The 260,224-nt window shown below is 39.0% G+C and overlaps 10 protein-coding genes and 3 long non-coding RNA genes across 22 annotated transcripts; 6 read left to right on the top strand and 7 right to left on the bottom strand.

Annotated features, from left to right (window-relative positions):
• Positions 1-7,921: 7,921 nt before the first annotated feature.
• Positions 7,922-9,339, bottom strand: LOC124877411. The gene is made up of 3 exons (XR_007040507.1): positions 9,287-9,339; positions 8,793-8,940; positions 7,922-8,271 (listed from the first exon to the last, which is right to left on the bottom strand). It is a non-coding gene; the product is annotated as an uncharacterized LOC124877411 (long non-coding RNA).
• A 13,922-nt stretch (positions 9,340-23,261) lies between these two features.
• LOC124878290 (glial cell line-derived neurotrophic factor-like) lies at positions 23,262-28,278 on the top strand. Its single transcript, XM_047382162.1, has 2 exons — positions 23,262-24,186; positions 26,435-28,278. Exons 1-2 carry the CDS (start codon positions 23,964-23,966, stop codon positions 26,998-27,000), a joined length of 789 nt encoding a protein of 262 aa, XP_047238118.1. The 5' UTR covers positions 23,262-23,963; the 3' UTR covers positions 27,001-28,278.
• A 1,226-nt stretch (positions 28,279-29,504) lies between these two features.
• Positions 29,505-30,770, top strand: LOC124877329. Its single transcript, XR_007040493.1, has 3 exons — positions 29,505-29,685; positions 29,803-29,938; positions 30,502-30,770. It is a non-coding gene; the product is annotated as an uncharacterized LOC124877329 (long non-coding RNA).
• A 16,893-nt stretch (positions 30,771-47,663) lies between these two features.
• On the bottom strand, positions 47,664-58,472 carry ndc80 (NDC80 kinetochore complex component). Its single transcript, XM_047380345.1, has 17 exons — positions 58,334-58,472; positions 57,833-57,928; positions 57,258-57,341; positions 54,328-54,454; positions 53,810-53,982; positions 53,467-53,569; positions 53,275-53,364; positions 52,986-53,079; positions 52,698-52,798; positions 52,378-52,522; positions 51,557-51,762; positions 51,244-51,393; positions 50,994-51,083; positions 50,819-50,911; positions 50,615-50,745; positions 49,245-49,347; positions 47,664-48,183 (listed from the first exon to the last, which is right to left on the bottom strand). The coding sequence occupies exons 1-17, from the start codon at positions 58,339-58,341 to the stop codon at positions 48,055-48,057; spliced, it is 1,923 nt and encodes a 640-aa protein (XP_047236301.1). The 5' UTR covers positions 58,342-58,472; the 3' UTR covers positions 47,664-48,054.
• A 1,125-nt stretch (positions 58,473-59,597) lies between these two features.
• nipbla (NIPBL cohesin loading factor a) lies at positions 59,598-93,025 on the bottom strand. 4 transcript variants are annotated; one of them, XM_047380777.1, is made up of 49 exons: positions 92,666-93,025; positions 91,094-91,168; positions 87,672-87,821; positions 87,344-87,509; positions 85,642-85,742; positions 85,390-85,501; positions 85,049-85,206; positions 83,876-84,024; positions 83,642-83,732; positions 83,294-83,515; positions 82,935-83,192; positions 82,056-82,807; positions 79,675-79,885; positions 79,402-79,578; positions 78,994-79,167; positions 78,598-78,759; positions 78,384-78,490; positions 78,201-78,287; positions 77,807-78,038; positions 74,408-74,559; positions 74,237-74,317; positions 74,004-74,104; positions 73,718-73,844; positions 73,520-73,602; positions 73,099-73,231; positions 72,704-72,847; positions 71,778-71,864; positions 71,219-71,439; positions 70,937-71,039; positions 70,611-70,709; positions 70,277-70,423; positions 69,248-69,382; positions 68,964-69,062; positions 68,776-68,829; positions 68,595-68,703; positions 68,311-68,441; positions 66,624-66,764; positions 66,435-66,528; positions 66,118-66,272; positions 65,881-65,971; positions 64,746-64,919; positions 64,107-64,297; positions 63,876-63,983; positions 63,305-63,505; positions 62,949-63,095; positions 61,878-62,266; positions 61,419-61,593; positions 60,982-61,179; positions 59,598-60,890 (listed from the first exon to the last, which is right to left on the bottom strand). In XM_047380777.1, the coding sequence occupies exons 3-49, from the start codon at positions 87,733-87,735 to the stop codon at positions 60,528-60,530; spliced, it is 7,656 nt and encodes a 2,551-aa protein (XP_047236733.1). In that variant the 5' UTR covers positions 87,736-87,821; positions 91,094-91,168; positions 92,666-93,025; the 3' UTR covers positions 59,598-60,527. The 4 variants fall into 4 exon arrangements, with proteins under 4 accessions (XP_047236733.1, XP_047236735.1, XP_047236736.1 ...); XM_047380779.1 differs by having other exon boundaries at positions 78,384-78,487; XM_047380780.1 differs by having other exon boundaries at positions 82,632-82,807; positions 92,666-93,023.
• A 2,700-nt stretch (positions 93,026-95,725) lies between these two features.
• Positions 95,726-111,588, bottom strand: slc1a3a (solute carrier family 1 member 3a). Its single transcript, XM_047380781.1, has 10 exons — positions 111,447-111,588; positions 110,728-111,054; positions 110,160-110,297; positions 103,766-103,970; positions 103,006-103,048; positions 101,616-101,884; positions 101,274-101,507; positions 100,974-101,168; positions 97,993-98,127; positions 95,726-97,729 (listed from the first exon to the last, which is right to left on the bottom strand). The coding sequence occupies exons 2-10, from the start codon at positions 110,909-110,911 to the stop codon at positions 97,522-97,524; spliced, it is 1,611 nt and encodes a 536-aa protein (XP_047236737.1). The 5' UTR covers positions 110,912-111,054; positions 111,447-111,588; the 3' UTR covers positions 95,726-97,521.
• A 27,814-nt stretch (positions 111,589-139,402) lies between these two features.
• LOC124877144 (G-protein coupled receptor-associated protein LMBRD2B-like) lies at positions 139,403-148,005 on the top strand. Of its 2 annotated transcripts, none has more exons than XR_007040450.1 (18): positions 139,403-139,561; positions 139,923-140,145; positions 140,329-140,438; positions 141,387-141,485; positions 141,606-141,773; positions 141,897-142,107; positions 142,239-142,313; positions 142,436-142,540; positions 142,642-142,822; positions 143,589-143,770; positions 143,872-144,005; positions 144,249-144,354; positions 144,502-144,599; positions 145,008-145,111; positions 146,011-146,057; positions 146,201-146,309; positions 146,966-147,057; positions 147,174-147,237. XR_007040450.1 is itself a non-coding variant. In XM_047380171.1 (18 exons), the coding sequence occupies exons 2-18, from the start codon at positions 139,972-139,974 to the stop codon at positions 147,235-147,237; spliced, it is 2,052 nt and encodes a 683-aa protein (XP_047236127.1). In that variant the 5' UTR covers positions 139,403-139,561; positions 139,923-139,971; the 3' UTR covers positions 147,238-148,005. The 2 variants fall into 2 exon arrangements, 1 of the variants encoding a protein (XP_047236127.1); XM_047380171.1 differs by having other exon boundaries at positions 146,973-147,057; positions 147,174-148,005.
• A 1,182-nt stretch (positions 148,006-149,187) lies between these two features.
• Positions 149,188-160,374, top strand: golm1 (golgi membrane protein 1). Of its 3 annotated transcripts, none has more exons than XM_047382714.1 (11): positions 149,188-149,362; positions 151,246-151,380; positions 154,906-155,085; positions 155,167-155,221; positions 155,323-155,425; positions 155,668-155,791; positions 155,998-156,163; positions 156,371-156,583; positions 156,673-156,810; positions 156,912-157,010; positions 158,202-160,374. In XM_047382714.1, the coding sequence occupies exons 2-10, from the start codon at positions 151,252-151,254 to the stop codon at positions 157,007-157,009; spliced, it is 1,206 nt and encodes a 401-aa protein (XP_047238670.1). In that variant the 5' UTR covers positions 149,188-149,362; positions 151,246-151,251; the 3' UTR covers position 157,010; positions 158,202-160,374. The 3 variants fall into 3 exon arrangements, with proteins under 3 accessions (XP_047238670.1, XP_047238669.1, XP_047238668.1); XM_047382713.1 differs by having other exon boundaries at positions 149,189-149,362; positions 156,001-156,163; positions 156,667-156,810; XM_047382712.1 differs by having other exon boundaries at positions 149,190-149,362; positions 156,667-156,810.
• A 4,914-nt stretch (positions 160,375-165,288) lies between these two features.
• LOC124878598 (serine protease 1-like) lies at positions 165,289-166,805 on the top strand. The gene is made up of 5 exons (XM_047382639.1): positions 165,289-165,346; positions 165,513-165,675; positions 165,839-166,119; positions 166,201-166,337; positions 166,426-166,805. The coding sequence occupies exons 1-5, from the start codon at positions 165,310-165,312 to the stop codon at positions 166,573-166,575; spliced, it is 768 nt and encodes a 255-aa protein (XP_047238595.1). The 5' UTR covers positions 165,289-165,309; the 3' UTR covers positions 166,576-166,805.
• An 8,628-nt stretch (positions 166,806-175,433) lies between these two features.
• LOC124878374 (trypsin-like) lies at positions 175,434-177,273 on the bottom strand. Its single transcript, XM_047382289.1, has 5 exons — positions 177,179-177,273; positions 176,540-176,702; positions 175,948-176,213; positions 175,731-175,870; positions 175,434-175,628 (listed from the first exon to the last, which is right to left on the bottom strand). The coding sequence occupies exons 1-5, from the start codon at positions 177,213-177,215 to the stop codon at positions 175,479-175,481; spliced, it is 756 nt and encodes a 251-aa protein (XP_047238245.1). The 5' UTR covers positions 177,216-177,273; the 3' UTR covers positions 175,434-175,478.
• Positions 177,274-182,548: 5,275 nt separating this feature from the next.
• Positions 182,549-200,894, bottom strand: naa35 (N-alpha-acetyltransferase 35, NatC auxiliary subunit). Its single transcript, XM_047380612.1, has 24 exons — positions 200,753-200,894; positions 200,562-200,656; positions 198,993-199,132; positions 198,863-198,896; positions 198,523-198,637; positions 198,319-198,393; positions 197,399-197,566; positions 196,267-196,333; positions 196,135-196,178; positions 196,002-196,052; positions 195,622-195,705; positions 194,437-194,551; positions 194,023-194,201; positions 193,818-193,877; positions 192,272-192,378; positions 192,037-192,103; positions 191,813-191,911; positions 188,199-188,377; positions 187,937-188,073; positions 184,187-184,254; positions 183,964-184,104; positions 183,746-183,868; positions 183,381-183,461; positions 182,549-183,207 (listed from the first exon to the last, which is right to left on the bottom strand). Exons 3-24 carry the CDS (start codon positions 199,111-199,113, stop codon positions 183,148-183,150), a joined length of 2,175 nt encoding a protein of 724 aa, XP_047236568.1. The 5' UTR covers positions 199,114-199,132; positions 200,562-200,656; positions 200,753-200,894; the 3' UTR covers positions 182,549-183,147.
• agtpbp1 (ATP/GTP binding carboxypeptidase 1) lies at positions 200,796-253,581 on the top strand. 4 transcript variants are annotated; one of them, XM_047380609.1, is made up of 26 exons: positions 200,796-200,926; positions 206,826-206,885; positions 212,728-212,858; positions 222,223-222,290; positions 222,660-222,723; positions 222,994-223,140; positions 225,066-225,197; positions 225,332-225,425; positions 225,570-225,607; positions 225,901-226,109; positions 226,203-226,380; positions 226,789-226,883; positions 227,203-227,319; positions 229,540-230,297; positions 231,640-231,723; positions 231,931-232,017; positions 232,458-232,606; positions 232,692-232,779; positions 233,229-233,373; positions 234,213-234,363; positions 235,720-235,900; positions 236,083-236,212; positions 236,700-236,831; positions 239,887-240,063; positions 240,921-241,072; positions 251,898-253,581. In XM_047380609.1, exons 2-26 carry the CDS (start codon positions 206,854-206,856, stop codon positions 252,067-252,069), a joined length of 3,711 nt encoding a protein of 1,236 aa, XP_047236565.1. In that variant the 5' UTR covers positions 200,796-200,926; positions 206,826-206,853; the 3' UTR covers positions 252,070-253,581. The 4 variants fall into 4 exon arrangements, with proteins under 4 accessions (XP_047236565.1, XP_047236564.1, XP_047236566.1 ...); XM_047380608.1 differs by lacking the exons at positions 200,796-200,926; positions 206,826-206,885 and adding an exon at positions 212,115-212,212; XM_047380610.1 differs by lacking the exons at positions 200,796-200,926; positions 206,826-206,885; positions 212,728-212,858 and adding an exon at positions 220,109-220,468.
• On the bottom strand, positions 215,360-219,712 carry LOC124877445. The gene is made up of 3 exons (XR_007040525.1): positions 219,607-219,712; positions 217,642-217,844; positions 215,360-215,703 (listed from the first exon to the last, which is right to left on the bottom strand). It is a non-coding gene; the product is annotated as an uncharacterized LOC124877445 (long non-coding RNA).
• Positions 253,582-260,224: the final 6,643 nt, after the last annotated feature.

Genomic DNA, 260,224 nt, shown 5'->3' with positions numbered 1-260,224 from the left:
TATTCCATTGAGGGAGAAAGGGCATTATCTGCATAAGATCCTGGATGAATTACAATATTTTTTCTTAGAAACAGCTGGGCCACGAGCTCAAATTTAATTTACTGTTAATTAAGGCAGCATCTACTGTAACTCTGCGTTATAATTGGCCAGATGAACCTGTATTACTGTACCTACTGTCACTGACACAGTAGGCTACTGTTCTTAAACCCCAGACATCTACTGGCTAATACGTATATGCCCTTAAGAATGAAAATATTTACTTTTGACAAATATTTTATGTCCACAATAATGGTTGCATCTCAAAAATTTATAATTTAATGGATTCATTTCAGCACTTTAATTCCAAAGATAAGATAATTTAGATGCATTCAAAGTGAAAGTGTCTTTATTAGTCTCCCATGCAAGAAATATGTTGCACAGGGTGCAGTGCTGCACCACAGTACACAGACAAAAACAAGTAACATTAGTAGATGCAAGAATGTGAAAGGAAAAAACCCAAATTACACAAAAGAGTATTTCAGCCATTATATGTTGTTAACTGTGGCAATGATAACATCTATTGAAACTCCAAAATTCAGTTTCTTGGAAAGTGTGGATATCAAAACTGTTTATAAAGGTTTTTTAATACAAAAATGTTCTGGTCTACGGAATCATGGGGCAGATGGCTAACTTGATAATTGTCCAGCACATAGTGATTGATACCCTCCACAAAGAGGAAATACCAAAACAATTATTGCTAAAGAAGCTGGGTCTTCACAGAGGGCTCAAAACATTAATATAAATGGAAAATTGAGTGGAAGGAAAATGTGTGGTATAAAAAGAGGCACAATATGGATTCCTGTAGCCTTGAGAAGATTGTGAAGAAAAGACCATTTGAGAACTTTGGAAGACTCACAAGGCAATGACTCTGGCTGGACTCGTTGATACACAGATGTCTCCAGGAAATGAGCTGCAACTGTTGAACTTCTGGTAATAAGTCATGTCTGAACCAGAGGCAACAGCAGAAGTGTCTTGTTTGAGCTAAGAAGAAAAATGACTGGATTCTTGTTCAGTGGTATAAAAGGTCCTCTTTTCAAATGGAAGTACCTTTTATTTGGAACTCAAGTTTCCAGAGTCTAGAGAAAGAGTGGAGAGGTACAGAATCCAAACTGTTGAGGTCCAGTGTGAAATCTCCACAGTCAGTGATAATTTAGGGAGAGACGTCAGCTGCAGATGTTGGTCCACTGTGTCTTCTGAAGTTCCTGTCAGCGCAGCCATCTGAGGAAATTTTAGAGCACTTTCTGCTGACAAACTTCATTTAGAAAATTATTTCATTTTCCAACAGTACTTGGCACCTGTCCACACTGACAAAATCACTACTACCTTAATGAATGTGGTGTCACAACTGCACCTCATCTAAATCCCTTAGAAAAATTGTATTGTGGAGAGCAAGATGAGAAGCTCTAGACCAAACAATATACAGGTCCTTCTCAAAATATTAGCATATTGTGATAAAGTTCATTATTTTCCATAATGTCATGATGAAAATTTAACATTCATATATTTTAGATTCATTGCACACTAACTGAAATATTTCAGGTCTTTTATTGTCTTAATACGGATGATTTTGGCATACAGCTCATGAAAACCCAAAATTCCTATCTCACAAAATTAGCATATTTCATCCGACCAATAAAAGAAAAGTGTTTTTAATACAAAAAACGTCAACCTTCAAATAATCATGTACAGTTATGCACTCAATACTTGGTTGGGAATCCTTTGGCAGAAATGACTGCTTCAATGCGGCGTGGCATGGAGGCAATCAGCCTGTGGCACTGCTGAGGTCTTATGGAGGCCCAGGATGCTTCGATAGCGGCCTTTAGCTCATCCAGAGTGTTGGGTCTTGAGTCTCTCAACATTCTCTTCACAATATCCCACAGATTCTCTATGGGGTTCAGGTCAGGAGAGTTGGCAGGCCAATTGAGCACAGTGATACCATGGTCAGTAAACCATTTACCAGTGGTTTTGTCACTGTGAGCAGGTGCCAGGTCGTGCTGAAAAATGAAATCTTCATCTCCATAAAGCTTTTCAGCAGATGGAAGCATGAAGTGCTCCAAAATCTCCTGATAGCTAGCTGCATTGACCCTGCCCTTGATAAAACACAGTGGACCAACACCAGCAGCTGACACGGCACCCCAGACCATCACTGACTGTGGGTACTTGACACTGGACTTCTGGCATTTTGGCATTTCCTTCTCCCCAGTCTTCCTCCAGACTCTGGTACCTTGATTTCCGAATGACATGCAGAATTTGCTTTCATCCGGAAAAAGTACTTTGGACCACTGAGCAACAGTCCAGTGCTGCTTCTCTGTAGCCCAGGTCAGGCGCTTCTGCCGCTGTTTCTGGTTCAAAAGTGGCTTGACCTGGGGAATGCGGCACCTGTAGCCCATTTCCTGCACACGCCTGTACACGGTGGCTCTGGATGTTTCTACTCCAGACTCAGTCCACTGCTTCCGCAGGTCCCCCAAGGTCTGGAATCGGCTCTTCTCCACAATCTTCCTCAGGGTCCGGTCACCTCTTCTCGTTGTGCAGCGTTTTCTGCCACACTTTTTCCTTCCCACAGACTTCCCACTGAGGTGCCTTGATACAGCACTCTGGGAACAGCCTATTCGTTCAGAAATTTCTTTCTGTGTCTTACCCTCTTGCTTGAGGGTGTCAATAGTGGCCTTCTGGACACCAGTCAGGTTGGCAGTCTTACCCATGATTGGGGTTTTGAGTGATGAACCAGGCTGGGAGATTTAAAGGCCTCAGGAATCTTTTACAGGTGTTTAGAGTTAACTCGTTGATTCAGATGATTAGGTTCATAGCTCGTTTAGAGACCCTTTTAATGATATGCTAATTTTGTGAGATAGGAATTTTGGGTTTTCATGAGCTGTATGCCACAATCATCCGTATTAAGACAATAAAAGACCTGAAATATTTCAGTTAGTGTGTAATGAATCTAAAATATATGAATGTTAAATTTTCATCATGACATTATGGAAAATAATGAACTTTATCACAATATGCTAATATTTTGAGAAGGACCTGTATAAGGGCTGAAAGCTACAATTAAAGCAACCTGGACTTCCTGAACAACGCAGGAGAGCCACAGGCTGATTACCCCAATGCCACGCCACATTGACACATCTAAAATAAATTCGCATCAAGTATCAAGAGCATATGATGTACAATGTATCATTTTCAGCAGGCTAACATCTCTGAAATAACAATTTTTCTTTCTTTCTTTGTATTATGTAATTATTTCCTCAAATTTTAATTAACTGCTGAGTACAGTCTTAAAAAATTAACCGAGAAAAATCTTCACTCTGTATGCATAAAATCTATATAATATAGAAGTTAAATTTTTTCAGCTGAATGACTGCAACAAATTAGGATAATTAAGATTTCACTGATTGAGTTGACCTTGCTGACGTTAGTATAGTGATTTATTTATTCAAATGTAATGTTTGTTACAGATGCATTGTATATCTCAAATAGCCCAAATATAAACTGTGTATTAAAAGTGTGAGTAGCCAAAGTGATGAATATCAGCTTAAAATTTTATTTTAACCTTTACACATCCTTGACTGTCAAGTTATTATCTGTCTACAGACATCAAAAGAAACAAAATAAGCTCTAAGTAGTTATTAAAATGGTAAAAGGTCCACGATGTTTTAACATGCTTATCTCTGCTGAATAGTTTGAAGCGTTCAGAAAGGTAGGCTATAATACTATATGAAAGTTTAAGTCATGCCTAACTTCTTTAAATATGCTTGAAAGAAGACAAGCTTTTTTGTCCTGCTTCAAGAGAAAAAAATTTATTCATTTATTTTAATGAATAGTCAACAAAGCATATAAATGATACCAAACATTTTAAACAAAGATTCAAATGAATGGGCAGACTTATTCTTTACCTGTGTTGCAAAATTGATTATCAAAATACAGCTGAAGCAAATCAGGGCAGATTTTTAAATTGCCACATTTCTAAAATGATTTCTTCTTCTTATATCCATTTTAGTTTGCCATTATTTTTGACTTCTTTCAGTTGAAAAATATACACAGCAATGAGGCCTATTTTTTCATCTTTTCTTCATTTTTATTCTCCAGGTTACCCAGTTTACTTTATTTTGTGAGGATGGAATATTCGTTCTTTATTAAAAAGAACTATATCAAATTATATGATTACTTAACGCACTTAATTAAGGTGAATTTGAAAATCCTTTCATTTTAATCTTCATCCATCAAGTGTATTCTTTTGCACACTTTCACCAAATTTAGAGGAGTGAGTAACGTAGACAAATAAAGCACACCTTTACAACTAACAATATGGGTTTTTTTGTTCAAAAGTTTTTAACCTACTAATTTTTCCTCAACATCCCTTCTTTTCTTAATTTTTTCTTGTTTTTTGCTTGGATAATATCTTAATGTGCCGTTGGGTACATGAGTTATCTCAGACTTTTTCCAGGCAGAGGTGGGTAGAGTAGCCAAAAACTGTATACAAGTAAGAGTAGCATTACTTCAGTTTACTCAAACTGAATTAGAAATATAAAGTAAAACAATTACTCAAGCAAGAGCAAAAATGTATTTGGTAAAAAGGCTACTTAAGTACGGAGTACATGAGTAGTACTGTTTAGTTTGGTTTAATTTGTGAAAGGTATGTAATCATACAGACAAAATTTAACGTTAATAGCACATTCTGATATTTTAAAGAATAAATTAAAAATAAGTAACATCATTACAAAATACATTCTATAAGAAGAAACAAAGATTTCTAAATCTATTTCTTTTTCATAACATAAAGCTACTGAAACAGATAATGCACAAAGGACAATCACTGACAATATATGTGATTTGTTTTAGCTGATATATAACATTGTAATTGTTTATATAAACCATTTACTGTATATTGACTTTACCTTTAATGACGTTTTTGAAGAGTTCTCAGTTTAACACAAGGTGCCAGCATGTGTCTGTGTCTGATGCATTTTTGGTTAAAACATGCTTGTTTTTTTTCTTTTTTTGGTTTTTTTTTGTGAAGCAACTGGAAGTGGGCAGAGTTGCCAGAAATTGTACGCAAGTAAGAGTAGTTTTACTTCAAAATAATATTACTCAAGTAAAAGGTATGGTGCCATCAAACTATTCCTAGAAGTACAGGTTTTTTTTTTTCAAAATGGTACTCAAGTAAATGTAACTAAACGTCACAAGTTACTACCCCACCTCTAGTTCTAGGTGCCTTAAAGCTTGATGAGGTCCAATATTCTCTAAAAATGGAAAAGAACCTCTTGCATACTCTCAATTTTTAAACTGCTAAGTTATATTTTCTCTAAAACCCTGGAACAAAATTCTTATTATAACTGTAAAAGTTTCACAGTGACATTTCTAAAAAGTTTTAGTCTATTTTTAAATCATCTTTCAGTACAGAAAAAAATTGGAATTTCTTGTGTGACCTATTCATGAGCATTATGATTTAAATTCAAGACCTATATGAATTATGAACTGAGAAACTCAACAACTTACTTATGTGATCATTAAAAGTAGTTAAGTATATATTTTTCAACATTAAGTGTCTTATTCCATTTGACTCAAAAGGTATTACATTTAGGTTTCAGAATGCAATGCGTACAGTATACAGTAAGCTTCATAACAGTTACTGGCAGCAAATTATTAAAATTCAACTCTTTGAGCCAAATATCTAATGCAAAGGACCTGGTGGCAAAAAACATAAGAATGTTTTTGATTTCAATTACCTCAACATACTTAAGCTAGTTAGGAGCACAAGTCTTTTGCAGGTTGGAGGAAAGCTGAACACCCTGCGATATATTCCCTTTGACTTCCCTTTGATATTCCCTGTTCCCTTATTTTTTTCCTACATCTGACAACCAAACACCAAAAAAAGATAAACACAATGGAAGAGGGCGTCCCCCACCTCCCGCCCATAAGCACCAGCTTCCATGCGACCCACTATGGAAGAAGCGGTAGAAAATGACTGACTGACTGACTGACAGTGGAAGAAGTTATTACTGTAAAGCATTCAAATTTAAAACTTAACCTTGGCATATTTAAGATTACTAAATCTAAAACCTTTTATGACTTGTAAAGACCTCAATGTGCTAAACCAAATTCAATTTATTTATAAAGCATATTTAAAAAAAAGGAAGTTTGCCCAAGATGCTGTACAAAAAGTGTAAATAGAAGAGATAAAACCAAGTCATAAAAGAGATATTAAAACACTTGTAAAATAGAACAAAGAAAATAAAACAAGCATGTTAATTCACAAATCCTTTGAAAAAACACGTGTTTTTAAAAGAGACTTAAACACAGGAAGAGAAGATACTTGTCTAATATTTAAGGACAATGTATTCCAAAGTTTGAGAGTCACAACAGAAGAAGCTCAAGCTCTCTAAATTTTCACATAGTTTTTGGGACAACAAAAAGCAGCTGGTTGATTAATCTAGGGGCCCGAGAAGGAAGATAAGGCTGGAGTAAATCAGAGAGGAACCAAAGAGCAAAACCATTTATGCATTTATAGGCCAACTTTAGGATTTTAAAATTAATTCTGTGATGCACAGGGAGCCAAAGAAGGGAGGACAAGATAGATAGGCGAGATGTGCTCATGTCTGTATTTACGAGTTAAAAGAAGTGCAGCAGCATTTTGAACAAGCTGAAGACGTGAAACGGATTCTTGCAATAGTCGAGATAAGCTGAGATAAAGGCATGTTATATTCTCTCAAAGACATGTCCTGACAAAACTGGCTTAGGTTGGTATTTGCCTTAAATGAAAGAAACAAATTTTGCAAAACAGAGGTAATCTCTTAAATTTAAAATCTAAGTCCATAATTACTTCCAAATTTGTTACATCTCGTGGTTCCCATTAGTCATTATTTACCATCTGCAACCCTACCTACTTGTGGGGTTCCTCAAGGCTCCAACCTGGGTCTTGCTCTTTTTTTTATTTTTGTTACTATGGAGCTTCTAGATTTATTTAGTTTGCAGAATACCCATACATCTGCCTATAAAAAAAGAAAAAGTGTAAACTCATATGACATTAAACTTAAGAATTTCAATTCCCCATCACAATAAATTTTATCTTGTTTTATTATTTGGACAACCTTTTGCTCTTGAGCTTTGTGTTCCCTTTGTGAATCTTTGTGGAAAAATCCCTGGTGTTATTTTAGGCCATCTTTTTTCATTTTAACAAACAGGTCTCGTCAATTTTTCTAAAAGCTTAAATAGTTAAAACCTTTAACAAGATAAAGATCTATCTCTTTCCAGATATTTTCATAAAAGTTAAATGTGCTTTTATTTCCTTTCATATGGATTACTATAAGTCCTCATCTGCAGATGTAGACTAGAGGTCTTTGTATTTTTACAAATTTGTAACAAAATTACCCATCCGCTCATCTTTGAAAGGGAGCAAGCTAGCGTAACTCTATAATGCTGTGATATGGTTTCCTCTGTATGGGATAGATTTTATTATTAGAAAATAGGGCTCGAAATCGGGTTGGGCCCAATGTTTAAAGAGTAATTTAAGCATTAGCAAGAAGCTCATGCATGTTGATGAACCATATGCTCTTAGATAGCCACAATTTAGCCTACAAAATACAGACATAATCTTGCCTTGGCAGTGTCTGTTCATAGCTGTTGAAGATATTACGCTCATTAAAAAGTGACACCTTTATTTAACCATGTATTTTCTATTTGTGTTTTAGGTTACCTTTTTTTTTTACTTTTGATGTGTCTTTTGGTTTAATTTCTCACGGTTGTCTTCAGTGTTTTGCAAAGAAATGTTTTCCACAATAAATAGGATAATTTATAAAAAAGTTTTATTGAAATCCCTTGACTTTTAACATTGTAACAGTAACTGCTATATAACACAGAGATAAGTAAAGCACAGCTGAGAAAATGGTTTCAAAAGTTCAGTTTATAAAAAGATAAATGAACAAGACAAACAAAATGTCACCAACTAATAAGTGCAGAGCTCATGAAGCCAGCAGTCATGCACATCAAAACAGTTACAAAGAACAATAAAAATCAATGTAAAAAATGGCTAGGTTGAAGCAAATCAAGCTAAACAGTTTTCAGATTGCCCAAAATGCCTGTCTTCCTGATGTTTCCCCCAAGGATTGCGGCTGATTGAAGCGTTGATGTCATTCAATAAAATGTAGCCTTTCATTCTCTTTTCAGTAATAGCCTTCATCTTTGCGGAAAACTGACACATAATCCAAAGCACTGACCGCTCCATAAATAACCCTGGCACAAAAGTAGAATTACTTATAAAATCAGTATACTACTAAAGCCTTATAATACTACTCAAGATAAAAGTATCCTATTGCTTGAATCTCAAGTCTCCAAGTAATGTAGTCTAGGCATAGTATTCTGTTTTACACATCTACAGTTAAATTAATAATGTCATGTATTAAGTATTCAATAAAAACAACATGAGTTGTCAATCATCTATCTCAGGCTCCAAACCAGATCGTGATCACTAATTGAACAATTTGAGGTCAAATTACAACAATATTCTTTCTCAACACTGTACATTCATGTGTGGAAATATTTTATATTGTTCAAAGGACTTCTGTGGTGACACTGGAATATATAAATAAATAGATCCAAGTGTAGGTTCTCATTTTTCTACATTCACTTGGTCCTGATGTAAGATTAATTTTGTTAAAAGTATAAACCATAAATTTCACTGAAAATAGTTTCTTGTAAATTCCCTTAATTGAACTGTCAATAAGTGTAAAGCCAGGGGGAATTAGTTGGAATACCTGTAAGTTCATAAGTGGAAAAATGCAGTGTTGGATCTTGGGAAAATGAGTGGTTGAGGAAACGATCACTTGTCCCCACAAATGGAATTCAGTGGTTCCCTCTGGTGGAGAAATACAAATACACAGATGAAGAACAGAGATGGTCAGACTGAAAAACAAACACAGAGAAGCAGATCCACTGTGACACAGACATGGACAAAGTTACAATACTTGCATTAAAGTACCAAACAAGTCGATTTCACATTATAGAATAATAAAGGACTCTTCAAAATGGAGGGATTTTATGTAAGTACTTTTCACTGAAAATAGTTTTTTTTCCTGCAAGGATAATTATGTTGTATATCAGGACATTGTCTGCCTATCAGTGCTGTCAATGATAAAAGCAAAGATAAACAAAGGCCACCAATCATAACATCACAGCACTAACAATGTCACAGACGAAACAAAGTTAAGCATTCAATAATGGAAAGTTAGACTTACTTCATCTTCTATACCTGGGGGGCTGGTGCCTATCTCCAGTAGAGGCTGACATTTTTTCGGGATTCCCACGGGAAACCCGCCGGACGGGAGACAGCATCAGTAAAGATCACGTGATTGGGACGGTACAGGATAAAAAATGAACTGGAGCAGACGGGAGCGGGAGCTAACTAATAGGAGGGAAAATAAACTAGTATCAATTGTCTTTGGAAATGTAAAACTGAGACTTTGTTATAAACTTTAAGAAAATAAAACTTGAATCGACGCCGCCATTATGTAGTTTTTTTCCAAGAAGCCTATACTATAATGCGAGTCAAACGAACTACACGACCCACAAGCCAACAGTGCTTCTGAACGATGTTTTCCACCTGCGTTCAGGATGGAGAGAGCAAACGCAGGTGGAGAACTGGACGTGGTAAAATTGGATTTGTAACGTAAAGTCAGAAGTAAGGACTTATCTATTAAACTCATAGAGCTGACAGGAAAGTCGCAAATATTACCGAACTTCAGGAGAGTTGATGTTAACACGCAGTCTGCTGCTTGTAAAACGTGTTTAGTCGTAATCAAGTTCACCAGTGATTAAGGGACACTTGTAAGACAGATTCTGGATTAAATCAACCCTGCATCTCTTCATTCATCAAACGAAAAGTACCATCATGTGTCAAGTCTCATCTGACCAACAAAATTGCTGCATGTGCTCTAAAGATGTAAAGGGAAGGTACGGAAGCCCGTGAGGGGACATGGGGAAATTTATTTATTTTGCGTCCCCACGCAATACTTTTGCATTCGGCATTTTGGAACAGCAGCACAGATGACAAACTGCTCATAAAAACAAACAGCACTGATATGTCATTGATATGGTTTATTTGTCATATGCAGGTTAACACGCAGTAAACAATGCGATTAAATGCTTAGAATAAGAAGAACCGTTCAAACCACGATAAAAACAAAAACACAGCGTACAAAAAAAAGTACACATCATGCAGCAGTAATAAGGAAATAAAGTGTCACATATGTGGTTTCGTGTAGTATTATTGTTCAGAGTTCAGTAGTTTGTTTGACAGCTTGTGGATAAAAACTGTCTTTTAGTCTGATTTGAAGATAATTTTATGTAAGGCAGATTTCAAAATAAAACTCAATAAATCTCAAAACGGGTGTAGTGTTTGTTTCAATTTTGCAGTTATCTGGTTTGGAAACTATCCCACAAAGTATTGCGAAATAACGCAAAGACTATTGCGTGGGGACACAAAAGAGAAAAAATCCCCCTTGTCCCCTTGCGGGCTTCATCAAGGGAAGATATTAAATATGTTGTGAAATAGAAAAAAATTGAATGTACCATTAAATGTACAATTTATTTAATACATCATTAAATATTAAGTGTACCACTAATTACGTCATGTCGTCTTTAAAATTATACTTAATTATTCAGTGGCACATTTAATTGCATAATATTCCATTTCATGATATAATGGTACATTTATTGTTTCTAATGATGTATTAAATAAATAAATGGTACCTTTAACTTAATGGCACATTTAATGTTACATTTATTTCATGTTACATTTACTTTGCTTATGGGACATTCATAACATTCATTTATTTAATGATGATTTTCTTGTATTAATTTTGTCCAGTTTGACCCTCCATTCTTGTTGCCTGTATAGGAGGTCATGTCAGAATTTGAATCAGGTGTTCTGGATCAGACACACATCTAAAACTTGTAGGGAAGGGGTCCTTGAGGACCAGGGCTGTGAACCATTGAGGTACAGTTTCTAAATTATGAAGGTAATGCATTTTTGTCCTTTTGTTCACCAAGTACAGTTCTCTTGCTAGGTGCATTTTTCTTTCGTTTCAGCAACTTGAAACATAAAAGTGATGTCATTGTTCAAAGGAAACAATCACTTAATAAATGAGTAAAATACAACTATGTACATTTTGTTTATTCAGCTCAGATAGGCATGGTTTGTTTCCTTGTTTGATATTTTATTATTTCTTCATTATTATTCTTTTTACTTTAACTGGCCTTTACTACAGCTAAAAACAGGGACCTAACTGGACTTTCAAAGAAAGAAATTGCCAAAAGACTAAATGAAAAAAACAAAAATGGGAGAGTCACAGGAGTGTGAGTCGTTTTGAATGGGAGCGGGATGGGAGTGGGAGTCAATTTACCAGGAGTGGGACGGGACAGGATTTTTTTCGTTATGCTGGGCTGGGATTGGGATGGGACAAGACATTTTTCTGTGGGAGCGGGATGGGACAGGAGAGAAAATCCACTCCCATGTCACCCTCTAATCTCCAGCAGTCTACAGGCGAGAGGCAGGATGAGAACCCACACATGCACAGGGAGAACATGCAAACGCCATGCAGAAAGAATTTCTCTGATTTTCTAGGATATTTTCTAGGATATTTCCTCCTCCTCTGCCATGTTTCTTTTTGTCTTTTGTGGACCTAATACAAACAGGAATTCAGCCCTACTCTTACTGGAGAATAATCTAAAGCAAAGGGTTAATTTTCTTAAACATTATTAAACTTTTCCTGACCTTCCTTTAACACCAGTTAACTCCCTGTAGTTTAAAGAGGTAGACGGCACTCTCACAGCTCCTGTAGTCTGATCACTCTCACACTCTGGCCACAGCACCAGCAGCAGCACATGGTGTTGATTACTCTCTAAACACTGCAATGGGTCAAGAAAAATGTGCTTTTTGCAGCATTCAGTCATCTACCCATAACCTATACTGGTCATGAGAATATATAACTTTTTCCAAACATGGCTTAGGTTCCTAATCTCATCTGTCATTATTTTGATACATCCTAATTGTTAAAGACAGCAAACTTACTAAAGATAAAAATATGCATCTTGCATTTTAGGGCCAAGATGTCATTAAAGTTGTGAGAAGGTTCTCCTCAAATATCAACTGTATCTTGAACGTTCCATGATCCTAATAATTTTCAGATAACGTCTGTAACATATTTATATAATGCGTTAAAGAGCACAGTAAACTGATATTCCAGCAAATCAGTTTTAACTTAGCACTTTGATCTTGAAATGACTCAATGTTTGGTCCTGCTTAACAGTAAAGGTTTATTTTTGTTTTTTTTATTGGGGGCTTTAAGGGGCTTGGTTATTCCTGATTAATTTCTTGATAAAAGCCATAAGTAAAACAGGAGTCTACAGCAGTGTGAGAGGTTCAAGGAGTCTGAACTTGCTTTGACGTCTAGCAGGTACAGTCCAACCGGAAAGTATTCGCAGCACTGGACTTTTTCCACATTTGGGTATGTTACAGCCTTATTTCAAATGATATCAAATTAATCTCTTTCCTCAAAATTCAACACAAAATACCCCATTATGACTATGTGCCTGGCTTCCTCCAAACATGATGCCTGGCATTCACACCAGAGAGTTCAATATTTGTCTCATCAGACCAACGAATTTTGTTTCTCATGGCCTGAGTATTTCAGGTGAATTTTGGCAAACTCCAGACAGGCTACTATTTGTCTTTTATGAAGGAGTGGCTTTCATTCGGCCACTCTACCGATACAGACCTGATTGGTGGATAGCGGCAGAGATGGTTGTCCTTTATGAAGGTTGCCCTATTCCACAGAGGAACGCTGTAACTTTGACAGAGTGACCATGGGGTTCTTCATCACCTCCCTGACAGAGGCCCTCCTCCTACAATCGCTCAGTTTAGATGGTCGGCCAGCTCTAGGAAGAGTCCTGGTGGTTCCAAACTTCTTCCATTTGTGCTCATTGGGACCTTCAAAGCAGCACAAAATGTTCAGTATCCTTGCCCAAATTTGTTCCTCAAGACAATCCTGTCTTTGAGGTCTACAGAAAATTCATTTTTGACTTCACGGTTGGTGTTTGTGCTCTGACATATGCTGTCAACTGTGGGACCTTATACAGACAGGTGTGTGCCTCTTCTAATCATGTCCAATCAACTCAATTTACCAAAAGTGGACTCCATTTAAGCTGCAGAAATATCCCAAGGATGATCAGCAGAAGCAGTATGCACATCACCTCAATTCTGAGCTTTGTGGCATAGTCTGTGAATACTTACAAGAATGTGATTTCTTATTTGTAATAAATTTGTAACGACCTCAAACAAAGTTCTTCACATTGTCATAATGGTGCTGAATTTTGAGCCAAGAGATGAAATGGACACCATTGCTGTCATGGACTGGATGTTGGACCAAAATGCAGACAACGGTAAGGGACCCACAAGGTGAGTAATATGATGATACTGACTTTTTCCTGATCTCGGTGGAGGTGGACGCTTTTTCTCTGTCTCCCGCACCCCTCCCATATCTGCCCTGCTTCAGCTCTGTGTCTTGTCTTTTTTTTGGAGCCTCTTTTTGCACATCTTCCAAATTCTTCCAAAATATGGATTTGGTCAGCTGGTCTCTCAATGCAATTGATCAAATTTTCTCGACGAGAAGACAGGGGTCGGGAGAGCCCACTTGCCCGGACTGGACATTTTTCTCCGGATACACGATGGACTCTTGGCAGAAGTGGAGGATTGTGTGTCTGTCGATAATGTCAGTCGAGGATGTGGAAGACGTGTATATAATTGGATGTTTGATATCAGGATTTCTGCTTTTTGGAGTCAGCGGTTACCTGGCATATCGAGAAATTCGGAGAATGTCAGCAGCTGTTCTGGCCATTGTAAGGCTGCCTGGCATGTATGATGGGATCTTCAGAGCGATCAACACTCAGACTGAGATGTTACGTGAGCTGAATCGCAGACTGGATGTGATCCTTACACAGGATCGCAGGCAGGTTGCGGTTCCTGGACTCAGGGGTGAAATGGGATGAATCTTGGAGAAAGTTGTTCGCTCGGATCTGGCAGAAAGACCAGGAATTTGGCTGTTTGGATTTGCCTTTGAGAAGCACCAGCGAGACTCTCAAGGCTGACGGAAAATTAAGAGTCAGCCTAACCCAAATAATTATTGTTTTTCTGAATCTGGCTCCCCCGCGCGGCCTTGATGGCTGGCTATCTTCAACTTCTCCTGGAAGTTATGTAAACATGATGCTCTGCTCCCTCTGCCCCCTCCCTTCCCTGAGGACACCTGTGGACCTGCTCAGAACTTTGTGGCCGGTTGATGAACATTCCAACTAACCATCAAGGACAATGGCCTCTGTGATAGTGCTTCATGGACTTACTTGCACACACTCACTTGCACACACACACATGCTCAAGATAAACATTTGCACTCCTCACACCACCTTCACCGTTCACGCATGATGTTGTTTTGTAAATTTGTTGCTTCTTTGTGCTGAGGTTTTTTGCAATCTGAAATTGTATCCTGCTAAGGATAAAGTGTGAAATATGATTTTTTTTCCTTCTACTTACCTAATGTGGCCTCTTTTCTCATCTAGCAAGGGCAGCGCCTGTGAGTGGGCAGCAAAGCCTTGGTGACCCGTCCCCCCATTGTCTTGTGTCATGATGTATATTTGGATGGGTTGTACTGGAATTCCCCTCTGGGATCAATAAAGTATCTTTGAATTGAATTGAATTGAATTGAATATAGTCTTTAATAATAATAACAATAAAACTTACAAAACTGATACAAGACAGGTTCGTGGAGTCAATGGGCGTGGAGCAGGTAGCAAACAGGAGGAACCAGTAGCAAACAATGAAAACCAGAGAATATAAGTAGTGAGGTAGGGTGGAGAATGGACTAATGGACACTGGGGGCTAATCAGGAGGGAATCAGGAACAGCTGCTGGAAGAGGGATTGCTGGCAAATGAAGGAGGGTGGCTAATTAACACAGATGAGCAGGAATCCAGTAAAACAACAAAACCTCTAAGTGAACAGAATTAGGTAAACAATGAAACGAACCAAAGAACACAAACATGGAAGAAACTGATCCCCCCCCCCCAAAAAATAAAAACATCTGAGTTGAGAAGGAGGGCTGGGGTGTTGTCCAGAAGAAGCACAGAGTTCAGGAGAACAGACGTGTAGAGATCTTGGCAGCCATTAACGGCAGTGAAGACAAGAACCTGGAGATGAAGGAGCAGGTGCCTGTGTGGCCAGCGGCGACAGAGAAGGAGATCTGGAGACTGGCTGTGATGGGGGTGTTTGGGGAACCTACGGAGAAGGTGCCTTAAGGTCGACGGCAGCTGAGAAGGTGCCTTGAGGTCAGCCACGGCTGAGAAGGAGCCTTGAGGGTCGATGGAGGCTGAGAAGGTGCCCTGGAGGTTGACAGAGGCTGAGAAAATGCCTTGAAGGTCAACGGCAGACCATAGAGGACCCTCTGGAAACTCTGACTGGAGGTCGGCTGAGAGTTGGAGATGGAGATGAACCCACGGAGGAGCTCGGTCAACTTGAACCCACGGAGGAGCTTGCAAGACTTGAACCCACAGAGGAGCTCAGGAGAGAGATCCAGAAACCACTGGAACCCTCGCCGAAATTCTGGAGATCGGAGCTGGTACTCTTGGTAGAAGCATGGAAGCGTAGGAGGAACCCATGATGGAGCCCAGATGATCTGCAGTGGAGCCAGATGTACTGACCCTCAGTAGCAGTTCACAGTTTTCAATTAACTATTTTGGTTTTCTGACAAAAATGTGTTCTGCCATTAAACACAATGGTTTCAGGGTTAATTTTAGATCTGTGTGTTCAATTATCTACATATTTGTAGATGTGTTCACACATGGACATAGTGTATTTCATATTAAGTTTGTGCATAAAGTGTTGCAAGCTTGACAGTTTTAAACTAGCCTATGCATATTCTGAATCCTTTAAACAGATTTAATTTACTTTACTTTGAGCCCAGATAAACTTATTATATAAAAAAAATATATATTAAAATCTAAAATATTGCCCCTTGTCAAAATAAGGTGAGATCTTTCCATGTAATCCATTGTTCTCATATTCTGGCACTGAGAGACTGGAAAGGCCTGTGTGAAGCCACATACAGGTCCTTCCCAAAATATTAGCATATTGTGATAAAGTTCATTATTTTCCATAATGTAATGATGAAAATTTAACATTCATATATTTTAGATTCATTGCACACTAACTGAAATATTTCAGGTCTTTTATTGTCTTAATACGGATGATTTTGGCATACAGCTCATGAAAACCCAAAATTCCTATCTCACAAAATTAGCATATTTCATCCGACCAAAAAAAGAAAAGTGTTTTTAATACAAAAAACGTCAACCTTCAAATAATCATGTACAGTTATGCACTCAATACTTGGTCGTGAATCCTTTTGCAGAAATGACTGCTTCAATGCGGCGTGGCATGGAGGCAATCAGCCTGTGGCACTGCTGAGGTCTTATGGAGGCCCAGGATGCTTCGATAGCGGCCTTTAGCTCATCCAGAGTGTTGGGTCTTGAGTCTCTCAACGTTCTCTTCACAATATCCCACAGATTCTCTATGGGGTTCAGGTCAGGAGAGTTGGCAGGCCAATTGAGCACAGTGATACCATGGTCAGTAAACCATTTACCAGTGGTTTTGGCACTGTGAGCAGGTGCCAGGTCGTGCTGAAAAATGAAATCTTCATCTCCATAAAGCTTTTCAGCAGATGGAAGCATGAAGTGCTCCAAAATCTCCTGATAGCTAGCTGCATTGACCCTGCCCTTGATAAAACACAGTGGACCAACACCAGCAGCTGACACGGCACCCCAGACCATCACTGACTGTGGGTACTTGACACTGGACTTCTGGCATTTTGGCATTTCCTTCTCCCCAGTCTTCCTCCAGACTCTGGCACCTTGATTTCCGAATGACATGCAGAATTTGCTTTCAACCGAAAAAAGTACTTTGGACCACTGAGCAACAGTCCAGTGCTGCTTCTCTGTAGCCCAGGTCAGGCGCTTCTGCCGCTGTTTCTGGTTCAAAAGTGGCTTGACCTGGGGAATGCGGCACCTGTAGCCCATTTCCTGCACACACTTGTGCACGGTGGCTCTGGATGTTTCTACTCCAGACTCAATCCACTGCTTCCGCAGGTCCCCCAAGGTCTGGAATCGGCTCTTCTCCACAATCTTCCTCAGGGTCCGGTCAACTCTTCTCGTTGTGCAGCGTTTTCTGCCACACTTTTTCCTTCCCACAGACTTCCCACTGAGGTGCCTTGATACAGCACTCTGGGAACAGCCTATTCGTTCAGAAATTTCTTTCTGTGTCTTACCCTCTTGCTTGAGGGTGTCAATAGTGGCCTTCTGGACAGCAGTCAGGTTGGCAGTCTTACCCATGATTGGGGTTTTGAGTGATGAACCAGGCTGGGAGATTTAAAGGCCTCAGGAATCTTTTGCAGGTGTTTAGAGTTAACTCGTTGATTCAGATGATTAGGTTCATAGCTCGTTTAGAGACCCTTTTAATGATATGCTAATTTTGTGAGATAGGAATTTTGGGTTTTCATGAGCTGTATGCCACAATCATCCGTATTAAGACAATAAAAGACCTGAAATATTTCAGTTAGTGTGCAATGAATCTAAAATATATGAATGTTAAATTTTCATCATGACATTATGGAAAATAATGAACTTTATCACAATATGCTAATCTTTTGAGAAGGACCTGTATTATCTGTCTTATTTTTTTGCACAAATATAAACAAGTATATCTAAAGAAAATGATGTATGATGATTTTACATTCTTTCACATGTATTAAACAATCTTTGATTAACAAGTTAAAAGATGTATGATTGAAATGTGATTAAGAATTGAGGATTAGAGTAAAAAAATATTAAGGTTTGACTTTCTCAGCTATATATGAAAGAAATATAACGTTAATCATTTGTGAAGTATGAATAAAAAGAATTGTAACTGTGTTTTAAAGTAAATGCAGAAAGCTGAAGAATGAAATGTGTAATACTGTGTAAAATTTAAAACTGAACAGATTAGGGAAAGAACTGTAGAATGACTGGGAGTGAGGAGAGCCAGTTGTATGCTGACAGTGAACCCTTTAAAGAAGGAAGGGAGGAGGCAACTATAGCCAGCTGTGTGGTTATTATTGGCATCTCCATGGCCGAAACAACAGCATCCGTGGGTCACAGTGACTGTAACTAAAGTATTGCGCAATAACTAAGAAGCCTAATAAGGGCCTGACCGGTGAAGGCATCAAGCGCTATAAAAACAATGCTGAAAGCAGAAACGGGGTTGTTTCCTCGCAGAAGACCAGCGAACAAGATCGGACGGAGAAACAAAGCTTAGATGGAAAAGGAACAGAGACACAGCCCCACTGATCGACTGCATTAAAAAAGAGGATCAACCCGTGTGCCCAGAAAGGACTGTGCCTCAAGATCAAGAATCTGATTTCATCTAAAGCCTTTTTATCCAGACAACAGAAGTGAACTTGATCGGTGAACAGCTGATTGCACTAAGTATCAGGCTTCTGGAAGTCCTGAATCAACCTCATTTATGTCTCCGGGTTTATTTCAAATCTTCAGCCTCTGGAAACTACTGTCTTTGGAGACATATAACAACAAAGATCCTGTTTAACCATAAAAGTCTGGAGCATCAGTGCCTGCCACTTAAAGGAAGAAAACTGAAGATTAAGTCGTATTCCCTTCAAGAAACAATTCATTGTTACCAGAAGAATCTTCTCCATCAGGTGCATGGATGAGCCTCCATCTTCAAAGCCTCTTCAAACCCACTAGTTTCAGCATCAGGGAAAGACAGGTTGAGTTGATTGATTCATTTCTATTATTGAAATTATTTTGTGTTGCTGAATTTAAGCTGTTGTTAAAACCGCGCCCTTGGGGCTCGTGCCGAGCCACTAAAATTAACCCAGCCCATATACCAAGAGCCAGTTGTAAAATTAGGGAATGAGCAGCCGTGAACAAAAGTGACTGTCGAGGGTGTGGATGACTGCAATAGGCTACTCAGTCGTCCAGACCTCCAGTTGAAGAAGGGCGAAACTTTTGGATGAAGGCTGTCAGAGGCTAGGCGAGTCATTTCCTGACACCAGCTTAAACAGACCTTTCAGTAAACCTGCTTAGTAAGATCTTTCAAGTTTAGGGAAGTCCGGACCCGTTGGATGGAGAGCTGGATTGAGCAATCCCTTTAGACATAGGGAAGTAGGAGGGAGGGGTTAGCTCATCGGACAACGAAACCCCATACAGCTAACTGTTGTTTATGAATAGAAAAAAATCTAGACAATTGTTTATAACATGGATAACTAAAACATTTGGTGTATTTATTGTATTAGTTTCATTAAACTGTGTCACTGACTTCTGTTCTTTATTTTCTTCAAGCTGATGCAATCATAGAAAAAAAACTGATTTAGTTTTGTTTGTGTTTTACTGACTGGTGTTTCTCTTTCAGTTTCTCTCTATGGAATCCCATTCCCACCGCTATGTTGGAAAACAAATTGTATTTTCTTATTAGGATATACCAATTCAGAGACAGTATCGCATAATTAGGATCGCCTAATTATGAAATACAAATTCCTTTTTTTCCAGCTTAGTGGTCACACTGTGCATTGAATAGAATTTTTAGATACTGTCTTAAAATTTTTAAATAACATTTTTAAAATTTTAATTATTTACATAATTACTCGTCATTATGGATACGGTGCATCGGGAAAGTATTCACAGCTATGCATTTTTTCCACATTTAGTTATTTTACAGCCTTTTTCCAAATGGTATGAAATTAATCTATTTCATCAACATTCTACACATAATACCCTATTATGACAATGAAAGATGTTTGTTTGAGGTTGTTGCAAAAAGAAAGCTAATAAATCACATTTACTTAATATTAACACCCTTTGCATGAGGCTCAAAATTTTGTTGAGGTGCACACTGTTTCCACGGATCATCCTTGAGATGTTTCTACAGCTTAAATGGAGTGCACCTGTGGTAAATTCAGTTAATATTGGACATGATTCGGGGAGACACACACCTTTCTATATAAACTGTCAATTGTGCTCTGTCATGTACAATTGACAGTGCATGACAGAGTGAAAACATCAAGCATACGTTCAAAGGGTTTAACTGTAGACATCTGAGATTGAGATTGTCTTGAGGTACAAATTAGAGGGTGACACGGGAGTGGATTTTCTCTCCTGTCCCATTCCGCTCCCACAGAAAAATGTCTTGTCCCATCCCAATCCCAGGCCAGCATAACAAAAAAAATACTGTCCCGTCCCACTCCTGGTAAATTGACTCCCACTCCCGTCCCGCTCCCATTCAGAACGACTCCCACTCCTGTGACTCTCCCATTTTTGTTTTTTTCATTTAGTCTTTTGGCAATTTCTTTCTTTGAAGGACCAGTTAGGTCCCTGTTTTTAGCTGTAGTAAAGGCCAGTTAAAGTAAAAAGAATAATAATGAAGAAATAATAAAATATCAAACAAGGAAACAGACCATGCCTATCTGAGCTGAATAAACAAAATGTACATAGTTGTATTTTACTCATTTATTAAGTTATTGTTTCCTTTGAACAATGACATCACTTTTATGTTTCAAGTTGCTGAAACGAAAGAAAAATGTACCTAGCAAGAGAACTGTACTTGTTGAACAAAAGGACAAAAAGGCATTACCTTCATAATTTAGAAACTGTACCTCAATGGTTCACAGCCCTGGTCCTCAAGGACCCCTTCCCTACAAGTTTTAGATGTGTGTCTGCTCCAGAACACCTGATTCAAATTCTGACATGACCTCCTATGCAGGCATCAAGAATGGAGGGTCAAACTGGACAAAATTAATACAATAAAACCATCATTAAATAAATGAATGTTGTGAATGTCCCATAAGCAAAGTAAATGTAACATGAAGGAAATGTAACATTAAATGTGCCATTAAATTAAAGGTACCATTTATTTATTTAATACATCATTAGAAACAATAAATGTACCATTATATCATGAAATGGACTATTATGCAATTAAATGTGCCACTGAATAATTAAGTATAATTTTAAAGACGACATAATATTTAATGATGTATTAAATAAATTGTAAATTTAATGGTACATTAAATTTTTTTCTATTTCACAACATATTTATTTAATATCTTCCCTTGATGAAGCCTTTCTACGAGGTCCGCGAGGGGACATGGGGGATTTTTTCTCTTTTTACGTTCTCACGCAATAGTCTTTGCGTTATTTTGCAATACTTTGTGGGATAGTTTCCAAACCAGATAACTGCAAAATTGAAACAAACACTACACCCGTTTTGAGATTTATTGAGTTTTATTTTGAAATCTGCCTTAAATAAAATTATCTTCAAATCAGACTAAAATACAGTTTTTATCCACAAGCTGTCAAACAAACTACTGAACTCTGGACCATAAAACTGCACGAAACCACATCTGTGACGCTTTATTTCCTTATTACTGCTGCATGATGTGTACTTTTTTTTGTACGCCATTAGTGTTTTTGTTTTTATCGTGATTTGAACGGTTCTTCTTATCCTAAGCATTTTATCGCATTGTTTACTACGTGTTAACCTGCATATGACAAATAAACCATATCAATGACATATTAGTGTTTGTTTTATGAGCAGTTTGTCATCTGTGCTGCTGTTCCAAAATGCCGAACGCAAAAGTATTGCGTGGGGACGCAAAAGAAATAAATTTCCCCATGTCCCCTCACGGGCTTCCGTACCTTACCTCTTAAATCTTTAGAGCACATGCAGCAATTTTGTTGGTCAGATGAGACTTGACACATGTTGGTACTTTTGGTTTGATGAAGAGATGCAGGGCTGATTTAATCCAGAATCTGTCTTACAAGTGTCCCTTAATCACTGGTGAACTTGATTACAACTAAACACGTTTTACAAGCAGCAGACTGCGTGTTAACATCAACTCTCCTGAAGTTCGGTAATATTTGCGACTTTCCTGTCAGCTCTATGAGTTTAATAGATAAGTCCTTATTTCTCTTTACGATGCAAATCCAATTTTACCACGTCCAGTTCTCCACCTGCGTTTGCTCTCTCCATTCTGAACGCAGGTGGAAAACGTCGAGCAGAAGCACTGTTGGCTTGTGGGTCGTGTAGTTCGTTTGACTCGCATTATAGTATAGGCTTCTTGGAAAAAAACTACACAATGGCGGCGTCGATTCAAGTTTTATTTTCTTAAAGTTTATAACAAAGTCTCAGTTTTACATTTCCAAAGACAATTGATCCAAGTTTATTTTCCCTCCTATTGGTTAGCTCCCGCTCCCGTCTGCTCCCGTTCATTTTTTATCCTGTACCGTCCCAATAACGTGATCTTTACTGATGCTGTCTCCCGTCCCGCGGGATTCCCGTGGGAATCCCGTGATCCGTGGGACTCCCGAAAAAATGTCAGCCTCTAGTACAAATCTTGAGATGTACCACAAGACGAATGGGCTAAACTGCCTAAAGTTAGGTGTGCTAAGCTTGTGGCATCCTATTCAGAAAGACTTGAGGCTGTAATTGCTGCCAAATGTTGATCAACAAAGTATTACACAAAGGCATAAATGTGATTACTTAGATTTCTATGTGTATTAAATTTGCAACAATCTCAAACTTATTTGGGGTACTGTGTATAGAATGTTGAAGAAAGAGATTAATTTGATACTATTTGGCATAAGGCTGTAACATAATTAAATATGGCAAAAGTGCAGCGCTCTGAATACTTCCTGGATGAACTGTATTATCTCTTTTCATAGAAAAAAAAAAAAAAATTTGTTTTATTCAGTAACATTTCCCAAATACTCTCTTTCTTTTTTTTTTTCCTATTATGACACGAGTCTCCCGGAGCTTTCTAAACGTGGTTACAAAATGTAATGCTATATAAATAACAGTTTTGGGCAAAACGAAAAGTAAAAGTCTATAAATGACAAAGTATGTCATCAGGTGGCAGCTTTTTAATGTACACCTCTTAAAATATAAAAGCCTAATAAATACTGCAGTCCAGTCAGTCAGAGTACAAAACAATTGCACACATGGATATTGTTATGATGATTGTGATTTGATATATTGTGCATTTGATACATTTTCCCCCATCACAGTGGCTGCAATGGACCTCCTTACAGTGTACCTTGAGGAGATTCACTTAAAATAAAAAGAAAATGCATCAATTCTTAGTCAGCTATAACAGTTACAAAATGTTACACTGAAAGTTTTGAAAAAACTCTTATATGGCCTGTTGTGTGCGTGTAAGGTTGTTAGAAGTAATCAATGTGTGTCATCTGGACACAACGTACTAAAATGATCCCCTACTGGCTGCTTAAAAACACGTTTCAACACATGTGCCAACATCTGGAGAGTTAGGATGGGAAACCTCGTTCTCTCTTTCGGACATCTGAGTTCACAGACAGAAACTTTCCCAAAACATAACTCCACTACCAGGACCAGTTCTGGGTCCCTGGGTCAGCCTTGGATCTGCACGCCAGCCCTCTGAGTAGTCTGCACGGGGAGGAGACAGAAACGAAAAACGGATGAAGGACCACTAGACGTCAGCACCTCTCCACAACTTTCCAGCTTCTGTTGGCGTCCAGCTCGGTCTGGATCGATGTTCAATGGGATGGACTGAAATCAGCTGGGCTGCTCTCTGAAAAAGATTCGCCTGCTCAACGAAAACCTGTGTGGGAGACTGCAAACGAGCCTTGTGTGTTGTTTTTCTAACCCATGTTGCTAATAAAATCTGAAGCAGCTTGGTGTTCTGGATACACCAAGATCTTCTTCTTCACCTTCAAACCTTTTTTGTTGTTTTTCATCAAGTGATAGATTACTCTCGGATTTCACATCGCGCCATGTCCTTCTGTCGGACTGAAGTGGACCATGAAGTTATGGGATAGTCTGACCACCTGTTTGATTCTGCTCAGCGCAGTGGGGCCCAGCTCGCTGCTCCGGAGCAGACATCACCGATTGTCCGCAGAGAGAAGAGAGGGAGCGCCGGAGAGTCCCCTGGAGGTCCCGCCGGTTCAGATCCTTCTGTCCGTCATCTCACCGAATATAATCCGAGCACAGACAGCAGGCAAACTGGACACAGGAGGAGAAAAATGTAAGAATTAAAATTCTACAAAATTGTTGTTTTTTTAAATCCTGATAAATATTAAATACGATTAATGTTCATAATTCTAATTATCTCTTTAACCATATATATTATTTGTGTATAATGTATAAAAAAAATAAGTTACTTAAACATTCAACTGATTTATACCTGCCTTAACGTTTAAAACACAACCATTCACACTACTAAGTTTATTTTTATTTTTATGGATTTAGTCACTAAATTTAATTCCAATGAGTTATATCCCAGTCTCCCAACTTGGTTTCTTCATGCTTTATACATGTGTTTTTAACATTAATCTGTCCTGAAGCATTATCTTGTTCGACATATATGACAATAAGTTTCTAGTTATTTGTTCAGCGTTAAAAAGCATCAAGTATAATATGACAAAAAACCTACTTTCTCCTATTGTTGTAGAAGCCTGATGCACAGTGAATGCATTTCAAAATGCATAACAACATCTCTGTTAAATAAATAAATGCATATGTACAGTTAGCCTACATTAGTGACATTTTAACCTCTACAAAAGCAAAACATCCCCTTAAGTGGACTGTGGACCATATTTGTGTAGGTCAGTAGGTTAAAAGGCTTGCTGACAGGGAAGAGATCCTGGATCAAGTCCAAGCTTTTTCTGCCCTTCCCTCTCTCAGTTCGGTTTAAATGTAGCACAAGTTTGAATGCTTAGTTATTGTTTTTGAATCCTTGGATAAATAATTGAAAATCTGTTTCCTTTTGGAAAAAATTCAAATATCTTTTTGACCAAAACATGTTCAGTGAAGTTATCACTCTAACTTGTGTTCTTGGCATTTTTTCTTTAAATCATAGACTAACACTTAACATGAAGCACTGAAGGTGTGTCGTCTCACAGACATTTGTGAAACAAAAGAAAAAGAGTGTCACATCATAAAATATTTAGTGTTTGGAGACTCAAAAGCACAGCACATGTAACAGACATTCAGAAGAACCCTTTAAGCATTATTATGTTTTAGATTTGATGTGTCTGTTATTTTGTTGAATTTAAAACCTAAAATGCATAGTCACTCTATGCTTCTCAGAGTCTTTCCCAACTACCACTGGCAAGATGTACTGTAGACAGCTCCCAAATCCATCAAAGGGTCAACACAGAGACACAAAGGCATAAACACAAACACAAACACTCACTTCCAAACATCTATCTAGAACCACCAGTTTCCCTGACATGCATGTTTTGGATTGTATGAGGAAGCTTGAGTCCCCAGAGAAAACCCTGGCATGCACAAGAAAACATGTGAAGTGCATAAACAAAGGCCGATATAGATTGGAACCAGAAACGTTCTTGAGGTCATCACAGCTGTCCATAACATAATATTGAGTTTACCTGCTTCTTTAGCAAGGCTGTGACTCATGGGATACATCTGTCATGTTTAGGTGTAATGAAGGGCTTAAATGCAGGAGGGATGATGGGGGAAAAAGTAAAATATAATAAAAAAAGAACCCCACAAAACTCCAAAATCATCATTTGAAAGCAGCAAAACCAATAGGGATGGGATGATATCCGGAGGGAATCCCTGGAGGCTAGCCAGCAAGTAAGCACAGGCATATTTCTAGAATTGCTTTATTTGATAAGATGTGTTTATTTTACCATTGGAGAGAATGTCACATGTTCTTAGAGGTGTTTTTGGAGTGCTTTGCTTGGTCACCTGTTGCAGCTTTAGGAAAAGAATGGTTAAGAGTAATGCATATTAGTGCATTACATATATAGATTGAAATGAAATGTTATATTTATGTTATATTTATTTCATTAAAAGATCTTACTGGAATTGCTATTAAAAAGGTAATGCTTGTTTGTGTACATTTGTTCGTTTATGTTGTTCTAGTGTTAAAATAATTTCAAATAAAATAAATAGTGGGAATATAACCCGGCATGGAGCCTTGAGAAACTCCACAAGCAAACAGGACTGAAGATAAAAGTTGATGATCAGTAGCTCCAGACTCCTGAAGTAAAAGTGAATTTACATTCAGTCTTATGTTGGTCAGATGACTATATATGGCTGATGTATCTTTATTACAACACATTTCAGTTTAAAACTGTCTTGTTGATAATTATTAATGGATTTAATTTGTAATTTAAGTTGGATTCATTTGCTGTATAGATTAAACAACTGACACACACAACATGTAGTTCTAATAACCAACCAGGAACAAGATTCCTGGCACCAGGTATGTTTGTGATACTAACATTTTTATTAATGTGTTTCAGACAACTTGGAGGAAATCATCCAAAGTGATAAAAATGTCATGGACTTTATCAAAACAGTGATCAGTAGAGTCCGTCGCTCCTCCTCTGCTGAGCCTTCATCTACCTACTTCTCATTCTCTTCCCACCTTAGCGAAAACTGGAGCAGCAGGACTCAACTCAGAAGGGAAAGGAAGAAGGGAGCAAAGCTGAAGAGAGGAGAAGAGAAGAGGAAAGAAAATAAAGAAGAAGAAATGACCAGGAAGAGTGTAAGAGGAGGTGGCAGTGGACGAGGACCAGGCTGCGTGCTTAGACAGATTCATCTGAATGTAACAGACCTCGGCCTAGGTTACAGCTCCAGTGAGGAAATGATATTCAAATACTGCTCAGGACCCTGCAGAAAGTCAGAAACCAACTACGACAAAATCCTTTTCAACCTGGTCAACAAAAGGAAGCTCTCCACCAAAGACATGCCCCTGCAGGCTTGCTGTCGGCCAATCGCGTTTGACGATGATCTCTCGTTTCTGGATGACAACCTCATTTACCACATCATGAGGAAACACTCTGCCAGAAAATGTGGCTGTGTGTAGAAGGATCTGGAGTGGGCAAAACTTCCTTTCAGTCTTTTTAGGTGACTGTGTGGCTGTGACTGCATGGTACAGTAATCATAGCGCCACAAACATAAAAACTGCTTTTGAAAACTTTAAAAATTTTGAAATAGGCTTCTTCAGGACACCAGTTACATAAGGAAGTGTTATTTTCACCACTAAAATGCACACATTAAGTGCATTCATTTATATTTTTGAATTAATTGATATTTATTGATGCGCTCATAGAACAAACAATGGACAAAACAGTAAAAGTAACAATCCTAGCAATGCAGCCAGTTGTTAGAGATTTCAAACATCATTATTTGAAATTTAGCGTTTTTCGCGATAAACATTGAAAAATATGATACAAGTCCATCCTTAATCCAGCAACTGAATTTGTTTCATTTGGAAAAAGATGTTGAGTGTTTTTTTTTCTTTACATTTTATGTGAAAACTGTACTGCATAGTGTAATTGTGAATGAACCTAAACGGGACAATATTTACGTGTTCTTTTTTAATGATTCACTTCTGTTCAACCTCATCTTCAGCAAAGAAAATGCATCATTTTTTACTATACCTACAGATATCTATCCTGACTATAAGAAAGAACTGCTTTGCAATTATACCCTCTGGAATATGTTAGTCACATATGAAATTTAATTTATGAAATGCAAAATGTTTTAAATTATTAGTATTTATTACACTTTTATAAAGGAATAAATGTTATTTATTGCCATATGGGCATATTTCAGAATCTGCTAAATGTTACGTCAAGCAGATTATGAGTTTATGCATTGGGAAGAGATGTTTAAGGTTCTTTGTGAACCTCCTGAAAAGTCAAGTGAGGATGCAGTGTTTCTCTTTCCTGCATTTGCATCCATCAGTTATAGTTATATAGAACGCAGAATCATCCAGACAAAGGACACAAATATGTGATATTTGTTTATTTTTACATGTTCAATAATAAAGTAAAGACACATGTTTAAATGAAACAAAGACCGCCCAAGTCTGCTTTTGAATAAAAGTTGCTGGATGTTTGTGGTCCTCTTTACAATGAAGTTAAGATGAAAGTAAAAAAAAAAAAAATTGTTAAAACAGACAAATACTTTGTTTTGTACCTAAAGATTCCAAATTATTGTTAAGAAGATTTTAATGGGTCAATGAAAGTGTTGCCCTCATTTGTGTCCAAATTTGTATCATTCCAGGGATCACAAATGGCCTGTGGGCCACACTTTGGACCCCCCTGCCATAAAATAAATGCATCGTTAATATCTGAAATGTGTCACAAGTCTTTCAAATAAGGTCAAGTTTAAACTATGTGATACTTGTATTGGAACAGCCTGAATAAATTATGCATTTTTAACAAATGTGACAAAATCTACCAACATGGTAAAATTCCCTGGAGGCCAACCACATCCTAAGGAACTCACAAAAACCTTGTACATGTTAATAAGAATATTGAAACCAAACAGTATCCGACTGATTTGTTGGTTTAGAAACACGTTTGAAAGGAAAATACTTCAGTTTTATCAGATCGGATGACAGGTACTAGTTAACAAAGAGAAGATCACATGATCTATACCTTAGCACTTACGATAAATAAATATAAAGGAGGCAAGACTGTGGACAGTAAGTGCTGGAAGATCTTACAGCATAAGGAAAACATCAGTGAATTTAGGAGACGATTTTCAAGGACAAATAAGGGAACAGCATTATTAAAAAGTGGAAAACATCCAAAGAAGACAATTAAGACAAAGATGCTGGAACTGGAGAACTCAGGATGAGAAGCTGTATCTCACTTCAGTAACGTGTGTTGTCGATATTTGATCTGCTATTGCTCTCTCCCATTTCCCTCTGCAGTCTCTTTAGCTTTGAGTCACCACAACCTCATTGAACAACTCAGCCCAACAGGTGGTTTTCCATCACCTTATCTATTCTGACGTTTTTTTCTGGCATAATTTACAGAGAAATAAATCAGCATCATCAGAGCAGGGAAGCATTCGTCCTAATGTCAACAAACCTGTTCATGACATTTTGATCTATGAAATGTAAACATATTGTAATAATGCTACAGTATTATGGATTGTTTTGATAAAAGTCTTTTGCTTGAATACTTGATGAGAAACCATATCTGTAAAAACAGCAGGAGCTTAAATTGAGTTCGCCCCAAACTACATTTTAAAACAAATCCTTGAGTTCACATAAAAGGGCTGGCAATTAGTTTTTGTTTTTTTTTCCGTCCCTATTGTTCATACAGCACCTGTATGAACAAATTATTAGTTATTTACAATAACAGTTTAAAACATTTACAAAATATGGCAAAATCGAATATGAAAAAATGTATATAATTAATCTAAAATATATGTTAAAAAATCATATTTGTTAAGAAAACACAGAGCTGATCCTAATACATACCACAGTAACAGACAGCAACAGAAAAAGGGGAAGAGCTGACTGTTACTGGTTGCTACGGTAAACACCAACTGACAAGAGTAACATAAAAAATGTAAATAGCAATAAAAGTCAGGAAAAAAAAATTTTTGTTGATTAAATAAAATGAATTTGAAGAATAAATAAACCAATTTTGACAAACTTCACATCAATAGTGATGTTAAAATAAAACCCCGTTACAAATACAGCTTTAGACTTGAAGCTAAAAACAAAAGGGAGCCCTGAATCAGATAAGTAAGACACAAAAACACTTTGAAAAGAGGTTGATCTTCATGTCTGATTTAAAACACTCAGGAGGCTTGTACATCTAAACCTAAAACAAGCTAATTCACAATATTCTTGTGTTTTCAGTTAGGAGCAAGGAACGGCAAGGAAGATTTGAAGAAGACCTTAAGGGTTTCGAAGAAGTGGAAGGAGTTGTTCCAACTGCACTTTTCAGACAAGAAAAAAAGCAAGAGGGGTGATATAAGAGTGAAATGGGATTTCGGTAAGCAGTCTAGCAGCAGAGTGTTTCTGTTTCAGCCAAAAAATAGAGATTTTTGAAGCATAATTTACAATTTCTTACCTCTGAAAAGATAACAGAAGATGTATTTATTATGTTCTTTAGATGAAAATAACTCTACTCGGTTCACTATTTGTTTTTTTTCAGCTGCAAGTCAAAAATGTCACCTAGTGTCTCAGTTTCAGCAGAAACCTAAAGAGCGGTACTTGAAGATGCCCAAAACCAGAATTTGACTTTAATTGGGATTTAAAAGAAAAGGTTTAAGACATTCAGATGTTAATATAAGTAAAATAATTTAGTAAGACAGTTACATAAGAAAATATTACCATCTTCGGTATAACAAAGTGGAGGTGGTGGACGAGTACAAATACCTTGCCACCCTTTGGACAAAGAACTGGACTGGATACACAACAGTAATACTTCCAACAAGAAGGGGCAAAGCATACTGTGTCTTGATAAGGCCTATGTCTTTAAGTGTTTGTAGCAAGATGTTAACTCTTTTCTATTGGTCTGTTGTGTAGAGTTTAATCTCTTTATTCATCTCTTAGGGTAGCATCACCAGAGCCAGTGAATTGGAAAAGATTAACAAACCAGGAAGGAAGGCTTATTCAATCCCGGGGACTGTTCTGGGGCCTCTGGAGTTGTTTGTGCACAGAAAACTGTTTTATAAAATGAAAAACATAATGGACACCCTGAGCATCCTCTTCACAACACAGTAATTCAACAACAGAGTGGCTTCAGAGGCTTCTTCAGATCATTATGGTTATAATTTATAAATCCTATAATTTCCATTAGGGATTAATATTGTATTATTGATTTAAACTGGGGCTGCATGGTGGCGCAGTTGGTAGCACTTGCAGCAAAAAGGTCCTGGGTTTGATTCCCAGCCGGGGGTCTTTCTGCATGGAGTTTGCATGTTCTCCCCGTGCATGCATGGGTTCTCACAGTCCAAAGACATGCCTGTTAGGTTAATTGGTCATTCTAAATTGCCCTTAGGTGTATGAATGAGTGTGTGCATGGTTGTTTGTGTGTTGCCCTGTGATGGACTGGCGACCTGTCCAGGGTGTATCCCGCCTCTCGCCCATAGACTGCTGGAGATGGGCACCAGCTTCCCCGCGACCCACTATGGAATAAGCGGTAGAAAATGACTGACTGACTGAATTAAACTGAATATAAAGAACAGGTCTTATAAATAGGTGTAGTTATAAAGCCCTGAGGTACCCCATTGTCAGAGGCCAGAATGGAGAAGCACTAGTGTTACAACCTATAGCTTCTTACAAGCTGTTTTTCTAAAATCTTTGATAGAAAGGGTACTGAAAGACAAACTCAGAACTATGAGAACAGTAAAACCTAATCCCAAGTGTCAACTGTTACTTGGCCCAATGCAGAAAGGATAAATCACAATGCTGTCACCTTTTGCTCCAGACAACAGAGGAAACCATGAGAGCCGACCAACAATACAAACGCAGTGTCGGTTTCAGATGAGTCTTCTGTTTCTTTGTTCACGGCGAAAGAGGAGGTTGTAATGAAGGATAGTATTTCACTGTTTGACAGTTAAGGGATGATGTTCCAGACAGGTGTTAAATACTAAAAGAACTGTATTCGCTGACACCTTGTTGTTACATAAAGAACGTCAGATATAAGAACTAGCTCTCTTTTACAGTTTAAACTGCTTTGGATTTGTTTTGAGGGTTACAAGATTGTGGCAATCTATACATGAAAAATAAAGTACAAACTAATCAGTTGTTTTAAAACGTCTATTTGATAGTTGAATATTAATTGGTGGTCATATTAATTAGTTCCCTTTTTCATGCTCTTTCAGTGCATGCTAAGTTTTGTGTTTCTCCATCATCCACCCACAGTCAAAAAAAACAACCCAAAACACGCATGTTCAGCTGAATGGCCAATCAAAATTGCCTTTTGGTGAGTGTGTGTGTACATGTTTGTCTGTCCTGTATGCCACTGTGTTGGTCTTGATGGACTACCTTTCTCCTTATTTACTGGAGATAAGCAACACAAGCAAGGAATATGCAGGTATAGAAAATGCATGGGTGAAAATGCTGTTCTACTTTCCTATCTCACCTGATCATGATTACTAATCAGCACACCTGTATCACATGCACTCATTACCTTCTTTGTCACACATGTCTCTTGGCTTGTTTACTCTTTGACCATCTGTCATCTTCCTCAGTTGTCTTAGCTGGTCTTTTGAAGTTCATATTTGTCAAGTTTTTTTGCTTTTGTTAAGTTAAAATGTGCTTCACTGCTGTCTGCCTTCTGTATCCCCCTTGGTTAACAAGTATTTCAGTCAATACTACAATACTAACTGCCTCTGTTTTCCATTTGGGTCCTTCACCTCATAAAATGGATTTTTTGAGAAAGATCAGGAATATATATGAAATAAAATTACAAGTACAGTTGTTTTGATCATGAATTTGAATAAATGAAATATTTAAAATTGATACTTTAATATTTTATTAAATAATATTTCACTCTGTTAAGGGTTGTCCTGTGAATACCAGCCCAATAAGGCTTTGGACACAATTGAAAGGGATGAACCAAGCTCTGGCATTATTGAACAGCAAAACTCTGTACACACAGAATGAATTCACACAATTTCTGAAAATACAAGAATTTATTAACAAAAATAAGTCAACTCAAAGTCAAACATATTTCAATCAACAAACTCTTTACTATGCTGAAACAACCCAACTAAACTACCAAGCAAAATGAAAGAATAAGGAAGACTAATATAAACAAGTGAATCAATGATGGTTGAAAACCATGACCAAAAGAGCAATGCAACTTTACCACGCAATGTTATTTATGTTTGAGAACCAATGATTATTTTGAAGAATTTGAAAATGAAGTTAGTCATTGAAGTTAGTCTTGGAACTAACTTAGGCAATAATTGGTATACCTTCAAATAACCATTCACAATGCAAGAACGGATAAAACATTATTTTAATAATGATTTGCTGAATAAAACCAACCTTCTGGATAACTAATTCTCAATGGTGTTTAATTAGCTGCCTATATTTATTGAAATAATATTTAAAGAAATATTATTATTAAGGAAATATTCAAATAATATTTAAGGAAATATAATTTTGAATAAGCACCAAACCTTTTAGATAAATAGGTCTTAATGGTGTTCAATTAGTTATCATGTTAAGTAAAATAATATTTAGGGAAATATTATTTCCTAGATTGGAAACTAACAACCTTTATGGGTAAATGATGAACTGACTCATAAAGTGGGCGAGCACGCGTTATTAGCTGTTAACTTATAGCTCGTTACCAGAATCAAACACATACCTTTAAAATTTCACTAATAAAAGGGTTGGAGTGCAAAAGCGTGGCCGATTTTCTGTCTTTAAAAACCATCCTTTAAATAAAGTTTGTCTTAGCTTTAAAAACAGAACACATCCTTAGTGCTAGTTTGCTAGCACTTACTGTAGCTGAATTTCTCATCACAAACAAAAACAAACGACATTAAATGAACATTGTTTCGATTATTTAAACTAATCTTATCTGCCCAAACACTACCTCTTACGTGAACCATGCTAAAGATAAGTTGTCCTGGGTGTTGAAGAAAACATCCACATGTGGGTAAACAAAGGGTTAGCTTGCAGCTAACCTCTGTAGCTGTGGGGAAGGGCTTTTAGCTGGCACTGCCGAACCGTTCGACAAAGGCACATTCGGATCCTTGAGTGGCCGTGATGCTGCGGGGGGGAGCTCTCGCTACCTGGACCTCCACTCAGGAAGGCGTGTGATGCGGTCCCAGCCTCCTTTTCCAGGCCGTGGGGAAATCCGCTTCGATTAGGGCTGCTTCTGAAGGCCTCAGAAGAAGTCACGCTTGTCTCATTACACCCTTTATATTAATTGATGCCGGATCCGCGAACAGCAAATTACTTAACTTTGTTGCATATGATTGCGTGATGGTATGACACTCTTGGATACAGTTTGAAGAGTTTTGTCTGCTTGCTAGCAAGGAGACATACTTCTGGTGTACCTCTCCTGTCCGGTTCCCGTCTAGAATCCGCATGGAAAGAGATCTGTTTGTTGGAACGCGGGGTTTTTATTCCAACAGTGATGTCACGGGTAGTACGCCGTTACCTTTCATGTTCCTGTTGCTGGGTGAGTTGGAAGTAGGTTAATACGATTTATTTTTAAGTTCCAGAAAAATTCCTCCTGGCCTTTAATGTCGTAACCCATGGCTGGGGGTCCCAGCACTGTGCTGGAAGAGTTATTTAAGTTTAGGTATGAGTCCTGTGAGGTTTGGGTTGGCGAATAGCAGCAGATTGTCAAGGAGAATCCGCTTGTGTGAGACAAGCACACAGTGGTCACAGAAGAAGCGGAACAGGGCATTTTAGGAGAACTTAAAAACACTCATTTTATGCTGCAATTCTATAGGTGGATTAGTACACGTAGTCAGGGCCATAAATATGGGGACTTTGACTCAATTTTTATCTTTTTGGCTCTATAAACCACAACAATAGATTTGAAATGAAACAACCAAGATGTGCTTAAACAGCAGACTTTCAGCTTAAATTTGAGGGTTTTTACATCCAAATCGGGTGAATGGAGTAGGAATTACAATCATTTGAAAGTTTGCCTCCCACTTTTCAAGGGACCAAAAGTAGTGGAACAAAGTAACAATTTTAAATCAAAGTTTCCCTTTTCAATACTTGGTTGCAAATCCTTTTCAGTTAACTACAGCCTGAAGTCTAGAAGGCATAGACTTCACCAGATGCTGGGTTTTATCCCTGGTGATGCTCTGCAAATGTCTTCAGCTCCTGCTCGTTCTTGGGGCATTATGCCTTCAGTTTTGTTTTCAGCAAGTGAAATGCATGCTTAATCGGACTTGGCTATTGAATAATATTCCATTTCTTTGCCTTAAAAAGCTCTTTGGTGGGTTTCGCAGTATGCTTTAGGTCGTTTTCCATCTGCACTGTGAAGCGGCTTCCAATAGGTTCGGAGGCATTTGGCTGAATATGAGCAGATAATATTACCTGGAACACTTCAGAATTCATCCTGCTGCTTTTGTCAACAGTCAATAAATCATCAATAAATACAAGGGAACCAGTTCCATTGGTAGCCATACAAACCCATGCCATGATGTTTTTTCACCATGCTTGGTATGTTATTTTTTTCTTTGCCCATACTATTCTCACTTCACTTTGGTACAAGTTGTTCTTTCTCTCATCTGTCCTTAGGATGCTGTTCCAAAACTGTAAAGTTTTTTAGATGTTTTTTGGCAAACTGTAATCTGGTCTTCCTGTCTTGAGGGTCACCAGTGGTTTACATCTTGGTAAAAGGAACAGAATGAAAAATGCAATTAGCACTCTTGATCTGCTCCTTATGAATGGGATAATGTGGGAAGAGCACACACCTGGCCATGGAACAGCTGAGCAGCCAATTGTCCCATTACTTTTAGTCCTTTGAAAAGTGGAAGGCACACATTCCAACGATTGTAATTCCTACACTGTTCACCTGAATGTAAATACACTCAAATTAAAGCTGAAAGTCCGTAGTTTAAGAACATCTTGTTTGTTTAATTTCAAACCTATTGAGGTGGTTTATAGAGCCAAAAAGATTAGAATTGAGTCGATGTCCCAATATTTATGACCCTGAATGTATGTTGTAGCAGCTGTCATATTAGTCATTCTAAATATCTGACACTATCAAATATTTATAGCATAGTTTCGTTGGTCGCAAACAGCCCACATCGGCCATCCTTGAACCTGTCAAACAGTGGGACCACAGATTTACAGCCACAACCAAAGATTTCCCCACGATTTTCCTGCAATACTCATCTTTCGTCTGCAATGTCCCAAAATCACACAGTGTAATCTTTACATATTGTCTTTCTTTATCTATCGATTTGTCTGTCTGTCTGATTGATTGATTGATTGATTGATTGGTTGATTGATTGATTGATTGATTGATTGATTGATTGATTGATTGATTGATTGATTGATTGATTGATTGATTGATTGATTGATTGATTGATTTACCTCCAACAGCCAAGCCAGGTCAGAATCTTTATTCTGTGGTGAATGGACATTACTGCATCTCAGGGGCAGGAAATGAAACACTTGGCCTATTTTGTGTGCTTGTACCTTCGCCTTATGTACCAGGAGTAAGAGAGTTAGCCCTGCTGCTACTCGCAGGAGAGGAAATGAAATTTGGCGCTTTAAAAACCGCAGATATCCTCCCTGGTTTCCAGGATTTAGCAGCATGTTTTTCTGTCCGCCCTCCCTCCGCTGTTGGGAGCGTGTGTTCACCTGCTTGCGAGCGCACGTAACTCAGCGTGTCAGCGTCAACACAGAGTATGAGGAATGTGTTTTCGTCCAGCTTTTGTGAAGTTTGGACATGGAAAGTAGAGTAACGTGATGCAGGGACAGAAATCGCTCACGGCATGATCTAATAAAATGAATGACATCAACTATGAAAACGTAGTATTACTATGTTGTTGGCAGAGTGGGGCGCCCCACTTGGTACTCAATAAACAGACATTAAAAAAAAATAATCAGCAGCAGAACACTTAACAAAAATAATATTCAGGCTACCGATATCAGTTTATTTTCATCATTTAACTGAGCTTTAATATTACACCTGAGTTTGTTTGTCCTTGATAAACATTGATAGATCAGTGGAATGGAAATAGCTGTTGCTTTTCTCTCTCTCTCTCGATAGCGGAGAGACACCCCTGCTTTAGTCTTTCCTATCCGTTGTTGTTTTATTGTGTCTTTTTTGCTCTTGGTTGATAAAAGGTACGTTTCAACTTACCTCCTGCAATTTGCTTACGTACCACTAGGGGTAGGACTACTCCTGGTTGGGAATCTGACACACCAGCAAGTCCACCGCTGAAGGTGTCAAACGCAGCAAAAAACAAACGAAATAAAAACAAATTTAGGATTTCGGAATGGCCTGGTCAAAGTCCGGAATTAATTTGGATTTGGACCCGTGGCATGATCTTTATCAATCTGTTCATGCTTGAAAACCATAGTTTGGCAACATAACATAAAACAAACGAGCAGGCCAAAAATGCCTTCACGATGAAGGTAAAGACTTATTGCCATTTATCGCAAACACTTCAAGGCAGTCGCTATCATCCAGGGAGGTACAACCAGCTGGTATCTTTAAGGAACAATCAGTTTCTCACATGTGCCAGGTTGGTTTGAATACATTTTTCCCCTTGATAAATAAAATCATTCTTTGAAAACTGCTTTATGTATTTACTCAGGTCTTATGATGGTCTGAAACGCGTTATAAATGACAAAAGATATATATGGCAAAGATAGCAGAAACCTGAAAAGGGGAAAAATACTTTTTCACAGAACTGTATAGATAGAACAGAAATTGTGGCAGACTTTTTCTAGTAATGAGGCGTCATTTCATGTTGATGTTCATCATAAGCAGTACTCGTACTCAAATTCACTGAAGAGCAAAAAAGAGCCAAAAAAAATGATCTATGACTGAAATTGCCTGTATTCGTTGAGTTTGACACAGACGATAACCAACTGTCATATTAACATGTTTCTTTATAAGACATCTGCAAAGAGGCTCTGCTGAAGCACAAAGCCTGCCAGGGTGACTCAAGCTGCATGATTTCAGTGTAACCCACAAAGGGTGAAAGAAAAAATCATCAAAAAGGAACCCAGCAAAGACATATGATAATGTTACATTCTGTTTTTTGTCTGAACAAAAGAGCTCAAAGATCTGCAACTTACAATCAAAGCTAAAAAAAAAGTTGTTTTCTGATCAAGAATTCTTACATAAAAGGATTTTATGGCTGAAAACAGAGACTTGCCTCCTGAAAGAGTTCACTGCTGTAGAAAACACGCTGTAGTGCTGTTTCAGTGACAAAACAGAGCAGAGGGGATTAACATTGGGCTGTAGTACTGATGAGCAACTGGTACAATCACCAAACCTCTAGTCTGGACCATCAGCGGCAGATACCCCACTTGTCATTAAACCCTGCTGTAGGGAACTTCAGGTGGAATATACACGGATGGTGGCAGTGGTACGTGAAAGAAAGCAAGGAAGAGTCTGCACTATCTTTTAGCATCTGGTGCACTGAGCAAAAAAAACGTTCCTGAAAGCATGTTTTGAATTTTGCACGGATTTTAAATTTTGCCATACTGAAAGTAAAGTCATGGCAGTGAAATACAACCTAGAAAGATCAAAAGAAAAGGAGCATCTGGGATTTTTTTTAACAGTTAAAGCTTCATGTGATTGCTTGATTTTTTTCCCTGATTTGATTTAATTATTAATTCTAACGTTACTGAATATAGGTAATGGGGGAACGAAAAGTATTACCTGCATGTTGTTGAGTGAGAGGTGGCAGATGGTTAAAATATTCATGTGAAACTTGAGAAAATGCTTTCTAACACTGTGCCACTGCCTCACACCTGTGCTGCATCACGGTGTGTGTGTTTATTTAAACACGCGTGTGTGTTAATATAGATTTAAATATACATGTTAAATGGATAATAACTTGTCCTTTGTATAAAGTAAATGGGGATTTGTAATTATACTTAAACTGTAAAGCTTTTTCTCAAAAGATTCTTTATTTTATTCCTTTTGTTTGCTAAACCTGTTTCCTTATAAAACTGCTTTAAGGAACATTTTATCTTTGTGTTTGCAAACAAATTCCTCACAGTTTTTCATTGTGGCATTCCATGTTTCTTTAAGAACATTACCACAACGCTGAGGCAAAGTCAGAAGCTCTCTGTGGTCCACAAAGCTGAAAAATTATATTTGTTTTAATTCCCTTTCTAAGTATCATGTAACTTTGTTGAGTTTTAATGACAATTTGCTACTTTGGGGAGCAAAATATTGCTCCTTCAGCACCTTCGTATGCATTTGAAACTGTTGTATCCAAAATCTGATCACCAGTTAAGCCAGATATGTCAAACATTTCCTTGAAGATGCCATATACAATTATATTGAATAAATAACAACATTAGTGAACAGCTTATTCCTTTCAGTAGCTAATTTCAGTAAGTAAAACACGTTTAATAAATTATTAAATGCAGACTGATGCCTTTATTTCTGTTAATTATGATGATTTTCCACTTACAGCTACTGAAAACACAACATTTAAGATTAGAATATTACATCAGAGCAATAAAAATCATTTTTAAAACAGAAATGTGGCCTTAATTAAATGTATGTAAGGTAATCGATCACTCTTTTCAAAGCAATTCTGAGCATAAGTGAACTAACAAATTAAAAAGGTGGCTGAATGAACAGACGGGTTTTGTGAAGTGGGATCCTGTAGAGTACGTCTATGCAATCAATACCTTACTTCCAGCAGACAGTGGTCAGTACATGCTCAGTATGCATCATATACATCATAGAGAACATTGTGACCTTGCTACATAAAGCAAAGTTACAAAACTGGCATGCTTTTCTAAAAGGCTTTCCAAAATTCAAACATCAAGTTCTTTATATTGATTTAAACCACAAAACTTTTATATTAAATCTTTGCCTCGTCACTGTCTTTTTAGTTGAACAAAATCCATCTTACAGTGCATGATTATGTCAATGTTGGGCTCAGTCTTCTTTGTTTCCATATGTGCACCCTGCTGGAATGCTACGGACACGTCTTGGATTTGTACTATTTCCACCCATTGTATCAGTTGTCGCTGAATTCTTTTATCATGAAACCATACTAAACAACTTTGAACACTAACAGCCATGATATTTTAATCACTAAGACCTATCTTTTTATTTACCTCACCTGTAACAGACCATGTGATACACAGAGGATATTAATTTGACACTTGCATCTCACACACAGCAGCTGTCATTCTGGGGTTATCAAGGTTAAGAATGTGGGGAAAATACACGTAGCCTACTTTCTCAATACGTGAGTTTTCCTTACTCTCATTGTTTAAACTTTGTAAACATATGGCTCTGAGGTACCTCTGTTGAGGTACTGAGTGGAACTGCACTAATCTTCTTTGTAAACACATTACTGGGCATGGGTGGGCCAAAGACCCCAGGAGGCAAACCAGACCTACCGGTCATATGTCCCAGTCGACCTGCACTTTATCCGTCCAACATCTCCATATACCTTCCAACCTCATCCTCATTTACCCCTGCAGCTCTGAACATTTTAACATTCCTGTTGTAATATTTCTGAGGAAAAAACTGATTACTTCCCAGTCATCCAAACACCTCATTGGTATGCAAATATTTTTATTTTCTTACACACTATTAACTTATTTATTCAAACTTTTAAGCAATGTTTCATTTGTACTGAAAATTAGCATTAAAGGTGTAAAAACATGTTTTTGTGATGCATACAAATGACAAAGTTTATGTATTCATTTACTGATTCTCATCAGAAAGTCTTGGAAAAACAAGCTGATTTCTAACACAACAAAAGGTCTTGATTATCACTTCATGGCAGTTACATTTAAAGTTTATGATCAGTCTGTGTTATTAGCACAAAACACAAGTCAGTAGCTTATTGTTAAATGTAAGCGTAGTGTGTTGGATTCCATAAATACCTTTCAATCATATAAAACATGTTATTTCATGACAGACATCTGTTTCCCTTCTGAGGCGAATGAACTCTGAAATGGATCCCACTAAAGCAGAAAATGACTCACAGGGAGCCACTAGTTTAAACTTCTGACTGAGAGCCCCTTCACCACCTCACAATAACCTTCCATCCTCTAAAATAACCTTCTCAGGACCTCTTGTAGTGCCTCAATAACCCATGTACAGGTCTAACAGAGTGAGACAAACTGACAGAAATTTGATATCTCCACTCACTTGCTCTACCCGTCACTAACACACATCATCCGACTCTGATACAATAAGCAACACAGAATTACAATCTGTTTGTAAAAGTTAAGGAATTAACTTGGGCACACAGAGACAAACGTTACGTTTTGCATGTTTGAAGGCAGTGTTTCACTAAAGAACGTGGCTAAGCAGCACACAGCATGTTTATTTGCCCTTTGAGTCATTTAAGTTATGCCATATGGTAGAAATGTCTCTATATCACAGTAAAGTTGCCACGTCTTTAAACTAGCATCATCTGGACAGGAAATAAGACATTGCCCTCTATGATGCATCTGCTCTTTACTAACCTTTAAGGTGCAGAACAGCAGTGAGGTCTAGTCATTGCCTCAGACTTTGTGGGTGTGTGGAAAAAGACAAAGTCAGTACTCGTAGTGATTACTTTCAGAATAGTTTTGAATTTGTGTCATTAAAGGTGTTCCTAGTGACTGGGGATCCTTTAGATTAATAACTCTTTCAGTGTAGTTGGGAGCTGATCCCTTATCTTTCTAGTGACCATTCTCAACCGTGTAAAGCAAGACTTTGCATGGAGCTCCAGACTGAAGAAGATTGATGGTATTTTTGATAACTGGATCAACAGTGGTGACCCTTTTGCCTTAATAAATTAAATTATCATTTGAAAACTACTTTTTATATTTACTCTGGTTAGTTTTGTCTATTAAAAATGTTTTTGATTGTCTGAAACATTTAACTGTGACAAAAAACAATACAATGCAAATACTTTTTATTATACGCTTGATAAAAAAAAGTTTGATAATTTTATCAACTAATGTTTACTGTCTTCCATCATGAGTATGTAGAGATGCAAAATCCCTGATTATTGTTGGAAATTCTCTGTGTTTTAAAAGGACATTTACTCTGCTTTTCTCGGGATTAAAAACCTCTGGTCAGTGTTACAGTACTTTAATGTATGAAGGTGTCTGCATAGCATACAGATTTGATCACAGAACTCATTAAGATCAGTAGACAAGGATTTCACATCCAGATAGCCGTAATCACATTTTGGGCTTTGTTTTGATGGCAGTTTTCTTGTGAAGACAATGCGAAAGTGTAATTGAATGGTCTTTATGGCCAATTTTGCATTTGATAAATTAGGTAATAATAAAAGCATTACTTTAATTCATAGTTCCTTGCAGAAATATATGTTTGCAGACAATGTAAACACAGACCAAGAAATTGCATTGCAAGCATCTATTATGTTGTTTGTCATATTGTATAGAGTTTGGGTTTTAGATAAAACAAGGAATGCTCCAAAGGAAAATCATGTTGATGTTCTTTGTTGAGTTCAAACACAAAGGTGTGAAAAAATCATAACATATGGGCGTCAACATCAATAAAACTTTGACGTTGGAGAAACCTGAAGCAATTCTTTATGTTGAAAGGAGCCTGCTAATAAAGGTTAATCAACACAAAAACAGCTGTCTTGTTTCTGATTCTCTTTGGCCAGCGTTGCCTGAGAATCACATAAGCAAATTCCTTTTTTTCTATGATTTTTGGGGTGTTCTGAATACTTACAACAACATAAGCTCTTTTCCCCGAAACAGCTGAATTATGAATGAAATTAAATGGAAATGATCTCTAACTGGTCACTCAATCTCCAGTATCACTGAACAAAAGATGTCCTGATTATGGTCTTTCAGACTCAGATCCATAACTAAAACTATCAACAGGCTTTTAGATCACACTGGAAACTGCAATAAGGTAAACATTGCATGCAGCGATCAAAGGGACACATAGGTCTCACAAACACATGAAGCTGTCATGGAGCAGTGATTCCAAGAGCAGATGCTGTCCTTACAGTTTAATCAAGGCCTAAATGAAGGACTGCTAACCTTACACACTTCTTTTCAATGAGGTTTGAATCAAAATAATTTTCCAATGCATCAACTACTAGATGCAGATAATGTGTCCTTGTTGTTGAGCAACACATAGTTTTGTACAATTAGGCTACAGGAGGTAAAACATTATCCTCATAAAAAACAAGATCACTCAAAGCATGTTGATGGAAAGGAGGGTCTGTAGTTTAAGAATCCCAGCTTCTCATTGTTTTGGAAGATGACATGATTATGTTGGCATTTTGGCAGCTGTGGGTACATTGTAGCTCACCAATGTCAGTGTGTGAAAGCTTGTATGACTGGGTGAATGACTGATTGTGTTGTAAAGCGCTTTGGGATCTCTGGGGACTTGATAAAGAGCTATACAAGTAGACCATTTACCATTTTAACAGTGTCTGCTGTCAGATCTTTCTTTAAGTCTGCTGTAAAACAGCCGCTACAGGAGAGATCTTTCCTACTGAGAGCTGTTATTGCCTACAATAACCTTCATTGACATGAAAATGTATATACCCTCTTACCGATTTCTTTTGTTAATTTAATCATCAAACTAATTTTTATATCAAACAAAGATAACCTGAGTGAATCCAAAATGCAGTTCTTAAATGATGATCTCATGTATCAACAAAAATGTTCATTCGAACCAACCTGCCTCTATGTGAAATATTAATTCCCCTTTAAACCTGATAACTGCTCGTGTCACCATTGGTGGCCACAACAGCCATCAGGTGTTTGGGATACATGCCAGTGAGTCATTGGCCCACTCTTCTTTCCAGAATTATTTCTGGTCAGTGACATTGGAGGGCATTAAGTTTTGAGTCAGACTCTTATTACAGTGGCTGCACCACTTCTCTATTCTGTAAGTTTGGCACACAGCTAAAGCAAAGGTTGACTTGTCTTCTGAATCTGGAGACAATTAGTGGCTGGAACAGAATTCAAAATGCTAGAGCTATTCATAGAGCGGGTCTTCAGCTTCACAGTGGTGTTTTGACACAGAGCTTTGAGAGAGAAAGGAAGAAAGTGCACCCATTCCCTCTTTGTCATCTCCTTCCTTACTGGAGAACTAATTGTTTTAAAAGAGATTAATCCATAATACATGCTTCTGGTTTCTGAAAGGAGCCTGGGAGAATCTCTGAATTATGTGTGCGTATCCATGTGTTCCACCCAACCTCGTCTCTCCATCCAAAGAAAGCACTACATAGCACTTCCATCTGTGAGTATTAAAACTTGTGATAAAAGTATGTCCACGCAGGCAGAGGTCTTTTGAAATTGCTGTTACAGATGCCACCTGCCCATAAGTGATCTGATAAACACACTCTGCTCTGTTTGGCTGGATGAGGTTCCTGTAGCTGTGATACGAGACACCGGCCTTCCCTTACTGTTTTAATTCCCAGAGCTACAACGCTCCTCTCATGTCCACCACCCAAGCCAACACACACAGACACACACATGGTCCAGGGTGTTTTTTGCTAGTGGTGGAAGTTATCCATCACCTTTTCATTCCAACTCCCAACTCCGTAAGGCCCCTCACAGTCACTTCATCACTTCCCATCACATCTGTCAAAACATTTCTCCCACGCTTACAGGGCTGACACTTTTCAGAGGTTCCCTGTGTAAAAATAGCCTATATGTTACCCTACAGACATGATTGGAAGGATCGAGAGTCAGAAGTCACCTGAAATCCCAGGATGATCGTTTAGTGTTTGGCACCAACTATTTGTTTCTTCGATTGTTTACGTGATCAGTTGTTTTACTCTGTAAAAGCACCCAGAAGGCCAATCAGCTTATATTCCAACACTAAAGAAATTAATTCATTTAGTCATTATTACAATAAACCATTTATTTAAACAGAATAAGCTATATATAATCTACAATGAATAGAATTGACTTTTTTTTCTTGAAATGTGACATTTATCTGAAAAATAGACATTTATTTTGAAGAACATTTTAAAGAAATAAAAAACTATAATAATCAGGTTGCATAAGTGAAACACCCTTAAACTAAAGCTTTTCTGAAGTACCTTTTTATTCAGTTCAAGCATTTAGTTTCCAGAAGGAGTCTGTCAGCGTCCAACAATCATGACTTGACAATATTTGCCCATAACTTGCAAAGGTTCTTTGGTTCGATCACATTGTGAGAAAATCTACCGCCCAAGGCCCTATTCAAGTGACCTCCACATTTTCTACCAGATTTAGTTCTGGACTCTGGCTGGACCACTCCAATCCCTTTTCTTCTGGTAAGACCACTCTTCAGTTTCTTGGACTTTCTATGATTCTGAAAAATAAAATCCATCTTTATCTCAGTTTTTTGGCAGACATCTGAAAGTTTCCAGTATTTGGAACCATTTATGATTTCATTCACCTTGCCAAAAGCCCCAGTTGCATATGAAAAAATGTAACCCCAGACCGTGATGCTGCCACCACGTTTCACTTTGGGAGTGGTGGTCTTTTGATGATGTGCAGTGCTGTTTTTTTTTTTTTTTTGGCTAACTTACTTTTTGGAAATGTGGCCCAAACATTTAAGTTTGGTTTCATCAGACCATAACACATTCTCCTACATGCATTTAGAAGATTTTAGCAAAGCTGTGAGGTTTTCTTAAGGATTAAAAAGCTTTTGTTTTACAGCCCTACAACGTTAGTCAAGTTGGGAGAAACATTCAGTTTTTATTAATTCTCCCATGTTTTTTCTACTTATTGATGAATGTCTTCACTATGTCAGAGTATATATAATGCTGTGGAGGACTTTGTTCAGTTTTTGTCTGACTGCAGATGTGTTATGGTCTGATATGTTGGCTCCAGCTACAGAAGCAACAATCTCTGTTTATTCATGAAACTCCCTTTGGAACATTGACAAAGTTTGAGAAGATCCAATGAAATTAAGAGACGATTACATTTAAGAAGCTTGGCTATTATGAAAGGTTTTTCTCAAACTTTAACATTATATTAAGCCATTCCTTCTCCTGCTACCTTACTCCCATCACTTCTTCTTCATCAAGAAAATATACTTAATTTTATACAGAATTTGTAAACCAAACAACTATTAAAATAGATGAACAAAATAATAAAGTGCATTCTATAAACCTCTGTGACTATCATCTTAGGACAATAATACAATGTATAATACAATATAAAAGAAAATAATGATAGTATTAATAATGATAATTATTTAGGTCTGATATTCATCTTTAGTCATACTTTTATATTGTGTTTAAACTGGTTCATGTTTCACATTCAGACTGTTCCAAAGCTTCACCCACAGACAGAAATACAGAAACTTGTTCTTTTTGTTCTAATCATCTGTGTTAAGTATTGACATACCTCTTAACTCATAAACTCCTTCCCTTCCCTTGAATAATTTTTGAATATTTTCTGGCAGTTGGTTATTTTTTAGCTTTATATATTATTAGATCGGTTTGTAGTTTAACTGTCAGTATGTTTTAATCATCTTGATTGTATAAATAGTGGTTTAGTATGGTCCTGGTACCAAGCCTTGTTAGTTACTCCTAATGCTCTTTTTTGAAGTATGTTTAATGACTGTAGTTTTATTTTGTGGTTATTTCTCCAAACCTCTGCACAGTTACTTAAATTTATTAAAACTAAGAAACGGTACTAAATGCATTTTCATCTAACATGTTTAGCTTTGTGCAAAATAAAAATAATTTTGGATATTTTACAGTATCTGACGTAAGGTTTCCGGTTCCGTTGGTCATCAGTAATGACACCAAGAAATTTGACTTTGTGTACCAACAACGGTGGTAGGGGTTTGTCCTGGGTTGCCAGTTCCAAACCCGTTCTCTCTGGCATATTCCATATGCCTTGCCTGCTGATGGTGGTCAGAGGGCTCGGTGGGGCCGATTGTATGACAGCCTCACTTCTGTTAGTCTGCTCCAGGGCAGCTGTGGCTACAATGTAGCTCACCGCTGTCAGTGTGTAGGAATGGGTGGATGCCTCATTGTACTGTAAAGCGCTTTGGAGTCCTCGAACTTGATAAAGTGATTTATCTGTATTTTTAAATGTTTGGATCATCAGCAAATAAAACTAGTTTTATAACTTTAGCTATTTACATAAATTATAAAGAATTTAGGACCCAAAACTGACCCTTGCTGAACCCCAGAAGCAATGCCCAAACACTGAAAACTCACATCTCCCAGTTTCACATAATGCTGTGTATAATGAGATTACGATGGCTATTTTCATTTTATTATTATTATTAAGTCTTTATTTCAGCAGGCAAAACATTAAGAACAATGTCTTATTTACAATGTTAGCCTGAAAGGGCTAAAATATTTAAAAGGAGAAATGAGGAGTACAACAAACATTTTCAACATAAGAATAATGTGTTCAACAAAACAATTATGACTCCTTAAAAAGGTCCTTCAGTCTGTTTTTAAAAGCAGATAATAAAACCAAGATGCAATGTATTTTGATAAAAGTTTAATTTGCAGCAGCAAAGTGAAGACATGAGGCCATTTTATTAGGAAATGAACAGGTTAATTGTATTGTGACAGTTCTGAAATCCAATTACATGTTTTATCAAGAACATATCAATGTTGTGTAAGAGTGGATCTTTTAACAGTATCATTTATTTCTTTTTGTGAAAAAGGAACATTGAGTTTGGATTTCTTTCTACTAATTTATCAAATTCTTATGCATTTGGTGTTACAAGGATGTTTCTCAAAAAAAAAAAAAAAAAACATCTGACCAAGATTTACAAAGAATTTATTAAAACCAAGCCGTTTCACTCATGTTCTTTTCAGTTGCTTTATTATAGTGTTTTCTTTTTAGAGGGGTTTTGTAGTCTTTTAGCCATCCAAGGACCACTACTCAGCTTTTATATAGTTGTCATGTCATAAATATTTTTAGAAATGTTTCATAAGCTATAGTAATGTCACAGCTTTGATAGCTGGTGGCCCAATTCTGTTTCCTTAGATCATATTTTAACTTTTAATTGAAATCTCATATATTTTTGGATTTGTTAGTCTTGTAATTCTTGTTGTATTTTGCAAAACGTGGTAGATGATCACTAATGTCATTAATTAATAATCCACCAATTAAATATTTAATATCATAAGTTTATTTAGCAGATTTTTATTTATTTATAAAAATTAACAAAACAGACTGACTTTCAGCCAACACAAAACCAACAGAGAAGTCTGAGCGGTCAGTAAAACTGTGCTGCCATCTAGTGGTTTATTGCAGCATCACATATCTAGGAACTAAGGAAAGAAAAGGAATCCTGACTAAAGGACACAGAAAAAGCACTTTAAAATGTTGGTGTTGTTTGATAGATTTTAGCATTTTCAGTAGAAAATCCAAATACAGGAGCTGAAAACTTGAAATAACAACATAAAGTTATATATAACATATATTTACAAATTGAAACAGAGCTGGTGGGAGGGAATCTTTTGTACAAACACAGAAGCAGGTAGATATTATTTTTCTTTATAAACAGTTAGTCGCAGACTGGGAGCTCTTTAAAAGCTCCCACAGCTTCTGAACAGCTGCCTTGTCCTCTTCGACGGCCTTGCAGCAGATGCGTTGCACTTTGCTGTGCAGATCCTCCAGATGCTTCTGTTGAAGATCAAAGCACAGGACACACGTGCAGTGAGAGCAGGAAGCTAAATCCAGCTTAAGAAGAACCACATTTAAAAAAGTGAAAACAAAAAAAAGAGTTTACCAAGCAGCATGTAGAGAAGCGGGATACTACAAATACAGTAAAACCTCTGGATACAAATTTAATTTGTTCCAATAAGCAGTTTGTGTCTTAAAAATTTGTATTTGGAAACATAATTCCACATTAAAAACAACTGGAAGTAAAATAATTCATTCCAACCCCCTGCCAAGACCTGCCCAGCACTCAAAATCCCCCCTATTTTATATATGATTCAATAATCTTGTATTAAACATTGCTAGGATTGTGTGGTGACAATGAACAAGAAAGAAAATGACTAATTTCTCTGGGAGACAATTAAGATTTGATTTATTTTTATAATTTATTAAAATATATTTTAGTTTGTTCTTAAAAAAGACAAACGACGTCCATTATCACTTATGCAAAGACATAGTGTGTTCTCCATTCAAGAGGATCCTGCAGTGGGCCCAACACAAGGAAAAATGTTGGCATCCCTGGCTTTCCATATCCACCGCACTGAGACGTTGGCAGAAATTATATCGCTTTCTCCGAGCTTGCAATGAATAAATGACAGTTGCATCTGCTTCAAAATGTTAGGAAAAGTCTGTAAACATTGTAACTCTACAGATTTATGTCGCATGAGGCAGCTTTGCTTGGGTAATGGTGTGCACAAAAGCTTCACACTTTTTCAAATCTCTCTGATGATTCTGAAGCTGAGATTGCTACCGTCTGCTGGTTTAGGTGTCAGCCACAGAGACAGTGTGCACATCCAGCAGCACATGGAGCATCACAAAACCAGGATGGCGAGAGGTGTGCATGGTTGTAGCTCACGCTCTGGAGCGCTTGCGTACGACATCCTATATATTCGTATAGACAAATTCGCATTCAGATGCATTTGTATTTAGAGGTTCAACTAATACACATAAAGTATGTAAACAATACCACGGTTTTCTTGTGACATGCAGATTGAGTTCTGAGAAAACAGGTGTAGGAACGTTACCTCAGTAATGGACAGATAGTTTGCAGCTGTTGTAAATACAGAAGCTAGGTTATTGGCCACTGTTCTCCTCTCTTCGTTCGTCTCCTGTACGACGAGGTGGTACCTTAAGAAGAGAAAATAAGAAAACTGAGAAGAAGCTACAACAACATATCTCTACTGAAGGAAGGAAGGAAGGAAGGAAGCTTGTAGCACACATAGGCCCTATCCTAATACTCGCGCTTCCACCTTTGTGTCCCTGAATTGTGCGTTCCTGTTGATGGGTTCGAGTGCGGAGTGTATCCCAATTCTCCAGAGTGGTCCTTAGTACCACTCCCTTCGTGCCCTCGATCCACACTTCGGCCATCGGCTTCAGGGTGATTTTGGGCAGTCACTAGCCCATAACATTGAAATTACCTTTCGAACAAACTTTTTCCAATTTTGCATGCTTTCAACCTGTGCACTTGAACCCCTATGTGCACTGTTAGAAAGTACACACTTCATAGAGGGGCGTAGGGTGCAGTGTATGTACTGGGACAGGGACATAGAGGGATCTCTGAGCATTCCTCCGACCCCACGGCTTCTCTACAGTACTGAGGACTGAGATGACCAATGGAATAGGCTGATGATGTGTGTGGTGAAGCCTTTGTGTGTTGATTTAGCCAAAAGGTTTGGATCATTATTCAGCTGAAAGATACAGTGATGACCCATTTTCAGTTTGCCGGGACAATTCAAAAACATTTTGTTTTTTTTTTTATTTCCCGGTATTTCAAGAGTTCGTTTTGCAATACATCCTTTGGAAAGAGAAACAGGCTTACAGCACCACAGTTCCTCTACCACACTTAACAGTGGGCAAGAGCTGCTTTTCCACAAATTCATCCTAAAAAGCTCCATTTAGTCGATTAAAGCAAATGATTCCAGCTAAGGTCCCATATTCGTGATGGTGGGACAGTAATGATTTTGTTTCCTGGCATAAACATATTGTCTGATGGTTGTTATGGATACCTGGTGACCTCAAGATGCCACTCAAGGCTGCAGTTCTTTAACAGTGAGTTTTGGAGATATTAACTAATAGTAGTAGCACGATAAATATAGCTCCTTGTCCAACCTAGTGGACAGCAGCTAGAAGAAATGTGCCTTAGTTGACTTTAATCCTAATTAATAATGAAAAGCTCATAAACATAATGATAAACCTAAAAAAGTAAAGTATAATCATTTGATTTTACACTGAATAAATGCGCTGGATTTTGTTCTGCATTTTTCAGTGAGAGATCATGCTGCTGTAATAAAAGATGAATTTATTTTAAGGCTTTTTACATATATATTTACCAGGAGGGACAATGAAAATATTCAGCAATGTGCATGTTGCAGAGGCATTCATAGTTGCTGCTTACTGTTGTTGTTCTGCCTTCAGTTGTTGCACAGCCTCATCATAGCCATAATTAATCTTCTTCTCAAGAAGCTTGCGGTGGTTTTCCAAAGACTCCATCTCTGATGCCCACTCCTGCTCCTCTCGGGCCAGCTCCTATATAAACGCAAACATGCTTAATCAGGTCCTGAATACATAGAGCAACTGTTTGTTTTGGTGTGAGTCGTACCTGCATGTTACCATCCAGCCGTTCATCCAGCTTGCGGATCTGCTCTCTGATCTGCTTTAGATCGTTGAACATATCCACGATGTTGGAACTGACCTTTAAGAGAAAAACACTACTATGAGGAAAATCCTGCTAAGATGTATCTGCAAAATTCCAGCATTAAAAAAAGTATTGTTACTTGTTCAGACGACTCCTCCAGGCTTAGTTTTAGGTTTGTTAATCGGCTGTTTTCTTCCTCGACATTACTGATCAGCTTTCTCAGAAGGATCTACAACACAGCAAAATGTACAAAAAACATTTCAGGGCTCTAGTGTTCACATTTGATTATTCAAATAAAAAGATTTGACCAAAACTTAAAATAACTGCTGTGTTATACAGAGAGAGTAAACAAGCCCTCATCTAACTGTACTGTTATTAACTGGGAGCACCTGGATCTGTGTTTTATGCTGAACTCCGCTGCCGGATCCACATTCAAACGACCTGATTTCAAAATCGTGGCCGCAGGCGTTTTCTGCGGAGAGAGGAATCAGCTTCAGCTTTCGGGCCAGCTTGTTGTACTCGGTCAGCTTCAGCTCCACCTGGGATTAAAGGAAGGATAAAGAACTCAGAAGAAAAACCCGACTAGTAACAAATGAGAACGATTACTGTTCACATCCTTAAATGAGTACATTAATGTAAAACCAATAAAACCCATGAGATCTCGATTTGCCCGACCCTCCTGTTAATATCAGATGCACATACCGTCTCCATCACTTTCGCCAGAGCAATTTCTTCGTTCCACCTATGTTGTTCGGCGTCCTCAAGAGACTTGCTGAGACTGGTGATGGTCTGCTGAAGCTCGCTCTTCTCTCTGTTGATCCTCTCCACATCAGATGGAGTAAACTTTTGGTTCTGCAGGAGGTGCTGAAGCTCGTTCCTCTCCTGCTTTAGAGTCTCCAGATGACTGACTGAAAAGTTGCAGGATGAGAGAATGAGCACAACGACAGACCCAGTAGTCATGTGACTGGAAACTAGGATTTTTTCTCTTCATAGAAGTTAAATCTCGTCTGTGACTTCATGATCTTTCTATATAGGGAGGCTCTGCCTTTCTGTGTTCAACTCAGTCTCTTTCCTAAATAAAGCAACTAAAAGAGCAATTCCAGCTACTAACTACTGGCTCAGAGCTTACCTGTTTAGCCGTGTTCCTCCCCTAAACAAAGCCTAAAACAAAGGAGCTCCTGCTACCATTACCTCTTTACTTTTTCTTTAACATAGAAATACAAACAAATACTGTGACGTAATGGTTCCAAAAACGTAACTGAGATTAGAGAAAACTGAACGGATTGAAAAATACGACCCAAAACGAATATAAAGATATCCTTTCAGCGCCTGAAAGACTAAATTCAACGTTTCTGCACTCACACCAAAATGTATTCAAGGGCTAAAAAAAGTGGATTTTGCATGACATGTCCAATTTAATTCAGATGAAGCTCCCATAACACTGTAGTGCTGTGATGCTGAAATTTGAAGAAAAATCACAAAAAGAACAAAACAAAAAAGAACAGTGCATTGTTCATATCTACCAGTGGTCTCCAGCTCTTCAGTCAGTTCTAAGGCTTTCTTCTCCAGGTTGCCTTTAAATGACTCCATGTTGCTTCGATAACTCTGCAGCTTATTAAGGTCCGTCTGCAGTTTCACCTTCTCCATCCTCTTCGCCATCAGAGGATCCTGTGGAGGGGGGGAGGGGGGGGGGGGGGACAAAAATAACACCAACTGACAGAAGGCTGCAAAGTTCAGCCCCCAACAATGAAGGGCGTTTTTACAAAACCAGTCTTCGCACAGCTCTAGGTCACAAACATCTTTCTACGGGGAATATTTTTTCTAGTAATGACGGTTCTCTTACTGCCTGATTCTCTTTCTCCAGACGCCCCACTTCCACACTGAGGAACCTGTGTTTCTCCTCCATCGATTCCAGCAGAGCCTCATCAATGTTGTAAAGCCGCTCTGTGGAGGCAAACGGACTTCTCCTTAATTTTTCTACCTCAATTCATGTTGTTTTTTTTTTTTTTTTTTAGACTAAACTCTTGAATGCAAATGTGGATTTCAAATAACCTCAGGGTCAATTTGTGGTAATGCACTGATTATTCAACATTAACACCTAATTGTGCGTTTTGGGAATTGCTTTGTTTACTCAGTTTGGTGAAGAACGCCTCATCTTCATCCTCAAAAACATCTTCGCCGTGCATGAACTTGGAGTAGGTATCAGCCATGTAGTCAAGGAAAAGCTGCAATATCAAAACATGAATTGAGCATTAGAAGTCATTCATTTTGACAACGTAAAGATGACTGCACCAGTTCTGTCGAAGGCACTGATCACAGGGAAAACAGCTTTGTGCATCCTTTAAACAAATTTGTCCAAGTTTCTTTTCACTAAGGTTTGTTTTTTTTTTTTTTTTTTTAAGTCAAGGCAGCTGGACTACCTTGTTATACTCGGCCCCTTCCTCGATTATGTCTGCCTCCTCACAGAACTCACTCAACAGAAGCTCCTGCTTATTCAAACTCCAGCTGATCTGAAACACAAACAGTTGTTAGATGGAAAACCCTAAACAAATTATAGATTCTTTTTATGATTTTGTTTCACCCCTAGACAATAACAGTCCTGTGCTTCTCACCATGACGTTATCTATGAGCCACATGAGAGCACCCAGGGCCTGAGGCCAGGTGTGTGGAGCTCCAACCGAATACATTGAGCACTTGGAGAGAACAAAAGGATACCTTTGAAGAAACAGATGGAGAGAATCAGCAATTTACCATCAACTACGGACAAAACAGTCTTGACTTATTTTTTTCCCTCGTTTATTTTCTATATTGATGACCTGGCTTTAAACATGCTTTTAGTTGTTCTAAATTGGTTTTTAAATGCAAAGGCCCTCAAATATTTTCTCTAATCATGATGTGTACCGAGTGCTGTGTAGAGTCCAAATGACACAAAAGGTTTGAAGATTGTACTTTTACCTCAATGCTTTGAGCATAGCTGGAACCTCCTCTTCCACTTTGGAGTTTGGCATCTTGAACGTCGGATCGAGCTGGCAGTAAATGAACTCAAACATCTTTACAAACTCCTTGGTAGAGGGCGACTGAAGAGTTTTGGCTGACAACATACCCGGGTAACCTTGTTCTGTCAAGAACTGAAATAAATAATGGTGAGAAAAGTTAAATAAAAAATAAAAAAAAACTGATTAGATACAAACCCGGAGATAAGGATCAACTGACAAATTCATTTCACACATGCAGGAAGCAGTGCTAATGATTAATCGATAAGATATTTTGCATAAACACCATTTTTCAAGAGCAAACATTACAATTATATTCATACAAATGTGGAACTAAGCCTGCAAGTCATTTCACTCTTTATGTCAGTCCCAGTAGATTTCAGAGGTTCACTATGGAGAACTCAGCTAAAACAAACAGCCATACAAATTACCGCTTCACATCAGTATAGATGACAGTATGGATACAAATATACGTTTTACCTCATGCAGCTGCCTGATACATTGCTGAACAAAGGATTTATCATGGAGGGGTCTAGCATCTTTGAGCTTCTCAGTTCCTCCAAACCCTGGCATGATACTGTTGAGATGCATGCTGGCACCACTAGTCCTGCAGTTAATGATCAATATATAATAAACAAAAAACATTGTTTCTGCATTTCAAAGCCACTGCTGTGTCGAAAACAAAACAGGATTAGTGACTACAGAAAACACAGAGTCGGTATTTACAGAGATGATAAAAAGAAGAGACTAAAAAATCCTCTGCATATTACTGAATAATTGCTGCTTACTTCAATTAATATAATTATACATAATCTAACTTGCTGTGTAATTCCATGAAAAAGTAAAAATAGTAAAATACACTAGAGAAGTATTGTTGGAATGTGTGTGTGTGTGTGTACAGGTCCTTCTCAAAATATTAGCATATTGTGATAAAGTTCATTATTTTCCATAATGTCATGATGAAAATTTAACATTCACATATTTTAGATTCATTGCACACTAACTGAAATATTTCAAGTCTTTTATTGTCTTAATACAGATGATTGTGGCATACAGCTCATGAAAACCCAAAATTCCTATCTCACAAAATTAGCATATCATTAAAAGGGTCTCTAAACGAGCTATGAACCTAATCATCTGAATCAACGAGTTAACTCTAAACACCTGCAAAAGATTCCTGAGGCCTTTAAAACTCCCAGCCTGGTTCATCACTCAAAACCCCAATCATGGGTAAGACTGCCGACCTGACTGCTGTCTAGAAGGCCACTATTGACACCCTCAAGCAAGAGGGTAAGACACAGAAAGAAATTTCTGAACGAATAGGCTGCTCCCAGAGTGCTGTATCAAGGCACCTCAGTGGGAAGTCTGTGGGAAGGAAAAAGTGTGGCAGAAAACGCTGCACAACGAGAAGAGGTGACCGGACCCTGAGGAAGATTGTGGAGAAGGGCCGATTCCAGACCTTGAGGGACCTGCGGAAGCAGTGGACTGAGTCTGGAGTAGAAACATCCAGAGCCACCGTGCACAGGCGTGTGAAGGAAATGGGCTACAGGTGCCGCATTCCCCAGGTCAAGCCACTTTTGAACCAGAACCAGCGGCAGAAGCGCCTGACCTGGGCTACAGAGAAGCAGCACTGGACTGTTGCTCAGTGGTCCAAAGTACTTTTTTCAGATGAAAGCAAATTCTGCATGTCATTCGGAAATCAAGGTGCCAGAGTCTGGAGGAAGACTGGGGAGAAGGAAATGCCAAAATGCCAGAAGTCCAGTGTCAAGTACCCACAGTCAGTGATGGTCTGGGGTGCCGTGTCAGCTGCTGGTGTTGGTCCACTGTGTTTTATCAAGGGCAGGGTTAATGCAGCTAGCTATCAGGAGATTTTGGAGCACTTCATGCTTCCATCTGCTGAAAAGCTTTATGGAGATGAAGATTTCATTTTTCAGCACGACCTGGCACCTGCTCACAGTGTCAAAACCACTGGTAAATGGTTTACTGACCATGGTATCACTGTGCTCAATTGGCCTGCCAACTCTCCTGACCTGAACCCCATAGAGAATCTGTGGGATATTGTGAAGAGAACGTTGAGAGACTCAAGACCCAACACTCTGGATGAGCTAAAGGCCGCTATCGAAGCATCCTGGGCCTCCATTAGACCTCAGCAGTGCCACAGGCTGATTGCCTCCATGCCACGCCGCATTGAAGCAGTCATTTCTGCAAAAGGATTCCCGACCAAGTATTGAGTGCATAACTGTACATGATTATTTGAAGGTTGACGTTTTTTGTATTAAAAACACTTTTCTTTTATTGGTCGGATGAAATATGCTAATTTTGAGAGATAGGAATTTTGGGTTTTCATGAGCTGTATGCCAAAATCATCCGTATTAAGACAATAAAAGACCTGAAATATTTCAGTTAGTGTGCAATGAATCTAAAATATATGAATGTTAAATTTTCATCATTACATTATGGAAAATAATGAACTTTATCACAATATGCTAATATTTTGAGAAGGACCTGTATTAGGCATGGGCCCCAACAGGCCCATGCCTAATACACACAAAGTATAAAGCTTTACCAAAGTTTCAAACAGTTCAAGTTTTTAAACAGCAAACTGCTCTGTTTTACCATCCCTACAGTTTAAAGTCATTTTCATGAAATGCCAGAGAAAGTGCCAGGTAGGGCTGCACAATATATCGCAAATATCATTGTAATAACAATGTGTGCAATATTTATACCACAAAGGACTGTTTAGAACGCAATAATAGTTAGCTGATAAATTCTAAGTGTTATGAACTTGCATTTTACTTGCTAATGTAATATTTAGCCGGTTGGACAGTCTCATAGCAACAGATGCTCACCACGGACACAAATGAATTTATGCTAAGGGTCACAGAGTTTAGGAAGCATAGATGAGTAAAAAGGAAAGAAGAAAACGGGGATATATCGCAACTGATATCACCATAGCAAGATTTTCTAATATTGTGCAGCCCTAGTGCTAGTCCGACTATTTAACCTGCTAACATCAGCTTGTACTAGTTGTGTTACTCTGTAAAGAGTAAAACAAAAATACGTTGCAAAATTCTGTGAAATGAGCATTTTAAAAACCAGTAGTATATTTAGTATGGGGTAGTTTTGCATTTGCCTGTGTATTAATCAAAAACATTATATAAAAACACAGTAAATAACTTTATTATAACCCTTATTTTATGAGCAGTATGAATAATTGTTGCTTTTCTGTTATAAATAAGATCATGTCTAGATCATGTTCTAGACTTGGTTTAAAATATTTGTTAATACCGTTAAACCGTGATATATTTACTAAACTACAATAACATGAAAATCACCTAAAAGCACATGCCTAGTGTTATGATTGGAAATATTTTGCTGCTTTCTGGGTTTTTGAAATATTATTTACTTACCGGGGCCCAAAAAAGCTGGTCCTCCTTTCAGAGGTCACAGATGAGGGTTTGGATAGGCTGAGCTTTCCAAAGGAAGGCTGTTTACTGCAAGAAAATCCATATACACACACAGTAAATGGAGGCGTATTACTTCACAATTACAATTAAAAAGCTGGAGAAAGACTTACATGTGTACAAAAAAATTAAGACATAAAGTTTATCTCAATTCTTCAAAATGCTGAGAACAGAAATTATTTTATATATCTAGGATCATTTGTCTAAAACGTTAATACATAAAAAAACAAATATGTAGGTGTGTCACATGGTTTAAAAAAAAAAAGTTCTTTTTAAGACCAATATGATTTAAAATGATGACCTATAGAATTGATGCGAATTGACTTAATAACCGATAAACTCAAACACATTTTCCTGCGATAAATAACGTAAGAATGTTTTCACATTACTTACCTAAACATACAATTTTGAGGCACCGAGCCAGTTTCAGGTGAAAGACTAATTTTATTTCTGAATGCAGGAAAATATGCACCGGATAAAAAGCTCTAAATACAGTTGGTATAAAGATAATTTCAACAAACCTCTGAGGCGTTGTGTACACCATGCTCATCCTGTTGCTGTCTTGGACCCTCATCGGTATCTCCGACTGTCTGCTGCTTGCTCGGCTAAGCCGTCCACTTGATACAAACAAATAAATAAAGCATAGATCGTATTCTAATAAATGGCTACTACATAAAATACAACACATTTATCTACAAATTGTCTTGACAATCAGCCCATTGTCGCTAGCCTATCAGGCTAACTAGCAGTAAGGCTGTTAGCAAGAAAAAAAAAAAAAAAAAGTCTAACCCATATTTACTGAATATAACTCAATACAAATAATGCAACTCAGCACAACGAAATGTAAAAACGGTGAATATAGAGTCGTTCAGTGGCTCAGCAAACATTGCGGCAGCTGACTTTAAATTTAACGGCTGTCTGCTAACAATAACGACTCATCCAAGCAGGGAGGACATTAATATTTTCGCTGCATTTAGAATGCATCGTAGATTTAATCAAGCAGAAAGAGCATTTAAACGTACCGATCCATATCCCCGCAGCTTTATAACAACTTAATGTTTACAAAATGAACCGTTTATACGGCCTTTTTTTTTTTTTAGTCAACCCGCGAAAACAATCCAAAATACGAATAGCAATGACGTCACGTCTGTACGGCGTGCACCACAGTCCAAAAATGATTTGACGGGGGGGAATTCAATTTTAGCGAATGACGGAAAACGTAATCCTGTACGTGATCAATTGGTTTTTATCAAAAAAAGCTATGAATTTCTTTTGCTTGCAGCAACATTAGAACAAATTTCTCTCCATAAATGATTAGATGCGTCGATTATCACACAAAGGGGTGAATGGACAAGACCATCTTGTAAATTTGTAGTTGGATCACTTATGGCCCATGGCTTAATGTTCAGTAGTAAAAAAAAAAACAAAAAGAGAAAAATAGGACACATACGAAGTTTATCTTAATACTTCAAAATGCTAATATAAAAAACAGATATAAATGACAAAAAACTATGCGAAGTTGGAAAAATCAATGGGCAAAAGTGACAGAAGAGAATTTCTAAAAAGAAACAAAAATAATAAAAATAAAATTTTTCTAAGACCTGTTAAGCTCAAACGCCTTAAATGACTTTTAATGACCCTGCAGAAGCTCTTTGACAATAATTAACATTGATTTAATTTGCAATGTCAAAATAATTCATTTAAACTTTAATTCCTTTTGTGATAAAAGCATGTATAATTGTTTTGTATTTTCTTTGCTAGGCTATTATGAAATAATTTTAAGTGTCACTATAAGTGACCCCAACATCTGATTGGTTGACCTGCAAAACAACGCTACTGCAGACCAACCACCTTGTTCAATTTTGACAAATAAGGTCAACAGAGAAAATAAAGTCCCAACACAGAACAAGAGTAAATTTTTTTTTAAATACCTATGTGTATACATTTGAGATATGAATACAAATTTTATGACACAAATACAAATTATTACTCATTTTGTTTTAAATAAATTAATAATTATAGAATTTGTTTTTGATGCATCTCAAATCTTATTAAAATTATGAGGTATGGAAATATTTAACTTATTTATTGAACTGTGGCAGTCTTGTCCCTCTATAATGGAGAAACAAATACATAGTATATTATTTGTTTTGGGTCCATGGACTTAAAACCAATGCTCGGCATTACTAGTATAAGCTTTGTGTCATTTAAATGCACTTACAACACCTTCATTCATTATTTTTGCATTTGTAAAATGAACTCATATTAACAGTTTGAGCAGACAAGTGACAAAGAGAAGTAGAAAATTTATTGCAGTATTTGTTCCACCAAAAGGGTATGAATCCCTTTCCTCTTATTACTAGGGTGACCTAATACAACAAAATCTACATTTACAAAATATCTTCCTGCAATAGGCCACATATACTGCATGCGTAGTTCGAAATAGAATAAATTATATTCAGAGGACTCTGCCATTGTACAGCATGGACAAATAAATGTGAACAAAAATAAAAAATCTTATTTTATTCTTTACTTTTGTGTTTTTCCAAATATCTAAAAGCTAAAAGGAAAAAAAAAAAAAAAACCATCAGGGTGCTAGTCGTATAATAAACTCCAAAAAACACTTTAATAAGAACATCAAAAAGACTAATTTCCAACATTCACTTAAGCTTTTATTCTTTTTTTTTTTACAGCTTTTTTGTATTCAGAGATATAAACATTTTAGTTTTTTTGTCATGTTAAACTATGATACAGTGGGAGTAGAAATGAGCGACTAGAATCTGCTGCACAACAGCGAAGGAGCTCCCACAACAATGTTGACGAAACATTTCCCTCCAGGTCTCTCTTCTGATAGCCTTGTAAGGGATAATCTGGGTGAATTATTCCTTTAATGTCTTCAGGATTCTATCCTCTGAACATGTACACAAGCAAAACATGAGCAGTCCCCCTCTAATATAAGTCTCATGTTTTGTGTCATTTTTGCAAGAATAAGTCATGTAAAAATATGTAGTGTCAAATATCCTTGCCCTCTTGTGTTCTCTTACAAAAATGAGGAAGAGGAGCTAGGTAGGAATCCAGTGAAGTTTGGCTGTGTTGTTGGAGGTGACAGACACAGGAGGAGGAGCAGGAGCAGGGAAGAGGATTTTTATAAAGTAGAAATGGAGCAGGGGAACCAAAACAAAAAAAAAAAAAAAAAAAAAAAAAGAACAGGAGCCATTAGCTAGCCCCTCCTTCCCGTGCTGCATATAGTGAGCGTAAAGTCTGTACAACTTTGTTGCTCAGTTTGTGGTTGCTGGTCAAGGCAATCTTCTTGTAGATGATGTCCGACTCCTTAATAGTGTCCACCCAAGGCACCAATTTACGGCCGTCCCTTTTCTTGGCCTCCGCCCAGGGTCCCGAGTAAGAGCCTGCCATCCAGTGGATGGTGTATCCATTGGGAGTCTTTTGTGTGACTCGAGCTATTTGCGGTCGGTCCTTGTATTTGGGGCAACAGAGGGCGATCACATCCATAGCTTCGACCGTTTCACTCATACGGCCTGGATCAGAGGAGTCGCCGGCTCGCCTTGACCTTCGAGAGGACTGCCATGAGGAAGAAGTTTTAGCAAAAATATCAACATTAGTTTTAGCTCAGCAGGAGCTATTAAATATTGTGCGAATCTATTCATCTCACCCCTGGGGTCCTTTCATCAATATCACTATCGTCGTCATCCGTCTCCGGTCCCGCCTGATTGCGCGGACTGGGTCCTGACATGGGCCCAGAGCCTCCCAATAGGGCGTTTATGGCTTTGTTTCTGATGTTGGCGCTAGCAGATGCCTCTCCTTCCTCGTCCTCTTCATCTGGATCCAGATGTTCCATCAGAACCTTGAACTGTACACAATGATGACAATTATAAGAAAGATTGGAACATGGTGAATTTTGGAAACAAAATGTGAGTATACACAGTTGGAGAGACTTTCTAGAAGAAATGACAAAGGATAGTTATGTAAGAATGTATCTTCAAACAAATTAACGGTAAAAGAAGTAAAAACAACAAAAAATGTCAGATAAATTGCTGGAAAAAAAGGTGATGTGATGAGAAATGTATCAGCTGTTGTTTCCGGACTTACATCCAGGTACTGTTTGACTATCCGCCGTTTTACATCCTCCGTCAGCGTGGCGTTACCCATGTTGTTGAAGATGAAGTCCAAGGTTTGTCTCGGGTTGAAGTTCACGTTGTTTTTCCTGTTCACCGCTTTATCGTACACCTTGGCTGACTCGGTCGGAGAGTACTTCTGAATTTTACTGTTCAAGGAGAGAGAGAAATAACATTTCTTGATTTTCAGGTGCAGTTAATTCCCACTTTTGCTTAACTATGAACTTTTCAAATAAATCCAAATTTATGGCATTCATTCTATTCTGATGACATCTGATGAAAACGACACTACAGTAGGGTTTTTGTTCTTGTGACATTATGTGAAAACAGAGAAATACTTTATTATTCCATTTTTGTATTTAATGAGGTGAATAAACAGCAATCTTAATACGGCTGAAAATCCTTTAGTCTGGACATGCCTGATAGATCTTACCTGTCAGAAAATCCATAGAGGTTCTTTAAATGCTGTTTGAGCACGAGCAGAAGCAAGATGCCCTGAACTGCATTGGCAAAATCCAAGAGGCTGGTGGGACTTTCTGGCAGAAGCCTCATTACTTTGTCCACATCCTCAACGTCCAAATCCTCCAAATCAGATTCAGACTCTGAGCTGTCTGAGTTTTGAACAGGTTTTCTGGACTTCTTTGGCCGATGTACCACATTGTCGTCATTGTCTTCATTTTCATTGCCGTCACTATTGTAGTTTTCCTCTTCATCGCTTCTGGAAGAGTCGTAGTTCATCTTTTCCTCTTCATCCTCACCATCAGATGTGTTTTTCCACAGCTTTACTTTCTTTTCCTTACGTCTTGGCTCCTTTAGTAGAAGCTGATATGAGAAAAAAAACAAAGTAATGTCAGTAAAACCCAAAACTTCTGAAAGAAATGTCTGTTTTTTTAATCCAACTTCTGTGGGATGCATGCAACATAATCACTGATCAAAGAAAAATGTATACATGGGAAAGCATCCTGCAGGGTTCCTATACATCTTTCATGTAGAAATTCCATATTTTATCCAGACTCAACTATCCAGTTCTCAGTCCTTTTTGTGTCATTTTAAAATGCAAAGTCCACCATGAATGTATGACAGGTATTTCTACAGTAGGCAGACTAATTATGGAACCTGTAAAAAATTGAAACTGTAAAGTTGGAAGGAAGGACAAAGCAAGGAAGCAAGGGAAGTACATAGGAATTGAGGATAAAAGGAAGAAAGTATAGAAAGGACCCATGGTGGTAAAAACAGAAGGAAGGAAGAAAAGAAACAAACACAAAACCAAAGTAAAAAAGAAATGAAGAAAGACAAAAGGAAGGAAAGACAATGAAGAAAAGACTGAAGAAAGGGCATTTCAGACAATGGAATAGGGAATAAAGTCTAGAAGTACATAAAATTTTCAACACCTTCTCGTTCCTTTTATCATAATTATCCAGACTTGAAAAATATTGAAATTAAATTCCAAGCTCCTTTTCAGATTTCTTCAAACTGTAGAGGAACCCCGATCCTGTGAACCTACCTCTTTAAAGGTTTGCAACAAGTTGCTGCCTGAAACAGACAGTGTGATGTCTATGTGGTGCATGATGAACAGAGGCTCTTCTTGACTCTGGTATGGAAAACAAGCCAGGTCGTCTGCGATAAACAGCAGCATATTTACTTCTGTCTTCTGCAGAACCGGCCAAAAAACAAGAACAAAACGGAGTTAGTGCCTCACATAATCTAACTACACTGATAACCTTTTAGGATTTCAATTATTATAACAGATACCTTCTATAACAACTCTTCCTTAAAATAAATGCTTATAACTTCGTATTTGATATATTAGAAAAACTATTAGCAAACGGGGTCTATTGGAAAGTACGTGGGCTGACTCACAGCGCTGTCATCAAAGAGGTTCAGTAATGAGATGAGGAAAGCCCTCCGATGCTGCCGGTTCCCCCGGATCATCGAATAGAGGTGGGAGCAGAGAGCCGAGTGGGTCTCATCGTGTCTGAAGCCCCTTACAATGGTTTTACGAGATGAATTGATGGCCTGCTGCAAACTGTATGACATCTTCATCCCAGCAACTGCCTTCATCTGTAATGTTATGGTACAAAAAAAGGTGTGTAAGAGTTGACAGAAGTTTCAAATGGTTGTTTGCTGTTGTGTTGTAGTCTAGTACATGTGGCTGTATTTTTATTTGTTTTTACTTCTAAATACAACAAAGAAAGCATCTTTGTCTAAAAGCTCTTTTTTATATTAGAGCAACATTTTAAAGTATAAAAGTTATTTCAAAATGTAATAAATGTATTCATCAAAGTGCAGATTTTGTCTACGGAGGTCTGTGGTTGCAAAATAATAAAAATAAAAGGTCATCAGTACTGTCAATGGTTTTTTGTGTTTCAGGTTTATTCACTTCAAAATATTCTTAAACTTGGAAAGCTGAGAACAATTAACAGCAGCTTACATGGATGAATCCTGTGTATTTCTTGTCAATCTCCACCAGCTGCTGGTCAGCTTTGTTTCTCATGCTGGGCTCTGGATCTGTTCCCATGGCAATGAGGTAGGGTACACACTGCAAAGACCAATAAAAAAAGTCAGGTTGACACGATGCTTGTGTAGTGGTTCTGATTAAAACAAGAAACCCAAAAAAATGTCTAGAATAGATCTTGACCTTGTTTGGGCCATGATGTCTTACCTGTACAGGATGAATGAGACCCTGGTTGAGCGTAAGAGCGATGACGTTGAGAGCAAAGTGCCGCACACTAGACTCAGTGTGAAAGAACGCCTCTAACACCTGTTTTAGATACAGCTGCATAATGGAGCTGCTCATCCCTGATGAAATGTCTCCCATCTCTTTCAGATCCTCCTGTTTGGACAGTTTCTTCCCTAAAAAGATACAAAAACAATTGCAATTTTCTCCAAGTTAATTGCATAAAAATGAGCGAATTAAAAAGCCCAGGCCATGTTTTTCCCCACAATATTACACCCAAAAAAGTCTGTTAGAAGGTGTGCTGATAAAGTGCTAGAAAAGAAAAATGTTATTTCAGCCACAAGTCAAGTTTATTTATATAGCGCTTTTCATCAACAAGGCACTCAAAGCGCTGTACATTAGGAAAAACATTACAATGATACAGAAAATCAAACAGAAAAACAAATCAAATGACACTACTAATCCTTGGGAGTTTACTGGTAAGAGCTGGTTGTAATCCAATCTTTCTAATAGAGGTAATTAGCTCATTAAGTCCTCTTTGGTAAGGAATTCATCCTGTGCTAAAAGATAAATTATAATATTAATTCTTGAAGTCGCTGGTATGAGGCAACAAACTTTCCTTACATTCTCGGTCTGCTTCCTGCATTCGTGAGTCCTCCTCCTGCAGGTACGTCTGTAGGTTTTTGAGGACCTGAATTTTGAGGTTGATGGAGGAGGAGCCGTCGGCCAGGATACCATTGTACAAGGATTTCACCTCAGGCACAAACATCTGGCTTGGATGCATGATAACAAGAAAACCTGCCAGAAGAGAATGGCAATTTGTAGAAAATATAAACACCAACCTCATATATAGTGTACACAACCCTGTCACATTGCTAGGTTTTTCAGACTTAGAAAATGAGCCCACGATAAATTCTTGACTGACATCTGGCCTCCCTCTCTGTGTGGTGTTTATGTCGGCTATAACGCACGCGCCGAGTCTGTTCCCGCTTCCTTTCACCCTATGATCCTGTGCAACTGCTAACAGTAAAGCGTTCTAAAATCATGTCAGCTTCGAAGGGTGGGTATAAATGGCGTCCTATCATGACGGGCCTGCAGAAGAAAATCTTTTCTCGTCTCTCTGGAGTTACTTTCCTTCCTTCCGTTTGTTTTTTTTTTGTTTTTTTGTCAACGTCAATGAAATTATCAACAGTTCTAAAAACCAGTCAGTTCAGAGCCAAAACTTTCAGGTGTCTACTATAAAGTTGAACATGAAGAACGGTCTATTCAAAGCCCAGAAAGAAGTGTAACAGAAAATTTGGACTGATTTGGAGAATTAAACCAAGTCAACATGTAGCATGCTGGCAGGCTAATAGCAAAGAAATTGAGAAAGGTTTGATTTTTGGTTGAATTTCAAAGGATATAAGTCACCTGACATCTTAACATGTTTGTGTAAACATTTGAGAGCCACAGTTTTCATCTGCAGGAGCAAAACTACCTTTCAAAAAGATGTTTCTAGCAAACAACCTGTGATTGATGACTGATCCAGACACATAATAAACAAATCTAATTTAGACCACATTGAAATTTGTGCATGATTTTATGAAACTAACATGTATTCTAAAGAAACCCATGCAGATATTTCTGTCTGATCTATATTTAAGTTTGCACTAAATTTGAAGACTATTCCAGAAGTTCATCTTGGAAAAATGAGCCGTAAAAACACAGGACAGCTGGAAATAAATGTGCCTGCAAAGAGGTAGAGAAACAGTAACTTTACCTAAGCCAATGATGGCTTTGGTCTTGACCACCTCATCCTCATGTTTGGTAAAGTACAGCAGCAGCTCGAGAACCTTCTCCTTGATAATAACCTGCACAAAACACACACGCAATTCAAAAATAAATATACTTTATTAGACAAACTCATAGTTTCTTAGTTAAAGAAATACCAATCTGAATCAAAGCCCCAACACAGAGCTTTGTCCACCCTTAAATAATGCTACAGCTACTGTCCCACCTTGTTGGTGCCCTTAAACTCCTCCAGATCAAAATCAAAATGTCGACCAAGGGCACCCACAGTGAAGAGCGATCGCAGCAGAAAAGGCTTGTTTGCTACTAATGTAGTGCTGTTGGGATCCTCTTGATGCTGAATCTTGAATTTGTTAAGTGCACCTGAGAAGAAAAACAACACTGAGTTCATTTCTTTTGAAGAAAATATTTTTGGCAAGTTCTGATTGTTTCGTTTTATGTTACTGTTGCAAAAGGCAGACTGGAATGCACCTTTTAGATGGCATCAAATTTTATGTATGGAGTTGTTAAGTGAACGTATCTCACCATAGAATTTGTTAAAGCAAGACCACACAAACTTGTAGTTGTGTGTAACTTTGTTTACGACAGCTCCGAGACAGCTCACACAGTGCTGCACCACCTAAAAAAGGCAGAAATACCGTAGAAGTAAACTTTGATTGCAACATTTTAACATCGTAAAACAAAGCAAGTTTGTGAAAAGCCACAGTCACACACCGTCATGCCGTATTTGATGATGAGTTTCATAAGGTCTTCTTCAATGGTAGCAAGGAAAGTTTCACTTGGATGCTCCATTAGGGGCACGACTAGCTCCAAGATCTTCGCCACATTGCAGATAACCATGAAGTCGTTGGCAGTCTGCAGAGAAAACAAATGTGACACTTTACCAGGAGAGTCTGTTACAGTGGGTCCAAATGATGAATTACAGAAGTAGCAGTGCACCTCGACAAAGTGTTGCAGTTTGGGTAAAAAGTAAGTACAGGTGCATAAAACAATAAAATAAAAACAGCGTGGAAAAAGTTCCAATATTTTTTGTCACCCATTTCATAAAGTGTAACTCATATTACACTGCTAAAACAAATTAAAGAAAAACTTTGAAGGCATGTCAGGTCTTAATTGAAAAAAAAAAAAAAAAACATGTTGGAGATCCATACTAACAGGGAATGAGTAATAAACAAACGGATGCCACATCATTTGGTGAACATGAACATTTTCCCACAGGGGTTAATCCAAAGTTACAGAAACATTTAAACAGCTGATGCAGCATGCTAGTCCAGTTAACTGAAATCTCAAAATGGTACTCAGTAGTGTGTATGTTCCCCACATGCTTGTATGCATGCCTGACAACGTCATGGCATGCTCCTTATGAGATGACAGACGGTGTCCTGGGATATCTCCTCCCAGATCCGGACCAAGACATCACTGAGCTCCTGACAGTCTGAGGTACAATCTGGTGGTGTCGGATGGACCCAAACATAATGTCCCAGAGATGTTCTATTGGATTTCAGGGGCGTGTGGAGTCCAGGCAGTGGTACCGATTCCGTCATTCTCCAGGAGCATTATCATGCACCAGGAGGAACCCAGGACCTACTGCACCAATGAAGGGTCTAAAAAGGAGTGCAAGGATTTCATCCAGATACCTAATGGCAGTCAGGGGTCCATCGTTTATCCTGTACAGGTCTGTGCATCCCTTCAAGGATATGCCTCACCCGACCAACACTGACCCACCACCAAACCCATCATGCTAAATAATGTTGCAGGCAGCATAAGGTTCACCTCAGCTTCTCCAGACCCTTTTACGTCTGTCTCATAAGGTCAGAGTGAACATGAATCTGTGAAAGGAACAGGATGCCAGTGCTGAACCTGCCAATTCTGGTGTTCTCTGGCAAATGCCAGTCGAGCTCCATGGTGCTGGGCAGTGAGCTCAGGGCCTACTAGAGGACGTCGGACCCTCAGGCCACCCTAATGAAATCTGTTTGTAATGGTTTCGTCAGAGACATTCGAGCCAGTGGCCCACTGGAGGTCACTTTGTAGGCCTCTGGCAGTATTCATCCTGTTCCTCCTTGCACAAAGGAGTAGATACCGGTCCTGCTGATGGGTTAAGGACCTTCGACAGCCCTGTCCAGCTCTCTAACAGTATAACGTTGAAAACGTCTTAGTACCACCAGCTTGTAGCAATGCTTATAATCACCAGGCAGCTGACAAATGATGACCGTAATCAATTTTCAAAATAAAACAAGACAGACTGATGTCAGTGTAGACCAGCTGGGTCCCTCTACTGTCAGTAGAAGCAACACCGCAGTTAACAGCTTTTTAATGCAGTAAATTAGAGAAATCACATTCAGCACAATTACTTGATGGTGCTGAAACCAATGGAAAAAAAAAATCAAATGGAAGAACTTACGTTACACTTTGTCGTCAGATAAGGCTGCATGGTCATGGCATGTTTGACCATGAGCTGCGCTCTAATCTTGCTGAACAAGTATAAGGTGGTGATGCATGCCACAAGCCGTGTTGAGTTTACTCCTTTGTTTTCTACGGAAGGAGGAAATAAAAATACACAAAGCCATTACCTCTGTATGACCTTTAAAGATATACAGTGTCTTCAAAACCAAAACAAATATCTATATAAAAGACAACGCTAACATAACAATATAGATGCATGTATAAAATGAAAAACTTGCATACCTGCGAGAGATTCTTCATATTTAAGGATGTGCTCAACCAAATTGTCCACTAGTTGAACACAGGCCTTTTTAGCTGGCTTATATGAAGCGTCCTCTTCAGATTTAAGAAGCTGGAAGAAAGTTTTACAAGATTTTGAATATCAATCCCAACATAATTACCAATCATAAACATTAAAGCTTACATTTTGCAGAAGCTGTTCAAACCAGTCATAACCAGTGTCTCGACATGCAGCCACCTAAAAGGAGACAGGTAGATAAAATATTATACAAGGTTCTCTCTGAAACTAAATATGAGTAGCTAATCAGACATAAAGCCCTAAACAACGTTCTAAGATTACATACGAATAGAAAAAAAGGCAGCAAAACTTACAACATCAGTGATGTTGAGAATCTTTCTGGTCATGGTCTCCTTGTCGTGTGCTGGAGTTGGAGTAAACCACAGCTTCTGGAATGTCTCATTCACCAGTTTCTGTACAGAACAATTAATAGATAGATTACATCTTTTGAACAAAACACCAAGTTCTGTAAAAACAGACTGATATGATGGAAAACGTATCTAGAAGACCAATTGGTAAATTTACATTATTATATTGAGAACAGAAGAAGTAAAAAACAAATAAATAAAAAAGATAATGATAGAAAGATGATCCATACCTTGATGCCTTCTTCATCATTGACCCTGCGGATCATCTTCACACACATCTCAGTGATCTTACTGAAGGTTGGTTGCTCCAGACAGATGTCTCTGAGAATCTTGATTACCCGCTTTCTGACACTGATACCGGTGTCCTGTGGATCAAAAATCATTTAGCATATTATTAAGCACAAATATTTACTGCTCTGTAAAGCATTACATTGAAACAAGGTTCTTTCAAATTTACAAATTAAGTATATGCACTGTTTTGCCAACAGATGGCAGTGTAAGACAATAATAATAGGTGAACTTTGCATGAACCCTTCTTCACATTTCCATGACAACCAGGCCAACAATGTCCCTATATTCACTCACCAGATGGAAAGTTCAAAGAAGCATTTTTGTTTTGCTACTTTTCAGTACAAATGGTTTTAATAACCCAGACAAAAAAGAAAAGATCTGCTAATCCTGTTGTTACACACCGCTTCATTTTATTTATGTAGCTAAAAGACTTGGTAAGAATTAACCATTTATGCAGCTTGTCCTCTAATGACTGCAGCAAGTCTTTATGGTGTCACCCTTAAAAATTACAGTATTTTTAAGAGTTTCTAAGCCTAAAGGCCAGAACCCACAAAAATACAAGAAAAATCCAAACAAAATCAGCAGGTACCAGAAATAACATCTCACACAGTAACCCATCTGAGAGGTGCAAGCTATCAGACTGGAAGCTGCACAGAACAGATGCAGGTTGCAGACATGAGCTTTTTTTTTGTGTCTTAGCCTCACTATACTTAAAAACAGGACAATTATGCCAAGGATCAAACAATGGCCATTCTTGGTTTGAATCCTGTTCCATTTCTTCAGGAAGTTAATTTAAGGATCTCAAAATCACATTCCTGATGTCACCAACATGTGGATAATATCAAAATGTACATAACATTTACTTGGCCAGCATGTAACAGTTGCTGAAGTATTTAAGTACTATAACTTCTGCTCCTATGTGTAAAAGTCACTATGCTGCTAACAAACTGCATCAGCAGAAAACGTACCAGTATCCTCTCAATGAGCATGTCATAGTACTGCTCAGTGAGTTGGGGTCTGCTAAGCACAAACTTGCCCAGCAGCTCCACAGCTGCCTCTCTCACACTGGTGGAGTTATCCATCAAACGACCATGGACGCCTCGCTGCATGTCAGACTACAGAAACGGAGAAAATCAGTTTAGGTTTAAAACAGACAGCTCTAAAATGACATCCGTTTTTTTCAATAATAATTAGATCAGACAAACATAAAGGGTTTCTATTTACTATAGAAAAACAACATAGCAATACGAATAAAACTTTAACATTCAGAGATGTTCCTCACAAATATAACTTCTCACATACCCGGGCCAGAATGCTGGGGTCCACAGCCACAACCTCCGACAAACACTTCATGGCTTTAGTCCTTACAGCGATGGCACTTTCCCCAAGAACTCGCAAGATCTATCGCAAAATAAAATAAAGTTTAAAAGACTGAAAATACTAAGTAAATACAACAACAAAAAACCAAGCTGCCCAACAACAAAATCCGTTTTCTAAAGGTTTTACAGAGTAAAAACAAACTGGATGTCCCTATTACTGACATTAATAAAATGTTTGAATTATTAACAGTGTCTTTCATTGCCGTTATACTTTATTAAAAAAGGATGATCAGAGAACTCTTAGCTTACCTGTGTTAAATAAATATCAAAGCTCTGGGCAAACGGCCTCATGGAGGCCAAATAACGCACGATTAAACAGGAGTCTTCATAGTCCACTGTGTCTGAGTTCATTCTGACGAGAAGGGAGAAAAAAAGGTCCTAGTTAAATCATTCTTAGAGCAAGCTGAGAAGAGCCATGTTAATTAGAACCATATTATGTAAAGGAAAGAACCAACAGATCACAAATCAGAGATAAGATTAGTGAACAAAACGTTTGTTATGGAGCACAACAGCGCGACGTGAAATCCTTACTTCAGTGTGGTGAAATGGGCCGGTGTCGTCCTAATGATGGTACGCAGGAACTTCTTGCGTTTCTCTGCCCGCTGCATAATTTCACCAGTTGTTTCCATCTCCTTTGCATGTTGAGGTCCATCTGATGAGTCCTCATCCTTCGGATTCTGGTTCCTCATAGACTTCTCGGCCTCGGTTGTAGCATCACGGAACCACTGGGCAATGTAAAACTTTCTAGCAAACTAGAGGACAAAGAATACATATTAGATTAGGTTCATTGGGTGAACAATATCTGAAGTACAAATAAATTGTATTAATTCAATCAAATACAGCAGATGAAAATACAATAATAATTTATATTTAGCATAGTTTTCGGCACATGGAGAAAAAAAAGGCGTCTGCTGAACAACATGAACCAACTAACCTAAGGTTTGTAATGATGTGACTGTACAGAGTATTTATATATAGGACACAGTTTTACAAATATCCAATAAAAAAAAAATTCATCCAAAGTCAGTATGTTGGTCACTACATGCAAAAATTATTTTTGAACACTATATTCAGTCTGATGTAAACCCACCACCAGAGAAGGATCGGTCTCGGCATTCTCCTCCATATAGTCCAGCAAAGCTTTCTGCAGCTGCTGCGTCTCATCGGTGCCTGGAGACTATGCAATCACACACATTCACATTACACACTGATCCATCATAAAAAAGACAATGTAAATATCCAAACTCGTGCCAAAACTCAAACCAGCTTCTAGCTTCATCTCCAGGAACCAGATAATCTGGGTTCATACTATATGAAAATACCATGATGCAAGAAAATGCGAGAGACATTAACTGCTTACAACCTTTCAATAAAACCTCACCTCAATACTCCAGTTGAAAAACAACATACTATTTCACACACTGCATAAACCGGATGTATTTTCCAAGCACAGCCAATAAGATCCGGAGGCCAAACTAACATCGTAAGGCTGGATTAAACAAGGACACATTGGGGCTGTCAAAAACAAACAAAGCTGTTGTTTTTAAGAAAATGTGTTCCCCCAAAGGGCAACCATTGTCGCCTAAAATAAAATTTAAAAAATCCATCCACAAGAAAAATAATATGTTTAGTTAGAGAAGACCTACTATATTTATTAATATTTTAAAATTTGCAGGAAACATTTAATCAGCACAAAAGTAAAGATTTGAACACGAGTGACACAGCTTAATCCACCTGCAAATTAATCTGGTTTGGGAGCTCTAGACTTGACATGATGTCTTGTTTTGCTAATGTCTTGCTTTACAAACCAGAATCTCTTGCTAAAAGACAACTGGTATTGAACATTCGCATATATAGTAATATAAACACAATAGGACTAATTTAAAAGTTGCTCAGATTGTCAACTCTAGGAAATAGGTGTAAATCTGCTGCTCAAAATAACCAACCTGATCACACTTCAGCCTGTTTCTGTGTCATGGTTGAATGCTGTATGCCATAAATCAACGTTTGTTTTACCTCTTGTAGGATGCGATCGATGGATCTCTGGTCCATTCGGCTAGTGACGGCGTCCTTCCTGAGTCTGGCAGCCACCGTGCCCAGGTAGTCCAGAGATGCTACTCTCAGAGCCATTTCTGTCTGTTTATTACTGAACTGGTGTACCTGACAGGAACAAAAAAAGAGAGAAGTACTTTAACAGCAAAACAATTGAAATGCAATGATGACACCGAGTTACATTTGTATGGAAAATTATTTCATTGCCACAAACTGGACAACAGAAATTTGCTATACAGAGCATTAATGGCATGAGCTCAGCTGATGAAGGTTTCATTTTTCATAAAGGTACCAAGTGGTTTCAACTACTCGAACGCTAATTTCTGCATCTCCAGTTTCAAAATGTTATCCATACTCACCAACAGTCTTCCAAGAAGACTGAGCAACAGCTCTGCTGCAGGCCACTCTGGTTTGTTTACTGTTGACAGCAGGTCCTGGACAAAGTTCTCAAATAATGGTCGGTAATCTTCTTCTCCCTGCTTGCTGCCACACCTGGAAGCAGAATGACATAATAATAAGGAAACGGATAAACGATAAAAATCATGGCAAGAGTTACGGATCATTATTGTTATAAAACAGGACATGGCAGAAAAAGTTGATTCAGAAAACGAAATGCAATAAATAAACTTCAGAAGGTTTGGTTAACGGCCTAATTAATTATTTAATCTAATACCAGCATGCATAAAGACTCATCTAGTGACCATAATAACAACATAATAATTGATCTTAAATATTTGATGTAAATGTGGAACATAAAAAGGGCAGAAACAGGAATTTTACTTTTTGAGGAAGACTGAAAGGAAGTTTTGTGCTGTTCTCATCGCCGTCTCATACGAGTTGGTTATCAGGACGTCCTGATCCACCTAAAAAGCATCAAAACAAAAACAAGATTAATCCAAGAAGACATTTTTGAAGGGGATTTTTACACTGATGGGAAGGATATATTTGCTTGTGCTGTACATCAGTTTGCTCTCCTACCTTGTCGTACTCTTCAAAAACATCCTTGTCGCAAGGGAGATGGACCACACACTGGATCAGCTGCAGAACCAGAGCAGTCACCATCTGGATGTACATCGGTTCTCCATCCTGATCTGAGCTGTTCAACCTAAGAAATACGAGACAGGACAATGGGTTAAGCTGTCACTGTGGGTGACACATGATTCTAGATTTGAAGAAAAATGATACTGTTCACTTCTGGAGCCCTTTGGTGTGTGCTACAGTTACTGTTCAAATCTCAGTATGAACAGAGTTTTAATTGAGCTACCTGAAGTTCCTAAGAGAGCGCTTGCTGGTAGGTAACCTGGCCAAAGAAGTAAAGATCTCCTCTAAGATAAGTTGCCGATGCTTCTCATAACGGGAGAAAACCTGCAACACAAGAAAACATTTTATATAAGTCAGAAATCCAATTTAAGAATAACTTTCTTATATGTATTTTTCTCCAGATGACTCATCAAACCAATTCATTTAAGCGTGTTAATATAAAAGCTTAAGACTTACCGCTGTGACAAGCTTAATGGCACAAAGCTGCAGCTCGCTGACATTCTCCACAAAGAACGGAGTAATTCCCATCGAAGAAACCTGAGCAACAAAGAGAAACAAATCATAATTCATGTTTGGCAATGTAATTCAATTTCTACCAGGATGAACACATGATTCCAACATTTTTACCTGTAGAATGGTTGTGTCTGTAAGAAGCTGGATTTCTAGAAGCTCTGAAATATTGCTGACGATGTCACACACTTTGTTGTACAACATTACAATTACACGCTGTTTGTGTGTTGAGCATTTTGCACGCTTTGCCTTGGAGCTTAACATCCCACCTAGAAGTGAAAAAAGAACAAGTGTTCATTATTAAGAAAGCATTTAAGTAAAACATGTTCTTGTGTGTGTTAGCATATAAGAATAGAGTTAGTAGCTCTATAAACACAACATTTGAATGAAAATAAAAAATAAAAAAAATACACAAATTAGACTTCATTGATTGACTACAGCACTTGGAACATCATTAAGCTGAGTTTGCTTTTGTTTTTTAACTGCAGGAACCTTTTCCTGGAACGAGGAAAGTTTTCTGGGGCCATTCCTTTAGCCCTGTCATTTCCACTGCAGGAACCAGGGCCAAATCAGATGACCGCTATATAAATCTACCTCACAAAAAGTGCTGGTAGGGAGATGGTACTTTTAGGGTGCATTTTCCCTGCTAGCGCCTTTTCAGGAACCAGAGGAGTTTCTTGAGTTTCTCTCCAGCTTTTGCTTCCACGACAGGAACCAAGGCCAACTCGGACAACAGCAGGCAAATTTACCGTGAAAACAGCCATGCTAGGGAGGTGGAACTTTTTTAATGGACCTAAAGGTGGAGCTGTGTGGCAGGAAAAACTAAGAATTTCTGATTGGTTGAATACTCCCAAAATTTAATTTCAGTCATTTTCTACTTTATCCTCTTCTGCCGGTCATATTTTCCGTTAACTCTAAATTACATGACGTGAATTCTGTACTGTGTCTAAAAACACAACATTTAACCCTGCCATCGATGCTGTTTGCATTCAAATACATTAAGAAAAACCATCTTAGTAGAAATATAATTAAAGGAAGTGCCGATTTCCACTTTCAGTGTTCACTGTAATGCATGGAGAGATTAACTGGTAATGTTATAATATTTTTCAGCACTTATATTCTGACTTATAGTTGAAAGCAATCAGAACTGCCTGGTATCGCTGATCATTCACTGATTTTAAGTCTGATTGAAGCAGAATCACTGCTGCAGGATGTTTGCAGGCTATGAGGATTCTGCTTCTACAGCAAACATCTCGCAGAATTCAGTTATTAAAGATTTGTGGATTTATTCCAAACTTCTGAGTTAGAAGTGATTTTAATTCAGTTCAGTGCTAAACAACTATGACAAACGATGTCATTAGATAGCCTATTGAAATACCGACGGGAACACTTCTTCCTTCAATTTTTTTGTGGACACCGGAGGGGTTAAGTTAATTTAAAATCCTTTCTGCCTACGTTTTTCCAGATTAGAATGGTAGCCCTTGTCCACTATAACACAACCTAGGATAAATGCTTTATTCATCTGAATCAATGGCGTTTAATCACATTCTGGACTCCGGCGGGCAGAGATCTGTGTTTCCAGACCACAGTGGCTTCTGCCGGAGAAAAAGTTGAGGAACCCAGTGCCGAAAGGCATCTTTGGTATCAACATTAAACTATGGGTCTAGTTTTGTGATGTGACAGTCCTAAAGATCTAAACCAGCACGAATGTCTCAATCAAGAATGTCTTTCCACTAGAAATGTCATTTACCTTGGCCAGTTTTTGAGCGTTTCCACTGTGAAAGCTTAAATTGCGACCATTACATCCATAAACTACTCCCACTGCAGCAGTGTTGAAAGCTGTCTTTCTCAGCCACCAAGAGTGGGAAAGAGGATCCCACCGAGAACATTTTATGCCATTTTCCCTAATAAAAATGTATCCAATGACTGTCAGAGCAGTTATGTGGGGTCACTTAAAGTCCATGGAAGGTGCAACTGTAACAAATTTTAAAGGGATTTTGTCTATGTGTTTTGCTTTTGAAGTGAGAGTATAGGAGAGAGGGCTCCAGTCGGAATTTAAAACCTGGTATCTAGACATAAACCTGTTAACCTTTCAGAGTGTTTACACAGTAAAACCAAATTAAAATCACTTCAAAGTCAGGGGAAGATTGTAACATTCAATAAATCTTAAATAACTAAAGGTTTAGAAATCCATCCCGAAGGAACATTAACCACACAGACACAAACATGCAGCTGCAGTGGCGCCTTATTTTTAACTTAAAATTACTGTTACTGGTCCAGTGGTGCTGTGAATGTTTTTATCTGTGCCTCTTAAAGCAAGTTAAAAGCTTAAAATATTACTTTTAATGAAGAAGTTGTTTCCTCTTATGGCCAAAAGTAAAACTCAATAACTTAAAAAACATTAATACATTTAAGGTTTATAACTATGAGCTCCAGAATATTTTACAATGATTTGATTTAAACATATTGCTGAAAACACTAAGTCAAAATGTTCAGTAACCCCCCCTCCACAAAAAACACCACTTCTGATAAATAAAGAAGTACTTTCTCCATACAGAGAAGTAAAGCATGGACCGACACTTTCACTGTCTGTCGAGGAGAACAATCCGAACCCCACCAGGTTTACAGAACCATAACCAGTTTTAAGTTTGTGGGAATTGGACAGCCTGCTGCTGCTGTGTGTTTGTTTCTTCAGGATAAACACAACTGATTGAGCTGATTTATATTTTGTTTCAGAGTGTAACTTCTGCAAAATACTTATAAGTATTTGCTGTAAAACGCTGGCTTATAATCCCAACCGGAGCTTTCCTTTCCTCTAAGCAAAACAACGTGGACGTCTGTGTTGGTGAAATGTATCTGAAGTTGGTTAAAGTTTTACCTTTCCAGAAGCTTTGGTGTGACTTTACATAAATGTTAAAGTGTAATCGCTGTAACAAAATGATCGTTACAGTTTTCCTGCCAAAAATCTGTTTTATTTTTCACAACTTGAACTCCTTCCTATCCGTTTCACACAGTCAAGATTGGTCCAAAACATTTAACACCTGTTACACATTTCCACAAATTTGGGAGTGACATTTCTCAGCTTTTAAACAAAAACCTGAGAATATTACTGTGTTGGTCTGATTTCACAGTTTTAATCACATTCTAGACTCAGCTGTTGCCATTGGCTATGAGCAAAGTCTCCGGATCACTTAAACCGAAGCCAGAAGAGGACCCAATCAGTATCAGATGTAATTTAAGGAAACAGGCAGGGTTTGGACCCCTCAGTGAAACTACACACAACAAACTTTTAGGGTAAAACAGAAGGTTTGAAGGAAAATTGTTCAGGAGCTCTAATTTTAGTCGAGACATTGTGCCTAATGTATACATATATACAGGATTACCCTCTGAAGTCAGGAAAGATGATAATTCATTATTTCCTTAGCTTTTTCAAACATATCCGCTAAGCTTCAAATAGATCACCCCAATATCACAACTTTGCTTTATAACCTAATAATGTTATGTGATAATATTCACCTCCATGTGGGTCCACTCTGTAGACAGGATCATACTGTGGATAAAGTGTGTTCTGAAGGTGAAACTTGGTGTATTGTAGCACCCGCTCAATGACATCCTCTATGTACACAGCCTTTGGCATGCGTGTTGAGGTCATGATGTTAAGAGCTGTCAAACAGGCATCTGCAGACTTTGTGACCCTCTCCATTATCAAGTCTCTCCAGAGTCTTTCCTCATTTTCAGCGTCATGGTCCTGAGGGTAGAAAAGTAGTAACTTAAATGTTTATTTTAGAACGCTCAATTATCCACTAAACATTTTAGCATATGCCAATAAGACGTTTTTCTAAACTTTGCTAAACATTAGCTTATTCAGTAAATAGTGAAAAAAGCAGACAATTAGGGGGAAGGCACTCACAAGATTGAACAAGGTAGAGAGCTTGGCACCATCCTGGATATTCTTTTCTAGGATGTTCAGGAGCTTCACCAATTTGTCTGAAGGGATCTACAGAAACAACAGATGTCCATTTAGGTCCACGTTTGAAACATCACACATAAAACATGGGTCTAAATGTAGATTTTAAACAATCATCTACTATACCTTGCTGGTGATGCTCATGGCCTTAATTTTGGCAGACTCGCTGCCAAGCTCATTCAGCTGGTGTTTACCAAGCAAAAGTTCCTGAGGTATCTCATCATCATCTGCTGCTTACAAAAAAAAACAACAACAGAAAAACAAAGAAAAATGAAATCTGATAAACTGCAAAATTGAATGTGTTTTTGTAAACCATAAATAAATAAATGCCGATAAATACCCATGGTAGTGAAATCCACATCCTCCAGATTTTCTAGTATGTTGTCGATGCTTGCCAAGAATCTCTTGAATGTGGATGAGTCCATTAGCTCTTCTTGGGTTAGCTTAGGTTCGTATGCTTTTCGTTTCTTCTGCTTCTCTTTCATCTTCATTTTTCTGGCAACTGAATAAGAAAAACACGTTTTACTATAAAAATTTTGTTTTGGGTCAGATTTAAAGACTTTAATAAGTAAGTAATTTATTTATTTTTCTACTCGCTTTCATGAAAAACACTTTTCTGTGTATCACGACAAAAACATTTAATGTCATTGTAATCTAGTATGGCAGTTAGTATTGACATTAATTGCGAATCTTTCCTGCTGCACACATCTTTAAAAAGGAAATGCGTGTTGCCTACTTTCACTCATGCTAGGTGGAGGCGACTCTTCTTCTTCGGAGTCACGGTAGCGGCTCCCTGAGCCTCGCCGACCTTCTCGGTGCCCACTTTTCCGGTGATCCCCGGAACCCCGACGTTCCCTTTCTTCAAACTCCCAGGCTCTGTCTTTGTCCCGTTTGTGACGCTTCCTTGCCGCTGAAACGATTCAAAACAGACGTTATAATCATAATCTCCTAATGCAGATGTGTCCTAAGTGCAGTTCTATGAAAGATTTTCTAAATAAACTACCAGAAGGAACACTAATTAACCAATAACATCAGTGTTAAACACTGATAATCTCGAATGATCTACTGCATAAAACATTTTAATATTCCTTGAAGGAAATTTCTTAAAAACAAGACAAGAAAAGCATAGAACAAATTTCCTCACACTCTCCATTTGCGTCATAGTCTTCATCTGAGCTGACTTCAGCATACTTGGGCCTCTCGTTTACAGTACTTCGTTTCCTCTTATTCATCTTTACCCTTTCATACATTGGCATAGTTGACTCAATTTCTTCCAGTAACTCTGGGGGAAGCTGCTTTAAAACCTCTGGGTCCATACCACCTAAATATTTCACAGAAATATTTCAAGTCAACAAGAAACTAAGATATTTTTGGTAGTAGAAAATGTGTCTGCAGTTCCATGGCAATAGTTTCTTACCTTTGCCCGACTTCCCTGAGAATCTGTTCTTTCCAGACTTGCTGTGCCGAATGATTCTCTGAATCTGGTCGACGGAGAGCTTTTTTAACACCACAACAGGCTTGGGTCGCTTCTCAAAGTCCTTCACCAAACCTAGCCGCTCTAGTTTCACCTTAGGCTGGCCCCACATTTGACTTTCAGTAGACCCACTGTTCTCTCGATCACGATTAATCTACGAGAAGGAAAAAAAAAATAAAAGAGACAGTTATGTCAAATTTGCATACCTATGAACAAGGTTTACATAATTTTAGACAGAAAATAAAAAGTCTAAACAAAAAAAATTTAAATGTATAAAATGAAAAAATAAAACAATGATTCAAACTGACAATGTTTGTGATTTGGATGTTATGTCCCAGAAACCCAAGAGCAAATACATAAAATTATATTCCACTTTCTTATGAAATCGGTTAAAGGTCAACACTGTAGGGCAATGGTAGAAAATGACCCCACACTACAAGAGGTCATTGACACAAAATACACCACACACACACACACACACACACATCCCATTTGACTTTTTCTACCTTGACCTTCTTCCCACAGAATTTAAAGCACTGGATACATAAGATGTATAGTCATTTGGATCTGGAAAAAAATGATTAAAGTTGGCCAGCTCCATGTTCAGTCAAACATGCTTCGAATATAGAAGATGCCGACTAGGCGTGAAAAAGATGCTGCCAGGCTCAACTCTTTTACTGAGATTTTAACAAAGAACACTGGCGTAAACTAAGAAGCTAATATTTATGGCCCATAAAAAATGTAAAAGCAAGAGCCAAACAATGAATCGCATCACAATCATGAAAATAACAGCAATATCTGCAATACAGCAATCAAACGGGGGTGCTTGTATGTAATATTTGGCTGATTATTATATTTCAAGTGCCATGCATTCACTTCACAATCTGCATGACAACAATATATTAGGCCCATCAAATTGTTCGCAACTCCGTTGACACAAACTATACGTATGGTTTGATTGAGATGTTACAACGCACAGAAAATTGTAGGGAAAGTTGCAATAAAAAGAAAAGAAAGGGACTCGGATAAAGTAGGTGTATCATATTTTATATAGTGATTCCAATAGTGGGCAAGAGTATTGCAACGCTATGTTTTTCTGTTATTGTGCAGCACTTAAAAGCTGACCAACAAGTAAACATGAGCACATAATCAGCAAAAGGGTAACCCTGGTTTTCTCTGCCGGCACTAAGCATAAAGCTGCAAAGCCTTTTTCCTACCTGTAGCTGCACACTGCCGGTTAGCTGGATAAAAGCAGGCAAATTAAATTTTATCCTTATTTACAAGACAAATGTATCTGTTTGAAAATGTGACAAAAACAGCCAGCCATGGTGTGGGACAAAAGGAGCACCACCAATCAGTTACTAGACTAACAATGTTCAAAAATGCAACTGGCAAGCTACGAGCAACCTGTCTGTTAGGAAGCCAACTGCAGATTCACTGCTTGTGCAGATAGCCATTCGGAGACATTCGGCAAAGGTCGCGGGGTCCGGGACTTGAACCCGGGACGGCCGCATCGAGGACTATGGCCTCTATACGTAGCTTAACCCCTACAACACCGGCAACGGGCCTATATGTTTGTGTTTAATTTTCTCACACCTGGCCATGCCTAATAATGAGCAGTCAAAAGGATGTTTATGTTTTTTATAATATAGAAAACATAATCTATAATAACATCGGTATATAGTCAATCCTACCCAAATGTTTTATTCTTATATATGTGTTCAAATGCTTCAACTCAGAACACGACTCAGTCACATTCATCTCCAACTGAGGGCAGACATACCATGTCAGATTATAGTAATAAACCCACTATTGATGACATAAACAGACAAAGGTTTTTACAGATAAACATGGGCAAAAATAAATTAACCCATCGTTGACTAAAGCAATCCAGTAACAACACATCTGCTCCCATTCATTCTTCCTACTCCTGAAGCTCAACAAAGCAACTTAAAGACATTTTTTGCAAAAAAAAAAACAAAAAAAGCATTCGAATGTCCAATTTTTGCTTTTCAGGTCTGATTTCAGCAAACTATCAGCCACAGTGGAAGATCTCTTTGATGTATTTGCTTTTATATATCCACCAACTACTTCTATTGGTACACTAACTACAAACACAATCTAAGCTTAACAGATGGTTAGGATTGAGTTAATGTGTTAACAGAATTTGAAAACAAAAACCAGAATTGAAAAAAAAATACTTAAAATGGGAAAACAAAAATCAAGAGTGAGCGGGGGAATGATTTGGTTGTGTGAGATTGCAGGCAGTGACAGCTGAATGATTGGTAGACGGGTACATATTTGGTTTGGTCAGCCCAGATCACCTTAGGGATCTGGAAGTTCTTCAGTGCTCCGGTATGCCCTCCAAGGAGCTGAGCAGGGAAAGAATCTGGAATTTTAGCACCAGTGGAAGAAGAGGCCGCTTTGGAACCATCTTGTCTACTGCTGCTCCGACCAGGCTCCGCGGTGGAAGAGGCCTGGAAGCCAGACCTATCTCGATCACTCCTGGAGCGGGAATCGGGGGACCGTCTGTCTCTGCTGCTGGTCTCGCTTCGATGCCTCCTATCCCTGTCAGATTCGCGGTCCCTGTCTCGTCCATGCTCCCCTCGATTCGATGGCTTTGGTAACTCTCCCCGTCTATCCGACGACTTGTCGTGGTGTCGGTGCTTGGATGACTCCCGACCTTCTCTCCTACTGTCGTGTTTATCAACCCTGTTTTTGATGACATCTGGTCTTCCTTCTGGTTTCAACTGCAAAGCTGTGTCAGAACCTTCCACTGCTGCTGGCCCGCTTGCTGGTTCTTCAGGCCAGCGTTGGGCTTCAAGGGCAGGAATAGGGGCAGCCAGACAGGGGTCGAGCTGGCCGTCAGCTCTCCCTGCCTGCTGGAGGTCGATGCTCACCATGAGGGGAGGGCGGCTGGCACCATTTCCAGCTGCAGTGGCCTCCTGTGGGGTCAGTTTGCCTGCATTGGCCCCTCCTGTTGATCCACTCCCTGGGGCACCAGTCGGGGCCCCTGGTCCTCCTGCACCAGGCTCAAGAGGAAAAGAGTCCTGTTTTCTCTTCTTAAGTGGCTTATCTATAAAAAACATTAAAAAAATAAATAAAAAATCAACCAACACTCGTTCCCTTTAATATTTTTTTTCATTACCAGAATACTAACATGAAAATAAAGAGAACATAAAATTAACAGGATGAAAACCCACCTTTATCTTGAACTTCTTTAGAACACTTTTCACTGGCTGCCTCCCTTTCAATCCTTTCAATTTCAGCAAGAGCATCGAGCTCCGCCTCATCGTAAGGTGAACTTGGGGGCTGAAGACCACCGGCTCCACCGGTTTGTTGTGGGGCCTGCTGCTGTTGCAGCCGGGCCGCTAAATTTGGCTGAAGAACTGGAACGTGCTGAAAGCCCAGCTCTGCCTCAATATTATCCGAGTTCTGATCCATGCCTGACACAACATCACCTGACAAATAAATAAAACACAAGGTTAGGTTTAAATGACCCCCAATATTTTTTTTCTGCATATCCGTTTTGGTATAGAGTATAATTTAAATAAACTAATACCTGATGGATCAGATTCATTTGACTTAACCCTGGACAGCTTGAGGGTGAGTTTTGTAGAGTCCTTGTTCGGAGAGCTAACAATGTCATACATATCTTTTTCCTCCTTCACTGTAGGAGCTTTCTTTCTTTGCTGGAGATGTGGCTTCTGGTCATGTCCACATTCCCTGGGCGACGATGCATAGGGAGGCTGCGACTGTAGAATCAACGGCGGCCGAGAACCCTCTATAAAGAATCGACAAAACACAGCAACCAGTCATTCATTCATAGTTGTGGAGTTTCACACTGATTAATAAAGTAGACAGTTAGTTCTACGACTGTATCGTCTCTTTACTCTCCAAGAATCCTTACGTTTCGGTGTTCCCTCACTTGAAGATGGAGAGCAGCCTGATTGTGGAGACCTCAGCTGGAAGGAAGGATTCCTCATGGTCGACTCACCGTCCTGCAAAACAACATCAAACGGTCCTTTCACATCAGACATTGACTTAAAGCTGTCAAAGTATTGGCTAATAATTTCAATATAAGAGATTAATCCAAACAATTCAACTGAATCCAGGATTTTACAATTGAACCTCTCAGGCGTACCTCGTTTCCCAGCCGCTGCACAATATTCAGGTAGTCGTCTGTACCGTGCCTGTCTGAATGGTGATTGGGAGCATTTGGTAGCTGTCCTGATACTTTGCCTTCTTGGATATTTCGTATCCCACCTGGCACCATTGGGCTTGCTACTGACGCTGCAAATATAAAGAACACAAATTTGTACATTTTTATTTCTTAAAAGTTTTATTATATTGAGAAATATGACGTAACTTTAAAATGTGCAACAGGAGCATTTACTTAAGCATTGATTTTTATTGGAAATATGTTTGATTGTTAATGCTTTAGCGATTTATTAAAATCCACCAAAATAATAAACATTTGAATGAACCTACAAAATTTGTTTCCACTCTAAGCTGACAACCGTCACGTCTGATTCTTATCATTATGCTCACTGACTAACAATCAAGTAAAACTGTGTAAATTCAAGATCCACAACCTTAAAGTAACAGATAATTGTTCCTCAAACATGAAAGACATTTTATGACAAAGAACGCTACCAATTGTATCTACATACAACACGCAATCTTTTCATTTTATAAAACGTGAAACGGTCAAATTCATAAACAACACTTTAACCAAAGAAATCCTAAAATTCTTAAAGGAGAAACATTACTAAAAGTATTTGTCATACATCGCAACAGCCAGCTGAAAGCTGTGGGCAATAATCCTAAAATGTGGACTAATAATGAGTAAATGTCCAAAGTATTGCTCTTTTATCATTTATTTTTCAAACAGCAGGAGAGATATTTAAAGAAGAGAAGTTTTTAAATGTACTTTGACACGTTTAGAATCTCTAACATGAACATTGTTTGCCTGAAAAAACTGATCAGAGGTGCCGTCATGTCACAAATGTATACATTTGAAAAGTTAAACGTTTAAAGTTTATCACAGAGCAGATTTCCTAAGATGATCATTTTTACATATACATTTTACGATTTTTTTTGTTCCACATATTTTAAATAGTCTAAGATATAACAACAAATACTTTAAAGAACAGTTTACACCGAGATGTGCGGTTTGAAGTTTAAAAAAATTCCTTTTTTAAAATTGAATTTCAGATTGTTCTGAGAAAATGCAAAACACAAGCAAGGATTTGCTGAGCCAAATGTTCACATTCGTGCCCCTGATTGTGCAACACGCTCACACATCCAGACTCACGTATCTGTTGGTGCTGGTTGTAGCTGGGTGGTTGTTGATGGGGGAACTGCTGTATGTAACCTGGTGCAGGGCTCTGAGGAGTGTAGGGGCTGGGTACCGGGCTGTTCTGCTGGCCCATGTACCGACTACTGGAGCCCGGCTGCGGCCCCCCAAACCGGCTAGATACAATGAAGAACATAAAAAGAAAGGCAAACAAATTTTCAGAAATGAAAAGTCAAATTAAAGAGACAGTTTGGTGTAAAATATGCTATTTAGTACCAAGGTTTAAACAACAGGTCTCATGAACCTATCTTTAAAGATGTAACGCATAACGACCTGGTTCATTTTACAATCAAACCCACCTCGATGGGTTGGGAGACATTGCAGTTGGTTGGAAGTTTGCAGACTGTGCAGGGCTATGCATGGAGTTTTGGGTGATCTTAAAAGGCGGTACCATTGGTTGCTGCATAACATCTATTTAGAAACAAAATTACATTTCTGTTAAAAACATGAACCATAAAAACAATATTACATTACAAAAGCAAACACAAATAATAACATGGGTTTAAATGATATATTTAAATATATATCATTTAAACCCAACCTTTCCATACTTTTCTCCCTGAAGATGCCAGGGCTCCTGGCCAGCATGGTCTGCAGCAACAGTGGTGCGTCTCCTTCTGGCTCATCACTACCCAGGTTATCCTTCAGTTCTCTGAAATGTTGCAAAAATACAGCCATAGTTAAAGTTAAAACGGTGTGGGAAAATTAATAGCAACATGCAAAAATTCAATACCAATTGCTCATCGATATGCAAACAAACACAGAATACAAATTTGACTGTAAACATTACATATTTTTGGGATGCATCGTGTCCTTTTTCTAGCTAATTTACAGAATACAGAGTAACATAAAAAAAAGACAGGTACCAAGCAAGATATTTTCAATAAATCTGACTTTGTTTGTATTTTATCCTGTTGGTCAGTGCAAACCGATACATTTAACTCCTCAATTCCAGAAGGCATTTTATGGAAACAGAAGCTGCCACGCCCACCACTATATTCTATTGATGCTTTTAATCGCCAAATCTTTTTCATGGTTCTTTCTGGTTTCGTTAAACTATTGAACGAAACAAGAGCAGTTTTTCTCCACGGTGCTATGTGTTGTGGAATTTCGGTGACGTTTATTCGTTCAAAACAGAAGAACACCGCAGGGTGTGAGTGACTGCAATGATGACGCAACAGAATAGACGAAGCAACCGTACGAGTGCTCAGTGTGCTCTTTACAGGGAAAGACATTTTCTGTTTGCCAAATCTTCCTTTGAGGAAAAGTGTGAAGAAACATTTAGACAACAATCTAGGCACAGGTTGGATTGATGCTGTGTGTGCACAAGTGGATGTGATGACTTTATGAAGATGACTGTAACAATTGTTGCGTTACTTTGTTCAACCTGTTTTTAAAACAAATTTAACTGTGTGGAAAACGTCAATCTCCCAAGAAACAACATATAAAGCAGACAAACCCACGAATAAGACAAATACAATTGATATGCATGTTACACAGAGATGTTAGTCTCAATTACTACATTTAAATAAAAGGGTTTAAAAACAAACATCCTTTTTCCTTTAAAGCTGAAATCATTAATCATATTCACAACATGAATATTTAGGCTTTTTATTTTTTTTATGCAAATTAGTAAGAGCTTCTTTGTATGTATTTTTGTCATTCTGAACCTTGCAACTACGAACTATTTCAGACTTTAATGAGTCTTCGGTCTTTGTTTACATTTTCCATCTCGGCGGGCAATAATTGTCAGATATGGCCGTTTACAAAAAATCTGCACACGTTTTGGATTTTTGAAGGAAAGTTTGTCATTTCAATTAATCAAAAATAACATACATACACTAACCATTGAAAGTTTGGACACATCTCTGTCATTTAAAGACTTTTCTTATATTACTTTCTACAGTGTGAAGAAATCTAAACTACACAGAACTACACATGTAGCAAACAAAAAAAAAAAAACGTGAAATAAAACTAAACATCTTTTATGCAAATTCAGCAGCAGTGAAATCATTAGCATCTATTTGTATTATCCCCGTTAAGTCATCCATGACTCAATTTAAAATTAATATTTGTCTCACACATGGTAAGCAACACAACACAATGCTAAAACATAGTTACGAACCAGAAGGAAAATCTAGCCTTGTGATGTCATGCTTTACTCAACTGTAAAAGTGTTTTATCTAAATGTCAACCTCTTCCAAAGACACTTTTTTCCATCAAGTAACAGGAAAGATCATTTTATACACTCACATGTGCTCCGTGGAAACCTGGTTAAGGCCATGGGCTAGCTGGGAGGCCAGATTCTCATCTCGGCAGCCCAGTAGGCGGTTAACTTCCTCCGCTATCCTGGGATTGAACAAGAGGCTCTTAGTGGTGGTGGCAGGTAGAGGGGAAGGAAGCGGCAGCTGGTTTAACACTGGGAAGAGAGAGACAAAAATGATTTAAGACAAAACAGAGAAAAGAAATAAACACCTATTCAGGACACGCAGTTGTATTGAAACAAAGAAGAAAAAGAGGTCTTCCTCACATGTCCTCACAAACTTTGACAGGCTTTTGATAGACAATGAAAGACACTTACAGTCTGTGAGGCTAGCGATCCCAGCAAGAGTGGTGATGGGAACATGAGGCATATCCCCATTCATGCTGAAGGTGAGGGCGGGGGAGTGTGTTGATACACAGGTATATCAGGGGGTCGACGGACAACACCCGTCCTCACATCTCCTGGCACCTTTGAGAGTGGAAGCGGGAAAGATGGACAAAAACAGAAGTCAGTGTACCAGAGAGGACAAATTTATTGGCAAAATATGTAAATCGGTTTTAAAAAAATGACATGGACTCTAATGCGTCGTAAACTGTTACCAGATCCACGGCTGCCTATTGACTTAAAACATCGGTCTGGAAAGCAATGCTAACAAACATTCTCATCCTCTGATTGGTAAGTGAGTAAACCTTAGAGACCTGTATGTGAGACATAAACTGTTTATGTTACTTTTATCAATAAAAAGTAAACAATCGCAGAGGGTTCAATTTAGATCTGAAGCTTACAAAATATATTATAAACACAATCTTTGATCTCAAAAGCAAGATGGCTCTGTACTGGTGTATACTGTAACTCAAAAAAGTGAGTACACCCCTCACATGTTTTATTGCATCTTTGCACGGGACAACACTGAGGATGAGACACTTTGATTCAATGTCAGTGTACAGCTTGTATAACAGTATAAATTTGCTGTCACCTCAAAATAACTCAACACGCAGCCATTAATGTCTAAACTGCTGGCAATAAAAGTGAGTACACCCATAAGTGAAAATGTCCAAATTGTTTCCAAAGTGTAAGTATTTTGTGTGGCCACCATTAGTTTCCAGTGCTCCCCCAACTATTCAGCATGGAGTTTACAAGAGCTTCACAGGTTGCCACTGGTTTCCTCTTCCACATCTCCATGACAACATCAGAGAGCTGGCAGATGTTAGAGACTTTGCGCTCCTCCGCCTTCAGTTTGAGCATGCCCCACAGATGCTCAATAGTGTTTAGGTCTGGAGGTATGCTTGGTCAGTCCAGCAGTTCACCTTTAGTTTCATTAGCAATGCAGTGGTCATCTTGGAGGTGTGTTTGGGGTCATTATCATGTTGGAATACTGCCCCGCAGCCCAATTTCTGAAGGGAAGGGACCATGCTCTGCTTCAGTATGTCACAGTACCTGTTGGCCTTCAGGGTTCCCTCAAGGCACTGTAGCCTTCCACAACTGGCAGCCCCAAACTATGACTATCCCACCACCATGCTTGACTAGTAGTCAAGACACACTTGTCTTGTACTCCTCACCGGGTTCCCACCAAAGACGCTTTGCACCATCTAAACCGAGTAAGTTCCTCTTGGTCTCATCAGACCACAGGACGGGCTACCAGTAATCAGTGTCCTTAGTCTGCCTGTCTTCAGGAAACTTTTTGTGTGCTTTCTTGTGACTCATCTTTAGAAAAGTCTTCCTTCTCAGACGACAGCCATGCAGACCACAGTATGGTCTAGGCCAAGGTGCTGCAGCTCAGTTTCAGGTTGTTGGCAATCATCTTCTAGCCTAGGTCATCTTTATGTAAAGCAACAACACCAAATTTAACAAACCTGCTCCCCATTCAAACCTGAGACCTTGTAACACTAACAAGTCACATGACACCAGGGAGGAAAAATGGCTAATTGGCCACAATTTGGACATTTTGTACTCACTTTTGTAACCAGCAGTTTAGACACCAATGACTGCATGTTGAGTTATTTTGAGGGGACAGCAAATTTGCACTGTTGTTAAACTTGTTCTTCAATCACTCATGTTTTTTGTATGTGTGACTAGTCAGTCAGTCAGTCATTTTCTACCACTTATTCCATAGTGGGTCACGGGGACCTGGTGCCTATCTCCAGCAGTCTATGGGCGAGAGGCGGGGTACACCCTGAACAGGTCGCCAGTCCATCGCAGGGCAACACACAAACAACCATGCACACACTCATTCATACACCTAAGGGCAATTTAGAGAGACCAATTAACCTAACAGGCATGTCTTTGGACTGTGGGAGGAAGCCGGAGTACCTGGTGAGAACCCACGCATGCACGGGGAGAACATGCAAACTCCATGCAGAAAGACCCCAGGCTGGGAATTGAACCCAGGACCTTCTTGCTGCAAGGCAACAATGCTATCAACTGCGCCACCATGCAGTGCAACCCCATGTGTGACTAATTAGAGCTAATTTTAATTCACAAATACAATGTCCAACACGTTTTAATGATTAAAATACAAAATGCACTCTATGTGTGGAAAACATTTTAAAAAACAGATTCCTGTACAACAGTCCATGAAGAACTTTTAAGGATGCAGATTAGTATGTACAGAAGTACATAAGCCTCTTAATATAGCACTGCGCACTGCAGCCATTATAATGTAATCTCCTTATTATTCACCGTGTTTGGGTAATAAGATCAGTTCTATGCAAAGCAAGGTTATGTATCGCTTATTGTTCAGCAGATTGTTACATATTCTGTAAATCGAATATGCCCTAATCTTGAAATTGATTATATTTGATTTATTTACGATTTAAGTTATAAGATCGGCAGGTTACAGCTTACTGTAACAGATTTGCACAAATGAGATCCCTTTGTTACAACCTTATAGCTTCTCCTTACCACTAAGGTAGAGCTGCATGGCATTGGGAAAGCATGCAATTTGCAAAACTGTTGATCAATGTCACAATGACAACATGATTTGTGACAAAATTATGCAAATTAATATTTATGCCTTTCTACTTTTGGTTTGTTGCAAACACAGACCCCAGATAGTGGGATTTTCGAGGGACTGTAAGGAAAGAAATAATAAAAAGAAAAATAGTAATAAATCGAAATGGTTATTTGACAGCATGGTTTTATTGAAAAAGGTACATCTGGCTACATGTGTTATTATGGCATTAAAACAACTTCCTTACTTGTTATTTTATATTCTTTATGGTCACTTAATTTTAATAGTTATTTTATTGGTTTTCTGTTCAGCGCTTTGTGATGATTCTGTCTGTTAAAGGCACTTAGCAAATAAACTTTACTTACTTTAAGTAATGTTAAGTTTTTTATGAGCATTATCCCCTTATAAAACTCTCTGCTATATTAAACAACAAGCTTGACCGAATATATTGCTGGCATGGAGTGCATAAAAGTATGTAATCAATATGTTTTGCAATATTGGTACAGCGTACAGTCATGATTCCATAAGGAAACATCTGCGATACACTGTGCAGACCTACTCTCAGGTAGTAATATTGAGCAAGAGGTAAGATAACAACAGAGAAAAAGCAACCAGCAATTTCTGAATATTTAATGCATGGTTCACAGACTCTTCAGCTACCATATTATGAATGATGCAAACTATTGTCTAATAAAAGGGCAAAATAAATTAGAATAATGTGCGTTCATACTGTAGGCAGTGTCGATAATGACATGACTGTCACATTTCTGACACATCATGACACTAATACCTTTTTAAAGAAGTCCGTGCAGTCTCCGGTAGACCCACTGACATCTCAGATAAAATGTCCTGCACCTTCAGTCTCCTAAACGGAAAGCATCTGTGTCAGTCTTTAATCAATCAAACAGCATTTTATTCTTCACTGGGAAAAGAACATGCAAACAGCAACCTAGCACACAACCCGCACCGCTTCACATGCAATTATTCTTCGCAATGACACTGTTCTTGCTGCAATACAACTTGAGCCTGGAAGGCAAAAACGTGCAGCTTTGTTGACCTCAACGTGGCTCCTTTGTCAATAACTTCTAAGGAACTGTTTTAACAACTTGTACATACCACTAAAGTCATGTAAATCCATTACCACCCCAAACAGAGATGAGAACATACAATTGAGGTCACACACTTCAGTTTACTCGGAGCAGAACCTTACTCTGCACGACCCAACTGTAACGGAGGATCAACAGATGTATGATGCCAACTGTATATTACTAGGTAGTAACGTTAGCACGCTCTGCCTGTGTGGCTTTCTCCTGCACGCAGGGGCTTGGCTCTTTGCTGACAGCTGTGAGACTGACAGGCAGGAGGCAGCACAAAGGAACAGATGCACTCTGATGGTGGCGGCAGTAGTGGGAGGGAGGCGGAGGTAGGGGTGTGGGGGGGGGGGGGGGGGGGTTCATCCTCCAGAAGCAAACAGTTACAGTTCGCCACCTGCAAACATAGTAGCTGCAAACCATGCTCTGCAGTTTTCGTTCACAACATAAACACGTCCAACAAACTCCAACAGAGAAGCAACTACAGCTTAAACAAAGTAGGCTGTTTACAGTCTAAACCTTTCCAGACTCGTAACCAGAACCACCACTAGCACAGTAAAACAGAAGAAAACACCACAAAACGTGAAATAACCCATGATCACAACAATCTCATCCTATAGCAAACGTTAGCATCTATTTTAATGTTTATATTTGCTAAATAGCCGAGCGAACGCTCACTACTGTGTTATAAAAGCGTCCATCGTTGAACTGCCGAGTTCTCAACTGTTTGGATCTTATACCCTAAAGTCAAGCTAAAAAAAAAAAAACACTGTCCATGCCAGCAATAATATTTGCTAACAACAATTGTCGTGTTTTATTGCCTAGCTAGTTATGCTAACTAGCTCTAACTGTTATTAGTTGGCTTCTAATGCTGCTACTTGTTTAAAATCGAAGGGAAACCGATTCTCAGTATTTCAAATTCAAGGAAGCGCTGGTCGGGGGTTGTTAAATGTTGACCAATTTCCACTGAGCTCGGAAAAAACAGTGTTGGGTTTGAAAGTACATGTACGGCCAACTGCGAGGATTGCAATTCCGTGGCAACGGCCCAATCCTCGGGCTCGACAAATGACATCCAGTGAGGGCCGTGCGCCTCGGTAGAGCAAAAACACACCTAGCTAGTTTGGCTAGCTAGTTAGTAGCTTCCGTTACCTCCCGGTCAACGATTAACCACGCCGTAGGTGGTCTTGCAACAGGACATTTATCAACATAATTTTCAATAATTGCAGTTTCTAAGTGATCAACATAAGAAGCACATACGCGTTAGCATTTACCTTCGGATGTTGCGTTCAAAGGGAGGGCAATGTTTTAGCTTGGTTTGTGTCCGTATCTCTAGCTCCCCCTTTCTTCTCTCGCAGCTCCTCCAGAAGGAACTCGACTGGCTCGCCAGCTAGCCGACGAGCTAGCCTGGTGGCTATCAACAATAATCCGGGTCGGACCGATTCGTTCTTCTTCCGTCACTCGAGGGTGAATTTGTCAACGTATATTCACGGGGAAACATTCGTTCTTCCGAGTTTCAGTCGGTCTGTGCCGACGTAAACAAGGTTGGCAGCCAATTTCGACCGTAAATGAGAAAAATGACGATTTTTGCGATCATCCAGAGGCTCTCCTCTCGTAGAACAAAATGCCGACCGGAAGTTCTGTCGTCTGACTGACCAAAGATCTCAGGAGTGACTCCCTCCATCGGCGCCAAACAAAATGCCATGCAGCTTTACAGATTAGATCCGCTAGGAGGCACTGTAAGACAGGTCTGTCTTCCCTGGCTCAATGTATCTACAGACAATAATATAACACCTATTAGAAATTAATTGATAAAACAATTTACATACATTTAATGGGGTTCCATTTAATTAATATTTCATTGCAAAAAAAAGTTACACAGATAAATACATTTTTATAAATTACATACATTCTGATCAAATTATAAATTGCATTTGCTCTACTAAATTATATCAATTCTAACCACATTTAAGATAATTGACCAAACTTAACTGTTTTAAATACTAAAATCAATTATTCAGGTTTTATTTTCACTTGAACCTAAGACACAACAAGCAATAATTATCATCGCATGTTTTATTAATCAAATGAATGTGCAAAACATCTGCATACTCAACAGTTTATAAATGGGCTAATACATTTTTATTTAGTTTATATATTTATTCTGTAATTTAAAATGTATCAATTTTGAAGAATGTTCCGTAATATATCTATAAATTGGTAACCTAGCAGCTCAGATCGATTAGCAGTTTCACGACTGCAGTCATTTGTGCACACATACAAGTTTTAGAGATACACGGGATCGCCTCTACTACAACAGACACCTCGAGTTCGTTCTTCAGATGTGGCATGGTTGTTGGTGCTGGCCAGGGTTTGACATAAACAGCAAGAGAGCATGAACCAAACTGTCTTCTATCAGTGGTGGTTGCTGGGGGTGTTAGAATGGTGTGGAGGACATTTCCTTGGGATACTTAGGATCTCAAAGCACCAGCCGAGCACAGTTTAGGCGCAGCAGCCTACCTTAGAATGGTTACTGACCATGTCCCTCCCTTTATGAACACAGTTTACCTATTTTCTGATGGCTATTTCCAGCAAGATAATGCGCCATGTCACAAAGCTCAGATAATCTCAAACTGGTTTCTTGAACACAACATTGCGTTCACTGTACTCCACAGACGCAAGATCTTAAACCAAAAAACACCTTTGGGAAGAAGTAAATCATGGATGTGCAGCCAACAAATCAGCAGCAAGTGGATGAGGCTATGATGTAGCAACCTAAGATCTAAGGCAAAAGTGGGTCACTTGTAAGGAGTACCTCATATTTGACTGTAAATAAGTGTGTATAGTTCTCAAGGCAGTATCTCTGAGGTGTTACTGATGCATATCCTTTCCGCTGTCGCTACATGCATGCTCGGTATTAGGATTTGCTGCAAAGTCAATTCAAGCGACTGCCTACTGTTGCTACATGCTCATTTCAGGAGGAGTGAATGCTGCAAGTCACTGATTCGAAGCAATCTGTTTGGTATCCTTAGATAGAAAAACGTTTTAACCAATTTGAATAATAAACTGAATATGACTGCACTGTTTCATTGTTAGAATCACCTGGAATGTATGTACCTGAGTTGAAATCTTTATGATTTGATTGAATTGACTTTGTAAAGTGCCTTGAGACAACATGTGTTGGAAAATTGGTGCTGTATAAATAACATGAATTGGATTGAATTAATGTAACTCAAACATCTATAAAGCATCAATAAAGGTGAATGACATGCTTTCATGAGGTGCAATGTCATTCACACAAACTATTTTCTGCAAGTATTGCAACAGTACAGCTCTGCAGTAAAATGTTTTTTGGTGCTAATCCATTCTGTATGCAGACTAGAGCACCGTGTAAAAACCCACAAAAAAGCCCTAAAACATGACAAAGGGGGCCCATGAAGGATGAACAATACAAATTCTCATGAAGAATTCAGTAAAAGTGAGCAAAAATTCAAAAGATTTTAGGTTTAAGGTCATACAAACAAGTGCCTTTATTACCCAAACATCTAAATATATTTTTGATGAAATGCCAATGCAAAGCACTTGTACAACCACTCAAGTGTTAATATTTTAAAGTGAACAAAATATAGCTATGGTCGCTAATTTAAAACAATTTATAAATACGTATTATCACTATGTAATATTCAAAGAAATACCAAGAATTTATGGTTGGTGTAGAAAATGGATGGAAGCTGGAAATGACATCCAATGATTCTGATCTCAGTAAACAAAAGGAAAAAAAAACTATGTTAAAGGTGTTTTAAATCTGCAGTACACGGTAGGACACAGAATGAGGCATCAAAGTTTACACCAGAACCTCCAAAGTGTTCTTCAAATGTGTTTCATGGAACTTTCTCAGCTGCTTGATGACTTATATTGGTTTGATAATAAGCTAATGGTGGATTAGGTAATGGCTTATCTCCACTATTGAGATAAGGCTTTGTTTATCTCAATAGTTAAAACTGGTATTATGGAATATTTAATGGAGATTTTCTCCATTTCTTTTGCAGGAAATTTAAATTAAAGTTTAACTTCAAGGTGGTGGACGTTGCACCAGTTGATCAATAATAAAAATAATAAAAAGTAATAAAAACTACCACCACTTAAAGCAGCCACTAATGCACCTTTAAGCAAGTCAATGCTTTCACCCAAATTGACTCAGCTGTCAAAGCCCCTCTGGGAAGCTGCAGATTTTTCACAAAGCTCCAGAACATTTACAACTAGGTATCTACTTCATTTAGGTTTGTTTTACATTTCTTTCCACTTGCAATGACGAAATAATGAACACACAACCAAACATTTTACTCATTTATTTTTTTAATAAAAACATTTCATGCAAGTCAAAACTACAGTTATCCAATCAAACATGTTCGCCTGTAAATTCATGAGATGAAGCACTTGCACCAGGTGTGGCACCAGCAACTGTAAACACATTTCCGTAGTGTGCAATGTAAAAAAGGGGATTGTTAGACTGGTCACAAGGTTAAAGAACAATTTAGTTACATCATCTCTATTTATACAACCCGCAAGAAAGTATTTACATTCCAATTTGAATCTAAAATTCTTATACACATTTATCTATGTCTTTATACAAGTACACTGTATTTAGATTAATCTTCTATACAAAATATCTGCTATATTTGATGAGTTAATAAAAAACAGAAGTCAAACAAGTTAAAAATGCTGCTGAAAATGAATGTGCTTAAAAGGACGTGTTATTAAATCAAAATAAATGAGAATCAGATTATGTTGATAAACATAAACGAGAATATAGGTATGCCACAAAATGAAAGATTGTATTTTCTGCCAACTATTCCAACCCATGCAAATCTGTAGTGATAGATGCATTCATTTATGTTTCAAGCCTGCTCTGTTGTAAGCATTACATTCATTCTCAAGATAAACAAGACGGTAATTAAAAAAATACAATAAAAAACATATAATAACGAAGTAAATCACATACAATGAAGGCAATGTTTTCATCTGTTCAATGCCTAGGATTTCATGTTTCTACTTTGTTGCAAAATAAAAGCTTTAAGCATGTTTTTTACTAAATATCTGTGTAATCTTTGGGTTTTTACATATTTGGATAAAACTAAATTGAAACGTGTAAAAAAAAAATCAGTTTTATTCTTGGTTGAAAATGAATGGCTTTTCATCTTGGATTGATAATCCACCATATATCCAGCCGAGTAAATAAATGGGCATGGAATAAAAAAGGCTGAGCACTTTATTGTACAGCTGACTACAACCATTGGTTGAGGAAGCTGTGTAACAAAAACACAGTCAGAGGGTATTTGACGAAACGTTATCCCAGTTATGTGTACTAAAAATAGTACTTACGTATAGTCCTTACTTACTGCTTTGGTTAATGAAGACCCAAAAGAACGTATGCCTAAAGGTACAATACATCATCCCCTAATCAAACTGAAATCTGTACAACACAGTGAAAGCGACAAGTGTCTGCACATATGTTTGAAGAAGCCCCTTTTCCAACAGAGTTTGGTAAACCATACTATGTGCATGATATCTGACACATTTTATTTGTCTACAGTTCTACAATAGCTACACCTAAAGGTTTCATATAAATCAAAAATGACAGCAAAAAAAAAAAAAAAAATAGATCTCAAAGAAATCATTACTCTGTACACTTATACTGTAGTCTTATGAGCTGTTCTGCTGAAGTGTTCAAAATTACAGAAATACCTCCCTCTAGTGAATGATATTGGTCATTACAATAGAGAAAATTGAAATATTGAGTAAAGGTCACAGACAGCTTGGTCCTGTAATGCAGTAAACAGACTGTAAACAGTCGCCATCCCGTGTCTATTATGTATCTATGGATGGATCGTTGTCCAATTCATCAGAAAAACCAACATGACCATAAATTGTTTCCAGCTTGCGGGGTGTGAGTTGCCTCACACATCAGTGAATCCTATTTGCCCTGAAATATGTTCTAGCAAGTATATATAATTGCATTCCCCATTCTCGTGAGATGGATATTAAAAAATCCAAGAGGGCTTAACAGAGAATATTGTGCAGTATGACGCTGTGATTTTTTTTTTTAAAGGAAAGGGTAGAAGTTTCAACACTACATCTTGGTCTCATCCGGAGTGGGCATCTCATTCTCATATTCGCTCTCCTGGGAAATGAGAATGTATGGCTTTTTATCTGGCTGCTCTACTATCTTGTTGCCCAACTCCAGGTCCTTGTTTCTCAACTCATGGCGAGACAAATGTTCGACTATGCCAGCTCCAATGGAGTCACCAAGGACGTTGGTGGTGGTACGCAATCGATCACTGGGAAAACAAACATGAAAACAGTCAAAGAGCAGAAACAGAGGATTGCAAGATGAACCACCTGAAAAAGATGAACAAGATAAAAGACTACAGCTATGTCAATTATGCCATGACTGCGTGGTATATACTAAATCCAGTCAATAGCCAAACAGTAGAGCAAGCAGGATGTTTAGAAGTACTATTTGTTGAGCAAAAACCTCAATTTGTTCTGACTTCGCCATTCAAAGTGAGGTTCTCTGAAGTCCATTCTTAATTATACTTACAGGAACCAGTCAACGGCTATTATCAGTGAGATGTCATCAGTGGGAAGGCCTACAGATGTTAGTACTATGATCATGGTTACCAGGCCTGCCTGAGGTATTCCAGCTGCTCCGATGCTAGCTGCTGTGGCTGTGATGCTGAAGAGGAAATGATAGACCAAAAGTCATGATTTATTGCTTTTTCAGCAATCTTATAATTTTGACTGCTGAGGCATTACTTTCCAATAGCACCGCCTTCCATAATTTGTCACATTACAGCCACAAATGTTGACGTATTCAGTGGGATTTTATGTGAAAGACCAGCACAACATAGCCTATTATTGTGGCGAAGGTTAAAGAAGAATGATGCATGATTTTAAATCCCCTTTTTTTTTTACAAAGAAGAATATGAAAAGCCTAGCATATATTTGTATTCATCCTCATTTACTTTGATACCTCTAAAAATTAAACCCATCTAGCTGCCTCCCAAAGTCACCTCATTAACAAATAGAGTTCACCTCTTTGCAATTTCATCTCAGCCCACAAACAGCTGGAGGAACATGAAAGATCCGCTCAACCATTCGGCGTGCACTCTCATGCAAACCTGGTCTTTATCGAAGAGTGGCAAGAAGAAGGCCATTGTTGAACAAAAGCCATAAAAAGAGAATTTTGGAGAAATAGTAAACTTTTGAAAGAATGGGCTCTGATCATAAAAGTCCAAATATTCTGGTTTACATGCAAAAATACTGTACATGTGAAGAAAATGTACACACTAAATCATGCCATCCCTGCAATGAAGCACAGTGGTCACAGCATCATGCTGTGGGGATACTTTTTTTCAGCAGGGAAAACAAAACTAGTCAGAGTTGATGGGAAGAAGGAGCTAAATACAAGGCAATTACATCAAATAATATTAATGTGTTAGACTGGACTGATCAAAATGTACAAACCTAACACTTACTGAGAATACGCAAAAAAAACTGACAATTGATGTTTACACAATCTGACTAAACCAGAGCAACTTTTCAAAGAAGAATGGGCCAAACGTTTTGTCTCTACTTGTGCAAAAATAGTAGAAGACACACCCCAACAGAACACCAGCTGTAACTGCAGTGAAAGGTGTTGACTCAGAAGGACTGAATACAAAAGTTACACTTCAGTACATTTCTTATACTAAAGATATCTTTAGTATAAGAAATGTTGATTTTTGTTGGTCTAGCAAATAAAATCTCAATAAAGTATTCAAAGATTTGTGGTTGTAATGTGAAAAATTATAAATAGTTCATAAGGGCATAAATACAAAACACTGCAAATATACTCCATTAGCTCCAGGGTTATTCCCCATGTGTACATTGTTAAATACACTGCTCAAAAAAATAAAGGGAACAGTCAAATAACACATCCTGGATCTGAGTGAAATAAATATTCTCATTAAATACTTTGTTTTGTACAAAGTCGAATGTGCTGACAACAAAATCACACAAAAATCATCAATGGAAATCAAATTTATTAACCAATGGAGGCCTGGATTTGGAGTCACACACAAAATTAAAGTGGAAAAACACACTACAGGCTGATCCAACTGTGATGTAATGTCCTTAAAACAAGTCAAAATGAGGCTCAGTATTGTGTGTGGCCTCCACGTGCCTCTATGACCTCCCTACAACGCCTGGGCATGCTCCTGATGAGACGGTGGATGGTCTCCTGAGGGATCTCCTTCCAGACCTGGACTAAAGCATCCGCCAACTCCTGGACAGTCTGTGGTGCAACGTGACGTTGGTGGATGGAGTGAGACATGATGTCCCAGATGTGCTCAATCAGATTCAGGTCTGGGGAACGGGCGGGCCAGTCCATAGCTTCAATGTCTTCATCTTGCAGGAACTGCTGACACACTCCAGCCACATGAGGTCTAGCATTGTCCTGCATTAGGAGGAACCCAGGGCCAACCGCACCAGCATATGGTCTCACAAGGGGTCTGAGGATCTCGGTACCTAATGGCAGTCAGGCTACCTCTAGCGAGGACATGGAGGGCCATGCGACCCTCCAAAGAAATGGCACACCACACCATTACTGACCCACTGCCAAATTGTTCATGCTGAAGGATGTTGCAGACAGCAGATCGCTCTCCACGGTGTCTCCAGACTGTCATGTCTGTCACATGTGTTCAGTGTGAACCTGCTTTCATCTGTGAAGACCACAGGGCGCCAGTGGCGAATTTGCCAATCCTGGTGTTCTCTGGCAAGTGCCAAGCGTCCTGCACGGTGTTGGGCTGTGAGCACAACCCCTACTTGTGGACGGTGGCCTCTCATACCATCCTCATGGAGTCGGTTTCTAACCGTTTGTGCAGACACATGCACATTTGTGACATGCTGGAGGTCATTTTGCAGGGCTCTGGCAGTGCTCCTCCTCCTGTTGATGTGCCATCCTGGATGAGCTGCACTACCTGAGCCACTTGTGTGGGTTGTAGAGTCCGTCTCATGCTACCACGAGTGTGAAAGCACCACCAACATTCAAAAGTGACCAAAACTTCAGCCAGAAAGCATAGGTACTGAGAAGTGGTCTGTGGTCCCACCTGCAGAACCACTCCTTTATTGAGTGTCTTGCTAACCGCCAAAGATTTCCCCATGTTGTCTTTTCCATTTGAACAACAACATGTGAAACTGATTGTCAATCAGTGTTACTTCCTAAGTGGACAGTTTGATTTCACAGAAGTTTGATTTACTTGGAGTTATATTGTGTTGTTTAAGTGTTCCCTTTATTTTTTGAGCAGTGTAAATAACTGATAACTGGAATATCATTTTAAAATGGGAAGCTGTGGTCCTGAAGTTTGGAGATGTCTCACTCTGGTTAAAGGAACATTTAATCTGAATTTATCAATCAGAGATTCAGATCCAACTGAGTAAATAATACATTTATCTTAGAATAAATGTATTAAATTGCTATTTCTTAATTATTTCTTTTAAATAAATATAACAATATGTTTGAGGAGAACATTTTTGCCATACCTGATGGTGAGAATCTGTCCAAAGTTAAGGTCATAATCATTGACCTGTGCGATAAAGATGGCTGCCAGGGCCTCATATAAAGCAGTTCCATCCATGTTTATTGTGGCTCCAACGGGAAGAACAAAACGGGTCACACGCTTGTCCACCTTGTTGTTTTCCTCCAGACATTTAAAAGTGATGGGTAATGTGGCAGAACTGTGTGAGGACAGAGGGATAGTGGTATGAAAGGTTATAAGACACAGTAAAAATGTGTTTAGAGACCTTTGTGGTCTTGGAACGAGTATAAGTTAAATCACAAACCTAGAAGAGGTTCCGAGGGCTGTGACAAGTGCTTGCAGCAGCCCAGCAATGAATACAAAGGGATTCTTTCTGGTGATGATGAAGTAGAGCGTTGGGAGGACAATGATGGCGTGGATAAGCAGACCACAAATAACTGTTACTGTGTACATTCCTAACTGGCCACCCATGGTTGAAATGTCATCCATCTCCATGATTTTTCCAGCAATGAGGAACAAAATACCAACAGGGGCATACCTGAAGATAGTGAGTTTAATAATTGTAGGATGGCAATATTTTATTATGTGTTTTATTTATTTATTTATTTTATCATACCCCTTTGCAGATCACATTTCTGGTACATACCACATTATTATGGCCACCAGCCTCATGATGGCCTCATTAAGGCAGTCAAAGAAGTCTTTCAGGGGTTGTCCCTGTTCCCTCATGTTCCCGATGATCAGTCCAAAGCACAAGGAGAACACCACCAGGCCCAGGGCATTAATTCCATTCACTGATCCCGGTACTGGAATCATCTCTTCTCGGGCTATTTGTTGGGTACCATTTTGGAGGAATATCGTGTCGTTCACTGTAACAGTCACGTGGATTACTCTCTTGGCATAATGCGTCTTGAACTGGAGTTTAAAGAAAAGCAAAGATAATTATTTCCTGGTTTGGGGAAATTTATTTAAACGTATTTTTGACAAATAAAAACAGAGTTGCCTTCTGGCCTGGGCTGAAGGTCTCGAGGGTGCACAGCAAACACACACAGAAATAGTTAGCGTTTGTGTCCCAAAAGAGTTTTCTATTGCTCATTTGTATGTCTGGTTAATGGCTGTAGTGGCTCACGGCTGAAGACTTCATTTGATTCACACCTTATGTTTCAATTCTAAATTAAATGGCTCTTTTGGTGTTTTTTCTGGGATTTGATTCCAAAATCTTAAATATTTGCCCGCCTTCCTACTTGCCTTCATTTCTGGCTGCTCCACTGTCTTGCCCGTGCGTCTATCCACCTATCTTGTTGAGTTAATTTGTATGTGGAGCAGCCGGGGTAGGTGATTTCCACTTGCTGTATCATTTGGGGCCCGCCTCTCCTAGAGTGCTTGCATTTTCGTATAAGTCAACTTCTGGAAACCCCCTCATCTTTTAATGTATTTATTATTAATGAATTCTGAGAACTGTTTTGCTTGGATTTTTCTTGTCCAGATTCAATACAAACCTTTAAAATCTCAAGAGCTTCATTTCATGGAAACAAATGCAAACATCAACACAACATCCTGCTAAATAACTTTAATCAAATTTTTCTGAGGCCAAATTTAATTATAGTGGCATCTTTGAAAACTACAATGTCAAAAAGATAGTTTGCTTACTGCATAAGCAAGTAGGCAATACCGATACATAAACAATGAAAAAAAGACATTTTTGTAATGAAAATGTCTACTTCAATCAGTAAACATTTCTATTAAGATTTAATATTTTTTTATTCAAAAATAGGTCAATCACTGTTCTCTGAAGTCTTATGACTTATAGTATATTCTAATAATAATGCTGAGTTTTTATTATGTGGCTGACAAAATGTGAATTTTCACCTAGGATTTTCACAGGAATGACACTGGTGATGTGAACGTACTTTGGAAGAAATATAAAACCAACACGTCCTCTAGAGAAACTTTTAATAACACCAACGGGTTCAGGTAATCTTACACTTATTGAGTAATAGAACATTTAATTAGAGATTAAGAAAAAGAAATTATACCTGTTTGGTGCAAGCTTCCACAAGGTTAGGAGGAAACATATTCCTGTGGGACAAAAACAAAAAAGGAAGTTTTTAAACTACTAGATATATAAAAACTACTTTTTGCTGAAAAATTGTTTTGACCGGAAAAATATTAGGTTTAGTGTGAAAAACTGAACCTGCCCACTTTTTAGAGCAATTTATATTTTTTGAAAATAGACTAAATTTAAATGGTAGTTTTGAACACATGCATCTGAGTGAAGCCTTTTAATTGTCTTTGTTCAGTCAACATGTAACATTTAGGATCTAATTAAAAAAACAAAGAGAATAGCTGAAATAAGTCCTGTTTCCACCTGCACATTTTCAGTCCCTTTTTGTGTGTGCTTTGTTTCCCTTCTCTGTTTTTGGCAAATAACCAAAGCTTTATGATGATCATTTATGAGTGGACTGTGGCTCAGCGGGAAGATTAGTTGTCTTGCAATCTGAAAGTTGTGGGTTCAATTTTAGCTTCCTCCTGCCACATGTTGATGTGTCCCTGGGCATGGCACTTAATCTCAAGTTACCTACTGATCTGTGTATCAGTGTATGAAAGTGTGCACCTTAGTGTGTGTGATTGTGGTTCTACTGTAAAGCGCTTTGAGTGGTCCATATGACTTGAAGAGCGCTTTAAAAGTTCAGTCTATTTATCAATTAAACACAGGAGAATGTTGCCTGATTTTGTTTGCCAACAGATTTTATGTGAAACTCGTTTGTCTTGCTTAACAAGCTCTATTTTGAATACCTGATAAGATCCAGAAAGGCATCAGCAGGGCTGACCTGCTCTATCTGCTGCTGCTTGGTGAACTCGTCCTTGGATCCTTTCCCAGGGTGAATAATCAGCACCATGACTATACCGATGAACACAGCAATTACAGTTGTGGTAGTGTAGTAGATCACTGCCCTCAAACCCATTCTTCCAGAAGCCCGTCTGTCCAGAGAGGCAATGCCTAAACAGGGCAAAATCATTCAAACCGAAAAATGCTTTGTTATATATATTCTAGGGCTAAAACAATTGATTGGATTAATCGTGATTAATCATTTAATGAAATAATTGTCAACTAATTTAGTAATTGAATAATCATTAACTGTGGTGTACAGACTCTAAAACATGCCATTTGCTCAAAGAACAACCTCCTTAGAGCAGTAATTAGGCCAAAACTGTACAACAACATATACATTTTGCATTTAAGATGAAAACCTTTCTTTGTCTGTAAATATGCTCTATCCATAACTTCTCATGTGGTAACGTTTTAGCTTCACCTGGTTGAAATTCTGTAAAAAAAATAAATCTCCTATTAAGCATCCTTTGCTATCCGATCATTAATCGAAAAAATTGTGGACAGAATAATCAATTAGCAAAATAATCGTTAGTATATTCTAATTACAGGGCTGCACGGTGGCACAGTTGGTAGCACTGTTGCCTTGCAGCAAGAAGGTCCTGAGTTCAATTCCCAACCAGGGGTGTTTCTGCATGGAGTTTGCATGTTCTCCCCGTGCATGCATGGGTTCTCACCGGGTACTCCGGCTTCCTCCCACAGTCCAAAGACATGCCTGTTAGGTTAATTGGTAACTCTAAATTGCCCTTAGGTGTATGAATGAGTGTGTGCTTGGTTGTTTGTGTGTTGCCCTGTGATGGACTGGCGACCTGTCCAGGGTGTACCCTGCCTCTCGCCCATAGACTGCTGGAGATAGGCACCAGCTCCCCCACGACCCACTATGGAATAAGCGGTAGAAAATGACTGACTGACTAATTACAAGTGTATAATTACAAGTGCATATTCTAAATACAAGTGTAACAAGTGTGTTTTTTTGCTGCAGCTTCAAAATTTATTACACACCCCTGTGTGTGACATAAAAAATGACTGTACTGTACATTGATGGAAGTTATTTTATTGTGATTTTTACTAATTGTTCCCCATGACAATCAGGATAGCATTGATGTGCCACTAATTTCAATTCTTGTGTGTGCCAGTTAGCCTGAGAAAAGGTTCTGTAATTATAGGGAGAATAAACCCAACTGGATTATCATCTCTGACAACAAAGAGCCACAAGAAACACAATCTGACAGCGACCTTTACTGCAGGAAAAACAACACCTGCTACAAAATCCCTTCGGGGAAAACGAATAAAATCTGCTTTTATATTGCAAATTCACATACAGCTGCAGGGGTTAAATATCCAAAATATGGTTCCTGAATTGTAATTTTGTCCTCAAGCTGGACAAAAAGTAGTACACAATCTCTGCTTCTGTATCTGCAAGGTCTTGCACGTTCCTCTGTGGCATTAGTTTGTTGTGAACACAGCATGCAGAGATGTCAGTTGCTGATTGCCTTGGTTGAATCCAGGGCAATGGTTGTTCCTTAGAGAAAATGATACAGGGAGAGGTGTAACTGTACGTACGAATGATGTCTCGTACAGAGAAAACCCTCTTCAAAGGAACTACAAACATACTTTTTCTTGTGTCTGGCAAATTTTTGCAATGTAGGAACAAAGTTCTACTACAAAATTACACAAAACCTGAAAAAGATGAGGAGCTGATGGTACACACCATAAACAGTCTATAGGGACAAAGATGGGAAAAAAGGGCACAAAGAGAACTGAATTGGGAAATGGACAGGCTGCTTTAAAACGTTTCTATCCAGCTATTTTCTTTGTACAGAGCTGTTCAGCAGGCTTTTGTGTGTTGAGGAGATTTATGTATTGCTTTTTAGCTTTGTGATGTTATGGATGTTTGCTGAGAAGTTTGTGGATGTCACAGTAGGTCAGAGTTGTTTGAGGGTCACTACTTGATTGTCTGGCTTAGGGGCTTTGGGGTTTGGGAATTACACAGGATATGGAAGAGGATTAGAAAACTGATTAAAAGTATCATTACAAAGAGTAAGAATTGTTTGGGTGTACGTCCTGCCCCAGTTTTGCCCCTCTTTGTTCCACTTGTCGCATGTCTAGGACTCCAGACATGTCTCATGTTTTTTGTCTACCTCTTTCTGACCTTCTCCTTCCCTTTCCTCATTTTCCATTTTCCAGTTTACACCTCTTCTCTTTTCCAACCATCCATCACCATCTCTTGTGCCGTCTTGCACCCCAAGTCTGTTCTCTTCTTGTCTCTCCCTAAATCTTTTATCCCTGCTATCTTTTTCTAACACACTGATCTTATTGCCGCAGTTCTTTCATCCACAGTTCGCTTTCTTCCCGTTCTCATTCTGACGACCCTGGGAAAACTTGTTGACTTAGTCCACCCCGCTCATACTCACAATGATCTCCAGACTTTTGTCCAGGCAACAACAGATGCAGCCTCACCAATTCAATCATTTCAAAAGATTGCAAGGAACAAGATTGGAGGAGTGCAAGTTGAATGACTTTCTTTGTAGTTTTGGGAGAATGCTCATCGGTCCTGGTTTGTGAGAGTAGGAGGGAAGCACAGCGTATAGTGTTTTCAGCTTTGATTTCAGCTCAACAAACTTCGATGTATTTTTTCGATTTTATGCAATAGACCATAATAAAGCTGATAAAGTGGAAGGTAAATTGCACAGTTCAAGGTAAATTATACATGCTTAACATTTTGTAGAAATATAAATCTAAAGTGTTGTGTCCATTTGTACTTAGCCCCCCTGAGTCAATACTTTTTGTTTAGTCTTTTAGATATGTGTCCACTAGTTTCGCACATTACAAACTAAAATGTTTTGCCCATTCTTCTTTACAAACTACCAGCTCAATCTGTTTGGATGGATTGTGTCAAACAGCAAATTTCAAGTCTTGTCACAGATTTTCTTTTTTTTTATGTACTAGTGGTCTTTGTTTTTTTTCAGTTTTTTCAAAAGTGAGCTGACAGGAAATGAGGTAGAGAGAGGGGAAAGACATGAAGAAATGTCAGCGGGCCAAGACTCGAACCCATGACAGCCACATCTAGGACCAAGGCATCCGTACATGGGTTGCGCACGTCACTCATGTGCATCTCCTGCTCCCTTACCACAGATTTTCAATTGAACTTAGGTCCTGACTTTGACTGGACAATTCAAGCAAGTCCCTGCTTTGATTTAAACCATTTTGCTGTAGCTCTTGTTGTGTGTTTACAGTTATTGTCCTGCTAGAACCAAACCCCCTGCCTCAGTCTCAAACTTCTTCAGCTTCTAACAGGTTTTTTGTTGGACCTTATTCCTGTTCTGATTCTCCTGTATTTAGCGCCTTTTCCCTGTTTCTGTCAAAGAAAAGCATGCGTACAACATGCTGGTGCCACCAGCACCATATTGTTTATTGCTGATTGTGTGCAATACAAAATCAAATGATGGTCAAAAAAATATTTATTTGTGTCATTTTCTGAAGTCTAAAAGTTAAGACCTTATTTTGAATTTTATATTTTTGCATTTTCTGTTTGGATGAATATAGTTAGCACAGGCTTCTTTCATTCTCTCCAGCCTTTTATTCTCTATCCTTTCTCCTGCTGTATTTTATCATTCCTTCATTAATCTTTGCAATATAAAAACTCTTTGGCAATTTCTCATTACTCATTTAGTATGTATTATCTAACAAATCAAAGCGTCTTCTGAGTTCTGTTTCACATTTAATGAGGAGACCATATAAGCCTCTTTCTCATAAGCCTCTATCCGTTGCTCTCCTTATTCGCCTTACAGCTCCTCCTCCTTTACCTTCCCTCATTTCTTACCTTCTTGGGCCCCTATACATTCAGTTCAAAACCCCTCGCAGGGCCCCTGTGAGGTCTTCTTGAATTTTTTTCAGGCTCTCAGCTCAGCTTTACTTATAGCTCGAATGAACTCAAAAGCAAAACCTTCTCACATGGGAAAATTTATTTCACACTTTCGGGCACAGAATCATGTCCTTTGGCCATGTGATTGTAGGAAATGCAGGAATAGGTTATTCTCAAAGTCTTGCTCAATGTCCTACATATAAAAATGCTGCTGTTATTTCAACAGGGCAGGATTAAAGCTGCTGGAAATCTAATATTTCAACATGAGGAGCTGCATGTCTATGTGCATTTCACACACACGTCTTAAATATATTAGGTTCAGGCCATCAGAGTGTCAAAGATAGTTTTAGTATCATAGATATTTGATAAGAAAATGAATAGGATATCATGTAAAACGGGATTTTGCAGAATTATTTGTTGAATTATTGTTTCTTTTAAGAAAGATTTAAACATAACCAACTAATGGATGTGGCAGTGGATGAGCAATATTTTAGGAATTAAAAAAAAAATCTAAGTAAGATCCCAATGTTAAAATTCAAAAATGGCTCTGCTTAAGAAATAATCTTTAACTGCTTCTTGTTATTTTTGTAAAGATTTTTCTTCATTTTAGATATTTTTTCTTACAAACATTTTTTATAAATATTGGTTCGGTGATAAAAAATAATATGGGTTTAGGTAAATCTATGAGTTACAATTTCTTTCTGCATACTCCAGCACGGTACATCATATTCCTCATATGAAGTGGTCTGTTCAGTGCAGTGCTGTTCCAGAAAAGGCAGAAATATAGAACATATTTCTTTCGATTCTCCAGGTTTTGCTCAAAATGTGAAGTGTAACCGATTTCACATTATAATAAATAATCAAAACACCCTTCTGTAACAGTTCCTCCTAAATGGCTGTTTAGAAAAAGATAAACAATATTTAACGATACAAAAAGACGGTTGTAGTAATGTAACTACTGATTATGCATACTTTTCTGGAAACAGAGGCAAACAACTTGAAAGCTGTACCGCACACTCCTGTGATTTCCACACACTGTGGGTGAAATCATGTGCCGTGAACGAATCAGGATGCTGATGTTATGCTCAGCTGTAGCACAAAGCAGACTATTATAAGATGTGTCTCTGTCATCCCCTCTGGAGACTGGACTCTCTCCCTGTCAGTCACTGCAGACGCCGGATATTTGCTGCTCCAGTATTTGCCCGTCAGGGTAACGTGAAACTAACCAGTTCACACATTCTAAAATGTTGTCAAACACAATGGAATAATTGGTGGTGCTGCATTCAAATCATAACCATTATTAACAGGTCAAACATGTGATTCAGAACAGAACTACAAGTCAACACGTTTGGATCTTATCTATGAGATCATCGACCACTACTGTCCTTGAAACCAAAGTGTGTCAGCAAATAGTTGGCTCACTCTGCTACTCATAATGTACACATAGATCAGGGAGCAGCAGAAAAATAAACAACCTTGACTCTGTAGTGCTTTACGACAAAGTGGCTTCATCCAGTGATGTAGATCCAGAATCAAAGAACTAATGCCAATGGAGTAGATGTAGCAGTGTTGGAGGACGCAGTGGGACGCTTTTGTAGCTACAAAATCAGAAGCAAGCTGTGGAGCCATGCAGAGCAGACATACAGGAGGGTCATTGGGGGAAGTACAATATTGTTTATACAAGGCGATGGAGTAACTGCTTGTCCTAAAGTTGTGTGATACAAAGGTTAAACAAATGACCATTGGAATAGTTTTGAGGATGTCTGACCATACCTTTTATTGTGCATTTAAACTAGATAAAGTCAAGGACAACACGTTGTGCCTTGAACAAGCTTTGGATGTGCTGAGCTTTGTTCCATATATTTGTTAACATTAAGATGTAGTTACTGACGCTGGTAATAAACATGATCGAATAAGTCCAGCACATATTATTAAGTGTAACATAAAAACTATAATTTAACAATTTAATTTATTCAGTGTCCTTCTCTTTTCTATTTATTTTTCTCTTACTCATGTCAAAATAACTTCTTTTTATTTCAATTTTGTTTGCTTATTTATTTATTTGTTCCGATGTGGTGATCATTAGTGCATTTGAGGTGGGTTGTTTATTCACTCAGCTTGTTAAAGTAACACAGAACAGGAGTGTTTGCCACAATAGACAATGGCCCTGATGATACCCAAGCTTGGTTGACATTGCATTAGTCACTATTGGTTTTATTAAAATGCATGATTAACCCTTTTATGGCTTCTTGCTTTTTTTCACACTGAAACTTCTTTTACTAAAAGCAAGAAGCCAGGATACAACAAGCAACCAGCACCACTTCCAAAAAATAACTAGGAATAATTCTTTGCTTATTAAATACATATGCCTCTTCTTTCTGGTTGCAGCGTGTTTGTTGGTCAACTTGTTATTGCACAAAGCTATTATATAATACCTGTGATAAGACTTGAAACCAGCAATGGCAGCACCAGCATCTGGAGCATTCTCATCAGCAGCTCACCAGGGAAAGACAAGTACTTCACTTCACGGTAAGACAGTTTGTATGGACGCAGGGAAAATCCCAGGATTATACCTGCAGGGAGATCAGATGTGGAGACAAATTGATAAATTTCACAATGTTACACAGCACCAGGAAGGCTCAAGCAACACTGCTTAACCACATTGAGGTAAGCATTTGTAACTCATTTCCACTCAATTCTATTTTTTCCAATGAGCCTTTTGTTGACTCTAACACAAATGTATTGACAGTTCCAGGTGACAGAATCTGCAGCCTGACAAGCATCCTAAAATTAACAATCTGTCATGACTTGGTGTATTTCTAGCTGCAGATGTCCTTGCTCTAGTTGGGTCAACTTCGCCTCCTCCTTGATAGAATTTAAAGGTCAGTAGAGGAAGTTCAAAGGTCAGCCACAGGGTCAAGGAAAAACTAGTCTGTTATATGCATCAGAGCTAACTATGCTAGGTCTTTGGTTGTTCCTTTCTTCAGACAAAGTGTCCCTTACCTGTAATAACAGCAGTGATGGTTAGAATGACAAAAGCATTTCTCATGAAGAACCCCTTCACTTCGTCCTTCTTGATGTTCTCCACTTTCTTTTTGGCGAGCTGCGATCTTGATTGGATCCCAGCTCGGATCTGGTGGAGACCACTGCGGCTCCTCTGTGGGTTCTCGCCATTGCTTTGAGTCATATTTGTGGCTGGAATCTGCAGAGCTGCTGTTCACAAGCAGGCCTCCACAGAGATGAAAACGCTGTAGATGTGCTGATGAGTCGGGTAAATCCTGTTCCTCCTGGTGGTCACACCTCTCCTCTGGTTAATGGATTCGTAGTTACCTGCTCAAAGGAGGGACATGATGTAAATGAAAAAGTAATAACGAGAAGTTGACAAATTTTTGTTATTTGAAACATCCAGCAAATACAAGAAGAAGTTAATCTCTTATTAAAATATGTCTGACTGCTCTTTCCTCTCATATAAACAACAATAAAAGCAACAATGTTAGAAATTCTTCATTCAAAACATATTTTAGCATATAAGCCATGGAAAGCTGCATTCTAACTGAAACACCAGCGTTTTACTTGCAGCTGTAAAGAATTTACAAACTTCCTTTTCTGCACACACGTGTACAGTTTGATTTAGATAGACAGCTCATCTCAGAGCCAGAAACTCTGCTTCTGAGTTTTATCAAAGATGATAAAATACGAACATGAAAGCTTTTTTCTAGTACCTTTAGACTTGCGCAATGAGGTCCTCTGGAGCAATGTCTGAGTTTTCCAGGGAAAAGTTCAGCCTTAAAGCTTGGATCAGTGTAAGAGGGGAAGACGGGTTCTTTGGCTGTGAGCTGTGAGCTGGCCGTGCAACCAGCAATGAAGAGATAGTCAGTGGAGAAAGAAAGGGGTGGAGAAAGGAAAGGAGGGCCTAGCGTCAGGGATGAGGGAAAGAAATAGCCAGTAAGAGGATGGAGGCGGTGCCCTGACAGAAGAATGGTAGTCGCTGAGACGCGCACTGTGGGCCTGTGGGGAAATAGAGGGGGGTCAGCAAAAAACATGAACTAAGGTGGAGGAGGGGGTGCTTTGCAGGCGGAGGCATGAGGAATAATGAGCTTTTCAAAAAGCAAAAAGCAAAAAAAGACCTTGTTTTCTTTGGTCCCTCTCAGCTGTCCTTTGAAACAGTTTTCTTCACGCTTCATAAGTTCAGCCTGACTGGAGGTTCATGCAGAGAATGAGTCAACAGAATAAAACAAACCCCATCTATTGAAACAGGATTTATAAACAGTGTATTGTGAAATGTGTACCTTTTCCTATTTTGTCTTGTCAAGTAGAAAAAAATTGAAGCTTTAAGGAATATTTTTCTCAGTAAGTTTGGAGGAGCTGCAGAGCTTTACAGCTCAGGTGGAAAAAAGTGTTGACGGACTAACTATCAATCCTGCAATTCATAGATCTGGCCTTGTGGCAAAATGGCAAGAAGAAAACCATAAGAAGTTTTGCTCGCAGCTTGCCACACGTCACATAGACCTAAATCCAATTGAGAATCTTTGCCAAGACTTTAAAACTGATGTTCACAGATGCTCTCATTTAAGTCTGAATAAGTTTGAAATATTTTAGAAGAATGGGCAAATGTTTCCGTCTATAGATATGCAAAGATTGTAGAGACACACCCCAAAAGATTTCCAACAGTCACTGCAGCAAAAACTGGTTCTACAAAGTGTTGACTTAGGGGGGCTGAATGTAAATGAACAACACACTTTTCACATTTGTAGTTTGCAAAAAAAAGAGAAAAAATCAAAACCATCTGTCATTCTCCTTTTACTTTACAATTATATGATACTTTGTGTTGGTTTGTCACATAAAACCTCAATAAAATGCATTGACCTTTTTGTTTATAATGTCACCATATGTGAAAAGGTCAGAGGGTATGTATTCTTTTGCAATGCCCAGTATGTATATGATGGTTGTCAAGTTAATCCAACAAATCTGACAGTTTTAAATGGTTTACTATCTCCATACAACTGGAGTGCACTCTACAACGAATCAAGCGCACCCATCCCTGTCATTGCTCTATCTCAGCAGGCAAATCTATAAGGTAATCCTGTTCACCTGTGCTCAGATTGAATTCTATTCAGAGAAAGAACTTCAGCTGAAAGCTTCTCCAAAGACACCACTGGTAGGAACTGGACAATATTATTTGAAGTACATAATACATATTTAATTGGAAAAACTAAAACTGTACTGAAATTTGCTGATTGTCTGTGGTTGGATACATATTAGTATGCACGCTTTGCAACATAGTTTGTTTACCTTTTTCATTCACTGTTAAGTTAAAAGTAAATTATTAAAAGCATTAATTAAGAAACTAGTTAAATATGAAAAGTCAAAGTGAACATTGTTGTTTCTGATGTTTAATGTTTATCTCATCTGTTTGTAGGTTATCAACCCACTTAAGTCCTAGGAATGTTGCACTGCTGTAAAGATCCATCTAAAAAGAAAGGATGAATAAACAAATGTGACTGAGCTGAGTTGTTCCTGCGTCTCTTTGGAGAAAGCAAGCCTTTTCAAGTTTGGGAAAATGCTGAAGTGACTTCAGATGGAGAAAAAAACTTGAGAGTTGATAACCATTTTGTTTTTTTGGAACACGTGCACTTTATTGGGATTGTTTAGTCAGTGTACAGGTTGGCCCCACCAGTCTGGCACCCCATGTTACTGTCACTTTGAGACCCCTTACCCACCACCCCAGGAATGAAACCAATGGGGAAGAAGGTCACAATTGGGTTTTGCATAACAAAAAAAAAATTAAACAGGACCAAGATAATTTTAAGGCTGAAAAGTACAAAAACCCAGACATAAATTTACATACAAACAATACTACCATGTTTAAGTATGCGCCAACCACTGGGCAGCCTTCATAGAGGCAAATACGTGTCTGAACAATGCAGTTAATATTTGGAATTATGTGTCTGAACAATGCAGTTAACAAACATTTGGAATGACAAAATGTACATTTTATGCCCCCAGATAAAACTGTAGAACCTTAGGGGTTTCCTTCAAACCTAGCCAAAAAACCTAAACATTACCATCTCCTTCATCGTTCCAGTTTTTTGTTTAATCCTGAATCAAGCACCAAAAATAACTGAAGCCATGCCAATGAGTTGTCATCTAGGCTATGTGCCCGAGTGTGTATGAGAAATGTGTGGTTCTGCACAGAGCTGAAGTTGTTTGGGGAAGGGGAGGAGGAACAGTCTGTTTAGAAGCATTTACGGTGGACGATCTTTACCTATACAGGCACAAGCCACATCCATTGTGAAGATCTGTCCCATTAGTCTTCCAAAATTTTATGGACATAAAAGGAATTTTCATAGATGGAAGAAAGACTGGGAGAATCTACAGAAGCAGGGGGATCCAACTGGCTCAGTTGAGGTGAAAAAGTTTCAATTGTTGGATAGTGTGGATGAAAGGATATGTCGTGAATTGCACTTGTTTTCATATGATACTGCTACAGACATGTTCAGAGTGATGGAAAATAGATATGGAAACAAGTCAAGTATTGCTTTGGAGATTATTGAAGAGCTTGAGAAAATCCCACCCCTGAAAACAAATCAGCCAAGGAAAGTGATAGACCTCATACAAACAATTGAAAAGGCTCTAGATGATTTGACAGAGTTGGGTAATACTGGAGCCATGAAAAATCCTCTGGTTGCTAAATCTTTGGAGAGCAAACTACCTGATGTTATAAAAAGAGATTGGCTAGTTTTTATGGTTAATCTTATTAATGGGGTGACAGCAGACAATCATTTTGACAGTTTCCTCAAATTCTTGAAGACACAAGAGGAAGTTCTGGAGAAACTAGAGCAACTGGGAGTTGGTGAAAAAACAGAAGTTTGAGAAACGACATGCTTTTACTCGATCCATAAGAAAGAATCATGGCTGCATTGTGTGTGGAGATGCAAAATATGGAGATAAAATATTCTTCTGCAAACAATTCAAGGCAATGAATGTACCTGAAAAGCTCAACATTGTGAAGACATTAAATACATGTAGAAAGTGTCTGAGAAAGCATGAAGAGGATTCTGAATGTATAAACACTTATCTATGTAGAAACAAAGATTGTAAGAAAGGAAGCTTTTCAGATCACCATTTCCTTCTTTGCCCAATAGTTGAGTTTAAAAGGAGTGGAATTGATAAAACTAGAAGGAGAAGCAGATTTACAGAAGAACAGGAGACGTTCATAGCTGAACATTCACCAGAAATGGCAGAGGAATGCAGAAGAGCATTCTCAAATATGGCTGCATCAGTAAACAACACAGAAAGTGAAGTCCATGGGCTTCTGGAGGCATATGGATTAAAAGAGCAACCTGTTATTCTAATGCTGCTGGAAGTCACTGCAAATGCAGGCCAAAAAATTGGCACTTTGATTGACTTGGCTTCTGACACTAATTACATTACGCATCAAGCAGCGAAAAAATTAAACCTGATGGGTGAGAACATAATGTTAATCGTTCATGGTGTAGGGGGAATGGCAATTAAAGTAAGAACAAAGAAATATGTGTTAAAAGTAAGAGTTAAGACACCCAAAGGAACGGAGAGAGCTCACCAACTTATTTGTTATGGGCTCAGTGAGATTGGCAAAGTGCACAAAGTCATCCAACCACAGCAACTGCTAAGGTTTTTTCCAGACGTTGACCTGGAGGATCTCAAAAGGCCAGATTCCATTGACCTGCTAATTAGCCACAGAGAAGGTAGATTGGCCCCTCAAAGAGTCAAGGTTGTTGGAGACCTGGTCCTGTGGAACAGCCCACTTGGCAAAGCTGTGGGAGGAACTCATCCAGATCTTTGTGAAGAGGCTGATGTGGTAGCACACAGGTCAGAAACACACTTTGCTCGCTCTATGCGCACTGCTGTAATAAGATATGAAGAAGTTTGCAGTCCTAAAGAAGTCAAAGCTGAAAGCAAAAGCACATCTTCCAATAAAGAGTTCATTGACTGGTGGAAATGGGAGAGCATAGGAGCAGCTTGTGAACCAAAGTGTGGTGGATGTCGTCGTGGAAATTGTCAGCCCGGGGGAAAAGATATGACATTAATGGAGGAGAAAGAATTTGAAATAATCAAACAAGGTCTTACCTATGTGGAAAGAGATGCTCACAGTGATTCTCCACACTGGGATGCAAAGTATCCTTGGATTGTAGAACCTACCTGTCTTCCTAATAACATGAGGAGTGTGGAATCAACTTTTTTGAGAACAGAGAGATGACTGAATAAAGAACCTGAATGGAAAACCATTTATGCATCCCAAGTGCACGAAATGGTGCAAAGAAAAGCATCAATTAAACTGTCAGAGGCAACTTTAAACAGCTGGGAAGGACCTGTGTGGTATGTAAACCATCAAGTGGCACCAAATCCTCACTCTGTAACCACTCCAGTGCGCTTAGTATGGAACAGCAGTCAAAGATTTGAAGGGCTGAGTATCAGTGACATTCTGCTGAAAGGTCCTGATGTTTTAAATCCTATACGTGCTGTTTTACTTAGGTTCAGAAGAGGAGTACATGCTGCTTTGGGAGACATTAAAAAGATGTACAACTCTGTATGGTTAGATGACCTAGAGAGACACTTGCACAGATTCCTCTGGAGAGACAGCCCAAGAGAGGAAATCAGTGAGTTTGCTATTACCAGAGTTAATATTGGGGATCGTCCCGCTGGATGTATTGCCCAAATAGCAATGCGGGAAACAGCAAAACTACCAATGTTTGATTGCTGTGTAGAGGAGCAGAGGATTCTGGAAGAAGACTGTTATGTTGAAGACATTTTAACATCTGACAATAATCCAGAACTTTTGCAAAACCACATAAAGAAGGTGGAAGAAATCTTGCAAGCTGGAGGATTTTTGTTGAAACCATGGGTCTTGTCAGGCCAAAGTGGGAGGCGAAACAATTCTTCAGAAAAGGACATTTCCTCTCCTAATAAAGGAAAAGTCTTTATACTCCCCAACCAGTTGAAGGAGGAGGACAATAAGGCTTTGGGAGTTGGATACCTGGTGGAAGAAGATAAACTCTATGTGATGACATCAATCAACTTCTTAAAAAGAAAGGATGAATAAACAAATGTGACTGAGCTGAGTTGTTCCTGCGTCTCTTTGGAGAAAGCAAACCTTTTCAAGTTTGGGAAAATGCTGAAGTGACTTCAGATGGAGAAAAAAACTTGACAATGGTGGAACATCTCCAAGAAACCAACAAAATCATCTTCTTTTGTGGCGTTTGACAAAATATAAATGCCTTATTATTAGTAGTGGGGAAATATAAATGGCTTATTATTGGTAGCTAAGACTAAGATAAACTTGGGACTTTGCTGTTTATAGATTGATTTTTATTAGGAGTTCTAGTTATGCTTTTGATAGTTAGAAAAAACCTTAACACTAGCCTATAGTATTATAATACAATGAGTGTTCATTATTCAAAGTTAAGGCTTGCATGTCTTTTCTGTCTGTATTGTGAGAAACCGGCAGTGTATTGGGGAGGCATGCTACTCCTTTCTGTGGTGACCGAAAAGTATTCCACCCTGAAGATTCCTGAAGACGTGTGGGAAACAATTCTTTATTAAATGATGAGATGTATCTCTGTTTCTTTGATACTGTGACAGTAGCCTCTAGTATTATAAAACAATGAGTGTTCATTATTCAAGGATAAGGCTTGCAGGTGTTCTCTGTCTGTTTCCACGTGTGGGAAACAATTCTTTGATTAAATAATGAAGTATATCTCTGTTTCTTTGACACTGTTGCTGGGGAGACATCCACAGACAGAATGATTGTGTGTGTAACTGAAAAAAAGGTACTGCATAGCAGCGTGGGGTATAAAATGTAATGTAACGCAGCCCCCAGTGAGACAGAACACAGACGTTTAACAGGTACCCGTGTGTGATGTCTCCCCCTCTGAATTCAGATTGGTTTTAATAAACTTGTGGAAGTGTAGAATTGATCTCTGACTGAGGATTGTCCTTTGGGGTGCCAAATAAAAAGAGTCAATGAGAGGTGAGGAGTAATGTAACAGTTAACGGATGGCCAGTAAAGTTTTCCTACCTCGACATCATCCAGAAGGTTGGTTTTATTCAGCAGATCATTCTTTAAAACATTATTTTATTAAAATAATATTTTATCTGATCTTGTATTGTGAATGGTTGTCTAAAGGTATGCTGATTATTGCCTAAGTTGGTTCCAAGACTAACTTAACTTCACTTCCAGATTTTTCAAGATGGTTCTCAAACATAAACATTGCATGGTAATGTTGCATCACTTTTCAACCATCTTTGATCAACTTGTTTATATTGTACATAGCCCATTAGTCTTCGTTATTCTTTAATTCTGCTTAGTAGTTTAGTTGGATTGTTTTAGCATATTGAAGAGTTTGTTGAGTGAAACATGTTTGACTTTGAGTTGACTTATTTTTGTTAATAAATTCTTGTATTTTAAGAAATTGTGTGAATTCATTCCATGTGTGTGCAGAGTTTATGCTATTCAATAATGTCAGTGCTTGCCTCACCCTTTTGATTTTGTCCTAATATCACCACCTTACTTGGCTGGTATTCACAGGACAACCCTTAACAGACCAAAATATTATTTGATAAAATATTAAATTATTAATATTAAATATTAAATCATATTTTCAGATTCACAGTCACAACATCTGCTATTTAGTCTCGATGTGTTTTTATTAACACTGTGTGTTTCTAGGAACCAGTGGGAACATCACCAGTGTTTCAAACACACAACAACAACAGCTGTATTTGTGTGAATGTAAGGCAGAGTTCACTGAAGTTACTAAAGATTTTTCTTTTTGTTTGCTGTGTGTTCGGCCATGGATTATTTGGTTACATTTTAGAAAAAAAAGCTGAACATTATTACAGTGTTTGGTTTGAGTGGAATATTACTAGTAATATGCAAGTCTTTCTTTTTAAAGACACCTTATGGCAGGTGACAAGCTCGATAATTTTCGTTTTCCGTTGAGCTAACCCCTCCCTCCTACTTCCCCATATCTGAGGGGATTGCTCAATCCAGCTCTCCATCTAAGGGGTCCGGACGTCCCTAAACCTGAAAGGTCTTACTAAGCAGGTTTACTGAAAGATCTGTTCAAGCTGGTGTCGGGAAATGACACGCCTAACCTCTAACAGCCTACATCCAGAAGTCTCGCCTTCTTCAACTGGTGGTCTGGACAACCGAGTAGCCCACAGCAGTCATCCACAACTCGACAGTCACTTCTGTTAATGGCTGCTCATTCCCTAATATCACAACTGGCTCTTGGTATATGGGTTAGGTTAATTTGAGTGACTCGGCACAAGTCCCAAGGGCGATGTTTTAACAAGTTTGGCTTAAGGCATCCTATAAAAACTTCCTAAAATCTCTTAGAACCTGGCAACAAGACTTCTTACCACCAACGAAAAACCAAAAATAAGGTGACTCAAGTAATTGACTGTCCACAATTTATCTAGAATTTCATATGCTTTCTTTAATTAGTAACGCTCTTTCAGGGGTCAGTAACAGCTTAAATTCAGCAACACCTAATAACATCAATAATAGAAATGAATCAATCAACTTAACCTGTCTTTCCCTGATGCTGAAACTAATGAGTTTGGAGAGACTTTAATGACAGAGGCTCATCCATGCTCCTGATGGGGATGTTTCTTCGGGTAACGAGCAGATTTTCTTGAAGGAAATATAATTTAAGTATTCAGTTTTCTTCCTCTAAGTGGACAGGCACTGATGCTCTAGGTTTCGATGGAACAGGAACTTTGTTGACATATGTCTCAGAAGACAGTAGCTTCCAGAGGCTGAATAGTTGAAGGAAACCCTAGAGGTAAACTGAGGGTGATTCTGGACTTCCAGAAGCCTAAAACTTAGGGCAATCAGTTGTTCACCGATCAAGTTAACTTCAGCTGTCTGGGTAAAAAGGCAATAGATAAAATCATATTCTTAATTTCAAGGCACAGTCATTTCAGGGCACACGGGTTGATCCTCTTCTTAATGCAGTTGATCGGATGGGCTGTGTCTCTGGTCCTCTGCTTCATCTGAAGAGTCTTCCCCCATCCGATTTTGTTTGCTGGTCTTCTGCGAGGAAACAATCAACTATTTCCTCTATTCTTGCCCATTTTATAGAGCATTTCCACCAAACTCTTTGTGCTTATTGGTCAGTGGTTGTTGCCATGGCTGTCCCATTGGTCACCCGTGACATAAGGTGATCTTTTCTCTGGATTTCCTGAGCCGTGTGCATATCAGACATGCCATCATCACCACAGTCCTGAGCTGTCTGCTCACCTCTCCTCTGACCTGCGCCCTCACCTCAGTCATCAGCCTTGTACTGTAAGCTACAGCTCTCACTTCCCCAATTCCTGAACATCTGCTCTATTCCTGTGTCACTTAACATTACACTTCAGAGATCAGACTTTATCTATGCCCATAGTCCCAAAGGTCAGAGAAAATCAAGTTCTATATCATAAACACACAAGGAGAGGACCTCCTCTTCCAAGTCTGACTGATATGGTGATCGGGGGACTTGCGGCAGGGACCAGGCGTTGAAGTTAGGATGCATCAAAGGGAAAGATGACACATACTCCTTTTGTAGGACAGGTGGTGAGGGAGACCCAACAGCAACAGGGAACTGCTGCCATCCATGTGTGATGGTGTCAACAGGGCTATGCAGAGGTGAGAGCATGGGGGGTAAGGACAGGCGGGGAGAAGTGTTGGGGAGAGATTGCTGACATGACTTCGGGCAGCAATTCATCAGACAGTTGTGGAGGATCCATGGCGTGTCGTAGGGCGTCAGCCATTGCAGAAGTCTGGGAGATCAGATCCTCCAGTGAGACAGGCTGGTGTTGGTCTTCGTCATCACCAGAAGAGGTTTGATGGGTGACAGTCTTGGTGGTGCCAGAGGTTTGAGTGCTGCTCTTTTCAGTAGTAACAGACATCTGGCACCCTTTGTCATCAGTGCCTGAAGGAGGTAAATCAGGGGAGTTATGGGTGCCAACAGCAACAATCCTCCCATTGAGTAGATGCAGGGTGGATGACCAGAATCAATCTTTAGGATCTTCCCAGATGTAACTGATGATAGGGAGATACATTTCCCATGAGTGTGTCTGTATCTGTAAGTTGCACGCAGCAGCCCCAAATGCCGATGTCCAGGTCACACTCACTCCTAAGAGTGAGTATGTGCTAGTTAGTTACTCAGTCAATTTACAATTGACTGAGTAACTAACATGGAAGTCTTATTTTCTGGACAGTAGGGAAAGATATAGTAAACTGGCTTGCATAAGTATTCATACCACATGAACTTTCCACATTTTGTGACATAAACATTACAAACTTTCATGAATTTAACTTTTTGGCTTTTTCTAAATGTTTTACAAATAAAATTTTAAAAAGAGAGGCAGGCATTTTATCCTAATCCTATCTTTAATTCTAGTATTGATCTTACTCTGCAGTAGCAACAAAGTTTTTGTAGTATGTAAATTTACACAGATTTTTTGCAAAATAGGTAAAGGTCGTTCAGAGTGAATTTAGAACATCTCTTAAATTAAATTTAGTCTTGCCATAGACTTTCAATTTGAGTTAGGTCTGGACTTTGACTGGACCATTCTAACCAATGAATACGGTTTGATGTAAACCCATTGTATCTCTTTATGTTTATAGTCGCCCTACTGAAAGTGAACATCCATCCAAGTCTCGAGTATTTTGCAGGCTTTCATCCACATTCGTCCTGTATTTAGCTCCATCCATCTTACCATGAAGAAACTAATCCCTGCAGCAGAACCCAGCCCCACCTGCCCCCATCACCCTCTGTGACTCCACAATTGACACTGTGGAATCTTTCCACTTCCAGGGAACCATCATCTCCCAGGATCTCAAGTGGGAGCCAAACATCAGCTCCCTCATCAAGAAAGCCCAGCAGAAGATGTTTTTCCTGCGGCAGCTGAAGAAATTCAACCTGCCAAAGACTATGATGGTGCACTTCTACACAGCCATCATTGAGTCCATCCTCACCTCCTCCATCACCATCTGGTACGCCGCTGCTACAGCCAAGGATAAGGGCAGGCTGCAGCGTGTCATTCAGTCTGCTGAGAAGGTGATTGGCTGCGGTCTACTGTCGCTCCAGGAACTGTACACCTCCAGGACCCTGAAGCGGGCAGGGAAGATTCTGGCTGATCCCTCCCACCCCGGTCACAGACTCTTTGAGACTCTCCCCTCTGGCAGGAGGCTGCGGTCCATCCGGACCAAAACCTCACGCCACAAGAACAGTTTTTTCCCATCTGCCACCAGCCTGGTTAACAAAGCCCGGAAACCACCCTGACACTCTCTCTTTCCCCCACACCTCCCCTTTTTTGCTGACAGGACACCTATAACTGTAACTCTATACGTTACATTAATGCTCAGCATGGACTCCTGCTTTACTTGCACTGCCATACTTGCACAATGATCACCTGCACTGTTGTATTGCTCTTGCATCTTATACTGCTCTATATTTACTCTCACTCACTTAAAACTGTGCACATATATTTATATTATATTGTAGATATGTTTATACTGTTTAATTTGTATTGTATTGCACCGACTACGCCAAAACAAATTCCTTGTATGTCCAAAAACGTACTTGGCAATAAAGCTTTTCTGATTCTGATTCTGATTCTGATTCTGATGATACTGCCACCACCATGTGTGACAGTGGCAATTATGTGTTCAGGGTGATGTACAATGTTAGTTTTCTGCCTCACATAGTATTTTGCTTTTAGGCCACAAAGTTCCATTTTGTCTCATTTGACCAAAACATCTTCTTCCTCATATTCGTCGTGTCGCCACATGGCTGGTGGCAAACTGTGAACTTGATTTATTTCAAGAAGGGCTTCCTGGCACTCTTCTTCAGAGGTGAAATTTGTAAAGTACAATTTGTCAAGTGTTATGACTTGCGAGATATAGGACCCCAGAATGCAGACGAGCAGGCAGCGTGATGGTAAGTGAAAAAAGGTTTAATAACAAAACTCACACTCAGCTGGAGGCAGGAGCAAAACAAACAGGCAGGCAAGACAGGCATGGCATGATCAAAAAAACAAGACTTGGTTTGAGAATGTTTCCACGACGACTAACTGAACAGGTGTGTATATATGGAGTGAAAACCAGGTGGTGCAAGGAGACAGATTAACTTTGAGCAGGTGAACCGAATAAACTTAATTGACAGACAGAACAAAACGTGGCTGCGGCAAAAACAGAGACTCTAATATACAAACAAAACCAAACTTGACAAAACATGAACAAGACTAAAACAAGACCAGAAAAATAATAAACAAAAGCATGATTCAAAACTTGAGCAGTGAAAAACATAAGGAAAAAACCTGAAACCAAAAAACCCCAAATCATAGCAGAACCCTCCCCTTAAGGGCGGACACCAGACGCCCACAAGAGTCCAAAATCAACCCAAACAAGGTGGGCGGTGGGGGCCTCGGCAGGAGGGCCAGAAACAAAAAACAACCCACACAGGGTGGGCAGAGGGGGCCTTGGCAGGAGGGCCAGAAACAAGAACAGAGTTCAGGCAGACGACCAGGGGGTCGTCCCCAGCAGGCACAGAGTTCAGGCGGGCGACCAAGCAGAGTAGAGGACCCCCCAGAAACTCTGTGGAACTCCAGAGGCGTGGAGCCTGGCGAACCCTCGGAGGCAGAAGCAGAGCCTGGCGAACCCTCAGAGGCAGAAGCTGAGCCTGGCGAACCCTCGGAGGCCAGAGCAGAGCCTGGCGGACCCTCGGAGGCAGAAGCAGAGCCTGGCGAACCCTCGGAGGCAGAAGCAGAGCCTGGTGAACCCTCGGAGGCAGAAGCAGAGCCTGGCAAACCCTCGGAGGCAGAAACAGAGCCTGGCGAAACCTCAGAGGCAGAAGCAGAGCCTGGCGAACCCTCGTCTCTGGGTTCAAAGGCCAGAACGAGGACAAAACATTCCTTAAACCCCTCAGGAACAGGGTCCGGCGGCGCTTCCTCCTCGAACCCCTCGTCGCAGGGTTCAGAAGCCAGAACGAGGACCAGTTGCTCCTTGAACCCCTGCAGACTAGGAACAGGAGCCGAGGCATCGCCCAGACCCTCAGTGACGTGAACAGGAGCCGAGGCGTCGCCCGGACCCTCAGTGACGTGAACAAGAGCCGAGGTGTCGCCTGAACCCTCAGTGACGTGAACAGGAGCCGAGGCGTCGCCGAGACCCTCATTGGCGTGAGCAGGAGCCGAGGCGTCGCCGAGATCCTCAGTGGCGTGCACAGGAGCCGAGGTGTCAGCCGGACCCTCAGTGGCGTCAACAGAGGAGTCGCCGGGGCCCCCGATGACTTGAGCCGGGGCGTCCCTCTTACGACGTCCTCTGTGCCGTGTGGAGGGAGTTGAGGCTGACTTAGGGTCTGGCCTGGAGTCAGGCTGTGGTGTGTTTGGCCTGGAGTCAGGCTGTGGTGTGTCTGGCCTGGAGTTAGGCTGTAGACCTGGCTGTGGACCTGGCGTGGGCTGCTCTGCAGCAGTACTCATGTGGCTTGGTGTGGGTGAAGGAGGACAGCAGTAAAACAACCTTACTGCCGTTTCATAATCCATCTCTATCTGCCTTATCCTCTCCATCAGCTCAGGAGAGGAATACAGGAGACTAGTCGTCCTGAGGCTCTTTATCTGGCGTGCATAGAACCTCAAGCACTGCTCTAGCTCGACAGGTGTTGCCTCAGAACACCGGGCTGGAGCGAGCGCAGACGGCATGGGCGGAGGTGCAGCGAGCCTGGGAGACATTGCTGTGGCAGACGAAGATGCGGGCTTACTTGCCGCAGCCCTCTCGTAGGCTGGCTGGGAAACCACCTCCTCACCAGCCGAACCACAGGAAGGTGCTCCACGCCGGTGTTTCTTGCAGCGGGAGGAGGGCGAGGGCTTCACTGCCGGGCCAAAATGCGCAGCCAGGGGAGCAGGTGGAGAACGGCGACGAAGGGGACCTGTCCCCGGACATGGAATCGCCAACCTGGATCCATCATAAGCCGACTGCGGCACTGACAGCCCTGCAGAACGGCGTAGTGACTTCTCCGTCTCCCGAGACAGGAAAGTAAAGAGGTCCATGGAGCTAGCCTGATGCTCATCCGCGAGGTCCATTGTTGGCGGAAACATTCTGTTAAGACTTGCGAGATATATGACCCCAGAATGCAGACGAGCAGGCAGCGTGATGGTAAGTGAAAAAAGGTTTAATAACAAAAACTCACACTCAGCAGGAGGCAGGAACAAAACAAACAGGCAGGCAAGACAGGCATGGCATGATCAAAAAAACAAGACTTGGTTTGAGAACAAGACATGATCAGAGAAAAATGTTTCTGCGACGACTAACTGAACAGGTGTGTATATATGGAGTGAAAACCAGGTGGTGCAAGGAGACAGATTAACTTTGAGCAGGTGAACCGAATACACTTAATTGACAGACAGAACAAAACGTGGCTGTGGCAAAAACAGACTCCAATATACAAACAAAACCAAACTTGACAAAACTTTGTTTGCCATTGGTTTGGATTTTTTTCAGACTAGTTAATGGTGTGTTGCTTTCTGAAATCTTTTAGACTACTGCCTGTTGTTGAACAACACCAATCACAGTTAATCTGTTTTCTGAAAGGGACAATTATACTTTCACATATGGGCATACGGTTTCTCCCCCCCCACATAAAAAAAATAAAACAGCTTTTCGTTTTTACTTTCGTATTCTATGATATTGAAATTAGTTTTATGATCTAAACAATTAAATGTGAAAAATAAGCATAAATAATAATAATAATAATAATAATAGGGCAAATACTTTTTCAAAACACTAAGTCTCCAAAGTCTTATCTTACCTTGAGGGCGCAAAGAGACTAATAATAATGATTTAGTGAGACTGGCTGTGTTTACAGTTTTAAAAGCAATTCTGCAGAGAAACTACATAGAGAAACAAACAATAGCTATAGTTTTAGTGCATGCCTGGAGCATTTTAAGAAAACTTTTAGGACAAAACTAATGTGAAGGTATGCTAATGTAAGTAGGTAGTTAACATTTAGACAACCTTTAAAATTTAAACACAATACCTTGAGCAAACGATGAGGACAAAACTTTTTTAGGTTGTGAAATTATAACATACTATAACTGTTTGGTTAAATCATCATTCATCTGAGGCTTCAGGTTTGGGACACAAAAAGTGACTACAGTCTATGACTGTCTGGGAAAGGTAATCTATTTGGATGTTTGCCTGTCATCTCCTAGGTCTCAGAAACACTTAACAGCTTATTTCAACACTTCGGCTGTAGACTGAGTCACATGCTGCACAATATGCATTGTCTGTTTTTATTCTGTTAGTGCTGCTGATCCAACTTTATCTTTGCTCTTATGACATTTGTTTGGAGAAAGCAACAGACGTGCAAAAAATCAATGGTGTTCTAACAAATCCCTTATAACGACCCTCCCTAAAACCCTGAGCTTGCGGTTAGTCACAACTTACCATGGTTATTTTCAGAAAATTTCAAACTTGTCTCAAAATATAGTTGTTATAAGCTTCAGCAGTTACTTTAACTCAGCTTTGTACATGTCACTGCATGTTTACCACATTTTTGTGGTAGGAATGTAAACATTTTTAGGAGGATCTGTTCTTTACTTTCATTGTTGGCGGTTGATGGTTACATGCTTCACCACAGCATGCAGGACAGTGAGTCTGTCTTCACTGTATGGTGTTATGATTCTGGCACATCTGCACTACCCTGTCTCCCTGGCTGCAATCATCAGATTAGATGCACCTGGTGGCTGCTGCAGTGTAGTGCAATCTGTGGAATGCCAAGCACCTGTGTCTGCCCTGATATATACTGACTCTGACAAGCAGACGGTGCCAGATTTTTGAAAGCCATTGTGTGAGTAGATATCCAGCGTTCCTTCCTGTCTGATCATTGTTCTTGACCTTGCCTTGCCTTTTGGATTTATGCCTCTGCCTGCTCCCTGTCGGACTATTTGGATTTTGGTTGTCGACCTTGTTTCCTGCATCTGGTTTATGCCTCTGCCTGCCCCTTGCCTGACGCCTCTTGTTCTGATCGTTGACCCTGTTTCTGTCCTTGGATTATTGAGCCAGCCTAGCCCTCGGATTATTCAGCCTGGAGTCACTTCTTACCTGTGCTGTGGAGATCACTGCCTGCCGCCCACTGAGGTTTCCCCTCTGGGTTTCAAGTTCCACTCAAGACAAAAGTAGGTTAGTGGCTTTTCTGATCCCTGCAAAATCTGGAGAGACTACAAGTCACTAATCCCTCTTTCTGCCTCAGTGATTCCTGGAAGCTGTGAGGAGTGTTACCTGTGTGCCGTTTTTCTGTGGCTGAATAAACCTTTTAAACTTTCAGTACTGTGTCTGGCTGAATCTTGGGTCCGCCTTTTTCTGATTCATAGCAGAAAAATCTGGCCAAAAATGGACCCATCGCCAGCACAGCAGTGGCGTACCCACGTTGATGAGACCCTTTCCTGGTTGGGCATGGAGGAAATAATTTCCACATTACGTTCTGGCAATCTTGTCTCCGAGCCGCCACCATCGCAAAGAAACCACACCCAAGTAACACGGACAAAAGCAGAGGTAAGGGAGCCACGCCTCTTTCCGCCTGAGATGTTCAGGGGAGACTCAGACCAGTGTCGAGCTTTTCTAACTCAGTGTGAAATTCATTTTGAGCTTCAGCTGTCATCTTTTCCCACTGAACGTTCCAAGGTGGCAGGAAAGGCAAAACAGTGGGGAACTGCTGAATGGCATAACAGGTCTGCATCTTGTAATCTTTATGAAACTTTTTCCAAGGAACTCATTCGAGTTTTTGACCCGGTCATTCCAAGTCGTGAGGCTGCAAGAGGATTATTGTCCCTCAAACAGGGTGATCAGCCTGTCTCGACCTATATAATTGACTTTCATTTGTTGGCTGCAGAGAGCCGTTGGAATGAGGCAGCACAAATGGATGCATTCATGAAAGGATTAAACGAAGACATCAAGGATGAGCTAGCGACCCGTGACTACCCTTCTTCCCTGAAACAACTCGAGGATTTGGCTGCTCGCATTGATATTCGGCTGGCAGAGAGAAGGAGGGAGAAGGGTCGCTCATCATTAACTCAGGTTTCTGCACACTGGCATGAGAGAAGGAGTCGGTCACCTCTCACTGAGGAAAATGATAATTGTGAGCCCATGCAATTGGGCAGAACTAAGATTACCCCTGAGGAGAAAGATCGTCGGAGAAGATTCAAGCTCTGTTTTTATTGTGGAGAGAAGGGACATTTAGCACTCAGGTGTCCACTAAAAGGACAGGCTCAGCAGAGGAAGGGAGGTCTCTACTGAGCCGAAGTCAACTAACTGCCTCCTCCTTCTTGTTTCCTGCTCGTTTTCAAACCTCTTCCATGTCTCTCCAGGGGGCCGTGTTTATTGATTCAGGAGCAGACACTGAATTCATGGACAAAACATTCGCAAATAAGAACGGCATAAAACTTATTCCGTCAGCTGACACAAGAAACGTGCTAGCTTTGGATGGTCACAGCATGAACAATTCACACCTCAGGACGAAGGAGATTACCTTAAGAGTTGGAGGTAATCATCAAGAAAAAGTTACTTTTATGATCATTAATTCACCTGAACTTCCTGTTGTCCTAGGGGCCTCCTGGTTGCAGAAACACAACCCTCACATTGACTGGAAGAAAAAAGAAGTTCTGGGTTGGTCTGAGTCATGTTCCGCTGACTGTCTTTTGTCTGCTGCTACGGAGGTCAGTGTGGAGAATGAGGTTGAGGAGACCTATCCGGATTTATCCAAGGTACCGCAAGAATACCATGATTTAAAGGAAGTATTTAATGCAATCAAGTGCCACTGGTTTGTCTCCTTTTCATGTTGTGTTTGGTTTCCAGCCACCCATGTTTTCAGTTCAGGAGAGAGAAGTTAATGTTCCGTCCGCCCAAGCAGCTGCCCTAAGGTGCCAAAGAATATGGAGAAAGGCCAGGAGGTCGATGATCAGAATGTCACTGGTTCAGTCAAGAACGGCCAACCGGAGACGGATCCCTGCCCCTAAGTACCAGGTGGGGCAGAAAGTTTTGCTCTCCGCCAAGGACCTCCCATTAAGGGTAGAATCCCGGAAATTGGCACCCCGATTTGTTGGACCTTTCCCAATCTCCAAGATCATCAACCCTGTCGCTGTACGACTGAGATTACCCAACTCCATGAGGATTCACCCCACATTCCACGTTTCTCAGGTCAAGCCCTTCGTGGCGCCCCGACATGCTCAGGTCCAGGTGAAGAGGACGTTGATTACAATACCTGGTTGACTGGGAGGGCTATGGGCCCGAGGAACGGACTTGGATTCCTGACGCCTCTTGTTCTGATCGTTGACCCTGTTTCTGTCCTTGGATTATTGAGCCAGCCTAGCCCTCGGATTATTCAGCCTGGAGTCACTTCTTACCTGTGCTGTGGAGATCACCGCCTGCCGCCCACTGAGGTTTCCCCTCTGGGTTTCAAGTTCCACTCAAGACAAAAGTAGGTTAGTTGCTTTTCTGATCCCTGCAAAATCTGGAGAGACTACAAGTCACTAATCGCTCTTTCTGCCTCAGTGATTCCTGGAAGCTGTGAGGAGTGTTACCTGTGTGACGTTTTCCTGTGGCTGAATAAACCTTTTAAACTTTCAGTACTGTGTCTGGCTGAATCTTGGGTCCGCCTTTTTCTGATTCATAGCATGTGGAGCATGTTTTGTATTTCAATTTAATGTGGACTGCATCCAGAGTAAATAATTGCAAAATCCTCCCTGAACATTACATGAATTTTATAATACAATTTCTTTTTATCAGTTATCACTCTTTCCAAAGAGTCATATAGCTAGTGATTCAGTAATCCAAACCAAAAAAAGATAGATGTGGAAGGCATCACAAATATAAAGTTAAATGTGTTACTTCTGTATGCAAAAATTTTCCAAAACAACTTTTCATGAAGTAGATGAAAATATTTGATCACTCTCTTGCTTGCATGACGAACCTGAAGGTTTAGCTTGCAGCCCCCCTGCAAACCTTTAGCTTAGTCTGGCTCAGTTTAGCTTACGCTATCTTAGTTTACTTTATCTTATCTAGGAAGAAAATAAACAAAGTAACATCTGGGCTTAGTGGGCTCAAAGGTACATTTCTGTATTAAAGCCCTTTTTGGCAGTATATTTCTTTCAAAGGTTTAAAACTGTTTATTATATTCCAAAACTGACCCAAGTCTTACAAGAATCAGAGTAGTTCATTGCTAGACATCCTGATTTGTTAAAGCTGTTGAACACTGAGATTATAGTCCCGCCACATTTTTGTTTTTACTTTATTTAATTTAGTCATTGGAGGAATCTCCCGCTGAGATGCAAAATCTTTTCTTGCAAGCAATGGGCCAAATATGTCATTCGTAAATACATAGACTGAAAAGCTGGAACCTAAAACACTAACACAGTAATCAGTTAACACAAAATAAATAAAACACTTAGACAAAACATTTATTTAAAAAGCTTAAAACTGTGACACTGTTCTGTTAAATATGCTTTTAAAAGTTGTTTTAAATTTATCAGTGAATGTAATGAATAGATACTAAGTAGGTTCAATACACAGATAATAAGCATATATTTAGAAAGTGGTGTTTTTGGCCAATTCTTCAAATATACTGGAGCAATAATTGAGCAAACTGAAAAAATAAAGTAGTTACTTGCCATTTAACACTTTAACACTAAAACTAAAAATGTACATTTTTCTTGTAAGTGTTAAAGATGTCCAATTGAACAAAAATATAAAGTTTATAATAGCTAACCCATGCTCTTGCAGCTGCAACAAAGCAAAGAGCATCATGATATGGTGTAAAATAAGTGTTTGTGCATTCATATAAGTGATATCATCAAATAAAATTAAAGTAAAATTTTTCAGATAAAAACATATGATCAGAAATGTAAGTTCAGTTAGATTTTTTTATGTGTATGTAAAATACTAATAACATTTAGAAAAAATATTCCTAGACAGACAATGCTACTTCAATTGTAGGAGGCACTATTTCTTCTGTATACCTAAAAGGTGTTGCCCCACCTTTTTTTAACACAGCACAAATATAAATGAAGAAGAAAACATAAAAGTTCATAGTTTCTAAGAGTTAATATTAAAATAAAAGTTTTGTCAAATTTCTGTGTCACATTGTGAGCTCTGTGTTGAAAACAATAAACCCTATCAAATATGGGCAGTGATCTCATGGGTTAAAGCATATACTTTAATGGAAGTGTGGAGGGCTACAGAATGAGAAAATAACAAAATGTTCTGTTTCCCTTTGTCAAAGATTTGAGGTTTTTACTTTTTTAGATTTGAAAAAAATCAAGCCAATTAAAATTTATTCTCATCTGTTTTTGATGATTTCGATTTTATGAAAAAAACTAAATATATACAGTATTGCGCAAAGGTTTTAGGCAGGTGTGAAAAAATGCTGTGAACAAAGAATTCATATAGAAATATGAATGATGTTTGTTTATTTTTATCATTTTACAAAATGCTAAGTGAGTGAACCCAAACATACAGCCAAAGTCATCAAGAACTATCTTCAGTGTAAAGAAAAACAAGACTTACTGGAAGTGATGGTATGGCCCCCACAGAGCCCTGATCTCAACATCATGGAGTGTGTCTGGGTTTACATGAAGAGACAGAAGGATGTGAGAAAGCCTCCATCCACAGAAGATCTGTGGTTAGTTCTCCAAGATGTTTGGAACAACCTACCAGCCGTGATTCTTCAAAAACTGTGTGCAAGTGTACCTAGAAAAATTGATGCTGTTTTGAAGGCAAAGGGTGGTCACACCAAATATTGATTTGATTTAGATTTATCTTTTGTTCATTCACTGCATTTTGTTGATTGATGAAAATAAATGATTGACACTTTCATTTTTGAAAGCATTCTTTGTTTACAGCATTTTTTTCACACCGGCCTAAAGCATTTGCACAGTACTGTATATATTTAGTTTTTTTTATAAAATCGACATAACCACTTGCTGTTGCTTTTTGTTTTTTAGGTTTAGGTTTTTTTTTATCACTACTGTTTAATGAGAAAATCCAATTACCCAAAATCCATATACCCATCATAACTAATGTCCCAAAAGGCATAATGTGGTTAAAAAAACATTTATATTTATATTTCATTTACATTTTCATATTGTTTTTCAAAATATCCTGTATTATAGCAAATAGACTTTCTCCTATTCTGTAAGTGACAGCTGCATTTAAACTATCCGAGGTCTGCACTCAGTTAAGTTAAATCAATTTTGGTTGGAATGTGGAACAAAAACTGTTTTATGTTGTTAAGTCTTGGCGTGACTATCTGTGGATTCATTATTGGCTATTTTCTTTTAAAGGTGTCACATGGAGAGCTGGGATCAAAGAGAAGATTTCAAATGCTTAAGTTAGTTAAATCATAACAGAAGACTAAATGTTTGTTTTTAGTGCAAAATGAGGAAAAGCTGATTTCCTCTCCTCTGAAATCAAAGTACGCAATCTTAAAGAGATTTTTTTTTTTTTTTTTTAGCAAGGTAAGTTTTTGAAAATAAGCCACATTTTATCTATAAACAACGGCTGTGGCCCTAATTCTCAGTACCAGTAAGTGTATGTAACTCTACCTGCTCCTGGTTACTATACCAAGCCAGATGGGAGTGGTCCATTCCCAGCAAGAAGATGTATCCAGGACAGGTCATAAGAACTGCAGTGTGCAGTGGCCCTCAGGGGACATACAGAACAGGGGCCACATTGTTCACCAGCATCATTGTGCGCGAGGATTTCCCATGGATCAAATGTTGCAAACTTCAAACCCAGAGGTCTCATAGCGGCTCAATGAGCACACTGGGATACAAGGTAGTTCACACACTGTTTCTCAGTCATCTGAATGAGGCCCTGTTGGACGCAGTCAAAGTGGCTCATGGATGCTGGGAAACGCGAGGAATGGTAAAGGAGAGATGCATTAGCAGGAGAGAAATACAGGAAAATAAAACAGCAGCAAATGAGGCAGAGGTAGACTAAAATGCAGCGATGCTGCTACATACCGGCAAAAGGTAGCAGAGCTTCCTGTACAGGAGAAAAAAATCAACCTGTTTACCTTTCCATTTCATTTTCAGATGCCAGTCTAGACTCTATATTTTCATAACTGAAGTGTTACACACAATGATGATCATTATAAGGGTTGGCTGGAGAGCAACTTTCTTTAAAATGTGTGATGTGACTGAAGACTCACATATAAAGTTTGTGTCCCAAGTCTGCAGTTGCAGTCACTCCAATTTTTGAAGTTCATTTGTGTTTGCTCAAAGATTTTCTCTGAAAAGCAGCAAAAACACAACACTGATGCTTTAAAAATAATGTGTCCAGCAAAAGTATTCACACCCCTTTGAACTTTTCACATTTTGTGACATTTTTCAACCCCAAACCTTCATGTGCTCTCCTGGGATTTTATGCGATCAACACAAAGTGGTGCATAATTATGAAGTGAAAGAACAATTAGTCAGGATTTTAATTTTTTTACAAATAAAAATCAAAACATGTGTTATGCATTTGGTATCCGCTTCATAGGAATACTCCCTAAATAAGATCCAGTGGAACCAGTTATCTTCAGGAGTCCCCTAATTAGTAATTAAAGTTGGGCTGTATGTCAGTTTACCTCAGTATAAATCCAAAGGTTTGAGAAGACCACAGAGGTTTGTCAGAGAACAAACCTCTGCACCACGAAGACTAAGGAAGACAGCAGATGCGTCAGGAAGAACGTTGTGCAGACATAGGTTATAAACCTATATTACGTGCTTTAAACATCTAAATGTACAACCCATCACCAAAAAATTTAAAGATTATTGGCATAACTGCAAACAAATCAAGTCATCCACCTAAACTGACCAGGCTAAGAGAGCAATAATTGGAGAGGCCAAAATTACGCTGGAGGAGCAGCAGAGCAGCTCAGGAAGGAGAATCTGTTAATCGGACAGGTTTTTGCTGTGCCTTCCAGAGATTGGACCTTTATGGAAGAGTGGCAAGAAGAATTCCTTCATTAAAGGAAAGCCATTAGACATCACGCCTTCAACCTAACATACATCGAGAAGGAACATGCAATCCCTACTGTGAAACATAATGGTGACAGCATTCATATTTGGAAATCTTTTTCTTCAGCAAGGACAGGGAAGTTGCACAGAGTTGATGGGGTGATGGATGACGCTAAATACAGAACAATCTTTGGAGAAAACCTAGTAGAATCTGTAAAGGTTCTGAGCCTGGGGAGAAAGTTCACCTCCCAATAAGATGAGGAGTCTAAACATAGAGCCAGAGCCATAAATGGGGTGGTTTATTTTTGCTCATGTGTTAAACTGGTCTGTTCAAAGTCTAGCTCTAAATTCAGTTTGAGGCAGGATTTAAACATTGGTGTTCACAGACTCTTTCCATCAATCTCACTGAAGTCAGATTGGTGGAGGTCAAAGTTATAGTCGTTTTGCAAAGAACTGGCAAAACATTTTTTGTCTAAAGGTGTACAAAACTGGAAGATACTTTAAAATAAAAAAAGTGTTTCTAAAAAGTAGTGGCTCAGAAGTGCTAAATATAAATACCACATATCACACATTTCAAATTTTCATTTGAACAATAAAAGTATATATATTTATATATAACAATCCCAATCAAGTCCCTTAAACTTTGTGTCTGTATCATGAAAACAAATCGTGTGTTGTATGAATGGTGCTACAAAGCACTGAGACAACAAACTTTAGCATTTATTAACTTTCAGTTTTTGTCCTCATCTTAATTTAAGCTTGAAAAAGGAAGTGGACAGTGTTTGTAATCAAGGTTTTAATTTTGCAGGTACTTTAATCATAGCTTCCATACCTTTTTGTGAACATTTTATATTAAGTCCTCCCTAACTAAAATCCAACAAATTATTGTTATCATTATTACAAAATAAACAGAAATGTATTTCCAGTGCATTTTATTTTAAAAAGTATAAGGTTTTCAGGTTACAATCTTTAAATTTCTCAGATGATGAAACATTAAGTGTGGACTTTACAACCTGAAACCTGATCAGATATTTGTTAAAGATCTCAAAGATGTGAACATGACACCTTTCTTTTCTATCATAAAAGACTTGAAATTGAAGCCCAGCTTTACAAGGAATTAAAGAGACAAAAGAACAAACAAAAGATGACAACAACTTCAAGAAAGGATTACTATCATGTCAGCATGTCAAAACTGCCTTTCAGATTTTTACCAAAGACATTTGCTCCTTTTAGGGATGTTTAATGGTTGTTAGAAATACAAGAAATGAAAAATTAAATAACCTGATTTTATGAACCAAAATCAATATTTGGTAACAGATTAATATTATACATATTTGCAAGTGTAAACATAACATTTTCCTTGTTGCTACAAGACTTTGGACTGGAAAAGATCTGGAACAATAACACTGCTTCCCCCTAGTGGTGGCAACTCCACGGGCACAGGATTAATCTTTTTACAGGTCATCAAAATAGAATAGAATAGAATAGAATAGAATAGAATAGAATAGAATAGAATAGAATAGAATAGAATAGAATAGAATAGAATAGGGAAAGTTATTCCTGATTATTCCTGGTCCTGATACTGCCAAAAAGAGAACATGATGGGAATGACTGGAAACACAAGTGATGGCATGCCGATAGTAACATAAAAATTGGGTGTTTCCTGTCTTTAAGATACAAATACACGTCCGTGTAACAAGCAGTTTTTAAAATCAAACGTTTCATTTTGTTTCTTTATTAATCCACAACAGATAGATTGACTTTCACTGTACAATCGAAAATGACGTTTATGTCTTTATTTCTGTTGAGATGACAATGAATCATATTAAAAATTACACAATGGAATATTTGGTCATTCTTTTGTGTGTTGAGTTCATTTGATAAATAATATAAAAAGGTAACAAAAGCATCAAATCTCAGTTATGTTGAGTTCTCAATGAGCATTCTTCACGACGTAAGGATTTGTGTTGTGGGCTTAAATGGTGAAACACCTACTTTCTCTAATCTGCGTAAGGAGGTTGGACAGGCTGAGACTGCAGGCTGACAGATGGCCTCCCTAAGCACCTGTCAGTGTCTTTTATCTGTCCTGTGACTGTTCGGATCAGGCCAATCAGCCTGGCAATGCGGGAAAAAAGGGAGAGGTAAATCAGTGATCTGCTTTACAAATCAAAGCAAATGGATGAACAAAGAAAACCAGGTGTGGAACAGTCCTCCTCTGAGTAAACTGGTTTATTTAAACCTACATGTAAAACTCCAAACATCATTATGGACCAGATGGAGCTACTGGGTTGTATTCTAGAGGACTGGACAGAATCTCTGGACATTTTTGGATCAGTTTGGCTGGAAGCACTGGGTATTTCCAGAGGAGTAGAAGACTGGACTCTCTCTCTAAATCTTGTAGAACATCTGCTCCGGGATGTGCTGTGCCACATGGATCTTTTGCTGGAGCACCATGCTGTTTGTTTTAACATACTGGGTCCACTGTATGCGGACAACCCATGCCTGTGGCTTCTGCTCCACTCCTGAAATAGACAGCAGATGGTTTTCTTTCACTGTTTCTTTTTCTGCATGTTTGAACTTGAATGGTTGAAAAGCATTTAGACTAAGTGCTACACTCTCCATGTTGTAACCTTATTATGATTAAAAAAAGAAAGCATACGGATGAAATATTGATGAATGCAAGTGGAGAATAGTCAGTGTTCCAACTGAATGTACTGCAGTATTTAAATGAGTTGCATTTTAACTTGATGGCTTCAACGCTTAAAATTAGAGACTAAATTGTATTGAAATGATTCAAGCCATATATTGGAAATAATTATACATAATACCAAAACATATCTGGAAACAAGATCTCCTTTCCTTTTATATGTGTTCCTAACACTATTTAATATACAGCAAAGCATTTGGTTTTATCTTGTGACTGTATCAGAACGTTCCCATTGTTTTGTTTTGCTTCCATAAACGTAAACATTTCCATTCAGGTGATTCCTCATTATTTGCTCCATCAGGTCAGTTTCATTTCTGTTGTTCGTGACACTTTAAAAAAAATATCTCGAGGTCTTTGAACCAACTAGATATTGTTCAAGTCTTTTAACACCTCAAGACACCCAAAATGTTGTTCTTTTTCTGCTTATTTTTTGCACGAACTCAAGTTAATACATGTTATACATACATTTGCAGTCAGAAGTTTACATCCAGTATTCGGTATTGGCATGAATGACAAATCTTTTGGTTTTCAAAAATGCTTTTAGACCTTTCTTTTTGGAATGAATATAAACATGCCACTTGAATTAATTTTAAGAACTATTTAACAGGTTTACATTTATTCTGGATTTGTTTTTTGTAATCTACACAGGGTCACAATTATACATATAGGCTCAAATACATACAGTTGCCCCCACTAATATTTTATAAATATTCCTCAGCTAGTTGGACCTCCATCACACGCCACCATGGAGGTGGGACTTAAATGGCAGCAATAAACAAGGTCAAAACGATCCGTGGAAGTTTCTTTTTATTTCCGTCTTAGACATATTACAAACCACCAACCCCAAAACAATGGATTACAGACTACTTAATTACAAATGAATCTAAATTCGAAGAAACCATCTCTAGGACTGCTACCAATGAATCTATAACACCACAACAATATTTACATTAAACAAGGAGCAAACAAAACAATAAATTTACAAACTCATATAAACTCAAAATGCTTTAATTTCATAACATAAGTGAGTGTTCTGCTTCACTCATGTTAATTAGCCTCATTTCCTTAGCTTATCTGCTTTCTGCCTGTTTTAGATGTTTCTTGTTTCCCCTGATTAGCTCATCTAGTTTCTTTGTCCACTTCCACCCCTGCCTTAGTAGTAAAGCCCTTGACTTCTCATTGCACACAGCTGGATTATTCCATTTTTCTACCTGAGTCCAAGTTTTACTAGTTGTTCTCCATCGTATTCCATGTCCTGTTCCTCTTGTGCGATTCTGTAAGTTTGCCTTTTGCTTTCATTAAATATTTTTTGCCTCTTCAACTCCGGTTCAATCAGCATTTGGGTCCAATTACGAGCCAACCATGGCAAAAGGGCATTTGTCCACATATTAGTGGAAGTCTATATATATATTTAAGTCTGTATGTATATTTGTGACCTAGCCTGTGAAAAATACACAATATTTTCATGTGTACCACATTTTTTTAGCATTTCAGTTATATAATCACCCCGGCCCAGAAAACAAAAAAGGTTGAATAAAATAGAAGCCAAAAATTAAAAATATATTAATGTTGGTGTGGACTGTATGTAAAATATGTAAACTGAGACCTCGGGAAACTGGGACAGCTAAATGACAGGAAACAATGAAGTAAAATACTAAACACAAATAAAACTGCCAAAGTAGGAATACATGCTAAAAACCAATAGAAAAGCTTTTACCTAATGAAAACAGACCTTCTGGTTTTCCAGTTCTTTATTTCTTATCTCTAAAATTGATGTTTGAAACAAAGTCACCACAATTTAATGCAGTGTCAGTCCTGTACATTTGTGTGGCTCATTTTACTCAGCTATATTGAATGAAATGGAACTATCTATTTTCCCCATTACATGACTTGTCCCCTTTGGGCTAAAAATATATACAACATGAAATCAATTAATGTTCAAAAAATTATTTACATTTGTAGGATCTGGAGTTCAGTTTGAAAAGACGTTAGTCAGCCCCTGATACTGAATGTATCCTCAGGTGCATAGCCAAGAATTATGGGCCCAATGACAAAATAACTAATTGGACCCCTCCGGGCAGCTGCTATGACCACATAGGATCTAACTCACCTATCAAAAGCTTTCCATAACTTACTTTAAAAGCTTGCAACTGTCTTACAACCTGTAGTTCGATATTAGAACTAGCATAACATTTACTGCTAGTGAATTGTACATCTGCATGCAGTATGCAATTCGTTATTTTATGCAAGATTCAAAACACACATAACAAATGTGCAAAAGGCCATATTTCAGGCTCTATGCATTTTTTATTGTTAAAATTCAAAACGAAAAATTCTCTAAACAATCTTGAAAGATTAAAAAAACAAATAAACTTAAATATAGATTTTTCACTGTATAACTTTTTTTAAATTATAATGTATAACATGTATAACTTTTCAATCAAAATAAAATATATTAATATCACCTTCTCAAAATAGTGAAAACAGCAGATATTTGAACAAGACAAGAACAAAAAACTCCTGGAAACCGAAATCTTTCTCTTAAATCGGCCATTTGACAGCGATCACTGACTCAGTAGTGCTGAGCCTTCTTCCTAGCAAATTCATTGATCAAGTCTTTGAAGTCTGGTTTCCTCTTTGCTGCCTAGCAAAGAGGAAACCTGATTTTATTATGTTTCTAGGCAGCGTGGTCATCACTGACATTCCTAACTTCTTAATGTTGCTCTAAACAAAGAAATCATTTTATGTCAATACAACATGAATGTTTGGACAATTAACTTTTACTGCCAAAAACAAGTAAACATAAAGACATTGTTAACTTTATTATACGTGTATATCTATGCTTGATTATGTTTATTAATCTTGACCCATTTTTTTCGGGCCCCTGTCAGTCAGGGGTCCTATTCAAATTCCCCTCCATACTGCGCCTCTGTGTGTCCTACAATACCCACAATTCCTTGATGTGTCGCGAAACTACGTGTTGGAGTACGTAACTACGTTCGCTGTGTAAAGTAGTTTCAAAGGTTTCGTACAACAGTTGGAGTTGGAAGGAAAAAACGGAGTATTTACGTGTTAAGTAAACTTTAGCCAAACAAGGAATCGTCAAAGGTAAGGTTTACCTGTCTGTAGTTCTTTATATACCGCTTGAGACTGTTTTGTTTATGAAGTCCAGGTGTTGCACAATCCAGTAGTAATAGAAGTTTGTGATCAACTGAAGCTGGGCCCGATATGATGTTTCAAAACCTTGTAAACACTATTAAAAGACAACAGCATCAACAGTTAAAGTAATGATACAGTTTTGGTGTTTTAGCTTGATTTTTCGTATTCGTGTCAGTTTGCAATTTAAACAAATGTCACATGTCTATCGGAACATGCGTTCTTCTATTTCTGTTAAATGATCATTTCCCCATGATTTTTCATGCTCAGCTCATGTCTTATTTCCTTGTCTCCGTCTCTCGTTTCCCATCAGGCCGGCTGTCATCATGAGGTTTCGACCTCAGATCTGATCATTTACCGGCATGACTGCTGCTGCATTGTCTGTTGTGATTGTTGTTGTTTTCTTCCTGGCCCTCTACCTTCTCCATTGTTATGGAGATTTGAGGAAGCAGCAGCGTCTGGTCCTGTTAGGGACCCTTCTGTCCTGGTACCTCTGCTTCCTCATCGTATTCATCCTGCCACTTGATGTCAGCACGGTACAGTTCATGAAAAACAGAATCAAAAGCAATATTATTGTTTGTTTGTAAAGATAAACACGATTTGACAAGTGTAAAGTGTGGGTTTGCCTATAACCTTTGTACTTTAGTAACAAGCATTTTTCACTGGTTGGCTACCTTGAATGTGTTTGCGTCATAATTTTTGCTTTGCTGTTTTCTTAGACCATCTATAACCAGTGCCTGCATTACAATTCAAGCCACACTCCCCCTGCATCCCACGGTGAACAGTCTGATCAGCCTGACTCTGGTTTAGCTTTTTCCCAGCGGTCAAGGTAAAATAAATTGTTGAAGTATTTCTTGCATTGAGTGTCTCATTTTGTCAGATCAGGGTCAGTGTGCTCCTCCAGTTGGTGTTTCCTCTAATAGTTCATTACTTTTTGTTAAACAGAAAATATTTTCTTTGAAACCATTTTGACATGGACACTTCCCTCAATAAATATCAAGTCATTTTGCTCACTTTAAGATTCTCCATGTTGATGACGACTATGTGGCTCTTCCAAAGGTTATTTAAGGATTATTTTGGTATGAAAATTATTATACTTATTATACTTGGCTGCTGACATGATCAGCTATAACCGCATGCAATGTGATGTATAGCTTGTAGACACCCACTTAATTTCTGCTTGGAAGAATTCGTTCATGTGTTGGAACAAGACCTCTCAGTAAGTATTCAGTGCGTGCGATCAAGGTTGCATACAGGTCTGTCCAGTGGGTGGGGGACAACAGTCTTTGTTGACTGGAAGGAAACCTCACGGACACCTTTTTTTTTTTTAACAGGTGCCTGAAGTATAACATCTGCTTGTTACTGATTTGTTACAAGGAATTTATAAAAAGCCACAAATAAACATCTGGTTGCTGTAATTTGCTGCCAATGATATCTAATAAATCCTCAATGCTGACTTCTAAAAGATACCTCTCTGAGGTGCCGGCAGTTTTCTCTGTCAATCTACTAGCTACAAGTATTTAAGCCATTGAAATATCAGATTAGACCAAACAGTATTTATGATTGTGACAGTAAATAAATAAAAAAAACAGCTTCAAGGAGGGTTTTTTTCTGTAGATTTCTGCCACATTTAAATTCTTTTTTCAGTGTACTGGATAAAATATTTTGTACTTTGTTTATGTAACCATGGAACAATCCAAATCCAAGCGTGAAAATTTGTTGTGAGCTGTTTTAGCTTTGTTATATGTGACTCTGTGTGTATGCTCGGATACTTCAGTGCAGCAAACGTGTGCGTGAAGCCCTGGAGTTACATCCCAGAGGGTGTCCTGCCAGTGTTTTGGAGAGTTGTGTACTGGACTTCGCAGTTTCTAACATGGTGAGCTCCTTACATCTCCCTGACCCATGAACACACTGAGACACTATGATAAATTACACTTCTAATTAAGAGAAAATAACATATTTGTGTGTGTTGACTCTGTCTTTCCTCTGTTCTCAGGCTGCTGTTGCCCTTCATGCAATCCTATGCACGTTCTGGAGCTTTCTCCATTCTTGGGAAGGTTAAAACAGCTCTCATCGAAAATGCAATTTATTATGGGACCTACTTCCTCATCTTCATCCTCTTGCTGATCTATGCGGCATTTCACCTAAAACTCAAACTTACGTGGTACGTCAAGAGTGTTTAAATTCGTCAAGAAAAAACTAAACATATGGAAAATCTATTATATGTTACATACATTGCTCTGGGCTTTTGTTTTTGTTTTGTTTTTTCATCATAAAACTTATGCAGGGCAGAGCTCCAGACCATCGGTATAGCAGCTGCTAACACCTGGGGCCTGTTCCTTTTGGTGCTGTTGCTTGGCTATGGCTTGGTGGAGATCCCGCGTTCTTATTGGCTCTCGTCTTCAAATAGTTTCTTGCTGGCCAAGGCCTACTTTAAGGTAGCGAAACTGGCAACTGAGAAAGCTGCAGCGGAGGAGAACTTGGCGGATGTTATGGAGGTGAGAGTTTTTAGATGTTATATTTCAGCTAGATCAGAAAATATTTTAAATGCAAAGCTTTATGTTACCTTTATGTTGTTTTATCTGTGTTTTCCTGTTTGTAATTGTAAAAAAAAAAATGTTTTCGTCAGGAAGTCGCAGTCATCAGTGAGTCTATAAGGTTCAACCACACACTCAGGAAATGTGTGGACACTATTTTGACAAAGGTGGGAAACACACAAGGCCTCTTGTTAACTAAGCAATGCCAGTCTTCTTTTCACTGTGCATGTTGCATTGTATTGTCGCATGATGCTGCAACTCAGTGAAACACCCTGCATGTGAATTCCAGTGTCCTACTAGGTACCAGGAGGAGATGGGAAGAAACGTGGAAAACTCTCGTCATGAACACGATGCTAATCCTACCAAAAGTGGCTTAATCAAACTTCATGAAAAGGTAACTATTTTCTTTTCATTTGCATTATCGATTGTAAGGAAGCAGGTCAAAAGCGTCAGTGAGAGTTAAATAAAGCTGTGCTTTGTTTGTGTTTAATTTAGGTCATTTCTGCAGTGCAGAAGCACAGCCAGACTCAGGTTGAGTGGTCCCTCTTGTTGGATGAGGCCTTTCATCTAGAAGATGTTGCTAAAAGCCAGAGCAGTCCATTACGAGTCATCACCAAAAGCTCCTCGTCAAACCACCTCGTCTGGGTCCGCAGGTTCATCTACACCCCTACTGTAGGTGAGTTCATCCAGGGCCAAAATCTTCAATTTACAGATAAGGTATATTTCCTAATGTGTAAATATTTCAACATACATAATATTTTTGACACTGAAAGATTTTAATGTTTTTAGAAACCCCATTTACCTCTGTGAACTCAAATGCTTTGTATGCCCACTTGTGAACATTTGTACTCGTGATCAGTGCAGCCAAGGACATATTTAATAACACCACATCTGAACAGACTGATTGGACAAAATATTTTGAAACAAATTCAACCACTGGTATTTTGTTTTTCAGCCTTTAACAAATCTTTCAATCAGTCTTCTGAATGACAGCATTCTTTAGAAATAAAAAATTGTATCTTTAAATGATGATAAAAGTACATTTTTTATCTTTTTTTTCTAGGGATATAGTTTATTACATTCAAATAAAAATTTTTTGACCTGGTCTGTTTTCTTCTTATCATTGGTTTTTTTTGTAGGCATATCCAGATGTTCAAATTAGAATGTCTATGTATGTATAATTTCAAGCAACTATTTTGGGTTTTTTTTGGCTTGAAAAAGTAAAATAAAATGCTGTTGTAGCTGCACACATCACAAGTGATTGCCAACATGTTTTGTGGAGGATATATGAAGTCCCATTTTTATCACAAACCAGACTCATGCATACAGTGGGGTTTTCTTGATAATTACTTTGAATCCACAGTTTTTGATGTGTAACTAAGACGCTTTTTTTCCCCCAAGTGTTACCTTTCATGTCTTGCATTTCTATTTGTCATGCTCAGAGTGGTACTGGGAGTGTGTGTTCAGGAAGACTTTCTGCAGGCTGCTGGCAGTGCTGCTGTCTCTCCTCTCTGTAGCAGTCGTCTGGTCTGAGTGTACCTTCTTCAGTGCACACCCTGTCCTCTCTCTGTTTGCTGTCTTTGTCCAGAAAGCTGAACAACACTACAATTACATTTTTATTGAGGTAAACTCCTTTTTTTATTTCCCAACGTAGAAATTGGCATTGTAGTCAATATTCTGCATTTATTGTTAATCTCATTAGCCTTTAATGTTTTTCTCCACCAGATGGTGTGCTTTGTCAGTATCCTCTTCATGTGCGTGTGCGTGTACTCCACGGTGTTCAGGATACGGTTCTTTAACTACTATCATCTGGTGCCGCATCACCAGACTGATGCTTACAGCCTGCAGTTCAGCGGCATGTATGTCCATCACATAGAATACCAGAAAGAGTTCGCATAATTTTTTACAGAAAGTTTTCATATGAGGCTAAATATTCGGAAATGGGGTAAAAACCTCAGTTTTCTTCTACCTAAATGCTCCCTTTTAATTTTGTTTTATTGAGACTTTAGTAAACAAAGTTAAAGATTAAACTATTTAGACCAAGCACGTTCTCCTACCATAACATTTCAGGGGATGTCTCTGTTTTTTTTTTTTTTACTTAGGCTGTTTTGTCGTCTGACTCCTCCTTTGTGTCTCAACTTCCTGGGTCTGATTCATATGGACTCTGGCATCTCACACCAGGACAGAATACAGACATCCTACACCTCTGTGAGTTTATACACACTCTCATTCAAAACTACCAAATACTTCACTGGTCGATCCCTTTTAGGAAGTTCAGCATAAGGAAAAATGTGCATCTTTGAGTTGAAACCAAATGTGATGATGCAGTTTTGTCTTCTTTATTCCATCTGTCAGATTATGGGCTCTATGCAGCTGCTGCCTGTCATATCTGATGGATTCTACATCTATTACCCCATGTTGGTGTTGCTGCTCTGCATTGCAACTATTTACAAGTAAAGTAACCACTCAGAACTACACAACTTTTAGATTTATGGTTTTCATATTGTATGCTTACTAGAACAGGATATGCAATATTAGGTAAGCATTGGGGTATGTTGACATATTTTGACCGTTGCAGAGTATGATTAATGTGCAGTGGTTAAAACATTAATATCTGGATTGACATTTTTAATCCAGAATCAGCTTTATGCCTCTAAGAATGTTTCACAGCAATGACTATTAATCTCTCTCTGATTTGATCAATATCACCTCATGATTTATGTGTGCTCTGCATCATGTCTATTTGGCAACAATTCTGCACTGATAATCCTTTTTTGGTAAAATTTTGCTTTTTTAATACATAATGAGAATAGAATGCTTGGCAATAGTTTGTAATTTTGTTTCTTTGCATGTTTTTCTAGGTTGGGCTCTCGCTGTTTGAACCTTCTGGGCTTCTATCAGTACATTACTGACAATGACTGGACCTCTGACCTGGTAGATGAAGGCAGGGAGCTAATTAGGAGAGGTAATTTTGTTTTTGTTGGTTCATTCACTTGCTGGGACATTTATGGATTGGATTATATTTGGTGCATAATAATCCTGAGTTGTTGGTATGCTTCCAATATCACTGTATGCAAAATCCATATCTTAAAGGTACTGCTTGGACTGCAATAAATGTTTGCTTATTATTTAATTACCATTCTTTCAGGCTCCGTATGCCAGTAATATATTTTGTGATGCATAAACATTTTTTACAAGGGGAAGAACTATTAAAGTAGTGAAGGGTCAAGTCATTAGGAAAATACAACTAAGCAGACGTTACCTAAAAGCAACTCTTCGATAAAACGTCTGGATGGAAATAATGAATTTAGTTAGTTTTTTGTAGCTGGATCGACTGCTCACCATCTGGGGTCCATGTTTGCTATCAACCCAAAGAAGGAAGACATTAACACTTTTTAATTATTTGTTTATTTATTGCAAGTCATGTCAATATTGCCAATATCAACAATAATTTCATTTCAAAGTTCACTAATTTTAATAACATATCATTAGTCTAAATGGAGTAGATATTAAAATAGTTCCAGTCGATTTTTATTCCAGATTGCCAAGCAGCTGTGAAATAGCCCTTTAAATCACTGCCGAATCAGAAGCCAACTTCAGCGCTGATTTGTTTTTATGACTTACGGAACGAACATACCATAAAACCCAACTACTGTAGCAGCAGTTTTAAAGTCGGTGTTTTGCTTTGAAAGGTTCAGGATCTACAAAAAAGTGGTAGGAATGTCTAGAAATCTGAGTCTGAAAGAGGCTGGAAAAGAAACTGCATAAGAACTATCTTCTTACATACAATATGTAAATTTTTATTTTAAGAAGAAGAAAATATTGCCTTTGAGTTTAACTCTGTTCAACATTGTTCATTTCTAGAAAGAAGAATGAGGCAAAAAGCGGAGGATGGACAAAATCGTAGATTGGTACAAATTCTTTTTAGTTTTTTTTACTTTCCAATACATCATCTGATTTTTTTTTTTTCCCCCACTATGTTTGCTCACCTATAGTATTTGTTATTTTGAGACATTGTCAGGTGTTTATATTTCTGTTTTGGCTTCTGCTTTAGGCCTGGAGGAAACGATATGGAGTCCAGGCAACCTCGGGGCAAGGCAGAGCCGGTTATACCGAGCTGAACGATAACGATGACAGCCCTGAAACACAGACCAGGATAAGTGGTAGAGAAAAAACTCAACCGCAACTATCAAGAGTATTTTAGTACTTCTTGTGGTTATCAAAACAGGCTATACAGTATATTACAATAATATTCAATAATTTAGAAAATTGTCTCTCAATTCACTAAGTGAAAAACATTATATAGATTGATTACACACAGATTGATGTTTTCAAGCCATTATTTCTGTTAATGATGATCATTTTCCACTTACAGCTATTGAAAACACAACATTAAAGATTAGAATGTTACGCCAGACTAATTTAATTAAACATTTTTAATACGGAAATGTGGGCTTAATGAGAAGTATGTTTAATACCTGCTTAAAGGTTATTATTGTCAAGTGGTACTTTTAATCTGACAGACGTGCCTCATTGGAACGCACATTATGATTTTTTGAATTTGACTGTAAACGTTTAACAAAATTTTCTGTGAATTTTGAAGAGTTTGCTTAGATATACTCTATGTAAAAACTTGCTGCCTTGTACAGGAACCAGGAATGTTGCTATTCAGGAACTATAGACAACCATAAGCATTTGTGTATGACTTTTATTAAAACTGTAAAGTGCATTTGAGCTGTGTTTATTTTACTTACTTATATCCCTCTTCATCTCTTTGAACTGGCAGTATTCTGTTCATGTGCATCTGTCCTTCTCCATGATTGCAGTCACTGGTGAGGCTGGAAATGAATACGAGCAGCAGACACGTTTACTGCAGGATAACCCCAGTGATGACAGTTTGCCAAATAGAAGGTATTGTTTTCACTGAACAGAAATTGTTTAATATTTATTTATTTTTATCCAAAAGAGCAAAATCTCCAAATATCAATTAGTGTTTTTATTCTGTGTGTTTGTGCTAAACTCCATAGATCCACGGCTGGACGGTACCTGTCTTTGTCACCTTCTGTGACGGGCGTCTTTGATGACGTGTAACCAAATCAGGATCCCTTAACAAATCAAAGTTATTTAGAATTTTAATTTTTTTAAGGAATTTTTTGCATGTATCTAATTTATACAGTTTATAAATAAAACTGAAACTGTTTATAGAATTTGTTTCTCTTACTGGTTTAAAGAGAGATTGTTAACAGACACGGGTCTATTTATCCAAAACATTTACCATTTTATTGTGTACAACCAGCCCTTTTTATTAAAATCTATTTTTGTAATGATTTTTTTCTTTACTTTTATGTTTTACAGGTAATATTTTAATTGAGAGTCCCACATATTCCTGTACCATTCACACAGTTTATTAGGAATACTTTCTTTCACCTGAAAAAGAACGCGTAAATCAGTATTTAAACCTTAGCTTGTTTGATTTGGTAAATTTATTTATTTTTTCTTTTGGATTTTATATGTGTTGTATTTGTAAATGAAATGACATGACCTGGGTTCTCGTGTGAATGAGTGTGTGCATGGTTGTTTGTGTGTTGCCCTGCGATGGACTGGCGATCTGTCCAGGGTGTTCCCCGCCTCCCGCCCATAGACTGCTGGAGATAGGCACCAGCTTCCCCACGACCCACTATGGAAGAAGTGGTAGAAAATGACTGACCTGGGTTCTCTAAGATTGTGTGTTTTGTTTAAAAAATATTTGTTTTAATTTTATCATTTGTCTTGAATGTAAACAATGTCAAATTTGAATTTCTAAGATCAAGTGTTGTGCCTGAAAAGGGAATAAAGTGCAATTTAGGGATATCAATTGAACTATGAGGTGGTGCTACTTTTCTATGAAGGCTTTTTATGTATGAAAGGATCATTTTGTGGCAAAAATGAATTTTCACACTGCACAGTTCCATATAATAGCAAAATTATTGATGATGATAACAATAATGAAGAGACGCATGCAGGAACAGAACAGTAAGGGTACAGCAGAACCCCACACGTATACAGAACGACACACAATGAAACATGGGTGTGAAAATGTCACAAGAAATACATATATACAGGTGTGCCTCAATCAATTTCTAAAACATTGAAACGTTATGTCAAAAATTAAAATGAAGTAAAGGTCTAAGTATATTTTTACTCTTTTATATCCAGGGATTGATTTTGCTCAACGGCTAATGATAACCCAGATGTTTTGGGGTTTCTTTTTCAGTAAATTACGAAGTTCCAGACCAAGAAAAAGCCGGTTTTAATGCAGAAATGTTTAGCCATGTTCTGGTCTACACAATCATGGTAAACTGTTGATTTGGTAATGTAAGGATTCCCTCAACACTTGAAATGCTGAGAAACCAAATTTATTCTCAGACAGATCTGGCCTTATTCTGAGTCAGGGAAATATCCAAACATATTAATGAAAGCTGAGGAGAGGGAAAGCGTGTGGTAGAAAAAGGTGCTCAATCAACCCAATGAGTATATGATGAGGAAGACTCATTGAAGAATTTTGGGGATATTCACAAGGTGATAATAGATAGATAGATAGATAGATAGATAGATAGATAGATAGATAGATAGATAGATAGATAGATAGATAGATAGATAGATAGATAGATAGATAGATAGATAGATAGATAGATAGATAGATAGATAGATAGATAGATAGATAACATTTAGTTTTAACTAAATTAACTGAAATTAATTTTAAAAACATTATCTTGATCTACAGTTTAGAATAAAGTGGTTTGCCAGTGCTGCGTTCACGTGCTCGTTCTAGAAAACGTTTTTTCCTAACGTTCTGTTTATAAATCGGACGTTTAATTAAGCTATAATTTAAAAAAGCGCAAACTGACAGCACACCAAAACAGTGTTTTTTTCTTGCAACAAAAATGCCGTTTAGTTATTTCGATGCGTACATTTTTATTATAGTTATGTGTCTTTTTTGCTACGTAAATAAGGCGAATGTAGTAGGGCCCTTAGAGGCATCACCGGACAGTGTTCCTCTGCGCCACACAGACTGCTTTTCTCAGGCTCGGCTGTTTGTATGACAGTAATGTCAGCGAGCTACCGAGTGTTGTAGCTTTGAACATTCTCTGAAGAAGCGGTCTGCGTTTTGAATATATTAAAGATTATCACATCATAAACTAGACATTTTTTTATTTGTCTTTATCGTTCACATCTGGTAAGTTAATGGTTTTTGAGCTATCTCAATGTTAACGGGGAACAATTTTGTTGCTAACAGTGTTAGCTTTAGCTTCTGATATACTAAAGCTGTGCTGGTGGCTCTTGTAAGTAAATTGTCAGGTCATGTTGCTCTGCCTTTCATTTTAATAGTTCATATAGTTAAGATTTCATGACATCATCTACATAACATTACCTCTGGCTGCATTGGTGCACTTCTCGATCCTGATCGATGGTACAACGGAACCATTTTTTAATGTTTGTGCAATGCTGATCGTCATTACCGTTAGAAAATATGACCATCTCTGTTCACCACAAACCCAAACGCACATTTTAAACTAGCTTTGATGCGGAAGGCTGATGTGTGACAGGGAGGCGCATTTTGTGTTTCTGTCATTTTCATGTTTGTACAGATTATCATTGTCTCTCCAGGCGAATCTCTGTTTTTTGAGAAGCATGAAGCTTATGTGATTTTACCAACAGTTGACGTTTTAGGTGAAATCACCATAGTGTAACATCGTTCACTGTTCTGCTATGGACTTCTTTCTTTTCTTCCACCTTTGCCATATAATTTGCATTAAAAAAGGAGCTAAAGGAGAGTTAGATTTTCCATGGCCTTGCAAAAGTATTCATACCTCTTTACATTTTTTTTTCATTTTGTTATATTACAAATGCCTAACTTTAATGTTTGGGGGTTTAATGGATAGGTCATCCTAAACTAGCACATTATTGCGATGTAGAAGGAAAAAGGATATATAGGCCAAATAAAAATCAGAAAGGTTTGGTGTCCTTATGAATGCATTCTGATGCCCCCAAATGAAATCCAGTGCAACCAACTGTGTCTAATTTACTCTGAGTATAAATGCAGTTGTTCTGTGAATGCCTCAGATGTTTGTTAGAGAACATAAGAAATCAAACAGCATTATAAGAAATACAGCAGACTGGTAAGGGACAGAGTTGTGGAGAAGTTTTTAATCAGAACTAAATTATAACACAATATCCCAAGCTTTGAACATCTCATAGAGCACTGTTCAGTTCTTTATCTGAAAATGCACTTCTCTTACTCATCGAGACATGGTCTTGGCAGCCTGATTTGATAGTATGATTTGAAGAACGAGCCCAAAGACTCATGGTGCAACACCGGAGGAGCTCTGGACATCCAAAGCTCAGTAGGAGAATCTGTTGGCAAAACAACGATGTGTTGTGTACTCCACAGATCTGACCTTATGGAAAGTGGCAAAAGGAAGGCTAGTGATGGAAAAAAGCTATTAGAGAGCTTATTTACAGTTTGCTACAAGCCGTTTAGGGAACACAGGAAATATATGGAAAACGTGCACTGGTCAGAAAATACCTAAACTGACCTTTTTGACCTACATGGAAAATGTTATTCATGGCACAAAACCAACACTGCACATGACCCTAGGTCCTGAAGTACAGACCTAAATCACATAGAAAATCTGTGACAAGACCTAAAAATGTTCCCAGTATCCACGCCACACTTTTCAGATTTTCATTCTCACAGTATTAAAACATGCCTCCTACTTTACAGTTATGCATTACTTGGTGCTGATCTGTCGTATAAAATCTCAATACATTGAAGTTTGTGGCTGTAATGTAGAAAAGTTTTGTTTTTTTCTTGCCAGGCACCATTAAGGTTTTATTTAATCAAGCATAGCTGAACAAAAGTTCTTCTAAACGTTTAATCTTTAATGCGGCATCTCCCTTGTTCTCTGGTGAGTTCAGTATCTCTAATATCTCATTGTAAACATGTTCTCGTATCTGGAAGGTTATGTGTTCAGGTCTTTCTTTTGCTGACTCGAGGCATGCATATAAATTAAAATGTAATTCTGAAGACCGTGATTAATTTGTGTATCCGCTTTGTAGACAGCCATGGGTGGACTGGGGAATGGTCGCCGTGGGGGAAGAGCCCCTCCTTTGATGGTGGCCGCCCTAATTGCCTGTATTTTGGTTTTGGGCTTTAACTACTGGGTGTCCAGTTCTCGCAACCTGGAGCTACAGGTAGGCAAACCTATATGTGTGTGTTTGTCTGTTGAAAACTGGGTTTTTATATTTTCACTTACATAAAGAACATTCAAATAGTCTTTTCAGACAAACTTTCCATACATTTGTCAGTTTTCTTGTTTGCCTCAAATGACTCCATTTCTGGTTGTTGCATTGCTTGCTTATTGCTTCATGTATCTGCCAAACCCTGGTAATGAATCAGGTTGCTCTTCTTGCTGTCTTGGCTGTGAAAGACAACACCAGTGGATAAGTGTTGGAAGCATTTTTTCCTTGTGTGCACATATGTGTTTTCAGGATTTAGATTCTGATCCTAAAGCCAAAACATTAGTTGAACAAGAAATGGTACAACGTACGTTGGTTTACAACAGGAAATGTGCTTGTAGTTTAAGTGGATGAGGTATTTAAAGGCTATGAAATATTGTCTCATTTCCTATAGTTAGATCAGACATGTACATAGTCACCTACTTTAAAAATTAAACAGGGAACCACCATAAAGCACAACACTTGCATGAAGCTAAACTGTGCATGCATAAATGCATTATTAGATACTAAACACGTAAACCTGCAACTTCACAAATACAATAATTCACTGGTATGTTGGTAGCTGAGATGGACCGCTGAGTGAATCACAATGAAGTTTATTGTTTATGATGATATTGTAAAAGAATGCCTGCATTAGTCAATGAGAAATTTAAAACCCAGTGACTTCAGGCAAATCTTGCTTGGTGTTGCTCATTTTGGACCTTCTCCATTTTGTAATTTTGCATATCTGAACCATGTTGGAAATGATCTACAGGGGTTGGACAATGAAACTGAAACACCTGTCATTTTAGTGTGGGAGGTTTCATGGCTAAATTGGACCAGCCTGGTAGCCAGTCTTCATTGATTGCACATTGCACCAGTAAGAGCAGAGTGTGAAGGTTCAATTAGCAGGGTAAGAGCACAGTTTAGCTCAAAATATTGAAATGCACACAACATTATGGGTGACATACCAGAGTTCAAAAGAGGACAAATTGTTGGTGCACGTCTTGCTGGCGCATCTGTGACCAAGACAGCAAGTCTTTGTGATGTATCAAGAGCCACGGTATCCATGGTAATGTCAGCATACCACCAAGAAGGACGAACCGCATCCAACAGGATTAACTGTGGACGCAAGAGGAAGCTGTCTGAAAGGGATGTTCGGGTGCTAACCCAGATTGTATCCAAAAAACATAAAACCACGGCTGCCCAAATCACGGCAGAATTAAATGTGCACCTCAACTCTCCTGTTTCCACCAGAACTGTCCGTCGGGAGCTCCACAGGGTCAATATACACGGCCGGGCTGCTATAGCCAAACCTTTGGTCACTCATGCCAATGCCAAACGTCGGTTTCAATGGTGCAAGGAGCGCAAATCTTGGGCTGTGGACAATGTGAAACATGTATTGTTCTCTGATGAGTCCACCTTTACTGTTTTCCCCACATCCGGGAGATTTACGGTGTGGAGAAGCCCCAAAGAAGCGTACCACCCAGACTGTTGCATGCCCAGAGTGAAGCATGGGGGTGGATCAGTGATGGTTTGGGCTGCCATATCATGGCATTCCCTTGGCCCAATACTTGTACTAGATGGGCGCGTCACTGCCAAGGACTACCGAACCATTCTTGAGGACCATGTGCATCCAATGGTTCAAACATTGTATCCTGAAGGTGGTGCCGTGTATCAGGATGACAATGCACCAATACACACAGCAAGACTGGTGAAAGATTGGTTTGATGAACATGAAAGTGAAGTTGAACATCTCCCATGGCCTGCACAGTCACCACATCTAAATATTATTGAGCCACTTTGGGGTGTTTTGGAGGAGCGAGTCAGGAAACGTTTTTCTCCACCAGTATCACGTAGTGACCTGGCCACTATCCTGCAAGAAGAATGGCTTAAAATCCCTCTGACCACTGTGCAGGACTTGTATATGTCATTCCCAAGATGAATTAATGCTGTATTGACCGCAAAAGGAGGCCCTACACCATCCTAATAAATTATTGTGGTCTAAAACCAGGTGTTTCAGTTTCATTGTCCAACCCCTGTATTTACAACGAACAGTAAAGTAGATTTGGATAGCATGTGTACAAAATGAGGTCAGGAATTTCATTTACAGCCAACCTCAACAAATCCCACGTTGACGGCCGTGATGAGCAGATAATTGAAGGAATTCTAAGGAAGTTTATCTGTCCTTTTCAGTGACACAAATATGCCACCTTAAATCACAATGCAAGTTTTAAAGATAAATCCTAGTTATCAGATAAGATTCTAATGTTGAGTCTAAAGTCAAAATCAGATCTAATTTCTTTACTTTGACCTGAATTTGAACAGTCAGATAGAGACAACTCCAAATAAGTTAGTAGCCATAAGACTGTCTTCATAGTCTTAATATTAATCAGAAAGCATTTCTGGTCTAGAATGCTGCATCTAATAAGGCAGAACACATCTCACTAGTTCTTCAACCACCTAATCCAAGCCAGTAAAGTGAAACATGGCATTATTTAATGTGATCCAGGGTCTAAAGCTTAAACACATCCTATTCAGACCCAACAGGGGTTTCATTTACTTTTACAGCAAGACGGAGAAGCAGCTTCTGGTTTCTACAGTCCTCACCTGTCTAACAATCTTCTGAATACCTGATTCTGAAAAACTTTCAGCTCATTTAAATGACTGATTAAAACATTGCTCTGGCTTAATCCGGAAGGCATGCTTGCTTCTTTTTTCCTTTAATTGCAAGTTCTGCTTAGTGCACAATTTGCTTGCTTTTTCTTTTTTTTGTGCAATTTATACTGTGTGTGTGTGTGTGTGTGTGTGTGTGTGTGTGTGTGTGTGTGTGTGTGTGTTCCTGTCTTGGCATCACAGTGAGAACCATTTTCCCGATTTCACCATCAAATTGAGGACCATTTGTACCAAAGTGAGGACATTTTGCTGGTCCTCACGACCTATTTTGCTAACAGTTAGGTTTAGGACTAAGGTGTGAATTGAGTTTAGGTTCAGGTTAGGGTTAGGCATGCACTGGTAATAGTTAGGTTTAGGGTTATTGTCAGGGTTAGGGCATAGAAAGGGTTGAAAATGACTGAAAATCAATGGAAGTCAATGGGAGTCAACACATGGTCCTCACTACATATAGCAAAACAAGAGTGTGTGTGTGTGTGTGTGTGTGTGTGTGTGTGTGTGTGTGTGTGTGTGTGTGTATATCATGCCTTTGTGCAGAAGGTTAAGCATCCTCATGTCTAAACGCTGCCAGGGCAGACTTGAGACCTGATGACATATTTTGGTGCATTATTTAAACTCTTATTTAGTTGTTTTTTGGCTTCTAGACATATAAAATGCGTCCAGAAGAAACATCCACACCCATATGTCTCCATATATTGCGTTGTCCATATCTCCCCATCTCACATATTGTTATTATCAACCATGACGTCATTTTGTCCAAATTTGAGATGAGCACAAATGGGGTGACATGAGTTGACCCAGATTTTATCGTTGTGTCTTTCAACAAAGACCAAGCTATATGAGCTGGAAGGCCAGGTGCGACGTGGAGCGAATGAGCGAGGCGTAGTGGAGATGAAGAAGAACGAGTTTCAGGAGCAGGTCCAGAAACAGATGCAGCAGATCAGTCACATTGAAAGCCTTCACAATAAAGAACTTGATGATATCCAGAACACCTACACCCAAGAGAAGGTGATCACTCTAACCAATAACAAGATTTGCAGATTGAAAGCAGCTGTTACGATTAATGCTACTTTTGTTTTTTGCCTGCAGGCCAAACTACAGCAAAATATATCCTCCAGCACCAAAACTATCGAGGAACTTAAAGGTAGCGGTTAAAATGTAACCTCTGGTTGTGAGAAGATGACTGACCATACCAGCTTGAAGAACTTTGGAGCAAACTTCTCTTACTCTGTGTCTGGTCTGCAGGTCAGCTGAATCAGCTAAATGATGACTTGGGGAAGCTTCAGAAAGAGCTGCAGAGTTGCCAAGCCAACACAAGCACCCTCAACAATAAATTCACCGTTGACATGTAAGTAGAAGGTTGCATCACTTGTCATTTGGAAAATATTTTAAAAACCACGTATCATGGCGTTTCCACCTTAAAATTATGCACAGCTTTGTGTTTGTCAATCACATAAAATCCCAGTTCAGTACACTGAAGTGTGTGTTTGTAATGTGACAAACTGTGCAAAACGTTAGGAAATTGATACTTGTGCGAGGCGATGTAAATCCTGGTTAATGTGAATCGGCCTCTTTGTGGTTTTATTGCAGGGCCCACTGTCAGTCCCAGGTCCTGTCCCAAAAGATGCTCTGTGATGAGAAAGTGGCTGCTGTTAAACTGGAAGCTCAGAAGAATATGCAGGAAGAGGTCTCGCCTCCAGGTGATCCCGGACAGGTAACTTAGCTTCCTTGTTTGGCTGTTCAAGGATGCTTTATAGCTAAAAATATGTCATGAGTCTTTGCTTTGGGATCAGGCGGAAAGAGAGGGTGACAAATAAGCCACAAGTTAGAAATGTTTAAAAAAAGTTTTGGTTACTTTGTGAAAACCCTGAAACGGTTACATTTCACGCTGTATGTGATTTCTGACGCTTTACCCCTCAGCAGAAAAACTCCGATTTCGGAGCATTGAAAGAAGACCCGACATTGAAGGCTGTTCCCAGTGAGGCTGGACCAATGGCTGTAGTGAGCCAGATTTCAACCATCTCTCAGGGCAAAGGAAATAAAGCTCCTGAGCTGCTCCTCACCAACGATATCGATATTTACAAAGGTAAGAGAAAAACATGGATGCCACAGTTCATTTCATGTAAATGTAAAACAAAGATGTAAAGTTACAGTGTCTGTTAACCTTGCTAATGATGTTTGACCCAACATTGCATTGGTCCTAGTGTTATTTTTAATGCATATTTATAAACATGTTTAAAAAAGATGTACTTAAAGTAAGGATTAGTTAGTAAAAAAATGATTTCACTTCCAGAATCGCCAGAAAAGCGTCCTGCAGATGGACTTTCTAAAGTCCAGAATGTTCTATCAACTGCTTCAGGGACTCAAAGTAAACTGCAGCAAAAAAAGAGAGAGGGTAAAACAGAAAAGGCAGAGGAAACGACCGGTAAAGGTTTAACAAACAATCTGATGAATGATAAAGAAATAGAGGTGATGGACATTCACGAGGAAGGTGCTCAGACTGAAGGTGAAGATCTCACAGCATTAAACACATCATATAAAAACTATTTTTAGTGTCAGCGACATAATTCTAAACGGCAATATTTTTAGAATCAGATCCTGGGATGGAGGACATGCTGATTGGTCAAGGAAAGACAGATGAGACGGCTAATGGTCAGAGACTTGAGGAACCAGACGAATATGACGCAGACGAGCAAGTAGTTGGCGGAGTTGATCTGGAGAAAGAACAGAGAAGTAAAACAGACGAAAATAGTTGCTCTTTCTTTTTAAAATACTTTTGATATGTGTGGCTGGGAAACAAATCTTTTTTCCTTCTACTTTTATATTTTTGACAGATAAAAACATGGAGGAGGAAATGGCTGACTACAATGGAGACGATGAGAACGAAGGAGAGTTTGAAGCCGACAAACAAGCGGCACTTGCTCAGATCTAAGGTACATGCTGAAATACATACTCATGCTTTACCTACAGGGATTTATTTGCTTTCTTATTGGACTATAATTTAGGATTACACAGTAATCATAGAGAAATAAACTCTGTATAATCACAACCCTTTAGGTCCTGCGTTTTCATCAGTTAACATCTTATCATGTACAGGTGCATCTCAATAACTTAATATTTCAATGACTAAATGTTGGTAAAACTCACATATAGTCATTACAGATTGGATGATCTATTTTAAGCATTTGGTTCTGGTAATTTTGAGTAATGTGGCTCACAGCTAATGAAAACTTAACATTCATATTATTAAAAATGAGAATTTTACATAAAACCAATGAAAGTGATTTTTAATCCAGAGGTGTTGACCTTCTGAAAGTATGTCCATGTATGGTACAGTATATGCACTCAGCACTTGGTCTGGGCTCTTGTCTACATTGTTGGATCTGCTGTCTCTCATCCTTCAAGCACAGTGATCATAAAAGTAGATATTGGTACTTCTGTCAGTGTGGGCAGGTGCCAAGTCCTTCCAGAAAATAAAATCAGCATCAGTTTGTCTTTCATCTGGAAAGAGGACTTTGGAACACAGATAAATAGTCCAGTCCCTTTTCTCCTTACTTGAGTAAGACAATTCTGAAGTTATTTCTGATTAAGGAGTGGGCTCACAGAAGGAATGCAACAGTGTGAGCCCATGTCCTGGATACGTTTTTATTCAGAAGCTTTAGGAGCCCTGACTCCAGGCAAAGGTTACACCTTGTGAATCTCACGCAAATACTTGAACGGGTCTTGATTCCCAATTCTCTCAGTCCTACAGTCATCTCCATTGCTTGTGCACCTTTTTCTACCACACATTTTCCTTCCACCTAATTTTCTGTCTCTTGGACAAATGTAAAGTCAGTCTTCCCCATGACTGTGTTCACCATAACATAATATTTCTCTAATAAAAATGATTATTTTCTGAGAAACTGAATTTTGGAGTTTTATTTGTTATAATCTATAACCATTACAATTACCAGAATAGAACCCGATACATCAATCTATATATTATGGGTGTTAGATTTTGAATAGAATTAAGTTGAACTAAATTAACTTTTAGGTAATATACTAATTTGGGATGCACCAGCAGCTTTATGATATCACCACTTTTACTATGTTTGACTAACTGAGTTGAATTATTGTTTTTGCAGAGACAAAACTGAAGAATCCTGCAGATGTCTCATTCAGAGAACAGAAGATGTGCACCGCAGCTCAATGCAGCAACCAAGCAAACTCAGCAAAAACCGAACCAAGTCGCAGAGCTTTCTTGGTTCCATTTGGGCGATCAGTTTACCTGTTTTTGTTTTCTCCTTTGAACATCCGTCATGTGCCATTTCCATTTTTGTTATTTCAACAACTCTTCAGTCATTTTAGTGAATGTCAAACGTAACTGAAGATAGCTCAAGACTTGATACCATTTGGGTCACGTCAACGTAGATTAAAATGAGAAGATTCTGATGACTTGTTATGGTCACTCGATAGCAGCTATGAACTCGGATGTCAACGTAACCCTGTTGGGTTTCAGGGGTGTGAAATACTGGGATGAGCTTCAACATCTGTGAGGTTGCTGTGACACACATCAGCCAGCAGAGGGCTCTGCATTACAGCTCTCGTTATAGCATCTTTAACAAGGCTTCGACTTTCTCCTGGATAATTCCTCTTAGAACATTTCTTTTGTATTTGAATTCACTTCAAGTCCATATTCCTGGATCTCCTACCCTGTCACCTAATTTTCCTTTAACAGATGGAAAAGTCCGTTCCTGTTTATTTAAAAATAGAGCCCTTTTATAGATGATTCAGATGTTTTGTTTGAAACATATTTTTATTGCAAGGTATTTATATTTTATATTCAATCATCAATTCTACACTATTGTAGAAATTTTCAAGCATTTCCTTCTGAGTTGTGTTTTATTCTGCAAAACATCAAATGGATCATTATTTGCAGCTTTGTGCATCTAATAGAAAAAGGTGGGAAAACTGTAACAAGTATGCTGGAAAGGCTTATGTGTAAATCCGAGATGCTGCTGCTCCTGGACTTATCTGCTTTTTTTTTTTTTTTTTGACTAGTTTTGTGTCAACATCTAAAGCTGCTGATTCTGTTGGAGGTTGAATGTTTCAATTTGTTGGCGAATTCGCTTGGCGCACCCACATTCTGCTGCATCCTCCGTGTTTGTAGCCGGCAGGGACGTCTAAGAACTGCTGTAACGTAACTGTAAACATTTACACAAAGCAGCAACATTGTGTTGGGCTTTGTGGCTTCTTGAAGCCAGTAGACATTAACTCCAACTCTGAGACGAGTTTGTGCATTTCAGAGTGAAGTTATACTGAGATGGAAACTGGGTAAGTGCAAATATAAACTAGTTGTAGGCACCAAAAGTAACAAAAAGTCAATTAAAATGTATTGTAGGAAAATCGGGTTGCCTTGTGATTTATGCAGGACAAGATATATATTTAACAGATGTCTCCGTAATGTAGTTGTGATGAAATACATTTTTATTTTCATGCTTTATCAGTTGCCTGTTCCAAGACTACAATAATCTTGTAGTTAGAAGTTATCTTACTAGAATGCTCTTTGCATATCTAAATAATTTCATTGCTGTAGGTTGTGGCTGTTGTACTAAACGTTTAGATGTTATGCAGCTGACGGACTGAAAGACTACAAACAATGGGAGATCGTTACATAGTGAAATAAAGAAAAACATACGTAAATAAAACTTTTTCTGTTATCAAAACCTTTGCATCATTAATAAACTGGTAGGAACTAATTCATGTCCAGATTTTACTATTTGTTTTTTGTGGCTTCATAATATAATCTGCCTCTTAATACAAAACCCAATCATATGTTGAAGAGGTGTTGATATTTTTTTAAGCGGCTTTGTTTATTTTCCTAATCCAAATGAGAAAATTGTCACATTTTGAAGGAAGATATCAACCAGTTTGAGGTGGAGGCAGATTCAAAGTGATGTACCCGCTTAATAAACAATGAGCCTGTAATGTTTGTGTTTGATGGAGAACTGCCAATGAAACTCCTTCAGTACCAGATCACCTCTTCTGATTTCTTTTGCATTTTTTAGTATTCTCTGTTACTGTAAGGTGCAGAAAGTTTAATTGTGATGTCCAAATGCTTTATCTGGCCATTGGTGTAAAATGCAAACATGCTGACCTAAAGAGAAAATGTTTTCAGTTTACTTTTGAATGTCTTTGTTTTGGTTGATTTGATTCTTTATAATGTAACATTATTTTTAAAATGAAAGATTTAAATAATCATGTCCTTTATTGATAGTACAGATGAATAAAAATGTTTTTTTTATTAATTATATTTTTTATGATTTGTGAATCAGTTGCATTATTTTAGTTTTTTTCAATGAATCCCCAACAAAACAAGCTTCACGTACAGTTGGGTTGAAATTTATACTCGTACTCGTCGTCTTCCACCTTATCTGGGACCGGGTCACGGGGGCAGCAGACTCAGTAGAGACACCAAGACGTCGTCCCCTGGGCCTCCTAGAACACCTCCGGAGGGAGGCGTCCAAGAGGCATCCAATATAGATACCCGAGCCACCTCAACTGGCTCCTCTCGATGTGGAGGAGCAGCGGCTCTACTCCGAGCCCCTCCCAGATGGCCGAGCTCTTCACCCTATCTCTAGGAGTGCCCGGCCATCCTACGGAGGAAGCTCATTTCAGCCACTTGTATCCGGGATCTTGTTCTTTCGGTCATGACCCAAAGTTCATAGCAATAGGTGAGGGTAGGAACGTAGACCGACCGATAAATCGAGAGCTTCGCTTTTCGGCTCAGCTCTCTCTTCACCACAATGGACCGGCACAGCGCCCCATTACTGTGGCAGCCGCACCAATCCATCTGTCGATCTCCCGCTCCATTCTTCTCTCACTCGTGAACAAGACCCCGAGATACTTAAACTCCTCCACTTGAGGCAGGAACTCCCCTCCAATCTGAAGAGGACAAGCCATTCTTTTCCGGTCGAGTACCATGGCCTCGGACTTGGAGGAGCTGAGCTTCATCCCAGCCGCTTCACACTCGGCTGCGAATCGCCCCAGTGCATGCTGTAGGTCTTGGCTAGAGGGGGCCAGCAGGACCATGTCATCTGCAAAAAGAAGAGACAAAATCCTCTGGTCCCCAAACCAGACCCCCTCCAGCCATTGGCTGCGCCTAGAAATCCTGTCCATAAAAGTTATGAACAGAACCGATGACAAAGGGCAGCCCTGCCGGAGTCCAACATGCACCGGGAACAGGTCCGACTTAGTGCCGGCAATGCGGACCAAACTCCTGCTCCGCTTGTACAGAGACCGGATGGCTCCTAATAAAGGGCCCCCAATTCCATACTCCTGGAGCACCCCCCACAGGGCATCACGAGGGACACAGTCGAATGCTTTCTCCAGGTCCACAAAACACATGTGAACCGGTTGGGCAAACTCCCATGAACCCTCGAGTTCCCTGTAGAGGGTATAGAGCTGGTACAGTGTTCCACATCCGGGACGAAAACCACACTGCTCCTCCTGAAGCCGGGGTTCGACTATCGGCTGGACTCTCCTCTCCAATACCCTGGCGTAGGCCTTACCAGGGAGGCTGAGGAGTGTGATCCCCCTGTAGTTGGAACACACCCTCCGGTCACCCTTCTTATGTAGGGGGACCACCACCCCAGTCTGCCAATCCAAAGGCACTGTCCCCGTCCGCCACGCAATGTTGAAGAGGCGTGTCAACCATGACAGCCCCACAACATCCAAAGACTTGAGGTACTCGGGGTGGATTTCATCCAACCCCGAAGCCCTGCTGCCGCGGAGCTTTTTAACCACCTCGGTGACTTCAGCCCGGGTGATGAAAGAGTCCAATCCTGAGTCCCCAGCCTCTGTTTCCACCAGGGAATGCATGATGGCAGGATTGAGGAGATCCTCGAAGTACTCCTTCCACCGCCCGATAATGTCCCCAGTCGAGGTCAGCAGAGTTGAATACATCCCTGGCCAAGGGATCCGCCAGACGTTCCCAGCAGACCCTCACTATGCGCTTGGGCCTGACAAGTCTGTCCGGCTTTCTCCTCCCCCAGCGGATCCAACTCACCACCTTGTGGTGATCAGTGGACAGCTCAGCCCCTCTCTTCACCCGAGTGTCCAAAACATGCGGCCGAAGGTCTGATGATACGACAACAAAGTCGATCATCGACCTCCTGCCTAGGGTATCCTGGTGCCAAGTGCACTGATAGACAAACTTATGTTTGAATAAGGTGTTCGTTATGGACAATCCGTGACTAGCACAGAAGTCCAATAACAAAACACCGCTCGGATTCAGATTGGGGAGGCCATTCCTCCCGATCACGCCTCTCCAGGTGTCACTGTCGTTTCCCACGTGGGCGTTGAAGTCCCCCAGCAGAATAATGGAGTCCCCAGGAGGGGCACTATCCATCACCCCTGACAGGGACGCCAAGAAGGGCCGGGTACTCTGCACTACCACTCGGCCCGTAGGCTGAAATGATAGTCAGAGACCTCTCCCCAACCCGAAGGCGCAGGGATGCGACCCTCTCATCCACTGGGGTAAACCACAACACGCGACAAGCAAACCCACCCCAGCTTGCCGCCTCTCCCCGTGGGCCACTCCATAGTAGACGAGAGTCCAGCCCCTCTTGAGGAGATGGGTTCCAGAGCTCACGCTGTGCGTGGAGGCGAGCCCGACTATTTCTAGTCTATATCTCTCGACCTCCCGCACAAGCTCAGGCTCCTTCCCCCCCAGCGAGGTGACATTCCACGTCCCTTGAGCCAGCCTAAGCATCCGGGGATTGGGCCGCCGAGGTCTCCACCTTTGTCCGCCGCCCAATCCCCTTTGCACCGGCCCCTCACAGTTCCCCCTGTAGGTGGTGGGCCCACTGGGGGATGGTCTCGTGTCTCTCGTTCGGGCTTGGCCCGGCCGGGTGCCGCGAGGAGCAACCCAGCCACCAGGCGCTCTCCGACGAGTCCCGACCCCAGGCCTGGCTCCAGGGTGGGACCCTGGCTCAGCCATACCGGGCGACGTCATGTGCCTCGATTTTGTAGTCATCATGAAGGGTTATTTTATAGTGGTGAAATTTATAGTAGTGTGTAAAGCTCCAAATTATATTTGGTTTGGACAGAGGGTTATGTTCTGTTTCTACACATGGAAATGCATTTGGAACGGTGTCCATTCTACTCCAAAGCCATCGTTGCTGCTGCTCATCAGTGTTGCATAAAGTCGACCGGCTTCTGTTCTGCAGTAAAAAGTAGTCCAATAGCCCAGGACCATTGTACTACGTTCCACAGTTCTTTTGCATTTATTGGTTTTGCCTCAGAAACACCATGTTTGATGTCGCCACACAACTATTGGATCAAGATTATTGGATCAAGATCCAGGGACTAGGTGGGCCACTCCATAATGTTGACCTCACTGAACTGAAAACAAGTTGCTGGTAGCATGCTGGAGTGCTTGGGGTTGTCGTTTTGTTCAACACCCATTTCAAAGATAATTTCTTCTTTGGCCACCAAGTATTTAGATTTATTCAAACTGATTCATGATCTGTTGTATGTGATAAATAAGCCTGGCAGCATGCTTTACAATGGCCTGTTGCTTGAATTCAACTGTATTTTCTACCCATACAGCCAGTGTACTGTATGTACAGGAATAACTGGCATAAAATGTTCCAGGAGCACATAATTCATTTACATTTGGAAGTCAAGATGTTATGCTTAGTATAAAGTCAGAAAATATAATCAATAGACAATCTTTCTATTAGAAGTAATATGTTTTAAAAGTAATAGAACACCTCCACAGGATTTTTCTAGAATGCAATTTCAACTTCTGGATCCAGATAAATTATAACCTATAGCCAACTAAGAACAATGTGAAGCCAGATAATCTATTTGGTTTGCCTAACTATCTCTCCATGGGTGATTCCCGATAAAAACATACCACAGTATTCAAATAATACAATTATCTTACAAATGCAGAACAATAAGTGCAAAGAAAGTTTATTACCTAATAACTTTGTTTTCAGTTCATATTCAGTTCATATATTTCAGATGAGAGATGTCATTCAGCAATTCGGACTTTAAAACTGAAAGCACAATGGCCGAAAGTCTAAACGGACATTTTGTGCAGGATCTAACTGTAGATACTGACACCAGTAAATTGCCATTTCGGCTTAGAGCTCTTGGTATCATCAGTGAAAGTTTTGGATATTATTTAGTCTTGAATAGAGTGATCTTTGTCTGATTTACATTATTACTAAAACCCAGCTCTCCTAGTGATGTTACTTTCCAGAAACTCTAATCATTCTTAGACCAGATCCGACTTTTCAGTTGTAGCAATATAATTATAATATAAGGACAAGGTGTGAACCTCAAGCTCCTATATAAACAGAACATTTGCTGAACTCTGGAAACTTTTTCACAGATGAAATATATAATACATTTTATTCAATGCATTGCTGCAACAATGGCTGAACAAAGTACTTCACAGCTTCAATGCCATAAATATCACATAGTCTCAGAAATAAATTATTTGTGTAAAGTCTAAAACAAAGTGAAGCCATGTCTTGTTAATTTAGTTCGGTTTGAACTCAATTTCTTTATATAGTGCCAATTCACAACCTCAAATCACCTCAAATTAGAATATTATTCAAGAATTGATTTACTTCAGTAACTCCATCACTAAGTGAGTAACTATACATTAATTACATTCAGACTGAGGTTTGGAAGTTTTGTTAATTATGACTTTCCACTTGCAGCTAATGAAAACACGACATTTAAGATTATAACATCAGACCAAAAAAAAACATTTTTAATACAAAAATACAGGTGTACTGAAATGTATGTTTAATGCCTGCTTAAAGGTTGTTATTTTTAAAAGGTACTCATTGGAACACATATTCTAATTTATTAAATATGACTGTACATAGAGAATTCTTGAACATAGATGTTCCACAACAATTTGATACATCTTATTTGGACTTGCAGAGGAACTTCTTTTGGTACGAGGCAGCCTTCATCGGTCTCTTGTAACTCAGATGTTGCTGCTGTCCAGATCTCTCCACCACCTCGTATTATCTTCTTTCCTGCTCAGTTCATTTTACTACCCTGATGCAACATGATAAAACAGGTTTGAGGGGGAATTTGTCACTGGTTGCCTAAGCAGGCCAGCTAATGGCAAAAAAAAAGTCCTCCAAAATCTGATAGGGCCTATAAAAGACGGAGCGTCAGTCAGAGAGACATCAGAGGGGATCCACATCAAGAAGAACTACGATGAAGCATTGCTTTGTCTTCATTTTGTTGGTTGCAGGTGAGGTTTTTCTTCTCCAGGTACTTTAACATTGTAATTTATGTAGAAGTTTGCTGTGTAACGTAGACCTTAGAAAAAATTTGCTCATTATAGACATGCTGCTATGCGTGTTTCATACTTTAGTAACGTTTAGGTCTGAACCAGCTGTTGTTTCTTCCTTCTTCAGGTGCTGCATCATACAGTGTTGAGAAGAGGATTATTGGGAGTAAGTCCTGTGACAAGGACCGGCAGTACCATGTCCAGATAGAGTCCACTCAGGGAGGGAAGTCCTGCGGAGGCGCTCTGCTCAACACCCGCTGGGTCATCACAGCTTCTCACTGCGCAGAGCAGTAAGACATCACCAATTCCCCTCATGATTTCTTTTTCTCTTCTTTACCTTTTTAAGTTACAGACTTTGTAGTGTATAGATCTATTTGATGGGGAAATATTCCAGTTCAGACAGTTTGATATTACCCCACCATATCATTTCAGTACCATTTTGTTTCCTTGCAGGGAAGTCAAAGTGAAGCTTGGCTTAAACAATGATGTGTCCATTGTTACAAAAGCTTTTTCTTGGCTCAAAGGGAACTCCAAAAAACATGAGCAAACCATTCCAACTAAACAGCAGCACACCTTTAAAGATGACGAGGGAAAAGCCCATGACATTATGCTCATACAGCTGAATGAGGACATGTCAGCCAAACTTCCCACCATCGGCCTCCCTTCAGGAGATTGTACAAAGCTAGAGCCAAACAAAAATGTGATGATTGGAGGCATGGGAGCAAGGGCAAAAGGTGGGAATATAAAAACAAATAAAAAATTGAATGAAGTATTTTTTTTTTTTGTAAAACATTTCTGTACTTTTGAATGATCAGGGGGTAAACCGGTTGGTGAAGTGAGATGTGCTACCACAGTGATCTCTCAGTGTGGTGAGAATGATAAACCTGACAGTAAGTACAGCAGCGGCGAATCTACGATCTGTGCCTTCAAACCTGGAGTGGAGTCCTGCTTTGTAAGCCAACCATTCTGTTTTATACATGCATATACATTATTTCATTTCTTCTGCTCGACGTGTAAAAAATGTGATTTCTGTGTTTCAGGGCGATGCAGGCTCAGCTGTGGAGTATGAAGGAAAATTACATGGAGTCATTGTTAGCCAGCCTGTGGACATGTGTGCTCAGCATATTGTAATGCTGGACATCTGTCACTACATGCAATGGATTGATAAAACCATGAGGGAGAACCCATGAGTACTCTCTCCAGAGATCGTATGTAATAATTATAAGAAACTACCCTATCAACTTCTTTATTTGTGCATTTTAATTATACTGTATACGTTTATTGAGGCATCATATTAGTGTTTATTTAGTTCCAATGTGCAATCCAGACATGTGAAAAATAAGATTTAAGACTATATTAAAATACAATGCTTTTGTTCAACTCTCCATCTTACAACTATCATTATCTCATAAATAAAGATAAATCTGTCAAAATTTAGTGTGGTATCTGTTTTGTAGTATCTGTCTGGTATCTGAGCTTTCAAGGTCTCATTTCCCTAACTGAAAAGTCACTATCAAATTCGAGTTGTACTTTCACTTTACAAACTAGTGCTTCATACTACTTCTAATATCTGGTGTCACATCACAGAATTAAATTCCCCACAGTTTAAAATATGATAAACCTACCACTGAGCAGAGTAGGCTGCTTTGTCTCTAGAGCAACATAATAAAGTTTTGAGTGATAGACCTCTGGAAATCATAAAACGGTGGTTTGTCTAGGGCTCCAGTCCTTGAGAGCTACTATCCTGCAACGTTCACATGCATCTCTTTTCCAGTGATGAAATAGCTGAATTAAATCTTCTGCATGCCAGTTAGCTCTGCAGAGTAAGGTATCGAGTAATGGTAACAAGCCATTCATTTGATTTAGATGTGGAAACTCTTGAGAGAAACTAATTACGCCCTAAAATGCCCTAGATAGGTTGTGCTGAAGTCCAGTCCTCGAGTGCTTCGGCACCACTTGTAAAGGTCATTTTGGGGTGTAAGGGCTGGAGGTTTCTTCCTGTTAGAAAAGAGGTTTCCTCTCCACTGTTGCTACATTCATGCTCAGTATGAAGGATTGCTGCGAAAGTCAATGCAAGTGACTGTCCACTGTTGCTACATGCTTATCCAGGAGGAGTGAATGCTGCAAGTCACTGACTCGATGCAATCTGCTGGGTTTCCTTAGATAGAAAAGTTTTTTTTTTAAATCTGACTGCACTGTTTGATAGTTAGGATTAATTAGAATGTATGAACCTGACTTGGAATCTGTATGATTCGATTAAACTGACTTTAAAGGAATAAGTCAAAAACAGGAATAATTCAAAAACTATTTCCATCATGGGAGAAGAGGTGGAGGTGGTGGAGGAGTATAAATACCTCGGTGTTCACCTGGACAACAGACTGGAGTGGAGATGCAACTGTGAAGCCATCTACAAGAAGGGACAGAGCAGACTGTACTTCTTGAGGAAGCTTAGGATCTTTGGTGTTTGCAGCAAGATGCTGCATATCTTCTATAAGTCTGTTGTGGAAAGTGTGATCTCTTCTACCATCATCTGCTGGGGAAGCAGCATCAGAGCCAGGGACTTAAAAAAGCTCAACAAGCTGATAAAAAAGGCTGGTTCTGTTCTGGGGACTCCTCTGGAACCTCTGGAGATCATTGTGGAAAGACGGATTCTTCATAAAATGAAGAACTTTATGGAGAACCCTGAGCATCCTCTTCATGAGACTGTCCTACAACAACAGAGTGTCTTCAGTCAGAGGCTTCTTCAGATCTGCTGTAAGACGGAGCGCTACAGGAGATCCTTCCTGCTCACAGCCATCAGCATCTACAACGGCTCTTTGAAGAAACCTTCATAATATGAGCTACAACAACATTTAATTTCCCTTTGAGATTAATAAAGTATTTTTGAATTGAATTTGAATTGAATTGAATTGAATTGAATTGTGAAGTGCCTTGAGACAACATGCGTTGTGAATTTGGCGCTATATAAATAAACTGAATTAAATTTAATTAAATTAGTTGGTACCTCTTTGTTTAAGAAAATAATAACATGATGGAATCTAAGGTCTGTGGTTTTGAAGACTTCAAATTCATTAATATAAATATTTTTTTTATTTCCTCACTCTGACCCTCCCTGCTTACTGTTTGTGTAAACTTGGACAAGACTGTCTTTTAAAATCTTTTAGGAATACTGAAATAAGCAGGTTGGTTGTTGCTTGTTGCTCGAAGGGAAGAAGCAAGGTGTTGGATATTTTATATACACTATATTGCCAAAGTATTTGTCCATCTACTTTTACATGTACGTGAACTTTGATTCATTGTGATTTAATACAATTCAGAAATACTTTATTAATCCCAAAGAGAAATTAAATGTTTTTGCAGCTCAGAATACGCAGGTTTCTTCCAAGAGATGTTGCTGATGCTGATGGCGGTGGGCAGGCAGGGCCTCCTGTAGCGGTCTGTCTTACAGCAGATCTGAAGAAGCCTCTGACTGAAGACACTCTGTTGTTGTACAACAGTCTCATGAAGAGGATGCTCAGCGATCTCCATAATGTTCTTAATTTTATGAAGAATCCTTCTTTGCACATTCTAGTCTTAATCTATAAAGTCCAATTTGTTGATAGACTCATCATTGCCAGCAATAGCAACTTTAACAATTCTTCAAACATCTTCCACAAGGTTTAAGAGTGTGTTCATAGTTAGATGAGAAAACCAGAATTACAGCCTCCACTCTAATTCATCCCAAAGGTGTTGAAGAAGGTTGAGGTCAGTACTCTGTGCAGGCCAGTCATGTTTCTCCACACCAAACGTTATATACCTGCAGCCATGGAAGTGATTGTAACACAGGAATTCATTGATTTGGTGGTGTGACCCAGTACTTTTGATGACATTGTGTATCAAGAAGCACAAAGTAATAGCAGGCATTGTCAGGAGGAAGACACACTCAATTTAGATCTTGTTCTACATAATTACCATAAATATATATCACTAGCGTTAGAAAACAATTCAACGTCAATCAGCTCCCACAGCCACCCTTAAAGAATTCTTATTTATATGCATAACACGTGGGGGAGTGACTATTTATGACAATTCAAACAGTCTTGAAGGCCCCCTGCTGGCACTGTCTACAAACAGTTGCACTTTGCTGATGCCTTGAGCAGACTTTAACTGCGGACACACTCCTGACATCCCTAGAGGATGAACTTAGCACAAGCTTTATGGCTAAATATAAAATCCACCTTGCAAACACTGGTAATGGGTAATCTGCATGTTTTAAGTGTGGTTGTGCAGCCGTGTTATGGATTGACAGAAGGAATCTCTCAGGACAGTAAAGGGTGCTGTGATGAATATGTGTGCATCATTATCACTACAGCATCATTTGAAACCTCTCTTTGCTGTCATTTTAGTGGCAGAGACGATCCTGCTATACACTGCTATATCAACATGCTTAGAAAGACTTACCACAGTCTTCATGACGTTTTTAACCCCAAACTTTCTCTAGATATTTTACAACCACAGACTGATTTTGCTTGAACAGTAGAAATTAAGTATTTCCGTTGTAAAATATGGATTATTCTGTATGGGTGCTGATAAATCCATGGGATGCATCTTTATTTGTTAGAAAATAAAGGTAATTGCTGGGTCCATCTATCCATTGGACATACATAGGTATTTCTGCTCCGGGTCACAGGCTGGTGTCCATCTCCGTCTGTGGTTTTGATAATAAGGCAATCATTTATATGTTATGTGGTCAGTCTAGAATTACCTTAAAAAAGGTAGAAATTATGCATACTTATCTTGTACATTTATTACACATCTAGAAAAAATACCAATTAAATATTAGTAAAAGTTTTCTTTACATAAAGGTTTTGGGTAAACATATTTTCCGTTCAGTACCAAATGGACAAATGGCAGACCATTTGTCCTTTTCTTACTTTCGTCTCCATCTATTTCTTTCCTTTAGAGAGTGATAACATTTGGTTGCAGGCATTTGAATGCCTGACACCATTTGGATTAAATTTAGAGCATGTCCAGGTTGGTAAAAATGAGAAGATCTTGACGATGTGTTGACATGTGTAATGGTCACCCGATAGCAGCTGTGAGCTCAGTTATGTGCATACCCTCGTTGGGTTTCAGGTTGTAAAATACTGCAACAGGTTCAGAGATGTCAGGGATTGCTGTGGAACACATTTGCCATTAGAGGGCGCTGCAGTGCCACCTCTGCAGGATTCTCTACAAGGCCTTGACTTTCTGCATTATTATTATAAATAGTCTTTTTATTGTTTGTTTACGGAGACGCAAATAATAGTTATGACTAAACATCTAATTTTATGCTTAAAATGACAGGCTGGTTTTCAAATCTAATTTAACATTAATGAGGAATAGTAAGCATAAAGAGATTTGCATGTGATTTGCTAATGGCCTTGAACTCTTCATTATTTAATGTTCATCAACATTAATTAATAAAATTAATGAAAAATCCAATGTAAACACGGCATAAGGTATTGTCAGAAAAAACCAAGCACATTTTTTTAAAATGCAATCAATCCCCATTGCATTATATCCCATTGCAATAGGTAGCACATACAGGTCCTTCTCAAAATATTAGCATATTGTGATAAAGTTCATTATTTTCCATAATATCATGATGAAAATTTAACATTCATATATTTTAGATTCATTGCACACTAACTGAAATATTTCAGGTCTTTTATTGTCTTAATATGGATGATTTTGGCATACAGCTCATGAAAACCCAAAATTCCTATCTCACAAAATTAGCATATTTCATCCGACCAATAAAAGAAAAGTGTTTTTAATACAAAAACGTCAACCTTAAAATAATCATGTACAGTTATGCACTCAATACTTGGACGGGAATCCTTTTGCAGAAATGACTGCTTCAATGCGGCGTGGCATGGAGGCAATCAGCCTGTGGCACTGCTGAGGTCTTATGGAGGCCCAGGATGCTTCGATAGCGGCCTTTAGCTCATCCAGAGTGTTGGGTCTTGAGTCTCTCAACGTTCTCTTCACAATATCCCACAGATTCTCTATGGGATTCAGGTCAGGAGAGTTGGCAGGCCAATTGAGCACAGTGATACCATGGTCAGTAAACCATTTACCAGTGGTTTTGGCACTGTGAGCAGGTGCCAGGTCGTGCTGAAAAATGAAATCTTCATCTCCATAAAGCTTTTCAGCAGATGGAAGCATGAAGTGCTCCAAAATCTCCTGATAACTAGCTGCATTGACCCTGCCCTTGATAAAACACAGTGGACCAACACCAGCAGCTGACACGGCACCCCAGACCATCACTGACTGTGGGTACTTGACACTGGACTTCTGGCATTTTGGCATTTCCTTCTCCCCAGTCTTCCTCCAGACTCTGGCACCTTGATTTCCGAATGACATGCAGAATTTGCTTTCATCCGAAAAAAGTACTTTGGACCACTGAGCAACAGTCCAGTACTGCTTCTCTGTAGCCCAGGTCAGGCGCTTCTGCCGCTGTTTCTGGTTCAAAAGTGGCTTGACCTGGGGAATGCGGCACCTGTAGCCCATTTCCTGCACACACCTGTGCACGGTGGCTCTGGATGTTTCTACTCCAGACTCAGTCCACTGCTTCCGCAGGTCCCCCAAGGTCTGGAATCGGCCCTTCTCCACAATCTTCCTCAGGGTCCGGTCACCTCTTCTTGTTGTGCAGCGTTTTCTGCCACACTTTTTCCTTCCCACAGACTTCCCACTGAGGTGCCTTGATACAGCACTCTGGGAACAGCCTATTCGTTCAGAAATTTCTAAAAGCCTCAGGAATCTTTTGCAGGTGTTTAGAGTTAACTCGTTGATTCAGATGATTAGGTTCATAGCTCGTTTAGAGACCCTTTTAATGATATGCTAATTTTGTGAGATAGGAATTTTGGGTTTTCATGAGCTGTATGCCAAAATCATCTGTATTAAGACAATAAAAGACCTGAAATATTTCAGTTAGTGTGCAATGAATCTAAAATATATGAATGTTAAATTTTCATCATGACATTATGCTAATATTTTGAGAAGGACCTGTATACGTACACTTAAGTATTACTTCTGTATGAACTATGAATAATGTCACAACATAACTAAAATAAAAATTAATTAAGATTAATAGCCAACTATCAAGCATGGTGGTGTCAGCATCTTGCTGAGTGCTCGTTCACATCCAGTGGTACTGGCAATTAAGAAGAAGGATTTCCACCAGATCCTTAAATTTCACCTCAAATCATCAGTTCCATTGATCTGATGTGGATAAAGCAAGGCTAACATTAAGCTTCTGGAATGACTGTGACCTCAACCCTATTGAAAGTATATTAATTATGCTTAAAAGGCAAATCGTTTCAAAAAGGTCTACATTTTTGATGAGAAGAGGGGTCAAATAATTATCCGGAGCAATGATAGAAGTTGGTTTATGACTACAAAGAGTTTTTGGTTTATCTGCAGCTTGCAGAAGGACATTACTCCCTCAAATTAGTTGGGGTGCATGTATATATTTGAGCCTATATGAATAGCCTGTAGTCTGTATGTAAATAATTTGGTCCTGTGTGGATTAGATTAAAATCTGGAACATAATAAATTCAAGTCTTTGAAATGCATTCTTGTTTTCAAAAAACATCAGAGCTGGATTGTGAATTAACAGTCCACCCAGAAAAAAAACTGTTTAAATCAACCAATAAAAGATTCACATTAATATGAAATTCATCCAAAGGATATGAAAAGTATATGAAAACATCTGACAAGGACTACATCTGAAACCTGTGTTAATGGACAGCTGGTTTACGTCACCACCTGTCCTGAAAAGGCCATAGTGTACAGGCTGTAGCATGGGCATAATAACCATAAATGCAATTATTTTGCTTTTTTGTTTGGTTTCAGGGCTGCACATAGCACAGTTGTTAGCAGTGCTGCCTTACAATAAGAAGCACAAAGTTTCCAACCTAATGACATGAAAAATAAATCTAAAAGAATATTCCTGATACTTTTAGTGTCTTTCTGTTGTGAAAATTCTATGCATTCATGAACAAAAAAAAAAAAAAAAAAAGCCTGCTAAAACCTGCATTCTGTCAGGATCTGCCATTTTGGGGTTTGTGTTTGTTTACTTTTTCCATTAGGTGTTTCTATTCCTTTTGGTTTAGTAGTTATGTTTATTTTTTCCTGCCTGGTGTTTCTTAGTTTTGTGGCTGTTCTGTCTTTACTTTAGCCCCTTAGTTCTAGTGGCTTGTCCTCCCCTTGTCTTTAGATCCCCTTTAGTTATTGTTTAATCAGGGGTTTGTTTTTCTTATTATTAGTGGTTCTCCCCAGCCTTATTTCTACTATAGTTCTGTGTTCCTTATTTTTCAGTCTGGCAATCAGTTATTTTGTTGTTCAGTATTTCTGTTTGTTTACTTAGTTCCTTTAATGTCCTTAGATTTAGTTCCTTCTAGAGTTACTATTTTATCTTAGCTTATGTTTAGGTTTCTTTCCCTGTTCATCCCAGTTAGTTCAGAGTTTGTTTCCCTTAGAGTTGTCTCTAATTTAGTACCCCCCCTGTCTCTGTGTTTCCCTGCTCTCGTTGCCATAGTAACCTAATTCCCTCAGTTCCCCACACCTGATCACCACACCTGTCAGTATTCACCCTGATTATCTGCCTCTCTTCCCCATTGGTTCACGTTGCACTTCCCTCTATATATTAACTTACCGGCTCTCCTTGTTACTCATTGGTTCCTCCTGTTATCATCCTGTGTCTCCGGCTCTGTATTCACATGTTACCCCTTTTGTTATTTATGTTAAAGAAAGAAGACTACTATCCAGGTTGGTTCCAAGCGTCTGTCTGCATCCCGGTTCCAATCAACCTACCACTGTGACATATTCATATTTAAAAACATTAACTGGTTCTTTATAACTTTTAGCCAAAGTTATGAAGAGCCATTGTGAAAGGTCCAAAGAGCAACTTGTGGCTCTGGAGCCCCAGGTGGCTGACCGCTGGTCCAGGCAGAAGTGCAAATCCTCAGATTAGAAATAGGCTTTAATCTCCAAACTAGACCCTAAAAATTAATCCTTAGGATATCTTAGAATTAAACAAATTATTGATAACTTTTATGGTTTCAATCATTTTGGTTTGCATTCTGTCTCTTGGTCAACTCTAGAGTGCAGTTTACACATATTTCTCATCCTGTTTATTATTTGCTTATTAGTTAATTAGACTTGCTTTGTTTTGCAATACTTAGTTATTCCAGTAGTATTAGGCATGTGCCCTGGGCAAGCCCGGCCTTCGGCTACTCCCACCCCCACTACAGCACATAAGAGCTAAAGTTTAGATTGATTTGACTGATGTTATGTGTTCTTTTATTATTAATATTATTCTTATTATTATTAAGATATTATAAAACTAACCTTGATGTATAAATCAATATTCTAGTGTCATATTGTTTTCTATCAAACACATCCCACTACAGTGAAAGTAGATGTACTATTATTGGATCCAAGATTCTAAAAGATGGATGGTCATAAATATTTTGATTTGGAACCCACCTGTGTTTGCTCATAGGTGCGCCAACTCCCCATTGACCGTGCAGGCTTAAAGCATTTGAAATAGTTGATCAAGATACAACTGATAAATAAGTTAGATTTGTTTGGTCCCTTTCTAATGCCGCCCTGGGCAACTGCACCTGTGCCCCATATCAAAAACCACCATTGGTAACGATGTATATTATTGAAATAAGTGTATTAATTTTAGACATGTTGCATCTATAACCTGTAGTAAACTGTTAGATCCTCCATGTTTTTTTTTTTTCATAGCTATTATAAAAAAATTTAAATAAATCATATATCTTCTGATCAGTGCAGCTCATCCTTCAGATCATAGTTAATTGTGTTGATGAGTCATGAGGCTTAATGATCTGGTAAACAAATGAGACTGGTTGAGTTATGAACATTACTCTGGATTACTGCATTACAGGGCGGTTGTGTCTTCTTCTATGGTTAAAAGTAAACTTTCTTACAGTGTAGCCATTTGTAGGTGAATAGCTCTGACTTTTTTTCAGTTTCATTGTAAATACACACACAATGCATGATAGGAGTTTATTTTAATTATTGATAAAGACCCCCTTGCTTATGAGTTCTCCTTCATGGTTTTTTCCATCCACTCAATGTAGTGACAAATGTCCAGCATTACAACATGCTTAGCACAATTATCCACAGGCTGGCTAACAATGAGTCCATGTAATTTTCCTTCGTACTCCACAGCTGAGCCTGCATCGCCCTGAAACACAGCGATCACAGGCAGGATTGTTTTACACATCCATCAGAGTAGAAATGAAAATAAAATGGATGATAAGCATATGAAGTCAAAGAAATTACTTACAAAACAGGACTCCACTCCAGGTTTGAAGCCACACATGACTCTACTTTCATCACTATTGTAGTTGCTGTTAGGCTTATCATTCTCACCACACTCGGAAATCTGTGTGGTGGCACATGTCACTTTATTAACAGGTTTACCTCCTGAGGATTTTAAAGGTCAGAAATGAGACATTAGAAAAACTGCAGCATCTATTTCAGGTTTTTCTTTGGATTCCTACCTGCTTTCTTTGGTCCCATGCCCCCAATCTCCACAATTGCATGCTTCTCTGGTCTCGTACAGCCCGTTTTATCATAGCTGATGGTGGGTATTTGGGGAGGGACATCTTTACTCAGTTTTATGAGCATAATGTCATGGGCTTTCCCCTGCTCATCTTTGAAGGTGAACTGCTGTTTAATTGGAATGGTTTGCTCATTTTTTGTTACAGTGATTTTCTTCAGTTTCTTGTACCACTTAAGGTTTAAGGCAAACTTCAGTTTGACTTCCCTGCAATGGAAGAGAAGAAGGAGCTTGATGTAAATCTTTGACTGCATATACTCATTATTTAGAGTATAAGATTTACATCATTTTAATACAACTCAGTAAAACAAGTTTGACTGCATATACTCATTATTTAGAGTATAACTTGTTTTACTGAGTTGTATTAAAATTGTTGTGTGCACTGCAGTTATTAGTAGCTGTACTAATACACCTGGTTAAATTGTAGGTGTATTAGTTATTTTCTTGTCAGTAAACAATCCAAAGGGAATTCCTTTTTTGTATCTTAGAAAGATGATGATGAAAAATCTTGACAAAATTCAGTGACATCTTACTGCTCTGCACAGTGAGAAGCTGTGATGACCCAGCGGGCGTTGAGCAGAGCACCTCCACAGGACTTCCCGCCCTGAGTAGACTTTATCTGGACATGGTACTGCCTGTTGCTTTTGCAGGATTCACTCCCCATAATCCTCTTTTCAATGGCTGCTGATGCAGCAGCTGATACAAAGAAGGGTAGGAGCACAAAAAGCATGAATAGACAATACAGCACACAGTAAATGTCTTTAATTCAGGCTTGCAAATGAGTGAATTCTGCAAAGGTCCAAAACATGCTAAATTGGTTGAGGTTTATGATTAAAGACCAATAAAATTCCTCAAGAAACAATCTGCAACTCTTAGTAAGTCTTCATAGGTGTCTCCCACTGAAGCACACCCACTTAATATTTCTTAAACACCACACAAGAAAAAAAGTTCTTCCTAGAATATGCATCAAGATCAAACTGCAAGAACTCCTGAACCAGACCTTTTGCTGCAATAACAAAATGATGTAATTTTGTTTGTGCATATCTGGATGAGATAACACATTTCTCTCTTCTTGCAGAGTATGTATAGGCCTTAAGTGTTAAGGTTTTAACTATGAAGTTACATTTTGCAATACATAAAATTAACGAATTAAACACAGAAAAAAATCTTACCAGCATTCAGCAAGACAAAGTAAAAGCACAGCTTCATTGTGGTCCCTCTAAAGGTGGATCACTTGAACAATGTTTCACTAATGTTTTCAGTGTTTATAGAGCCTATCAGAGGTAGGAAGACGTTTTTCATTGGTTTAAACCTATAGGCAGCCAGTGAGGGGTAGGGATAACTGAGGTGGGAGGAATAATTATGATGAATTACTCTGGAGGAGAAGCAGCAACATGTTCCTTCTTTGATGTAAAAGAGCTATATAAAAAGGTCTCTTTATTTTGTATTTATAAAAAATAAAATCTCAAGTTTTCTATTTTTCTGTTACTTATGTTCTACTAGAGCCCTTTGATGTCTTTTCTTACTGTAAATTTGCCTTCATTTGCCTACAGGTAAAAGTTTAAATAAAAAACAATAGTCACATTTTATTGAATTTGTTAACTGTAGTTTCTGGCTTACATTGAGTAAATCTTTCAGCAATAAAGTCTTTTGGAGTAACAGTTGGTCAACAGTACAACTAATGACACAGAAGTAATAATTTTTTATTTATTTATTACAATTTAAAGCTTGGGGATGTTTAATTACAACTGTTTACTCAGATTCAGTTCATGAAATTTAAGGTACTAATAGTTAATGCTTAAAATGCATAAATAAATAAATATGGGTTCATTGACTGCTTAATTCTTTGCAGGACTGCAGGAAGATCATGTGTACCTACTGCAGTCAGCGGCTCAGGGACACAGTGCACACTGGACAGCATATAATAGGTAGCTGGAATACCCGGACAGAACCCAAGCATGCTGGCAAACATGCAAAATTTCTACAATGAAAAAACATTGCTAACAACTGCTCCACTGTGCACCCATCCCGAATGTTGTAGTATTATTTTTTTCATACTTCAACTAATGACAAGTTTTTGCTAAATCCTTGCGTCTTGCATTTACTGCTGCTTTCAGGAAGACTGCTGAATTTTTAACAAACCCCTTAATAATTTTCTAAAGTATCCAAATGATGAAACAGATTTCCATAGGGATGTAGAAACGAGTCAGTGTGACTGTTTCTGCACATGGTTCGACTGTTCGCTAGCTTATCCTGAATATCAGTTTTATTTCTTTTCTAACAAGATATTTTGTGTTTTATTTGCTGTAAATCATACTGCCTTCTTGTCCAGATGTCTGCTGAGTTTTCTATTTTATTTTATTCATAATGAGTTTTTTTTTTACCTGTATAAATAAAGGATATAATAAAAGAAAAGTGTTGAAATGTCTGTTTAAGGCATTTAAAGGCAAAGACCTCTGTGTTCGCTTTGGCTTGTGATACTGTTTCAAAAACTATTCACCAAGTCAAATTCTTACATTCTCACCTCAGTTTTTGAAGGGGAAGAGACTACCGCTTCCTTTTGCTTCTTTTCTTTGTAAGTCTAAGTTTATTCAGTCAAAGTACCATCTAGATACTCCCACTGAAACCATTTGAATAGTTTGTACTTAGCAACTCTTTATGCAACCCCTCCTTTCCATAGAAAAGAATGATACAACTGTTTCAGATGCATGTTGTCAGTTATACTTGAATAACAGCCTTGTTATTTCCATATCTGGGTGTTTAAGCTGTACTTTAAACTCTGATGTGGCAGACTTTACATCAAGGTGGCCATTTTCATAGAACTGATACGCCTCAGTTGATGGGCTCAGAGACAGAGAACAATAAACACGTTCTATGTTAAATTCAACACAAGCCTTTAAACATACATGTCTACTTATTTTGTCCTATTCTGAAAATTTTGTGCTAAATGTTTATTTAAATCGAAACGCTACATTTAAATTCCTCAGTTCATTTGTGAATGTGGTGAAAAGTGTGTCCTCTGCAGAGCTGGTCCAAAGTTGTAGGAGGCCCGGAAGATAATTTATTTTGGGGGCCCACTTCTATCTCAGCATAATACAGAGCTGTGTTTGCCCCCTCACAGATGTTTGACAATTTTGCTTTTTAGTCACACCTAAATGTTTCAGATCATCAAACGAATTTTAATATGGGATAAAGATAATTTAATTAAATACGCAAAAGAGTTTTTAAATGCTGATTTCATTTATTATGGTGAAAAAAGCTATCTAAACAATGGAAAAATGTAAGTGATCCCTTGTATAAACATGAATTAATTGTGATTAAACTCTTCTTTTACAAAGCTAAGCTTAACTTTATTAGCCAAATCCAGGTCTGATTATTACCTGAGCTGCAGATATTAATTAATTTAAATTGAACATCTCTAATGACTGAGGGATCTCAAAGGGCAACACATCATCAAAAAAAAAATAATTCAAAAACAGTAGAGAAACAAAGTCGTTGAAATCTATCAGTCCAGAAAAGGGTTACGAAGCCGTTTCTGAGACTTTGGGACGACAGTGAACCATCAGTTAAGGTCATGATTCAACAATAATGGAGACTGGGCAAAAATGGCCTCCATAAGAGAGTTCCAATTCCAAAACCACTATTGACCACAAACGAACACAAAGTCCCATCTCACATTTCTCAAAATTGTCTGTCATGAAACATCTGATCTAAAACTGACACAGCATTTCATAAATAGCCCATCATACTGACAGTTAAACATGGTGGTGGTAGTGAAATTTTTGGGGCTGCTGTGCTTCCTCAAGACCTGAACAACTTGCCACAATTGATGGAATATGAATTTTGCGTTTTACCAGGCTATCCTGCTGGAGAATGTCCAGCCATATATTCTGGAAGTACAGCCCAACCACACTTTGTTCTACAACAGGAGCACAGTAGCACAGGTGGCCCTGCACAGTAGCAGGGCCACCTCTAAATGACTCACAAAAAATGAAATTTTGGAGTGGCCTAGCCAAAGTCTGGAGTTAAATCCAGTTCAGATTCCATATTATGACCTTAAACACACTGTTCATACTCAAACAGGGTCGGATCAAGGACAACTAGTTCTTAGGTGAAGGGGCATTTACTTCTTCCCCAAAAGGCCAGGTTAGTTTGGATAGCTTTTTTCCCATCATTTTAAAATATTTTTGTATTTACTCATGTTATCTTTGTCCAATAATAAAATCATTTTGATGATCTAAAACATTTAAGTGTGACCCAAAAAAAAGCAAAGAAACAAACATGTAAGGGGGCAAACGTTTTTCACTGCATTGCATATACAGGATTATCATATATTATACACACAGGGTCACGTATTTCTGTTAAGTTTGACAATTATAACTTGCAGCTAATGAAAAAACACATTCTGTTTCTCAAAAAAAGTATAACCTCAGTTTTTTTGAAGATTAAAGACTAAATTGCCAGTTGTCCAGTACAGTCACAGGGAGGGTGAGCCATTCAAGGTCACTGCTAAAAAAAACTTTTAAGACAGTAATGTATCCAAGAGTGCTAATGAAAAGTTGAGTGGAGGATAAAAGTACACAATCAGCCTTTTTATTGGGTTTATGTATTCCTTTCTGAGAAATCTATTCATTTTAATAGCCGTAAGCCGAAAACATCTAAATTAAAAAGGGAAACTGATATGGAATATATTACTCTGTATACAGTGGGGAGAACAAGTATTTGACACACTGCCAATTTTGCAGCTTTTCCCATCTGCAAAGCATGTAGAAGTCTTTAATTTTTATCATAGGTACTCTTTGACAGTGAGTGACAGAATCTAAAACAAAAATCCAGAAAATCCCATTGTGTGATATTCAAGTAATTCATTTGCATTTTATTGCATAAGTATTTGATACATTAGAAAAACAAAACTTTAAATTTGGTACAGAAACCTTTCTTTGCAATTACAGATATCAGACATTTCCTGTAGTTCTTGACAAGGTTTGCACACACTGCAGCAAGGATTTTGGACTACTCCTCCATGCAGATCTTCTCCAAGTTTCGGGGCTGCCGCTGGGCAGTACAGACTTTCAGGTACCTCCAAAGATTTCCGATTGGGACCTTAAGATTCTTCTTACAGAGCCACTCCTTAGTTGCCCTGGCTCTGTGCTTCGGGTCGTTGTCATGCTGGAAGACCCAGCCACAACCAATCTTCAATGCCCTCAATGAGGGAGGGAGGTTGTTGGCTAAGATCTCCCGATACATGGCCCAATCAATCTTCTCCTCAATACGGTGCCGTCGTCCTGTCCCCTTTGCAGAAAAGCATCCTTAAATAAATGATGCTTCCACCTCCATACTTCACGGTAGGGATGGTGTTATTGGAGTTTTACTCATCCTTCTTCCAAACACTGCGAGTGGAGTTTAGACCAAAAAGCTCAATTGTGTCTCACCAGATCACATGTCCTTCTCCCATTCCTCCTCTGGATCATCCAGATGCTCACTGGCAAACTTCAGACAGGCCTGGACATGCTTTGGCTTGAGCAGGGGGACCTTGCATGCGCTGCTGGATTTTAATCCATGGCTGTGTAGTGTATTACTAATGGTGTTCTTTGAGTCTGTGGTCCCAGCTTTCTTCAGGTCATTGACTAAGTCCTGTTGTGTAGTTCTAGGCTGATCCCTCTGCATTTAACCCATCCCTTACAGGGAGCAGTGGGCTGCCATTGTGCGGCGCCCAAGGAGAATTCTGGGGCTAAGGGTCTTGCTCAGGGACCCAGAGTGGTAATCTGTGGGATATGAACCTGGCCCCTTGTGTCCCCTCTGGAACACAAACCTCCTGTTCTAACCACTAGGCCACCACTCATCATTGATGCCTCACGAGGTGAGATCTTGCATGGATCCCCAGACCGAGGGAGATTGTCCATCATCTTGAATCCTTCCATTTTCTTATAATTGCGCCCCATCTGAACGTGACTATTTTCCTTTAGCCCATCCCAGCCTTGTGCAGGTCTACTATTTTATCCCTGATGTCCTCACACAGCTCCCAGGTTTTGACCTTTGTGAAGAGGACAGTATGTTTGATTGAGTGTGTGCACAGGTGTCTTTTATACAGATAATGAGTTCAAACAGGTGCAGTTAATACAGGTAATGAGTGGAGAACAGGAGGGCTTCTTAAAGAACTAGATCTGTGAGAGCTGGGATTCTTACTGGTTGTTAGGTGATCAAATACTTATGTCATGCAATAAAATGCAAATTAATTACTTAAACATCACAAAATGTGATTTTCTGGATTTTAGTTTTAGATTCAGTCACTCACAGTTGAAGAGTAGCTATGATAAAAATTAAAGACTTCTAAATGCATGGGAGTGGGAAAACCTGCAGAATATGCAGTGTATCAAATACTAATTATCCGCATTGTATAAGTAATCAGTTTTTCTTTTGAATTTTAATTTAAATTTGAAGCCAACAGGGGCCCTAAGCAGCCATGAAATAATACCTTTGGTGAGCCCTGGCTCTATGTAAAAATATCTCCTTTTACACGATATTACCAGAAATGGACCCAATTGGAGCTAAATATTAATTTATTATTTCTAATGTATTCACTTTATTTAAAAAATTTAACATTTTTAATACATTAACAATGGGTCAACCAGACCTAACAATATGCACAATACAGCATTTTTTTGCAGACATAAAATCAAACTTCTCCAGTCCACATCTGCTCATCTGTGACAGACCTACAGAAAGTTTTTATTTCAAAGTTTAAAAAGGTATGCTTTCGTTTTTTCAAACTCACAGTCGTCAAGATGATATTATTTGATATATTTGATTTAATGATATGCAAACATTATTGTCACAGCATTCTTTACAAGACGGTTCAGAAGGTGCTTTCCTTTCCATCCATCAGTTCTTAACACAGTTAAAAGCATTTCCCCACATATAAAAAAATAAAACAACAAAAAAACAACCATGACTACCAATCCAAATGTGGATGTTTCTGATTCAGGCCCACATCAGTTTTCTGGTCTGATTTCACCTCATTAAAGTGAAAAATAAAAACAAGAAATTAGTCTACATGATATTACAGATGGGTGTTTTTATTATTGTTCCAAAGTGGACTGGGTCAGGGCATTTGCACACTTCAGATGAGGGGCTGCAGGAATCAAATTATCTTGACAATAGGGAAATATTTGTGAGCGGAGAAGTCAAACTCTGGCAGCACCTGAAGATACAGGAGAGTAAAGTCCATCATACCTCAATAACATAGCGTTGGCATAAAACAACAGCTAAAAGAAGCACTGTACTGCAAACAGACTGCTTACTTATTAAAAACATAAACTACTCTAGATTTTGAAACAGTACACAGAGAAAATCATCATAATTAAATTGTGTTACCTTGGTTTCCTTCTTGTGACCTCCAGCTAGGAGCTTCATCACTACAATGTTGGGCTTAGCCACCTTCAGTATGCGGTTCACCTGCCATGAATAATTTATTTGTTGTTATTAATAGTCATAAATATTGGAGAAGAAATAAATTTGACCTGTGTTTTCAACATGATAATAGGAGCACTAATAGATGGGGTAGGGGTAGATGTTTAATCTTCAATAACATTCTTAAATGTTAAGCAATTTCATTATATCAGGAAATGCATTCTTTATTCGCTCTTTAAACTTTTTACTTTTTTTTTTTACTTGTAAAACTTGAGAATGTTCCCCCATGAAAGAATCAAATAGTTTTAAAAACAGATTGACTTCCTGACCTCAGCGTCTGGGTTTGGCACACTTTCTAGGATGAGCTTGGCCTGCTGAAAGTGTTTGCTGGCGGCCAGGTAGAGGTCTGCAGAACCTGGTGGAGGATTATACTTCTTCAGATCAGACATCTCCTGGAATAGGGAAGAAAAATAAAATCAGAGGGGCCGGTAAGAGAAAAGGTTAGGGTGGGATGATAGGAAAAAGATAAGTTGCACATGAACGGTACCTTGAACTGGATGTAGTGCACAGGTGGGGGAGTGACCACACTATTGAAGGGAGCAAAACGATGCTCATAGCGGACTTGTTCACTGTCCAGCTCAAACTGGGGCTTTCGCACCTTTCCGTCCATATCCAAAGCTACCATGGTCTGACGAGAGGAAAGTAGGAAGGCCATGGAAAAACTGTTGCATGTCAGAAAATGGTGTGAAAGATCATTTACTTTTGCCTACCTTGTACATGCCAGCACACATATTCTGGTACGCTTGACTCATGGTGATCTCTTTGCCAAGAGGGCGAGCTGCAAAGCAAAATCAATACCATCAGTGATCTGGAGCAAAAGATATCAAGGTCCTTGAAAAATTATTCACATACCTTTGTCACGTTTAAACCACTAACTTTAATGTTTTTGTTTGGCTGTTATGTGACCAACAAAGGCTGGTGCATAATTGTAAAGTGGAAGGATTTTCAATATTTTACACAATTAATTTTCAGTTTGGCATGCACTGTGCAAGAGCTGCATTCACAGCTCAGGTGGAGAATTTGTCACCTGAATAGTCACGAACTCCACCAATACAGCCATATGGAGAAGTCTCAAGAGCAAAGAGGCCATATGAAGTCATATTTGCAATTTGAAATAGAGGTACACATTCTAGCAGGACAATGAAGCTAAAAACATACAGCCAGAGCTAAATGGAATGGTTAAGATCAAATCACGTTAGAATGACCAGTTAAAGTCCTGATCTAAATCCAAATGGGAACCAGTGCAAAGACTTCAAATTAACTGTTCACAGGTGCCCTCTATCCAAAATGACCGAACTTGTGCTATTTGGTGTACAAGAATTAGCATTCTTGAATTGTGCTACTCAAGGTGGCAGCAGGTTGGAGTGGCTCTGTTACATTTAATTCTGATTAATTCTTTTTAAGAACTTGATTTCCTCTTGTGGCGGATAAAAATACATTTTTGGATGAATATCCTCTGTGGTATCGGATGTTGTGCAGCTGGAAGGATTTTTGCTGACACTTTTTTAGTATTGGACATGTGTTATGATGTGTCACCCTGGCAGCGGGGTGGTTCTTTACAACTAGGAGCAGCTGATTAATATCTCAAAAGCTCAAATAAAACAACTGCAACCCCAAATCCCTGATAAGTTGAAAAGGAGGCGCAGTGGATGCAGAGCAGGAGCAAAGAGATGAGAAAGAAGAAGGAAGTTCTAACCATGTCTTCCATCGATCATGATGGGCAACGTGAGATTGTTGGGAAACAAGTTGGATGAACTCCAGGCCCTACAAAGGACCCAGCCAGAGTATCAGGAATGCAGTATTAGGTTTTTCACTGAGACATGGCTGCAGGATCATATCCCTGACTCCAGCGTCTTTTAGCCACTCTTTCTGACCAGACATGCAAACAGACATTTTAAGAGGAGCAGAAAACGCAAAGGAGGTGGATTAGCAGTACTTGTGAACATCAGATGGTGTAATCCAGGACATGCTACTGTGAAGTGTTGTCTCTGCAGTCCAGACATTTAACTGTTAGCAGTAAGTTTTCATCCATATTATTTACCCAGAGAGTTCAGCAGTATACCTTTAGCTGTTGCCAACACTACATGTGATGTCATCAGTTCAGTTGTTGCTAAACTACAGACACAACACCCCAATGCATCTGTGGCAATATCTGGTGATTTTAACCATGCTCTCTTCTACACTTCCAATGTTTCAATAGTTTGTCGGCTGCTTTACTAGAGAAAACAAATTGTTAGATTTTTAATATGTAAATGTCAAGGACTCATGGATCTCTAAAGCAAGACCTCCTCTAGGCAAATCAGATCCCAATCTTATTTTTCTCTGTTCAAAATATAAGCCCCTTGTTCGGAGGCCAAATGTAGTAAAGAGAACTGTGAGATGGTCACAGGAAGCTGAAGAAGCCCTGCGAGGTTGCTTTGAGGCTACAGACTGGGATGCACTGTGCCAGCCACATGGAGAGGACATCACAGCCATGACTCAGTGTGTGACCGACTATATAAAATTCTGTGTGGATAACACCACCCCCACCAGAACGGCGAGATGCTTCCCCAATAACCAACCCTGGATCACCAGTGACCTGAAGGACCTGCTTAACAGAAAAAAAGGGCCTTCAAGAGGAAGAGACAGGGAATTATTGAGGAGTATACAGAAGCAACCAAAATTCAAGATAAGAGACACCAAGGATGTGTACAGGAAGAAACTGGAGAGCAAGCTCCAGTAAAATAATATCAGAGATGTATGGTTAGGGATGAAGATCACAGGCTTCAAGCAGAAGGACGACTGGACCAGTAGATTCTGCATAGAGCCAATTAACTAAACAAATTCTTCAATAGGTTCTGGTCAGAAACCAGCTCAGCATCCTAACCTGCTTTGTCAGAAACTCCAGAAGAGTCAGGTGGAAAATACTACCTGACATACCGACCACAGTTTGTGAGAGTGAAGGGGTGTGCATCTAACCAGGTCGTCAGCAGCACAGGAGCACCACAGGTGACTGTAATCTCACCATTCCTTTGCACTCTGTATACATCAGATTTCCAGTAAAAGACAAGACTCCTGCCAACTGCAGAAATACTCGGATGATTCTACAGTCGTGGGTTGGATCAAAGATGGACAAGAAGCTGAGTACAGTGAACTGGTGGACCGCATTGTGTAGAAACAATCATCTCATCTTGCACGTCAATAAAACAAAGGAGATGATTGTAGATTTTTAAGAGAAACAGGAATAGGTCAAACACTATTTCCATCATGGGAGAAGAAGTGGAGGTGGTGGAGGAGTATAAATGTCGTGGTGTTCACCTGGACAACAGACTGGAGTGAAGATGGAACTGTGAAGCCATCTACAAGAAAGGACAGAGCAGGCTGTACTTCTTGAGGAAGCTTAGGACCTTCTGTGTTTGCAGCAAGATGCTGCATATCTTCTATAAGTCTGTTGTGGAAAGTGTAATCTCTTCTGCCATCATCTGCTGGGGAAGCAGCATCAGAACCAGGGACTTAAATGCTCAACAAGCTAATAAAGATGGCTGGCTCTGCTCCGGGGACTCCTCTGGAACCTCTGGAGATCATTATACAAAGACGGATTCTTCATAAAATGAAGAACATTATCGAGAACCCTGAGCATCCTCTTCATGAGACTGTCCTACAACAACAGTGTCTTCAGTCAGAGGCTTCTTCAGATCTGCTGTAAGACGGAGCGCTACAGGAGATCCTTCCTGACCACAGCCATCAGCATCTACAACGGCTCTTTGAAGAAACCTGTCTATTATGAGCTACAAAAACATTTAATTTATCTTTGGGATTAACAAAGTATTTTTGAATTGATTCGAATTAAAAACGTTTCCAGGTCTAGGCGTGCAAAGCTGGTAGGGACATAACCCTACATGACCTGCGGTTGTCACTGCAGCAAACAGTAGTTCTACAATGTATTGACCTGTGGGCTGAATATGAAAATGCACTTTATACTTTTCAGATTTTTGTCAAACCTTTTCAAAACATTTCCTTCCTTTCTATAGTGATGTATTGCTTTCTGTTAGTCTATCTTGCACATTTTAGACTTTTTATTAATTATGCTACTCATTTCTTTTAATCTGAGTATGCCATTTTTAATAACTATACATTATATTTTTTTCTTATGTTGTAATGTGCTCTTACTGTACAGTCTCTCATTTTTGTGTTTTTATGTTGTTTGCCCCTGTATGTATCTGCATGCTTCCATTTGCCTTTCACTTTGCTGCTGGCACACCTGATTTTACCAACTGTAGGACAATAAAAGATTTCTATTCAATCACACAGAATCCCTATAAAATACTTTTATGTTTATGGCTGTAATGCATCAAAAACTGAAAATGTTCAAGAGGTGTAAATAATTTTGCAAGACACCGTACATGAGGTCCTCACATCCACATGAACAAGCAACATTCTCAAGACACTCAGGTTAGGCTGATCATAAAACAAAACTCCACCTTTCTTCTTCTTTTTGGTCTTTTTGCTACTCCGTCCTTTCAGCTGCTCCTCCAGAATCCGCTCCTCTGCCATCTGAGAGGAGTCAGCTCTGCTTAGCGTCGACATCAGCCATGCATAGAGGAACTCTGACAAGTACCTACAACAGAAAAAGAAAGAAAGAATAAAAAACTACACATTAGTTAATGTATGTTCATGCAGATGGATTTATTATATTTGAAGTTTTAGGATAGAGCCAGAATAAAAAAATGCATGAGCTCTTACCAGTAGATGTAATAGTATTCATGCATGCTGTAAAGCTCCAGTTCAAAACCACTCAACAGATACTGGATCATGATTCTCAGGTTATGATAGAGGATCCAAGTGCCAAGACAGGCCAAATGCTGGCGTTGAGGCTCCAATTTCATCAGTAAGCTGTGCAGCGCTGCATCCACCTTCTCAGCCTGCAGAGCACATAAAGAAATTACTTCTTATATAAGTCAGCGTTCTATGTCATCCCTACAGACCGCCAGAGACGTTGCTTCAAGCACCGAATGATCATTGTTGCGCATGTGCAGGTACTGACAACAAAGTCACCAATGACCTACCAATGATCCACATGAATCTATATAGCCACATAACACCGGAAGCTCAGTCCCTGCTTTCTTCTCGCATGCAGGTTGGTTGAGTACAGGTGCCATCTTGTATTCTTAATTTTCCTCGTTACACTTGATTGCTGCTCCCAGTCTGGTAAGCCTTATTTCATTTTTGGTTACCAACTGTGGTTGCTGTTTGCCCAAAGTTGTAAGTTTGTTTGATTTAATTGACTGCCCAGTAGAGTGTTCTGCTCGCGCTGAGTCTCTTTGTCACCCCTGCGTTTATATACATAAGCAAAGTGGATGTACAACGAAGTCCACAGTGACGTTTTCTGCTCAACCTGACTCTGAATGCTTTGGCTGTATTCGAGGCAATTCATTAAGATACACGACAGTTTGTGCAGTCCATCCTGTTTGGCTCTGCTTCCTGCCTCGGAGTTGAACACCTATGGGAGGCACTCTCGGAGGACGCTTGCCCAAATTGTTGCATCATGCCCCAGGCAGTTAGGGTGGCTCAGCTGGCTGAATTGGAGCAGCCTACTGACTGGGCGGCTGTCGCGCAGCACAGTCCGTTACCGCTGGGACAGGCGGCATGTAGGCAGCAGCCTGCTGCGCTGTCAGCCTCTGGGAAAAGGGCCAGGCAGCGCGAACTACTGGGACTGGTGAATCAGCTTACCACGGAGCAGACGAAGGCCCTACTTCAGTCTGTCCAGGCAGATGATGGCTGCAGGGCTTCCCCTCCTGAGCAATGTGGGGCCTCGACCTGGGAGGACGATGCTATTTTGGTTGCAGCCCCGGTGACCTTTTTCGTCAAGGTTTTTCCGGAGTTGAGCTCCTGGGCCTCTGGTTAATACTCCAACGGAAGTGCCAGTGTCTTCGGCTATCAGGACGGCTCTGTGTCACTCGCAGCTGGACGCTCCGCCAGCACGGTCTGCTCCTTCTAGCGACTTCTTCCGGGTATCATAATGCCGAGGTTGCCTTTGTGGTTCCTCCCTCGGCAAATACATCCAGGAACTGCATGCATGTTGTACAAGAGCCCTTTTTGGAACAGGAGATCTGTGCCTTGCTGGCCAAGGTTGCAATTGTTCTGGTTGACTCCTGGCAGGAACTGGGAGGTTTTTATTCCACTTATTTTCTTGTTCGGAATCTGGTCCGGTCCTGGTTCTCAGGGGCCTGAATGTTTATGCTGACCACCAAGGAAGTGTTGCAGATGATATCTTCAGCGACTGGTTTGAAATCATGAAATTGTACTTTCATGTCCCCAATGCTCCACATCACTGGCAGTTTCTCCGCGCTTTGCATAGTAGGGGAGGCACTTCTGGCTGGGGAGTGAACTGGCAGGGCCAAATGGTATAGGGGACGTGGTCCCCCTGGAAAGGGGCCAAGGTTGCAGGGTAGGCATGTCCCGATGAGGTCAGACAACACCACGGTTGTCTGTTATGTCAATCATCATGGAGGGTGTTGTCCTCGATTCACCAGCTCTTAACTTGGGCGGCCCCGCGCTTTGCCAGACTCAGGGTGGCATACATTCCAGGCCTGCAAAATGCGCCTGCAGATTTTCTGTCCCATCAGAAACAGATTTCAGAAGAATGGATGATTCATCTGGAGGTGGTATTTTGCAACTGGCAGACCTTTGGCAGAGATGAAGTAGACCTCTTTGCCTCCAGGGAGGCGGTTCAATGTCCCCTTTAGTGCTTTCTGACAGACAGCAACAGACCTCTGGTGCCGCGATGCATTGGCACACGATTGTCCCTGGGCTCTCCTTTATGCTTTTCCCCCGTTCGGCTTGATCTTTTAAAGTCTCCTGAGGGTTCTTCAGGAGGGGCACAGGGTCTTCTTGGTGGCCACCTTCTGGCCAGCGAGGACTTGGTTTCATCTGGTGCACTGCCTTTGCTCTGGTTCAGGAGGGACTGGGACTGGGACCTCCATGAAAATCTATGTAGCCGCCATCTGCCGTGGGCATTATGGGCTTAATGGTTGTTCAGTGGGACAATATAAGGATGTTTCTCTGTTCCTGAAGGGTGCCAGGCGCCAGAGTCCACCTGCGCGCCTGTGGCCCTGACATGGGGCCTTTCCTTTGTGCTGGCAACCATTCGGTCCCCCCAGTTTGAGCCCTTGCCAGGGGAGGGCCTTAAGTGGCTTTCCCTGAAGACAGCATTCATTTTGGCGATGGCTTCTGCCAAACGGGTGGGGAACTTCACGCCTTATCCATGAGTGGGAGGTGTCCGCTGTGGGCGGATGACTACTTAATTCCTAAGTAGGCTATGGACTTCGGGCCAGGCCCAGCAGTTACAGCTCGCCCTGTCCGGGAGCTCGAGGCATGTCTGTGCAACAGCCCCTCTGCAACTGACAGACTCCCTGTTCGTTTGCTATGCTGGCTCACAGAAAGGTCTGGGCCTCTCTAAACAGCCGGTCTCGCATTGGATCATTGATGTGATCACTGTGGCTTATGCTTTGCAGGATTGGCCTCTGCCTACTGGAGCACAGTGCTACTCCAGGAGGGGCGTGACTACCTCGTGGGCTGCCATGCACAGGGTGCCTTTGGATGTTATCTGCCTCCTGGGCACTCTGGACACCTTTGCCTCGTTCCACAGGGTGAATGTGGCTGCGCCCCACCCACTGCAGGGCATTCTGTAACAAGGACATTCGGTGTCCCACTGAGGTGAGTGTGGTCATTACTGTTGTTCTGCAGATTTGGGTTCCTCGTGACCTTGTTGGTATACGTCATCCAGTGCTTGAAGCACCGCTTCTGGCGGTCAGTAGGGATGACATAGAACGAAAGTTACGACTGTAACTACGGTTCTATGAATCCTGGATGACAGAGTGCTTGGTCACTTGGAAACCTCATGCTCACGAGAAGTCAGAAGGACTGAGCTTTCGGTGTCATGTGACTATATAGACTCACGTGGATCACTGGTGGATCACGAGTGACTTTGTTGTCATTAGTACTCGACCTACACAAGAATGATCAAAACCATATTAACTAGTGGTACCAATAATTGTGGAGTGCGCTGTATATGAATTATATCCTACATCTATAAGAAGGAAGACAGACAGACAGAAAGACATTGAAAGAGAAGGAAACAGATAAGAGAGAGACAGAAAGATGGAGAAATACGAATGATAGAAAGACAGTTAAAAAAGATGAAGAAAAAAGAGATATAGAAATTATATAAATACAGTAGGTAGAAGATGAATAAATAACATTTTAGAGTTCTTTTCTTTAGGAATGTTCTGTCAAATATGTAGACAACTTAAACAGAGGAAACTATGGGCCTGGCCATACATTCAGCTGAATCTTACCTCATCCTGCAATGTAGTAAACTCTTCAAGAATGTGTCCCAGTTTGTCTCTCTGTCGAGCTCGGTTGTGTCCGTGGATCTGGATGAGATTGCAGAAAGGCTGTACAGAAAAAACGCACAACACACCCTGTAACCCCACTAATGACCAAAACAAATGTGCATAAATCCAAGGAATGATTTTAAAATAAATGAAAGTACAGAATATGAACGGTGAAATGAACGTACCCTGGAGCAGTGAGTAACAAAGGAGTCAATGTAGTCCTTGGCCTGGTGGTTGTTGAAGAGACAACATCTACATGCAAGAAACATGTTATTCATAGAAGACAACACTAATACTAACCTTAAAATGCAGCTAAACTTTTGACAGAAACAGAGGAAAGAGCTAAGTCTATGTACACAGCTTCAAATCTACTGATAATATTATAATAGTCATAGTATCCCAAAATTATTGTATACTTACTTGTAGGAGAGGACAGGTGGACTAACAAAGTATCTTAGTGCATCTTTAATCATGTCCTGCATCAGGTGAGTGCCGAACACTTTCTTATTATCTATCAGGAACGTCGTCTGAATTTGCAGGCAAACAAAGAGGGTTTTATATCAGATTCAGTTAAGCTAAATGAAGTAAATTATACATCAACAAGTTTGCTTTATTAAGTATAGTCAATATAGTAACATTTTGTCACAAGCAGAGGTTTACATGCAGTGTACACAGTCCGACATGAAATCAGAGTAAAAATAACCTGTTTCAGGTCAGTAAAGACTGTCAATATTATTTCTCTTTGCTAAATGTAAACATCCTGTGAATGTTTTAGAGATTTTTTTTGTTTCTTTCTTTAAAATTTAAAGTTTATTTACACTAAGATTACTATGCCTTTAAATCATTTGGAAAAGCTCAGATTTTAGGGCATCATCTCAAACGGACCGTTTCTTGCAGACCATCATTTAAAAAGTCATAGCAAATCAGCCAAAATATCAGAAGCACTGTGGTTCATCCTAGGGTTACATTTCATGATGCCTGAATGTGTCACGTTCATCTGTTCAACCAGTTATATTGCAGTATAAACGGCAGGAGGATGTCAAGCCGTCATGCTGTTCAGTAAGGAGATTCTGTGTCCCAGAGATAAACGTGTTTTGTAAGGACATTCAGAGAAGAAAAAGCCATTGCTACAAAACCAACATAAAAAGGCCAGATTAAAGTTTGCACTCAGGGACAAAAACCTTTTTTTTTTTGTACACACATCCAGTGATCTGATGAAACTAAAATTGAAATGTTTGGCCATATTGATTATTGTTACAATGGGAGAAGTTTGCAAGCTTTAGGACTCCATACTAGCGGTGAAGCACAGAGGTGGAAGCAACATGTGGGGGTGTTTTGCTGCAGGAATGATTGATGCACCAGTTTTAAAGCACAGCTCGCTGCAACCATTGGTTAATGTTTCTCCTCCAGTGTCATTCCCAATGCTGTGTCTTCTCCCAACAAAAACAAGTGGCTATTTTCTTGTGGCCATTTCATGACTTATGAAGATCAACACTGCCTGACTTGATTGGCATGCAGTTGTCTTTCCCATTTTGAGGAGTGATTAATTGAAGTGGCTCTCTGGGTCATGCTGTATTTAAGGAGCAACAGACAATCCATAAGATGAAAATAAAATATTCCTAGGTACTCATGTTAACTTGGAATGTGATTAACAAATTACAAATCCATGACATTTATTTTAAAGGAGTTTTGTTGCGCTGCCACCTATTGTGGAGCTAGGAATTTTGTTCCAAACAAACATTTCACAGTGTGAAATTTTCTCATTAAATAAGTGCACCAGCATAGAATCAAGATTTTACTCCCTAATTTTACTGTTTTAGATTATTCTACTGCAATAACAAACGATATATTTCAAGACATTTATCACATATTAACAAGTCGTACCACTAATTGTGGAGCGTGTTGTATATGAATTATATTCTACCTCCTAATGTGAGAACATTAGAAGAGAGTAACAGTGACACACCTGGAGAAGAGATCTAGAGAGCACACAGGGCGACTGCTCACTGAATTCACAGAAGAAGTCCTGACAAAACAAGAATCAGAGCATTTAACAAATATACTAACAGAAACAAATTCATCATCTATGGTTTTTTTTCCTGGCAGAAAGACGTAAACATCATGAAAAAGAACATTTTGCATTACTAAGTAACTTATTATACAGTGTTTACCAGTATGCCATGTAGGTTTGTGGTATTGACCACATCACAAACCGTCTTGATGCGTTCTATTAGCCTGCTGAAGTAAGCCACCATGTCCTCCCTCTTGATGATCTTGGCATAGCGAGGAAAGGTAGGTGGCAGCAGTCGCTGGTTAACCAGAGGCTCAAAGCCCATCATGATAGGGTGGTCTGTCATTTTCACAGACAAAAAAGGTACATTATATTATTTTAAGCTAACCTTTGTAATATGCTTGCGTAGGCCGAATCTAGTAGAATGGATCACGGTAAAAACAATCATGAGTAAATGAAATACCTAGAACAGAAAATGCTAATAATTTATACACCATTTAATGCGCAGCTTCCTTGTAAACTAATCCAATGTCAAACCTTGAGCTTGACTTGGTGGTTGCAAAGTTTGTGTTACCTCCTTTAGTTGTGTCATTTTGGGACTGGATGCCATACTGGATACTGGAATGAATGGGGGGCAACAGGTCAGCTGCCTGAGCTACAAGCTTCTGGGCCTCAGTTACTGAGCTGGTCTGGTAAACACACAAATACAATCAATCTCTTTCATTCACATCTGACTGCACCAAGCACCACCAGACAGTGCAAGTTTTCAACCTAAACACGCTTCCTGATTTCTATCTGAATTATTTCTAACGTTTTTCCATTTTTTTAAAGTTTATACTCAGATTCTGTTTAGTTTTTAGATCTTTCCATCAGTTTTTATTTCACTCTGCTCAGGTTTTTGTTTTATTTTATTTAGGCACCATTGGCCTTCTTCAAATTTTTTATTCCAATAGTGAACTGACAAGAAATAGGATGGAGAGAGAGGGGAGGACATTCAGTAAACGTCAATGGGCCGGGACTCGGACCTGAAACAGCGTGGGTTCAACGATTAAGGCCACTGTACATGGGTCACGCACCACCGCTGCGCTCCATCGGCTCAGGTTTTTTTTATCTGTATGTCCCAAAAAGCATTACACAAAAAAATGGTTTTCACTGCACTTGTGTACATCAGGGCTATTCCATTACTTTTTCAGCATCTAAAATAATAATCTCTCGTTTCAAATCATAAATTGCTTATCCAACACTGAATACACCCTTTTTTACAGCACAATTTTTCATCTTTAGTCCCTTTATTCTCTACAAAATAATAACAACATAGCAGTTTCAATGGTCGCTGCTTGAAATCTAAACCAGACTCGGTTTAAGACCAACTGATCCAGTTAAAAAACCTTAAATAAAGTTTTCCAGAAGCCAAGAAAGTGGTCATACTACCCTTTTAAAAACTAAAACAACTAAACTCAAGTTGCATATTAATGTTTAAAGATATATGTAAAAAGCTCATAATATTTTTATCTTTTAAGGAATACAACTAAAACAAATGTTTCCATATTGGTTGCCTTTTTTTTTTTCCATACTTATTGAGACCGTTAAAATGATGAAAGTAATTCAGTATTTTTCCAGACTTTTCAAGTCTGCGTAGGAACCCTGTTTTTGTTAAAACACTGACACATTTGTACATGTTTTACATTCAGATCTCTGTGTTTCAGCTTTTAACGTGGCCAATTTTCTAATCTTGCGTGTTTTCTTGTTTGCGCCTTACCTCTTTCTTGGTGAAAGCAACCAGAGCAGTCAGCAGCAGACGTGTAAACTTGATTCTGTTGAAAAGTGCCAGACAATGCTGGTGCTGAAAGAATAAAACAAGATTTCAACGTTTTTCTGGCACGAATTTCTTATTTTGAATATACAAAGAAAAAGCTCCTTTTCAAGACAGTTTTGCTTTTATTATCACTTCAGCAAAACTATTGGAAATTTCAGAAAAATCTTTATAGAGTTCAACTGAAACTCACAGTACAACAGCTAAGATGGCAAACAAAGTGTAAGCGGGATATATGCAAGATCATAAAGTTATTAGCTATCAGTGGAGCAATCTGATGTATTACTTGCAACCCAATGCTTATTTACAACACACAATAAACTTACCTCCAGCTCAACTTCTGGGTTTCTCTGCTCGCCTTGCCGGCTGCGTGTGCTCTGTGAGGAGAAACAATGTACATCAGGACAAAGAATGTACCATCAGTATCTTAATGAAACTGCAGTGACAGAGAAAAAATACCTTAACTTTCCTCAGTAACTCATCTTCCACATCTTTAAGCATACCTATAGAAGATCAACACGAGAGATAGAAATGGCCTTTCAGCTGAATAAACTTCGGAAATTGTCAACAGGTAACATTACAAACCCGCACCGGTCACCCGCAGGTCTGTGACGTTATTGGCCATCTTGAACCCATAAGTCATTGCCTGGAAATCCTCCTACAGAAAACACGAGTTAAAAATCATTATTTATATATATTACACAGAAACATAAGGATGTTTCAAAACCTATCTGTTCCTCAAACGGTTCATAATGAAAACAATGTCGGCAGATGAAACGTAACCTGACCTTTGTTATTATTATGCCTTGTCCCCTTCTTAATTAAGAAAAAAGCCAGGTATTTCTAAAGTAGGCAGGATTTACATATGGAAGATGGAAAAAAAACAAGAAACTAGAAGAAAGGAAGGACACAGAGGGAAGGAATGGAGCTAGGATACAAGGAAGGAGGGAAGAAGGCTGCACGGAAGGAAGAAATGACAAATAACAAACAGAAAAAAGGGTGGTGGGGCACAAGGAAGAAAAGAAAGAAGGACGCAAGGGAAGGAGGAAGCAAGCAAGGGAAAAAATAAAAAAGCATAAGGAAAGAGGGAATAAAATCAGGAGAGCAGACAGAAAGAAGAAAGGAAGGAAGGGAAGTCGGACACAAAGGAGGACTTAAAGAAAGATAAATAAGATATAAAGAAAAGATGACAAGGAATGAAAGAAAAGGAAAAACACAAGAAAGAAATGAAGGAAATAAAGGAAGAAAGCAGAGCAAGACAAAGAATGTAGAAAGAAGGAAGAACACAAGGAAGAGAGGAAGGATTGAGGGAGTAAAGGACAACATTTACACAATATGAAAGGGAATGAAGTCTGGAAATACCAATATTTTTCCATACTCTTATTGTATTTTTCCATACTTGTATTAACCTGGAAAGTCTGGTAATCTTTAATCAAATTCCACACTTTTTCCGCCTGCTCAGGAACCCTGTAATTTATTGACGGACCGTTTTTCTCAGAGGTAACAACCTGAATGCATTGACACACATTCACACCTGGAAGCTGCCAAGTTCAGCCAAAGCCAGGCCTACTTGTCAATGAGCTGCTTCAGTGGAACTGAAATTCATCACAGTGGTGTTGAGTGGGTTACAGGACATGTTCCAAGCCATCTCCAGCTAGACTTCATACCACAGCCGTCTCTAACATTTAGACCAACATTGAGCAGCAGACAGACAACAGCTCACCTCTTCAAACACTGCTGCCTTGTTGACTTTTTCTCGCGCGATGTCACACACTTTCAGTAAACCCAGGGCAAAGGCTTTGAGCGCCGGCTCTTCAATGAGGTCAGGGTTATGGACATACAGGCAGGTGAACACGGTCTGTGCCAAGGAGTGACCCTCCAGCCACGTTATCTAGGTAAACCCAAGTAAAAACACACAACATATAAAGACTCGGTTTGTTGTATCAGTGGTAATCCAAAGTGTAAGAAGAAAAAAGATCACGAGTTTGATAAAAAGTTTGCATGAACTCATCAGAATACATGTCATATTTAGGGCTTTTAATTCGTTTTTCAAATTATTCTTCATTACCAATTATAATCAACATAAAGCTTCTAGGATGCTTGGCCCAAAGCCCTGAACCCAGCTGTGTTATGAAATTGTGGACTATGCTTAAAAACCAGGTCAGTGCCAAGAAACTAAAAGATTTAAACTAATTCCCCCAACACTAAAGAAGAGTGGTCAAATATCCAGGAACAATTGTGCCAGACGCTTGCTGGTGGCTACAAAAGCCATGTGGCCCAGATGGCTAGAGGTAATTTTCACCAAACATTATTCAGGGTTGATGTATATATTTAGGTCTGAAAGTATAATGTCAATCCTGTGTTCAATAACAAAAGTTCACAGTAAAATCAACCTTGTGCTCCCGATTCTTCATGAAACAAAAACAAACCCAAAAAAAAAATAAATCGCTGTAATTACATGATGTATTATTATTTCACTCATTAAAAAGCCCTACATTTCTGACATTCATGGGTGAATGTAAACATCAAAACAGCAGAATTAAGAATTTTTAAGAATTAAGAATTTTCATGTCCTCTTAAACTTTTCAGAAAGACATCAACTTTATAGAGACAATCAGAAAATATGAAACAAAAAACCCTCACCAAACAGCAGAAACAAGTGTCAATGATCCCGATGAGTTCAGGAAGACTAAGGTCTTTCACCTTGATGGCACCCTCCTGAAATAAATGCCAAAGAGTAAATCGAGTAAAGTAGCTGCTTCATTGGATTTCTATATAATAAAGTAAATACACTAAATGTGTGAGGTGAGCAGTAGAAAATCTGCCTTTATGTTTTTACTGTTGTACCTTAATTGCTTGTTCAAAATTGAGCACCTTCCTGTTGACCTGGTTTCCGATCATTCCTGCATCCATCTTAGGATCCATCATCTCGATAGCGGACATGGCCTCAAATAAGCCAAACCTGCACCATAAGAGAAAACTCACTCTACCTACTTCTGAAGGACTAAAGTAATGATAATGATTTTAAATCCATCAAAAAGATAAGGCAAATACAAATAATGACATGAAACTGAAACATGTTAAGGAAAAACAACAAATACTCATTTCAGTGCTGTAAACTTTAGTTTTGAGGATTTGTTTGGGGCTGTTTCTAATCATGTGTTGAATGTCATTTTGTCATGCTCACAGTTTATCATGAAGCAGTTCTCCGAGGTTCAACTCTGCAAAAATAAAGGATAAAAACAAGGATGTGAAATCCGAATATATTTTAGATCTGCAGAATTTGCAAACAGTTAAATAATAATAAAACATTTCACCTTTGCAGGCACCCTTGAACTCATGAGTGATATCAACCCAGTTGGCATTGTTCTTCATCTTTTCTGGTATGCCCAGCACCCAGCCGGTATCGTCATCCTCAACTGCTGACTTCATCACCATGGTGACCAATAGCACTTCACTTTGAAAAGAGGTAAAAAGCATTACGCAAATGTTTAGACAATCTTAAGTTAAGAGCCAATATAAATGACATAAAGAATGTGCAGGGCTATCTGAATAAATCACATCATTAAAAGATGGAAAATGTAAAAGTCATGTTTATTATAGATTCATTTTACTTACAGTGATCCATTTCAAGGTTTTAATCCTGTTTATGTTGATGATTATGGCTTAGAGCTAATAAATACCCAAAAATACAGTTTGTCTGGAGATGTGACTACGTTAGACCAATAACAAAAAGTAGTTATATTAAGGAAATGGTATATGATGGCCTACACAGTAGGGATGGGCAATTATCATACCATTAATCGTTATAGTGATTTTTTTTTCTATGGTCATTACAGTTTTTATTTATAATGAAAACCATATATACTACAGTATTATATTTACATATTCCAAAAACTAAAAATATTATGGAACCATTTCCTATTTCTCCATAAGAGCAATAATAAATATACATTTTACAAATATGAATGAATGGAGTTATTGTGTGCTGTTTAGCAGTAGCATTGCACTACTTAAAGTTACAGGTGTCCAAAACTAGCTTATTTAATATTCGGTACGACTTTCTTTGTTGAGTTTGGTTGTTTTTAAGCAATATTTGTGTTTGTGGTACTTTGACTGCAGGGGTGTGCAGTCCCGTACTAATCCATTTCTAAAACAAAATGCAAGAGAATTTTAAAATACTTTTAAAACGTGCATTAAGGTACATTTTGTTAGCTGATAAAAGATATAGACCAATAATGGTGATATTTCCTAGTTTTGATCCGTTTAATAAACAAGAAAGAAAGAACAAAAAATATAAAATTTTTCAATATTTGAACTATCGATCACCGTTGAGCTGATTTAGGTCAAAATGACCGATTCCGACATCTGACCGATTAACTGGTGCGTTAATAGCACTAATGGGCAAATTCTTTAAATATTATCAAATTTAGATCAACACAATAGTATTAACAGTTTGGACATGGTACTTTAACTATAGTAAGTGGTGCAAATGTGCTGTATGATCTTACTTAAATTGATTCAGGAGGAAATTGATACTGAATCAATAAACTACCAACAGAATATAGATAGCACTAACTGCGTATGTGGGATTTCTGCTAGTATTAACAGAAATATTAAGAATTACCTCGTGAAATTTGACCAAAAACGTACAGAAACAATGATGGGTCCTGCACTACAACATTATGGTAAATACGCGAGGTGATTTTAGCTAGCTCTCACCAGTTTCAGATGCCGTGTGTAAACAAACTAATGCTACCCACGCTGTATTTACAGCAAACAAAATCTAATTCTGAATGTTTTATATGTTGTTACCCTGTATGCACTATAATAAATGCGAATACTGTTATTCAATAATCGTGAAAGTGGTATAAACTAGCACCTACCTTGGTTTTGTATCCCTTCGAACACTGTAAAGACTGGAACATACATTTTACGTCATAGGTCGCAATCAGTCTGGGATTTGTAGTTCATTTGGATACTGGTGAAGTTCCAATTCACGATATAGCTCATAAGTCACAAACTAAAACTGTGAAAATTTAAAACAACCTATAAATTGTGTAATAAATGGGTTCACCTTAATTACGCTTAGAACAACCAAAACAGAAAGACGCCGCTACTCTCGCGTTGCTACAGAGACTCCCTCTGCTCTCATCACATCATCAGCAGGGCGTTTCAGGCAAACAGTAGCTGTCCCCCTTATCTCAGACTCGGTCCACCCTCAGCTGATCGGCAGCTCCTTTTCATGCAGGTTTGAGAAATTCTACTATTTTGTTTTTATTGTGATGACTTGCTGCGTTGTCTTAGCTCGTTTTGTGCTATATGTTGAGCACTTCCGCTAGCTTATTTGGCCGCTAGCTGGCCTGCTGGTGCAGACAGGCGACCGTTAATGAGTGACCAGCCCAGCAGGTGCAGGGGCCATAAGCTTCAGCTGGGTTATCCAATTTAACATCTTTCAGAAACGAGGAAAATAACAATACATTTAAGTTTAAAGAGAAGGGCAAATATTCGTCCCTAATGAATTTTACATTTTGGGAAGAGACAGGTCTGTTGGAATAAATCCTCCAGTCAACCGTTTGTTTTGGCTAGACTTCTATGGGTAATGTGTCAGCTGTTTACCTGGTTTATTGAAAGTATGTCCTGACCTATTGTTACAACTTTGCTCCCCCTTGGACTATAATTATCACCTTAAATTATCTGGTAATCTGCCTGTATCATCGTGGAGCAGCCAGATGATGATGATGATGATGATGTGGTGTTTCTGTCTGAGTCTGTGAGATGAAGTAAAAAAAAAAAAAAAACGTTTGGTAAGATTATCCTTTGGTAATCAAAGCTTTATTTTTGCATTTAGAGATAAACTACTTTTACACAACTAACCAAACAATGCCCTGACCAGAATAAATTAACACTTTAATTTAGCAAAGTATTTCCATCATATTTATGAAAAATTAATGCAATCAGTCATGTATTTGAGCTACATTTTGTTTTTCTTTTTAAATCTTTTTTGATCTGAATTGCTTCATGTTTCTGTACAGAAAGCAGGGTTGAAGAGCTTAACGCACAGGTCACCGTAGAGACCATGCCTTAAAGTAGAGATGGACTATTGATTTTGCCAAAGGGCCACATGAGAAACTGTGATTGTTGTTGAGGACTAGTTCATTGGATGAACTCAAATATTCCAAAAATATATTTGATGATGAACTGTAAATGGGATTTTTACAAGCTACTTGTTACACTAGTCATTGTAACTGACCAGTAAAATGTTAAATGCCATACTGATAACTTAAACTTCATCTTACTTAACAACTTATTTGGATTTATCCTAAAAGAAGACACCAATATGGTTACCTACTGTGGGTAACCTTTTAACTGCTTATAACATTTAAACAGAAATTGCTTCAAGTCCTGAAATTTCCCTTTTAACCTTACTGTTAATCCTGTGATTGTGGTTGAGAAAACATCATGCCGTTCTGAACGCCTACGTTTTTTTTAATTCCTTTGGAAAATCTGAAAATGTTCAGGCCCAAATTTTACTTTTGCATCTGAGGTTTTTTTTGAGTAATGCTACATTGATTACTGTAGGTACTCGTACTCATCGTCTTCCGCTTTATCCGGGACCGGGTCGCGGGGGCAGCAGATTCAGCAGAGACACCCAGACGTCCCTCTCCCCAGACACCTCCTCCAGCTCCTCCGGGTGGAGCCCAAGGTGTTCCCAGGCCAGCCGAGAGACATAGTCCCTCCAGCGTGTCCTGGGTCGTCCCCTGGGCCTCCTCTCGGTGGGACGTGCCTGGAACACCTCCCGAGGAAGGCGTCCAGGAGGCATCTGGTATAGATGCCCGAGCCACCTCAACTGGCTCCTCTCGATGTGGAGGAGCAGCGGCTCTACTCCGAGCCCCTCCCGGATGGCCGAGCTCTTCACCCTATCTCTAAGGGTGTGCCCGGCCATCCTACGGAGGAAGCTCATTTCAGCCGCTTATATCCGGGATCTCGTTCTTTCGGTCATAACCCAAAGTTCATGGCCATAGGTGAGGGTAGGAATGTAAATCGAGAGCTTCCCTTTTCGGCTCAGCTCTCTCTTCACCACAATGGACCGGCACAGTGCCCCCATTACTGCGGCAGCCGCACCGATCCGTCTCTCGATCTCCCGCTCCATTCTTCTCTCACTCGTGAACAAGACCCCGAGGAGCAAGACTCCTCCACTTGAGGCAGGAACTCCCCTCCAACCTAAAGAGGACAAGCCACCCTTTTCCGGTCGAGTACCATGGCCTCTGACTTGGAGGAGACGATCTTCATCCCAGCCGCTTCCCACTCGGCTGCGAACCGCCCCAGTGCATGCTGTAGCTCTTGGCTAGAGGGGGCCAGCAGGACCACGTCATCTGCAAAAAGAACAGACAAAATCCTCTGGTCCCCAAACCAGACCCCCTCCAGCCCTTGGCTGCATCTAGAAATCTTGTCCATAAAAGTTATGAACAGGACCGGTGACAAAGGGCAGCCCTGCTGGAGTCCAACATGCACCGGGAACAGGTCCGACTTAGTGCCGGCGATGCGGACCAAACTCCTGCTCCGCTTGAACAGAGATCGGATGGCCCCTAGTAAAGGGCCCCCGATTCCATACTCCTGAAGCACCCCCCACAGGGCATCACGAGGGACACAGTTGAATGCCTTCTCCAGGTCCTCAAAACACATGTGAACCAGTTGGGCAAACTCCCATGAACCCTCGAGTACCCTGTAGACGGTATAGAGCTGGTCCAGTGTTCCACGGCCGGGACGAAAACCACACTGCTCCTCCTGAAGCCGAGGTTCGACCATCGGCCGAACTCTCCTCTCCAACATCCTGGCGTAGGCCTTACCAGGGAGGCTGAGAAGTGTGATCCCCTGTAGTTGGAACACACCCTCCGATCCCCCTTCTTATGAAGGGGGACCACCACTGTACATATTTTGTTCAAAACTTATATTTTTAGATGTAAGCTTGTGTTAAGGTCATAAATTTGACCTTTATCTAAAGCTATTTTACCAATAAGCATGCAGGACATCAGGGAATGCTGTGTTTTGTGTAATATCACTCAAGGCATTTTTTAAAAGTTTTTCTTTATTTTGTCTCATAGCTTCTTTGTTTTGGAACAAACTGCCTTACACAACTACCTTAATTTGTCCTGACTCTGCTTCTATTGAATTAACAAAGAAAAAATATGAAAGTGTGTCAAAGAAAGCATGCACAACATTTGTTTTGTGGGGACCTGTCAAATCTTTAGCCTAACACTGCTTTAGCCATGGTCAGAATCATTTTGTTTTAAATGTAGATGGTAATGTCAGTGTTATTGCCCCCTACTGGCATGCCTTGGATATTACTTCTTTGATGGGCATCTCAGAGAGGGTGTGGATGTACATTTTATCAAACAAATTGCACTACCAGTCAAAAGTTTGGACACACCTTTTCATTCAATGATTTGTCTGTATTTTTTTTCTACCTCTGGTAACTGCTTCAAGACTATTTCAGATGGCTACATCGTGAAGCTCATGGAGAGAATGTCAACAGTGTGCAAAGCAGAAATGAAAAAAAAGAGGGGCTATTTCGAGAAATCCAAAATATTAAAGATGTTTTGAGTTACTTCACAGTTTTGTTTTTTTTTGCTGCATAATTCTATATACCTTTGCTTTTTGTTGTCTTCACGATGTATCTACAACGTAGAAAGTAATAAAATTAAGCAACAGCCATTGAATGATAAAGATGAGTTCAGACTTTTGACTAGTAGAGTATGTTTAAAGAATATCTGGATCAATGTAGCCATTGTTGCAGACTGTTTTCAGGTTGAAAAAACTGATTTTTAAAAATTCAGACGCACCTACATTTTCCCCAAAACACACAAAACAATTCCACCAGGAAACAGCATGTTTGGTTTGAAAATGTATCCTCAGTCCTAAAGCGAACCACTGTCTGCAGGAGGAAGGAGCAGGCAGAAAGTTGCTGCCCATAATCAGACTGCCTGCATCAGGTCAAATTGGAGGAAGACCTTGCTGAATATCCCACCCCCAAACTAGAAACTAACTTTACCTCGATCAAAAGTCTGCGATTTTGCGCTTTAAAGTCCTTGTTCTAATTATTGGTATGGCTGAGACAAAAGGTCCTCATAAACCTCAGCATTTTAACTCCTTCAGGCAAACTTTTGAGCATTGCCGGTCCAGCGGCTATAATAAGTTCTGGTTGGGCAGTGTGACACATAATTATCCCAGTGGATCATTTTATACATGAAAAACATATATAAGACATTCCTGCATTAGTTTAATACAACAATGTCACACATAAATGGCAACACAGCACACTACACTTACTGCTGGAGACGGCGCTTAAAGCCATGACCTGTTGTTATAAACGCAACAGGTTGGAGTAGAGTGAGACCAAGTAGGGAGGTGCAGAGCTGGAACCTTCAAATGGAAAAGGGGCATTAGTTAATGGCTGGTGTTTTCAATAGAAAGCGTCCTCTTTCAACGAAAAGAACAAAAGAATAAGCTGGCACAACATGGATTTGGATCAGTATTGTTTGGCTTGTTGAGATCAAAGTTTGGACGTTTTACGTAAATTCTATTTGGTGAAAATCAGACTCTGTGTAGCAGTAAATACCTCCATACAAACCGTCAGTGGTTGAGGGCTAATGGATTTGTACCTGTTTTGCAGACACAGAGCTATAGTACCCCACAAAAGCGAGTACACCTCCACATTTTGGTAAACATTATATTTTTTTACACCAGATTTAACACATTTGCTCTTCATTCACACCTGAAACCTTGTAACACAACGAGTAACATGACAATAGGGAGGGAAAATTTCTAATTGGGGACAATTTGGACATTTTAACTTAGAGCTGTACACACATGACTGTGTGCCGAGTTTTTTTCAGGGGACAACAAATTTATACTGTTATACAAGCTGTTCACAGACTACATTGAATCAAAGTGTCACATCTTCAGTGTTGTCCCATGCAAAGATATAAAATATTTACAAAAAGAAAATAAGCTGTGTAGTGTACTCACTTTTGTGAGATTCTCTAACAATGAACTCTTGAACTCCTACTGTGTACTAATATTTTAGAGTAAGATGTCGGGCCATTTGTCTGACAGCTGTGCAACAGGGCAATGGTCTGAAACACTAAAGCAAATCTACATCAGAATGGCTTCAAATGAAAATAAACATGGTGCTGTGATTGCTCAGTCAATATCACAACTCAGCAGTCTGTTCACCTATAAATTTATCACTGCATGACTCTAGAGCCTTGCAAGCACTGCTCTAAATTTAAATCCTTCCCATTATTAAATAGGCTGCTTTACAACACCAATTAAATCAAATACTGCACCTATGGCAGTTTTATATTTTAAAACATAGATGCAATATTTATTTGAGGAATATGTGAAAAAGATAGTTTGAGCAGCAAAAGCATTAATCTCACCCACATCAGTTTTTAAGTTTGTAAATGTCAACAATTAGGGTTTATAATCATTACCACAGCACAATTGTTGTCACAATACCTTGTCTCACATTCAGAATCAAAAGGCATAAATTTAAAAGATCTGCACAAGCTAATGTTTGTAGATCTCAAAATAATCTTTCAAAGATGATTAGGAAAAAAAATATTTCAGCCTTTTCTGCTTTGGTGGGTTTTACAAGCTGTTAAGTAATGGGGTGTTTTTGTATATGTGTGTGGTCCGTGCTAAAAAAAATAATCCAGAGTATCTAGGTCTTTGCATATAAAATCCTTAAACATTAAGAGGTAGTATTTAGGTTTTTCCATGACTCTCAGGGCTTCTCCAATGTATAAGGTAGAAATTGATATACGTGTGCAAGAATTGTTTAATCAGGCATCTAATTATAGCCTAATATATAATGTTATGCTGTAAAACAGTTTACTCTTTTATGACCCTACACAGGATGCCAGTTTGGGACAAATCCTGCACATATTTATAGACCAGTACATTCAAAGCTGGGGACAGTTGAGCTTTATTGTCAGCTGGTTTTGCCATAGTTGCTTGGCCGGTTGGGGGTCCTGTGGGAATGCGACATTGTGGGTGAAGGTTATTCACGCTTGTTTCCAAATGTTGTGGAATGTTTTGACTTGTTCTTTTTTAGTAATGTGAACTTTCTTTTCGTTCTCTTGCAGACGATATGACCTTTTGACGTAGGAAAAAATGAACAAGCCCAAAATGGCCACAGAGAAGGGGTGAGCAGATGCATGCACAGCTACACACACAGGCAGTGATGTGTGGGAATGTGTGCAGCTTAAAGACACATTTTTTGTATTATGATCTTCTTCGCTCTTGATTCACTTTTATGATGATGTTCTGTTCCAGTGCTGATTTAGCTTTTGACTCACTTCAGAGCAGCGTCCGATCCCAATGTTTATCTTCTGGTCATACCGTGTGAGAGAGACTGTCAGTGTTTGAGCCAGAGAGTACGCTGTAGAGATAATTACATGGCCTTCCAGAAGTAGCCATATGAATTTGTCACGCCTAAAAATAATCTTTGTTCATCTCTGACTCAGGTTTATTTAGGCTCTACATCTGCTTTTATTCTTTGCCCATTCAGGCTTTACATTCTCCCATCATTCGCGACATTTTTTTCAAATTTCGGACACATAGTTTCTATTTCTGTTTTTGTCTCTTCGTTTCTCTCTTCTTATAAGGACTGAGCTTCTGCTCTACTGGGCATAATCAGAGTTTTGATTTTTCATTGTTTGCCCTTGCTGTACCAAGTGACCCCTAATCTCTTGCTTCTAGTTGAGTGCCAGGGAAGTTTATATTATTAGAAAAAGATCGGTCACCCCAGAAATAGTTAATCCCTCGAGAACAGCCATTAAATCAGCTTTAGTAGAATAATAAACAAATCTTAAATCAGACCCGATCTGTGTTTGGTAACAGTGGGTTACCAGTGAAACTGCTTCTATTTATAATTTTTTGGTTTTTGACATACAGTGCCTTGCAAAAGTATTGATACAACTTGAACTTTTTCTTATTTTGTCATGTTACTACCTCATACATAGATGTGTTTTTTTTAATTGAGATTTTAGTTGATCGACCATCATAAAGTAGTACATAATGTTGAATTGGACTGGGAAGAATACATGGTTTTACAAATAAGTCTATAAATGTGGCTTCCATTTGCATTTCCCCCTTTACTCTGATACCCCCAACCTCCCTCCCCTCACCATCCTCTGATGAAAACCTGACAGTCAGGGTGGCTATGGAGCTAAATTGGGGCCATAAAGTTTGTTCAAATGAAAATAATTTGAACCTGAAAAATTATTTTGAACCTCTCCCCAAAAAATGTGAAAACTGGAAAAAAAGTTTTGCAACTGAAAAAAAAAACTGCTGTGAAACAGGAAAAAATAAGTTCCAAACTACTTTTCAGATTCAAGTTTTTTTTTTCGAACTTGCAGATTTATTTATTTTTTTTGGCTTCAAACTTTTGGCCCTGTTTTGGCGTGAGGGGCGGGGCCTCGGATCACGGGTGTGGAATCATGACTGACAGCTCAACACAGCGGCTGAACAACATATTCCCAGCTGTTGCATTCAGGGACCGTGGGAACTGGGATTATCTGTAATACATCATCAATATTCTATATATATGTGATTGGTTTTGAATGATAACACGCTTCATCGATAGAAGCAGCTTACGTGAATACACGACGCGCATCTCAGAGGAGAAAATATGATCTTGACAGATTTGCATTTTAAGTTCGTGTTGGAGATTTCCCATGCTCACAACATAAAGCAAACGAATCGCTAAGCGGCGGGAATGAAACCAGATGCAAAACGAGCCGGTATTTTCTGAATACCCCTGCATAATTAAGCTTGGGATTTTTTTCTGATCTCCGCTCTTCATTGTCAGCTCAGCTGGCCGCCCTGCAGCGCATGTTATGTGTTATACAGGGGTTAGACAATGAAATGGAAACACCTGTCATTTTAGTGTGGGAGATTTCATGGCTAAATTGGACCAGCCTGGTAGCCAGTCTTCATTGATTGCACATTGCACCAGTAAGAGCAGAGTGTGAAGGTTCAATTAGCAGGGTAAGAGCACAGTTTTGATCAAAATATTGAAATGCACACAACATTATGGGTGACATACCAGAGTTCAAAAAAGGACAAATTGTTGGTGCACGTCTTGCTGGCGCATCTGTGACCAAGACAGCAAGTCTTTGTGATGTATCAAGAGCCACGGTATCCAGGGTAATGTCAGCATACCACCAAGAAGGACGAACCACATCCAACAGGACTAACTGTGGACGCAAGAGGAAACTGTCTGAAAGGGATGTTTGGGTGCTAACCCAGATTGTATCCAAAAAACATAAAACCACGGCTGCCCAAATCATGGCAGAATTAAATGTGCACCTCAACTCTCCTGTTTCCACCAGAACTGTCCGTCGGGAGCTCCACAGGGTCAATATACACGGCCGGGCTGCTATAGCCAAACCTTTGGTCACTCATGCCAATGCCAAACGTCGGATTCAATGGTGCAAGGAGCGCAAATCTTGGGCTGTGGACAATGTGAAACATGTATTGTTCTCTGATGAGTCCACCTTTACTGTTTTCCCCACATCCGGGAGAGTTACGGTGTGGAGAAGCCCCAAAGAAGCGTACCACCCAGACTGTTGCATGCCCAGAGTGACGCTTGGGGGGCATTCCCTTGGTCCAATACTTGTGCTAGATGGGCGCGTCACTGCCAAGGACTACCGAACCATTCTTGAGGACCATGTGCATCCAACGGTTCAAACATTGTATCCTGAAGGTGGTGCCGTGTATCAGGATGACAATGCACCAATACACATAGCAAGACTGGTGAAAGATTGGTTTGATGAACATGAAAGTGAAGTTGAACATCTCCCATGGCCTGCACAGTCACCAGATCTAAATATTATTGAGCCACTTTGGGGTGTTTTGGAGGAGCGAGTCAGGAAACGTTTTCCTCCACCAGTATCACGTAGTGACCTGGCCACTATCCTGCAAGAAGAATGGCTTAAAATCCCTCTGACCACTGTGCAGGACTTGTATATGTCATTCCCAAGACGAATTGACGCTGTATTGGCCACAAAAGGAGGCCCTACACCATACTAATAAATTATTGTGGTCTAAAACCAGGTGTTTCAGTTTCATTGTCCAACCCCTGTAGATCAGCTGTTCGCCAGCGCGCAACAGAGCTGGTCTGCCTGACTGGAGCAGAGGAGAGGCTTGTCCGAGCTACCGCACCCTGTTGACGGTCAGATCTCTCGGGAGTCTCTCCAGTCCCTGGTTCCCAGAGGCGATCAGACTCTATCTAACACTGACTCTTAAAGGAACGACTGTCAAACATTTTCTAACTTTCAGCTCCTTTAATCTAAATTAGGCAGAGGAATGGTTACAGAGATCAGCGCTGAGGCTCCCGTCTCGGACCGTCGCAGTTTGTAAAAGGATGACGAAGAGCACCGAAAGAAGGTCACATGTAGTTTTATATCTGGCGCTCCAATGCAATGGATGTGCCCTCCCTCAGTGATTATCAGTAGACTATGTGTCACCATTGTGGTGTCTATCTGGTAGGTTGTGTAGTAGCGGGTGTCCATCCTTAATCTAAGTGTGCTGTGGCTTTCTAATCAACCCAGTTACAACCTGCTCCACCATCAAACCCAGTGCCTCAGCCACAGGTCATTCATGACAAACCTTGGGCCATTTATCTTTGTAATGTGTGTCAATGAGCATCCTTTTCTAACAAAAAGGAAACATTAGAATTTATGCTTAATATCATTATGGGATAAGTGGGAAAAACAGCTATGAGTCATATAAATAAAGGTTATCCCTAACAGGTTGATATGGCAATGTTTAGGGCACAATGGTCCAGCAAAATATCAGCGCCCCAGACACTGTCGCCTCTTGCGTACTTGATGTTGCGCTCGTGCCGGTGGTTCAGCTCGTGGGCCGGTGGTTAAAAACTAACCCTTGTCCCTACACACACACGCGCACGCACGCACGCACGCACGCACGCACGCACACACATATGAGGCCGTGAGGCCCTCACATGGCTTGTGACAAACTCCAAGCAGGACCTCTGTGGCTTTTTGTCAACAATGTCTTCTTGCCAGATTTGTGGAGTGAACGACTAATAGCTTGACCTACCTGAGCTGTGAATGCAGCTTCTCCAGAGTTGCCATGGGACTCTTGGCTTGTTCTCTGATGATGTTCTCCTTTCATGCCCCAAGTGGATGGCCATGTCTTGGTAAACATATATATAGAATATTGATGATGTATTACAGGTAATCCCAGTTCCCATGGTCTCTGAATGCAACAGCTGGGAATATGTTGTTCAGCCGCTGTGTTGAGCTGTCAGTCATGATCTGAGGCCCCGCCCCCCACGCCAAAACAGGGCCACAAGTTTGAAGCCAAAAAAAAATCTGCAAGTTCAAAAAAAAAACTTGAATCTGAAAAGTAGTTTTGAACTTATTTTTTCCAGTTTCACATCAGTTTTTTTTTTCAGTTGCAAAACTTTTTTTTCCAGTTTTCACATTTTTTGGGGAGAGGTTCAAAATAATTTTTCAGGTTCAAATGTTTTTCTTTTGAACAAACTTTATGGCACCAATTTAGGTCCACAGTGCCCAGCTCGATACCATGCACATTTGCACAAATTAATCCTTGTCTTCCTCTTTTGTAAAAACACTGTATGTAGACAGTACTGTGCAAAAGTTTTAGGCAGGTGTGAAAAAATGCTGTAAACAAAGAATGCTTTCAAAAATGAAAGTGTTAATCATTTATTTTCATCAATTCATAAAATGCAGTGAATTAACAAAAGAGATATCTAAATCAAATCAATATTTGGTGTGATCAGCCTTTGCCTTTAAAACAGCATACATTTTTCTAGCTACACTTGCACTCAGTTTTGGAAGATACTCGGCTGGTAGGTTGTTCCAAACATCTTGGAGAACTAACCACAGATCTTCTGTGGATGTAGGCTTTCTCACATCCTTCTATCTCTTCATGTAATCCCAGACACACTCCATGATGTTGAGATCAGGGCTCTGTGGGGGCCATACCATCAATTCCAGTAATTCTTCTTTACGCTCAAGATAGTTGTTAATGCCTTTGGCTGTATGTTTGGGTTCCCTCACTTAGCATTTGGTAAATTGATAAAAATAAACAATCATTTATATTTTTGAAAACATTCTTTGTTTACAGCATTTATTCCACACCTGCCTAAAACTTTTGCACAGTACTATATATATATATAGTAAACAAACTTTGTTTCTTGTTTTATATATTTAAAATGTCTTCACTGAGATTAAATTCCTTGTGTGTGCGCAAACACGGTGAAAAAAAGCTAATTCTGATTATGATAAGAACAATATCTCAAGATCTGAACATCTCTTGATGCACTGTTCCTAATCATCATCTAAAAATAGAAAGAGTATGGCTCAATTGCAAAACTACCAAGACATGGCCATCCACTTGGGGCATGAAAGGAGAACATCATCAGAGAACAAGTCAAGAGTCCCATGGCAACTCTGGAGAAGCTGCATTCACAGCTCAGGTAGGTCAAGCTATTAGTCGTTCACTCCACAAATCTGGCAAGAAGACATTGTTGACAAAAAGCCACAGAGGTCCTGCTTGGAGTTTGTCACAAGCCATGTGAGGGCCATGTGTAGCAAACATGATTTAGCTTTTCAGATTTTTATTTGTAAAAAAAATACAACGCATTGTATCAATTTTTTCCACTTTGCTACTTTGGGTTGGTCTCAAATGAAATCTCAATAAAAACAGTGAACTTTGAAGCTGTAACATGACAAAATATGAAGTTCATGGGTTATGAGTTATTTTGTAAGACATTGTATTTGTCTAATATATGATCATGGAAGGATATTTTAAAAATGGGTGATACTGTATCTTTTTCTTCCTCTGGTGTGATTCAGTTCTTGCAGTTTTGCTCCATTTATGCAACAAAGAAGCTCCTTCCTCCTTTGGACAGCATAGTACATCTGGAAACAGTATTATATGGACCCATACAGAACCTTCGTATTAAACTTTGAAATGTCTGTTTTTTTCCAGTGTTCCCAGTAACTCCAGGGTACTAATGCTCCTCGGACAGCTGGAGAGGATGAATAGGGAGGTCATGCTGAGAGATGTAGAAACAGCAAGACAAGTCACAGCGAAGATCTATCATCTCATACAGACGCAGGGTAAGGGAAAAAAAAAGTAGACTCACAAGATACACTCACCACTTTATTAGGTGCACATGTTCACTGGCTTGTTAAAACATATTCAGCCAATCACACGGGAGCAACTTGACTAATTTAGGCATCTAGATGTGAAAGCGACTTGCTGAAGTTGAGAACAAGCATCAGAATGGGGAAGAAATTATGTTTACATAACTTTGAATGTAGTTTCTGGTGCCAAACAAACTGATCTGAGTATTTTAGGACATGCTGATCTTCTGGAATTTCCACCCACAACCATCTTCCCAGCTTTACAGCGAATGGTTGACAAGAAAGAAAATGGAGGAATTGGTAGTTGTGTGGGTGAACATGCTTTTCTTGATGTTAGAGGAGAGTGGGCAGACTGGTTTAAGATAATAGGAAAACAAACAGTAGTTTAAATAGTAAATGTACGCATAAACCATCACAGATTACCCAAAACATCGAAACATGAAGCAGACGGTCCACAGCAGCAGAAAATCACAGTGAGTGCCTCTCCTCTCAGCTAAGAACAGAAAATTGAGGCTACAGTTCACACAGAGTCAACAAAATTGGACAAAAACAGACTGGAAAATTAGTACCAGATAAGTGTTCACCTCAGCTGCAACATTCAGATGGGAGGATCAATTGGTATACACATGAATAACTGGGATCCATCCTGCCTTTTAACTCTTTGGGGAATATTTTCATGACACACTTTTGGCCAGAGTACCAACTGAGCACTGTTTAAACACCACAGCCTGCCTGATGGTTGCTCAGCATGCCCCCCTCCCCTTTATAACCATGGTGTACCCATCTTCTGATGCCTGCTTCCAGCAGGATAATGCACCACGTAACAAAGGTCATATCATTTCAACTAGTTTCCTGAACATGACAATGAGTTCCCTGTACTCTAATGACCTCCACAGTCACCAGATTTTAGTCCAACAAAGCGCCTTCAAGATGAGATGGAACAGGACTGTTGACACATTTGCTGCAACATTTGTGACGCCATGATGTCAATATTGACCTTCATCTCTTAAGAGTGTTTTAGACCCCCTTTTTAAGAATTTAGACAGTTTTGAAGGCAAATGGGTGTCAGTGTCCGTACTAGCGAGGTATACCTAATGAATTGGCTCGTTGTAAAATGCAATATAATCCAACTGAAACAAAATAAGGACACACCTAAAATTGTTAAGTGTGTTTCTACAAAAACTAAGCTGTGTATTCTTGATGCAAGTTCATGCAAATAGAGGTCTGTGTCTTGAGTTGCAATTGAAAGTATACTTGCATAATATTTTTATATAAAAGGTGCTTTTATAATGGTCTGTTCAGACAGACTGCATTAGCTAATCAAATTAATAGTATGAATAGATTTCAATAGGCACAGCTATCTGCTGTTCTCTAAGATGTAACTGTCTACATTTCTGATTATTTGCATTTTGTGATGCTGCATAAAGCAAATATTCTTGGTCTGTTGTTCAGTTTCAGGATGCACCCATCACTCTATGCCACATGCCTCCCCGGTAAACAAAAATGCATAATTCACATTTGATAAAAGCCAAAAATGTAAATGGCTAATAAAGAAATGTTGATTTGACCCAGAAGGTGTAGATGCTTTTAAGGCAGTGTGACAACTGTAAGCGTGAAGTAATTCCAAAGTATTCATTTCTGGGCATGTTTGCATTTATGCACTTAAAAGAAATTTAAAACCGTTATCATTATTCAGGTTTACACTAATTGATTTGGCCATTCAAAAGCCACTTAAGTAGCTGGTGTCAGTCATGATAAAACAATTTAATATCTAAAAGGATAGGTTTCTTTGAGGGGACAAACATTGTGGAATATTTGGAGAGATGTTAAATGGATTGATGTTCACTCCAAACTTTACAAGGAGGGAAGTGTACATTGGAATACCGAGTGAATGAAATCAATGCTATAAAACCAGTCATGTAGTTGCTGTATTCCTCTGAGCTGAGAAACTCTAGTCTGGTTAAACAGAAGAATTCACTTTTGCTCATATGACTAAAAATCATTGTTTTAGCTGCAGTTAAAGACATCTTCAGGCTAAAGACTGAACTTAATAGATTTCAAGTCTGAAATGTAAGTTTGAACTTCAAGCCAATTTTTTTATATGCCTTGATGAACTACAAAAAAGCAGATGTGAATATCTATTTGTGACAAATAAAAAAGCTAAAATGGACACAATGCTTTATTTGGTGAAAGTAGCAGAATTGGCACTTTGCACTGCTGATGGTTTTCAGGTCCTTATCTGTAATGTTTTCTCATTTTTTCTGAATATAAATCTCACTACGTGTCGACTTTTAAGTATGCAGGAGTTGAACTATTTTGAATGTAGCTCAGTCTAGGATTGCATTGAATTTAATACAAAGCTACAAAGAAGGTAGCCTGAAGGACATTAAAATAAACCTGGGAACAACAAACTGAACCTTCTAATAAAAGCAAACAGCGGTATTTTCGTCAGTTGTCTGGATTCATTTGAAAATCTGAACATGATAATCTTCAACGTTTTTGCTGATTGCAGACATGGTGTTTTAGCCTGATTTACTTTTAGCTCAGTGTTGCTAGGGAACTAAATATTTGTACATATAGACTTACAAAATGACGTTTCAGCCTTTTATTTTTTTTAGCTAGTCAGAAATGTTTGTAACGTGCAGCAACTAAACTCCAGCAGAGATTTATATCAGGCTGATGAGATTTGATGAGCTCACTTCTTCCTAATGCCTCTCTGGCAGGCTTTATTCAGCTATTTTTCCTTTTGCTGTTTTCATATATGTAGCCTTCAATTAGTAACATTTACTCCTCTGTAGACGTGATCCAGTTTCTCCACCTAAAAAATAAAACACAATACAGGTCCTTCTCAAAATATTAGCATATTGTGATAAAGTTCATTATTTTCCATAATGTCATGATGAAAATTTAACATTCATATATTTTAGATTTATGGCACACTAACTGAAATATTTCAGGTCTTTTATTGTCTTAATACGGATGATTTTGGCATACAGCTCATGAAAACCCAAAATTCCTATCTCACAAAATTAGCATATCATTAAAAGGGTCTCTAAACGAGCTATGAACCTAATCATCTGAATCAACGAGTTAACTCTAAACACCTGCAAAAGATTCCTGAGGCCTTTAAAACTCCCAGCCTGGTTCATCACTCAAAACCTCAATCATGGGTAAGACTGCTGACCTGACTGCTGTCCGGAAGGCCACTATTGACACCCTCAAGGAAGAGGGTAAGAAACAGAAAGACATTTCTGAATGAATAGGCTGTTCCCAGAGTGCTGTATCAAGGCACCTCAGTGGGAAGTCTGTGGGAAGGAAAAAGTGTGGCAGAAAACGCTGCACAACGAGAAGAGGTGACCGGACCCTGAGGAAGATTGTGGAGAAGGGCCGATTCCAGACCTTGGGGGACCTGCGGAAGCAGTGGACTGAGTCTGGAGTAGAAACATCCAGAGCCACCGTGCACAGGCGTGTGCAGAAAATGGGCTACAGGTGCCGCATTCCCCAGGTCAAGCCACTTTTGAACCAGAAACAGCGGCAGAAGCGCCTGACCTGGGCTACAGAGAAGCAGCACTGGACTGTTGCTCAGTGGTCCAAAGTACTTTTTTCGGATGAAAGCAAATTCTGCATGTCATTCGGAAATCAAGGTGCCAGAGTCTGGAGGAAGACTGGGGAGAAGGAAATGCCAAAATGCCAGAAGTCCAGTGTCAAGTACCCACAGTCAGTGATGGTCTGGGGTGCCGTGTCAGCTGCTGGTGTTGGTCCACTGTGTTTTATCAAGGGCAGGGTCAATGCAGCTAGCTATCAGGAGATTTTGGAGCACTTCATGCTTCCATCTGCTGAAAAGCTTTATGGAGATGAAGATTTCATTTTTCAGCACGACCTGGCACCTGCTCACCGTGCCAAAACCACTGGTAAATGGTTTACTGACCATGGTATCACTGTGCTCAATTGGCCTGCCAACTCTCCTGACCTGAACCCCATAGAGAATCTGTGGGATATTGTGAAGAGAACGTTGAGAGACTCAAGACTCAACATTCTGGATGAGCTAAAGGCCGCTATTGAAGCATCCTGGGCCTCCATAAGACCTCAGCAGTGCCACAGGCTGATTGCCTCCATGCCACGCCGCATTGAAGCAGTCATTTCTGCCAAAGGATTCCCGACCAAGTATTGAGTGCATAATTGTACATGATTATTTGAAGGTTGACGTTTTTTGTATTAAAAACACTTTTCTTTTATTGGTCGGATGAAATATGCTAATTTTGTGAGATAGGAATTTTGGGTTTTCATGAGCTGTATGCCAAAATCATCCGTATTAAGACAATAAAAGACCTGAAATATTTCAGTTAGTGTGCAATGAATCTAAAATATATGAATGTTAAATTTTCATCATGACATTATGGAAAATAATTAACTTTATCACAATATGCTAATATTTTGAGAAGGACCTGTATATATACAGATAAAGAAGGATTTCCATCTTAAATACTAAATATGTTTTGCACAATTCTGGCTTCATTACTGCTCTGAGTCGGTTGTTCTTTCAGCAAATGGCATGTTTTAGAGTCTGTATACTCCAGTTAACGGTTATACGATTACTAAATTAGTTGACGATTATTTCAGTAATCAGTTAATCCAAATATTTGTTTCAGCCCTAGTTAAGGGCCACACCAAATTATTCCAAGGGCCACAAATGGCCCACAGACCGCACTTTGGACACCTCTGCATAATTAAGTAAATTAATCCATTAAAAACTTACTTGTTCAGTGCTCTTGCTGTGTAAATAGTGAAGATGGGTGCGGCAGTAGCTGAGGTGTAGATTGACGGATCTTGAGCCTCCCAGTTTCCGATTACTCTTTAAGAGGAGTGTTGATCTCACAGCGGAAGGAGAAGTCATTGTGCCCCCTCACGGTGTTGAACACAGTGTAACATGAGTGTGTCTCTGTTAGCAGGGAGCCTCTGCTGTAAACCCAGATTAGTTGAAATATCACTTTCACATTGTTGTTGCACTCTTACACTCAATAAATGCATTTGTCTAAGTGGTGAAATTAACTGACAGTTTTGATACTTGTTTTGGTCATTTATCAAGCAAATATGCAGAGCATTCTCGGCGTTCTAGTTGTGACATGTTAAGATTGCCTGCTATTCTCAAATTGGCATTGACGTAGATGGCAGACACGCACTCACAAAACTAGCAATGTAAAGACAAACTACGGCCGTTGGATATACTTAGTGTACTTTGAACAGCTCTGGAATCAGTTGACTAAAAAATAGCTGAGTCATATATAAAATTGTCAATACAATCGATCACAGATTGTTGACCAATTTCCAATCCCAGTTTTGTAATGCATTAATTATTTTACCAGCTTTTCTTTAAACCTATTGTAATTTAACTGATTTCTGTTTTAAAACAGCATTTAAAAATAGGTTTCTAGCCTATTGTGTTGTGTACTTTTATTATTTATTTATATTGGCAGTCAAAGTGACATCACATTGTGCATGACAGCAGACACTGCAATATAGGATTTCTCTAATTTAAAACAGACAAAATTATTAGTAGTTTACATTTTAACTGTCTTTACTATCTGACATTAGTGATTAGCATTATTAGCTGCAAACATCAGTCTGTGTGTGTATTCCCTCAGAAATGTAGACCCTTACTTTGACTTGGAGATTTGTAAAATCTGTCAACATTTCCAGCTCCAGCATGTACTTAGACTTACAGGCTGAACATAAAGGAATGGCCAAGAAGCTAAATGATAGGCACCCAACGAAGACTCGCTCTCCATTGTGCCAGACTAATTGAACAACCCACACGCCTTCGTAGAAAATACAGTGGCCATTTAAATAGCTTCTTACACTGCTGTTGTTCCTCTGGCTTTGTTTTTAGACCATGCTTTCTGCAGATTCTTAAGTCCTTATTGTTTCCCAGTTTTAGGTCTGAGAATTTTAAAGACCTCAAAATCATAGTAGGTCTTCAATTGGTTTGTACGTATGTCGGTCAACATTTCTTTATTAACCAAGTCAGTTTCTGCTGGAGCTGGCTTAGTGTTTAGGCAATTACAATGAAAACTTTCTTCTAATTTAATTCACTGCTTGCTTATAAGAAAGTGTATATGTAACCAGGTTTGGCTTATAATTAGGGATTCTAATAGGCTACAACCTGCAGCAGTAACCACTATAAACCTTACTATCTACTGTAAGAAGGTGTGGAAGTTGGATGACCAAGGTATGAAAGCAGTGGAATAACATGCCAATTGAAAAAGATTAATTTAAGTTGACTAGGTTATATTTAACTTAAGTTATTAACCAAATTAAAGCTATGCACTCAACTAATCTGAGTTATTTATATTTTAAAATGTAAATAATAGTTTTAAAAAGTCTTAAATTGAATTACTGAAACTTGCAGGAAATCCTGGGAAACACCTCACCGATACTGGAAATAGCTAACTTCGAATCTTCTTCCTTCAGTACCAACTTCCACACTGAGGCACTCAGGGGGAATGGTTGAAAGGAAACTGAAAAAAAATTGGATTTTTGAGTTTTCAACCAGCCGTGCTGAAAATAATCAGACTCAGGTCACCAACCATTTTCTCAGTACTTCTCTAAATATTTTTGAATGACAGCAATTTTCAGAGAATCAACCAGGGAATTCTTCCTTTATGTAATAAAATTAAGAACTCATTCGTTTTCCCTTGCCAGCATGCTTTGCATTCTCTCTGACCTTGTTTCCATCTTATCTTTCTTGAATATCATCTGTCCTCTTCCTATAATTTGGGTCTTCTCCTCTCTTCAAAGGAAAGCTGTTAATCCATTCTGACTGATGGGCGCAGTGGAAAACTGTCTGTCTGTAACTCTATCAATCATGATATACAGCTGTTCCCCTTCTCATCTACTGCTTTGCTATCTGTCAGAGCCCCCCCTGCAACCTCAACTTGAAACGTGTATGAGTATGACGTTGGTTGGAGGGAAGTGAAGGGGGGGCTGTGACCCTGTTCACAGTAACTATACACTCCAAGAGGGACCTTTCTGTACTCTGTCTTAAGTTCCGAGTCTTAGGGGCTTTGGAGGCAGTAAAGGCAAACCTAAAGAAAGAACAAGGGAAAGCCAAGGCTTATTATAGTCTCTTTTTTTCCATGTCACAGGAATGTATTCTCTTATGTCTCACTGCCTTTATATGAAGAGATGCATCTTAAACAACTGTCAGTCTTCTGTTGAGGCAGGCAGTGGTTCAGTTGTTGGCAGAGTCCAAAGGGAGGTGCTTGTTACTTAGTGTAGATATCTGTGCACACATGGTAGAAGAGTAGATGGATTGTGTTAACATCTCAGGAGATCACTGCTAACCTTGAGGGGATACAGACATACCGATGAAGCTTCGGGAGTTCTTTACCTTTTGGCATCATTTACTATAGCCTGTCAAACTCAGAAGGGTTCTGACTTGCTGCAGTGGAAGTAAAGCTGGCATTTTGGAGAACTGTGCACATTCTCCTTCAAGCCATCTGAGAAGCATTAGACTTTTTGTTTTAAAATGGATTACCGCTACACCAGGAGATATTATCCATCACTGGACTCTGCAGGGTCATCAGGTAGGGTCAAGAATGAATAAATACACCAGAAAACTACTAAGGAAGTTGAAATAAATTTTGTCTTACCTTTCAGAACTAAACATTGTCCAAAATATGGAATTTCATGATAACATCATCTATGATTTTTATTGAGTTTGACTTTATGGTTTGAATGTTTAATATTTGACTTTTAGTTACCAAAATGACAAGAAAGTTGGGACGATTTGAGGTGTTGAACAGAATTTTGTGGTGGATTTTTAATTTTCGTTCACTTTTGTCCTGTTGATACTGACTTTAGAAGTTATAAGAACAGCATTCAAAATATTTGATTTTAGCCTTTCTGCTCTGAGAGGCCAAAAAATAATATTGGAGTAGAGGTGACATCATACTAGGTTTTGAGGGAACAGCCACTTTTTGAAAATATTTTAAAACTAAGACCAACTGATTGTAGAGTTCGTTCAACAGCTGAAATTTCTGTGCACCTCTAAATTTAAATGGAATAAAAATGTAACAATTCACTGTGCTGATATTCAAACGTAGGTCATTTTGTTCTAGTATGCATTTTTACAGCAACACATTAATCAGCTTTTAGGTGTTGATTTGTTTAGAAGCTCTTTAAAAAGCCTGGCATGATAAAAATGTTTTAAGAAGATGCTGCTCCTTTCTGTGTGGAGAGACAGACTGAACAAACATGACTCCTGGTTGGTCTCCGGTGTAACGTTTGCGTTTTTTCCTCACTGCAAGTTGTAAGAGCTGCATGCTTTGCACATTTTATCCCCGCATGCACCATCTATTGCATGTTGTGCCAAACACTCCTGCCAGACATCGTCTAAAATCACCATCTAGTAAACTAATCCTCCACTTGTTGTTTTTTTTTTTTTTTACAATAGATTCACCATCCTGGCATAATATACTGGCTTAAACAAACTCTAATAACACTGTTAACATCACATTCAATTCCAGTTTTTTTAGTTTTTTCTTCTTTCTACATACATTTTCCTGTATTCTCTTCTTTTCATTGAAACTTGTTGAGAAATCATATTTTAAAGAGTGCCAGCTCTGGTTGTTTTCTTGTTTTCAGTAGGTCTTTGATCTGTTCACACTCACAGAACAAGAATGAATGTTAGGTACTGCAAAAACATTAAGAGTCAGGGAAAATAATAGATCGAGTTTCTCAAGTACCGATAATCTGTTGAAAATCTTCCTCATTTGACTAGGTGATTTGATCTTATGTAAGCAGTGTGGTTTTTAAGTTTGTTTAAAGACTCTTTAAAAGTTAAAACTGATGCGTTATTGAAAACTTATATGGATGCAAACAACTCTTTGCTATGTAAAGATACAGTAAATTAAAGGTGTCCACAACAGAGAATGAAGTCACTTTCCCTCTTTGTCCGTTGTAACGCGAGCCGTTGCGCTCTGTGTTGTGGCACTTGGAGTCATTGGTCTGCATATTTCTGAATGGGAGTCCTTCCTTTGAAGCATTTAACCCGAGACAATCTTCTACACTTCAATTCCTGAAAACAAGCCCAAGTTCTCCAGCTAAGATGGCTGCCATGCTGGAAAGTTGAGATATTACATTATGTTGGCTCATGAAATAAATCTGCAAGCCTCTGAAGGACTCTGGAGTTTCTTTGGCCTCAGAATGGAATCTCAGGAGTCTTGTAATGGTGGTCATCACCTACTTAAGTGCTTACAATCTTTTTTAGCCTTTTTCAATTGAACAACATTTTCTGCTTTTAAATGTCTCATTATTTTTACTGTGTGTGGCGTTACAGAGAGGAGCGGAAAAGAGGTGATGTCCAAAGGCTCCAGTGGAATGGAGGTCATCCTGGCTTCTCTGGAGGTCAGCACATGTTCACTCAACCACAGACTATCACATCACAGCACTGTAGCACAATCTTTTCAAAAGATTATTTTTCTAATAGTCAGCAACAGTAGGATTAAGTTACTTTGAATGAACAGTATTATATTGTCCCTTTTGAGAGTCAACCACCTAATGGAGGTTTTTAAAGGCAGTATGACATCTCAGATGCAAGTTTTAGAAAGCAAGTATCCTTTATTCAGTACTAAAAATAAGTATCACTTGAGAACCTGTGAAATATGTTTCTGGGAAACATAGTAATCCAATAGACAGGAAAAGACCATAAAAGAAAAAAATGTATACATCAACCTTGTAAGATGCAAGAATGAAGCATTTTTCATACTTTGACAGAACAGCAGGGATGTTCAGACCACCCTGAACATCATGTACATCCTCAGTGAGCTGCTGACAGTTGGTAAGGACACCCTGATTTATTTATTTTTCACACTAAATTTAAAATATCAAGCTTTTTAAAATGAGATCTCCTGCATTTATTTATAAATGCAATAAAAACAATTTAAAAACCTGATACATGTTCTTAAAGCATACATAGTATAATTTGATTCCCCAATTAATAAGGTAGTAGTGATAAATTATATCAATGTTACTCCAAGTGGTTCTAACCTTGTCCTGATTTAAGTTTCAGCTCATTTGATACAGTCCTATTCTTGGTTTTCTGTCTTAGGCAGAGGACGCAGAGTGGGAGTGTTTGTTTCCAAAGGAGGAACGGGAATTTTATTCCAGATTCTGATCTTGGCCAGCAAAGAGATTCCTCCCAGTGAGGAACTTATGCTGCAGCTTCACGCACTACTGGCCAAGGTTGGACTGAAAGGTATTTTTACTGTCACATTGTATCACTGTCTATCCATCTATCTCTAGTTTATTTTTTTGTGTATCCACAATTCAGCATCGGTTGGATGTACTCTTACATGTGCATTTTTTAAAAAAGTAAAACTTATTGCTGCAGTTGGGAATAATCAGATCAAGATGTTTTTTATCATTTCAGTAGAGGAGCATCTGCTGACACAGTCAGAATCTGATACTTGCTTCTTCTTAAACTACATCCAGTAAATGTAACCAATGTTACTAAGAATCAGAATTGAAACCACTTTGTCCTTCACACACAACTAGCAAAAGTGTGTGCAATGCATTTCATGAAAACACTTGTATTGTTCTTTTATTTTTGTTTCATATTTGTTTGGTTATTACTCAAAATTAAAGGGAATGAAGTGCCATATTTCATGCATAGTCTGCAAGTGTCCCTGCCTCATCTACTTCGATTGTGTTTAACATCTCCTTCATTGGCTACACCTATCTGACAATAAAGGATCGGTCTAATAAACAGGCAGAAAAGCCAACAACATCAGGCTTCTAAACACATACAGAGAACACTGGTCAAATCAGTTAGATTATTTGTAGCTTGAGAAGCTTTTTTTGTACAAATTAGTTTTCAGTGTGTCTCAAATGTCATTCTGAGGGAATGGCTTCGCCAAAGCTGAAAACATCATAAAAAAACTCAGACCATCAACTACAATGATGAGTTGGCCACATAGAATGAAAGACCCAGCCTTCCTTTCTGAAAATGAAAATCTGAAATGTTTGCGTGGTTAGGAGCGATCTTGGGCTATTTTTTTATGAAACACTTAGTCTTACCCTGCTCCTTTTCTCAGGCTGCCTTGATTCTGGTTTTTTTTTAGCTTGGGTTTAAATGCAAAAAGTGCATTTTCTAGAACCTTGAATCCTGTCACAAATGAAGTATGTTTATTGTTCATCTATTTGTCATCTTTTTTGGCAAAACATCCATTGCTGCATAAGTCAAAGCCCCACAATCACAAATGCTGCTCTAAAAATAAAGCCCAATAGGTTACTGTTCATATTTTTAAATGGTGCTATTTAGAGCCAAAGTAACAAACCTTGTTATACTGTGAGTTTTAGGGGATAGAATTTATAATTCTTAAGATAAAACCTAATTCCTATCACCATTTCTTATGATAAATTATAGAACTGCCTTGTTCACCCATTTTTGTTTTTAATTGAATGATTACTTGACCATCTTGGGATCAAATGTCTGCGAGGCCCCCTACTGGGCAAGTAATGGTCTGAATTAATCAGAAGGTCGGTCGGGCCATTCTGTCATTTTAGGTATTGATGGCAAAGTGAACAAATCTTTCTCTCAGTGCTTAGTCTATCATTAAATTAAGTAACATTACTATCGGGTCATTGCTGCAACTTTTTGGTAGTACTTGTGGACATTCCTTGGCAAGGAATGTTTAAAAGACCGTAGTTGGTCATTTTCACTCATAAGTTAACATACTGGTGATTGTGCATTTCCTTTTAAGAGTCAATAAAATGTTTTCAGAGAGAACATAAGTTGGTTTAGTGCTTCTGTAGCTTTTTATGGCAGCTGTAATATCAGTGATGTCATAATATGGATGTAAAAAAGAAAATGGAGTGGCTGCCTAATGAAAAAAGTATTTTATTGGTACCATGTTTAGATACTTCAGATTATAAACACATTGTTTTAATTCCTAAGGGTTAGCCTTATGAAGTCACAGTGAATGTTGATGTATAACAAAAACCTTTTGACTCATGTAAGTCTGTTTTCTTTTCAGCCTATACTGTTCCCCTTTTTTATTATTGTGAGTTATGAAAATGTTTCACACACTGAAATAAAGGTGCCACTTATCTGCAGTAAGGTACAGTAGTAGCACATTGTTTATTTGTGTTGCACTGATATTGAACCTTGTGTATATTCAGACAGAACGTTTGGACTGAAGGCACGATTGACTGGAGCTCTGAATATCACCGTCAACGTAATGAAACAGAATCTACAGAACACAAAGCTGCTTCTGCCCTGTCTGCAGGTTCTCAGGATTTATTCTACCAACTGTAAGTATATTGCATCCTCAGTATGTGGGAGCTAAGCAAATAAAGGGTCTTTACTGTAAATGTTTTTTGTCTCATGTTACAGTTGAGGTCATTTATTTAAATTCTCCCTTATCTTGTTCTTTTTTTTTGTGAAGCGGTGAATGCTATTTCTTTAGGTAAGAACGGTGTGGTGGAACTTCTGTTCAAGATTGTCGGGCCGTACAGCAAGAAGAACACAAGCCTCTTTAAGTAAGTGTTTTCTGTCTGTTATTGGGGCAGCATGAACACAGAATTATAAGACACCCGTGATATCCACAAGCTTCGTCTTTTTGGCCTTTTTCTGACAGTTATCAATCATCATGTAACCCTTTTGCCTTGTTTTAAAATTAACAGGGTAGCTCTGGAGGCACTGGGAACACTGCTCAAATCCAGTGAGTAATTGTTTTTACTCACTGTTTTTACTTTTGTAGAGTTGAACTTAGTTTATCCTGTGGTCATTTATCAGTAGTATCATCATCTAGTGTAGCCTGTCCTTTCCTTTTTCTCATCTCTGCCTTCAATAACTTGATTTGTTATGGAACCTCCCACTGTTCTGTATCTTTTGTCTGTGCTTGACGGTTCCTATTTTATTTTGTTTCATTACACTTTCAATCAGTCCATCCCACAGTATGGAAGTTATATGTGGCAATGCTTTATCTGCTACGTCTTCTACTCCCCTGTGCAGAAACTAATGCCCGCCGTGTGGTGGACAGTGGCCTTGTGTCCGTCTTGCTTGCTCTGTACCTGGATTGGCATCGCAACGACACTCGACACTGCTGTATGTTGATCCGTAAAGGATTGTTGGTCTGCCTCAGGAACATTACCAACATCAAACTGGGCCGAAAGGCGTTCTTAGAGGCTGACGGCATGAGGATCCTCTACAACTCCTCTGCTGTGAGTTGGAAACTCTCTATAAGAAGAAACGAAAGCAAGCAGCACAGATGTACAGACTGGGACTCTGCTCTGTTTTCCATGTTTGTTTTTCAGGAGTGTCTACCTGTGCGGACTCTGGATCCTCTGGTCAACACTTCAAGCCTCATCATGAGGAAGTGTTTTCCTAAGAATCGCCTGCCTCTGCCTACCATCAAGTCAGCCTTCCACTTTCAACTGCCTCATGTCCCTCCTGAGGGTCCTGTGGCTCAACTGTACAGCCAACCTCCTGGGGGTGAGAGCACACAACATATTCACAACCTTATGTTCAGTTTAGTTTAGGGTGCCCTGCTTATCTCAATATATTTACGTGCCTTTAGACTATTTGCCACTTCCAAATTCAGTGCTTTATACAAAAAACCCCAGCAGTAATCACTAAACCGATACAGCTGTTAATACGAGTGGCTTAAAAAACCCCATCATATTAACAACAGGCCTTTAAAGAAGGGTGCGTACATACTCCTAGGATTGTATGTTTTTTTCAAAGGTTTTTTAGAAATATAAATTTAGATTGTGAAGACACTTATTGAGGCCAAAGTCCTCTGTTTGTCTGGTTTAACTCCTTGCTTAGACTAAGAAATATAAAGTGAAAAAATATGAAAAGATTATGTTACTAACGTACATCTGTATGTTTTGTGTCCAGTGGATGATGTGGTGGATGAAAGCGATGATAACGAGGAGCTAGAAGCAGAGACTGATACTGAGAATGACGAAGATGATAAGGAACAATGTAACTTGGTAATACTCAGTCCTTTCATTAATATGCAAATTGCTGTATGACCACCTGAAGTGATACTGCTATTATTAGAGATGTTAAGCATCCCTTATCTTTCTATTGTTTCTCATGCAAATTAAACTAAAAAAGCTTATTGATGTCCACATTTCTTGACTTTTAAATAACAGGCTTCTTGGATTTGCACTTCCCTTAGTTCCCAGCAGATGGCAGTTACTTAACATAAAATGAATCATCAAACATTCAGGTTACCTTTTTAGCTATGTTTGGTGCCACTTGTATTATGTTTCTGGTATTGTTTCATTATTTTCTTCTCTTAATCAGAATGATGATATAGAAACAGATCTCAACAAGCTACATCCCAAAAGGACCATTGGATGCTCATTTGAAGAGCTGAAGGTCTATCAGATGTTTTTCTCAGAGCTTTCTGAAGACTTCCAGGTAGGCATTGTCTACTTTTAAGCACTATGTTTTTTTTACTCTAAATGTTGGTGTTATTCAGCATAGGGCGGGGTAATTGGCTAAATTATTTCGCGTTTTTCTTCTAGCTGTAAGATAAAAATAATAACACATCAAAATTGTGATTATATAAAAACCTTGCCCTTCAAAATAAATCTTTAACAGAGCCTTAACACTAAAGGACATTACTTAATACATTTTAGGCTGTTTGTGCAATTTTCCCAAGTACAAAAGTACTCTAAAAAGTACTCAAAAATCTGATCTTTTTTCCAACTAAAGAACATACCTGACATAAGTGCTGCTAATTTGTGCTAACAACATCCCTCTTCAGTGTGGAAGTTGGTTTTCTTAATCAGTCGGGTGTTTCAAAATGAAGTCGGTGGAAGCATAAACTCTGTATACAGCTATTTAAGAGGAAGCTGTATTTTCTATGGAGGCATGTCTGCTGTTCATTCAGGTCACTAACTACAGTGAGATTAACTTCGGCGGGTGCTGGTTATTTAATTCCTTCTATTTCATACCCTTGAGATTTTGGTCATTTTTTACTCGAAAATGTTGTGCTTTCTGCCCCAGGACGTCAATATGTACACGCAATGGGGATGTTTTGTTAGACTGGCAAAGGAGCAATTTTGGCGGAAAACAAGAAGGCTGAACATTTTACAGCAAAGTTGCTGTTTTATTTTTTGGGGCTTTTAATCTCTGTGTGTTTATAACAAATGCTAGATTTGAAAATGTTGGCAACCTGGTGGAAATCCCACGGTCTAGATTACAAACTACATTCTGCAGGGCAGTGGTTTTAAACATTTCATAATAAGGACTATCTCACTTAATATTAAGCTCTAAAAGTGCCACAGTAGCGTCAAAATGGCACTAAAACGGGACCTAGATTTTGTTTTCAGTTTCCGGTGCGATGTCAAAAAGAAGAAAAGGAAGAAACATTTTTATCAATGTGCTCTGCATGTTTGTACCATTTTCCAAGTTTCCAATGAGATAAAACAGGAAGGGCCCCTAATGTCAGAATTCCAACCAGGAAAGATAGAGGCGACCATGTGTTTCAAACATATTAATATCTGTAATGTTGAATAGTTTCTTTACACTTCTTGTAGATCAATGAAATCTGTCACGCATATAAATAAATGTCAACCCTCTAATTTTAAATATGCCCTTTTAGTGTTTGAGTGCATGCAATAAACAGACATATTTTGCCTTTAGTTTGTATTGCTAATTGTAATTAGCTTGGTCATTGACTGCAACAATTGCAAAATTCTGCAGATTCCAACTAGAACATGTTTAGATCCAATTTCTGACTTCACAGGTAAATGGCTAATTAACGCTACATTAAAGCTAATTGTCTTAACACAAAAAGAGTTGAAACCAAACCTTCATTTTGGTACCTCGTTAAATAGTCCAAATACAACCAGCAGTGTTTGTGCCGCTGTTTGAAAACTATTGCTCTAGAGAACAAAGACAGATGTTTCCAAATAGTAACTGTAAAGCTTGACATAATCTTTGTAGGGCTTTTAAAATGGTAATAACATTTTATTACATCGAGTATTCTTTCTCTTATACAGTGTGACACCACCTCTTATCTAAATATAAATAATTGACATTTCACTGCAGAAAGGCTAAAAATAAATATTTTGAAAGCTGTTAAAGTTCATACAAGAAAATAGGAAACAGGTCAAATTTACTCTGATTGGTGCATCTCTAGTCAGAAATAACCAGGTAAGTTATTTAACCAGTTTTGCTTTTTCACATAGCATCATTTGGCAGATGTTTCATAATATTAACTGAAAATGAATGCAGAAAAATTTGCAGTACTCTTGAATATTCATTCTCCATTCAGAAGGAAACCTTTCACCACTAATGAACAAGGTTCTCTAATGCTGCCACATCTGTTCAGTCATTCACTGAAGCCACATGTCCATGACTTGGTTTCTGGACAGTTTTAACACTATGCTCAATATTATAACAGAAGTTTCAGGTATGTAGATGTCCAGCAATAGCCTTATCATTGAACCACCTGAGAAGTTTCGTGTGAGCCCTATTGCACTGACCAACCAGGGTATCTTTACCCTAAAAATGTAATAAAATATTATTGGGTCACTGGCAGGTTAGTCCAAAATATTCCCAACCTATTTTTGCAACCTGATCACTAAAAATTCCTTCTTCTATGAATAAAACCTTTTCATTTTTTTACAGGGGTATAACTTTGAGTTTTTAAAGAGTGCCTCTCCTACATCTTCATCAGCATATTTCTTCTCATCACCATCAGCACGGTTCACTCGGCCAGTCGTAGTGCCAACAGCTGAAGCCCCATCCCCGAAGCAAATACCACATTCTCAGGACGTTTGCAACTCTGTCAAAAAACGTCAGACACTGTCCTCTCCCTCCCCCAGTAGTCCTCAAACTCCTCTGGACCTGGGCACAATCCACCTCAGTAAGGACAAAGATAAAAAAGAGGACACTAACATTCCAACCCCAGATGGACACACCGCTCCGCCCTCCTTCTGCAGGTCTCCTTCTCAAGGCCACATGATGGAACAGGAACTATCCCATCCACTGGAGTGTCTCTCTCTAGAGGACAAAAGCAATCAAAATGCAGAAGCTGGATCTGAGAGGGTCAAAAATGAAGAATCTCCAGTCAACAACTTGAGACACATACAGTCACCTTTGCTCCTGGGTGGTTTCCCAATACGGCGCGCAGGTGGGGGAGGCAGCAACGTTGGTTCAGATTGTGGCTCAGAGGGTGCTGAAGACGAGGCAGGAGAAGGTGGGGTCCTCGAGGTGCCGGACACAGCTCAACTCCTGCCTCTGCATGACCCTGACCTTTACGTGGAAATGGTGAAGGGGACAGAGTCGGTCCCACAGTATGCTGAAGTGGCTTACCCAGATTACTTTGGTCATGTGGCTCCAATGTTTAAGGAACCTCTGCTGGAGAGAATTTATGGTGTACAGAGGTGAGGGAATTACAATAGTGGCTAAAAGAAATATACTAACTGGAAAATTAAGGCCTTATAGTGTCCTCCAAAACCATTCTTTGCCCTTTGAGCTTTTTCACAATATGTCACATTACAACCACAAACTTTAATGTATTTTTGGGGGTTTTTGTGATAGACCAACACATGATTCAGAAGTGGGAGGATATTGAAAAATGTCTGGCATGCACCTTGTATTCAACTCTCAAATCAATACTCTGTAGAAACTTTGTTTGCTGCAGTTACAGGTGCTTTGGGGTATGTCTCTCCCAGCTTTGCAAAATGTCTGAGATTTTTGCCCATAATATTTTGCAAAATATGTCAATCTTAATTAGATTGGATAGAGAGTGCTTTTGAACAGCAACTTTCAAGTCCTGCCACTTATTCTTGAATGCAGTCTTGACTTTAACTGGGCCATCCTAACAAATGGATGTGCTTTGATCTTAACTATTTCATAGTACCTCTGGCTGCTGCTGAAAGGTGAAGATCTGTCCCAGTCTTTTGCAGATTTTTTTTTTCATTCAGGGTTGCCTTGTATTTAGCTGCATCCATGTTTCCATCAACTTTGACCAGGTCTTCTGTCCCTGCTGAGGAAAGGCTTTCCCACAGCATTATGCTGCCACTACATTTCAAAGTTAACATGGTATATTCAACGTTATGTACAGTGTTAGTTTTATATCTGTGATATGCATGTTCAATTTTAGACACCTGACCATGGAATCTTTTTCTAAAATTTTTTATTTTTCAGAGTAAAGGGGACTGACACTTTTTAGATTTTCATTTTTTTTATTAAAGGTACACATCATTTCGCTTCAACCTCAGATTTATGGTCTTCTCATGTGTTGGTGTATCACATCCAATCCTACAAGACTTTGCTTGTAATGTGACAAAATGTAGGTAGTAGGAATATTTTTGCAAGGCACCTCATGGAAGTAGCACTGTGCAATGAAAGCACATATAACGTCAGCATATCCAAATTACTAACAAACTTACTGATTACAAATAAAAGGGTTGCCAGATATCTATTTTATTTTTTTGCCCATTTTTATGCTTTTCCAAATTTTGACTTCTACTCTTCTACTAAATAATACTTTGTCAAACTTTCTTGACAAAGCTTGACAGAACATCCTGTAATCAAATTGTAAATATGTGTATGTTAGTCTAAACTGGCTTTTCAATCTGTAAATTTTTACAGATTACCATGTAAACTGGATTTATGACAGGAAAAGTGCTATATCCATCTTGGTTTCTAAATGATGTTTTAAATTTAGAATATCTTTATCTTCTAATGATGTAAATAATTAGTTATTTTCCTTATCTGTAGGTCCAAGATATTTCAGGACATTGAGCGGCTGATTCATCCTAATGATATCCTGGATAAAGTAGTTTACGACATTGATCATCCCAGGTATGTTATTACATGTCTGCTGAAGGTTTTAGGTGAAGGAAGGGAATTGGTTTTCCTTCAGTGTCTTAAGTGTTTTAGAATGAAGTGTTATCTCATAAGGTAGCAATTACAGATTTATTATTTTCATAATGCTGAGAGCTTTGTCAAAGCTGATGACGTGTGGTTATTATCCATGCATTAAGAAATTGTCCACTGTTTCTGTTTCAGTCTTGTGACTGAAGAGAACAGTGAGTCACTGAAGTTCAACTCTCAGTTTGAGTCAGGCAATCTCAGGAAAGCTGTTCAAGTGAGGAAGTAAGTAGCAAATGTAATGTCTAATACCCTAATAGACATACACAAGGTACAGTTAAGCCCAGAAGTATTCACAACTCCCGGCAGATTTAATAATTTTTCATTTTTACCAACATGTTTCTCTGATTGGAAGTAATTTTTATGTTTTGGAGTTGCCCAGCTTGTTTCAGAGAGTCCAGACTTAAATTTAACGGCGGATCTGTGGAGGGAGCTAAAGATTAAAGCAAGGAGGCCATCGAATCTCAAAGACATAATTTCTCGGTTAAATGAAAACAAAATAAAATCTAAACCTGGCAGTAGCATGAATAACTTTGGGCTTAACTGTGTGTTACCTTGTACACCATTTGTTTACACATTGTGTGTCAATATTAAATTGTTTTTTGTTTTTTTTTTGTAGTTGATTTTTAGGTTCAAATTTACAGTCTTTGTATTTTTTTCTCCAGATATGAGTATGACCTTATTCTGAATGCGGATATCAACAGTAATCACTACCATCAGTGGTTTTACTTTGAAGTGAGTGGCATGCGAGTCGGGGCTACGTACCGTTTCAACATCATCAACTGTGAGAAGTCAAACAGCCAATTTAACTATGGTGAGTGATGAAGCAACATCTGAAGGAAAACAAAGCAACTATCTGGGGTAACAAAGGATACTTTACTCTGTTTGTCTGTGTACAGGCATGCAGGTGTTGATGTACTCTGTGCAGGAAGCCATCAGCGGCAGGCCTCGTTGGGTCAGAACAGGAACCGACATCTGTTATTATAAGTAGGTGAAATCACAGATTTGTAAGAAACTTTGCAATTAGTATTTGTTGCATAACACTACAGCAGTTTCATACTTTAATGTAGCATGCTTCATTTAGGTGTGGAGCACACAGACATGACTACATAATATTTTATACTTTACTACATTAATAAAAATTATGAGCTCCTATTAATGGGCCTAGTGCTCAGCCATTTTTAAAAGGCCTCTTTTAGGAAGCATATCACTGCTTCACTGTCTGTCTTCACTTTTATTTTTTAGGATAGACCATGTATGCAGATCATTTAACCTTCCAAATCTGAATGTGATGCTTTCAGTGGACTTACTGTAATCAATCATTTGTTTTATTGCAGGAATATGCAACACAACTTTACCAAATAAATGAAGTACTCATTTAAATTTTAATGGCTTTCCCTCTGTGTACTGTTCATCTGAAATGTTCATCTTCACAGGAATCACTTTGCGAGAAGTTCCATTGCAACTGGGGGACAGAAAGGGAAATCATATTATACACTGACCTTCAGCATAAACTTCAGCCATAAGGATGATGTCTGCTACTTTGCCTATCATTACCCTTATACATACTCTACACTTAAGGTACTACTGAAGTCCCATTTTTTTGTAGTGTCACTACAAACTGTTTTGCTTCTCAACAAACACAAGAAATTTGAATATATGTAAATTTGTTGCTTTGGTGCTTTTTCATACGTTATGTTCTCAGTCCCTCCAACAGGTACTATCACTTTATTCCCATGTTGTTAAACTTCCCAAACCTCTAGAGCAAACTCTGGTTGAAGTATTGCATTGTTTTTTTTGTCCGTTTTATTTTAAGCCCGTACCTCATTCAAGGTTCTAAACCATGTTCATTTCTGTTGAGCAAGGAATAGGACTCCTGGATCAGTGCTTCTTTGTTCTCTTTGTGTCTCTGCTCTGTTCTCTCAAACCCCCAGTCGGTCGTGGCAGATGGCCGCTCACACTGAGCCTGGTTCTGCTGGAGGTTTCTTCCTGTTAAAAGGGAGTTTTTCCTCTTCGCTGTCGCTACATGCATGCTCAGTATGAGGGATTGCTGCAAAGTCAACGCCAGCGACTGTCCACTGTCTCTACATGCTCATCCAGGAGGAGTGAATGCTGCAAGTCACTGACTGGATGCAATCTGCTGGGTTTCCTTAGATAGACTTAGATAGACTTTTTATCCAATTTGAATAAAAAGCTAACTCCGACTGCACTGTTCGATTGTTAGTATTAATTGGAATGTATGTACCGGACTGTTGTGAAGTGCCTTGAGACAACATGTGTTGTGAATTGGCGCTATGTATATAAAATTTCATTGAATTGAATTGAATACATTTTAAAAAGGCAGATTAAACATTAGAGTTAGAGTAAATCCGTAAGACTGTAAGAGAGAACTAAGAACTTAAAATCTTCGCTTCATACAGATGCATCTGTCCAAACTGGAGGCTATGAGGACCCCTCAGATCTATTTCAGGCAGGACGTTCTGTGCGAAACCCTCGGCGGAAACACCTGTCCACTTCTCACCATCACTGCCATGCCTGAGTCCAAATCCAGTGATCATATCTGTCAGTTCAGTAAGTGAATGAGGTTCGGTATATGCACCTGTGTCTTATTATTTACCGTAGGATTCTCTAGACAAACCAGAAGCTTAATGTGTGGTGCAACTATTTTAGATTATTTTAGCTGAACAATGAGCAAGCTTCAGTAGTGCTGTACTTTAAAAACTGAAACCTAGACTCTTTATTGATAGACAATGTTGACCTCTGAGGGCTTTATTGTTTGTACACTAGACTTAAAAAAAAACATTGGATAATCATTCAAAAAATGGTTAAAAAATCTTTTGAGTCTGTCATTTTCTAAAAGTATTTTGTGCTAAGAAACATAGGAACCATGGTGATTATTGCTATAAATGACCAGTGAAACAAAATCGATGTGTTTATTTAGTAGTGTATAATGTTTAAACATGTAATGCGTTCTGTTACTGTAATAAGTCCAGTTTTGCTAAAAGAAAAAAAATCTAATTTAAGTGTAACACAGATCATCTTTTGGCTGCTGGAGGAGAATTTGACCTCTATTAGCAAGGCAAGATTTTTCAGACAACGATCGTGATTGTCTTAAAGAGACCAAACTCAATTTAAATATCTGTTTAATAGAGGTCAGAAATGTTTTTGCTCTTGGCAGTGGGAAGAGTAGTTATCTTACGATCTGAAAGTTGAGGGTTCGATTCCAGAACCCGCCGTGCCACATGTTGATGTGCCCCTGGGCAAGGGCCTTAAGCTCACGTTATCTACTGATCTGTGTATAAATGTGTAAGCATATGAGTGTGATTGGGTGAATGTGGCTCTAGTGTTTTGATTGGTCATTATGACTAGCAAGCCACTATAAAAATTCAGTCTATTTATTTACCATTTTTATTTAGCTTTGAAAAATATGCATTGAAATAATTTTTGTTCCTAGTTAAGCCATTGCCCTGTTCACAAGTTTATACTTTACCTCTTTCATTATTTTCTTTTGCAAGTTTTACTTTTTTTCTGAATTTTAGCTCCTATATATCTAAATCTGTTGTAGATCTGGGAGCAATAAACGATTATAGGACAAAAACCACATTTGATTAATGGAACATTGTCTGTACTGGCCAATCCCAGCATACAAACAAATGTGTTTATAAATGTGGTGACTGCAAACAATCATTAATTAAAGACCACACTCCTGTTTATTTCGTTTTTAGTGCTCTTGCTCACAGAATTTGCTACATGAATGAATGCAAGATGGTGAAAACTAGAGATTTCTTTCCTCATTTGTAGGAACAGTGACACCAGAGGTTTATTGGCATGCTAAAAGACAAAAAATGCACCTCACAAATTTATTTTGCCCTGTATTTTATTTTTTCTGTACATGTGATTTATTCTTTACTCCTTCTTTTGCTTCAGGGAATCGCCCATTGATCTTCTTGTCAGCCAGAGTCCACCCCGGGGAGACCAATGCCAGTTGGGTGATGAAGGGCACGCTAGAGTTCCTCATGGGATCCAGCCCACTGGCAGTAAGCCTTAGAGAGGCCTACATCTTCAAGATAGTCCCCATGCTCAACCCGGACGGAGTTATTAATGGAAAGTAAGGAATAAAAGTAACACATTCAGCTCAGACATCTGCTGAAGCTAGGCCTACATGGTGGTCACTGCTTTATGTAGTTTAAAGCACATATTAAATCTTGACTGGAAGGATTCTCTAGCTGTTGCTCTGCTCTTCTTCACTCTGTATCTTTCTCCTACTCTGCCATCTTCTTTCTGCTGTAGTCATCGTTGTTCTCTAAGTGGAGAGGACTTGAATCGGCAGTGGCAGAACCCCAATCCTGAGCTTCACCCCACCATCTACCATACTAAGGGGCTGCTGCAGTATCTTGCATACATACAAAGGGCACCACTGGTAGGACCTCTAATTAACAGCACTTAAGTTACTTTGGGGCATTTTGCACTGTGCAGCTTCCTTTTTCCATTAACAGCCTAATTATGGTGCTAGTTCTCTAGTTCAGTTGCACATTCTATTCAGCTGCATGCCGGCAATATATACAGTGAATTTAGTGACAGCTTTATTATTGATTCACCACAACACACTGTGCTGTACTTATCAGGAACTTTGGGGTATTGTTTGTGTTTTTTAATGTAGACTTGTTTACAACGAATGGCTTTTAAAAGGAGGACAAAAATTAGTATTTTATTTTTAGAAATTTGAATTTTTTTTATAGTCTATTCCCTCCTAATTTAATATTTTCATATTACATACATATTACATATTACACATGCATGTATTTTATACAAGCTACTGCTTGGTTCCTAATTAATTTGTGGATGAATGTACAGAATGCATCATGAACCTCTGTGCACCCTCTCTGTGTGTGGCCATGAATGCGCAGGTCTTCTGTGATTACCACGGCCATTCCAGAAAGAAGAATGTCTTCATGTACGGCTGCAGTGTGAAGGAGACGGTCTGGCAGTCCGATATCAGTGCAACCTCGAGCGACTTGCATGAGGACCTTGGATACAGGGTAAACGCATACATACACACAGGACACAATAAGGTTATGCATAAACAATGAATTCCTCCTCTTACTGTCCTCTATTTTTCCACTAAACCTGCTACCATGTAGCTTAAATGTACATTGTAATACAATAATATTGTGTACAACACTATTTTAGTATTCTAGTGTCCTGCATTAAAGGAAAATTATGTTTAGACATTGGTCCTTTACTTGTATTAAGGTATACCGAGGTTCTAAAGAGTTCAGATTCCAAAACCAACAATTCAGAGTCCTTTAATTGAGCTGCCAGAGAAAGTGCCAGGGTGACTGGAGGTTTCTCTGGCTGAATGGAGGACCCTTCCCCACTTGTTGCTGCACTCTGCCAGTCAGCTGACAAATGGAAGGCCCCTACACTTTTTTCCCTGCTCTTTCCCACACAACCTGATGCTGCTGCAACGTTTGTCATTATGGCAACATTTTTCAGTTCTAGTTTCATCAGCCCACAACATATTTCTCCAATATTTATGGCATTTGTGAACTATAATCTGACTTTTTATGATGGTTTTGGAATATTGTCTTCTTCCTCACTGATTGGCCTTTCAGGTCATGTCGGGACAGAATGTGTTTCACTGTAGAATGTGAATGTGTTTCACTGCCATCATCTGCTGTTTTTTAATTTTTTTTGCACCTTTTTATGGCATTTATGCACACATTTGGCACCAAAATACAATCATCTCTGAGACACAGAGCCCATTTTCATCCTAAACATAATGATTGCAGGACATTCCTATTGTGCTTTTTCTTGCATGTAATTCTTTGAAGAGATGAACATGGCACCATCTGGCATCATGCAGTTAAACGACTCTTCTCTTCCGGATATCTTTGCTCACTCATATTTTTCCATGCTGTCATACTAGGAAGCAGTGTGTTTGTGTTGCCTTAAAATACATCCACAGTGAAACAGTAGGCCATGTAAACTTGTAGACTTTCTCATGTAGACTTTCTGCAGTCAATAGCTACCGACCTCCAAACCTTATGTGTGTAGAGAGGTTCATGGAATGGGTTTCCAAGGGCAAGTAGCTACATCCAAGCCAGTTAAACTAAACCGCCAACGGACTCTAAAGCAGTCTAGACATGTCTCTCTGTCTCCAATGGACAAGTTAGGGTTGTCATTTGCCAGGGGAGCAGCACTTGTGTGACTGGATTGTATCAAGTGTAGATTTTTGTGCAGAGGTGATTATAGTGTGGGGCTTTGTTTCAGGGGTTTGGCTCAGCCCCTTTGTTCCAGTGAAAGGAACTGTTAATGCTGCAATTTTTCATGGGATTTTGGACAATTGCATGACTGAACCCCAGTGCAAAAAGCATGGTCCAGAAAGACATGGATGATTAGTCGTACTTTCCTCCTATCTAACATTAAAGTAAATGAGGTTTTAATAGACTTTAAATATTTATGGTTTGAGAGGTGCTGATATACAGTGGCCACAACTATTTCTCAATTTAAGGGCAGCAACAGAAAAAAGCTTGGTCACCTCTATACTTTACTGTAGTTTGGAGCTCTGAACCTCCAAAGGAGCCTAAATGGTTGACCGGAGTACTCTTGGTGTTTGAATGGTAAGATTATACAAATACGACACAGCCAGACCATTTAAGTCTTTAAAAGTAAGCAATATAATTTCCCAACCTATTAAAAAACAGATAAAAAGATAATTGACAATAAATAGACAATATTGGAGGATTTCAGGACAAGAGTTATGTGTTCAGTCTTTTAGTACCGGCTAAAAGATTAGCTGCAGCTCTCTGAGCGGCTAGAAAATGCTACATTGATGCCTCATCTAAAACAATGTGCAAAGCATTACAGTGGTGTAGACCAGGGGTCACTACTGACACTTTTGACTTTGGTGGACTTGGGACAACTGGTATTATACATTCTGTGTGATCCATTCACATATGAACGGCTTAACACCAGTTTATTAAAATGTGTCAGCCTGCAAGAGAATTCTTTTGATCGGAATGATTTCCCTGCTTTAAATGAAAATAACGTGGTTATTTTTCAGTAAATCCATTTAGTGTCTTGAACTTGGTTGTAATGATTACCATTTCTTAGCTTTTCCTTGGTGGGAGTTGGAGAGGAGCATATGTGAAATCGTATGTTTTATAGTAATTTTTTATATTATATTATATTTTATATTATATACATATATTAAAAATATTTTATATTACATATCATACATATTGTGATGAAGTCGTATCTTCTTTCGGCTGTAAGTTAAACAGCTGTTGTTAGGGAGCAGCATTTGTCACATCACTTGATGCCCAAAAAAAAAGAGAACTTGCCAAAGAAGTCAGTGCAACTCCATAGTCATCTGTATCTCTTCTTTGCTCCTTGTTCAGTTGCCATGGTTACCATCTCTTTTACCGCACAATGGGAGATGCCAGTTTTGACAACTGCATGGGGTTTTAACTCAGATATTGAACACATGAACAGGTTAAAGGTTTCATAGTGGACCCACTGCTTTGTTTTCATTGGAGGATGCAGCTGTCAGCCCCCCTGTGTTTAAAGATGTTGCTTTGGAGTCAGTCAAAAGCAAAAGTACAGCAGTCCCATACTTAAGTAATCCAACCTGTTTTCCAAAGGATGGACATTCAGAGAATAAAGCAGTGGGTTATTTGTTTCTTGCAGGTCGGCTCCAATGCTTGCATGTTGCCAGAAATAAACACAGCTTTCCAGAAACAAGAGATACTGATTTCATACTGACAAATATCCAACATCCAGCCTAAAACTAACTTCATCGCGGTCAAAAGTCCACGGTTTTGTGCTTTAAAGTTGTTGTTCTCATTATTGCAATGGCTGAGACAAAACTTCCTCATAAATCACCAAATTGTAAATGCTTCATTGAAGCTTTACCAGTCCAGACAGCAGCGTCTCTCCTCTCTGCTTCTCCTGAAAGTTTAGAGCTTCAGTGCTAATGATTAATGATTCAATGATTAAAAAGAGAATCAAGAGCTAATGGATGCACTAAAAGCTTTCCATAGTTACTGCTGATCAAAAGTGAAAACAATAACAAGTTTACATATTTTACAGACTCTTCCCAAGATCCTGTCCCAGATCGCCCCAGCCTTCAGCATGGCTAGCTCCAGTTTTGTAGTGGAGCGCTCCAAAGAGTCAACTGCACGAGTTGTTGTTTGGAGAGAGATTGGAGTAAAACGCAGTTATACCATGGAGAGCACACTCTGTGGCTGTGATCAGGGCAAATATAAGGTATGTATTTCATTTGGTACAGGACCAATAAAAGACCTGACTTTTATGACAAAACCTTAGAATTTTATATTTGGTTTGACCAGCTCCAACTTTAAATAAATCAATGAGTTATTTTGTTCCATCTACACATTTTTGAAAAATATAATTCCTGCTTTACAATGTTGAAGGAACAACCAATGTTTTAAATTTTAATTTGGCTGATGAATTAGGACTCATGATTACATTTGATTACTTGCTAATCTTAAAATATCCACCAGGGGGAGCTTTGGTTCTATTTTCCTTAGATTAATTCATATCCTTTCTCCTGCTTTCTTTTTGGAATCATTGCCATGTTTTTTTTTTCCCCTGCATGTTTTAACATCCCAGCTGATTTCTTTCCATCTGAATTTAGCCAGTGTCAACATCTTATATATTTGCACTTCTAGGAGGTCTTTCTTATACTCTGTGAAAGTATTTGGCAGGATGTGCAGGAACAATTGTCTATTCAGTTGTGGTTTTATGCTTCAGTTGTCAGGCCAAGTTTAGATGTTTCTACTTTTCCGTTGGAGAGAGGAAACTTGAAAGTTTTTTTTGGGTAAGATAGAGGTTAGTTTTGTGTGGGATGGCTTCTTCACTGGACAGATTTTCTTAGCGTGTGTACTTCCGTGGTTTTACATTTAAAGGTTTCCCTACAAAGTACGTTCATTGAAACAATTAAGCTTTTAGATGGGCTGTTACCCCTTACAACCCGTAGCTATGCACATTTTGAAACTAAAAATGACAAATTAAACGTATTAAGAGTAATATCAGCATTATTTTGTATTTGTGTATTGCTTTTTGTGATGCCATTGTGCCTTTGGTGTGCACATTCCTTCCAGGGACTCCAGATCGGCACCAGAGAGCTTGAAGAGATGGGTTCTCAGTTCTGTGTGGCCCTGCTGAGGCTGAAGAGGTTGACAGGGCTCCGCAATCACCAACATTTGCTGGACATGGAGAGTGACATCATTGGAACACAAACGAAACCTGTCAGGTCTGTAATGAAAAACCTATTGCAAAGTCACAGAGTTGTATGCACCAATCAGGCAAAATATTAGTATATAGTAGTAATTAGTATAGTAGTAGTATAAGAAATAGCAATTGTGATGATTAGATAACTGGGTCAGAGCATCTCCAGAACTGCAGCTCTTGTGGGATGTTTCTGGTCTGCAGTCATCTGTATCTATCAAAAATGGAACAATTTCACAGATGAACTTGGGGAGCAAGGTCATGCAGTCCAACAGGTGAGCTTTTGTAGCTCAAACTGAAGTTAATCTTGGTTCTAATAGAGGGGTGTCAAAATACATAACACATCAGTTTGTTGCTTATGAGGCTGCATAGCCACAGGCCAGTCAGAGTAGCTATCCTGGCCATAATTTTATGCCTAATTCATGTGTATCATAACACACAGTTATGCTTTTGTTAATTTGAAAATATAAAAAAAATACATAAAATAGCACCCAGAGGTTTTATTAGGACATTGCTGCACTGTTGGTGTGCTGGCGGTTTTTATGTCTGGCTTCAACATCAGCATGTTCTGTGGTGGTCAGGATACCTCAACCCTGGTGGTTTCGCTTAACCTCTAGAGCCTCACAGAATGTGTTACTTGGTGCATATAGAAACAGCCTGGTTATCACAATTAAGCAGTCAATAAATAAGATTTTAATGGTCAACAGAATTATGATTTCTTTTTTTTTTTCATTTGAATTACTAAATACGTGCTGGATTGGAAAGCCTGTATTAAACGTCATTAATTCAATTGTCCGTTTTATTTATATTGCGCATAACACATGTCGTATCAAGGCACTTTACAAAGTCAACTCAATCCAATCATACAGATTTCAAGTCAGGTACATACATTCCAATTAATCCTAGCTATCAAACAGTGCAGTCAGATTCAGTTTATTATTAAAAAAAAGTATTTCTATCTAAGGAAACCCAGCAGATTGCATAGAATCAGTGACTTCCAGGATTTACGCCTCCTGGATGAGCATCTAGCGACAGTAGACAGTCGCTTGCATTGATTTTGCAGCAATCCCTCATACTGAGCATGCATGTTGCTACAGTGGAGAGAAAAACTCCCTTTTAACAGGAAGAAACCTCCAGCAGAACCAGGCTCAGTGTGAGCGGCCATCTGCCACGACCGACTGGGGGTTTGAGAGAAAAGAGCAGAGACACAAAAGAAAACAGAAGCAGTGATCCAGGAGTCCTTTCTATGGGAAAGAAAAGTAAACCATTAATGGTAGTAGCTTCTTCAGTGGCTTCATCAAGGAGAACATTAAGTTGCTGGCAGCAGCAGCTCAGCTGATGCCCCCCTCCAGGAAGGTGCCACAGCTAAACACAGAGCCAGGCCTGATGTAGCTTTAGGAAGAGGAAAAAACTGAGAAAATAAAGTCAAAAGCTGAAATAACAACAAATAATGCAAAATTGGAGAGTAGTATGATAATTTAGCAGAGAGAGTGAAAGTGGTCATTATGTCCTTCAGCAGCCTAAGCCTATAGCAGCATAACTGTGGAGATAGCTCAGGATAACCTAAACTACTCTAACTATAAACTTTATCAAAAAGAAGTTCAAGCCTAGCCTTAAAAGTAGACAGGGTTTCTGCCTCACAGACTGAAACTGGGAGCAACAACAACCTGCGGAACAACCTGGCCCTGTGTGAAAAAGTAATGATTTCCCTCCTCTTGTTAAATCATCAATTAGCTTTGAGTAACCACACTTTTTGGAAAGAGTTTATTTTTTATGAAAAAGCTCAGCTTACTATCTATCCAGTAGCATTAAGAAATCACCTAAAGAAAAAACTATCTGACAACATGAAGTATGCTAAAAGATCTTGAAGAGCAACGCATCATGCCCTCATCCACAGAAATTTAAGAAGAGATGAGTAACAAAGTCAATGTCATCAATCTGGAAATGGTAACATTTATTTCTAAGGCTTTTGGACTTTACCGAGCCTCACAGAGAGCTATGGAAAACATTTGTTTTAGTGAAAAGAAATCTAATTGTTTGCCTATAAATTGCTACTGAAGTTAACTGGTGATTATTATTATAATTGTTTGTTTAAGTCTGTAATAGAAGAACAATAAATATCAGGCAGATAACACTTATAGCTGTTATAATCAATATGTTAATTCTTTGGGAATACTGGCCCTTCCCTATTCACAAGCAGTGAGCTCATACAGAATCTTCTAATACCTCAAACCATGCAATAAAGTTCCTCTCTTTTTAAATCGGAAACAGCATTACTACTGGAAATGTTTGTGCGGTGAATTGTATTTTTGTTTTTTTTTATAAAAATGATTAGATGATCTGCTCTACTTATCCAGTGTTTGGCTACAGCTGTGGCTGTGTGTAGTGGAGCCTCAGTAAATGTTTTCATATGTGGTGAAGAGGAAAGACCTGGTCACAAGTGGTCACTCGAGACGCATTGTTACACCAGGTGTGAACTGGAGTACATCAGACTGGCCACATGTGATCAGTCCTTTAAAGGTGCTAGTTGATGCCAGATGTAAACAGTCTGTGCTATTATGGGATGGTGTTTGCCTAAAGTGTAAAATCCTGGATATTCTCAGGCTGATTCTAAACCTACAGGCTGGTATCCAATCAAAGAATTGCATTCTCAACATTAAAATCTGAACATATGCTGCTTTTGTGGTTAAGTGGGGCTGCTTTTTAAGCAGAATCTTAAACTAGTTATGATTTGTCAGTACAATCTACATTTCCCCTCTGATGCACTACTCAAGACACAAATAAAAGCATGCATTTATGCAGGTCTGCCGCAACCATCATAGAAATTCTATCAATTCTATCTCCCAGCGGAGGTTTTCATGGACATATTGAGCAGTCAGTGGCACAGGACTGCACAGTGTGGATTAAGTGCACATGGAACATGTAAACTAGCCTTGCCCCTCTGCGCGACCAGAATAAATTTGCATGTTAATATGGATTTAAGTAGGAGTTCATTCAAAGGAAAATGTGCTGTGTTGATAAAACAGCTGTATGACAAAGACTGGCCTAAGCAGCCCAAGTGTACGTTACATCCTTATTCAGTTTACTTTTTTAAACAAGGTTTGTCTGTGCAATGATTCTTATTCTCTAATTTATGTTAAAGATTCAGTTTTTGGGCATAACGTTTCTGTTCTTCCCAACCTACACTGTTGTGTGAAGACTTAAGAGGAGATAAAAATATCCAAACCTCTCCTTGTTTCAATTTACATCTAGAAAGATTTGTTTCTAGAAGATTGAAAGAGCACTTTTTGTTTTGATATGTTGGCAGAGAAAACCGACAGCTTTTCTCTGGTCTCGCTTTCCTATTTAGGGATGTGTTGCTTATGTGAAAATTATATATATACTAAAAAAGCCATAAACTGAGGCTGCTTTCAAGAATAAAAGTGTTTTAATTTGATCAACTAACGAAATGTTGTGAATAAACACAGGACAGATCTAAATCAACAACCCCCTTCAAAACATCAGCAGTTATTCTGAGTACACTTGTACACCGTGTTTGAAGGAACTTGATCAGTAGGTTGTTTCTTGGATAACTAACCACATGTCTTCTGCAGGCTTCCTGAAATTCTTCTTTCTCTTCATGTAATCCCAGACAGACTTGATAATGATCAGATTTTTATCGATTAATAAAATCATTGTACAAAAATGACACTTACTAAACATTGTCATTGTTGTTGATAGGGAATTTTTTAATTACACTGTGCTGACATTTGATCATTGAAAGAAATGTTTAAACCACACTGGAGTTGTTTTGATAATATAGACAGCCCAGTTGTACTATTGTGGTGGATGCTCCTGTGGGGAAACAGTACCACTATGTGCTCATATAACTGCTCCTATAAATATTCAAAAATGGCATTTGGGGGCTGGTTGAATACTACAGGTAGCTGGATTTGTTCTGTCGCTGATTTTTCTCCCTCCCAGTGATTTTTATATCCGGCTTTACATTATTTCATGCGAGTAGTTGGGGTCAGTGTAGTGAATCTACATATCTTAATTGCTGTTGCAAACGGGCTGACATAATGCTAAATAAATTACCATAATGTCTAATACAAAACAGTATTTGCATGCAGTCATTTTCTTACTTTATTATTAAACACATTTTTTATTATGCTATGTATTTGAAATGTTCATTGCACAGTGAATCAGCACTCCTCCTTTAAAAAAATAGATATGCAGTAGCGCCTCACAGACCATTCAATTACCAGTCATGAAATTTGCGGTCCAGATATATTGTTCTTTATTCAGCATGGCCACTATCTTCATTTCTCTTTATTTTCGGACTTCAGCAGTCTCTTCTCCAGAGATTTGCCAACTCATTTAATTTGAAAGAATGCATTTCTACCCCAAACTCCAATATCTACATCTCTTTCACTCCCTGCTCTCTTTCTTTTTAACGTACTCTACTCTCATATTGATATTTTCATTCATCATTTATGTGGCTGATCATTATGGGACTCCAAAAGTGTTTGTGTGGACCCCCTTTGGGATTGGTTGCTCTCAACCTTGATTTATGGTTTTATATGTAGGTCTCTGTATGGTAGCACTTACCATTTTAACAGGGCTTGCAAACAATGGCTGCAGCTATTGGGAGGTCTATCTTGATGTCCCTGGATGTGGGGGATGTTCATTTCTGTTTGCCCTTAAGAAGAACAGACAGAAGTCTAAATAAGAAGTGGTTTCTTTACAAGGGAATAAAACAGACTGTAATATGAATTTGCATGTTTTATAGAATGTAAACTATATATGATAAATGCTGGAAATGTCAGTGGAGTTTGGTATTTTTGTAATGGCTGTAACAGTTGACGCTGCAATCCAATTCGATAACATTCTGTCTGTCATTACACACTTACTGTACATTTACTGACGCACAGTTCCTCTGTATCTCTGTCTGTCTCATGCACTCACTGATGGGAGCTCAGTGGGAGCTTATTGTCTATACCCCATCCACCCCCACCCCACCCGCCCACCCACATGATCGACTGTCTCCCTAGGATCACATTTCAGACCATTAACACCATTAAAAACCCACTAAAGCCACTAAAACCTCAAAGAACCAGCAACCATTTAACCATTAGGACCCATAGGAAAAAAAACAACCTCATGGGTAGCGCTTACAAGCACTGTTTGTTAGCAGCATGAATTTTGTTATCATTTAAAACTGTTAATGGGTAGTTTTTTTGTTTTAATGTGATTCATGTTAAACATTTGAATTTAAGTTTTAAAAAATTGTAATATACTGGCTTTCCGAAACAGTTGCTCTGTTTATTATAGTTAACTGAATTGCACTATTTTAAAAACCATTAAGTCACTTGTTAAGAAAAAAGAATTTTAAGAAGTTGTCAGGTTAGCAGTTTCTAGTACTTGAAACATATGGAAATATAAATGATGAAATATTGAAATAAAATGATTATTAATTATAATTAATATTTGATAATCATTAACCAAAACCACACTAAATGTCAGTGTTTAATCGGCTGCTTCACCGAATGGTAGGGGAACTTTGACCTTATTTTGACAGATGAATCACTTTTGCACGAAATAAACACAAACGCTTCTCTTTATATATGTGAACATTTATTAAAACCATATAGCCCTGATATAATTACTATTCTGGTCCAAAAACCTTCGCCTAACTATTCTACAAAAAGAGTAAAATGATTACCTAACTAATAATAAAATGAAACATATGCACATTGTCTATTAATATCAAACCAGCAGTTTTATGGACAAAATGTGCAATTTGGGTTTACTTGGAAAGTGAAGCTCTCCTGGTGTACTAATGTCTCGATTGCGGCGATCAGCTGGTAGAACGGTGGAGCTTAGCCACTAGCAGCTGAATCTCGAACAAAGGGTCATAAAACTCTGAGGCAGGAACTCGGACGAAAAACTCCAGTAATAAACCTGGGTCAAAGGAGTGGTCCGGACATGAGGCCCAGACCGCAGTTGCTTTAAATGAAAACCTTCAGTCCAACTTCTAACTCCTGGCTGATTTGGGATCAGTCGGACAAAAACATGAACATGCACCTTGCTGATCGCATCCGCGCTTTACTATCAAACAACACTTGCGCAGCAAATCAAACAGCTCAGCATAAACACTTCAATCAGTATTTCATGCGACAGGTTAATACCTTGGATTAACTACTGGTGATTCTAAATCACCTTTAACTATGCCCAGACCTCTAAATACACCTATCCGATTTAATATAAAAAGAACAGAATTACTTTGACGTTGACTTGTTCTCTTCACTGGCTTGAGGATGGGTCGTAGGACTGAAGAAAAACGGGGGCGGAACCAGAGTGTCACGTGCCCGTGATAAACTCAAAAACATTAAACATTTCATCCGTCCAAAACGGGAAAATATGAGGAACCGTTGCAGTCGACTGAAATAACAAGAAGGAAATCTCATCTCCTTGGCAACAAAACTCTGTGGGTTTTCACCTGTGCCGGGTGTCGGCAGGGTCTTCGATCGGTTTATGAATCTTCTGACCTTCTTGTATCACAGATTTCCAGCTTTCAAGCTCTTCTGGGAATGGCCGTATGGAGGAAATGTTCACCTGCGAGCTTTTGTCTGTCCAGATATGCACCTCCGTTGCGTTGAGCTGTGCATGTCGAACTGCGCAGCCTAGTCGGTCTGTCTGACCAAAATGGATGACCCCAACACTGTCCAAATTAAACACTGGGTTTAATATTTTAACCTAAAAATGTTGATTTTTCTATATACTGAAAACCCACATAAGCGCTGATTCAATACCTCCACTATTTGTAATGCTTCAGGTGATTGAATTCGATTTTTTATAAATGGTCTTTAGATTTTCCTGTTCTTTATAGAGCATAGATGAGGCAAAAGCACAGCTGTTTATTGGAAAAGGTACATTGCAGTGGCACGATAAAGGAAAATAAAGAAAAGCTGGACTACAGATTGAAATGAATGACCTCAACATTTTTGTAAAATTGTAAGACTAAATGAACCCCTTGCAAGAAAATTTAAATCTTTAACCCATTTATTGGTGCACCTGGTGATTTTTAGTTTATATATATATATATATATATATATATATATATATATATATATATATATACAGTACAGACTGAAAGTTTGGACACACCTTCTCATTCAAAGAGTTGTCTTCAATTTCATGACTATGAATATTGTAGCTTCACACTGAAGGCATCAAAACTATGAATTAACACATGTGGAATTATATACTGAACAAAAAAGTGTGAAACAACTGAAAATATGTCTTATATTCTAGGTTCTTCAAAGTAGCCACCTTTTGCTTTGGTTACTGCTACGCACACTCTTGGCATTCTGTTGATGAGCTTCAAGAGGTAGTCACATGAAATGGTTTTCACTTCACAGGTGTGCCCTGTCAGGTTTAATAAGTGGGATTTCAAGCCTTATAAATGGGGTTGGGACCATCAGTTGTGTTGTGCAGGAGGTGGATACAGTACACAGCTGATAGTCCTACTGAATAGACTGTTGGAATTTGTATTATGGCAAGAAAAAAGCAGCTAAGTAAAGAAAAACGAGTGGCCATCATTACTTTAAGAAATGAAGGTCAGTCAGTCCAAACAATTGGGAAAACTTTGAAAGTGTCCCCAAGTGCAGTCGCTAAAAAACCATCAAGCGCTACAAAGAAACTGGCTCACATGAGGACCGCCCCAGGAAAGGAAGACCAAGAGTCACCTCTGCTGTGGACGATAAGTTCATCAGAGTCACCAGCCTCAGAAATCGCAGGTTAACAGCAGCTCAGATTAGAGAACAGGTCAATGCCACACAGAGTTCTAGCAGCAGACACATCTCTAGAACAACTGTTAAGAGGAGACTGTGTGAATCAGACCTTCATGGTAAAATAGCTGCTAGGAAACCACTGCTGAGGACAGGCAACAAGCAGAAGAGACTTGTTTGGGCTAAAGAACACAAGGAATGGACATTAGACCAGTGGAAATCTGTGCTTTGGTCTGATGAGTCCAAGTTTGAGATCTTTGGTTCCAACCATCGTGTCTTTGTGCGGCGCACAAGAGGTGAACGGATGGACTCTACATGCCTGGTTCCCACCGTGAAGCATGGAGGAGGAGGTGTGATGGTGTGGGGGTGCTTTGCTGGTGACACTGTTGGAGATTTATTCAAAATTGAAGGCATACTGAACCAGCATGGCTACCACAGCATCTTGCAGCGGCATGCTATTCCATCCGGTTTGCATTTAGTTGGACCATCATTTATTTTTCAACAGGACAATGACCCCAAACACACCTCCAGGCTGTGTAAGGGCTATTTGACCAAGAAGGAGAGTGATGGGGTGCTGCGCCAGATGACCTGGCCTCCACAGTCACCGGACCTGAACCCAGTTGAGATGGTTTGGGGTGAGCTGGACCGCAGAGTGAAGGCAAAAGGGCCAACAAGTGCTAAGCATCTCTGGGAACTCCTTCAAGACTGTTGGAAAACCATTGCAGGTGACTACCTCTTGAAGCTCATCAACAGACTATGATGGTGCACTTCTACACAGCCATCATTGAGTCCATCCTCACCTCCTCCATCACCATCTGGTACGCCGCTGCTACAGCCAAGGATAAGGGCAGGCTGCAGCGTGTCATTCGGTCTGCTGAGAAGGTGATTGGCTGCAGTCTACTGTCGCTCCAGAAACTGTACACCTCCAGGACCCTGAAGCGGGCAGGGAAGATTCTGGCTGATCCCTCCCACCCTGGTCACAGACTCTTTGAGACTCTCCCCTCTGGCAGGAGGCTGCGGTCCATCCGGACCAAAACCTCACGCCACAAGAACAGTTTTTTCCCATCTGCCACCAGCCTTGTTAACAAAGCCCGGAAACCACCCTGACATTCTCCCTCCCCCCCCCCCCCCCTTTTTTTTTGCTGACAGGACACCTGTAACTGTAACTCTATGCGTTACATTAACGCTCAGCTTGGACTCCTGCTTTACTTGCACTGCCATACTTGCACAATGATCACCTGCACTGTTGTATTGCTCTTGCATCTTATACTGCTCTATATTTACTCTCACTCACTTAAAACTGTGCACATATATTTATATTATATTGTAGATATGTTTATACTGTTTAATTTGTATTGTATTGCACCGACTACGCCAAAACAAATTCCTTGTATGTCCAAAAACGTACTTGGCAATAAAGCTTTTTTGATTCTGATTCTGGGGGGAATGCCAAGAGTGTGTGGAGCAGTAATCAAAGCAAAAGGTGGCTACATTGAAGAACCTAGAATATAAGACATATTTTCAGTTGTTTCACACTTTTTTGTTCAGTATATAATTCCACATGTGTTAATTTATAGTTTTGATGCCTTCAGTGTGAAGCTACAATATTCATAGTTATGAAAATAAAGAAAACTCTCTGAATGAGAAGGTGTGTCCAAACGTTTGGTCTGTACTGTGTATATTTATATCTATATATATATATAGATATATATATATATGTATGTGTATGTTCTGTACAAAGTTGAATGTGCTGACAACAAAATCACACAAAAATCATCAATGCAAATCAAATCTATTAACCAATGGAGGCCTGGATTTGGAGTCACACACAAAATTAAAGTAGAAAAACACACTACAGGCTGATCCAACTGTGATGTAATGTCCTTAAAACAAGTCAAAATGAGGCTCAGTATTGTGTGTGACCTCCACGTGCCTCTATGACCTCCCTACAACTCCTGGACAGTCTGTGGTGCATCGTGACGTTGGTGGATGGAGCGAGACATGATGTCCCAGATGTGCTCAATCAGATTCAGGTCTGGGGAACGGGCGGGCCAGTCAATAGCTTCAATGTCTTCATCTTGCAGGAACTGCTGACACACTCCAGCCACATGAGGTCTAGCATTGTCCTGCATTAGGAGGAAACCAGGGCCAACCACACCAGCATCTGGTCTCACAAGGGGTCTGAGGATCTCATCTCGGTACCTAATGGCAGTCAGGCTACCTCTGGCGATCACATGGAGGGTCTTGCAGCCCTCCAAAGAAATGTCACCCCACACCATTACTGACCCACTGCCAAACCAGTCATGCTGAAGGATGTTGCAGGCAACAGATCGCTCTCCACGGTGTCTCCAGACTCTGTCATGTCTGTCACATGTGCTCAGTGTGAACCTGCTTTCATCTGTGAAGACCACAGGGTGCCAGTGGTGAATTTACCAATCCTAGTGTTCTCTTGCAAATGCCAAGCATCCTGCACGTGTTGGGCTGTGAACACAACCCTCATTTGTGGACGTCGGGTCCTCATACCATCCTCATGGAGTCGGTTTCTAACCGTTTCTGCAGACACATGCACATTTGTGACCTGCTGGAGGTCATTTTGCAGAGCTCTGGCAGTGCTCCTCCTCTTGTTGATGTGCCATCCTGGATGAGCTGCACTACCTGAGCCACTTGTGTGGGTTGTAGAGTCCGTCTCATGCTACCACGAGTGTGAAAGCACCACCAACATTCAAAAGTGACCAAAACATCAGCCAGAAAGCAGAGGTACTGAGAAGTGGTCTGTGGTCCCCACCTGCAGAACCACTCCTTTATTGAGTGTCTTGCTAATCGCCAAAGATTTCCCCCTGTTGTCTATTCCATTTGAACAACAACATGTGAAACTGATTGTTAATCAGTGTTGCTTCCTAAGTGGACAGTTTGATTTCACAGAAGTTAATTTACTTGGAGTTATATTGTGTTGTTTTTAAGTGTTCCCTTTATTTTTTTGAGCAGTGTATTTTTTTTAAATAGCTCAGTAAATAATAAATATTTTTTTATTATGTGGGGCACATTAAAATTGCTCTTTTATTGTTTTTGTTTCTACAGCAGCTGTACAACTACCTATGTGCTAGAGGAGGATGAACCATCCTTTCTTGATGCGATTGACTACAGCGCGGAAAGCAACGACGAGGATGTCGAGCCTGAAAGCGATGTCTGCAGCGAAGTCCAAGAGAATTTTGATCAGCTGTCGGACATTGATAATAACCACAGGGACTAGTGCTAATCTACATATGTGATGGTTTAAACTTATAATTAGTGCTTGGGTTATTAGCTGAACAAAGTTCAAAGATCTCACTCTGCAAACAGAAAGATGCCACACCTCCTACTTTGTTTTGTGGATAATTAGCTATGGGATGATTTTGTTTTGGTCGGGCCACTGTTATCAGCTCGTTCCTCATGAAGGTGCATACACCATCTGCCTTTCTCTTCAGATAGACCAGTATTAGCAGCTATAAGAATAAGAATGGATTTCACTGAATGTTTTCACCTTTTCAGCACCAAAATATTACGCCCTTCTAAACCTCAGACACCATAAAGCCTCTGAGATGTACATGTAAATAAGCAGAGCACCAGGCGACGCTGTAGTTTATGAAACCCCTGTCACCTGCAACAGTTTGGTGAAAACCTTTTGAGCGAAAAAAAATTAACCAGCCTGCCTTCCTCATGAAACATAGGTGAGCTTTCTTTCGTGTTTCATGCATTAAACTCACCTTTGTTCATTTGTAATCCCTCCCTTCCCTGTTGATCACATGTATCCCAAATTGGAAATATATCACATGACTGTAAAACATTCACATCTTTATGAAAATGGACCTTATAATCTATATATAATTAAGATATGAACACACAGACTTTCCCAGGCTCAAACGCGCACATCAGTTAAACATTTAGACTGAATGTATACAGTCAGTGTTATTCATTGTTTTCATAATCCACAGTATTCTACAGCAGTATGAACAACAAGCATGAGCGTCAGAAACCAAAAGCCCGTCTTTGCACTGATTCTACAAATAGTAAACACTTGAAACAAAGAACAAACTTGAGTGTAAAACTCGCTTTATGTGTTACTTATAATCACCTCTGAAGTTCTCTGAGCCCGGTAAAAGAGGAAGCTCACATTGTTGTGATATTAAGAAGAATGTAGACTGGAATTTTGCCACCTTTTTTATTAATTTTTCCCAAGTGTACGTTTTGCTGATCCATAGAATGTCCTGTCAATGGAAATAGATGGTGCTGCGTATTAAGGGTGTGAAATAGTTTGGATTTTTATGGAGATGTTTCTTTTGGATTTGTACAAATGGTGCATGGCTTATTTGTTTTTATTTGAATTATTTTTAATTTATGAAGTCTTTGTTATGCATCCTGCATGTTCATATGTCTCATTTCTAGTGTATGCCCTTGATTTTAGGTTATTCCAATATTTCTGCTCAGCTCTTAAAGCGTGCTTCTATCAGATCTGTCACTTTCCTTTTTCTTTTCTCATTTCTTGTCTTTTCTTCCATCTCAACCCATTAAATCCTCTTCCTCTGTACCTTGGACTTAATGACCTTAAAAATTGTTTGTGAGTTTATTTTGTTGTCCTATTTTATTTATGTTTGCAAAACTGTTGATGTTTACACTTTGTGGGCGGTATTTTATTTCTTTGGTTGCAAACAAGCAACGTTGTGTGTCATAAAGTTTTAGGTAAAAGTTAAGCATTGGGAAATAAAATGTGAACATGTAAAGCTGATATATTTCGTTATTTTTGGCTAATTGAACCTAAAGTCCTTTTACTGACATGAGAGTGTAGTTCAAATATATCGTTTCTTGGATTTGGAACTAAATGAGCACAAAGATTTGTCCTTGGGAAGGTTTCTTTTCATACTTTAGGAAGCAGCTCTAATTAAACTCACTGAATTATAGTGAGAAATGCATGGAGAGGAAAATTGGTCCCAAAAGATAGAGCAAGACTGTTCTGCTTTCAAACTTTTATTTAGACAATTTTTACAGCTATGATCATCATAATGCTTTTATATTTTATTACAGTTAAAGCAGAATAGTAAACTTAAGTGGAACCTTTACAAAAGTCCCCAAAATAACATGTTTTGTTTTGACCATAGAAACTGAGACAGACGACTTGCCAGTTAACAATAGCTAGATTTATGTATGGTTTGTTTTCAGCCAACTGAGCTAATATAAATTAAACATGTCTCATTCAATCACATGACTTTAGTCACGTCCAAAAGCTTTTGTTCTGACACAACTGTGTCGCAGACTTTCAGTTTTAGATATTTTAATAGTTCAAAGCACTGGATAATTGTGCTGAGCTATTAGATTGCATATTAATTCATTGCAAAAGGTTGGCTGCATGAACCAAAGTAAAAGATAAGCTGTTTTCATTTATAGCTATATTAGCACGAGTAAAACAGATAAAGTTGCTTCATTGATCTAATTAGCAGACAGATTCATAAAACAGAGTGGCAGGTGTGCTTGTAATCATTGCTTGTGTTGGCAATTGTTACCTTTAAAGAAAACAATACAATGTGGGAAACGTTTGGTTTGAAAAAAGCAGTTTTCTAGTGATAGTCTAGTGGTACAGTGGGGCCCCATACAATGTACGTAGGCTGAGGGGCCTCATTGCAGCCATTCGGGGTTTGATTCCTGATCTTAGGACCGTCAGGAAATGTCTTCCCTCCTTCTTTCTGTCTAAATATTTTTCTGAAATAAAAGCACCAGAAAATCATTGCAAAAGAAGACTACAGCAGAATATACAGGTCCTTCTCAAAATATTAGCATATTGTGATAAAGTTCATTATTTTCCATAATGTCATGATGAAAATTTAACATTCATATATTTTAGATTCATTGCACACTAACTGAAATATTTCAGGTCTTTTATTGTCTTAATACGGATGATTTTGGCATACAGCTCATGAAAACCCAAAATTTATATCTCACAGAATTAGCATATTTCATCCGACCAATAAAAGAAAAGCGTTTTTAATACAAAAAACGTCAACCTTCAAATAATCATGTACAGTTATACACTCAATACCTGGTCGGGAATCCTTTTGCAGAAATGACTGCTTCAATGCGGCGTGGCATGGAGGCAATCAGCCTGTGGCACTGCTGAGGTCTTATGGAGGCCCAGGATGCTTCGATAGCGGCCTTTAGCTCATCCAGAGTGTTGGGTCTTGAGTCTCTCAACGTTCTCTTCACAATATCCCACAGATTCTCTATGGGGTTCAGGTCAGGAGAGTTGGCAGGCCAATTGAGCACAGTGATACCATGGTCAGTAAACCATTTACCAGTGGTTTTGGCACTGTGAGCAGGTGCCAGGTCGTGCTGAAAAATGAAATCTTCATCTCCATAAAGCTTTTCAGCAGATGGAAGCATGAAGTCCTCCAAAATCTCCTGATAGCTAGCTGCATTGACCCTGCCCTTGATAAAACACAGTGGACCAACACCAGCAGCTGACACGGCACCCCAGACCATCACTGACTGTGGGTACTTGATACTGGACTTCTGGCATTTTGGCATTTCCTTCTCCCCAGTCTTCCTCCAGACTCTGGCACCTTGATTTCCGAATGACATGCAGAATTTGCTTTCATCCGAAAAAAGTACTTTGGACCACTGAGCAACAGTCCAGTGCTGCTTCTCTGTAGCCCAGGTCAGGCGTTCTGCCGCTGTTTCTGGTTCAAAAGTGGCTTGACCTGGGGAATGCAGCACCTGTAGCCCATTTCCTGCACACGCCTGTGCACGGTGGCTCTGGATGTTTCTACTCCAGACTCAGTCCACTGCTTCCGCAGGTCCCCCAAGGTCTGGAATCGGCCCTTCTCCACAATCTTCCTCAGGGTCCGGTCACTTCTTCTCGTTGTGCAGCGTTTTCTGCCACACTTTTTCCTTCCAACAGACTTCCCACTGAGGTGCCTTGATACAGCACTCTGGGAACAGCCTATTCATTCAGAAATGTCTTTCTGTTTCTTACCCTCTTCCTTGAGGGTGTCAATAGTGGCCTTCTGGACAGCAGTCAGGTCGGCAGTCTTACCCATGATTGAGGTTTTGAGTGATGAACCAGGCTGGGTGTTTTAAAGGCCTCAGGAATCTTTTGCAGGTGTTTAGAGTTAACTCGTTGATTCAGATGATTAGGTTCATAGCTCGTTTAGAGACCCTTTTAATGATATGCTAATTTTGTGAGATAGGAATTTTGGGTTTTCATGAGCTGTATGCCAAAATCATCCGTATTAAGACAATAAAAGACCTAAAATATTTCAGTTAGTGTGCAATGAATCTAAAATATATGAATGTTAAATTTTCATCATGACATTATGGAAAATAATGAACTTTATCACAATATGCTAATATTTTGAGAAGGACCTGTATTGTGTTTTATTAAAAATATCTGTCCATTCCAGCCCGCCCTGGTTCTCCTCATGACCTGCTTTGTTACTGGATTATCCAGAAACGTAGCAGAGCTCTTAACATATGTTACTGTAGCTGGGCAAAATAAAAGTAAACCTCCCAGAAGAACCTATGTAAATCAAAAACACCATAGTCATTCTTTGAGTGCATTAGCAAGTTTAGCAATACTCTGTTCTGTAGACTAACATCCCCTACAACGCTATGTTGAAAAAAATCACGATTACAAAGTCAAATTTTCTTTCACAGCATAAAATAAACATAAAATGTTGCTTCATAGAGGGTGTTTCAGCAAATTTTCAGTTTTAGCTGCAGCAGCTAAAGTTAGGTTATTTCAACCACATATAGAGGCTATAGTCCTCGAAGCAGCTGTCCCAGGTTCGAGTCCCGGACCCAGCGGCCTTTGCCGAATGTCTCCCCCTCTCTTTGGCCCTCCTTCCTGTTTGCCTACTATCAAAAATAAAGGCCTCTAGTGCTGAAAAAAAAAAGAAAAAAAAGAAAAGATAAGAGCTACCAGTCCTGTGTCAAGAAGCATTCTGATGCCATTCCTGCAGGTGGTTGCAAGAACATTACCATGAAAGACCTCCAAGTGCAATTTATTCCCATTACAATTTGATGACGATGTGCCACTTTTTGTCAGCATGATGGTGCACCACGTCCCAGAGTAAAGATGATGGAGAAGCTGCTTAAAGATTGTCGAGTTGAAATGTTGGACTAAGAAAGAAATCTTTTATACATAAAGGGGTAGTTTGGATTGTTTTTAAGCTAGCAAAATTATCATCAGTAATAGGATTCTTGCCTGTAATAAACAGATGACATGTCACAGTGAGCTAGTAGAAAAGTGAAAAAAAAAACCTGTGCTAGAAGGCAAGTTGAAACTACTCAAACTGAAAATGTTAATATGCATGTGATACAATGCTGCAGACCCTTTCAATAAATTAGAATATTAAGTTCTTTCATCTCTGTAACCCAGTTCACTAAGTGAAACATTATATAGATTAAATACACACAGACTCTTTTCAAGCCTTTAATTCTGTTAATTATAATTTTCTGCTTACAGCTAATAAAAACACAATGTTTAAGATTAGAATATTACATCAGACCAATACAAAAACAAAATTTCTAAAACAGCAATGTGGGCCTAATGATATGATATGTCCTTTATTTAACCAGGTAAGGCCTTATTGAGATTAGAAATCTCTTTTCCAAGCGGGACCTGGCATGACGGCAGCAGAGTCACAATAAAAAACAATAAAACAAAATACGTTCATATATAACATAACCAGAACAAGAAGTTAAACTGTCTCTTTCCTAGTCTTTTAAGACTTTTTGCCATGAATTTACCAGTCACCAGTTCTGTCAGTTTGGAGTCTTTCTGGAAGTCATTCCAGGCAGAGGGAGCAGCATATTTAAAAGCTCCCTTACACAGTTCAGTTCTGTCTTGGGGAACAGTCAGGTGATAAAAAGCCTGACAGCGCAGTCCATGATGATTGAGGGGCCTTGTCATAAAAGCAGTCAGGTAGGAAGGAAGTAGTCTCAGAATACATTGTACACAAAAAGCCGCCAATGTGGATGTCTACGGTCTGAACTATCAGGACAGCCATCAGCAGCGTACAAATCACAACGGTGGACATGATGACCGCAACCAGTAATGAAACACAATGCAGAGTGGTACACTGAGTCTAATTTCTTTAGATTCTGCTCTAATGAATTCACATACAAGTCATCGTAGAGGTAAAGTATCATAAGGTATCAACAGAAGTAAAAAGAAATTAAATAATCTCAAACTCTCTGAGAGAAGCAAGATGTGTTTCTAAAGATGAAACCTTATGTGCCTTTTAACGCCTACACAAGACTATGTGCTCCTTGAAAGTGATTCTATTATAAATGATAACAGTTTAAATTTCTGCCTTGTGTACAGTTTTATTCCTAAGAAGAGTTGTTGGTAATGACTGACGTCCAGAGACCCAAAGGTTTTGTTAACAGAGAAAAGAATCTCAGTCCTATCTGACATAACTTGACTGCCAACTCTATTATGATTGGATAGTTTATTTGTGGGTTTTTCTCCATAGGTGGATTTGATTGCTGTGATTCTTTAATTTACTGGTTGCTTTTAAAAGACAGTAATCTGATTGAGCCTTCTTGACTTCAGAAGTAAAATGATTTCTAAACTGTCTAAAAGTCAGCCAGGGAACCAGGGATGAGGATTTTCTGCCTTCAAGCAGACAGTTTGGAGGAGAACCAAGGGTTGGATCTTCCCTTTTCTCCAAGTATGTTTAGTACCTGCTTACAGGTTATTTTCAAAAGGTGCTTCTAATCTGACAAAAGAGCCTCATCAGAACGCATCTTCTAATTTAATGAATTTGACTGTATATTGGTGAATATTAAAGTTTCACACAAATGTTTAGTTTGTCACAGTTTTCTCAGCTGAACAGCATTTACTATGCTAAAGTTTCAATGGTTGGCTGTGTCAATCCACATGCATCTCTTGAAGTTTGCCTAGGTCTGTCAAGAGTGAAGTAAAACATCTGGATTTTGAAGCATGCTAGCATTTGTGCAGCAACCACTTTCTTGTGGTTTACCAGATCTCATTGTTGCTTGATAAATTAGATCAGATGGATTCAAGATCAGCAGACACATCCGTCAGTGTCACCCAAAGAAACCTTAGCACAGTAACAATGAATCTTTGTCACTCATAAAACCATAACAATTGTATTTTGTGAAGGGGTGGTTTCAAATTTCCAATTGTTCAGAGGATTTCTTCTTTTCTTCAAGCCCACATCATTATGACATCTATCTATTACAGGTAAGGTATTGTTTACTGATAATAATTTCACAAAATAAACTCCTTAACCATCAGTCACATTTCAGCATACAAGCTGGTCCAGCAACCTGGGGAAGTTGCACGTTATTAAAAAGGCTTAATATTATATATACATATACATTATGCTAACAAAATTAAATGCATTTGCTCAACAAAGCATATGAACTTGTAAAATGTTTTTGTGACCCTTCAGTTTCCCATTAGAAAGATTTTGATTTGCGAATTGAATCTGTTAAAATTAATATTTTGCTGAGGATTTAATATCTGTTCAAGACTCTTCCAATAGAAATATCTGATCGATCCCTTTATCTCTAAATATTTGGCTAGATGTAGCTTCTAAGGGAGGTTGACTTGAGGACATTAAGATTTTAAGATGATGTTTTATATGATTCGGACTTTACCCCAAATAAGATGGATGCGAGCTATAAGAAGGTGTAAGGTCAGGGTCTCTCACCATATTGTACCTTTTTTAATCAGGGCATACTGAGTGACTTTCAATCTTTGAAGGCTTAAATAATAGGGATTTCTACAGATTTCTTTAGGTACGACATATTAACAGCCCAATCCTCAATGCTAAGAGGGTTTTTGATAATGAGCTATTGAAAGTTTTTATTGGTAAATATACAATGGACTCTGGACTCAAAATCATTTCACGCTTATACAAGGGTCTACGGGAGGCTAAAATGGCAACAATATGTATATAAAACTAAAGGTGGGATAAAGAGACAAATAAGTGTATTTCAGAAAAACCTTGGCTTATATATTGTGAATCTCAGTGGAATATAATGAACTCTACATCATGGAGAACATTTGCCTGGAAACGTCTACGCAGATACTTTATTACACCAGTACATAAATCTCATAAATCAGGCTCATCTGATTGTTGGAGGAAATGTGGCTCCAAGGAAGTCAATCATTTTTACCTGTTTTGGGCCTGTCCAGATATAACCACATTTTGGCAAAATACATGCACTGAACTAAGAATTGTATTTGGGTCAAGAACGGTTTTTAGCTGGGATGAGTTGCTCTTTGGGATATCACACTCAACATCAATAAACATAAAAACTAAATACTTATTTGAGTGTGGCAGCCTGAAAAGCAATCACAAAGAAATGGCTCAAGCCAAGCAGCCCATCCAACGAGGACTGGT

The sequence above is a fragment of the Girardinichthys multiradiatus genome, chromosome 12 (genome assembly GCF_021462225.1).
Source record: "Girardinichthys multiradiatus isolate DD_20200921_A chromosome 12, DD_fGirMul_XY1, whole genome shotgun sequence".
Classification (NCBI taxonomy): Eukaryota; Metazoa; Chordata; class Actinopteri; order Cyprinodontiformes; family Goodeidae; genus Girardinichthys; species Girardinichthys multiradiatus.
Note: the sequence above shows the minus strand (reverse complement) of the source record. Positions and strands in the feature narration are given on the sequence as shown.

Excerpts from the sequence above, each read along its gene's own strand:
- LOC124878290 (XM_047382162.1), top strand. The coding sequence starts at position 23,964 with ATGAAGTTATGGGATAGTCTGACCACCTGTTTGATTCTGCTCAGCGCA. Across the intron at positions 24,187-26,434 it reads GGACACAGGAGGAGAAAAAT|ACAACTTGGAGGAAATCATC; the intron begins GTAAGAATTAAA and ends AATGTGTTTCAG.
- ndc80 (XM_047380345.1), bottom strand. Across the intron at positions 51,394-51,556 it reads TGGCGAAAGTGATGGAGACG|GTGGAGCTGAAGCTGACCGA; the intron begins GTATGTGCATCT and ends CTTTAATCCCAG. Across the intron at positions 50,746-50,818 it reads GGCTGGATGGTAACATGCAG|GAGCTGGCCCGAGAGGAGCA; the intron begins GTACGACTCACA and ends GCGTTTATATAG.
- nipbla (XM_047380777.1), bottom strand. The coding sequence starts at position 87,735 with ATGAATGGGGATATGCCTCATGTTCCCATCACCACTCTTGCTGGGATC. Across the intron at positions 71,440-71,777 it reads AGACCGATCCTTCTCTGGTG|TTTGCTAGAAAGTTTTACAT; the intron begins GTGGGTTTACAT and ends TTTGTCCTCTAG. Across the intron at positions 68,442-68,594 it reads ATATGAAGAATCTCTCGCAG|AAAACAAAGGAGTAAACTCA; the intron begins GTATGCAAGTTT and ends CTCCTTCCGTAG.
- slc1a3a (XM_047380781.1), bottom strand. The coding sequence starts at position 110,911 with ATGACTCAAAGCAATGGCGAGAACCCACAGAGGAGCCGCAGTGGTCTC. Across the intron at positions 110,298-110,727 it reads CATCACTGCTGTTATTACAG|GTATAATCCTGGGATTTTCC; the intron begins GTAAGGGACACT and ends ATCTCCCTGCAG. Across the intron at positions 101,169-101,273 it reads GCCCTCGGAACCTCTTCTAG|TTCTGCCACATTACCCATCA; the intron begins GTTTGTGATTTA and ends GTCCTCACACAG.
- LOC124877144 (XM_047380171.1), top strand. The coding sequence starts at position 139,972 with ATGACTGCTGCTGCATTGTCTGTTGTGATTGTTGTTGTTTTCTTCCTG. Across the intron at positions 141,774-141,896 it reads CTAAAACTCAAACTTACGTG|GGCAGAGCTCCAGACCATCG; the intron begins GTACGTCAAGAG and ends AAACTTATGCAG. Across the intron at positions 144,006-144,248 it reads AGCCTGCAGTTCAGCGGCAT|GCTGTTTTGTCGTCTGACTC; the intron begins GTATGTCCATCA and ends TTTTTTACTTAG.
- golm1 (XM_047382712.1), top strand. The coding sequence starts at position 151,252 with ATGGGTGGACTGGGGAATGGTCGCCGTGGGGGAAGAGCCCCTCCTTTG. Across the intron at positions 155,426-155,667 it reads AATAAATTCACCGTTGACAT|GGCCCACTGTCAGTCCCAGG; the intron begins GTAAGTAGAAGG and ends GTTTTATTGCAG. Across the intron at positions 156,584-156,666 it reads GGAAGGTGCTCAGACTGAAG|AATCAGATCCTGGGATGGAG; the intron begins GTGAAGATCTCA and ends CAATATTTTTAG.
- LOC124878598 (XM_047382639.1), top strand. The coding sequence starts at position 165,310 with ATGAAGCATTGCTTTGTCTTCATTTTGTTGGTTGCAG. Across the intron at positions 165,676-165,838 it reads GCTTCTCACTGCGCAGAGCA|GGAAGTCAAAGTGAAGCTTG; the intron begins GTAAGACATCAC and ends GTTTCCTTGCAG. Across the intron at positions 166,338-166,425 it reads CTGGAGTGGAGTCCTGCTTT|GGCGATGCAGGCTCAGCTGT; the intron begins GTAAGCCAACCA and ends TCTGTGTTTCAG.
- LOC124878374 (XM_047382289.1), bottom strand. The coding sequence starts at position 177,215 with ATGAAGCTGTGCTTTTACTTTGTCTTGCTGAATGCTG. Across the intron at positions 176,214-176,539 it reads GCTTCTCACTGTGCAGAGCA|GGAAGTCAAACTGAAGTTTG; the intron begins GTAAGATGTCAC and ends CTTCCATTGCAG. Across the intron at positions 175,629-175,730 it reads CTGGAGTGGAGTCCTGTTTT|GGCGATGCAGGCTCAGCTGT; the intron begins GTAAGTAATTTC and ends GCTGTGTTTCAG.
- naa35 (XM_047380612.1), bottom strand. The coding sequence starts at position 199,113 with ATGGTGATGAAGTCAGCAGTTGAGGATGACGATACCGGCTGGGTGCTG. Across the intron at positions 198,638-198,862 it reads GAACTGCTTCATGATAAACT|GTTTGGCTTATTTGAGGCCA; the intron begins GTGAGCATGACA and ends CTTATGGTGCAG. Across the intron at positions 184,105-184,186 it reads TGTGTGCTGGCATGTACAAG|ACCATGGTAGCTTTGGATAT; the intron begins GTAGGCAAAAGT and ends TCCTCTCGTCAG.
- agtpbp1 (XM_047380608.1), top strand. The coding sequence starts at position 212,178 with ATGGCAACTCTGGAGAAGCTGCATTCACAGCTCAG. Across the intron at positions 212,213-212,727 it reads AAGCTGCATTCACAGCTCAG|TGTTCCCAGTAACTCCAGGG; the intron begins GTAGGTCAAGCT and ends GTTTTTTTCCAG. Across the intron at positions 232,018-232,457 it reads AAAGCTGTTCAAGTGAGGAA|ATATGAGTATGACCTTATTC; the intron begins GTAAGTAGCAAA and ends TTTTTTCTCCAG.